At 40.2% G+C, this 288,358-nt stretch overlaps 8 protein-coding genes across 12 annotated transcripts; 3 read left to right on the top strand and 5 right to left on the bottom strand.

Moving 5' to 3' along the window:
- The first annotated feature begins 56,952 nt into the window (after positions 1-56,952).
- On the top strand, positions 56,953-99,975 carry ssbp2a (single stranded DNA binding protein 2a). The gene is made up of 17 exons (XM_072664525.1): positions 56,953-57,044; positions 74,014-74,086; positions 78,750-78,811; positions 78,925-79,009; positions 90,346-90,426; positions 91,904-91,963; positions 92,814-92,871; positions 93,357-93,427; positions 93,548-93,609; positions 95,585-95,633; positions 95,749-95,784; positions 95,872-95,926; positions 96,210-96,280; positions 96,411-96,489; positions 97,767-97,795; positions 97,941-98,039; positions 99,299-99,975. Exons 1-17 carry the CDS (start codon positions 56,989-56,991, stop codon positions 99,326-99,328), a joined length of 1,056 nt encoding a protein of 351 aa, XP_072520626.1. The 5' UTR covers positions 56,953-56,988; the 3' UTR covers positions 99,329-99,975.
- Positions 99,976-100,004: 29 nt separating this feature from the next.
- f2r (coagulation factor II (thrombin) receptor) lies at positions 100,005-106,748 on the bottom strand. The gene is made up of 2 exons (XM_072664523.1): positions 106,525-106,748; positions 100,005-102,339 (listed from the first exon to the last, which is right to left on the bottom strand). Exons 1-2 carry the CDS (start codon positions 106,601-106,603, stop codon positions 101,174-101,176), a joined length of 1,245 nt encoding a protein of 414 aa, XP_072520624.1. The 5' UTR covers positions 106,604-106,748; the 3' UTR covers positions 100,005-101,173.
- Positions 106,749-106,881: 133 nt separating this feature from the next.
- On the bottom strand, positions 106,882-183,023 carry iqgap2 (IQ motif containing GTPase activating protein 2). Its single transcript, XM_072664522.1, has 38 exons — positions 182,771-183,023; positions 172,843-172,942; positions 160,970-161,126; positions 159,213-159,290; positions 156,601-156,677; positions 149,508-149,575; positions 148,081-148,194; positions 147,283-147,461; positions 145,329-145,416; positions 144,720-144,883; positions 144,140-144,227; positions 143,296-143,456; positions 142,708-142,874; positions 141,862-141,986; positions 140,955-141,118; positions 135,722-135,812; positions 134,299-134,466; positions 133,576-133,718; positions 133,194-133,364; positions 132,998-133,081; positions 132,701-132,772; positions 132,516-132,585; positions 131,830-132,038; positions 131,487-131,639; positions 131,028-131,191; positions 130,037-130,261; positions 129,433-129,573; positions 127,921-128,005; positions 127,332-127,564; positions 126,145-126,277; positions 121,978-122,080; positions 121,528-121,669; positions 118,471-118,558; positions 117,434-117,646; positions 116,874-117,034; positions 108,897-109,040; positions 107,913-108,021; positions 106,882-107,729 (listed from the first exon to the last, which is right to left on the bottom strand). Exons 1-38 carry the CDS (start codon positions 182,814-182,816, stop codon positions 107,616-107,618), a joined length of 4,992 nt encoding a protein of 1,663 aa, XP_072520623.1. The 5' UTR covers positions 182,817-183,023; the 3' UTR covers positions 106,882-107,615.
- On the top strand, positions 138,057-141,288 carry f2rl2 (coagulation factor II (thrombin) receptor-like 2). Its single transcript, XM_072664524.1, has 2 exons — positions 138,057-138,305; positions 138,582-141,288. Exons 1-2 carry the CDS (start codon positions 138,218-138,220, stop codon positions 139,655-139,657), a joined length of 1,164 nt encoding a protein of 387 aa, XP_072520625.1. The 5' UTR covers positions 138,057-138,217; the 3' UTR covers positions 139,658-141,288.
- A 3,117-nt stretch (positions 183,024-186,140) lies between the features above and the next one.
- Positions 186,141-238,702, bottom strand: sv2ca (synaptic vesicle glycoprotein 2Ca). The gene is made up of 13 exons (XM_072664917.1): positions 238,577-238,702; positions 228,627-229,306; positions 214,973-215,153; positions 209,973-210,124; positions 199,241-199,374; positions 198,127-198,216; positions 195,225-195,335; positions 195,048-195,136; positions 194,779-194,943; positions 194,543-194,676; positions 193,548-193,751; positions 193,207-193,366; positions 186,141-191,522 (listed from the first exon to the last, which is right to left on the bottom strand). The coding sequence occupies exons 2-13, from the start codon at positions 229,213-229,215 to the stop codon at positions 191,339-191,341; spliced, it is 2,193 nt and encodes a 730-aa protein (XP_072521018.1). The 5' UTR covers positions 229,216-229,306; positions 238,577-238,702; the 3' UTR covers positions 186,141-191,338.
- Positions 238,703-250,560: 11,858 nt separating this feature from the next.
- poc5 (POC5 centriolar protein homolog (Chlamydomonas)) lies at positions 250,561-258,387 on the top strand. Of its 2 annotated transcripts, none has more exons than XM_072664761.1 (13): positions 250,561-250,658; positions 251,043-251,126; positions 251,202-251,349; positions 251,428-251,529; positions 251,620-251,789; positions 252,699-252,875; positions 253,072-253,176; positions 253,973-254,152; positions 254,665-254,830; positions 255,864-256,012; positions 256,705-256,824; positions 256,975-257,151; positions 257,643-258,387. In XM_072664761.1, exons 2-13 carry the CDS (start codon positions 251,043-251,045, stop codon positions 257,787-257,789), a joined length of 1,725 nt encoding a protein of 574 aa, XP_072520862.1. In that variant the 5' UTR covers positions 250,561-250,658; the 3' UTR covers positions 257,790-258,387. The 2 variants fall into 2 exon arrangements, with proteins under 2 accessions (XP_072520862.1, XP_072520861.1); XM_072664760.1 differs by having other exon boundaries at positions 251,617-251,789.
- On the bottom strand, positions 257,572-270,499 carry ankdd1b (ankyrin repeat and death domain containing 1B). Of its 3 annotated transcripts, none has more exons than XM_072664764.1 (15): positions 269,889-270,499; positions 267,373-267,473; positions 266,518-266,616; positions 265,811-265,909; positions 265,615-265,719; positions 265,163-265,267; positions 264,871-264,969; positions 263,989-264,087; positions 263,755-263,910; positions 262,749-262,847; positions 261,883-261,981; positions 261,686-261,781; positions 259,925-260,126; positions 258,534-258,661; positions 257,572-258,441 (listed from the first exon to the last, which is right to left on the bottom strand). In XM_072664764.1, the coding sequence occupies exons 1-15, from the start codon at positions 270,058-270,060 to the stop codon at positions 258,433-258,435; spliced, it is 1,668 nt and encodes a 555-aa protein (XP_072520865.1). In that variant the 5' UTR covers positions 270,061-270,499; the 3' UTR covers positions 257,572-258,432. The 3 variants fall into 3 exon arrangements, with proteins under 3 accessions (XP_072520865.1, XP_072520863.1, XP_072520864.1); XM_072664762.1 differs by having other exon boundaries at positions 258,530-258,661; positions 269,889-270,491; XM_072664763.1 differs by having other exon boundaries at positions 258,530-258,661; positions 263,755-263,853; positions 269,889-270,489.
- Positions 270,500-271,467: 968 nt separating this feature from the next.
- On the bottom strand, positions 271,468-287,929 carry polk (polymerase (DNA directed) kappa). 2 transcript variants are annotated; one of them, XM_072664571.1, is made up of 16 exons: positions 287,866-287,929; positions 283,046-283,245; positions 281,666-281,785; positions 281,377-281,529; positions 279,619-279,750; positions 279,388-279,538; positions 278,665-278,856; positions 278,454-278,578; positions 278,176-278,342; positions 277,310-277,342; positions 277,042-277,138; positions 276,704-276,875; positions 275,051-276,244; positions 273,618-273,657; positions 273,299-273,449; positions 271,468-271,956 (listed from the first exon to the last, which is right to left on the bottom strand). In XM_072664571.1, exons 2-15 carry the CDS (start codon positions 283,190-283,192, stop codon positions 273,347-273,349), a joined length of 2,826 nt encoding a protein of 941 aa, XP_072520672.1. In that variant the 5' UTR covers positions 283,193-283,245; positions 287,866-287,929; the 3' UTR covers positions 271,468-271,956; positions 273,299-273,346. The 2 variants fall into 2 exon arrangements, with proteins under 2 accessions (XP_072520672.1, XP_072520671.1); XM_072664570.1 differs by lacking the exon at positions 271,468-271,956 and having other exon boundaries at positions 272,914-273,449.
- Between the last annotated feature and the right edge of the window lie 429 nt (positions 287,930-288,358).

Genomic DNA, 288,358 nt, shown 5'->3' with positions numbered 1-288,358 from the left:
TCGCTCTCGTACAAAAACCTTGAGCAATTACCTTGTAATAAATGCCAGCTGCCAGGTACACTGCGTAAACAGTTCATGATGAATGCACCAACAAAAATGGTCCAAAATTACTTTTTACCATTTTAGACCATTTCTGTTTAAGTGTGATGGTGTTGAGAAAAAAATAATATTTGTGAAGAAGATGTATTACCTAAAATAAGGTAAAGATGTATAGTGCATGTACTTATATGTAGTGCATGTAGTGAAGGCGATATTTAAATCAATCACAAGAAACAGCCATTCCCCAAATCAGTGTAGTTCGTAGCAATGTCGTAGGCCAAGCATCAATGCCATGAAAGGTTATTCCATATTTCAACTCCCCACCTCATCCCAAAAGTATTGGATGGAGCACCAACAATCCTTCCAGAGAACACAGTTCCACTGCTCCACACCTCAATGCTAGGGGGCTACATACCCCTCTAGCCCACACCTGTCATTAGACATGCACCCAAAAGGTTCCTGGTTATCTGCTGCAGAGAATCCTATTCTATTGGCTGTACTTCTTTTCAGGGACTAGACAAGCTGTGTGTGTGTGTGTGCATTTGCACATCTGTGTCAGCAATAGGTGCAACTTAAAGCAGCTGAATGCATGCATTAGAAGGGGTGTCCACAAACATTTGGACACATAGTGTATGCAGTCTGTCGTAACCAAAATTCTGCCTACAGACTATAGATGATGTACTATCTAGTAAAACAAGTTGGTTTTAGTGGAACCAAAGAAGAACCCTGGTTAATGCTGAGGTTAAGGATGAGGCCAGGTTTAGTGAAATTAAATTAATATTCAGTTAAAAGTAATAATGCATAAACTTTAGCACAGTCTGAGGTGTTCTATCCAATACAGTGTTACACTGCACTCACCGCTTAAAAAAAACACAAGAACCACCTGCTATAACTGCTGTAAATTACTGTAAAGTCAAAGTTCTTGAAGTGAGCACACTGAATTACGCCCTGTCCAAAACCCCTAGCCCTCTTGTTCATTGAAGGGCAAGCCAAGGTGACATTGAGGGAGCTGAACAAGATTAATCTGAAGATTAAACCTGACCCTGCACATTCAACTTTAACCTCATAAAAAAGGGCCTGGCTACTCATTAGTATACGTAACATCTGCAACAGGGATGATGACCCCATCATAATGACAGACATATGGTCGTATGAATGAAATAGTGTTGTTGCGACCTTTGGTCGTAAGTGCCTGTAATTACATATGGGTGTTAGCAGATGTGTGCTGTGGGATATGATGTTCTCTTTTGGAGATGAGGATGAGGTGTTTGTACTGATTTAGATACATTATTACAGAAGATCAGATTTGAATGCTGACGTTTCTCTGTTTTGACATCCCAGGATGCACTCTCACCAAACAGACATTACCATTGTCTGTTCAATGTCTGCTTCCTTAGCCCAAGCCATACTAATTGCCCTTTATATTGTAGTCTAATAATGTTTATCTCATAATACTTAAATAACTTAATTTGTATTCATTTGCGAGTAGTTTATACCCTGTATTATGTTATTATTAATATTATATGAATTGTTTTTTGGAGATGCAAGGTTTTTGAATGACAGTGACAATATGCTGGTATCAACATTCAATTTACAAAACCTGTCCACCAATCAGCCCTAACATTAGTACCACCTGTCTAATATTATGTTTGCTGCCAAAACAGGTTTGACCATTTATTATGGAGGCATGGACTCCACAAGATCTCTGAAGGTGAAGTTGTGGTATCTGGCACCAAGACGTTAGCAGCAGATCTTTCAGTTCTTGTAAGTTGTGAGGTGGACCCTCCATGGATCACTTCAGCGAGCCCTAGGTGTCTATGACCCTGTTGCAGGTTCACTGGTTGTCCTTTTTGGAGCACTTTTGGTTGGTACTGGTTACTGCATACAAGAAAAAAAAGAAAAACACAAGACCCGCATGATGTTTTGGAGATGTTCTGACCCAGTCCTCTAGCCATCAAAATTTGGCTCAGATCTTTATGCTTGCGCATTTGTCCTGCTTTTAAACATCACCTTCAATAGGTGGTTTCTGTTTGTTTCAATCTTGTCCACGATGTACTGGATTGATAAAAAGTGTTTTTTTAAGTCATGCAACTTTAGATTTCCAAAGAACCTGTGGTTGTAAAAGTGAAGAACTTTTTGAGGGTTTCAATTACTTTATTCCTGAAGTGACCACAAGTGTCAAGTCCCAAATTTGGTGGACATTTTCTTAAAGACCAGCAGCTTTACATAAACGCTATACCAGCATTGCTCAGTTGTTTAGGCTCATCTTTTTTGTTCCCTCAATGTAGTTTGGTCCAGTTCGTTCTGTCACAGGATGCCAACAAGCTGGGAGGTTGAGATTAGCACATGCCTCCAATGAGACACATGAAGCACCACTACATCTTTGTGAACTGTCTTTAATACATCATTAGACAGCTCTAGACTTTTGGAAGGGAGTGCTAACTGCCAATTCTGTTATGCATGCATTAAGTGATAGGAGGACAGGGAATGCAATTCTACCCACCCAGAGAGAACAAGACTGATGTGTTCTTGGGATCTGGCCCATCCCGTTACAAATGTATTGAGTGTCTCACAGTAAACACATGTATTTCCCGAAACCTTATTCCATTAATATATCCAAATCTGTTCATATAGAAACACCCTTACATTTGTCTGTTTTTTCCGCCATCATGAATATTTGAGACCTTTATTTTTCTTGCCGGCATAATAGCGGCAGTGAATGCTTTAAGGGTCATGGCATATCCTCTTTGCACTGAGTGGTCTTACCAGTGCAGCTGAGGGCAATGGACCAGAATGATGGATGTCCTTATCAGCAACTCAAAAGGTTATGGAGATGTTGGAGAGCTTTATGGGGCATTGTATCTTATCATACATGAACCTCAGGCTTTCTTTTCTTTATCTACATCTCACCTCTCTTCCCGTTTGCCTTGATCTCATGAACTCCTTCTTGCCTAAGAATTTTTTTGGACAGTGGAACCCCTACCAAGCCCTGACCTGGCAGTTCAAAACAGTTGTTTTACAATCCACGTTTTACTGATCTATATATATATATATATATATATATATATATATATATATATATATATATAATCGTTTATTTTTGGCCATAAAATGTTCATTTCCTGTGATTAAAAAATAGAAATTTTATCAGGAATGCATTCAACCCTTAATCACACTAAGGTGTATTACAGGGACTTCTGTAACTGGTGGGGCTATTCTCTGCTAATAAAAGTAATAACACTTTCTGCCTGCCAGCGAGCCGAAAGTTATTTTTAAGTGTGTCAGGCTTGGTTTAAAAGTTTAAAAAGTACTAAAATAAAATTGACAGTGAATTACACCACATAAATAATGTGTATTAGCTCTAATTTAAAATGTCTATTAACCAGTAATGACCTCTATCAGTCATTTAAAGAGATTACTTTGCAAATGCTAAATGATTCAGAGACATTTCTGAGATAGAATAGAGAATCAATCAATGAAACACACAGTTTTATGTGTGCATGCTCCTCAGCTGAGTCAGTAGTGACCCTGAATGGGATCTAATATAGAAAAGGAGAGCAGCTTGTCCAGATTTACGATGCTGAGGACACCAGTCAGCTAATAATTTAAGGTGTTGGTCTGAAATTAGTGGTTTTCTAATGATACAGAGCACAACGTAATGGCGGTGTAATTTACTCACATTCCCAACATGCTCTGCTGTAGGACAACTGTTCTTTACCCATGCTGGAAACTTCAGAGAAAGTATGCTGAGGAACAAGCTGGATAATATAGGTAATTCTGAGTGAGTCATTTTAACAACAACAACAATAATAATAATAGTAATAATAATAATACAAGACATTGGAAGCAACCAGGCTGAATATTGTGTAGCAAATGAATTGGATAGAAACTGACATTTGGACAGAATTATGAAATACACTTCCAAAGAGTTCTTTGTAGGACCAGAAAAGAATCACTTTTGGATCCCCAAAGAATCTTTCAGTGGATGATTCTTTACAAAACCATTTCTGTAATTGAGATTTGCAAGTGTGATCTTCTGTTTTAAAGTCTAAAGATCATCATAATATAAAGCTTCTAGTTTTTCTAGTAAAATCCAGAAACAAATATCCAGAGTCTTACGTTCAAGCCATTAAGGAACATTAATCTCACATCTATGGTCACCCATGTTTTTTTATGTGTTTTGCCTAGCGTTAGCTTTTAGGCTTTTCAGGCATTTTACATTCTACACGCCGTGACTTGACCCTCCAGAATGTTTAGAACTGCTAGCCTGGTCTTCAGAGGAATTTGTATATATGTGACTAGATTAAATATAGATTGACCCTCGTGTATATATATATATATATATATATATATATATATATATATATATGTATGTATAAATTACTGATGCATCCCAGACATGCAGAAATCAAATGATTTGAACAGAGAATATTACAAAGTAATCAGTGTAAATTTATTACTTGAACCTCCACCTCATCATAAACTTAACCTAACGCTTACCTTAACCATGACTGAAACTTAACCAAGCCCTAATCCTAACCCTACCCCAAAAGTTAGCATGTGCTCTCTAATAACAAAAAAGGCAACCAAAGGAACTGATGCTAAGTGTGAGATGTACATTTTTAAAATCTGTTAGGATACTGTAAAATGTGTAGTATAGGCCTGACCTGAGAGTGTTTGACTAAAGTAAATGCAAGAGAGATAAATAATGAAAGAAATGAGAAACAGACTTAGCAATAGAGAGAAATAAATTACTAATAAGATACTACATACTCAGAAAATGCTGAAAAGGTGAAAATGCCTGAATGGATTATCAAGAGAAATGACTTGCACACATAACATGTTTCAGGGTTGAGACTGTTGACATGTGGTGTATTTTTCTGTAGTAACCTGTACCACATTCATTATGCTCATGAGCCATGCTTGTTTCCATCATAGCTGGCTTAGTATTTTTATTGGATGAACAAATTTGATGAATCATATTCTAATGGGTGTGTGTGGAAGGCGTCTAACACTATTGGGACTGAATGTGCCACTTGTGGAACTCATACAGATGTATGGGTACAGATGATTTTTAAAAAATGATTAATTATTTAAATTAGACATTAATTAAATTATGTAAATATAAATTAAATTATACATAATATAAATAAATGATACATTATTGTTATTATTATCCAGTTTAACATTTGTCCCCTAAATGCCTAAATGTTTATTGTCTAATTACCATGCTAAAAAAACTCGGAGATGTAACTAGTTCCCTTCGGCACGCTAATCAGGCGTTTGAGGAATTCACTGTCTGTCAATTGATAATGTTAATGTGCTCTCATGAGCAAAGACTGTGATCACCTACAGAATGCTGCAAAGATTGTACATTTTTACCTGACCGAAAGACTTTTAAAAATATGCTCTATATACAAAAGTATTGGGACACCTGCTCATTTACTGCCTCTACTGTCCACAGATGGCTTTCTAACAGATTTTGGAGCATTGTTGTGACTAGAGTGTTAGTGAGGTCAGGAGCTTGCCTCACCAACTTAAAGTAGATGAATGCATTCTGTAGAAGGGATGTCCACAAACATTTGGACATATAGTGTAGGTTCATTTTTCTGGGGAATCTGAGTTCTCAGACTCAGAGTGGCATGTTGAGGCCAACGTCTGTAAACAAACATGAAAAGATGACTGCTTTAGCATTCAGAAATTGACTATACTAAAGTGCAGAACCCTAAAAAGAAGGAATGCACTAGTGAGCTCAACAACACTAACACCTGGAGAACCACAGAAGACAATTCAAGTAGACAATTGCTGAAATGCGTTCATTGATGATCAGGAACCCCTTCACAACATGTAGTCAAGTCAAGAACATTCTCAATGAAATGGACCTATCATTGTCAAAGCCTGCAACCAAGAGGCGCCTTAATAAATGCTAAAACAGAGGGTGTACCAGAAGATGCAAGCACTGGTAACACTTAGAGACTGCTAAGAAACTGCTAGAGAACATCAAATAAATCCATCCGTGAATCTTCTAATCCACTTCTGATCAGGGTCCTGGTGGGTCTGGAGCCATTTGCCAGGAATACCACCTGGACAGTCCATCACAGGGTACAACACACATCCATTCACTCACACCTAGGGGCAATTTAGCATAGCCAATTCACCTACCACCCAAGGTGGAAGGAAACTGGAGCACCTGTAGGAAACCCACAGTGAGTGTGTTTACACACACTTAATAATCTGATCCTAATAGGATTTCTGTAGTAATCTGATTATTTAAGTGGTCATGTAAACAGCACACTCCAATTTCTTAGATCAGAGAAACGATTTCACAAGAAATCCGATTAAGACATCTGATAAAGAGAGCTGGATTTTCGCTCAGTAATCGGATTTCTCAGTGCTCGTATCCTCCAAACCAAAGTATTCTTAGATTTCTCAGTCTGTGCATGCGTGAAAACAGGCTGTGGTACCGGAAACAATCAAGCAGCGTTTAACACAACACCCGTGACACTTTTGGAGCGACATTGAAAATGAAGGATTTGCCTGCCTGGTCCTGTAGATGTGGATCCCATTACCTGATTACTCAAGTGCTTGTAAACTTGTCGATTGGATTACTGACAAAATCTGATTATCTGCAGTTATCGGATTATAAAATGCATATAAACACACTTTTTGACACAGGGAAAGAAAACTAACTCTGACAGTGACCAGAGCAAGGATCAAACCCACAAGGCCCCTGGAGCTGTGCAGCACACACACACTACCTGCTGCTGTAATACATATATTTAATTCAATTCAATTCAATTCAAATGTATTTATATCACGCTTTGAAGGTTGTCACAAAGCAGCTTTACAGAGATTTGGGTCCGAGCCTCTTTTGAGCAAGTCAAAACTCCCTCAAATCGGGAGGAAGAAGCTATGGGAGGAACCAAGATTCAAAAGGGGAACCCATCCTCCTCTGGTTGGCAGCAAATAATAACAATAATAAGTAACACAGAAATAAAAACAGCAATAAAACAATACTGGATTAAGAGAAAAATGGCAAATGTGCTGCTGTCATGCCATGAAAGATGAAGATATAAGTGAGATGATAAAGTCGATGCAGATAAACAGTCAGAAACACAGTCCTGCAGTAAGGTGAGGATGAATCAATGTGAGGCCCCAGAGCAGGACAGCAGGCAGCAGTGGTGGAGGACCAGGTCTGGTGGTACCAGGATGGAACAGTTGGAACCGGGCATCTCAATACATGTGAAAGAGAGGGAGAAGACAGAAAGGAGGGAAAAACGGTGGTAAAAGTGGTTAAGAGGAGCGCAGCTAAAACTTTTGGGGGGTGGTTTTACAGTGGGACAGGATCCAATGGGTAGACAAGAGCAGTCAACCTCAAATGAACATGCATCAGCAGCAAGCTACATTAGCATGGATAAGTAGGTGGGTTTTTAACCTAGATTCAAACACTAAGAGTGTGTCTGAGTCCCAAACACCTATAGAAAGTTTATTCTAAAGTTAGGGAGCTTTATAAAAGAAAGCTTTTCCAGGCGAAGAGCATCCTGTGAATGAAGTTTACACATGTATATGACCTTTTACCGTGACATTACATTAAAACCCACTCTACACACTAAGGAATCTCTCCAGATTAACATCATTAGTTATTCTGATGATGGTAAGTAATGGGCAGCTAAGGATCATGGAGAATCTGCCAATGATCAGTCAATGAAAGGGGTGATTCGTATAACAATGGCCACAAAAGGGGGTGAGCATCCCTATAATCATTAACTAAACAGCTTATCACCAATTTACTCAGCACGAAGAAGTGTTTCTCTCCATCCCCCTGTGACTTGTCCCCTGTTCTAGTCAGTACAAACTAAAACAAATGGCGGAGACACTATCTAGACAGAATTTTAAGCACGTATCCCAGCTGATAACCTCCTCGTCCTCATATGCACTAGGTCTGGACACAAGACGGATGAGGAGCTATTAATTAGCCTGCTCTTCCAGAGAGCCATACCACCTGGCAGGACATCCATATTTAAACATGTCTGCACCTTCCAGCCAGATGAACTTATCAGACCCTTGGGGTAGAGCAAGAGACTCATCGGCACTACTATATCATAATGAGACGATAAGGGCCAGGCCGATCTTTTTCCCAGGCTACACTCACTGCCATGTCTGCCATTCGAGTGGACAATGGTAGGGGTTCTTCTAATAAGGCTTCCTCAAATTTAAATGTATTCATTCAAAGCTTGTTACTATAAATTATGGTTGTAAATGTATGTCAAGTTATATTTTGTGCAATTCTAAAATGTTTTGTAGAAATACAGGCATTAAAAAATATAGCTTCCATTTGGACCAATGCATTTGACCCTGCATTCAAGGTGTGCTACAACAGCCTGCGCCTTTCTAGTGAGGCTATGGAGGTTTGAAGTAGACTGGAAGCAACCAGGACGCCTATGAAGAGTCTGACAGGTGGTATGACCCATGGCACTTCTTTAGGCCCCTTTATTTTCCTTGCTGTTATATTGATAGCGCAGCAAGGAATGATCCTGATAGTAAATTCAAATTTCCAATGGGCAAGACCCCATTCCAGGCCATACATGTTGGCTTTGACAAAGCAAGCTGTTTTTTAATCAATCAAAACCAGAAACAGAATAGTCTTCTAATATCTAGTTGATGGACAGGACAACATAAAATGCCTGGGACATTCAGCCAGATTGTATGGCTTAGCTTTTAGTTAATGGCTACGTAGGTGATACATTTAAACTTTAATGTAGATTGGATTATGTAGCTGTCTCTTGAATTCGGATGCAAGTTTTATGTTTCCAGTAGACTGTTAGGATGATGGAGATTGATTTAGCCACTTTAATTCAGCCTCAGTTTGCCTAATCCTTAACAATATGGGATTTCCGCCAGCTGTACTTAGAAATAAATATATCAGTTTCACATAAATGTCACATTGAAAGCCTAAACCAACAAATCACAGAGCAGTGTTTGAGTAAACTTGAGTGGGCAAATAATTCCATGTACTCTCTCTGTAATGTATTTGAGTTGGCATCCATGGCCTAACATTTGTGTCCATGAATGTAATGAGCTGAAGAGTAGAAGAGAACATTGTGGTTTTCCCTCCATCCATTTTACACCATTACTAATTTCCACCACAACATCAAAACACCACAGCCTAAAAAACACCACTTCAGGAGTCCTGGTCCTGAAGTAAACAGCAATGTTAAATCCCCCAACAACATAACGAGGCGAAGTGTAAGATTGGGGAAAAAGCAGGGCATGTTATTGGATACATGGAGGCGATCCAGTTTTAATACTGGTGTGGACAGTGCAATTTTGCCATTATAGACAAATCTGTTTTTCTAAGATAATTATATAACGGACACTTTGCTAGTTCAGATCATGCCTTCATCATGAAGATTTGGAGAGACAGTTTGACAGGGGGGAGAACTTTGGGATGGAGGTTAGGTTGGTTCTGCTTGGTGGTAGAAAGAATGCTTGGTGGTAAAAAATGTGGAGACATGAATAAGAGATATGATAGTTAAAAATAGAGGAGGGTTGCATGATGTTTTATTCCAGTATGCTGCTTGTAAGAACCATTCAGGAACCTATTTGTCAGAGATGAGCTAGACTTGTATCCTTTTCCAATATGTATTCATGCACCTACATCTCCACAATACTCTCTCAGATCAAGATTTATTAAGACCTGCTAGGTGACTAAGGGTTGCTCAGGGTGCATTCACAAAAAGCAGTGATTAGCAGTACAGAACAGTACCATGCAGCCCCGAGGTTGTCTTTGGCCTATACAACTAGTATATGGAAGTTCTCCTTCTTACATTCTCCTTCAATCTCTGCCAAATAACTCATATGCATCAAAATAGTTGTACATTGACAGGTTCTATCTGACACATTTGTGGCATTGTTATGCAATAGGGAGAGACCTACCACACCACTGGAATTTCAAAAGAGGTCATGTAGAGACCAAAAGAGTCTCCTTATGATTAGCAAAAGAGGCTCGTTTGGATGCCCTCAAACTCAGCTACTTTAACAACTCTCACCAGCTGCCACCTAAGTGCACTACAGGGGCTTGAGGAGGCCTTTGAAAAAGTAGGCTGCAGGGCATAGTCGGTTTTGTGTAGTCACATCTCAGCACTGCCTATCCAGACCTTCTTTTCAGCATCACTGGTAAGTTCATCCAAGAAGCTTTTATGTTTACTCTGCATTTTAAACCATAAAGAAGTGTAGCAGTCATGTGTACTCTGCTAAATAAAGGTGCGGAACCTCTGCATGAGTGTGCAGGTTTTAAAGGTTCTTCATTTTCATACACCTCTTTTACTGGTTCTTTATGGAACTCAAAGTGATTCTTCCATGGGGTATAAAGCCTCCCAGCATTGAGCTGTGGAGCAGCTGAACTATCTTCTCTAGAATGATGGTGGTGCTCCATCCAATACTTTTGGGACAACTTGGAAAGTTGGGGAAGAGGTAGGTGAGTGGTCATCCAATATCCTGACCTCACTAATGCTCTTGTCTCTGAATGCAGCCAAATCATCACAGCAATGCTTAGAAAATGGAGACAGTAACTCCAACAAAAGCAGGATAAATTCTTTTTTTTTAATACCCTTATTTTTTGTAGAAACAATGAATAAGCAGGTGTCCCAATACTTTTGTGTTGTGTAGATAGTGTATGTTACATTAAAAGTGATAATAAAAAAGCCAACCCACTTTGTTTACAGCTCCCAATATATTCACATCTTCAGAAGTACTCGGCATGTGGCTTTATTTAGTCCCAAAGAATCATTTTACGAAGTGGAATCAAAGTGAAGTGATCCTTCCCGGTGTGTCTTAGAGGGTTTGTAATATATTGACCCATCTCACTCACAAAACTAGCCGCATACATAAAAGTTAACGAGAGCACCTTCTGGGTCAGCGGCCTGTGGCCCTGGGAGCGGGGCTCTGCGTGTTCTCTTTGAAGCGCGATCATTTAGTCTAAGGCTGCTCTGCTGCAGCCATGGCTCCGGGCCAGAAGAGCAGGTAACAAGCCTTTCCCACACAGCCCGAGAGCACACTCACACTGCTAACATCCTGACTCAGCGATAGCTAGCTTTGAGTGAGGAAGGAGAATAAAATGCAAAGGGCTTCAAAGCGCTTTTCTGGTTACGGGTCATGACAAATGCTCTCAGGTGGAAGCGCAGCTATGGTAGTTCCTCTGCACAGACGCTTAAAAAAAAAGAATGTCACAGTGTCCTTTGCTGTAGTTATATGTGGGACCAAAGGCCCCAATAAGGTATATCAGGTATTTCAAATCATTACAATTGACCTGATTAGAAAGTAAATTGTTAGGTGGAGAGGTATGATTTCGTTGTAGGAGGTACTTACCTCTGGTTGACCCAACTCACCTCAGGACAGAAGCACAAACAATCGTCAGGAACCCTTATCATGATTAGCTATATTATCTAGTCTGACCTTAGGCTGTGGGAGAGGTCATTTGGGTGTCATAATGATGCCATAAGTCACCCGGTAGTGTCAAATGTTAATAATTATTTCTGTTCTGCGCAGTTCTAAAAACTCTTGGGTTCTAAAAACTCTTGGGTTCTAAAAACTCTATTGCTCTTTAGGTGTGTGTGGGCACAGATGATGAAAACAAAAATTCATCCATGAGAAAAGGATAATGACCTGGAATGGCACTCGCCCTCCTGCTGTGTTAGAAAGTCTTACCTGCCTGGGCTGCCACCCATCCTTGTGTTAAAAGACTGTGACTGACTTTACAGTCAACCTTCACTTGCCTTCTGAACTGCTGTGTAATCAGTATATGGGTAGATGACTCCCATGTCACCCTGTCTAACAATCTGCAAGTATATACTGTATTTAACACAACTGTTAATGCAGTAGATCACAGTTTTCACTATTATCAGTTGTGGATCATAAATCTGCTGTCCGCTGTGGCCCGGAGGAGAATGGCTTCTTTTTACAGTCTAGTTTTTTTTTCTTTTTAGTCTTCACTGATTTATTGATTTATTTATTTATTTATTTATTTTGTACTCTTGAAGTGTTTTTCATTTGAGACTTGGTTCCTCTCACTGCTTTTTCCAGGCTCTCTCCTTTTCAGTATTGGTTGTTCTTACTGATCTTTCCTCAGTGAGTTCCTCTTCTGAATCCCTGTTCCTCTAGTGTTTTTTCATCATGCTCTTTCTCCTCGTGAGTATTGATTTCTCGAACTGCTTGGTCTTTGGAAGTGTTTCCTTATGAGTTCCTTTTAGTGGTTCTTCCTCTTGTTCTTAGGCTATGTTCACACATCAGGTAAAAGCTACCCAAATCAGAACTGAAAATGTCAGAATCAGTGTTTTTGCCGTTCACTCTGCCAAACAGATCAGAGAACACATCTGTGTCACATTATGAAAACGATAGGAGGAAGCTGCTGCAGTGTCAAAGGAAAATAAAAAGTGGCCATAGCCAAATAACATGCTCTTTTTACAAGCTCAAACACACTGTCAATCACTGGAATTCCTTGATGGGAGATCCAATGCTGGGGAAGATAAACTGAAACTTTACGTGAAGCATTGCTGGGGAAGATAAACTGAAACTTTACGTGAAGCATTGCTGGGGAAGATAAACTGAAACTTTATGTGAAGCATTGCTCTTTTGTGCATACTCATTAGTTTAGGATCCAAAACTGTTCAGACGAATGTCAGATATAGGTCACACAAAAAATAGAGGCACTTTACCTGCTGTGTGAACGTGGCCATAGAGAGATTCTCTTTAAATCTTGATTCCTCTCACTGTTTATTGCTGTATTTTTTGGATATATTATAGATCCAATCTACTTGGTTCTGGAGTTTAGTTAAGAGGCTTGTAGGTGATGTGTGGATGCCTTGTCTTCACTTTGTCCTGAACCGGTTTTATCTCCCTCACTGTGCCTCCAGATTTTCCATAGAACAAGGTAATCAGGTCCAGGTTTGCAATTTTGGAAACCCAACAATAGTGCCTTGTACTGTGCTAATATTGATAACTACTCTTTATTAGAGCTGTGGTAAAGCTCTATGTAATATGTGATTCCATCAAAGCTGAAATCTGATTTTCCCACAACACAAACGCCTATTTTATGTTACTTTTGCCTTTCCTTTGGGGGATATATGGTAATGCAAAGTGAACTGTTTATGAATAGCTGTTTTCTGTTGAGGTTAGATATATTTCAGTTTCATACTCCTATAACTGTTAAAACAAAACATTAATGAGAAGTCTGGGAGACGTCCATGCATGAGAAAGTCTTTTTTCTATTTGCAGCCATACGGTTGCCAGACTCTTTATGATGCTGTGATGTATTTACTGCCCTCTATTGGTTTATGTCAAGAAAATGAGCCTGCCAAAGGTAAATGAAACCAGTCAACATCACTGAGCCTGCTGAGATTTTTCACATATATACACCAATGTCCATTTTATCAGCTCCACTTACCATATAACAGCACAAACTGTAGCCCATCTGTTTCTCTGCATACTTTGTTAGGCTCCTTTCACCCTGTTCTTCAATGATTAGGACCCCACAGGACAACCACAGAGCAGTCATTATTCGATGGGTTATTCTCAGCACTGCAGTGGCATGGTTGTGCATGTTTTGCACAGCAGTGCTGCTGGATCAGACACAGCAGTGCTGCTGGAGTTTTTAAACACCTCAGCGTCACTGCTGGACTAAGAATAGTCCACCAACCAGAAAAATCCAGCCAACAGTGTCCTGTGGGCAGCAGCATTTTGAAAAATTAAGGTGCCGAAAAGACTATTCTGGTGAGCCAGTTTTGCTTCACCAAAGAACCCTTCAATGGGTGTGTCTTTGGAGAACCACGTTTATAAAGGAGGTATATAAGTGTGAAGAACCTTATACCAAAGTTTAAAGTACCTGACCCAAAACATAAAGGTTGTAATACAATAATGGTAAACATAAAGAACAGCTATTTCTGCTATTAATTTACGCATCACCATTAATAGCATTAATTTTCATAAATTGAGCAAGACACACATGCATGAATATACTACACACATTAGTCACCTTTTATTGCTAACCCTTTTTCATAGGGTTAAAGTATTTTTTCCTGAAACCGTATATCCTACTCAGGAAGCATTTAGAGACCTTTAGTTTTAAAAGAGTGTTGTTATTCGAACTTGTTACAAATCATGTAAATGTCTTGCTTGTTTGGTCACCCACTGGTGAGAAAGTTTATAGTCAAGACACAAGGCAACTTATGCAGGAAGTGAAACTGTGGCAGCTGTGACCTGTCTACATTTGTTTCCATTCAATCCTGGCAAACAAACATGAACCAAGGCAATGAAAAAGGGCAAAAGGGGGATTCTACTCGTATTTTGGAATAGCTTGTTTCTTCTCCCATCCCAATGGAAGGCGACCTCTCTCTCTCTGTGAGACAAATAAACCTCCTTCTCTCATCTTCTACAAGAACGTAAAGCAGAGAAGCAGAGGTCAGGCCAAGAGGTCATTTCACATATGGCTGGTTACATGTGAATCGTGGCCACCAACTCTATCCTAATGGCTGTGGTCTGTAGCAATACTTGTGTCTGTAACCAACTGACGTACAGGGAGCATCCCAAGGATGACCCAGGATCTTCTGAGAATTACTCAGCAATGACTCAGCGATGGGTGGCTCGGTTTTGGATAGGCAATGATGTATTATGGAGGTTTTCTTACACCATCTTTGCCTGAAGAAAAAAAAAAACAACACTAAAAACAACACTGATCTACAGAAGCACAACAGGAATGTTTAATTAAGAGGTTAAAATGGCCCCATAAATTTGAAGATGGTTAGGACACGTCATTGAACACGTCTCATAAAAATAATGGACTTTCCGCTGGAATTCACCACTTGTAGACTCTGATAATGCCGTTATTACTGTTTTCATTATTTGTTCCTCAACCATTACGTCTGTTGAATTAACTGTAATTTTGTTGTTGTCGTTATGTTATTATTACTAAATTAGAGCAGCCTGGTATATCCCTCAGTGGAAACCGCAGTGAAAATTCACCATGCTTCAGAACTACTGGAAACTTCTCAAGCTCTAAAACAAGAGAGTTTAAGTGTAAAACATTGTATCACCAATAAAACTAAATGAATAGTGGTCAGATATCTTCACACTGTTGGTCATGCAGAGTTAAATGTACAGGAACCATCCCAGATATCAAGGCCATGTGGGGCCCATATGGGTAGCCCGACTGAGAACCAGAAGGTTTTGTCCACAGGTTCCATGTTGGCCCCACATACAGTTGCCCACCAGGGTCAGTGATGGGACCAGGAGTAGTTAAACATGGGCCCATCTGGGTTGTACTCTGCCCAATGGGGCCTAGATGGGAAGGCCCAGTAAAAAGACACGGACAAACTGACTTACAGCCAGTGCCCACCTGGAAGCCACCTTCCAGAAATGTGAGCCCCACATGAGCATGTTGGCTGGGATAGTGCTTCTCCATCGTATTCCCAGTTTAATAACATCAAGAACCTCAAAAACATGTTATTTAAGATAAGAAGATCATATGGAATTCAAAAGGTCATAATTTACACACACCCCAGTCACCCCTTCCTGAATTTAGATTTTCAACTGCGTAATCTCCACATAAATGCACTGCCAGTAGAAAAGATTGTTTGCAATACCAAGTGTCAAACACTGAGGAACCAAGATTTAAGTAGAAACCCACTGAGCTTATGAAGAAGGGAGAGGAAGAGGAACCAAAACTGAAAAGGAGAAACTCTCTAAGAGAATCATAAAGACACAGTGAGAGGAAACAAGACTCAAAGGGCAAAATATCTAAAAAAAAAAACGAAGAAGATCCTCAGAGAGAGGTTTAAAGACACCCAGTACTGAGCTGTGGAGCAGTGGAATTACATTCTTTGGAGCATTCTGATGGAGCTCCATTCTGTACCTTTGGGATGAGCAAAGACCTATTCACACCAAGTACCTGAAACTCCATAGCTATCATAGCTACCACTCTGTGGGCATTTATGTCCAATAGGGTGCTGCTAGGTGGTTGGTATGGCATCCCAGGTGGTCACTATAGTGTTGCTTGGCAGTTGCTATGGCATCCTAAAAGTTGCTAGACGATTCCTATGGTATTCCAGGTGGTTGCTGTGGTGTTGCTTAGTGGTTGATAACATTGCTAGGTGGTTGCTAGGCCGGATGATTGCTTTGGCATCTCAGGTGTTGCCAAGTGGTTGCTGTGGTACCCCCATGTTGCTGGTTGGGTTTAACACGTGTAATTGTATCATTGTGATATAAGAAGGGTGCACACACTTTTGCACCCCATTCATTCCTATAGGAAAAATTCCACACAATCTGTTGATATGTGGAAACTATACATCTGATCAAAAAGCTGAATACAAGTCTGAATCACAATCAAACCGAGCAATCTGTTTGATGGAACGGTGTCGATATCCCAGAAACTACAGGATTAGTTACATGGTGAAAATTTGCAGATAAAAAAGAAACAAAGAAACAAACAAACAACAAAATAGTATCGTAAAAATTCTGTATATGGTGGATGCATTTCCTACCCGCCTCCTCTCTATTTTTGTACGTCTTTCAACAAAAGCTTTTGTTGTCTGGGAATCAGAGCCTCCAGGCATCTTCCTTGCAAGCACTGATATCTAGAATTCTTCCAAACCTGAGTCATCAGAGACTGAAGATCAGCTGATAACCTTCTTGGCTCTGTGTGTATACACTGGCTCAGAAGAACAGTGTAGTACATATTAGTAGGTTCTTCAGTAAATTTTGCAATGTTTTATTTCAGCGTTTTCCAATTCTGGGTCTTGGGTCCCCCTGGTCTCCAAATCAAATTAAGAAGCTTTTAAGAAGTTCACAATGGAAGCTGTACCAACAGCATTTTACATTGATAAACATTTAGTAACATCATAGGTATGCTTATTGTTACATGCCCTGACTTTTTCACCCCAAAACAGTCCACTGTTTACCTTCTTAAAAAAATAAACCCAAGCACAAGATTAACGTGAACATGAATCTGAAGCTGCGCACATTGGATTTTGGATGCAACTTCTTGGATGTTTCTTGGATGTTTGTCAACATTTCACTCATGTCATGTCTGTTTAGTCTGCATGCATCAAGGAGGTTCCTTGGAAAGCATGAAGAGTCAAACCACTTTGAGGAGTGATGTTCATAGGGTCGTCCTCTGAATTCTGTTGACTTGCTGATGGCCGAAAGTAAGATGGTCATTTGGTACTTCAGATCACATCTGTGAGTATTTAACCTTTTTTTTTTTTTTAATGGGCTGCAAATTTTGAAAGAGAAACGGCAGTGACCTTTTGGCATGCTTGTTTTCGGCTCTACTTCCGGGTTACGGGTTAATGGTCGCTGGTCACTGTGATGTAATCATGGGCAGGTCAACCATGGAAAGACATTGTCCAATGACCTACAACATGAGTTAAGCTAGCAATAATGTTAGCCAAGCTACCAATGCCATAATAGAAGTAATCATAGCTACAGTCATAAGCTAGAACAACAGAAATGGCCTCTAGCCAATCTAATTAAAGTTTGACAGTGATTTTAAGCCATGCCTCTAGTTTTCTCCTGATTTCATGGCATGTAACATATATTGAATCCTGCCCTAAAACGGGTGATAAGTCATTACCCTCGCCCACAAGGTCAAGAACTAGATTCTGCTTTTCTTACATTTTTCTGTATTTCAAGAAAATGAGATGAGCTGATATGGGAATTGTGGCCTAGAGCTGCTATCTGGTATTTTACATGTACTTATCTGCTGTTGACGCTAAATAAACATTTATAAAATGTATAAAATATAGAGCCTTTATTTCTGTCAGGTTACAGATATAAAACAAGTTAATAAAATACATTTTATATTTTAGCCCAGTTGGCCTAGCATCATCTAAACAACCCATGTTTCCAGAGTACAAATAATCCATCATCAAATATCAGTTTGAAATACTGATCGAATCTAACTGATACCTCCTAACTTGTTACTCTGAAGTGGGGTAAACAGCTTATTTGCTAAACCACTCTGATGTGCTTTCAATGATGCATTTTTAAACCAACGATACCGTTTGTATGTTGTTGCTATGGTATTGCAGGTGGTTGCCATGGTATTGCTAGGTGGTAGCTGTGGTTTTGTCTAGTGGTTGATAGAGTTTCTAGATGGCTGGTACTGATGATAGGTGGCTGCATGGCAGTTGCTATCCCAGATGGTTGCTATAGTATCTCGGGTGGTTTGTCATATTGGTCATATCTTACTGATATGTCTTGAGTTGTTACTCTGAATTGGGGTAAAACACTGTGATGTGCTTTCAAATCAAAGCAAACTAGCAATGCTAATTTCTCCAATCACAGCTGCAGCATAAGGAAGTAACCAAAGGTCTATTGTGTAAAAGGTTAATTGGAAGCAATTCATGCTTCCATGTTTTCCTATTTTCCCAGTTCTAATTACATTAAGGATTTAAGTAATATTTCATAAAAAGTATCTGCACTGTTACTTAAAAACTGGAATCATCTACATTGTATACCACTGACTGTAAATTCCTGAATAGTATGTAATTCAATAATTTACCACCAACTGGAATTTGCCTCTAATGGTCGCATGTAAATGTTAAAGCAAGGAGTGTTACATCAATCAGAGAACTAAACTCTTAGGCCTGTAGATCTCCAAACAGTGGCGCTAATGTACACGAACAGCTGTACGTGACTGACTGTACATCTTATGAAGATGGGGACCATGCTTGGCCCATGCACCCCATGGAGCTGGGCTTTGGCCTCCGGCATACGCGCCTGAACTAGCAGATCTGGGGGTCATCAATGCTTGCGTCAAGAGTGCAGCACACTAACAACTGACAGATGTAGCCACTTCCTCATGCTGCCTAACCTAGGGGGGGAGAGTTTAGAGAGTCGAAGAGGGGGTTACTGTTTAGTTTATGACACAAGCTTAAAGATAAGAAAAGGATATACAGTAAATCAAGAAAAAGGGCCAGGGAATGTTTACTTTGAAAATATTAAAGGGAATAAAGTTAATCTAGGCTTGGGAATGTGTTTGTGTGTGTATGTCTGCTCATACTGACAAACTGGGGTAACACTTTAAATGAACCCTGCTATCTAACATTGACATAATCATGCTGATGGCAGATTTCATGAGTTGTACTGATAAATTATGTACATTAACTTATAATTAATGTACATAATTGATCATTACAACTCATGGCATGTGTCATGTTATCAACACTGTCAACAACGTTTGATGTCATACCAATTTATGGTATCTGTAATTACAATTACAGGTGATGGCAGCATGACATTATTATATTAATGCACATAATCTATCCATGATAGCTCTCAAGCTCCAACCTTCCCAAATACTAGATTACCTTTTATATACAGACTCTACTATTACACTATACAATCATTAAATTCATGCCAACCTAAAGTACTTCAAGTACTTGATTACACAGTTTTTTAGTTAACACAACTTAGTTTAGACAAAAGCAACTCACATTTAAATTGAGCCTCAAACTCATTAGTTTAGGTTAGATTAGGTGAGGTTAGGACTCCCTGTATCACATGTCACATGTCCCCAGACTGGGAGGCTTTTGACATTGGAGCGCTGAGCCCTTGCTAGGATTTGAACTTGAACTGCACTCCTTATACTTGATTAGCAGGCAGTTAGACTGTTGTGCCGGTCTAGAGCTGTTAAACTACACTACATAAAAATACAGTTCTGGGTAAATGTACCTTTCTGTTTCTTTCATGAACACATGTACATGGTTCTACAGCTCTAGAGTGGTGCAACTGTCTAGCTGCTTGCTCGTCAAGAGGTAAGAGTCAAAAAGTTTGAATCCTGTCAACACCACAGCTCTCCCTGGTCAGGTGTCCGGGAATTGGAAGGTCTAACCTCTTCTAAACAGTATGTATTGGTGACCAACCTAAACTAAAACTAAAAAATTGTGGGTTAGAAGAACGTCTGGCTAAATTAGATTAGAATAGACTCAAACTCAAGCTCTGTAATCAGGTACTTCATCAGTTACGACATAAGTTGGCCTAAATTTACATTGACATTTAAATTCATGGCATTCGTGGCCTGTTCAGGGGTTTGACTTATGCCACTTAAAAAGCTATAATACCACAGTAAAACAAGGGAAGTTTCAGTTTAAAAACAAGTCATAACATCTTAGGCAGACAGTTTAGCAACTCGACCGGTAGTCACCATTCATCCTCAATGAGGCTGAGAGGGAGGTGTGCTGCATCTGGGGAGATTTCAAGTGTCTTGCTTTAAGTACTGCAGGAAGGAGCATTTAGCTGGAACTCTACTTGAGTAGTATTTGTTCATCTGTATTTGCCTACTATGCTTGCAGCATTCTTCCCAGTACATGTACTAGTTTCCTGCACAAAATACATCACTCACCAAAACATGTCATCTGAAACATCAATTAAAAATGTACGGAATGAGATCAAATCAAAGAGAGCTAGAGTGAATTAGCAGACTTATATTGCACAAGCAATACCCAGTAACATGCCTTGCTGGGACATTACTGACGCTGTTTTGTGGTTACCTCGTGCTCTGAATGTGTTTTTTTTGGTCTCAGATGGTTGGCTCTACACACTGTAAACAAACTGAGCTTGTGCTTTAAAGACTACAGAAAGCTTGTCTTAACTCAAGACTTAAGACATCTCTCTCTCAACCAAGCAAAACTGCAATCCATCAGAATGACTGACAGCTCTGCATTGAACATGGCTGTCAATAAAAATAAATTTGTTTTGCAGCATAGAAACATTGTTTTTCCTTGTGTCCAAAACTTTTAAAAGTTTAAAAAGTGCTTCAAATGGTTCTTTGAGGAAGGCAGTAAAAGCATAACTTGTGGTTCCATAAGATACAATTGTAATAGAGATGTGTGAGTGTGAAGAACCACCACTTGGCACCACTGAAAGGGTCCCTCATGCTCACAGTATACCTCTCCTACAAACATGGTTCCTAAGAGAATGTTATGGTTCTTCAAATGGTTCATTGAGTGATGCCACTGTTGGTTCCATGAAGAACTATGTTTGTCATAAAAATGTGCGAAGAATGAGGAACCTTCTAAAGGTCTAAAAAAATCACTTGACACAAAGCTTACATTACCGCACTATTATAAACATGGTTCTTAAAAGAACACTAATGGCTCTTTGAGATATGCCATAGAGAAATCACTGTTGGTTCCATGAAGAAGCATGTTTGGCATAAAAATCTGTGAGAATGAGGAACCTTCTAAAGGTCTAAAAAAAAACATTAGACACAAAGGGTATTAACCAGTTTAAAGGTTCTTCACACATTAAAAAATATTGTTATTGCTTTTTAAATTCTTATTTATATTGTGTATATAGTGCAAATTATTTATCTACATTTTTGTAACTGAGTGTCTTGCTATCCCTTTCTGCTGTGACACTGAGAATTTCCCCACTGCGGGACTAATAAAGGATTATCTTATCTTATCTTATCTTATCTTATCATTACATCTCTCTTCCAGACATGGATCTTCATGGATCTTTATGTTTCTTCAAATGGTTCCTTAAGAAATGCAGTGGTAGAACCACTGTTTGTTCCATAAAGAGCAATGTTTGCAATAGAGAGGTGTGAGGAGAAAAAAACATCCCTTGACCTAAAGATTCTTCACCAATTTAAAGCTTCTTCACACTTACATTACATCTCTATTACAAACATGGTTCTTCATGGAACTAAAAGTGGTTCTTCTTTGGCATTGCTCACACAATCGTTTGAAACACCTTTACTTTTAAGAGTGTAAGTTGAGGTAAATGTGGTCTGAGATGTACACAGACTGATACATGCTGGGCCTTATCCAAGACTATGTTGAAATCGGGCCTGCAGAAGTAATCCATGTTTTTGTAGCTTTTTATTTGTCTTGAAGTGAAGCCCAAGCCTTATGTCAGCGGCGTTGGCACCACTGCTTTGCTAATTTAGGCTCAAGACCAGTGTTTGCATGTAATGTGCCTGGTTTGTATTGGCCCTGGCCTTACAGGCAGTGTCATTTTGCACTGTACGCTTTTGCTGCCTATGCTCTTAGACACATCCTAATGATAGGCAATTAGTCCATGCATAGTGTAATCAGATTCTAATCAGATTCATGAATTAAACACTGTGCACAACACCCATGCACCATCAAATGAGCATGAGTGAGCATAATTATGCAGCTACCTACAAGCGAGTGTAATTATGCAGCTACCTACATCAAGTTGCACCATCTGTACAACACACTGTTTCCGTGGCCTAATGCTGGAGTTCGGAAATGCTACATGCCTTTTCTCCCAGCCTTCCGAGACAGAGTGGACCAAAGCCACTTAATTTTAAGGTTAAACGGGTGAAGAGAAGACAACGCAGAAACACACATGCAATTAATCAAAGCAATAAACCTATGCTAAATACATAAGCACATTTATGCTGTATGTGTGTCTCTCTCCAAATATTTTGAATACCCTTGATTTTGGAAGAAACTTCAGAAGACACAATGAATGAGCAGGTGTCCCAGTTGTCCCACCTGGAGCACTACAGCAACCAGCAAGCAACCATCTAACAACATTTCAGCAACCACCTTTACACTACAATAATCTATCTAATCTATCAACCACCTAGAACCCCTGTGGAAATGGGGGCAGCCCCATAGCAACTGCTTAGCAACAGCATAGCAACTACCTAGCAAGGTCACAGCAAAAACCTGGAAAACCATAAGCAACACAACAGGAACCACTACAGGAACAGCACAGAAACTGTACAGCAACCCCATAGCAAATACCTAGGATACCATAGCGACTACGTAGCAACACTATAGCAACCACTCGAAACAGAAAAAGTAACTTTATAGCAACCCTAAAGCAAACACTTAAGAGAGCACAAGGACCACTTAGCAACGGTATAGCAAGCACTGGGAACAGCATAGCAACCATCTAGCACCCGCACAACAAATGGTTAGCAACAGCTTAGTAATTACTTAGCAACCCTACAGCAAAAACCTGAAACACCTTAAGCAACACTACATACAACCCCATAGCAAACACTTAGGATACCATAAAAACCTCTTAACAACACTATGGCAACCACTTGGATCAGAAATATAACATTTATAGCAACCCCAAAGCAAACACCTAGGATACCACAGGGATCACTTAGCAGCAGTATGTCAAGCACTTGGAACAGCATAGCAACCACCTAGCACACCCATAGCAACTGCTTAGCAACTGCATAGCAAAGACCTGGGATACCACAGGAACCTTTTAGCAACACTATAGCAACCACGTAGAACAGCATAGAAACTGAATAGCAACCCCACAACAAACACATGGCACCCCATGGGAACCTCTTAGCAACCTCATTGCATCATCCTACAAACCAGCTGGGGTTTTAATCTCTAATACTACTCTATGAGATCTAAAGCACACTGTGAGGCAACACATTCTTATCTCCAACTCATGAAGATCTGACGAACTAACCAAATCAGACATGTCTGGTGACTCTGGTCTGGAGGAGGCATCTGGGAGTCTCGTATAGAAGCAAAGCAGAACCTGTGGTTCTTCTCATCCATGTTGCAGGACTTTCTTTTTTTTCAAATTCAGACTTTCTTGACCCACATGCTGGATGACTAATTCGCTTATTCATCATTAATAAGGACTTCCCCACCAGTCTTTCACATGAAATGCGACGTGTGTGTCATGACTCTTAAGGCTGATTGGGTTTGTGGCGAACTGTCTACCAGCATCTCTTTATTGTTCTTTCTTACGTAATACAGTTAGTTCTCCAGAAAAGCTTTCTTTGGACTGATGCCACAGAAGAACACATTAAAAGGGCCATTGAAGGGAATGGAAAAGGTCTGTACTGATTAAAGGTGCTTAATAAAACCGTATGTTCAAGCCAAGAATCTCTTGGGGCCTTTATTTTTGCAAAGCATGTTTAATGCAGTTTAATGCATGCTAGTTGCTTCAGGCCCACTAAAGCAGAGGATGAGGATAGACATTTATTATTCATTATAATAATACAGTAATGATGAATAATAAATATTTTATGTCCATTGTGATAACAATATGTAAGCTAGTATATTGTTGCCAAGTACTGAATGTGTCAACAATGCTATAATGGGAAAATTTCTGACCTTATCCCTCAGTATATTGCGCTTGACCTTGACCATGACCTTTCCTTACTGTTGTGCAAAAAGCAAGGGGCAGCAATGTGTACCAATGCTTAAAAATCTGAGTTTCAGAAGGTTTGGGGAATAGACCATACTTGAAACATGTAGCTTTGCACTTTCTGTATACTAGCCAAGTTCATTAGATACAGCTATGTTATATGGACAAAAGTATTGGGACACCTTCTCTGTTCACCTTCTGAAGGGTATTAAAAAGAGTTTATCCTGCTTTTGTTGGAGTAACTGTCTCTACCGCCCAGGGCTATATACCAGATTTTGGAGCATTGCTGTGAGGGTTTGATTGCATTCAGCGACAAAAGCATTAGTGAGGTCAGGATGTTGGATGATCACTACCCCAACATTTGGACATATAGTATATCTTACATCATTTGTTTGCCATTAATTAGGTTCGCCTATCATATGGAATGGTGGGGTAACCAATCAGACATTAGTTCCAACCCCATCTGATCCAGTTGTCATCATCATCATCGTCTTTTTTGCTTGCTAGATGTGGGCTGGAGGTGAAACCTGCAGGATGGCAGAGCTTCAGGAGGAAAAGATGACCAATAGTATAGAGGCACTCACAAATTACTGACAAATACAAACTGCCTCTGTATCTGTGTAAAATGTGTGTCACCACTGACCAGATATTATTTGTGTGGTAGACCATTCTCAGTAAAAGATAACCTTGTCATGATCATGTTATCAAGGACCTTTCCACTGATGGGGTCGTAAAGGGTGTCTGTCAAATTGAGCACCAACAGATGCTGCAGACAAAACGTGCACCTATATTCTAGGTGTACCTGATAAATGGCCACTGAGTATAGGTGCTCGCAACCAGCAAGTGTATACTCCCAACCGAACTTTCTGTTTTCCATGTTTTGTTTCCCAGGCCCAGTTCTTAAGCAGAAAGTCGGGGTCCAGCCTTCTACTGCAAAACAGAAGCTGCTAAGAATTTCAGTCCAACTTCTCTGAGTTCTTTCCCCCTCTAGAGTCCTCTAACCACATGCTCTCGCTTCAAGGCGTGGTCTTGTGCTGCAAATTCGCATGTAATCACCAAACAATTTTCTTTCATGAGCATCTGTTTGGCTAAGGCTGTGTGATATCCAGCAGAAGCCAGGCCAGCCAGTGATGGTTGTTAGGTTGAGAACATGACGTTTGGGCTTCTTAAGTCCTGATTAGTGTTTATTTCTAAAGCACTGTTGGCTTCAATCGAAGTTGTTCCACCCCACAAACCTAATCTGTTAAATACTAGAAAAAACGGTTGGAAATACACTTTATTAAATATAAACAATTAGCAAATACTAATATAAACTTTATGTCCAAATGTTTGTGGACGCTCCTTCTAATGAATGCATTCGGCTACTTTAAGTTGCCCCCTTTGCTGACACTGATGTGCAAATGCTTGTCTAGTCCCAGTAGAGAAGTGCTCTCAATAGAATAGGACTCTCTGGAGCAGATAATACCATGCCTAATGCCAGACGTGGGCTAGAGGGGTATAAAGACCCTCAGCATTGAACTGTAGAGCAGGGGAAATCTGGAATGATGGTTGGTGCTCCATCTAATACTTTTAGGATGTGTTGGGGAGTTGGGGATGGGGAGCACTCTTGTCACTGAATGCAATCAAATCCTCACCGCAATGCTTCAGACTCTTCAGCCTTCCCTGTTTAGTCGAGACAGTAACTCCAGCAAAAGCAGGACAAACTCTTTTTGAATACCCTTGATTTTGGAAGAAACTGTGAATGAGCAGGTGTCCCAATACTTTTGTCCATATAAATAATTGTATATATATATTATTCCTCATATTTAACATACTGAATAAAGTATTGAAATTGACTCACCACATTTTATATACCATTTTTGCTTTTTGACATAATGTGAATATGGCAGTTGTTTTTTTTGTTTTTTTTACATCGTGTCAAAATATAATGGAAATGCTCCCAAATTACTCATATAAAATCCTGTTCTACTGAGGTTTTTGACATTTTTGTGCGACATTTTGCCTTTAATGTCAGGAAAATATATACACAAAATGAACCAACGTGTTTAGTTCTCCGCACTCTGCAAGGCCTTAGTCGGAATCTGGTCAAGAATGACTCACTACATCATTCAGTTATTACAAGCCTGCATTTTTCCCCTTCCTTTTAGTCTTTAGTTTAGTCATTAAAGGCAAACGGCAGATATCAAATGCCCAAATAAGACTATGGTATTCTGCAGTAAAGCTTAGTCATTGTTGAGTCTGGATGAGGACTAATGCAAAGGGAGCAGGAAAGGCCCACATTTATCTGAAACTATTACTACAAATCATTAGCTTTCTTACCATAAAGTCCCCACTAACAGGAAACACATGGAGTGACCACCGAAAAGCAAGAGCTCTCTGCCATCCTTGCCTCTGTGTGGGGGATATAAGCATAAATGCCTGCATTGTGTTTAAATGTAAAGGGAATTTGCACTGTAGATCTAATTGCATTTGGTTTATTAGACACTGAGGCAGAGGAACCCAGCAGAGACTAAAGTCTCATTCCTGGGCTTAATTCCCAAGGTTACATTACGTCCATATAAAACACAAACATGATTCAAAAGCCATTAAAAACATGGAAATGTGAGTTTATGTGGCAAAACTGTCAACTAGCTACATATAGTTTTTTTAGTAGCATCATAATTAATTTAGTAAGATCATAATCTCACATTATTAACCAGTATCTTCACTCATGCAAATTGTTTTTACTTGACAAAACCTCTGGTAGGATGGGTTCCCCTTTTGAATCCTTGGTTCGCCTCAAGGTTTCTTCCTTTCAATCTGAGGGAGCTTTTCCTTTGCCACTGTTGCCCTTGGCTTGCTCAAAAGAGGCTCAGACTCGGGTCTCTGTGAAGCTGCTTTGTGGCAAAATACATTTTTAACTGAATTGAATTGAATTGAGAATTTGAATCTACCAGTTATTCTGCATGTTGCGTCAAAATTGACAATGTCCATGACAAATGGACCAATAGAAATGCTCCAAAATGAAATTGTATTAGGTTTAGCCATTTTGGAGATACGAGTGGTGATGATTTACTGTATACTGTATAAAATAAGACTCCCCTACTAGTCGCTCAGATGAATAGGCATCGTTATGTTGTACACCGGGGCCATCTACTGTAGAATGTATGTCATGATCTATGACTCGTGTAGCTTCAGCCATAAACTGATGTGCAATTTTGGATCAGACTTTACAAAAGAGGTTCAATGGTATGACACAGCATCCATTACTAGCTCAGTACCGTACAGATGTTAACCAGTTTATAACCAGTTTACTGAGTAATAATGCAAAGAAGAGCCATGAAAGCCTCATCAGAATATGCATGCCGGTCTGGGGTCAGTTTAGGCCTTTTATGTAGCACTGAATAGGAATACATACTACAGTACTGAGACCTGTTGTAATATTAGTGCATTTATTCAGAGATGCTTGATATAATGTGTATGCCATTTCCAGTGCTTGGACATTAAGCTTTTCACCTTGAGGAAATCCAACATAATGCTGCCATCTTGTGGTCAATGAAGAACACACTGTAAAAAATGGAAAATGGAAAATAACTCTACATTTCATTTTAAAAATAATAAAATATAGTCATTTTCTTTTTTTTTGTATACAAAATCTTTACAGAAATTCTCTGTAAATTATCAACCCAACTGAGTACCATATCAATAACTGCATTGACTTTTTCTGCGTTCTTAAATTACAATCAAATGTACATAAAATTACAATATTTATCTGCAGGTGTATTTATCATGTAGGTAATAATATATAAAAATATATTATATATAATAATATAAAATATAAAAAGTTTTTTTCTTTCCGTTAGTTTATTTATGCGAAGAAAAAGAAAATGACTGTCAGCAATGGCTGCCACACAAAAAACATAAAATTCAACTCAAATATCTTGATTGAAATTCAGTGGGAAAACTATACATTTACATAATTTAAAAAAATAAATAAAAATACAAAATTGTTAGATACAATCAAAAATGAATCCAACATATGCATCTTTCTCATTACATACAGGGTGTGTCCTCCAGTCACTGACAGTTGCCGTCAACGTGTTGTCGTTTCCCAGGGCCTACCTTCACTTAGGTGGTCTCATCTGATTAATGCAGCGATGGACTGCCTGACTGCCTGGTGTTGAAGATTTGGAGAGCAAGTTGCTATTTGCTGTGTTGCAGACTGTGACACTGAAATAATGATGTAGAAATTTGAGTTATGATATTTAAGAAAGATGTAATACAAACTGCTGTTGAAACTGCTGATGTTGTCCCTCCCTTAAGCTTAAAATGTTATTGTAATTGAGTCAGGGGGTCTGCACCGTCACCTAGGCTGTTTATAAATATGTTCGTACCTATTTGTGTGTCAGGGCAAGTGAGGGAGACCTCACCTTCTTCACAGCCCACAGACCTTAAGGGCTTGTACTAAGCTGATCAGAGCTAGTGAAATAGCGATTGTCTGATATTAGCTGAGATAGCTAATGGGATCATGAGACCCCTTTTATTATTTTAATTGAATAGCCGGATCTGTGTGTGTTTTGCCAGCGTGTCCAATAAAAGAAGCCCTTTTAAGAAATGCTTTGAGAGGAAGAATGTCAGTATACTAAAATGACAGGTGACAATGGCGACTTATTGAGGGAGAATATCCGTTGTAATAGGCCTAACTGCTACACACACAACACATGATCTCTTATATTTATATATATTTAACCTAAGAAATGGGTGTATGAACATTATAAATAATGCTGGTAGCCCAAACGTGTTATTACAAACTTTTATCACCAAAGAATAGCCCCACTAGTTTGTACAGAAATCCCTGTAGTTACTGAATTATGCACCTTATTATGTAATGAGCCTTGATATGAGTGCAATTGTATCTAGTCAAATTAACATATTCTATGTATTGTATGTATATCTATGTCTATTATATTATCACCATATATAGAATTAACATTATTTTATTTAACATGATGTTTTTTTGTTAGTTTTTTTTTTTTTTTTTCAAAAAATAAAACCCCCAGGGCCCACAATAGGGCCCATTGATTTGTTACACATTTCTATAATTTAAGAATAGGTCAACTTGTTTGCATTGTAGTTACTGTATAATGAAATAATAAGCCGTAAGGTGTAATAAAGCTGTGATTTAAATGTTGGAATATTGGAAAAATTGGAACTCAGGGTGAATAAACACAGGATATGGGCCAAGATGTCTAAAATCAGGTTGAATACTGCTCTTATAACAGCCCAAAAGCAACAATCTCATCATGAGATTGAACTGCTGCAATTATTGACTAGGTTTAGGATGATTTCCCTCTCATGATATCCTAAGGTGTCGGGTGGTAAGGGGGGGGGGCTTGTCTCTTTCTGTAGGGACTGCTTTTCTATGGAGATTTTCAGTGTGTGCACAGTTTAATGCTTGTGTCAGCAATCGGAGCAGTCGTGACCTAAAGGTCAGATCAGTGGGCTTGGGACTGGAAGGTCGCTAGTTCAATCCCCAGGACTGGCATCCATGGCAAAGGTGCCCTTGAGCAAGGCACCTAACCCCCAGTTGATCCCTGTGTGCTGAGGTGGCCACCCACTGCTTCAGGTGTGGGTTCCCACTGCCCTATTCACTAATGTGTGTGTGTGTGTGTGTGTGTGTGTGTGTGTTCCCTGCCACAAATGGGTAAAATATTAAGGTTGAAATATATGAAGGCGGTAAAGCATGTGTAATGGGTGCAGCTGAATTTACTGATTAAAAGTGTCTGGATACTTTTGGACACATAGTGTACACTGTAAAAACACAGCAAGGCACATTTTGCTTATGTCACTATTTCTACAGGCTCTTGCTGCAGCAGAAGCTACCCACCATCGCACAAGGTATGAAATGGGGAATGAAGTAAACCTGATGTAATTAGGTGTAAGAGATCCACTGCCTGAGACTGCACGGCTGGCCAGTCCGAGTCTCCTGGGAATAAGAATAGGCTAAAAAATGAGCTTTAGAACACCAAGGGACACAGATTGCTTTCCACCCTACATTAGATCACTTGCTGCAACAGTGAGTTATTGGCATGATTATCTGCAAGGATGTCCGTGCTTCGCCTCGGGCTCACCTGAGGCCAAGGCCCAAGGAGCAGTGAGAATGCCATTTGTACATATTTAAACTGATCACAGTTATTCTGATCATACAAATGAACAAGAACTGTGGGTATTAAGTTAATCCTCTTTTCGCCGTGACTGGGAAGAGTTTCTTCATTGACCAGCTGAACTGAGACAGCAGCAAACTGGCATTTTATAGTACAAGTACAAAAGAAGCATATGGCTGGTGGACAGAAAGCAGCCTCAGCAGGTTCCCGGTCTAGGCAAGGTGTGTGTCTCTTGAGGTGGATGGCAACTGGAGCACATCTGGGACACCTCGCATAGGTCAGTGCCATGATGGCCTTCAAATTGGCACACCAGCTGGTTGAAAAGAAGACTGAGGTCTGGGCGTTGCAGGCATTACAGATGGGAAAAACAACTTTCCTCTCTGATATCTGAACTCATAACACATACTGATCCGACACCAGTGTTCAGTTATATGTGGAGATAAGTGGTGCAGAGAGTACTAGTTACACTCACAATCTATTTGAATGTAAAATGTCTAATTGTTCAAATAGACTCTTGAAATGTTCTTTTAGCAATACCATAAAATAACCACTTTTGGTTCCCACAAGAATCATTTTTGTGAATAAGAAGTGTGAAATTCTAAAGGCCTGTGTGTGGACCCTTCAAGTACATCCAATTACGCCTCATAGTAATTATTGAATCATTTAAGTAGACAACTAATCATTTATCGTAGATACTTTAATAATACATTAATAGTAGATAGTGAGTCATTTACAGTAGATACTGAATCATTTATAGTGGACACTAAATCATTTATAAAAGATATTAAAATCGTTTATAATAGACATCACATCATTTATTGTAGATACCAGGTCATTTATAGTAGATACTAAATCATTTATAGTAGATATTACATAATTTATTGTGGATACTGAATCATTTATCACAGATATTGAATAATTACTAGTAGATACTGAATCATTTATAGAAAACAGTGAATCATTTATCACAGATATTGAATCATTACCAGTAGAAACTGAATCATTTAGAGTATACTACATCATTTTTTGTAGATTCTTACTCACTTATAGTAGATAGTCATTTGAAGTAGAAACTTAATCATTTAAAGTAGATACTGAAGAATTTGTAGCAGATATTGAATCATTTATAGTAGAAATTGAATCATTTTGTAGCAGAAATTGAAAGTGATTATAATAGATATCACAATTTATTGTAGATATCAAGTAATTTATAGTAGATACTGAATCACTGGTAGTTGATACTGAGTCATTTATATTAGTTTTATAGAAGTGAATAATTTATCACATATATTGAATCACTAATAGTAGATAATGAATCATTTAAAGTATACTGCATCATTTATTGCAGATACTTTGTAGTAGATCGAGTCATTTGTAGTAGAAACTGAATCATTTATAGGATTCATTGAATGATTTATAGTAGAAACCACATACTTTATTGTAGATACCAAGTCATTTACAGGAGAAATAATAAATCTTTTATAGTAGATACCGCGGTAGGTCCAGTTTTAGATTGCATCAAGGTTTCAGCTTGTGCCAGTTCGTGTGGGACTTGAAAATATTCTTGGGGAGACCCAGACTGATGATTTTAGTCTATTCATGTGCCAACCATCCAACAAACCACTCTGACAAAGGTCTAATCTCCCCCATGCCATCTCTTTTAGACATAATCCTGTCTCAGCATTCTCATATCTATAACCTTCAGATTTGTTAATCTCAGCTCTTCATATTCTCTGATTTTAATTCAAATATGATATATTTTAAATGCATGGAGTTGTGTACTGATGCTCCAACTATTATATCTTAATCAGCTCTCCAGACCTACTATTTAGCAAAGCTGATTTCATGTGACTGTTTAAGCAATGTAGTTGCTGCTTCATTAACTATGATTAATAAACCAGTCATTCAAGAGACTCTATATTTAGTGACACAAAGCTTGACAGTAATGGAAACTGTATGTGAGCAGGGGCTGAACCGTGGCTAGATCAATTAGGATTTCAATCGTCCAACTCTACGCTGTGAACTCTACACTGTCTCAGGGAATTAACCTCGCCCTCCTCCTACTACCTCTCTCACTCTTTCCCTCTCTTAATTTCACATCCCGCCCCCCACCCCCTTGCACACTCTCCCTTCTCTCTGCCCCTATTGGTCAGATTCACTCCACCCCACCAATAGCATCTCAATGGGGGCTGCAGCAGGATAGAGCTCCAGAGGCCTGGAAATGCTAGGGAGAGGCTTTCCCCCCCCTTCCTTACTTCTATTTTTGGCCAGAATTTCTTCATGCACTATCACATGGTTTGGTTTCTTGCACTTCAATTAAAAAAAAAAAAAGATTGCTCTTCATTAACATAGAATATGAAGCAAGACATTCTGAACTTCATCTACACATAAATGATAGCGGAAATTGAAATTACACTGAATAGTGCATAAGTGATTAGTTTTTTGTATATGTATCCTGAGGTCACTTTTGTCTTGAGAATTAATATTATATTGTGAGGAGAATTTTGAAGGGAACTGCAAACTACAAATGCTAATCCAAATCATTATGCTTGGTTTATTATAAAAGCATGACAAACAGGCACAAGAGCCGCAACACAAATAGCAGCTAATAAAGTAGTAGTAATACTACTAATAACGCTTATAGTATATATTTTTATTTTATTGTTTTGCTTTATTTATACAGCACATTCGACAGATATCCGGCTTCAAACCCCACGTATCTTCTACGGCCAGTGTCCACCCTAATGCTATTGACTCGAATCTTACAGAATGCAGGCGAATCATGTGACTGCCTCTGATTGTGACATCATAATACACGACGGGACGTCATAATAGTCTAATAACGTGAACCCGCGAGCTGTCTCAGCGCCGAAAGTTCAGCGGAGGAGACCGTGTGGAAAGCAGGTGTGTTTCTGGTTCTGTGCCTCTGTTTTCCCACAATACCGCCGAGGAGACATGATATTGGCCAAGGTTCATCCAACGTCAGACCACTCGACATTTTCATTCTCGAGTTTAAAAAACTGGCGCTTTTTATCGGCCGTTTAAATCGTGACTCGCCCACATGCCTCACGGCACCCAGTGTAGGTTTTAGCCTACTTCTGTAGCCCCTCTCTCCCCACGTCTCCACGTCAGCTTCGCGAAAGGCTAAACGTCTCCTAAAACATGTCCCGAGTGTCGAAACGTCCCAAGTTGTGCGGCTCGAAAGGGCGCCGGCCAACTTTGTCCACGCCAGCTTCACGTTTCCTGAGGTAAACTTTGCGTGTGAGGGGGCTTCTCGGGGGGCTGTGTGGACAAAAAAGCGTGATAGGCTAACGGCCAGTGCCAGCGGGCATTAGCACAGCGAGCGGCCATCTGGCAGGCTAGCGAACTAGCAACAACCCCACCAGCTGCAGTCGCGGGAGAGAGAGAGAGAGAGAGAGAGAGAGAGTGAGGGAGAGAGAGAGAGGGAGAGAGAGAGAGAGAGAGAGAGAGAGAGAGGGAGAAAAAAACGCCCTTACAAAGCAGGACATGCAAGCAGCTTCTGACGTCTGCGGCCACACTGCGCTACAAAGCGAGCTAACGCCGAGAGCGGAAACAATGAGCAGCGAGCCGTCCAAAACACCATGTTCCTGAAGACCCATGAGTTTCCCCGGCGACACCGAGCCGACGAGAGCTTGTTTTCGGCCGATTTCGCGTCCGCGCTCAGTTTCGACGACCCTCGGCGCCGCGAAAATAAATAAAGGACTCATGCGGGCGCCGCTCGATACCCCGACATGGCGGCGAGGAAAAGAGGAGAGCTTTTTACTATTTTGGAAACTAGCGCGGACACCGAGGCGAGCGCGGTCTCCGACGGCGAAGACTGTCCCCTGAACCTGTCCGTGGACGTGAAGTGGTTCGAGATCCCTTTCAGACGGCCCGAGTCGGACGAGGACGAAGAGGAGGAGGAGGAGGAGGAGGAGGAGGAAGAAGAAGAAGAAGTAGTGCAGGAGGAGGACGAGGGGGAGCCCGAGCTGAAGAGCGCGGCTGCGGAGGCGGCGGCGGCGGCGGCGGCGGCGGCGGGGGACGAGCCTGCGGACGCGGCGAGCTACATCGCGGGAGGCGGCTGCAACATTATTTTGGTGACGGGCAATGGGATCAAGCACGAGGAGTACGAAGAGGAGTCCTACTATGCCAGCTCCAATAACTGCTCGGACACCACCTCGACCGACTCAGACATTGATTTCTCCGACTTGGAGGAAGAGGAGCACGCAGGCTTATTCGCCCCGTATGACGTGTTGGACGAAGAGTGCACTTCTCCTGACTTCTGGGGAGAGCCTGACCAGGTAATATCAATCGAGCCATTCACCGCTGACAGTGGCCCCCAGCACTCGCTAGGGGATGATGCTGACACTTTAGACTATTTCCGGTTGCTCTTCCCAGATTCATTGTTTGAACACATGGTAGAACAAACAAATAACTACGCCCTCTACCGGCAAAGGAGGAGCGGTAGGTCAGACCCCCACTGGCACCCGACTGACGTCAGGGAGATGAGGGCATATGTTGGCCTCAACATCCTGATGGGGATCAATCAGCTTCCCGATTACGGCATGTACTGGGCGAGTGACATTTTTATAGGCAATGCTGGCTTTAAGAAAACAATGACGGCCAGGCGCTTTGAGAAACTCAACCAAAACCTGCACTTATGCGACCGCCTGTCCGAGCCCTCCAAAGGTGAGCTCGGGTACGACGGCCTGTACAAAATCCGGCCTCTGCTGGACATGGTCGGGAACACCATGTGGGACGCCTACTTGCCCAACCGATGTTTGACTGTTGACGAGTGTGCCATCGCCACTAAAGGCCGCTTCTCGCCCACACAGTACATGCCCTCCAAGCCTTTGCGGAAGGGCCTGAAAGTGTGGATGCTATGCGACTCGCGCTCGGGCTACTGCCATCGCACCCGGCTGCACGTGGGCAAGCCCGGCGACGATGCGGCGACCGCAGCGCTGGGCCATCGCATGGTCACGTCCCTGGTCAGGGGTCTGGAGGGCCGGTACCACCACCTCTTCATGGACAGCTTCTTCACCTCAGTGCCCCTGCTGCAGCGCCTCCTGCAAGATGGAATTTATGCTTGTGGCCCCACCAACCCGTACCGCCGGGGTTACCCTGATGCCCTCAAGCCACGCAACGTTGGCAAGCTGGACCCGGGAGAGTTCTATCAGTGCCAGCGTGGCAACCTGGTGGCCACCGTCACCAGGGATGCCAAGGTAGTCAGCTGCTTGTCGTCCAACTCCGCACCGGGCATTGTGGGCATCGGGCCTGGCAGCAAGCGAGATGGAGATGTGGGTGACGTGGACGGCGGCAGCCTGTCAGCCCTCGGCATCCCGCGTCCACTGCCGCTGCTCCTGTACCAGGAGAACATGCGCGGCGTGGACTTGTGTGACCAGCTGAGGGAATGCTACCAGGTGGGGCGGCCGTGCAAAAAGTGGTGGCGCTACTTCCTGTGGTTCTACGTCAACCTGTGCATCGTCAACGCCTACATCATCCTGCGCGAGAGCCGCGGTGGGGCACCGCCCGCTGGCTTCAACGGCAAGGAGTTCACGCAGCGGCACTTCCGCGTGCGCCTGGCGCAGCAGCTAATTGGGGACTATCAGGGCGCCAGGGGCATGGAGCGGGCCGCCCGCAAACGCCACGCTGACTCGCCCCTGGAGTACGGCCACCGGCTGGAGCGCATGTCGGAGCGCTCACGTCGCTGCCGGAACTGCACCAACAAAGGCCTGAGGCATGAGAGCGTGTTCGGCTGCAAAATCTGCAACGTACACCTGTGCCGGGGAGGGTGCTTCAGTGAATTCCATAAATAAGCCTTCCTTCCTTTTTTTTTTTTTTTAGTTTGTTTGTTTGTTTGTTTGTTTGTTTGTTTTTTGGGGGGGACTTTCTACTGTTTACGTTGATGTTTCTGTTCTCAATTGGTTATGCGACACATTGGATACTGAGGATTTGTTATCCAAAGGTAATTGTTGCAAGTACTGTAATCATCCTTGTAGTCTGATTTGATTAGTAGTTGTAGTCGTAGTGTCATAGTTGTAGTAATGCACGAATTTACAAGTTAAGGAATCAGCAATTATACATTTGCATTAGTATAGAATGTTTTGTCTAAATGCCTTTCATATTGCCAACAAAAGGCCTTGTGTCACTTTTTTATAATCAGGAATTGAGATGCATTTTATTGACAGATAGAAAGCCAATAGAAGACTTTTTCGGCACTTACATTGACAATAACAGTGGCGTATGTTTTTTTGTTTGTTTATTTGTTTGTTTGTTTTTTTTTCCTGTGAGAAGTTCTTACGCTTTTCCAAAATAAATACTCCAAGAAGAAAACCCCTCTTATTCTGAATCGGTTGCTTTTATACGTTGGCATTCGCATTAAGCACTGCTAAAGTGGAATTTATGTTTACAAGCTGGCACGAAAGACATCCCATACATGTTCCAAAGTGTCAAGGGGGACACACAGCTTGTAGCAATTACAAGGCTGAAAAGGGCTCTCTAGTCTCAGTGGACGGACAGATTGTAACCTTTTTAAACACACTCCAGCCACCACGGCAAGACCATCTGTGTGATCTTAATACGAGTACAGTGTCTTTGAATGAGCCACTCTTAAACGGAGGGCTGGAGCTCGGCTACAGAGAGCTCTCCACAGACTCCTTCAATTTAATGTGCTTGTTGAGCGTGTTTCGTTATGTTATATTTATAAAGCATTCAATAGAGCCGTACTTCATTTGTCAGTCAGGGTCTGCTGTGTACAGACGAGGGAAGTGGGTAAGTGGCATATCGTAGCGCGTTTAATTGAGAGTGTTACTGATTTGATTCATTTGGACTGTACCGTGGAAGACTAGAGAGACCCTGGCTGACGCTGGAAGAGACTTAACAGCTCATGACACCAGTGATTTGTATCTGATGTCAGGAACAGCTAGGGGAGCTGTTTGGCAAAGTAATTGAACAGATAATAAATTTGATCTGGATGCAGCTTTAACACTATAATGAGGTCTACATGTACTTTACTTTGCAGCTAATGTGGGCTGATGTTTGCTCTGTTATGCATGTGAGGGGTTTTGTTGCAGAGCACATTAAGAGCTTTTTAGTCAGAGCTTTTTATTTTATTTTTTTTCAGTCTAATTGGGTGTCAGGAGTGGACTTTACGCACAGTATCTCAGTGTAGGAATACAAAATAACATTGGAATCATACTGGAATCGATATGGACCAATATTTCCAAACGATATTTGAGGATATAGCAGAGCAGAATGTGAAATATCGAACTCTTCTATTTATTGTATTTGCAACTGTTGATAACCCTATTGAGGTCTACATTGTGAAGAAGATGCTGTTTGCTCCCCAGCTAATATATTTTATCTTTAATATTCTTTTTTTTTTTTTTTTTGTACGTTTTTATATTTGCATTTGCAATCCTACGTCACATTTCTATGTAAAGCAAATCCAGGTAGTACTACAAATGTCTTCAATTTTAAAACATTTTAGTATCAATATAAGCCCACAATTCCTGCACCTGTGTGTCCCTCTATCCGTGTAATGATTTGCCATTCAGAGAAAGAAATAAGATATGGGTTATTACAGTTCATATATAGTTCGTGTAATAACCATGACCAAAATCAGTTTATAGAGGATTTAGAAGGGAACTCTTAATTTGTATTATCAGCATTTTGTTTTGTTTGTTTGTTTGTTGTTGATTTTTTGCATTTGCAACCCTATATAAAGGTCTTTAATGCAATAATGCTAATTCAAGCAGATGAAGTCCAAATTTCTACATTTTATAAGTTGTTGTATCGATTAGCCCACAATTCTCATATCTGTGCATCCCTATTTAGTGCCATACGATGATTTGCCACGGTTAGAGGAAGACATCAGTGACTAAAGTAATAACCAGCAACCAGTATCAGCCTATACACTGTCTGGAAGGAAACTTTTCATTTGTAAACTGGTCTTGAAACCAAGCTGTTATTAAACATTGAGGACTGTGTTGTGGAGGAAATGATGTTCTGTAATGCTTTGTAAGAATTCAGTCCCTTTACTTCTCTGGTCATATTTTTAGTTAAATACTTTTTTACAACCTAATATAAAAGGTGGAATACCTCTATAACAACAGTCCAAGTATATGGAGTCCAATTATTTTAAGTTCACGATTCCTGTATCCGTGCGTCCCTCCTTCAGTGCTTTGCCACTAATGGAAACAAATCTTTAAAAATGTGTTTTATTAAAGTTCATATGTAATAACCAGTATCCTGTATGGCTATATAGGGTTTTTACAGAAACTCTGTGACTGTTTTGTGGAGGAGATGGGTTTGTTTCCCTTTTAGAAATGTAGTTACGGTGCTATTTTTATTATTATTTTTCTTTTTTTATTTATTATTTTATTGAATTTGCAACTCTATATAAATAATATAATGCTAATCCAGGTAGATGTCGATATAACACCCCATTCCCTCATATCTCTTTGTGCCATCTGATGATTTGCCTCTATTAGATTAATATTTATGTTTTTTTTTTATTATTATTACAGTTTATGTATAATAACCAGCCCAAACTCAGGCTGTTGCATGGTTTGTAGTCTTCAGCTGTGACTTGTTTCATGTTGACCTCAACCCCATACAGGATGAAGAGGGAGGTGTGGAGAAGGGGAGCCGTGGTGGGTAGGAGGGGGGGTGGGGGGACGTTCAGCTAAGCTAACTCGCCTCACATAAACAACCCTGAACATCCTACGGCCAGAATATGTGCTTTATTTTTTGCCGACCAACTTCACGTAACAGCTCCCGAGTACCGGAGGGCCGGCTTGTAGTTTGTAACCTCGGCCTGCTTTGGTTGACTCAGCGCGCCGAGGCCCTCGTTCCAAGCGCTGCGGCTCTCCAGGCTGGGCGGCAGCTCCTCTCGCCTGCAGCCCTGCGGCTCTCCGGCCGAGCTGGACGCTCCTGCTGCCGTTTCAGAGCGGGGGGCGGGGTGGAGTCCCGCGGGGAGTCGCCATGGCAACCCCAACCAACGAAGGCGGGGAGTTGCCAGCGGGCTCGAGCGGTTGTCTGGGTAACTCGCGGGCCGGGAGACGGCCGAAGCCACGCCCCCTCCTCTCACCTCCCCCACTTTCCAAAAACAGTCTGAGGAAGGACAGTGGCTGAAGGATAGCAAGGTGGTGGTGGTGGAGGTGGAGGCTCTTTTCCCGCACGGTTTTCTGCTGTGTTCGTGTGGATATGGAGCTCTGGAGCTGGTAATGTTCAGCAGCAGAACATCCAGGCTTCATTGCTCAAGTTGGTCTGGACGGGGAACGTGTGTTTGGTAGCTCCACAAGCCAGTTCTGGTAGACCTCCACATAAAAGTGGCAAATCCAGGTCCAGAGAGTGAAAATCCAGCCCACATCTTTACTTTCTGGACCTGGATTTGCCACCTCTTACGCATGTGTGAAATAAAAAGTGGAAAGAATAGGAGATATGAAGGCCTTGCAAAGGGAGATATTATTATTCACAGAAAATAATCATTTTGATCTCAGTTTAGAAAGTAAAGCAGACTTCTAACTGTCTAATATTATCTAATATTGGTTTTGTGGAATGTAAAAACTATGCACCCTAGGACACTACACCTAAACTGCTGATTATGAACTGTTAAGGCACCATTAGTAAATAAAACTAACATACAGTAAAAACTGTGTATAGAGGTAACCACAGCCGTACGCAAACATTTGGACACCCCTTTTTATGGATTATGGATTTTCTAGTGTAAATAAGTGGACAAATGTACAGGGTATTTTTTTCTGTGAATTGTAAGATGTAATATCTGTAAAAAAAAAAAAAAATGCAATATTTCACATGCCACTTTATTTGCTTTAGGCAATGTTATTTATTATTTTCTTATATATGCAATATCTTGTATATTAAATAACAGGATAAGGATGTTCCCTGTAGAGCATTTGTACTTATTTACACTAAGACGACTCCCCCAAAAAGCAAATTTTTGCTTATGTCCATTAATAGTTCATAGTGTGGACACTTATAAAAAAAAAAAAAAAAATTCTCATATGAAAATCTGCACACTTTTACACTTACTGAGCTCCACATGCAAAAACAAACGACATGAAGTGGGAAAAAATGTGTGTAGGGGGTGTTCAGCTAAGCCAGCTCATCTCACTCAAATACAATGTGAACGTTTTTGGAGTGTGTTGGTGTGTGGAGACAAATTCCAACAAATAGCCGATGCCATAAGTCCGCCTAGGCATGGAGAGAAAATAAGAGCGCATGCACACACCGGTGCCTTTGGCTACCCAAATCAGTAGTGCCGACTTTATTAAAAGTGAGCTGGTGTAATGCCTGTACACACGGCCAGTCATGCTTAATGAATCTACATTACAGAGGAAAGCTTCAACCAGCAGGCCTAGATAGTACATGAGCTATATACTTCAATTATTCAGACTCTTTACTGAAACAGACAAGGTCAGCCACTAGATGGGGCTGTTTACACAGACCCAAGCCTGCCAATTTGAGATCCTGAGATTACTATTTACAGTAAAAAAAAAGCTTTTCTATATCAGTTGAAAGTACAGCCAACGTTGTCTAACATTAGTCTCATGGAATGTAAAAACAACTGTCCTCAGGACGGTACACCTGAACAGCTGATGATGATATGTGCCACTAAGTTGTGGTTTTATGGAGAACAGTATTATTGTAGTAATACTACAACAACTGGGTTGGTTAATCAGTGCTTTGTTGGAGCAAATGCATCAAGGAGAAACCTAGAACCATATATCATATATAGTTAAGACAACATCTAAAGAAAATCTACTTAAAAAAATTTCAAAATACAAATTTGAAAGATTCAAACTATGTAAAATGTGAGAAATGATTAAACAGAATGAAGAAAATAATATATAAACAGTGAAAAGGAATATATATATATATATATATATATATATATATATATATATATATAGTGCAAAGCAAGCTCTAAAACAGTATAAGTTCAGCAAATGCAAAATCTACTGAAACCCAAGTGAAATCTGTCAGTGCTGCAGTTAATGGCTACATGGGTCATTTTAAAAGGCTCTGTGTTACGCCTTTGAAAAATCCTGTTTTGATAAGGTGTTACCTTAGTTCTTTCAATAAAGGTTTAGGAGAGAGGAGCGAGGAACTGGAGTACGTATATAATATTAAAAGCACTTACACTTCACACATAATCAACTACACTAAACAGCATGAAGTAACTGGCCTTGGGTGAAATGTCTGAATCACCTCTGGACAGTTTAGAGAATCCCCAGAGGCTGTAAAATGTCACTTGTAGGAAAGTGTTGTCATTTAAAATCGTTTTACTAAAGTCAATCAGTGATGGGTATATTTCTCAGATAGCTGTGTGCAGTGGGGAGCAGGAAAAGCAGAGCTACGCACCATCCCCGCCCCTCGCCCCCCGCCCCGCCTGATTGCAGGCCCACATCCACAGGTGCTACAGCACTGGTTTTCTGGGTCAGCGAGATGGGGGACAGAGCACCCCTGGCAATTTAATTTCTGCATCAGAAGCAAATTTCACTTCCAGATAGACCTGAAAGAAAACACACAGGGGGAGGGTTATACAAAAGACCTCTTAGATAAATAGACAGACAGACAGACAGGTACTTTTTTCCTTACAGTTTTTGTTCTTGTTGAAAAAATGGAGTAACATTTCAAGTTGAAAACGTTCGCTTACCAGCTTACCAGAGCCTTCATTTGTCCAAATAGGTAGGAAGTAGGTACGTTCAGGTAATACAGGGCCTGTATTCAGAGTAGGAGTTTGAATCTAAGAGCTGCTTCTAGCCATAAAATCAGAAGAATAGGAATCTGATCCTAGATCAGTCACCCTACACTGAGAAGCTTAGTGATTTTAGGCCCTAAACTCCAAACTAACCACAATGTCAGTCCTACGAGAGCTCTCTATTCTCAGGTTAGTGGTGCTGAATTATTGGCTGTTTTTTAAACAGATAAAGAGTTAACCTCAGGCTACGTCAGTGGACACCCAGCTAAAACCCAGCTAGATTATACATTTCAAGGGTGTAATCTCAGAGCAGAATGAGGGGAACCGTCGCCCACAGAAAAAGGCTAAAGAGGTTGAATCATACCTTCAGCGTTAACTGGTGCAACTCTGTTATCTAGGAGGAAACCGTCAGTGGTTTGTTTTAGCTTCAGCTGGTGGTTATCTGTCAAAACCACTGAGACCCAGCAGGTCTCAGTTGTTATTTACATAGTCGGCCACGTGAGGAAACCAAGCACAGAGCGCTATCATGTGGTTGTGGACTCTGCATTTGCTTCTGTCCCTGTGTTGAGCTTTAGGTGCGTGTGGGAGCACAGAAGAGTGTATAAAAGGGATAAAGTGGACGACTAGAGTGAGTGACTTTACTGTTTCTATTACAACATGAGAAGAATATCCAAAAAAAAAAGGTTGTGTAATTTGTTGGGATCAGACTACTGTCTCTTCTTTACATAAAGTGAAGGAGTTTCATTTTGGAGAGTGACACTGAGAAATACAGGACACTGCACTGTCAAAATATTGCTACATAGGTAATATACTATATACACTATATGGACAAAAGTATTGGGACACACCTCTTAATCAATGAATACACAAGGCCTATTGAAAATGAAGCACCTAGCCATGCAGTTTGCCTTTACAGACGACAGTTCGATACCCGATGCCACTGTTGGGCCCTTGACAAAGGCCTGGAGTTGGCTGCCCACCGCTCTGGGTTGGTGTGTGCTCACTGCCCCTAGTTCACTAGTGTGTGGTAGTGTGTTCACTACCACAGATGGGTCAAATGCGGAGGACACATTTCCCTGTACATAGTACAGCGCCAAACACGTGCACCTTTACCTTTAGTGAAAGAATGGGCTCACTAAAGAGCTCACTGAATTCCAGCATGGTGCTGTAATAGGAGCGGCCAGTTGGTGAAATTTCTTCCCTCCTCCCACCATATGGGGTCATATGGGGTCAACTCTATATTAAGGCAAATGGATGGATGTTAATTGTTTGGTTGTCCATACAGCAAGACATCTGTTAAGCTACTGATGAATTTTAGCTAAGACTGTACTTCTGAACTTCACTTTGAGAACCTTGCCACCAAGAATGAACAAACGGGTATCTGGTGTAATGTTTAACACTCTGGTCACACTTGTCTTGATAGATAGACAGCTCAGTGGAGTCACCTTTATCTTCCAGTAGGCCTTTGTGGTGCATGTTTTTAATTTTCTTCATAGCAGATAAGCTTTGCTACTGGTACAAACAGAACTTAGGCCTGGCCGCTCAAGAGGAGTTCTTCTCAACATCCACATCACCTTCAATCCCTCACTTATAAAGACACAACCCACTCGATGGGTTAGCCTAGTTCAGAATTTCATGAATTCATTCACTTAATTCAGTCCCTTGAGAGAGCTTTGACTTGCAGCCAAGAACGTCTTAACCATAGCTGTCAATAGGCCAGTTTCAGGGGGTCTTTAGTGAAAATCAGATGATGTCTCTCTATAGCAGCCACAGACTGGTTAAAATAAGGTAGTCAGTCAGTGAAAAAGGTTGCAGTGTTGATCACTATGCAATTTTATACCCCTGAATTTCTGTAAAAGAGCTTGCAGCTGATGTGAGGAGGGTTTGTCAGTTTAATGGGAGATTGATCTCTTATTAATCCTTGTGTTCTTGGTTTAATCTCTAAAAATTCATTATACCATGGTGTTATTTCTCCCGGTGGAGAATGACACCCCTGATATGACCAGTCTGCAGCATCAGTTAAGAAACAGCAGTCGCAGCAACACTATATAGCACAGCACAAACAGAGCCTGCACAAGTTTTTCTAATAAACAGGGCTGGCAGGAAAAGCTTCATAACTGCTTCAAAACTGCACCCCCTGCAACTTGTTCCAACCTTTATCACCAACTGCAAAAAGTGAGTGCTCTTGCAGTTTCCCTTCTTATTGTTATCTGTGTACAAACTGCACAGTAGTATAAGATCCTTGAGGAACTTTTGGATTCCATTTCAAACTCTGGGGGAAGCTCTTATGGTGCTTTGAGGAACCTTTAAGAAAAGGGTTTTAAAAGAAAAAGATTCCTTGAAGGTTCCTCAAAGCACCTTAAGAGGTTCCTCCACAATTTCAAACTAAAGAACCTCTGAAAGTTCCTCAAGGATCTTATACTTTTAACAAAAATACAAGAACAAAGTCAGAGGCCGTTTATATCCCTCCAATTTCATTTTTTTACTCCAACATTGTGATACACAGAGTGCATCGTTAATATCATGACTGACTTCTGGTGGAAACAACCCTGTGTTGTTTAATATCACAACAAATATTGCAGGGTCTGTTTTTTTTTCCCAAAATTGTGCAGCCCTACTCTATAAGTCATTATATCCCACATGATTATTTCTACCTCAAATTTAAGCAGTTGGCTGCAAAATATGTTTATTACTTGGAATCACTGGAATACATAAATACAAGTGCTTGGTTAGCATAGCATGGTGTTATATAAGACATGGGAATTAGTCTAGATAACATAACCTGGATGTTCTAAGTTAGAAGCCACATCCAGTATATAAGAATATATGCCGTTTTTCCAACATAGACTGTATTCAAAATACACTAATTGGTCAAAAGTATTGGGACGTCTGCTCATTCCTGGTTCCTGGAAATCAAGAGTATTAAAAAAATCATGATCCTGTTTTTGTTGGAGTAACTTTCTCAGTTCTGTCCAAAGAACTACCATAGAGAGCATCCTAAGCAGCTGCATCACTGCCTGGTTTGGGACCTGCACAGCCTCTGACCGCAAGTCCCTCCAACGCATTGTGAGGACAGCTGAGAAGATCATCGGAGTCTCTCTCCCCTCCGTCATGGACATTTACACCACCCGCTGCATCCGCAAAGCAACCAGCATTGTGGATGACTCCACCCACCCTTCACACAGACTGTTCTCCCTCCTGCCATCAGGAAGAAGGTACCGCAGCATCCGGTCCAACACGACCAGACTCTGCAACAGCTTCTTCCCCCAAGCCATCAGACTCCTCAACACAACTCAACTTCTGAACTGATATCTTTCTGGTACATGTACACTCTCCCTCTCTCTCTCTCTTTCCAACCATTTATCTCAGATAACATGGGAAGCATTTTTTGCACAAGCATTGCACTAATAACTTTACTACCTCACTGGACTCTATTTATTGCACATTGCACAATTTGCACACTACCGTCATTATTTATTATTCTCTGGTTTGTACTGTGTTGTGTTGTCTGTCCGCACTTGTTTGTTTGTGTTGCACTTGTGTCTTGTATGCACTGTCTATGTTGCACCATGGTCCTGGAGGAACGTTGTTTCGTTTCACTGTGTACTCTGTATGTAGTTGAAATGACAATAAACCCACTTGACTTGACTTGACTTGAAGAAGGCTTTCTAGATTTTGGAAAGCTGATTGCCTTTAGTCACAAGAGCATTAATGAATTCAGAATGTTGGATAATCCCCAACTCATCCCAGAAGTATTGAAGAGAATAGAGTTCCACTGCTTCACAGCTCAATGCTGGGTGGGGTTATACCTGCATTAGGTATGGTGCCAAAGGGTTCATGTTTATCTTCTCCAGAGAGTCCTATTCCATTGGCAGCCCCATTTTCTTATCCCTCCAGTCTGCCAGTCACCTTTCCTTGTTGCATTTAGGGGTTCACTATATCAGAAGTGTATAAGACATTTGGTCAAAGCAGCATGTCATCTGGGTCTCTTTAGCATACTGGAAGAATTGAACAGGCGTTGATCTATTGAACGCATATAGCGTCAGCCTGACCTTATGGTGGTAGCTCATCTTCTCTGTGTGAATGTTAATGACCAAACATCTAGATGTGAGGAAATTCATCTTCTTCTCTTCTTCTTTTCATATAGTGGGATCTGAATAGGGATGTTAAACACCCCGCAAGGAACAATTAACACACTAGGCAAGACCGTGAGAGTGTTATGTCCAATAACTTTCACAATATCATGTGTCTACCTGCCATCAAGTCAGGTACAGGTACAGACTAGTCTACTATGTCTTTCAGAGATATGTAGTTGAAATGTACTTTGGCTTTGCTGGATATCCGCATTGACCTCCACAGCCTGGCTTCCAAAAAGTAAACAACTTCTCCACAGCAGCCTTTGAAGGATGTAGGCAGGCCTCTGTAAACATGACACACATCCATGATAACAGTTTACAAAGGAGACTGAATTAACACTGTATAAACCAGGAGTCATTCAGGTTAGAGACTTGGATTCCATGAGTCTGAAAAGAAGCAGTTGTGTAATTTGTAAATGGTTTGTGGTTATTAGCAACGTCATTAGTAGAAGTAGTACATTATAAAAATGTTATGGACTATTTGCTTAATTGGTGAACAGCGAGGATCCTGTAGCTGCTGCCCGTTGGCCTACAGTGCTAAGAATGGACCAGTACCAAGAGCCCTTCAAGCCTCATGTAGTGCTCGGCTTGACCCATCATCCTTTAAGATCCTTTGCGGAAGACAAGCATCCAGACTTTTTCCTATCCTGGCACTGAAGTGATGAAACGAGCATTCCCTGAGTCGCTCGTTGTCTTCAAACGTAGGCTGAAGACCACCTCTTCCAAGAGTACTTGGGCGAAGTACCATACTGACTTTAGTATTTAGTTGTATTGAAGCTTAGAGGCAACTTTTGGATCCTAGTCTATACAAACTAGCTAAGGCTATTTAGTATAGACTGTTTAATATTAAACAGTGAAGCACTGTTGCAAGTCGCTCTGGATAAGAGCCTCTGCTGCTAAATGCCTTCAAATCTAAATGTCATATAATGATCCACCTTATCCTTCAAATAAAGCATTGCAGGGTTGTCTCTTTATGAATGGAGAATGTTTTCGTTTGCACCTTTTTAGGATTTTTTAGGAGGCCTAGTCTAACTGTTACTAACCTTCTGCAGCTGCATGTACCATTTGTACATAAATTAATATATAAATATCAGACAAGTATTAATATATAAGCCAGGACTGCTTCTACTGCTAAACCGTGGAAATAAATGGGGTGCGCACATCGGCTCAGTGTGTGCTGTGCAGAAGGGCAGAAAAAGAACTCACGCCCTATATCTACACAGGCCTGTTGTAGAAGCTGAAAATGATTACCTCCAGCATTTTCCTACATTCATGACAAACAATATGCATTATTGATAGGAGTCATGGAAATGCAGCATTGGTAGTAAATGGCCAAGGGCTGAAGTTAAAATAACAGAAACAATGAGAGGCGAAGATTATTCTCCTCTGATGAATGATGACAGTTCAAGGGATGGTCTCTTTTTTATATACAGAACCACAGGGGATTCATCGCCCCAGGATTTAATGTGCTTTAAAGTTTAAGAGAGGAACATTATAGATATAAACTTGACCTAGACTTTGATGAAGAGCAGGACTGTTCAGGTTAGTTAAAAACAGATCGTTTATGGACCTGTAGGACCTGACCTGATCTATGGTAGATCCTGCAGATCCTGACCAAGTACCAGCTCACAGTCTGATCCCAAATTATGAATAATTCACAGAATTGGATACACAGCATCCCACATCCCCCCTGTGGTAACAGTGGGTAACACCTAGCTAGCATCACATCTCATTGCTTGACTATTTATATTTATAACATTATATAAATATGTATATCAAGAATGAGTACATTTAAGACTTCATATATGTTACAGAATATGTAGAAATTGTACTAGAGGGTAGAAGAGCCTTTCTTGTGTATTTGGTCTCTCTCTCTCTCACCATTTCTCACCGTGCACAACGCCCCCCACACGAGCACTCTCCTGCAACCGGAGTACGCCCACGTGACTGGAGCGCTACTCCTCCCACAATGCAACTCGTGTCTTATTCTGAACTCCGGTTCCACTTTTTCCATAATTTGCTGTTATTAAAAGAATTAAACGGGGCATAAAGTGTGAATCTGTAAACTATGATTTTCTGATGCTCTATTTTTAATCACTTTTAATCACTAGTGTTAACATTATTTACAGTCTTTACTATAGTGAGGCCCTGCTTCACTGTAGGGCTTCCTCTTGTGGCTCCCTTTCACGACTGTAGTCCAGTAGTAAACCTGGCAAAAACGGACGACTCTCAAGAGTGAGACTCCTTCTTGTCAAGAAGCTTAACGGTTTAGTAGTACGTGTCTGTAAGCAGCAGGTTTGCAGAGGTGGTCCACGTTCGTGGTGGTCCACCGCGCTCTGCAGATGTGCTTCCTGTATTCCAGCATGCCTGAATATATATATATATATATATATATATATATATATATATATATATATATATATATATATATGGATTTATATAAAAGGGATTTTAACATTCATTGATTTTCATAGTTGGCACACCAATACTAGGTTAATCGATTTCTGCTGTTGGCTGCTGCCACTGTTGGGCAAATGCAGATATGAGCCACTTGGGTGGTGGATAAGGGCCCGGGCGCATCAGCACAATATCTCTCTCTCTTTGAAATGATGCAGCATCTGGTGCTGAGGTGGTGGTATGGGGCCCCCAAATGAAAATCAGCCTAGGGCCCCATAAAGTTTTGGGCCAGCCCTGACACACCCATGTTTATGAGGAGCTGTAGGGAGTTTAATACACCCACTGCTGCCGAACACCCTGGAGAAGAACTCAGGATTATTTTTTCCCACCTGTTTTACGGCACACACCGCAATTTGATTGGCTGTGGATCGGGTCCTGCGTTTTGGCTGGCTGTGGAGAACAGTACCTCCTCACACGTAGGTGTATACATTTTTACCAAATCCAGACAATAATACTGTCATATTTATTATTACTGATTTATTTTCTGCATATCTTTTGATGTAGCTGTATCTAATAGTAATTTTCAATAATAATTATTTATGTCATTTTCATATTTGTGTATGCTGGACATGAACATTTGGTTTTTAAGGTGGTATATGGGATATATGGGATATCAGTTTCATGAACTGGGAACTTTGATAATTTAACTATGCCAAGATTCATATGTTTTTTTATTATTCCAGGGTACCTTTAAAGCCTGGAACCAACTGACCCAATATTGTAGGACCAATATACAGCAGTACTGTTGGCAGTGACTTTAATACTCTTCCAAAATTAGACACAACAAGCCAGAATAACCAGTGTGAATGTGGGGAGCACTCCATCAGATAAAGCAGAATTAGCGTATGAAGACCTTTGGTCAATTCCAACAGCCGTACAGTCACACACAGGTATGGTGTAACAGTATTGATGGCTGCTGGACATCCAAGCTGCCCCCAGCATCCAAGCTGAGGCTGGATCTGTCTTCTCTGGGCTTTGCGCCTAAAAAGGAAAAGGCCGGACTGAAATGAAATCACTTATAATTATTATGTTTAATTAATTGAGGAATGGATGTTCTGCTCAGTGCCGCGAGTAACTGTGAACTTATCTTGTGCCTGTAAATGATGTGCCAGAAATAACACGCTTCATTAGTGTTCAGAGTCCTACAGTCTTATGAAATGTATAAAACATGAACAGTATAAAAGCAGGCTGTGGCCGACAAATTAACAGTTAGCTTTTCCCATTTTTCTCTCTTCAGAGAGCCGTGCCACAAACTGTTTTCAGTGCTTTTCCATGGCATCCATATTTTCAATAAGGCTGGTCAGATACAGAGATACACAAGAGTATCCCTAATATTCCTTCAGCTACCTTTAGGTGCACCTGTTGCTGATACAGAGTAGGCTGAGCATGCACAGCTTGTGTAGTTTGCTGCACTGGGTTGTAGAGTAGTGAGACTAATTTCTCTGGAGTAATGGAGCTTCATTCAATACATTCGGGATGAGCTGGAGAGGTGTTTGTGAATCCAGAACTAATCGCCTAATCCCAAATCCAAAGCCAGTCGTCACCTGACCCAAATGATACCCTACTTTTATGGAAAATTTTAATTAATATCATTATTTTTTTAATTGTAAAATTAACAATCTGTAATTTCTTTGTAATGTTTATTATTATTATTTTTTAAAAGGTCCATTAACTGGCAGCAAAGCCTAACAAAAAAAAAATACAAAATTAAAGTCATATATAAGTACAATATAATTATTAAGATAAGATTTCATTATAGAGCATTAATTTACAGATATTTGGTGAGTTGCTTTAATCAAATATCTGAGAAAATGAAAGAGTGTAGCCTGAGGAAAACGACAACACGCTCATAGTGAGTCAGGGGGAAAGGACACGCCCAGTATCCAAATGGTTGGTGCCAGGAGCCAATGGGAAAAAAGCTGTAAGATTTACATCTTTCCCATTGGCTCCTGGTACCACCTATTCAGTATTTTTGTGTCCTCCAGTCACTGGCACTCACCGTCAGTGTGGTGTAGTGTGGTAGCAGGGCTACCTTCTCTCAGGTGTGCCTGTGTTCTAGCTTTTTTTGTCTGGCTGCTTGGTCTCATTGTTGTTGGTTGTAAGAACAAGTTTCTGAGTCTCTGCTGGCTGTGTGTTAGTGCTCACTAGTTTACTGCTGCAGGATTACTGATTGATTATTGCTTTTATATGTCTTATATGTCTGATGTTACGGTGAAAGTCAATCTTTTTTGCCTGTATGCATGAGCTTAATGCTGTATATAAGTGATGGCAGTGATGCATGGGGACATGCATGCTGTTTCAGGGACAGATCTGTTCACATTACAGTCAAATGCAGCTCACTTATATTTATGAATGTGAACTGTCAAGGTCCAAATCTGATCTGTGCAAGAAATCGGAATTGATTAATAAGGCTTGTAATGTGAACGTAGCCTAAGTAAACCTGCATTTAACAAAGCTCACTACAGGCATCTGTCAAAACACGTCCCTCTTTTCACCAGCAAAAATACAACCAGCTCAAGGTTCCAAATCCATTAACGCAGTTAGTAGTACATTGTAGAACCACATAGACACCCCCCCCACCCCCACCCCCCCAAGAAATCACTCTCCTAAAGCATAACCTTAAGGCTGTAATAGTCTTCTTTGTAGCCCTCGAGGGTTCCGCAGATCTTCTCTCCACTCTGCTTTGCTTGCTTTTTTATGTGGGAGGGCACAGAAAAGAGAACTCTTTAGCAAACTCCAAGTTAGACTAGCTGTGTTGGAGCAGAAGAGATTGTAATTTGCCAAATTTTTCAGAGTTTTAAAAAATCTGCACAATTAATCAATTCATCCAAAAAAAAAAAAAAAAAGAAAAAGAAAAAGAAACTTCTCAGAATTCTTTGAAAGCGCAAGGCAGGCAGTTAGCCACAGGAGGGCAGTGATGACAAGTTCTGCACTGAGAAATGACCTTGTTGTATCTGTAACAGTCTTACATTCAGTTCCACCATACCCATCTCTCTGCCTTCGTCACACATATATCTGTAGGCTTAACTTCAGGTACTGTAGAAAATCTCTACAGGGTCAGTTTTTGCCTGTTTTCAAAATGTATACAATCACACACACACACACACACACATATATATGTGTGTGTGTGTGTGTGTGTGTGTGTGTGTGATTGTATACATTTATATATATATATCTGTCTATTTAAATATTAAATATAATATAATATTAAGCAGAATTTATAATATAATAATACAATATATTCTTTATTCATGTGTAACATTATGATATACTGTATGTGTTAGTAATACCAAATTGGATATGGTTTGATCAGTCAACATACATTAATCTGAACAAATTACTGATCAGAAATAAATGTTATATATTGTATAATATTTTAACATTATTGTAAAATATTGTAAGTGCTATGTATGTGTGCTTAAGTACAGGTGGAGTTGTATTGAATGATTGAGTTTCTTCAGCTAAAAATAGCTGCAGAGAGGAAAACAAGTTGTGTCCTATTCCACTACAAGCCTGCAGGTGATTTTTGAAATTGGAGAAAATGGAAAGATGACTAACAGAGCTTATAATTACTTTGGCTCTCATCCACCTAATTATTTTCCCAAAAGCTACTTTCCATGTTCAAGATTATCTCCTGCCCACCCTCAGGCATTGCCCATTTTGTGAATAATAATAACTGCTTGCTATGCATAGTAACTTTGGTAGTGAACATCATGTAAATATTGCTTCAGTGCTAAAACAGGCTTTTCTTTGGATGTTATTAACAATAAACTTATACATATGCAGTCTGTTTACTCTATGGGCTATGTGCCCATAGTATCATTGTGTTTATTGGTGACTGGTACTCTTCTTTTTTCATCTACAGATAATAGGATAAAGGACAAGCTAGTTTAAAGTCTTTTTTTACTGTGCAGGGACACGTCTTTACACAGTAAATACACATATTTCTTGAATGCTTGGTTATAGGATTGTTGGCCCATCAATAACCATAACATGTGCTCACCTGTAGGTACAGATAAGTAGTAAAAAGTTGATGTATTTTATAGTTGAGATTATGGTATAGTTATAGAGTTATGAATAACCTTAACACAACCCATAACAACTGAATAAAATATGAAATAAATAAACATGAAATAAATGTTCTAGATATACTGCAAGTTTTATTAAGGCATGCAGCTTAATGTGAAAAGTTGTGTTATTTGGGAAAAATAATCATCAGGGTTTTTTTTTTTGGGGGGGGGGGTTGAAGGGCCCACTTTATTTCTCTTTCACATGTACATTTGACATTTTTCTTGTTTTATTGACTTAAAATAAAATAAAATAAAAATATTTTTATACTAACTTATTTAGTTATGTAAGCAAAAAAATGGGATTCATTTTTACATGTGGTTCATATTTATGTAAAAAAAAAAATTCCCAACCGCCTTTAAAGTGACTGTTTCTGTATTTTCAAAGCTGTTTTTGATTGACTGCCTTCAATTGTGCTTTATTCAGTAATCAATCCAGGCTGAAGCGCTCCTTATAAGGTCTATGTGAGTGGGCGGGGCTAAGCTGCTGTAGGCTGAGTAGACATATAAGTAGGTTTTGGCTTTGGACAGCACAAACAAACTCAGTGAATTCAAAACAGGCTGTTTTAGTGGCTGTATGGACGAGACTGAATGGTACATCTTAAAACTCATGCGAAGAGGGTTTTCCAGAAGGACAGCATTTAGGCCTGCAAGAAAGAATGTCACACTTACCAAGACTAACAATCAAAAAACAGACCATGTCACGGTTTGAGAAGTAAGCAGTGGTCATGGGGTGAGGGTTCTGCTGCAGAGGTAATTTATCACTAGTAGGGTGCATCATCTGAGGTTCTGTACAGAAGCTTAATATAAAGGTTCCATCCTACTACTGCAGCAACAGCTGCACTCTGCTGTCATACATACAAGTCAAACTCAGTGTTATTTGGGGAGAAACCATATAACAAGACACTGGGTGAAAAAGGAAGGAAAAAAATTATATGTGTTTAGATCACATAAGAATGGGCAGGGATCTTGACTAATTGTAGGTGGTTTATTTACTGCACTTCCTTATCATACATGCTACACACTGAATCTTATGGCATACCTTATTAAATAGCTAGATTGAATATATGCATAAAATCGTCCATTGCAAAAATACAATCTCCATGTGTGTATCTCTTTTGACATGTTTCCTCTTTTTGACATGAATCTGACAGTTGTTCTTTATATTGTAACCGATTTTAATTATGAATGGACCAATAGAAATGCTCCAATATAACTTGCAATAAAATCATTTTACATTGAGAAGTTTTTTTCTTATCTTGTAAAATTACTATTTTTGAGATACATATACATGTACATACGCACAAATTAACAAAATATAAAGCACCAACACAACATTAACACAATAATCAATTTCAGGCATCCACATAAATTTTATTAAAAAAATAAAAAGCTAACCAGGAAAAATAGGTAGTAGATCTAATGTACCTAATAAAGAAGACCTAGGGGCCCTATTTTAGTGATCTTTAGGCGAGCTGTCAATGTTGCACTGCGCAGCTTGATTTCTTGATGAAGCTTGATGAATCATGGGTGTGTTTTGGGGGTAATGTACAATGAACCAATCAGTGTGTCCCTTGCCATTACCTTTAAGAGCCAGGTGCGGTCTGACTTTGGCGTATTGCTATTTTAATGGCACATTGCACACAGTCTGGGAAGGCTTGCTGAAGTGGTGCAGCGCCTCGCCTCTAGAATCATGTTATTTTAATTTGTATTCTGTTTATTTTTGATGTAAAAGGTTGCATAGCTGGCAACTGGCATGTGCTACAGGTTCGTGCCCATGCCGGGTGTCCATTTGTGCGTCTGTGTTGACAATTCACTACCAAGATAGCAATACGTCTGACTGTTTCAGTCAGTGGGGCACCTGTATTCTCCGCGGTCAAGATAGCAATATGCCAGAAATGTACCTGAACACACCTCATTTACACGAGAAGGTGTGAAAATAGACTGTTGGTGGGGTGTAAGACAGCAATAAGCATTGCGTCACACTTTGCGCAGGGTGTAAAATAGCGCCAATGGCTAATATCTAATTGAAGTCTGTTTCAATGCCTTTCTGCTCTGTGACTGCAAATGACCGGTCACCTTTAAGTTGCTGCAGAGACCGCAGAACAGTCAAAAGCAGGTGACCTCAGAGACCTGGGCGAAGAGAATCTCTGAGATATAGCAGGGTGCATGTCCAATCAGAGTCTTACAAACCTTGTAGTGAATTCTGTAATATACAGGGAGCAAGTGAAGGGAGGATAAGATTGGAATAATCTGATCCCTGCCCATGAGCAATTTTGTGGCTGCAATTTGTATTAACTATAAACAAGCCGATGAAGACATGCGGTCACCCGTGTAGAGGATGGTACCTTCTCTGAAGCCTGTGGCCTATTGAACTGTTTCATTTTGGCAGTTTGGAAAAAAGCCACTTTGGACAACAGAATTCATTTGTTTGTCAAACCTGAAATCTGAATCTGAAATACAAAGTGTCAGTATGTCTAGGAGGACCAAAGAGAATAACCTCAGATTTGTTTTCATTTAGCTGAAGAAAGCTATTTGCCACCCAGAGCTTTCTTTCATTCAGACACTCATTGAGACGCTAGGCCCAAATCCGTAGGCCCTCAGTGGGGGATAAAGCAGGTTGTCATTACAATGAAATAGGATGTTGTGTTTTCTAATGATGTTGTCCAGCAGAAGCAGATATGAGGAACCTAAGATACATTACATGAGATGAAAGGTACCGGCCCTAGTTCTGAACCTTGAAGAACGCCACAGCTGATGGCAGCCACAGAAGAGAACACATTACCAGCATTAACTATGAAGGTCATATGGCAGAGATAGGAGACTGAGACCTACAGTGCAACAAAGCCCATAGCACAATTACCACGGTCACCATCAGTAAGCCACAAGATAGTTTCCGAAAGTTTCTAAAATGTCAGCTAATGCTAACACAACCAAACGTGGACAGTTAACAGTGGGCAACCTGTCAATTCCTTTGTGATTCAGCATCGAGACAGCTACCTTGAACTTCAGGCACATGTCGATGTTTGCTGTATTAAAAAAAGGCTTTACTAGGTTTTAATGCATTGGTGTGAGGATATGATTGTATTTAGTGACAAGAGAGATACCAGTATGTTGTATGATCACCACCCCAAAAAGTAGTTGAGCTCTTGTGAGCTAGTCTGAAAAACTAAGTTTGGTTCCAGATTCCTCCTGGACGCCCCCAGCCAGCACATTGTGGATGTGTTCAATTCCATCACCAGCTTTAACACCTGATTCAACATGAGCAAGCACGGAGTTACCAAACCAGGTGTTGGATGATAACTATACACAGTATTAGACTTCCATGAGGGGTAAATCACTACTTTTTGTATGCATGCTATTAGTATTCATTCTAATATAAGTGTTTTACTAAGTAAATAAACATTTACTGTCCAGATAAGGAGCTTTTTACTTCTGATTTTCACAGGATGCCTGAGAAAATGCCACAGAACTGTATATCGCTGCTGTCCAATGAAAACCATGTATCTTCATTTTGTCTTTTTGTAGTTTTCGCCATGGTTTAAACCATGTAGCTGCTCTGTACACTGTGTTGATAACTATGGATGAATAGACCAATAGAAATGCTCTAAATTTCATGGAAAAAAACTCTTATTTTACATTAACAAAGTTAGTAAAATTCTCTATTTTGGAGATACATGTTTTTCATTGGACAGTGGAGGTATGTATAATGTTATTTCAGTGTTAAAACCCAAATGTAACTCAAATAATTCAAGAAACATGTCGTTATTATTAATTATTATTATTATTTTTAATACCTGTTGCATCTGACCAAACCGTTAACCCTTTACGTCTCTCTTTGGCTTATTCCACCCCAAAAGTAATGTAATGAGATTTATTTATTTAAGTAATTCTGGTCCATTTCTGTTGGTTCGTTCATTATAAATATGAATATCCCCACAATTTAAACAGAAATTGATGATTTTAATGATGTAAGATCATAAAAGTCAGTAAACGCTGCCTTTGAACAGACAGCAGTGTCGCAGCAGCTCCAGCGGGGTCACTTTGCGAAACGCGAGGTGACACTGTAGAGCCGCACGGGGGCGCCTGGAAGGGCGTGGCCACGCAGTCGCTAATGACTGGATAACCAGAGAAACGGGGCGTGCCTTTACCGCCGCCTGGCCAATGGCTGGAGACCCTGCGTGAGTCGCCATGGTGACGGTGTGCGGCTTGAGTGCGTGATGAGCTGACAGGTGCGTGGCAGTCAGCGGGGCTCCAGCATGTACTCCAGGAGCAGGAGCGTGCGCGTGCCGTCCGACAGCCAAGCCAGAGAGAAGTAAGTTGATTTGGGTTTTAGGCGGCGGAGAGAGGAGCGCGCGGAGGAGGAGGAGGGGGGCACTACCGCGCCATTATGGGAGCTGGACGAGCGGGCAGGCTCACACGGCTGCGTTAGAAACAGGCGAGACAGACAGACAGACAGACAGACAGACCAGCACGAGTCGTGTCTGAGGAGAAGTGTCTCTCTCTCTCTCTCTCTCTCTCTCTGTGTGTTTACGATAGACATGTTGAAATCCTGTGGCGGCGCGAGGAGCCCTGCTGTTGTTGCTGGTGTGTCGTCGTGTGTTTACTGGGCTTTAGTTCACATCCGTTCTGGTGATGCTGGAAACACACTCTTTTAAACCTCTGTTCCTTAAGACGTTAAGAATCCAGTCTCTTAAAACGCCAGTTCATTAAAACCTCTTTACCTTAAACCTCAGTACCTTAAACCTCTTTACCTTAAACCTCAGTACCTTAAACCCTCTGTTCCTTAAACCTCAGTACCTTAAACCATCTGTTCCTTAAACCCTCTGTTCCTTAAAACCTCAGTACCTTAAACTTCAGTACCTTAAACCCTCTGTTCCTTAAACCTCTGTTCCTTAAACCTCTGTTCCTTAAACCTCTGTTCCTTAAACCTCAGTACCTTAAAACCTCAGTACCTTAAAACCTCAGTACCTTAAACCTCAGTACCTTAAACCCTCTGTTCCTTAAACCTCAGTACCTTAAACCATCTGTTCCTTAAACCTCAGTACCTTAAACCATCTGTTCCTTAAACCCTCTGTTCCTTAAAACCTCTTTACCTTAAACCTCTTTGCCTTAAACCTCTGTTCCTTAAAACCTCAGTACCTTAAACTTCAGTACCTTAAACCTCAGTACCTTAAACCATCTGTACCTTAAAACCTCAGTACCTTAAACCTCAGTATCTTAAACCTCAGTACCCTAAACCCTCTGTTCCTTAAACCTCTTTACCTTAAACCTCTTTACCTTAAACCTCAGTACCTTAAACCCTCTGTTCCTTAAACCTCAGTACCTTAAAACCTCAGTACCTTAAACTTCAGTACCTTAAACCATCTGTTCCTTAAACCATCTGTTCCTTAAATCCTCAGTACCTTAAACTTCAGTACCTTAAACCATCTGTTCCTTAAACCATCTGTTCCTTAAAACCTCAGTACCTTAAACCTCAGTACCTTAAACCCTCTGTTCCTTAAACCCTCTGTTCCTTAAACCTCTTTACCTTAAACCTCAGTACCTTAAAACTTCAGTACCTTAAAACCTCAGTACCTTAAACCTCAGTACCTTAAACCCTCTGTTCCTTAAACCCTCTGTTCCTTAAACCTCTGTTCCTTAAACCCTCTGTTCCTTAAACCCTCTGTTCCTTAAACCCTCTGTTCCTTAAACCCTCTGTTCCTTAAAACCTCTGTTCCTGAAGACGTTAAAAATCCAGTTTCTTAAAACCTCAGTACCTTAAACCTCAGTACCTTAAACCTCTGTTCCTGAAGATGTTAAAAATCCAGTTTCTTAAAACCTCAGTACCTTAAACCTCAGTACCTTAAACCTCTGTTCCTTAAGATGTTAAAAATCCAGTTTCTTAAAACCTCAGTACTTTAAACCTCAGTACCTTAAACCTCTGTTCCTTAAGACATTAAAGGTCCAGTTTCTTAAAACCTCAGTACCTGTAAAACCTCAGTACCTGTAAAACCTCAGTACCTGTAAAACCTCAGGCCTTAAAACCTCAGGCCTTAAAACCTCTTTACCTTAAACCTCTGTTCCTTAAGACATTAAAGGTCCAGTTTCTTAAAACCTCAATACATTTAAAACCTTAGACCATAAAACCTTAAAGCTCAGTATCTTAAAACTGCAGTATCTTAAACCCTCAATGCCTTAAACATCAGAACCATAATACCCTAAAACCTCTGTACCTTAAACCTCTGTATCTTAAAATCCCAGAATTTGAAACCCTCAAAACCTTAAAATCTCTGAACCTTAAAATCTTAATAGTCTTAAACTTTAGTGCCTTCATTCCTATGTCCTAAATCCACAGCAGTTCAAAACCTTTCAAGTGCCTTAAACCTCATCTTATTGAAACCTTAGTAATATTTAAGCTTACTACTTTTAGTGCAATACCCTTAGTGCACGACTGCTGGATCTTGAGGTCAAGATTTAACCAGTCTTTCTGTATTTTATGATATTTATATTAGAATTGTCTTAATTCTGCAGAACTAATGGTATTTCATACAGGCTGGTTTGACACCAAAATCTATACGTTTAGAACAACAAGAATGTCTGTATTTGTAATTTTTATTGGGGAATTTCACCAATTTGAAAACCTGCTCAGTGTCTACAACGTAAATACAGTGTTTTGCTTACTGATAAAACCCAAAATGATGGGAAAAAAACCTTTTACAGGGATTCTATTGAAAGCTCGTGTAAAGTTGCCATTTTTGGACAAACAAGGTTTTTGCACAACAGCAACCAAGTGTTCTGTTGCACTGATTCTGCACTTCCTTAGAATGGTGCATTTCTCACCATCAGATTACTCTGAGTGAGTTTGTTTAGGTTGTGCAGATCTTCTGTGGTTCCCCCTCAACTATAACCAGTTTCAGCTTTTCATGCTTTCTCATATTTTCTATGAAAGACAGCATAGACCCATTAGAAGAGAGCAGAGTTTCTCAATTCTTCCAGTACATTTCTTCTGCTTTTTAGAATTGCTCTTTCATTTCAGAATTGAAAAGGTTTAGTGCTGGAATAGTACGCGATCCTAATTCATCCGTGTACTTTTTCTAAATGTTAATTTAAATCACTTACATAAATAAATGATGCTTAGACTTAACCAATATTTGCTGTTTCACAGCTGCTGAAATGACAATCCTGCAGCTATGGTAAACTCCTAATTACTGGAAACTTGCTTTCTGTAAAACTGCAAATGTAGCACATGCAGCGGCTAGAATAAATAAATAAGGCGCATCCTAAAACAGCACAGGCGTGCATGGACATATTTGACGCTCTACATGGCTTATAATTGAGTTCATTCTATCCCCCTTACCTATTTCTATGTTCCTCTCCCTTTCTTTCCACCTCTTTTGTCATTTTTTTATTCCCTTTTTCTCACTCGAGCACAAAAAGAAGAGTGAATTTCCTATGGCGAATGATCCCTTTTTGTTCATAGTTCATAGTTTGATACTGTATTGAAATTGTCACACTCCTAACTCTAATACTCTGTAGCTATGCTAACTCTCAGTTCAGATTTGCCAGTATTTGCCAGTGTTTTCAGTAGATAAAGTTGGCCAGCTCATCATGAAATACTAAAAGCAATAAATAGAAAAAGCGTAAATCGAAAACTACATTAGATGTAAACATAAATGACCAAGATCCTTAAATTCCAGAAGACTTAAACAATCCCTGACAGCATGTTTTCTGAGTGGTCGTGGTCGTGGTGGTGTTGGCCCAGCTGGAACAGTAGACGTGCCAGTGAGAAAATGAGCACTGCTTGTGTGTGTTTACATGTGGGTGTTTAGTCTTGCCTACCTCCTACCTGGAGTGTCAGTCCAACCAGTATCCTTGTTGGACTCTGTGAAGCACCGCTGAAGCAATAGTGTGCATGTTCTGCTTTATGTAGTGATGCTTTGTTTTAGAGTAGTGACGTCAGATGTTAACTTTGATTAGACCCTTTTTAACCTTTTAAAAATAGACTTTTCTAACATCAGGAATGCAGCCCTGTATTCAGCTCTTAGCTTAAGAATGAACATGGAGTAGGGACTGGGCAACATGACGATCTTTTACTGTATCGCAATACATTTAATTAATAAAATGATGCTTTTTTAAGCGTATTGAGGATATCATCAGTGAAGAACACTGATCAAATGCACGTTTCATTGCAGACCGTGTAATTGGTCTGGTTTGAGTGGATGAGAAGCAGCATATTTTGAATAAAATAAAAATTGCTGTAGTCCGTATGGGAGAGTATTTGAATGTGTTTTTAAGAATCTGTGGCTACTGATCATGTATATCACAGTTAATATTGTGTATGGTGAAAATGTCTTGAATTCTTGTGATGTAATATTTTTACCATACCATATATTACTCTGAATATAGTTAAATTAAACACAAAGTAATTTGAGTGAGCATTTTAGACTTGAAGTTGGCTTAAATAATAGGTAACTAAAACACTGCATGCCATCATATTCTCTATGGAATCTACAGTACTGGCACAGAACAGACTGTGACTTGTTTTGTAGCAGTGAAAGACTTCCCACTCTTAGTGGGTTTGATGTCCGTTGGTCAAACATTGTAATGTAAATGCGAAAATATGCTCACGTGTAGGCTGTGTGTTCTGTTTTTTTGCAAGACTTAACAAAACCTCATGGCTGAGTTTCTGATATAAGAGTGTTTATGGCAGTTATATCGTCTCATATATAGGGGCAAAAGTATTGGGACACATCTCGTAATCACTGAAAGTCCCATTACCACAGGTGTATAAAGTCAAGCACCTAGCCTTGCAGTCTGCCTTCACAAACGTCTAAAGAGCTCGCTGAGTTCCAGTGTGGTTCTGTAGTAGGATGTCACCGTTGCATAAAGTCAGTTGGTGAAATTTCTTCCCTCCGAGATATCCCACCATCAACTGTGAGCGGTATTTTTGAAAAAGGGAAGTGTTTAGGAACCACAGCAATTCAGCCTAGAAGCTGTTATAGCTGCAGATGGGAGGACCAACTCATATTAGTATCTATGGATTTAGAAGGAATGCCATGAAAGCTCCTGTGGGTGTCCCAATACTTTTGCCCATGTACTGTTTTTACCTTTTTACAGCTTGTATTAGTTCCTGTTCATGAGACTCATTTTTGTTAGATCTGCAGAGATTTTTGTCACATGCAAAGTTCAGTAGTTGGAGCATTTACTGCTTCTCACCATTTAAATAATCCGAAAGACGTTCTCAACAATGTCAAATGCATGTTGTGAGGTTAATATTGACGTTGAACAGTAGTGTGTGTGTGTGTGTGTGTGTGTGTGTGTGTGTGTGTGTGTATGAGAATAGTTCAGTAAGTAGTCAAGTGTCATTGATGTGTCTTTTTTAGAGACTGGGACATTTCTATGCGTTGCAGATTTGATATATTATTCTATTTTTGTTTATTAATTGAAGCAGCATTTCTGGCGACATAGTCTGTTTGCTGTAACTTCGGCAAACGGCACCCTTAGGGCCGCTTAGCCTCTCGGCATATTCCTTTCGCTTGCTGAGGTAAGCAAATGAATGTGATTGTGCCGCCGTTCTCTCCTGCGCTCCACCAGTTCTGATTGGCTGCGTTAGGACGTCAGGATCCACCCTGCCGAGTAGCGCTAGTAGGTGCTTGGTGATGAGCGAAGGAAAGCTCATGAGATTTGCATAAGATGATGATGCTCAGAGCTGCCGACGCCTGCCGTCATTTAAACCATCTTATCCTCAGCTGAAGGACTGAATGAGCCAGAAACAGAAACTGGAGAGAGACAGTTTGTTCTTCACCTCTGTTTCATGGTCTACCAAAGGTAACAGTGTGTGAGAAGCCTGTTAAATAACCTGTGACATCACCTTAAGTTACACAGCTTGACTTTTCTAGCAATTCTCAAACGACTGTCCTTCAGCGGTGAGCGATATGACACCAATTATGTCACGATAGGCGAGTATATCATAGGTGAAATTACATGCAAGGACAGGCATAGATAATCCATGTAAATTTCATAAATCATCACACGTAATTAATATAGTTCTTTGAGAGACTTATGAGAGAGCAAGAGGTTCATGTCCTGTTCAGAAAGTTACTTTAACCTTATGAACAGGCAAGCAAAAGGAGGATGCTGAGAGACTGAGCAGCTCTATAGGATACCACAGTGTGGTGGGTCTTGGCATGATACTCCCTGTTTATCTCTTATGGTATTTGCCTTTAACCTCAGTAACATCCAATCAGAATCCACTCATGCATATTGATGACCAACACTCTGCCTGTTTGGATGCCAAAATGTAAACAAACTAAATCAACATGGTATCTAATGTAGTGATAGTATCTAATTCTGTCAGAAGCTGAGGCAAAATAAAAAAAGTGAAAGAAAAATGATCCAGATATACAGGCAGTTTTAGTGCTTGACACAAGCTGCATAGCTGCATGGAGTTGATGACTTTAATACTTCTAAATCACCTTAACAGAGCAGCAGAACTATCTATTCTGATGATATATTCAATATTGAATCTGGAATTTTTCTTAAACTGTGTGTAAATTCTAAATATTGCATACATACACCTCTGGGTAAAAAAAGTGATATTTTTGATTTGTCCAAAAAAGTAATAAATCAGCCCCTTGTCCACCTGTTGATGAAGCAATTGATGATGAAATAGACAGGATTTTTCCCCTGGTATTACGTAGCTGTGTGTGGCACCTCCAAAGCTCCGCCTGTTTATTACAACCCCTCTAAACGTGGGAGTATTCACGTATGCTGAAGGTGGATATACTCTTGGATATAGATGTTCATCTCAACTGCAATGTTTGCTCAATCCAAACAGATCAGAATGAGTTGTTTAAATATATTGTTTAATCAGTTATCAGGGTGTATCAGAGTGCATCAAGAGTGCCTGTGATGCATGTTTAAAAAAATGATGGAAAGCACTTTAATGGGAAATCTAGTTGGAATGTCTAGTGAGATGATTGTGGGTTGTGAATCGCTAACGATACATGCAAATGAGGGAGGCAGTGCCAGATATCACACAAACAGTAAAGCATGCCAGTAATCCAAATGCATTTACGCCACACTCTAAACATCACGGTGACTCTTGTTTTGCGTCATGCAAGTTTTGTGGTCCTTATCAAGTCAATAACACTTATATTTAGCGAACTGTTTAATGTTACACTACTTTGTTATAGAAATAAGTAATTATATTACTGTAAGGAGTTACATGATGCAGTGGTATCCCACTTATAGCATTAAAAGCTCAAAATCAGTGTAGTATGTAAAGTATTGTTGTGTATGGTATGGGGCGCATTGGTTGGGTGCAGAGATTGACGCCTTTAGATGGTCAGAGGGCATGCAGGCCACTGTTTTAGCTTATTTTTAAGTTTACTGACCATTAGTTCAACCTGATATCAGTAATAAATAAGCAGCTGAAGCTGTTGACCTACTGCTGTACAGTTCCTGATTGTACAAGGCTATACAGAACATGCTGCACCATACAAGCAGTAGCTTACTTCAAGGTAAAGCAAGCATGGCCCTGTTTCTTAGGAACTACGTGCCGATCTGTCTGCCTGATTCTCTTCTGTTTCTTATTGCTCTCTGTCAGTCATCCACTCTCCCTCGTTCTGTAATTCAACAAAAAAACACAGCACACAGCCCTCCCCTCCTGTGTATCAGACTGCTTGCCTGAGTAACTCCTGCTTTGTCCTCCACTCTTTTCGGGAACATTGTACGACACATTAAAGTCCGTGTCACATCAAAATATACCTGGTTTATCTTGCTAACCTTTACTTTGTGTATAAACACTCTTATACCTTTACTGCGTCCTCACATAACAAGGCATCACATCATTTCAGCTTCTCTGCATCATACGCATTAAATTGATCAATTTAGACCCCATGTTCTGAAGTTTGGGCAGATTGGGCTTCTGTTTAGTGGTAACCGTAATGAGTGTTGGTGTAAAACTCTACGATTGCTGCAGTCTGGGCTGTGGGTGATTTGTGTATCAGCTCCTCAGCTGAGCTTAGCTAGCTTGCTGGCGAATTCACCTACGATAAACTACGATAAAAATGTGATAATTAACAGATGAAAATACAGTCTCCTGACCGACACTGCGCGCAGACTCTCTCTTTTATTGGTCTATTTAGAGCCAGTGGGGATAAAACTGTAAAGCTTAGACATGGCTTACATTAGTGTCTCTGTTTTGGGTTTTCAGAGCTGGGACAAAGGTCCTTCAGAGAGGTCAGCAGGATGCAGATTTGCGTGTTCATTCATTCGTTCAATTTATTTGCTCTGCAAAACCGCTCATTTATGGCAAAATACGTTGAAAATAATGCCATTTTACTTGGAAGAGTTTGCAGAAAGAAGCCTAGTGTGGCTGCATTTTGTTGACTTTAGGCTAAACATTATTGCTTTTATTTCTTTACCTTCCTTTTTCCCCTTTTTTAAGCATGTTCTTCCTTTAAACATTGCAGAGATACAGAAACACGGCAGTTTGCAACAGCTCTAATGCTTAGCTGTAATAAGTCACTGCTCTCCGCAGTGGGTAGCTTTGCATGGTTTTATACAACCCAATATTAAGATAAAAGGATCGAGACTTGTCTTTTAACATTACAATCTGTATTCCAGATTTTTATTCACCATTATGGTAAATCTACCATGTATAATGGATCTACTGTGAAGAATTTAGCAATTGCAGTTTTTTAAATCCTAATCTGGCCTTAGTCTTGACTCCGGCACCTCTGATAGTTTTAATTACAACACCAACAGCACTTATGCGATTAACTCAAGCTTGTTTGCCACAGAAACCAACTCGAAAGCCGCAAAGTGGAGAATTTCTCTCCCTTTTTTTTCTTTACCAGCGGTTTGTGAGTGAAACGCTGCAGGAGTATTTTCTACACCTTTCTAGAAGCAAGTGGAAATAAAGGACTTTTCTAGGCTTTCATTTCTGAACCCTGACAGAGTAGAAAATAATGTTCAGATTGAGACCAAACCCAGACTGTCTGAGCCTGTTCACACCTGGCATTAACTTGCATGACCAGATGTAAACATTCTCAAGACACATTATGATCAGATCACTCAAACCACATTCGGAGGTGGTCCGAGACAGATCTCGCCCACATGTAATACAAGAGTAAGTGGAATTTGCTTTCTGAGATCAGATTCCGTCAGGCAAGCGGAAATGCCCCTGTCAAGAAGTGTGGATCTTGGCTCCTTCTTGCTTTCTTTCTTTCTCTCGCTCTCTCTCTCTTTCCCGTATGTGTGTGTGCATGTGTGTACGCTTGTGCTTGTGCTTATTTACCAGTAGATGAGGGCAGTATTATAGAGTTTGCTGACTGAACCGTTATGAAAACTGCAGAACCATCTATTGCAGCGCATCCACTGTGTTGTAGAACCCCCACCATCCTCTAAACTGTTCACGGTCTCCAGTAGCAGGAAGATTCCGATGAGAAACCGTTGTTTACAGGCAGTAAAACGAAAAGGATGTACGCTTAATGTGCTTTTAATGCGGGAAAGCAAAATCGGATCTCATCTGATCAGACTGGGGCCGCGTTATAACGACAAGTGTAAACAGAATCTGGTCAAAGTGGATCCAGATACTATCCGGATACAGAACGCATGTTAATGCACAGGTCCTTTGTTTTGCTGTTTTAGGACTGGTCTTGGACTTAAAACCGGCCAATTCTAAAACCCCAAAACTGTTTTGTCTTGACTCGTTATATTTCCACTCCCGAAATTTGCATACTCCCTGCCCACTTGTGAAAGCCGGAGGAAGTCAGGGAGATCGTGAACAGCATCGTGATGCTAGGAGGCCACCAAGAGGACACAGAGAGAATCGTGGCACTATGCATTAAGATTCAGGAATAATTACAAAGTAGTTGTTGTTAAAGTGTTTGGCTAGACTATTCTTGGCTATGCTATGCTTTGCTATGGCAATGTATTGAGTAACGTAGCTACAAAACAAAAGATCTGAAACTATACTTTATACATATTAATCTCTTTTTAAACCTCAGCTTGTAAGACAAACAGCTTTTAAACTCCTTGCAACAGTCTTACTTTTATTACATTGCAGCATGGTATTGTTTTCCTGTCACCACCTGATTGAACTCCCAGAAGGACTGTGGGGTTCGGCGTCAGCGTTATCATTGCCACAGAGGAGACAATTCTCCTGCTTTGTAGCCCCAAGATCTCGTAGTGCATGTTTACTGGTATGACACATCTCTGCAGTTGCGCTCGTGTGTTATTTCAGAGGGCGAGCGCTGGTCGAGGTGGGGAGATTTGTTTTGCCATTTGTGAAAGAGAATTTTTCCCTGTTGTCTGTAAATGTTTTCCATCACCATGGTTGCAATCCATTTTTGTTCTCGTCCTGATGTCTCTCTCTTCCCTTCATAGATCTCATTACTCATTCTCCCCATCCCTCTCTCTCTCTCTCTCTCTCACTGTCTCATTCTCTCTTACTCCCTCTCTCGCCCTCGCTGTGTGTCCTCCTCTTTGTTTGTTTTCACTCTGTTTATCTTTCTCGGTCTCTTCCTCTTGTTATATATTGCTGTGTGTCTCTCTCTGGACATGAAAGCTGCTGAAAGCTCTCATTTGTGCCGGTGCCATAGAATTTCGGACTCGTAAACACACCCCACAGAACCCCCTGCTTCCCCCACCTTGAGATCTGCTTCTGCCTATGTGGTATCACACAGCCATTTGAGGACTCCTTGGGAAAAACAGAAGAGGAGCTCCTCTAGTGGGACATTGTTGGCCTCAGCATGGGCTTCATAAAGCCTCGCCAGTGTTTTGTGTGCCAGTCTCATCATCACTGGTTAAAGAACAGTTATTAACACTGAAATGATGTTATAGATACTAAGAGAAAGAAAGATTATGCTGACAGGGTAAAGTTAGAGACTTCCCAATAGCTGCAAAAAAAACTCTCGAATCTTAAGATGACTTATTTTCCACTGTGCCGTCTACGTGCCGTAGAATCACTTAATCAGTATTTAAAGTTCTTTGATGTATAAATTGTAAAAATGTGACACTGTTTGGGTTGAAAAATTCTCAAATGTGGTTTAACAAGCCTATTAACAACCCTGTTACTTCACCTGTTCTTGTACCTGAAATACACAGATTTTCCTTTTATGGTGGGCTCATAAAAAATTTGAGGAGCTCTGCTCTGATTGGCTCATTTATTGCATCTAAAGGCTCACACAGAAGCCGCACGGCATAGCATTACATAGCATACCGTAGCTGACCTTTGTTTTAGTGCTGCTATCCTGTCTTGAAAAGTGCTGTTGGCGCATCTGAAGAGGTGGTAAAAACCGATTGGCTAGGGTTAGCTCTTAGCCTAGCACAGATACCCACTTACTTCCAGAGACTTTGTTTTTTTTTTCCACTCCATTTTTTGAGATCCCCTTTTGCTGACAATGGCACACGAAAAGCCATGGTCATGAGGGCCTGGTTCGCATAGCTCCCCGCTTTCTCATATCTAGCTCCGACAGCTAGAGTCTGCTTCGCCAGCTTTGACGAGGGCTAGCTGGGCTTTCAGAATCAGAATTTCATTATTTTTTTTTTATAAGTATGTTACACATACAAGGAATTTTACTTTGTAAGAGCAACACAAGTATGACCATATATGAGGTTTACACTGAGAGAAATAATGTACTAAAAGTAATAAAGAGCTGTAAAAAAATATCTGTAATCTTCCATATGTAGCCTGAGTCGACATCTATATTCAAACTATTACATAGCAATATAACAATACACAAAGTTTACACATGATTAACCGAAAATTTACATCAGTACAGCTGTGCAAATTATCACCTGTGCAAATGGTAGGCATGTTATATAGCTATATGAAGTTTAGAAGCTCAGTTCAGTTTCACTAGTAGGTGTATATATATGGTAAAATATAACAAGTCAGGACTGTTATGTAACAGCTTTGGGGTTTTGGATCAACCCAATCCAACAGCATTTAAGGTGGAATAGAAAATATTGAATATGCAGCCTACTCAGACTGATGAAATTATATATTATAAAGATTATTTGATTGTTGAAACTAAAAAATACTTAATATTCTGCAAAAAAAAATCTTGAAGACTGAAGAATTCTTTATAGAATCTTTTATTTAGTTTGTAGGACACAAAGAAAAGTCAAAGAACCCCTTTTAAGTACGATCTAGAACCCTTTTTGCTCATTGAAACATTAAAACTAATGCAGGAATTCTGTTAAATATGCATTTGCATAACTTACAGTAGTAGTTATGGCTGGACGATATGGTAAAACTTTTATAGCATTAATTCTGCAGTATGCATTACAAAAATACAGGAATTTCCCCCAGGGGTCCCCAGTAAGGCACTTCGTGACTAAGACTGGAGTGAAATAAATAATATTGGTCAGAAATAATTTGCATCTGGTAAATGTGCGGACGTTCTCTTTTACTCAAAATTTGCAGCACTTCATCCAGTTACACGGGACAAATTACAATGTACTGACGTGAGCAGTTGGTCATTGTTCTTTAAGCACCTATATTCACTGCATGTTCCTAAAAGTATATTGTGTATCACGATAAGAAACTTTATCATGATATGATAAAATATTGTCATATTGCTCACCTCTAGTAGCAGTATTTATAAAACAGCAAATTGGCCGTAATTGCACACATGAGGACTAGCTAAACGTTTCTGTTACTCTTCAGAAAGCTGTTGCCAGTGTTTATGCATTTGGTCCACAGATCTGAACGCTGAACGATGATGCAATCGCAGTAACACAGTGTTAATTCCGACTGCCTAACTCTGAATCAGTGAACCATGGGAAAAGCCATTTCCTTCAGAGCAGCCTTCTTCTCCAATTCGGTGACTCCTTTTTTTACCCAGTGCATTTTACTGGTAAAAGAGGCCATGCTCCCCATTCCCTTTAATGAGAGCAAGTGTCTCACGTGGTCTCACTCTCCAGCAGTGTCCCATTTCATTCCTTTCTTTGCTTATATCAGTCATCTCCAGAGAGTGATTAGCGGACTCCTAGCTTGATGAGTGGAAAACCATGTTCTAGCAAGCTGACGTCTCTCTGATCTTAAAGTCCAGGCGAAAGTCCTTCTTTAATTCAGCACTGGATCAAAGAGGTTGTGTAGCTAATAAGAAATCGAAGCTTGAAACTCCCAGATTAGCGTGGTATGCTCAAATCATGATACAAATCAAGTTGTTAAAGAAATTCCACCAGGTTGTTAAAGATTTCAGTCTTAACAAGCTAATTTAGTCATTCAGTTTGATGTGAAATGCATTGTTTTACATAAACAAGTCAGAACGGTTTACAGTGGCAGCTACACTGTACGTCCAAATGTTTGTGGACACCCTTTCTAACGAAAGCGTTCGGCTATGTAAAGTTGCACCCATTGCTGACACAGACGTGCAAATGCACTCACACAGCTTGTTTAGTCCCTGTAGAGAAGTACTGCCAGTAGACCTGGAATCTCTGGCGCAGATAATAATCATGAACCATGCGGGCTAGAGGGATCTATATAAAGCCCCCCAGCATTGAGCTGTGGAGCAGTGGAACTGTGTTCTCTGGAAAGATGGTCTTCTGTCATCCTGTCCTCACTAATGTTATTAAGACTGAATGCAATCAAATCCTCACCGCAGTACTTCAGAATCTAGTCTTCTGGTGGCAGTATTTGCGTTGTAGATGCCATAACCGTCCAGAGTTGCTATCACCGCAGCACTGTAAAGAAATCTAGCTGGGATTCCCCTGGCACATCATGCTGCCAACATGGGACGGGTGAAGGCTAGCACCTGTGTCCTCTGAGACCCTCAAGCAGCTGCTAACGTTGCATTTAACAGTTCAGTGTGCTTCAGGAGAAGCATATCCAATTGCGTAATGCCTGTTGTCTAGCAGACATAGCAAACGCCCTACCCACCAGGTGAGAGCGAGGCCATTTCTGCTGTCTGCTGAAGATAGGAACAGCTCTTCGGTGGCAGTGCTAGCCAGGAGCCCAAAGTCTGTATATTGCCCATTTGGTTACAAATATGAGTGTGTGATTTGGCCTGCAGTATGCACAGTGTTAATTAGTGAGTCATGATTCCATTAGCAAATTGATTAGCTATATTAACTTACCTTGTAGCACCAGTGCAAAACTCAAACCCCTACAAAGCAAATGTAGGACACTTCTTTGCATTTGAGATATATGCAAGATGCAAATATCACATTTTTAACGTTTGTGTAAAAAAGGTTCCCAATTCCCTCACAGCGATCCGTTCTTTCTAACACTGATGACAAATGCAGTGATTTTGAATGCGCTCTTCCACTGGAGAGCATGTTTCTTCTTCAAGTGCTGTTATGTGGAGAGTTATTAAGCATTATAGGATTCCTGTGCACCTCTCTTCCTTTTTATTTTGTGGTCCAGTGATTCTGAAATGTTTATCTTGTCTTACATTAAAGCCAGTCTAGCTTCCTCGCCAGTTTCGCTCCGTAGCCTTTGGCTTTTGTTCAGCAAGGGAGTCTCAGTGTCTCTCTCAGCCTCCATCGCTTTCTCTCTCTCTCTCTCTCTCTCTCTCTCTCTTTTTCTCTCTCTCTCTCTCACAGCCTCCATCTCTCTCTGCTAGATGCTTCCCATCTCGAGTTTTAAAGGTTTGACAGAATCTCTGGAGTATTAATTGTTGAGTTCTGCCTGAGACACCCCCCCCTCAACTCCCCCATCCCCCTTCTTTCCAGCCGCCCGTTCTCCTCCCTCAACCCCGGCTGTCTTTCATCTTGGTTTCCATAAAACCCTGCTATCATTATTCCAACCTCTGCACCATCCTCTCTCACATGAAATGCCTCCTCCTGTGAATACTCCTTCCCTTTGGTTCCGGTACATTTATTTTTGCCCTGTTTTATTTTTCATGAATTTTTGGGAGGCTTTTTTTTTTTCTTTTTCCTTTTTTTTTTTTTTTTTTTTCCTCTCCGGATCTTGCAGATGCTTACAGAGCCGAAGCCTGGTGTGTTCTGAATACTAGCAAAAGCTTCGTCTTAAGTCTGCAGAGAAATATTTTCAGTAAATTTGGCTCAGTGGGCAGGCCAGGCCGACGCAAAGCATGCTTATAAACCCCAGGCAGAAGTTACCATGCCTGGGGAGAAGATGAGTCACGAACGAGCTTATTATGAGCTACTGCCGAATAATTTATGAACCTAATAATTCTGGCAATAAGGAAGGCTCGAGCAGTACCACATTAAGCTGGAAATTAGCTGGGATGCTGCTGTGTTCTGTCAGCATTGTGTGACTGTGGGTGTTAGCAAAGTCTCCATCTACATGGCTGCTGATACAAGGAGCAGAAAATTCAGGCTTCAAGATGGTGGCTACTCCACGTGCTTTTCGGCCTATTTTTATAGCTAGCAGTGTGTTATAGACAGTCAAGGAAACACCATAAGTAAAGCTATTTGAGATTACTGGTGACAACTGGTGATGGTGATGTGGTGAAGCAGTCGTATGATTATTTAGACATGTAGCTTGAATGACCTTTGTTGCCTTGTAGACCAAGCCCCAGACAGGGCTAAGCTTTATCTTGGGTGGAACAAGCCCTAATATGACAGAGGTTAACTAACTTGGTAGAAAACTTGGTAGAGTCACTGGCAGGCTAGATAAAGGTAAAGGTTTGTTTGTATGAATAATTAATTACTCAGAATTATACATGTTACTGGATCACAAAGTTTTTGTGTGTTAGCTAGCTAATGTATTGAATGCGTTAGGCCTTTAATTTGGAAAGGACAATGAAAGGTGCATTGCGATCACCCTGGTAGTTCCCTGAGAAGTGGACCACACGGGGAATTCTGACATTTTAAATGTGATTCCAAACCATAGGGCGTTCAGTTTGAAGGGATCTTCAAACTGCGTAGGGAGTAGTGAGTAACGGTTTAATCACTGAACAGGAGGATTACTGCAATCAGTCATCGCGTCTTGGGGGTTAAAACAGCTGGAGCTCAACACAAGCAGTGCAACACAATTTAAACAGGACACCAACCTGTTGTATGTCCATAAAATCGCATTTATTCCTGTATTACATAAGCAATCTGAGACATGGCTGCAGTTCACTAGATTGTTACCCAGACATCAAGCATGTATCGGTTCACTGGCTTGATTAGGTCGGCACCCCGCTGACTGCTGGTCCACCGTCGGACCACCCGGATAATAGCTAACTAGTTTTGAATCTAGTTTTTAATGCACATGACTTTTATTTTAGAAAATAAGACAAATGTTACAAACAACAGGTCTTATATGAAACAGTTTAGTTAATGTTGTTGCTCAAACTTGAAATGTATTAACTAATTTATTAAGGATATCATTAGCATTTTCTGGGAGGGGGGGCACCAGCTTTGCCATTAGTGGGTCAGCAGTGGTCCGCTATCCTTTTGCTATCAGAGTAGTAATTTTAGAAAGCAGAGGAGCTGTCAAAGAATGCTGCAATTGTGCCGCGCTGTCTTTTACATGATGACGTTGCAGGGATTTTAACCAACTGAAGTTCCCTTAGCCGATATCACGTGATGTGTATTGTGTGTGGAATACAAGGGCACTGCTTAGGGACCCTGTGAAACGGAGTGCAGCTTTAGACTAGCGAAGTAAGTAACTTTTTACATCAACTAATAAGGAACCAATGATGAACTAGCTACACAACTCTAAATTAAACTGTATTATTCAACACCAGTGTGCGCTACTTTCCCAACACTTTAGCTGGCTGGCACCCAAACCTGCCTTGGGGCCTTGTCTGTGTAGCTGCAACTGGATACTACTGTGTACACAATGCTAATTAATCTACATATAGCCTCCATTGCCTGAGGCCTACATTAGCCTCATGGCTCAAATGCAGAAGAGAAGAGACTTCACACACACACACCCAACACATCTTGGCTGGTTGGCTATCATATGTCTTCAGTGTAGTTGATAAACCTGAATTAGAGCTTTAAATCAGATACTTCAGTCAACCTGACAGAGCATGCATTTACTCTTCAACTTAGGGAGCATTTACTGAAAGCAACAGGAAGGTTCCCAGTTTGTCCTATTTACGATGGTTTCACCTAGTCAAGAGGATGACATTGTTTTTGATCGAATCATCCCTGAGGGTGTGCACCTCTCAAACATTAGCCTCATCACTCCAGCAACCAAACTTGCTTAGTTTTTTGGGGGGAGGGCTGTTTTTAGCAGTGAGAGCCAAATGCACAGTTTGGCTACTGTGTTATTGTTTGAGAAAAGTTCTGATGAAACCCCTGAATCATGGTGAATGTTCTAGGTGCTGTACTGTGAAATCATGCTTGTTTTTATTCTCCCCTCTTTCTTCCTGTCTCTCCTGCAGGCTAGCCCTCTATGTTTATGAATATCTGCTTCATGTTGGAGCTCAGAAATCAGCACAGACCTTCCTCTCGGAGGTAGGTAGCTAAAACCAACACCGCAGCAAATAAAAGCCTGCATGATTTGGATGAAATTCCATATTGCGTTCATATGCATATTAAATACCATTAAGGATTTCCAATTACATTCACCTGCATTTCCCCACATGTTTGTGGTCACTAAATTCTGGATATATATTTTTTTAATTGACCTAATTCACTAACGTCCAAATGTTAGTGCTATGAAGATTTGATTGCTCTCTGCGTTCATAATTGTTAGTGAACAAATGCGACTCTAACTCATCCCAGAGGCTACAAGCTTGGCTGGACCTACATCACTCCAGAGAATGCAGATTCACTGCTCCACAGCCCAGTGCAGGGGGGCTTTGTACCTCGGTGACACTTGGCATTGGGCCCTGGGACCTTGGGCTTGTGTGCGGCTGCTCTAGAGAATGCTGTCCTGTTACCAATTCTATAAAGTCAAATAAGATATAAAATGTTAGAAAGTGAAAAACAAGATTTTGGAGTGACCGCAACGATATTCAACAATGCTTGAATGCCGCATCAGCAATGGATGCACCCTAAAGGCAACTAAATTGTCCTCACCTGTATTGAATTGACTTGTAATGATAATGAGTATAATTGATGATTATAATAATTTATATGTATACATGTTTGTGATGTCAAGAAAGTCAGTGCATTTTTATATATATATATATATATATATATATATATATATATATATATATATATATATATATATATATATATATATATATATATATAATCATAGTATTATTTCAGTATTGCATCAAAACACTTAACTGGATCATCTGGTTGGGATGCTCACAGCACACAGTAATTCACATACATTGGGTTTGAGTCCCTGGTCGGACAAGCCCGCCACACTACACCATTAAGAGTCTTTGGGCAAGTCTGCTAACTCTACGTTTACCTCTGTGTAACATGATGCAATTGTAAATCGCTCTGGATAACGGTGTCCTCCAAATGCCGTTAAATGTGAATGTAATCTCAATCTTGTTTTTTTTTGTGTGGGAGGGAGACCAAATAAGTTTTCAGAGCTAGTTTGTGCTGATTAGCAAGCAATGCGATTCCATAATAGCAAATCATTTAGCCATTGCGTTTATCCCTGTTTTTAGCCAACTCCGCTCATACTAAACTAAAACCAAAGCTGTGTAACCTGATTCAGTCCATTTGTTAGGCCAATATCACAGTGTGGATTAGCCAGTGATATGCTGTATGTATGTATGACCTGTGTTAGACTGTCTTTTCCCTCGCTGCCAACCAATTTAATTACTCCGAGCTGAGCTGGCAGGACATTTAGTGTGTCTTTACTGGAACCGAGAGAGAGCGAGAGAACGAGAGAGAGGGAGTGTGCCTAGCGCTGGCGTTCATGTTCACATTTTGTCAAGGACAAGTTTAGTGCCAGTGATTGATTTATGTGGCATGCTATATAAACGGCAAATCTTACGAACACTCGCTAGCATAATCATACTCTATAGCCAGCTAGGCAGCGACTGCATAGGTATAATTCCGGTGATTCAGACTGTAGATTAAGTCTATTTCAAGTAACAATTGACACACAGGGCCTGTATTGTACACACAGTCACAATACTCAAGACAGCAGGCAGTATTATCACTGCTCCTTTGAAGTATCTGCAAAAAGAGCCACTCGGCTTTAAGAGCCTGCTAAACATTCCAGCTCTGTTTATGAAAGAGATGTGTTAAATACACACAGCCAGCTAAGTTGTGTTTCAGACAGAACTGATGAAATAGCAGCCTTTATAACGTCTAGCAGCTCTTCTCTGTGGGAAAAGGAAGGAGAGTGTCTGGAGGTGGAACAGTTCACATGGTTTTCACAGTGCAATAGGGATTTTGGCACCAAGATATGATCCATTTTCAGTATGAAACAAAAATAATAAAAAATAAATAAATAAATGAACTCTTGTTGCTTGTCAAAGTCCAGCTAGCAAAACAACATGCCTGCTGAAAGCATAAGTCCTGATCAAGCAAAATTTTGGAGCGTTTCTATTGATTAAAATCATAAATTTTTACCACAACGTAAAACAACACATTCCAGTTAGATGTAAACATGACAAATGGAAAGCATGGAAATGGGAATGCAGACACAAATACCACATTTTTTTAGGAATATCCTTTTTTTATTAAAATGAATCTATAGTCTGTAATGTCCCACAATCCTGTATTGAATAAAAAAATGATGTGGTGTTAATTTCTGTATTCACAGGCTAATACTTAGGCTCTTTATTCATTATTTAAGTCATTATTGAAGCAAAACATAATAATTAAATAGACAAATCACAGTCCTAAGGGGCTTTATACTCCTCTAGCCCACGACTGGCATTAGGCCTGGTGCCAAAAGGGTTCATGTTTCTCTGCTCCAGAGAGTACTATTCTATTGGCAATACTTCGCTACAGGGACTAGACATGTTGCATGTGTGCATTTGCACATCTGTGTCAGCAATGGGTGCAACTCTTGAGTATCTGAATGCATTCGTTTGAAGGGGTGTCCACAAACCTTTCAGACATATAGTGCATGTAGAGTAAACAGTACAGAGGAAGGATAAAATAAGGTAGAAACTTTGCTGCAGTGAAACGGAGGAAAACAAGCTCACTCCACAGACAGCCAAAACCAAGCCAGCCATGCCATGTTGTGATTCAGACACAAACAAGACAATCCTGAGACGTCCCCTGCTATTGTGTGCCGTTTCCTTTGCGACTCGTGTCTTTTGCCACCCTGGCCGTTGCAGCCAGGCCATGCAGCACCGAAGCCCAAAATAACCCGTCTGTATCTCTGCAGTGGCGACACAGCCGCGCACAAACAATGACGTTAGATAACAGGGGCACTCGGCACACCCACCTGCTTTATGGCAGCGGTTGGATCATTGTGTGGAGAGAATACGCAGCCAGCCAGCTCATCGAGTGATCTCACTCTGAGGAGTGTGTGGTCTGCAACTTGTGTGGTTAGTATGAAAGCAGTTGTCGGGTAGAGTGAGACACTGGCTTCTAACTGGATATTTGTTGATTCCAGGTTTGTGGTCAGTGCCTTATAAAAGACAAAACTGTACAGTTATTAATTAATTTATTTATTTATTTGCTTGCTTGTATTTCATGCAGTAAGACTCAGAATCTGATGATTTAGATTTTTCTTTTAAAAACTCCTAAGAACAATTTGTGTTAGTATTACTATTTAGTGTGTCTTTACTGGAACCGAGAGAGAGCGAGAGAACGAGAGAGAGGGAGTGTGCCTAGCGCTGGCGTTCATGTTCACATTTTGTCAAGGACAAGTTTAGTGCCAGTGATTGATTTATGTGGCATGCTATTTAAACGGAAAATCTTACGAACACTCGCTAGCATAATCATACTCTATAGCCAGCTAGGCAGCGACTGCATAGGTATAATTCCGGTGATTCAGACTGTAGATTAAGTCTATTTCAAGTAACAATTGACACACAGGGCCTGTATTGTACACACAGTCACAATACTCAAGACAGCAGGCAGTATTATCACTGCTCCTTTGAAGTATCTGCAAAAAGAGCCACTCTGCTTTAAGAGCCTGCTAAACACTCCAGCTCTGTTTATGAAAGAGACGTGTTAAATACACACAGCCAGCTAAGTTGTGTTTGAGACAGAACTGATGATATAGCAGCCTTTATAACGTCTAGCAGCTCTTCTCTGTGGGAAAAGGAAGGAGAGTGTCTGGAGGTGGAAAAGTTCACATGGTTTTCACAGTGCAATAGGGATTTTGGCACCAAGATATGATCCATTTTCAGTATGAAAAAAAAAAAATAATAATAATAATAAAAATATATACTGAAATTGGGACTGAAATTGAATATGGGATCCATCATTATAAGAGCAAAGATGTGAACATTTGTGGTGTTTAAAAAAACACCATGAATCTGACTTTCTGGTTGGACTTGGACTAAAGAGCATATTTAAGAAATTTCTTAGGAAGATATTGGTAAATTAGTCCCAGTATTATGAACTTCTTAATGTTTATGTTAAAATATTATGTTTTTATGCTTATGTTATTCTAAGCAAGGCTTTTGTGAATCTGTCCTTTTCAACGTAAAGCAATGTCTAATAGCTATTCACATAATAAATAACATGCCTATAATAAATAACATGCCTATATTTATTATATAAACGGATAGTAAAAGAAACAGATTTGTACATTTTGTTCTAACCAGTTTAGGAAGGTTAAGTTTGTATTGAAATGCAAGAATAGAAAAAAAACCCATAACTTTTGCTTATGGCAAACCAGTTGATTGCCCTGGTCAGGGGTATTATTGACCTTCAGTTTTCTCACTTTCATTGCACAATATTAATATTGCAGAAGTGTGCAATATGAAAATCCATCACTCTAATCCATCCTCTAATCCATCACTGATCCTTTGTTTTGTGTGCTGTGAGTATCCTGACCAATTACAGATGTTCTTAGGGGCATTGATGAATGAAGACAATTGCATGATCTAAACAATCTCAACTTTGCCAAATGTAACCCATCATAATAATTCACTTCATCAGTTGTTCATAAATAATCTGCTGTAATTATGTGCTGTCAGCTTGCAGCATACGCCAAAGCAGTGTGAGTCTCCTGCTCCAGTGAAATCCTAATCGCTCATTCTGGTGTTCTGTGTGTTTCTGACCTGGCCAGATCCGATGGGAGAAGAACATCACGCTGGGAGAGCCGCCTGGGTTCCTCCACTCCTGGTGGTGGTAAGCTGCTCACATACAGTAGAATGAACCTGTACAGATACCTGCATAGGACCATGGGCTGTTAATTAATGCAGAGTTTACTCCTGGATTGTGAGAACTACTTCTTTTCACAGCGTTTTCTGGGATCTCTACTGTGCAGCTCCAGAGAGGAGAGAAACATGTGAGCATTCGAGCGAGGCCAAAGCTTTCCATGACTATGTGAGTGCCATTGTTCTATATGTATTGTTGCTGTTGCACAAAAACCTTCAATTTCCAATGTTATTTATAATTGGGTAAGTTTTCATGATTAATACACGAATAGAAATGCTCCAAAATGACAAAAACTGGGATTCAAATCTTTTACATTGATTTTCTTAGAAAGCGAAAAAATGTTTGTGAGCTTTGTGTTACAGCTATATTTATGTACTGATACTGGCTCTGACATACAGCACTCGTCAAAAGTCACCTTTCGCTTCTCAATCGTTTAATTATTTACTTTACAGTCAGTATATAATAAATACAAGTTAATAGAAAAATATTTACCAAATAAAATAACAGAGAAACCTTTAAGTAAATATGTAAATATGAAATTGTTCAGTATTATATCGTGTCCGTTCTGTCCAGCTTCCATTCTGTTGAGGAGACTCATTAGTTTTTCAGATTTTTTTTTTTTCTTAGAAGTTGGATCATTTTCTGCTTTTCACCATCCAAATTATCCGAAACACATTCAGTAATGTTGAGCTCTGGACTCTGGGGGTGGTCAAGCATTATTCTGAGAACAGCGTTTGGATTGTTTCAGATTTGAAATGCTCTTTTTTGTTGTTTTCCTTCTCCTTCCTTATGCAAATTGATTATTCTCTGTCTGAACTGTTCAAAAAAATATATTGGAAAAGGAATAACCTGAATTTAATGACTTTTAACTTAACTAGCTCCAAGAAAAGCAGACCATGGAAAGCTTGTTTAGGTAGAGGGTAAAATTAGTGCAGCAAAATATAGGGAAATCCTGGATGACAAACTGATTCAGTCTGATTCTGAGAACTTCAGAGATTTCTTTTCCAGCAAGGCAATGACTCAAAGCATACAGCATAAGCACAGAAATGCTTTAAAAACAAAAGGGTGAATGTCCAGAAGTGTCTGAGTCAAAGCCCAGGTCTCAGTCCAATAGAGAATTTATGGTTGAGCTTGAGCAGTTTTGCAAAAAGAAGTTGAGTAAAATTGCAGTGTCCAGATGTACAAGCCTGATTGAGACCTATCCACATAGACTCAGTGCTGTGATTGTGACCAAAGGTGCATTCACTAAATACTGATTTGAAGGGGGTAAATATTTATGCAGTTCCTTATTTTGCATTATATATTTTTATTGAATTGACATTACTAGAAATCGTTTCCATTTAAAAAAGCCTTTATTTTAGACAAACTGTTTCTTGTGCATGTTGCATCTTTGTGCCAGCTTGTTTTTAACTAGGTGTGAACTAACCTTTTAACTACTGTGAACAAAGGACTGACCGAGAAAGACAGCGAGAGAGCCAGACAGAAGCTGTGGAGGGATGATGAATTGGTTATGAAGGGACCCAAATTATGTCATACTCTTGTGGTCAACTCTGCCAGGGAAAGAGAGAAAGAGAGAGAGAGAGAGAGAGGGAGAAAGAGAGGGGAGAGATTAAACACATTGCAAGTGATTCACCATGTTTGAGTTCAAAGCGGACTAACACTCCTTTTTTGCTATTTCTACAATGCAGCCTACTGATTAAACCCACTCTGACAGTCCTCCAGTAGCACTGTAGCCACTATATGAAAGAATAAGTCATTACTGTAATGGAGTTAAGATTTTAGTCAGTCAAGAAAACCATCTGGCTGCTCATTATTCAGGAGTAAAATGTTGAACAATTCTGTAGTGCAGAATAATTTAAAGACCTACATTGCGTTCAGCGAGCTGAAGTGACCCTGGGTCACCATCAGTGATGTTTCCACAGTTCCTTTCCACACAAATGAATATAGTTATATTATTATTGTATATAGACGTGATTGTGCCAACGAGAGGCAAACCACACTAGTAAGTACCACTTGGCTTCCTTATTTTGAAGGAGAATTTGTCCAAAGCTGTGGTCTCTGTGCTCTTTTTATAGCAGGCACAACATTAGCCTTATCCGACAGGACATGGGTTTTTAAATCATTTGTTTAGATCAGCTTTAATTGCCTGTAATTTGTTACAATTTGTCCAACTTTATATTTAGGCTGTTGTTGAATTTGATATTTTCATGATCAGATACACAGATAAAGTGACCTGTTTTTCCTCCTGTTAGTCAGTCAGAGTTTAAAAGAAAAAGCGTCCTGCCGTACTTTGTTTTAGGCAAAATATGTAACTGAATATTGTTAAAAAACATTTGCAATTTCTCTGCCTTTTTACCTTTATCCTCCCAAACACAGCATGTTGGTCTGAAAACAAAAGTTTTCGAGAATTCCATTATTAGTATTCTGGATATAACTGGTTATTCACCCTAAAACAGCATTTCTGTTAATAGTATATGCAAATCCCAACAATGTATAATTCAGGAAAAAAAGAAAATTCATGTTTTGGAACTACATGGACACCCCTTCTAATGAATGCATCCAGATACTTGAAGTTGCACCATTGCTGACCCAGATGTGCAAATGCACGCACACAGCTTGTCTAGTCCCCGTAGAGACATACTGCTGCAGTAGAACTGTGTTCTCTGGAATGACAATGCTGAAATACTCCAACGGTGCTCCAATACTTTTAGGATGAGTTGGGAAGTTTGGGATGAGGTAGGGTGGTGGTCGGCAACATCCTGACCTCACTACAGCTTTTGTCGCTGAATGCAATCAAATCCTCACAGCAATGTTCCATATTGCAGTAGAAAGTCCTCCCTGGACTGTAGAGACAGTTACTCCCAACAAAATCAGGGATATTTAATTAATGATAAAAATAATGAATGTGATTATTTTTTGGTCCATATAGTGGACGTAGCCTACTTGCAGACCACCGGTCAATCGTCAGTTAACAGATATTAGTTCAACTCTCTGAAATGTGGCCCATGAGTTCCTCCGAACCTGTCAGGCTTCTCTCAAAATGAACTCCGACTGCTCTGTTTGCAGACGTACTTGCAGAGTTCATAACAGCGAGAATCAAGCCTGCTGTAAACATCAATCAGAAGGAGTAATGACAACACATTAGGTTGTTTATTTTAATGATTGTGTGTCAAATTCACAAGCAAGTGCACCATGAAGCCTTTCAGACATTTTCACTGGGAGCACTGGAGTGATAATAAATCAACACTCCATTCACTGATTTCCATCATTTACCCTTTTCAGCAAGGACATATCATTTACAGCTCTGCGAGCGCTCCGAACATCACTCTCTCTCTAAATGAGCACCTTCCATCTGAGCAGAGCACGGGCCTCATAAACACACACACAAAAAACAAAATGATTTTTACCCATGCTGCCTCAGTTCACTTCAGAAAGTCTACTCGACAATAACTGTTACCTAATAGCCTCTGTGTTGTTTAAAAATTGGCCGTTTCGTCAACAGAGGTCAGTTGGCATCATTTCCAAAGCCATTTAGAGGCAGTAAGTCTACTCTACTGTGTTGTAACAGGACACATTATCTACTGTTGTGTTGAGTTGTCTGAGATTTGCAGTATGTTCCTGCACTGTGGTTTGGATACTAATTGCAGTGCTTGTTACTGAAAAGGATTATATCCTGTTTTTTTAAATTACATTTAACTGTGAACTTGCTAAATCATCTGTGAATTATATACTTTAGAAATGCTAATGATATTCTATTACATTCTATTTAGCTTTGTCATTTAGCATAACTGAAAGCTTTATTATGGTCCTTTGGTGTAGTATTCACTGTTAACAACACAGTACAAAGACAGAAACTGGACAGACATTATACTAGACTATATAAGGAAAACATACTGCTAAACCAGTGGTCTCCAACCTTCCTCCTAGAGAGCCACCTTCCAGCAGGTTTCCGCTCCAACCCAAATATAACACACCCTGTTCAGCCAGTCAAGGACTTCTGAAGACAGTAATTAGTAATTAGATCGGATGGGGTGATTTCGAGAGAGTTTGAGACTACAGTGTTAAACTGTATTTTTCTGAGGTGGTAGTTTTATGCGTATAGTGACTGATAACCATATAATGGCAGTTACAGTCAATTTAATACATTGAGTTAATTAAAGGTTGTTAGTTTGCATGATGATAATGCATACTTTAAATTCTCCCACTGGAAACAGAGCATTTTCTTCAAAATTTGTGGAGGTATTGCTGCACAGTAGAATAGTGCACCACCACTGCAGTCTGCAGAAATTGCAGGAAGATCTTTTGCAGTCAGGCTGAGGGTTTTCATTTTTCTTCATAGCAATTCTACGAGCTGTTCTCACAAAGTGTTTTTTTTTTTTTTTGTTATTTTTTTTGTCTCCCAGATCTCAGCTTGACCTCCACCGGTTCTTGTTAACTGCCATTTCCTAAATATGTTATGAACCAAAAAAAGGGCTACCTGAAAATTGCTATGTTTTTATGGCCTTCTCCTGCTTTGTGAACATAATTTCTTCAACATTTCCGAGTGCTAGATGTTAGTTTAATGATTAGTTTAAAGTTTTCTTAGTTTTTCCAGTAAAGCAATATTTTTTGGAAAGGCTATATGTGATTTGTTGTTGTCCAGATACAGTGTCTTGTCTTAAAAAAATAACAAAAAAAAACTATTTATTTGATTACTAATAAAATTAAAAGTATGGCAATATATCAGATATTGTTCATGTACATCCATAATACATATCTTTTTATAAAATGTAACAAATCTAAAACAACACAACAGAGAAATCTCCAAGTGTCCTCTAAACAATCTACTAAATGTCAATGTTTGTGGACACCCCTTCTAATGAATGCATTCGGCTACTTTAAGTTCCACCCATTGCTGAAACAGATGTGCAAATGCACACACAGCTTGTTTATTTCCTGTGGAGAAGTACTGCCTACAGAATAGGAATTGGGAGTAGATCATCATGAATATGTTGGCACCATGCCTAATTCCCGGTGTGGGCTAGAGGGATATAAAGCCCCTTCAGCATTGAGCTGTGGAGCAGTGGAACTGTGTTCTCAGGAATGATGGTGATGCTCCATCCGATACTGTTAAGATGAGGTGGTGATCATTTCATATCCTTACCTCACTGAAGCTCTTGTCAGATCCTCACAGCAATGCTCCATATCAGTCATTTTTAAGCATTTCTTTCATATTAATATGAATTCAGTACTATTGTACTGGTATTCTTAGTACTATCTAGACCGTCCTGGTTGGAATGTTAAGATGGATAGTTTCCCATAAACCTGCTGGGGTTTGATTATAAAACTTGTTGTAAATGGTTGTATGCGAGGAAGATTTGAACTTTGGAGATGCTTGCTTTTCATAGATATGTCACTTGGTTCTATGTAATAAACCAAAGTATGAGCGTTCACGTGGGATCACAAATTGGCACGGGTGTTGAAATTGCATTTGCTTTGGAAAGCATGAAGAGATAAATGCCCTTTTTTCCCCATTTGTCTCTCAACTTTCATTTTTTTTTCTATCCTCACATTTTCCAGCTTGTTTCCAAAGCTCATTAGTAAGGAAAGACCAAGAGTTTTCCGAAAGCTCATCACCTTCTCTCACTCTGTTTTGAAGTGTTCTCTCCTCTCTTTTTTTCTTCTTTTTTTTCACTTCCCCATAGCTCACACAGGAAGTAGCTTAATGGCATGACTGAGGATGGATGGATGGAAGTAAGGAGGAAGGAAGAGTAAAAAACACTGCTGGCATTTGTGTATTTCCTGTCATTATGTTGGTCTAGAGAGCACAACTGTTTAGATGTGTTTGGGTTTAAGTTCCACGCTACAAAGCTAGCCTTGATTTGTATTGTTATCATGGTCACACCCATTTGCAAAGCTCATACAACGAACAAGACCAGAAGACTAGGCAGTCAGTGTCGCTTGTCTGAAGTGTTAGTTAGAATTGTCGGTCGAGAAGGTGGCTCAGTGGGGATGAGTAGAAGGCAGCTTTTTGTGACTGGAATATGATTTACTATGCACTGTGACCTTGCCTTACCTCACCATACCCAGCATGGTTACCATGTTAGACAAAATTCTAACACCGTTTTACCCCAAATTAACATTAGGCCAAACACTTACCACCTTACACTTACACTAGATTTTGGAATATTACTGTAAGAATTTGATAGCATTCGCTCATGAAAGCATTGCTGAGGTCAGGTTCTGATAATGGAGTCAGTTTCACTGCACCACAGCCCAGTTCTGCGGGGCTTCATATTCCTCTATCCACCGAATGGCATTGGGCATGGTGAGTTCAGGCTTATGCAAGGTTTCTCCAGAGCGTCCTGTTGAATTGGTAATCCTTTCCTATGGCGATTAAACAAGCTGTGCAAGTGCAGCTAAATGCCGGTGTCCGCTTTGGTAAAGTAACTGAACTCACTCATTAACAGGAGCGTATGGATACTTTTGTGCATAAAGTGTGTGTATGTGACAAGGTAGTAAATTTTATTCTAAAATGGATGGAGTTTTTCAAGTTTTCAGGTTCCTGACCTAGCACACATGCCAATCAATTTGGAATATAATCTTCTGTGCATGAACGGTGTAAAAATATTAATAATCAAATATTTTCTTCCCTATCTATTTTGCTCCTATCTATCTATATATATATCCTTATCTTTTGCTACCTTTTTTGTTCCTAGCTGTTACAAAGTATTGCATGATGTAATTTAAAGTAAATGGTATGTTATGTATGCACAAATTAAGTTTGTGTGACAGGGTGGCGAGTCAAATCTTATGTAAACAGGGACACACACATAATCCTGAAATTATTTAAAAAATGTTAGTTTAATAAAAGTAAAACAAATGGTGATATTTTATATGTAAATGTCATATTGGTCAATATAGACATTTGGAGATGACCATGTACTTATGAAAAATACTTGAAATAGGATTTTTCTCATATGTTATATTAACTTTGGTGCATTTGTTTGTGTGCTTAATTTATCTCATCAAGAGGTGTGGACACAAATGGAACTCGTTTCGTAGAATGACTCTCCTACTGTTTTTAGCAATAGCCAGGGCTCCCAGGGATTTTGGGCCTTGTGAAAAGATATTACACTGGGCTCCACAACAAAAACAATTCAACAAAATGCTCAATTATTGCATTTTGTAGGGCCCCTGTCACAGTATGTCATGCAATGTGAAAGAAAACATACGAGCGATTATGTGACATTTAAGGAAATAGTCTGCCACTGTTTGTTAACTACATTAGCTTCATAGGTTGCATGTTGTCACTTTTGAACATGGCTTTTCTGTGCAACTTTGAAACTTTGGAGATACATGTGTGAAAACATGCAAAAATTGCTTTTGTTGGACGCTTCTTACTGTGTGTCTTTATGAACTGAAGTCATTAATGTCTCTGTTCAGCAGAAAAAAACATGTTTTCCTCTGTCCTAGCCCAAGTGCCTGTTCCGCAGGGGGGTTTGGGGGGGTGGGGGGGGGCTGAGAATGTCTAGACAAGGCCACTTGCCATTCCTGCCACGTTTCCCTAATGATTAGAGAGATGGAATCCTCCTCTCCTCTAAAGTTAGCGCACACACACAAACGCCCGCGCACACACTGCATACGGAAACGTCGAATCTAGTCAATATGCTAAGAGATGAAGAGAAAGACAAGCTGATTGACAGAGCTCAAGTACAATAATCAAATCTGATTGTAATGCCTAGAAACCTGGAGCATGTTGAATTTATTTTTGTGAAATAGAATTCCGGCATCAGTGCAGGCTAGGCTAGCACTGCTGACAGTTACAGATAGGGACTGTATAGCAGTGACTAATGTCATCATTGTTTTCTGTTTTAACAGTACATACCAAAATCATTTCAGTGTGTGTGTTTCTGCTGTTTAACTTATATACTCGTATATAACCACAGCTGCTCAAGCTGTAGCCTCCTACTCGCAGCACAGCTAAACACACTTATCAATGCTTGTTGCGTGAAGTCCAGTGCATACCAGTGTTAGCATGTATATAACTGCATTCACATTTTGTCGTTGGACGGCTCAACCTTTGAAGGGAAACGCTGATCTCTAACTCTAATTCTGTTAGATCAGCTAACTGTTACATCTGCTTTTGCTGATTAGAATTGCGCTGCGGGAGGAAAGGGAGGCCATCCTGCACACCCAGAGAGAGCAACTAATGTTTTATTTGAACGTTTTGTTTAGATGGTCTGTTAAAAATGCATTGCACTCAATTCCGTGGTGAGAACACTGGGATGATGAGTCTACCATGAACGTCATATTTGTGCAGATGTTGCTGCACACTAGGACAGTGCACCACCACTTCAAAGTCTGAACATTTTTGCCTGGGCAGCAAACCTCCCATTGATAGGAGCTCATAATTCAGAGGGTTTTAGCTAAGATCTTAGGAGAAATGTGCTGCGTGTTTGCACTCTGTGTAGCTCATCATATAGAGAAAAAAGGCTTAGACCTGGGCTTCCTTATTTAGACATACACTAAGGGCTGGTTTCTCAGAAAGTAAGAGTAAGTCTAGTTCTAGAGAATCACCATTCAGAATGCTCCGTAGGCTTAATCCCTGTCTGGGAAATCAGCCCCGGGTGTCCAAACAACCCTTTTAATGAGTGCATTAATACTTTATGTTGCACCCATGGCTGATACAGATGTGCAAATGCACACATAGAGCTTGTCTAGTCCCTGTAAAGAAGTATGGCCAATAGAATAGGACTCCCAGGTGTGGGCTAGAGGGGCCCCTGCATTGAGCTGTAGAGCGTGGGAACTGTGTTCTCTGGAATGATGGTGCTCCATCCTGTACTTTGGATGAGTTAGGGAGGTCGGGATGATGTGGAGTTCTGTGATTTTTTTTTCAAGAGGTGATCATATATGGTCATGACCTTGAAACAAGCTTGAAAATCATTGGTTAACCGTTCCATCCCCTCTCCAGGTTTGTTTGCATGAGGAACCATGCCAACACCTTTTTTGTTAGATTTTTCTAATTTGTCATTTTTAATCTCCTCCCACTAGTTAAGGGCCCCCATATCACAAGATAGAAGGATACGAGTTAGCATGTGCTTCCTCCAAGTCACATGAAGCTAGCCAACCGCACCTTTACAAACTTCTGCTAGCACAACGTTGACCAGTTCTGTTGTGATTGGACGAGGGAGGGTCATCCTATCCACCAGGAGAGAGTAAGGTCAGGTATGCTCTTTGGGACTCCTGTCCACAGTTGCCTGTGACCATCATTTAAGAATCAAACCTACAATCTCCTGGTGATCTGGTCAGCACTTAGACGGCTACACCACTCTGGAGTAAACACACCTTTTTTTTATTTTTTTTTGGACCTTTAGTCCAAAGTCACTCTTTGGAAGGTTTTCTGAACAACAGTGCTGTGATTTCCACCTTCCTTTCAGTAGCTGGTTACACCCCACCGCCCCCAAGCAGCAATAACGTCAGCCCAACGCTTTCTGTAGTTGTTAATTGTTAACAGTTTTTTTTACAATGCTGTGTGTCACAGATGCCCAACATAGTGTTACTGTAGTGTAGATTACCCTCTTGAGAGGGTTTCTAATGGAACCATCAGCAGACGCTTACTGCCATATGTGAGGCTGAAACAGCTGCTATGACCTTGCCCATAGCCTGTGGTCAGATGTTGCAGCTGTGATGTCTGCTGTGATACGCATTCGTCTCTTAGCTTTCCCCCAGTGATTTGATTCTGAAAAACAACTCGCTACTGCAAGTCTGTCTCACACAAACACACACTCCGCACACACTGCGCTATGTCCTTTGCCCATTCCTAATCTAACACAGTTCAACTGCTGCTCATGCGAGACCATGTGCTATGATGCAGTGTTAAACCGTTCTTTAAAGGGTTCTGGAGTGATGCTATAAATGAACCAGTGAATCGGTGGATGAAACCATTTCTGTAAATGAGAAGTTTAAAAACACCTTATTTGATGTAAAGATGCTATTCAAGGCAAAGCCTTTTCCTAAAACCATACATCCAAGCCAAGAACCATTGTTTAGCATGACCAGTGTTTAGCGTTAAAGAGCCCATATCATGAAAAGGTTGACAAGGTTAATGTAGGATTGTTAATGTTTCAAAATGTGCCGTTCACTCCCCAGTACTTATATGCAAAGTGCACTGCAAAATCTGCCTAAAATCTGCCTTCAGCCTACAGCAGTTTAGCTCCGCCTATTCTCATCAGTAATGTCTTAGCCCAGACTGCTATTTAAACAAGGCACAAAAGGGCAGCCAATAGGTTAATAGATCATCTATATGTACCAGTCTAAAGGCAAAGGGATAGGTTTGAAAATGGTGACCATAAAAAAAAAATGATCTCATGATTTTTAGTTCATAAAACCACACAACCGGCATAAGTGGACCTCAGGGGAAAACATAAATTACAAGAAAATTTAAATTAACGCCGCTCAATTTACTTATTTATATATATTCTATTATACAGGTTCGTCTTTCTATCAGCTGCTCAGAAGATTTGGTGAACTGTGACCTGGCTTTTCTTTTTCTTTTTTTTTTTGCTATTGATGAAGGTAACTCTCTCATACTCGTGGAGATGGCTGGAGAAACCAGGCTAGCAGAAAGCTAAAACCTGTGCGTGAAACTCTAGACCCACAACAGAGCTGTTAATTATTCAGTGGACAAAATGAGTTTGCCAGAAGGTGCAAGCCTTTCTGGAGCTGTGTATCCATTGTTTCGGATTTCCTCTTGTTGTGTCCGCTCCTGTAGTCTAGCGTACACATTTGGTGTTTACTGGACATTGGGTTCAGGAATTATGGAGAAACAGGGAGTGGATTTACTGCACATTTACACATGATTGTATTTGGTACGGTTATATTGCCACCTACTCCTGACTATTGAACCACAGGTCATAGTTCTACTCCTAAGGCATAAGTTTACATTACCCTTAGATAGTTTAGCAAAAAAATCTAATTTACTGTCCCGCTGTCCCTAGACCGCTGAGTCACTCAGAGCTCCCTTTTGTTCATTTCTCCAGTTAAAAAGTTACACAGTGTCAAAAACCACATAAACCAGAATATAATAAATTAGAAATCCGCTTCTATCAAATCAATATATAGAATAATTATTACTTTAAATTTGTTATAAAAAAGTGACAAAATAATTTAACTTATTTCCTTGTTTTCTTCACGTTTTAAGTAATGAGGTTAAGTAAAAAGTGTTTTTATCCTTTGTATATCTTTTAAATAATAGCATGATTTCACAGAGACCTGATAACAAATAAATACAAATTTTAGAAAAAGTTAAACAATATTATTTGTATTGTGTATATTTTATATTATATTATCTAATTATGAGAAATGACCGGATTTAAAGGGAGTTGACTTGCCAAGCTATATATTTCTTGCTGTACTATTTCTTTCAGCTACCCTTGTGTGGAAACTTGTCACTGATGACTCATTATTTTCCTGTTTTCTGTGTGTGTATGTTTGTGTGTGTGTTCATGCATACTTCCTTCCAGAGTGCAACAGCAGTGCCCAGTCCTGCAAGTGGGAATCTCCCTCCTGGAGAGGGGATGCCAGTACCTCCTGGATTCTTCCAGGTATACACACACACACACACACACACACACACACACACACACACACACACACACACATATATATATATATATATATATATATATATATATACACAATCATTAAAATCCACTTTTATCACATTATCACTGATCACCTGGTCATAGACTTTTAATTTCTGTAAACTATATAACAGTTCAAACACCACCAGTTCTCCGACACAATGAACTGGTGTAGTTTATTGACTGTAAATCTCATTACATGTTTTAATCCCAGGACTTGCACTGTTATTATGTGATATTGGGAGCTTGTAAAATACAGAGAAAGTCAATATGTTTGTACTTGTTTAGCTGTTTTGTTTTTTTTCCCCTTCACAAAAGCCTGTGCGGGCTACTCCCAGGCACGCGTGCCAATAACAATACTCTGGAGTTCATCAGTGAGGAATTTGTGGGGATCCACCGAGAGAGAGCACAGCATAAACAGATTGATTTAGTGTCAGCAGCTGAACTCCGAGCTGCTCTCCGGCCCTACTAATGAGCTTCAGCCCTCATTCGCATTCTCAACTTTCCGAAAAATGCTCTCCTGCTGTATATTCAGTGCAGTTCAGCCTCTCTCGAACACTCTCCATACACCTCACTCACCCTGTGATCAGGTCTCAGATGTGATGTTATTACCATGGTGCACAAAATCTTTTCTCAGTATTTGCTGCTGTTATACTTTTTGACCTAATGTGATTCTGGCAGTTATTCTTTACTTTGTGTCAGAATGTCATGATGAATGGACCAATGGAATTGCTTCAGAATGACTTAACATATTAAGTATAATATATTTTTACATGGGAAACGCATATCACAGTTATTTTATTTCCTGTGTTATGGTACTTGTGCATGGCTTCACTGACGCTGGTGACTATGAAGCCATACCATAATTACCATCATTTTATGAAGACATTACCTGGTTATGTGTGTCGCATCTGCCCAAGGTGAAGGGGAAGCTGTGGACGTGATTTTAAAGGGTTGATGTAAGCAGTACAACAAATGGTTTGACCAGTGTGTTGCACTGTTAGCTGATGAAAGGAATTCCTGCATTGCCCTCTGGTGGTGTAATTCAGAGCAGGTCATTAATCCACTTGGCCTCTTCTATTCATTTTAATAGATATTGCTCGCTTAATGTATGAGTGAATAATGTAGTTACAAAAGGCTACTTGCAGGTATGCATACAATCATGCTAACTGGTTTCCAGCACAGGTGTAAATATCTGTAAATATTAATTTGCACCTCAGTGTGTCATAAAATCTCATTTTAGCACAGTTTCTCCAGAAATCTGAATAACACAAATACACTGGATACACAAAGGACCTATTTACATGCTAGGCACTTTTGGTAAAAAATGAGATCTTACTTAAGTGAATATTATAATGGAGTATTCATTCTAAAATACATTACTTTGTGTGATTCACGATTAACCTGATCAATGGCTTATGTTCTTGTGTTTCCCCAGCAGTTCATGTCCCCTCGCTGCCCTGGCGGTCCCAGAGCTGCACTCAGAATACCCGGCCAGGTACATTCTGACACTTCTTTCATTTCATGCAGCAAAATTGCTGAGGCTCAGTAAGGTGGCTGTGATGTCCTGATTGCAGTTTGCGAGGGCAGAACATGCCTTCAGTTGATCGATTGTGTTCCGAGGAGTGAATGTGAATCTGTAGGAGGGAGAAGATCTCTGAGAACTCTGGCTGAAGTGGTGTGAACTCCTATTTCTGATTTTGCCAGATTTCTAAAAAACACAGTGAATTTAGCAAAAATTTAGGGACCTTAGGCATGCGATCATCCACTCCAATGTTTACTCATATTAGATGTAAAAAGGCCCATGATCTGCTGAAGTGAACTACTGAATTAATAATAATATTAATAACTAGAATAAAACTATGATTCACATTAGTTGTAAAAAACAAAGCTTTAGCTTGCTATTTAAAATACACATAAAAATATGTATGGATTCAGTGAAAAACAGTCTTTTGAAAATGTATTTTTCAGTGAATTCTGCACTATTCATTCTCCCTCTAATATGCATATGCATTCACCTCCAGAGTATGCAATGAAATACACATGTAATCACAAAAAAACACAATTAGTTTTACAATAGATTGTTGCAAGAAAACTGTCAAATCATTATTCAAGCTGACCTTCATACCAATGAAGACAGATTGATAAACATTAAGCGTTAAGAGTTCTCCAAAAATAATTGTAACATGATCTTAGTATTAGTTTAAAAGGGGAAATTCTAAAAGTTTCAGACCCCAAACTTTTAAGGGCTATGGATATCCGTAATTAGCTAGGAAGGAGTTGGTTTCAGGTTTGATACGTCTTCAAAACTGCAGTTATTTCATGATCTCCATTTTTGTCTTGACCAGGCAATGGGCCCTGGCAATCAACCACTCTTAAGTGGGATGGATCCTATGAGACAGCCTGGTGAGATGATTGTTTCTTCACAGTGTGGGACTGTGCAGTGGTATGACTAGGATATGTTCTGTTACAGTGGGAGGGAAAAGTATTGAAGCATTTAAAACTTGAATTATCGAATGGGGCAGATACAGTGTATTGAACAAAAAAAAACAGAATAAATTAAAAAAGAAATGTCCATTTTATTTTCATGCACGCTGGTGGTCTAATATTGTCTAATAGTTGGAGGATGTTATTATCATAGCTGCCTGTGAGTCATAGCTATAACATTACATAAGCAGTGGTTTAAGGGGTCCATTAAAGACTTTAATGGGTTCAGTCACCACAGACCCCTACACACTTTGAGCCTCAAGATGATTGGCCACCCTGCGCTATTGGCACGCCACTGGATAAGTGTATCCAATGTCATTTTGTTTGGGATTGGCAAATCTTTCTATGTTAAGGTTTTTTTTTCCATGAGAATGTCAAGTAGATGGAACAATTCTGATTCCCAGGTCATCCCAACATGAATGGGCCGATGCAGAGAATGACCCCTCCAAGAGGAATGGTTCCTATTGGACCTCAGGTTTGTAACAGCTGATACTTCATCACAACACACAGTTTTATTAACTTCACCTGTGTGTGTGTGTGCTATAAGACGTACAATTAAATTGATTTAACTGATGGTAAGTTAATGATTTTGCAGAGCTTCGCTGTTGGAATGCGGCCTCCTGTACATTCATTAATGGGACCAGCAATGCCTGGCATGTGAGTGTACATGAACGTTTATTATTACTTTTGTTTGTAACAGTTAAAAAGTGTGTTCTTTTGCCGTATATGTTTAATATTACTAACAACCAGTTGCTTAGAACCAATGGGTACTTTGTTTTAAGCTGCGGCTAATCATTAACTGTAAAATTGTCCTTTAACCAATAGAAATGACACAAAAAGAGATGTTCTACAAACTTTGACTCACAGGCTGTCCTCCACAGGCACGTTTTATGGTATATTGTGGTGGCTCTACTTTTTTGGCCGGAGAAATTCCCACATTGTTTGCTTTATTTTGACATAGTGTTGCTTTGTCTTGGGGCTGTGTGTTACTACGGCTATGGTAGTCTACTGCAAGCAGTGATGTGTCCATTTACACTTGGGAGAATCCACGACCGCATCTTAAGAGCCGTTCCATTGTTACATTAGTTGAAGTTGTGCGTTTCCTCAAAGGGGTGATGGACTAAGCAAACATAAGGGGCGACTTTAGTAGGAGAACATGCCTAGAAATTATTGCAACCTAAAAAAATTCTCTTTCCTACTGTAATAAAATGATGGATGAAGATGTCTCTATACCGATCAGCCATAACATTAAAACCTATAAAAACTATACAAAAATTATTGTATAGGTCCCCTTTGTGCTGCCAAAACAGCTCTGGCCCATCAAGGCGTGGTTTCCACAAGACCTCTGAAGGCAACCTGTGGTGTCAGGCATGTTCCAAGACGTTACAACATATCCTTGAGTTGTGAGGTGGGGCCTCGCATCAGGTAGCCTTGGGTGTCCCATTACCCTGCCTCTGGTTCACTGGTTGTCTTACCTTGGAGCACTTTTTGTAGGTACTGACCACTGCACACTGGAAACTTCCCACTGGGACCTTCTGGCCCAGTTGTCTAGCTGTCACAGTTTGGCTCTTGGGAAAGCCGCTCAGATTCTTACACTTGCCCGTTTTTTTTCTTGCGTTCAACACATTAACTTCAAGAAGTGTCTGTTCCCTTAATGCCCATCCGTTCGAGATAATGGGTGTTGATTACATCACCTGCCCTCACCTTGATGTCATGGCTGATTGGGTGTGTGATTTACATTTAACAAACACAATCAATGGGCTTTCAGTGGTGGACTTGTCCATTAGTCTACTGCTGCTACACCTTCATTACTTCTCTGTGCCAGATTGCTAGTAAGCAAGCTAAAGGCTACACCGCTAACAACAAAAATAAAGGCGAATCACCTCATTATTGCAATATTTACAATATTTGAAGCATATTCTCATGTGTTTTCAGCCCTGTATTGTGTACAGTTTGAGTGTGTCTTCATACCTGTTGAAGCTTGCTATGCTGCAGGGTGTGCAGCGTGGCCGTTGCAGCACCCTAGCTTTTGCAGGGTGTAATGTTCACTTTCAGCATTTCTGTAGAACTGGATGGTTGACGAATTGGTTGCGTGAGTGCGAGTTTCAGCCTTTAGTAGGAGGTCATTAGGGGTAGTGTTTATTATTGTGTTTTTATGTTGATGATGTCCACAGTGCTGCATTTGCTGCAACTGCTGGTGCGAAGTCATGTAATTGAAAATTGCACTGGGAGTCCTGGAAAATGTCCTTAAAAAGAGGGAAATCTAAAATAACCCTGTTGTCTTTATTTTGTCTTACTTAATATTTCAGTCACAGCATTTTTTTTGTTATTGTTTTTTTTCCATTGCTGCATTTGTATTTTGCAGAAATCTGTATTCCCTCTTTCCAGGCTTTTGTTTTGTCAACAATGCTTGGCTACATTGTCAGGGTCACCCTCCGCATAGTCCATGTTTAAATAAAGGTTGAATTGAATTTGAGATTACAAAAACCAAACACATTCCCTGTCATGTTCTGTTGCTTAAATAACCTTATTCTGCATCATCCTTGAGTTGGTCTTTTCTGTTTGCTCGTGGGAGGCTGAATGCTTGTATATGAGCCAGACGCTGTTTGTCTTCTGTTTGCGATGTGTGTAGGGCTCCAGGAGGAGGGAGGCCTTGGCCAAATCCTCCAAACGCCAACTCGGTGAGTGTTCCAGAGTGATCCAAACCACACAATCCCTTCAAATCATTTACAGCCAGTAGACCATCAACATCCACATCTATCATAATGCTCTTTCTGCTTCTCTGCTTCTCTCTAGATACCATACTCCTCTTCTTCTCCAGGCACGTACACGGTAGGTATATTTCATAGGCAAATAATGATTGCTTTGTAAATCTCCACACATGCTTCTCCTTAACAGTTGGACTTGGTGGGTTTGTAGGGTCCGGCAGGAGGTGGAGGAGCACCCGGCACACCAGTCATGCCGAGTCCTGCAGGTAAACGCCAACCCCACATATCAGTACGCTGACTTGGAGAGCACCTCTGACGCTGTATTTACTGTTGGTCTGAGAAAATGCAGGTTGCACATAATTAGGGTTGTAGTATTGCGATATCATGATGGTTCAATGCACGGTTACACCTCTAATGATAATATATCAGGGTTTTACTAAACGTACCACCAGTGTGAAGAAAGTGGATCATATTATCTTTCATGTATTAGTGATGCATTTGTTTGTCTTCTGCTAATAACTGACAAATAACCTGTGATGTGATTCTCAGAGTCGACCAATTCAGGGGACAACATGTACAGCGTGATGAATTCAGTTCCATCAAACGGAAACAGGCCGAATGTAAGATCTACTGCCCTGCAAATAACGCTTAAAGGCTATAGAGGATTTGGATTTTTAGCCATTTTTTTTCTCACTATAGTACTACATCTTTTAATATGTATGTTTGTGTGTGGATGTCATGGATTTTCAGTTTCCTGTTGGTCCTTGTGCCGATGGTGCGATGGGAGGTGTGGCAGGGATGGAACCTCATCCTCTGAACGGATCATTAGGTATGAAAATACTCTAAATGAAAAACTTTAAATGAAAGTCAATGTAAAATAAGAGGTTATTTAGAGTAATTTGGAGCATTTCTGTTGGTCTGTTCCCGCCTATAACAATATGACCGTATGTTACCGTAGGTTATCTGGATGAACTACAACACTGTTGCTTGCACAAATGAAGTTTTTTGTCTTTTTTTGTATTTAAAGATATAATAAACATAATGTAAAGGTTCATGAAAGAACCCTTCATTTGGTATAGAACCTGCATTCCGTCAAGGTTCTTTTCATACCCATCATGTTTCATAGACTTTAATAGTCTATTAGTGCATTTGGAGTATTTCAGTTTTAACTGAAATGTGCCTTAAAGAAATGCTAGACAAAAGACAAGCCTATTTACCACTCTGTTATTTTGGCTCTGCTTAATCAGCTTTTATTGGCTGATTTACATCATCATGACATGTCCATTTAGCCATGTAGCATAGTATAGCTTCGTTCTTCAAGACTTGACTACTGCAACTCCCTTCTGGCTGGTCTCCCTCTGCACACCATCAGACCCCTGCAACTTATCCAGAACGCAGCGGCACGGGTCGTCTTCAATGTTCCTAAATTCAGCCATGTCACTCCACTGCTGCGTTCTCTTCACTGGCTTCCTGTATCTGCTGCCTGCATCAGATTCAAAACCCTGACTCTGGCCTACAAAGCCAAGAACGGACCAGCCCCTCCGTACTTGATGCCAATGGTCAAAAGCCGATCAGCACCAAGAGCCCTTCGAGCCTCAAGTACGGCTTGGCTCGACCCGCCATCCCTTTGTTTAGAATGGTTATTCGCTCACTTCCCTGGTTTTATCTAAGTTTGAGTTGACCCTTCTACAGACCCTGGCACAGGCAAAGCTTAATTTATGCCCCCAATATTCATATACGCCCAGCCCACTAGCAAAAAAAACTTTTTTTTGCTAGTGGGCTGGGCGTATATGAATATTGGGGGCATAAATTAAGTGAGTCTAGACTGTTACATAACTGTTTGGGGGTTTTGGAATTGGCCTCCTTTACAGCCCTGTGTTGGATTTTCTTTTCAGTACAGAGATGACCATGTTTAAGTCTATGTTTAACTATGCCACGATAAATATACAGTTTTCTATTCAAGGACCCCCTTAAATGTACATATACCTCATAGAATCTAAAAATAATCTCACATATGTTCCATTTTTACCCACCCTTACTGTGAATGCACATAATCTGTAAAGAGCATCTGTAAAGAGTACATCTGTTTTCTTTTTCTCTCAACAGCGTCGGGTGACATCGACAGCCTCCCCAAGGTAAGAGAAGCTTCCTTGCTCTGTTGACAGAAGCTGATTCACTTCCACACAAACACAAGCTATCAAGACCACAAATCGCCATCTGAGGATGTTGTGTTTGTGTTGTGATGAAAGGTCTGTCCTGACTCCTTCTTCCATTTACCAGAGCTCTCCCGGGAACCTCAGTATGAACAACCAGCCGAGCACACCAAGAGATGATGGAGAATTGGGTGGCAATTTCCTCAACCCCTTTCAAAATGAGAGTGTATGTCACTAGCCTTTCTGAAATTTGTGTATTGGAGTGGTCTAAGCCACCAAAGAGGAAAAACTAGACTGTGTGATTTAAGGAGCAGATCTTGTGTACTGGAGTTGTATTAGCATGAAACTCAGCATTCCTTCTAGATGGATATATGTATTATAATCTTTCCAACATCAGGATATGTACAAGTACGTAGGTGTGTGTGTATAGTTGATTATATGGATATGGTCTATTTATACAGCCAATAATCAAGTGCAACCATCTGTATTTTCTACACTAGAACTAGAACATTATTTTCCGGCTCAGAACGGGGAAGGGAAAGCATGTGGCTCATGAAAGAGACCACCAGAACAATAATTCGCACAATATGGTTATTAATCAAAATCATCACAACGTCCAGTAATATCAGTTATGAGCCCAAGGCAAGTTCTTCATGTATACAGGCATGAGAAAAACTTAGGACACCCATTAAACCACTTACTCATATGGATATTTGATTTTCATTTGTATATAATAACCTAAATTAGACATTTCCTAAAATCATCGACATCGACTGGGAGAAAGTTTATCTCCCTCCTGCATGCAGAATTCTTTTAGCTGGGTGATGTTTAAGGACTTCCTTGCATGCAAATCACCCCATAGCCTGAACAGGAATAAGATCTAAGCTTTAACCTGGTCATTCCAGAACTCTTCATTTCTTTCTTTTGAGCCATTCCTCTGTGGATTTACTAGACCATTTTGGGTCGTTGTCATGTTGCATGGTCCATCTTTGATTTAGCTTCAATTTGTAAATAATTTTACAAATAATTTTCTTCAAAAGACATTTTCTTCAGTTTTATGTAATTAGTTACAGAATCAGAATATTATGACCACCTACCTAATAGTGTGCATAGTGGCATTGACTGTATCAGGTGAAGATTATAGAAGTAACTGGTCCACAGTAACACGTCTATTGCTCTGTGCTACTCAATGGAGTTGTCGTTCCCCTGGTCTGTGGGGCACTACTGTTATGCCATTGGGAAGCACTCAAAGTGCGAGAAGTCCATTCTCAATGCACCTTGTCTGCAGCGGCTTTAGAACATCCCACGAAGTTAATGGTTTTGTAAATGCTACCACCCTTAAGGTGGCTTTTCTATGGTGTTGCGCCAAATAATCCTTTATGGTGACTTTATTTTAAGGGTGTAGCTTTTGTGTAGCTTTTATTTCTAACAAGTAGCACAAAGCTGATGCCTACTGACCCTGACTATGGTCTCTCTTCTCTGCAGTATTCTCCAAATATGACGATGAGTGTGTGAGAGACTGAGCAGAGTGACACAGCGACAAATGCACTGGAATTCTCATGGGAGGCCGCTGTGTTCCCCACAGGAGTGTATGTGGGGTGCAATATCCACTCATCTCCCATCTCCATCGTCCAGCTGCGGCTTCCCCCCCACACGATTTCATCCGAGACCAAATCTGAACATCCGATGAACATTGAAAATTTGAAAAACGTGGACAGTTCATGAAGAGGAACCTGAATATGCGCATTTGTACATGTCACTCTTGCTCCAAATGTGAGCCTCAACAAGGACAAAGCAACCCCAACGTTTCACCAGTGAAACTCCCGCTAGATCCCTCATGCTGTTTGGTAGTCTTGATCCATACTGTCTTGGTATTGCATACTATGTTAATCTTCATAGGTCATTCTGCTTGGGTCTGTGGAATTTGGGGCAAACGGTTTCTTCTACACTGAAGATGGACTTGTTCTCAGTTTGACTTGTGCGGTTTGTCTCTCGGTAACACCCTCGTGTTGTCACTGAAATGTAGGAGGTAACTGCTGGAAGCAGCACAGTTGGATGGCTCTCTGCATATGAGATTTGTTTTTTTTTTCTGACCTGCATTGTTCTGACTGTGACACCTTGAAAGGAGTATTGGTATAAAGCTCATTTTCAATGTTTTTAAAGGGAGTGGTCTTCTGATTGATGTACGTCCTTTACATATTTCATTCTTTTATTTACAAATTAGCTTACGAAGTACAAATTGACCTGGTTGTATAAAACAGTGGTTCCCAATTATGGCAGTAAGTCCCTTAACCCTCAAATGACGTAGTACTACAATGATTACAATGATTGTTTTTTTCCTGTTTACATGATACAGACACACAGCTAACATTCAGTGTTTTTTAGGAGATATAGACAGTTCCACACAAGTCCTTGGCCCAGCCTGCTGGCCCTGAAGAGGTGCATGAGTCCTGCAACATGTACATTAGGCAGGCATTGGCATGCAAAGTAAGAGAGATTACCTGACTTTATACTTGAACTAATGGTTTTGTAGAGAATACGAAGCTTTATTTTCACAAAAAACAGCAGTGTTCCAGTCTTCTACCAGAACACCTAGTGAAGACGTTCCTGGAGGGGCTGTAAGGAATGGTAACACGGCAGTCTTTACCCACTTTTCCCCCAAACGTAGTTGATCTACCAAGGCCTGTTTGGTGTCTGAAGTTAGCTTTTTTTTTCAGTTTTGGCTTGGAGCTTCAAAGCTAAGGTAGCTAACCAGCAATGGAAGCTTGTACACCAACGTACAGCAATTAGCATTGTGCAGACTGCATGCCTAAATAGTCACTCACATACCAGTCTGGTATGCTCCAGTTTCCTCCCACCTCCCTAAATACTCTGGGTATTTGCTGCTAGGTGTGAGTCAATAGTTGCCTTGACCTTTTGCCTAATGATTCTAGGTAGTTTCTGGATGCACCGCCACCCTGACCAGGATAAAGTGGATGGATGTATAGTCTGGCATCCAAGATGATGATGTTAATGCCCTGGACATTATGTAGAGTGACAGCCTTTTTCTGGGCCCCTCCAAACGGATTTTAAAAAGGCCAGAATTTGACTTATTTGTTGTCCCCTGTCTAAAATAGTGTGACCCTACATCATATGGCCTGGGGTGAAAGTGAAAGTGGGAATGCAGTAGAATTGACCCATATGTCACCCATTGGTCACCCAAATGGAAGATTTGGCCCGGTTCTAATACGAGCGGACTTCAGACACCCAACACGGCTCGGCTGACCCCTACAGTTGGGCGATGTGAGGGGGAAACCGTGGCCGTGGGAGTGTTCCACTAATCTGGACTCCAATCAACGGTGTCCAAGTCCGACTTCTCGCTCACGCAGCAAGCTTGCTGTACTGCCCGCTCGCGTTGCTTTTAAAGGTGTCCAGCTTGCTGGACCTGGTGGACTGTGAGCTGTCCGTCCCCTCGGGCGCCGCCTCGCTCCTCCACCTGCTCCTCCCCGTGAGGAAGTCGAGCGCTACCTTGTGGCAGCGCGACGAGCCGAAGTAGTAGAGCAGGGGGTCAAGGCTGCAGCTCGCGCTGCCCGCGCACATGGCCAGCAGGTAGGCGGCGTAGGAGGAGTCGGCCTGGCCTCGCGCCGCGTGCACAGAGTGCGTCACGAGAATAACGTTAGCCGGCGCGAAGCACACGGCGAATACCACGAACACCGTAGCCGCCATCAGCACTGCCCGGTGGCGCTTGGCCTGCTTGGCTACGCCGCAGAGGACCCGGATGATGCGATAGTAGCACGCGGCGCTGAGGAGGAAGGGGACGAAGAAAAAGAGCGCGCTGAAGACGGGGAAGAAGTAGACGTAGTAGGAGCGGAGCTGGCGCACGTCCAGCACGTCGTGGCACGTGGTGACGTCCAGCCCGGTCACGTGCAACGTCTGCTGGGCCAGGAGCAAGGGGAAGACGCCGGCGCTCGAGAGCAGCCAGGCGGCGGCGCATGCGGCCCAAGCGTTCCGGGGCGTGCGCCAGACTAGCGAGTCGGTGGGGTAGACCACGGCCGCGAGGCGGTCCACGCTGATGGCCGTCACCAGAAGCACCGAACAGTACATGTTACAGTAGAAGGCCGCGGTGACCAGGCGGCACATACCTTCGCCGTACTGCCAGCTATGCCCCCCGTAGTGGTAGGAGATGCGGAAGGGCAGGAAGAGCGCGAACAGCAGGTCGGCGCACGCGAGGTTCATCATGTAAATTGCCGCTGGCTTCTTGGGGCGCACGCGGCGCACGAACGCCACCAGTGCGAGCAGGTTGAGGGGCACGCTGGTGAGGAAAACCAGCGTGTAGACCGTGGGCACGAACACGGTGGCCAGGCGGCCTCGGAGAAACTGTGAGGCCTCTTTAGAGATGTAGAAGCGACCTTTGTCCACCGAGGGGCGCTGCTCGCGCTCCGAGCCCATGCCGGAGCCGCTGCCTTCCTGCACATCCAGATAGTCGAAGGGCTCGTCCGTGACGGTAAGGAAGAAGCCAGAGAAGGTCCTGACGATGCTGCGGGTGTCTGAGAGGAGAGTGAGGAGACAGTTAGGCTGGACGTGAGGAAACGAGATAAGAAAACAACACGAGCAGAAGCAGTTATAGAGGAAAGAGGAGCAGCCTGCAGTGCAGAGATCCGCTCACGGTCATATTGACTGATATTAGTCCTTAAAGTGATATTATTATTATTATTATTATTATACTGTAGAACGTTATGGTACGTTTATGACAATAGGGCAAGACTAGATTACCCCCATGATAATAGTATAGGGCTTGCAGTATTCTTATTAAGGTGCTATCACCCTTACATTACCCTTATTAGAGTAGTACAAGGCTTGCGGTATACTTATTAAAGTAGTATAGCCCTCAAATTATCCTTATTAGAATAGTACAGTCTTTAATAAGAATACTGCAAAGTAGTATAGCCCTCAAATTATCCTTATTAGAATAGTACAGTCTTTAATAAGAATACTGCAAAGTAGTATAGCCCTCAAATTATCCTCATTAGAATAGTACAGTCTTTAATAAGAATACTGCAAAGTAGTATAGCCCTCAAATTATCCTTATTAGAATAGTACAGTCTTTAATAAGAATACTGCAAAGTAGTATAGCCCTCACATTATCCTCATTAGAATAGTACAGTCTTTAATAAGAATACTGCAAAGTAGTATAGCCCTCACATTATCCTCATTAGAATAGTACAGTCTTTAATAAGAATACTGCAAAGTAGTATAGCCCTCACATTATCCTTATTAGAATAGTACAGTCTTTAATAAGAATACTGCAAAGTAGTATAGCCCTCACATTATCATTATTAGAATAGTACAGTCTTTAATAAGAATACTGCAAAGTAGTATAGCCCTCACATTATCCTTATTAGAATAGTACAGTCTTTAATAAGAATACTGCAAAGTAGTATAGCCCTCACATTATCATTATTAGAATAGTACAGCCTTTAATAAGAATACTGCAAAGTAGTATAGCCCTCACATTATCATTATTAGAATAGTACAGTCTTTAATAAGAATACTGCAAAGTAGTATAGCCCTCACATTATCCTTATTAGAATAGTACAGTCTTTAATAAGAATACTGCAAAGTAGTATAGCCCTCACATTATCCTTATTAGAATAGTACAGTCTTTAATAAGAATACTGCAAAGTAGTACAGCCCTCACATTATCCTTATTAGAATAGTACAGTCTTTAATAAGAATACTGCAAAGTAGTATAGCCCTCACATTATCCTTATTAGAATAGTACAGTCTTTAATAAGAATACTGCAAAGTAGTATAGCCCTCAAATTATCATTATTAGAATAGTACAGTCTTTAATAAGAATACTGCAAAGTAGTATAGCCCTCACATTATCCTTATTAGAATAGTACAGTCTTTAATAAGAATACTGCAAAGTAGTATAGCCCTCACATTATCATTATTAGAATAGTACAGTCTTTAATAAGAATACTGCAAAGTAGTATAGCCCTCAAATTATCCTTATTAGAATAGTACAGTCTTTAATAAGAATACTGCAAAGTAGTATAGCCCTCAAATTATCATTATTAGAATAGTACAGTCTTTAATAAGAATACTGCAAAGTAGTATAGCCCTCACATTATCCTTATTAGAATAGTGCAGGGCTTGCGCTATGCTTATTAAAGTAGTATAGCCCTCACGTTATCCTTCTTATAATACTACATGCCTTGCAGTATTCATATTACAGTAATATAGCCCTTACATTATCCTTATCATAGTACAGGCCTTGCAGTATTCTTATTAAAGTACCCTTACATTACCCATATTAGATTAGTACAGGCTTCAATAAAAAATACTGCAAAGTAGTATAGCCCATACATTATCCTTCTTATAATACTACAGGCCTTGCAGTATTCATATTACAGTAGTATAACCCTTACATTATCCTTATAGTACAGGCTTCAATAAAAAATACTGCAAAGTAGTATAGCCCATACATTATCCTTCTTATAATACTACAGGCCTTGCAGTATTCATATTACAGTAGTATAACCCTTACATTATCCTTATAGTACAGGCTTCAATAAAAAATACTGCAAAGTAGTATAGCCCATACATTATCCTTCTTATAATACTACAGGCCTTGCAGTATTCATATTACAGTAGTATAACCCTTACATTATCCTTATAGTACAGGCTTCAATAAAAAATACTGCAAAGTAGTATAGCCCATACATTATCCTTCTTATAATACTACAGGCCTTGCAGTATTCATATTACAGTAGTATAACCCTTACATTATCCTTATCATAGTACAGGCCTTGCGGTATTCTTAGTAAAGTAGTATAGACCTTACAGTACCCTTATTAAAATTGTACAGTCTTTAATAAGAATACTGCAAAGTAGTATAGCCCTTACATGATCCTTCTTATAATACTACAGGCCTTGCGGTATTCATATTACAGTAGTATAACCCTTACATTATCCTTATCATAGTACAGGCCTTGCAGTATTCTTAGTAAAGTAGTATAGACCTTACAGTACCCTTATTAAAATTGTACAGTCTTTAATAAGAATACTGCAAAGTAGGATAGCCCTTACATGATCCTTCTTATAATACTACAGGCCTTGCGGTATTCATATTGCAGTAGTGTAGCCCTTACATTATGTTTCTTATAATACATGCCTTGCAATATTCTTATTAAGGTACCCTTACATTACCCTTATTAGATTAGTACAGGCTTTAAGAAGAATACTGCAAAGTAGTATAGCCCATAGATTATCCTTCTTATAATACTACAGGCCTTGCGGTATTCTTTTGAAAGTAGTATAGCTCTTATATTATCCTTATTAGAATACTACAGTCTTTGCAGTATTCATATTACTGTAGTATAGCCTTTACTTTATTATAATAGTAAAGGCCTTCCGATATGCTTATTAAAGTAGTATTGCCCTTACATTGCCCTTCTTATAATAGTACAATCTTTAATAAGAATACTGCAAAGTAGTATAGCCCTTACATTATTACTACAGGCCTTGCAGTATTCTTATTACCGTGGTATAGCTCTTACATGATCCTGATTATAATAGTACAGTCTTTAGTAAGAACATTGCAACATAGTATAGCCCTTACATTATCATTATTATAATAGTACAGGCCTTGCAGTATTCTTATTACCGTGGTATCAACCTTACATTATCCTTATTATAATAATATAGTCATCCTTATTATAATAATACAGGCCCTAGTGTTGTTACTGTAATTGTACATCTCATACAATCATACTTAAGCCTATACAGTGTTGGTATTATAAGTAGGTAGAGGTAGAGGCCATAAGGTGTATCCTCAGTGACACTATTCTCATTCTTCAGTCCTACAGTGGCCTTATTCTAATACCCTTTACCATTTCTGAGAAAATAAATTTTTGGGTTCTGCTACTGCCAATTAACCCACCCATTTGTAGCTCCCACTAGCATGTCTCCTCTAATACATGCAGAGCCTGAAGCTACCTCTTTTTGAACTTTTGCCGGGCAGCTGACATGCTCTAAGTAAAGCGCTGGTTTCCCAGCTCCACCGCACCAGCTAACATGCCCGTGCTGGCCAGCCAACATCGCTTAAGAGTGATGATGGGGAGAGCACAACCAATTGTGTGCTCCCAGACTCTGGCTGCTGATGGCAAAGCGGCATGGGCTCTGTTTTTTGAACTTGTGACCCCCGGGCCATAGTGGTAGTGCATTAGACCGCTGAGCCACTTGGAGTCCCACAATGTTTATAATAGTACAGCCCTTACAGTGACCTTATTGTAATAGTACAACGTGTCCAATGTCCTGATTATAATAGTACAGTCCTAACGGTCCTTATTATGATTGTAAAACCATTGTAGTGTCCTTATAGTGATAGTACAGCCATTGCGCTGCCCTTACTGTAACAGTTTAGCTCATCGTTTCTGTCATAGCTTATAGAATATCCTCATTGTTATAATACTGCCTATACAGTCCTCCATGTTGTAATAGTACAGCCCTTAGTGTCCTCTTTAGAATAGTACAGTCCTTACGGTATCCTTTTTACACTTGTACAGCCTTTACAGTATCCTCACTACAATAGTGTAGAAGTCCTAAGTACAGACTTCTCAGTGTCCCTATTACCTAATTCATGTCCAAGGCAATTTCATGCTGTAGAATCAGTCAGCAGATTGAGAGCTCTAGTAAAAATGCTCTAGTAGGTTTTGTCGACTTACCGTTGTCCGGCATCATCGCTGCTGCAGTGCCCAAAGCCAGCAGGACCAGTGTAATAAAACAACGCTCAACCACAGCCATAGTAAACTCTCAGCACTCAGACACAGTGCAATGCTACAGTCAACTAAGCACAGCTAAATAACTGCACAAGAAGCAGCTCCTCCTGAAGGCTCAGTCAGACAGCGCACACAGTCCGAGACACTCATGCTTCTCTCACTGCAGGAGTGACTGAGTGGGAAGGACTCCTTTCCTCAGCTTTTGGTTACATGTAGACGCCCACATGTACAAGCCAACACTAACAGCCATGAAGGATATTTGACTTTTCTTTCCCATCCCCACCATAAAAAGTTAAGCATACATTTTTTGGTGTGATTTATTTATTTCAGTTCAGCTGTTACATTGCCAGTTTTGCCAAGCTCTACCAAATGCTCCACATTAGATCATTTAAAACCTGCACATAGCTTAATCATGTACGAATGAAAGGCACTAGTCAAAATATTTGTCTGTGGCTTTAATGTTTGTTTGGCTTTCCCATTTAATCGTTCAGAAGTAGGAGGCAGTAGTGCTTTGTGAAATTCTTCAAGCCTGTTTTCCCTATTTTTTTTATTTTTTATTTTTTACAGTGACATAAGTGTTCCACATACAGTACTACCTAAATATAAAATATATACTTCAATTATAATACCATTTAAAAATATAATTCATGTACAATTAATGTGTGGAAAAAAACAGAAAAGAGTAAGACGTGTCAATTAAAGCCTTTCATTGGAAAAGTTGTGCTGGAAGTTTTGGTACAATTTGATTGCGATTCTAATCAACATCAATCAGTTAGAGTTCTTTAGCATCTATATCTGTACAGCCTTATTATATGAACTCTCGATATGCTTACATATCTCATAATTAAATATTCAAAATCCATTAAAAACAATTGTCCCAGAATTTCCAGTTTCACACACATTTCTTTTACAAAAAACAGCTTAACCTGAAGGCACACTCCATTCTCACTGTGCATTCAATCTAACGAGCACTATCCCAAAATAAGCCTTGTTAGAATTAGTTTATTTTCCCAAGTGTAGAGGAGACATTCCACGATTCACTTTCCGTAAAACTTCTTGTTCAGCAGGAAAATTAGGAGGTTGACATTAACTTTGGCCTTGTCGAACATTTTCAAGACGGCGACTCCTTCATACTGGAGCTGTAGAAGGTCCTGGAAGGGAATAAAGTTGTCCGCAGGTTAATTACATACGTGATCAGTATGGAGCTAACTTTCCGCATTTCTCTAATCTTTCCAGTAAATGTTTGCCTTTGTGAGAAATACTGCTTGCGAATCAGCTACATTTCCCTACAAAAATGCTGATGGCACAGATGGTAAGTGTTTGGTGGGATTTACCTGGAAATGCAGTTGGACCTTTTCCATCTCCACTCCCATAAACTTGGCCTTTATCTCAAAGTCCCCAACTTCTTCACAGGGTGAGATGTCAAACATGACATTTTTTAGCCTGGAAACGAGACAAGGAGAAGTTGTACAAACTGATACAGAGATAGTTACAGGAAAAATAATATCCAGGAATTGTCTTTTAAAAGCAACAACAGACGATATTGAAGAAAATGTTGATGCCTGAGGAGAACTAGACTTCAGCTGCTTAACTACTCCTGATACGTCTCATCAGCTTTTGTCAGCTCTTAACAAAAATAAACAGATAAATGCGTTGGTCATAAAAGTACCATTAAAGTCCCTTCAGCCTGTTAACTGAAACAGTGCAGGCCATCATCGTACATGGACAGATAACGTAGACGCACAGCTTTAGATCCCGTCCCTCCTTTTCCACTTTATTACGTCAAGTCTCCTTATCAGGGATACACATGCAAAGACCGGCTCTGCGCTTGAAAGGCTCCCTTTGGAGCCTGGAGTAGAAAGACCAAAAACAGGATGGATAACTGCTCATAATGAGCTACCTTCCCTCCGGTCTTACACCCAAACAGCTGACCCAGCACTCCACATTAACTGAGGAGCTGCTACTTCTGCTATTCTGAGATCAGTCTATGGAACTCCCTTCGTGGGCTGGTGAAAGTGCGACAGATGATGATAATGTTGAGTGTTAACATACTAGCTGGCCTTTTGTCTGCCTACATCAGACAAGAGTGGGAAATGGAGTTTTTTCCGGAAGGTTTTGTTCCACAAGCTGGACTAAATTATTAATGCAGGTGCATGCATTATTAGGAGCGAAGTTTACTCAGGTTCATAAACTGATGAACAAACTTACGTTTACAACATTGATGATTTCCATTAAATAAATGCTACAATTATTAATTATTTATAACGAGAGAAAAAAATAAACGGCTTTCTTTATAAAAGGGTCCAGTATGAACGCACTGATTGGTCTGAAGGCCTTCAATCTCCAGAATGACTCCTTTCTCATGCAGTCTGGCAGCGGTGTACTTCAAAGGCTGCTGTTTGGACTTCTTGCTTCCCTTTTCTTCTCCTTTTCTGTCCAGTTTGATTGATCTGCGAGCGTTCCTGAGAAGAAAACAAGTTTAATGTCATACTGGTGACACTGGGTGTTTTCACATCTGCACTTTAGTCTGGTTAAATCGGACTCTGGTTCTTTTTCACACATGGTGCGTTCTGTTTGGGCGGGTGTGAAAACAGTAATTACATCCGGATGTGGACCAAAGCAACCATGCTGAGACCCTTGAGAAGAGTGTCCCTTCTTCCTGTATTTACTCTCCCACTTTTGTTGTGGATAGATTTTTCCCTTTGAGAAAACAAACCAAACCAATGAGAAAACTCTCCAAGTTTACAAACTTGTTTCCTGACTCTGATCAGAATTAGCAACTGTCTAGTTCTGTAACTCAGTAATCACAAAGTATTCTCCTAAATTGTGAAGGCAAGGTCATGCTTTCTCTGAGGTGTACAAAGCTGAGTAATAAAGCTGATTAACAAATCTTTTGGTGAAGTCTTGCTGTAGCCCTAACTCTAGCTAGATAATATAATTGTGTTGAGTATAGAGTCATTAAATACTCAAAGTAGTGAGGGTGGACTGAGGCCCTGAGCTGCCACTGGTGCAACATCATGGGGCAACTAATGTGCCTGGAAGGAAACATACCTGGCTCTAATGCACCTGCCTGCAGATTCCAGTGGTAGCTAACAAAGCAGTAAAATGATGTGGAGAGAGCCAATTTTAACCAGTGGTCATCTGATCAAACTGACAGGGCCTTGCTCTGCTGGACCACCAAAGTGTAAGTTATATACTGTATGTTATAAAGAAGCATTAAACACATGGAGAGGGAAAAAGAACTGTCTTGCTCAGTTCTTAATATATATGAAAAATGGGATTTGAACCGGTGATCCTCTGATCAGAGTGACTAAGCCTTAGTCCACTAGACCACCCAGGGGCCCTAACCTGCTTGCACATTGTGCATACTGTGCATTGGCTGTATGTACTATGTAAGCATATGAACACATGTGAAACCCCCCTAGGGTTTTGTGTTGATTGTGGTTGCCTTGGGTGGTCTAGTGGGCTAAGGCTCTGTCATTGTGATCAGAGGGTCGCTGGTTCAAATCCCATCATATGTGATGGGTTGGTTAAAGAAAAGGTTGATGTTTTTGAAACTTTAAAGGTTTTTTTTAAAAGTCTAAAACTACCTTGTTGGCCCGACTACCTTGTTGGCCCGACTACCTTGTTGGCCCGACTACCTTGTTGGCCCGACTACCTTGTTGGCCCGACTACCTTGTTGGCCCGACTACCTTGTTGGCCCGACTACCTTGTTGGCCCGACTACCTTGTTGGCCCGGTAGGACGCCCACTGCCAACTTGTCCTCCTGGATACCTACTACACTGGTAACCACTTGGCCTCCTTGGCAAGGGGGTAGGATCCTACTGGGGATCCAGCAGGTACCTACTGGTGGGAATTTCCACTGTCTTCCCACTACCTACCTACTGGATACCTACTACATTGGTAACCACTTGGCCTCCTTGGCAGGAGGGTAGGATCCTACTGGGGGTCCTACTGGGGGTCCAGCAGGTACCTACTGGTGGGAATTCCCACTGTCTTCCCACTACCTACCTACTGGATACCTACTACATTGGCAAGAGGGAAGGTTCCCACCCTGGAGAGTGCTATTCTCCTTTGCAAGAGAGAGGTTTGAACCTGCAACCTTCTGATCATGGTTACAGGGCTTTAGTCCACTGGACCATCTGGGGCCCCTACCCCATGCAAGCATTTTGCATACTAGGCTGAATGTTATATGGAAACATAAACAAACACAAAACTCTCGTTTGCCTACTTCGTTGTAAGTGATGGGACTTGAACTGGTGATCCTCTGATCATGGCAACAGAGCCTTAGTCCACTGGACCACCCAGAGGCCCTTCTTTATGCAAGCATTCTGCATACTAGGCTGAATGTTATATGGAAACATAAACAAATACAAAACTCTCGTTTGCCTACTTTGTTGTAAGTGACGGGACTTGAACTGGTGATCCTCTGATCATGTCAACAGAGCCTTAGTCCACTGGACCACCCAGAGGCCCTTCTTTGTGCAAGCATTCTGCATACTAGGCTGAATGTTATATGGAAACATAAACAAATACAAAACTCTCGTTTGCCTACTTTGTTGTAAGAGACGGGACTTGAACTGGTGATCCTCTGATCATGGCAACAGAGCCTTAGTCCACTGGACCACCCAGAGGCCCTTCTTTGTGCAAGCATTCTGCATACTAGGCTGAATGTTATATGGAAACATAAACAAATACAAAACTCTCGTTTGCCTACTTTGTTGTAAGAGACGGGACTTGAACTGGTGATCCTCTGATCATGGCAACAGACCCTTAGTCCACTGGACCACCCATGGCCCCTACCTTATTTCAGCATTCTAGGCTGACACTAGGCTGAATGTTATATGGAAACATAAACAAATACAAGACTCTTGTTTGCCTACTTTGTTGCAAATGATGGGACTTGAACTGATGATCTTCTGATCATGACAGCAGAGCCTTAGTCCACTGGACCACCTGCAGCCCTTAACACTTATTAGCTTTATGCATACTAGGCTGAATGTCATATGGAAACATAAACAAATACAAAACTCTCGTTTGCCTACTTTGTTGTAAGTGACTGGACTTGAACTGGTGATCCTCTGATCATGTCAACAGAGCCTTAGTCCACTGGACCACCCAGAGGCCCTTCTTTATGCAAGCATACTAGGCTGACACTAGGCTGAATGTTATATGGAAACATAAACAAATACAAAACTCTTGTTTGCCTACTTTGTTGCAAATGATGGGACTTGAACTGATGATCTTCTGATCATGACAGCAGAGCCTTAGTCCACTGGACCACCTGCAGCCCTTAACACTTATTAGCTTTATGCATACTAGGCTGAATGTTAGATGGAAACATATAAACAAATACAAAACTCTTGTTTGCCTACTTTGTTGTAAATGATAGGACTTTAACTGGTGATCCTCTAATTACGACAACAGAGCCTTATTGCACTGGACCACTCCACCACCCTACCCCATTTTGCATACTAGGCTGAATGTTATATGGAAACATAAACAAATACAAAGTGCTGGTTTGTTGTAAATAATGGGACTTGAACTGGTGATCCTCTGATCATGACAACAGAGCCTTAGTCCACTGGACCACCTGTAGCCCTAAACTCACAGTAGCTTTATGCATACTAGGCTAAATGTTGGATGGAAACATATAAACAAATACAAAACTCTTGTTTGCCTACTTTGTTGTAAATGATAGGACTTTAACCGGTGATCCTCTAATTACGACAACAGAGCCTTAGTCCACTGGACCACCTGCAGCCCTAAACTCACAGTAGCTTTATGCATACTAGGCTAAATGTTGGATGGAAACATATAAACAAATACAAAACTCTTGTTTGCCTACTTTGTTGTAAATGATGGGACTTTAACTGGTGATCCTCTAATTATGACAACAGAGCCTTAGTCCACTGGACCACTCCACCACCCTACCCCATTTTGCATACTAGGCTGAATGTTATATGGAAACATAAACAAATACAAAGTGTTGGTTTGTTGTAAATAATGGGACTTGAACTGGTGAACCTCTGATCATGGCAACAGAGCCTTTGTCCACTGGACCACCCAGAGGCCCTACTTTATGCAAGCATGCTGCATACTAGGCTGAATGTTATATGGAAACATAAACAAATACAAAACTCTTGTTTGCCTACTTTGTTGTAAATGATGAGATTTGAACTGGTGAACCTCTGATCATGGCAACAGAGCCTTAGTCCCCTGGACCACCCAGGGCCCCTACCCAATACTCGCATGTTATGCTGACACTAGGCTGAATGTTATATGGAAACATATAAATAAATACAAAACTCTTGTTTGCCTACTTTGTTGTAAATGATGGAACTTTAACTGGTGATCCTCTGATCATGACAACAGAGCCTTAGTCCACTGGACCACCTGTAGCCCTTAACTCTCATTAGCTTTATGCATACTAGGCTGAATGTTAGATGGAAACATATAAACAAATACAAAACTCTTGTTTGCCTAATTTGTTGTAAATGATGGAACTTTAACTGGTGACCCTCTGATCATGGCAACAGAGACTTAGTCCACTGGACCACCCATGGCCCCTACCTTACTTCAGCATTCTAGGCTGACACTAGGCTGGATGTTATATGGAAACATAAACAAATACAAAGCGCTGGTTTTTTGTAAATAATGGGACTTGAACTGGTGAACCTCTGATCATGGCAATAGAGCCTTAGTCCACTGGACCACCCATGGCCCCTACCTTACTTCAGCATTCTAGGCTGACACTAGGCTGGATGTTATATGGAAACATAAACAAATACAAAGCGCTGGTTTGTTGTAAATAATGGGACTTGAACTGGTGAATCTCTGATCATGGCAACAGAGCCTGAGTCCACTGGACCACCCATGGCCCCTACCTTATTTCAGCATTCTAGGCTGACACTAGGCTGAATGTTATATGGAAACATAAACAAATACAAAACTCTTGTTTGCCTACTTTGTTGTAAATGATGGGACTCAAACTGGTGATTCTCTGATCATGGCAACAGAGCCTTTGTCCACTGGACCACCTGCAGCCCTTAATGCACATTAGCTTTATGCATACTAGGCTGACACTAGGCTGAATGTTATATGGAAACATAAACAAATAAAAAACTCTTGTTTGCCTAATTTGTTGTAAATGATGGGACTTGAACTGGTGATCCTCTGATCATGACAACAGAGCCTTAGTCCACTGGACCACCCATGGCCCCTACCTTACTTCAGCATTCTAGGCTGACACTAGGCTGAATGTTATATGGAAACATAAACAAATACAAAGTGCTGGTTTGTTGTAAATGATGGGACTCAAACTGGTGATTCTCTGAGCATGACAACAGAGCCTTAGTCCACCGGACCACTGGTCCACCTTACCCCGTTCAAGCATTTTGCATACTAGGCTGAATGTTATATGAAAACATATAAACAAACACAAAACTCTTGTTTGCCACTTTGTTGTAAATGATAGGACTTTAACTGGTGATCCTCCGATCATAACAACAGAGCCTTAGTCCACTGGACCACCTGCAGCCCTTAACTCACATTAGCTTTATGCATACTAGGCTGAATGTTAGATGGAAACATATAAACAAATACAAAACTCTTGTTTGCCTACTTTGTTATAAATGATAGGACTTTAACTGGTGATCCTCTAATTACGACAACAGAGCCTTAGTGCACGGGACCACTCCACCACCCTACCCCATTTTGCATACTAGGCTGAATGTTATATGGAAACATAAACAAATACAAAGCGCTGGTTTGTTGTAAATAATGGGACTTGAACTGGTGAACCTCTGATCATGGCAAAAGAGCCTTAGTCCACTGGACCACCCATGGCCCCTACCTTACTTCAGCATTCTAGGCTGAATGTTATATGGAAACATAAACAAATACAAAACTCTTGTTTGCCTAATTTGTTGTAAATGATGGGACTTGAACTGGTGATCCTCTGATCATGACAACAGAGCCTTAGTCCACTGGACCACCCATGGCCCCTACCTTACTTCAGCATTCTAGGCTGACACTAGGCTGAATGTTATATGGAAACATAAACAAATACAAAACTCTTGTTTGCCTACTTTGTTGTAAATGATGGGACTCAAACTGGTGATTCTCTGATCATGGCAACAGAGCCTTAGTCCACTGGACCACCTGCAGCCCTTAATGCACATTAGCTTTATGCATACTAGGCTGACACTAGGCTGAATGTTATATGGAAACATAAACAAACACAAAACTCTTGTTTGCCTACTTTGTTGTAAATGACGGGACTTGAACTGGTGATCCTCTGATCATGACAACAGAGCCTTAGTCCACCGGACCACTGGTCCACCTTACCCCGTTCAAGCATTTTGCATACTAGGCTGAATGTTATATGAAAACATATAAACAAACACAAAACTCTTGTTTGCCTACTTTGTTGTAAATGATAGGACTTGAACTGAGGATCCTCCGATCATAACAACAGAGCCTTAGTCCACTGGACCACCTGCAGCCCTTAACTCTCATTAGCTTTATGCATACTAGGCTGAATGTTAGATGGAAACATATAAACAAATACAAAACTCTTGTTTGCCTACTTTGTTATAAATGATAGGACTTTAACTGGTGATCCTCTAATTACGACAACAGAGCCTTAGTGCACGGGACCACTCCACCACCCTACCCCATTTTGCATACTAGGCTGAATGTTATATGGAAACATAAACAAATACAAAGCTCTTGTTTGTTGTAAATAATGGGACTTGAACTGGTGAGCCTCTGATCATGGCAACAGAGCCTTAGTCCACTGGACCACCCATGGCCCCTACCTTACTTCAGCATTCTAGGCTGACACTAGGCTGAATGTTATATGGAAACATAAATACCCAACTGTTGTTTGCTTGCTTTGTTGTAAATGATCGGACTTGAACTGGTGATCCTCTGATCATGACAACCGAGCCTTAGTCCACTGGACCACAGGTCCACCTTACCCCATACAAGCATTTTGCATACTAGGCTGACACTAGGCTGAATGTTATATGGAAACATAAACAAATACAAAACTCTTGTTTGCCTACTTTGTTGTAAATAATGGGACTTGAACTAGTGATCCTCTGTTCATGGCAACAGCGCCTTAGTCCACTGGACCACTGGACCATCCTACCTTTGTTTTAAATGATGGGACTTGAAGCCTCTGATCATGGCAACAGAGCCTTAGTCCACTGGACCACCCAGGGCTCTTACTCTATTCACACATTTTACATACTGTGCATATGCTGAATGTTATAGGGAAGCACATAAATACATGTACAAAACTTGTGCTTGTCCACTTTGTTGTAAATGATGGGATTTGATCGGGTGATGCTCTGATAATAGCAACAGAGCCTTAGTCCACTGGCTGTTTTAGGGCCCCTACCCCATGCATTTATTTTGCATACTAGGCTCAATTTTATAGGGATACATATAAACACATGTACAAAACTCCTGCTTGCACACTTTGTTGTAATTGATGGGTTTTGAACTGGCAATTCTCTGTGCATGGCAACAGAGCGTTAGTCCACTAGACCACCCAGGGCTCCTACCCTATTTGCACATTGTACATACTGTGAAAATACTAAATGTTATAGGGAAGTATATAAACACATGTACAAAACTCTTGCTTGTGCAATTCATTGTAAATGATGGGATTTAAACTGGTGACTGTCTGAGCATAGCAACCGAGCCTTAGCCTACTGGATCACCCAGGGCAACTCCTAAACTCATGCATTTTGCATACTGTGCATATACTGAATGTTGTAGGGAAACATATAAACTCAAAAAACTCGCTTGCTTGCCCATTTGATTGTAAATGATAGGTTTTGACCCAGTGACCCACTGATCACTGGCAACAGAGTCTTAGTCTATTGGACCACTTGGAGCCCTAGCCCATTCATGGGGTATAAGCACATGTAGAAAACCCTTCCTTGTCCAATTCATTGTATTTGATAGGCTTTCAGCATAGTGACAGGGCTTTAGTCCACTGGACCACTCAGGATCCCAACCCTTCTTGCACATTGTACATACCATATGTTATAGGGAAGCATATAAACACATGGTTGCCCATATAAACCTTGGTTGCCCAATTATTTGTATATGTTCTAGCTGACCAAACCTACAGTAGGGTACATCAACAAGAGCCCATACCTAAGCTATCCTCCTCAGCCAGAGAACAGGGCCTAGAATTGGAACTCGGAACCTAGCAAGGAACAATCAGTGACTGAACCATTTCAAGGGGAAATTAATGCACTAATTTGGCCACTCACTTTCTGTTGAGGTTGTCGAGGCAGGTTTTAATGTAGGTGTCGTAGTAGTTTATCTGGTCCTGGTAGAAAGCTGCCTTGGAGTTGAGGGCCTGCAGAGTCTGCTGGAGCTTCACCAGTTCAGCTTTCCTTCTTTGTCTGTAGCGCCTCTGGTAGCGAATGTCCTGTCATTCAACACAGAGTGGGAAGTTATAATTTTCAAGCTTGAAAATATTCATGGTACTGATAAGTTCAAAAACTGGTGCTGGCACTTAATAATTGAATATCTCCGTCTAAGACGGAAAAGAGCCAAAACAACAAAACCTTCCAAGAAAGTGGATCAAACTTTAAATATTATAATGTACGATAATGTATAAATAACCATGAACTGGTGTATCCCATTTACACTACAGCTGTTACACCATGAAAACATGTCTCTGTTTGCTGTATACCTACAGAACAGAGTGATTTATCATTTAGCCAGAACCTTTAAAATCCATCCACAAAACGTTTGGACATATTGAGAACTCAACAATGTTGTGGAATAAAGTAACTTGATTTCACTGATGGTGTTATTCACTTACCTTGGAGATGTCATTGATGATCTCTTGGTACTTGTTGCTAGAGCTGACTAGTCCAGCCTGTTCCAGAGTGCGAAGGTTCCTGAGAATCTTTCGCTTCTTCTGCTCCAGAGGCAGCTGCCTGTCCTCCAGCATGGCCTGGCTGCTCTTCAGCCCCTCCGGGGTTGTAGCGTCCTGAGCTGCCCGCCACTCCACTAGCTTAGCATGCTCCGACTCCTGCCAGGGACAGGACGAGGGGTTTATGCAGACTTTGTATACAGATGATCCCAGTCTTTACCCACTGTTCTCTATTAAGTTTTACACAAATCTGTGTAACCTCTGGTACTAGAGCACAGAGGATTCGGTATTGTAGCCATTACAAAAGTGAACTGCCAAGATCTACTAAAGACATCTGAAGATAACTAAAGTAATAATTACTTGTAGTAGCGGTATGTCAGAATTGACATTTCATGCACCTGAGCTGCCCCATGAGTCAGGAAGTGAAATGTGCGCTTGGAGCCAGCCAGACATGCTTTTCTAGACCGTCTGTGAGATACAGTACCGTTACACAGTTCTCACAAGCATTCCTGAATAGCAATAGAGCCTAGAATAGCAACGATTGAGACGCTGTTCTCCCTAATACAAGTCAATGGATCATCACAATGCTCTTGAAGCTGTTATTTAAAAATACAAATGCTACAGAATGCTGCTTTAAGCACTTACTAAAGTATCTAGTTCTAGCTTAGTGAAGGACTAGCCACTTTGGACACTTTGACACTTCAAAATCTCAGAATTGCTCGCACTACACTACATTAATCTCTTGCAAAGTGTTATGTGGATATTGCAGAAAGTATTTCTTTTTCATTAGCCTTATAACCCCCCTCCCCTTCATAGGGTCAGAACACGAGTGATGATCACACAGAGGAGAAAGTGTGCACTCAACCGGCTACTATTTGCTACTACTTTTTATTATTCTTATTATTACTTATATCATGTCTTCTTACCTAGAATTCACAGACACATTCCAGGATGGGTCAAAAAGAAATATTTTAGGCATTCACCTGCAGGGCAGTAGCTGGAGTATCTAGGATATCTGTCAGTGTTTCCCCTGGTTGGATTCTCACCACGTCTACTACCAGCTTCTTCGTCCTTTAAAGTGACAGGGAAACACAGAATAGTATAGCTGTCAGGCTTAAAATATCATCATTACAAATGACTGAAAATGACTGACACACCTTTAACAAGGTAGTGTTAAAAGTCTTTAGGACTGTAGCAGCTATGACTGTTAAAAGTGAGTAAGTTTCTTGTGGAACATTTGGAGGTTCTTTACCAGTCATGCTGCTAGACTGCCGATGGCAAGCAAGCACATTGAGTAAGCATCCAAAGTGCAGGCTAGTGCAAGCAAGTCTGTCTCTGTGTGAATGACTTCTTAATTGGCAAAATATGGTTCACTTAAAGAGTTGAGATTGAAATTGTGGGATGCACAGGTGCTCTGTCCCTTAAATGAAAGCAGACAAAGCCGGGTTCCTGACAAATCTGTTCTTTTCAAGAAAGACTGGTTAGTGTGAACCATGCCTGGAAGTAAATGACTCTCATAAGACCTCAAAAGACGTGGTAAAAAGATGCACAAAGCTGGAAAAGACTACAGAGTTTTGCTGTAGACCTGGGTCTATCCATGCAAAGTTAGACAAACTATCAACAAATCAACAAACATTCTTGTCTACAGAAATGCAGGACTGTCGCTATTCTCCCTAGGAATTACCATCCTGCTAAAATGCAGGCATTTCTGAAGGAAGTGATGAATAACCTAAAGGTAACTGCAAAAGACCTAGAGATGATTCTACAAACTTCAAATCATGTTTACTTGTGTGCTCTATTAGTAAAACACTTCAAGACCACCTGAATGTTTCACAATGCGTCTGGGAACAAGTTCTATGAACACATGAGACAAAAGTGGAAAAAATGCACAACAGTATGTTCGGAGAAAAATAACACTGCGCACCAACACTGAAACCTCATCCCAACCGTGAAGCACGGCGGAGGGAGCATCGTTTAGGGCTGTTTTGCTACCTCAGGGCCTGGATGCCTTGAAATCATTGAGGAAACAATAAATTCATTTGGTAAGATAACCCAAAGCACACAAGTTAATCAACTAAAAATAGTCCAAAAATGACCCAAGTCAGAGTTCTGACCATAACTCTATCTAGATGTTGTGGCATGACCTGAAGAGGGCTGTGCATGCAAGGCATCCCAGACAAATTTCCTCCTCGACATTGTGCAAAAAGTAATTGCAGGAAATGGTTGGTGAAGGGGATTCTACACTGGAAGGTATCTACAGGATATTTCCAAGGGTTTACTTACTTTGTCTAGCCTGCACTGTGTATGTTTGCTCACTGTGCTTTAATTTGATAACAATGTGAGCACATTTTATTAATAATCAAGCTAGAAACCAGGCAATTCCAAAAGAGCTCAGTTACTTCCTTACTTTAGCAACTGTACATAGCACATTAACTGGGTGTTAGAATTAACAGAGTTGTCTGTTTAACGGTTCTGAATCACATTTGTGGTTGAGAATAGTGTACAATGATGTCTGCTTCTGGTGTCATGATGAATGTGAAAGTACTTTGTGTTCCCACAAGTGAGGACAGCACCCAAATTCAATCAATTAAGACTTCACTGCCTGTTTCTGAGCTTCACAAATGTACTCTGGCGTGTGAGAATGTTGTGTCTTTCAATTAAAGTACTTATCATGTCTAAAAGTTTGGTAGTGTGTACGTGTGTGTGAAGGGAGGAAACGGAGAAGTGTGTTAGCAGTCAGACAATGAGCTCTGACGCCACAGCTCCTGCTCTGTCTACAGCAGTGGGGAATAGAGCCTGACTCACTCTTCCTGCTTCCTCCCCAGAGAGCCAGAGCTCTCTGAAAAAGATGACCGAAGAGAGGCCATGCAGCTGGGGTTGAGCCCCCAACCGTACAGGATAAATGGGATGGGTTACAATTAGGTCAAGGGGAAGTATACTTTGTTTGTGATTCTCCAGATATTCTAGTTGAATTTTCTTCATTAGGTTGAAACCTTAACACACTTCTTTTCTTGAGTACTATAACAACTGAAGAGCCTAAAGGCCTGTGCCCAAGTTTCCAAGTAATCCATTCATTTATAGGCCTTATTAACCTTATTAAAACCTTATTATTAGGTCTATAGTTTAAAGAGTTAATGTCAGTTTCAGCACCAAATCAAAGTCATTGTGTCTTATACATATGGAGTCAGAACATTTATAAATCATGCTGCATCATCATTTGTGAGGCATCGGCAGAAGACAGACACATCCTTCCTAACGCCAAACAATGACATCTACATTTCTAGTTGCATTAGATAAATGTGTGACTTCTATGAACAGTGCTAATTTAATTCCAGAAAGGCCCATTTCAACAGCGGAAGAGATATCAGCCTGTGTTGACCACTTGCCAGTGTGGCATGGGAGAGATAGTGGAATATGAGAAGACGACAGCCTATTAATGGCAGTAAACATGAAAAATAGTTGAAATGTAGTTGTTTTGTAGCAGAAACTGTTACCTGTAACCCACTGTATAACATTTGAATTAAAACAAATAATTGACATAAATGCAGCAAAAATGAGAAAAAGTTATTTATGTCCTTACAGAAAGGTCAGATTTGACTGGTAGAAATCATCTAAAAATGCAGGCGGCAAAGGATTTGCATCCAAGTATCCAAGTAAAAACACTTCTAATATTTTGATGATGTTAGTTTGTCCAAGTATGTTTGAGCCGGTGAAAATTGAGGGATTATGTAAACATGTCTGTTCATGAAAATGTTTTTGTTAAACCCCTTGAAGTACAGCTGAAAGTCTACACTTCAGTCACATCCTGATTGCTTTATTTCATATCAATAGTGGTGATGTAGAGGCTAAATTAGAATTACAAAAAACTGTCCAAATACTTATGGACCTGACTGTAGATTGTATCAGATTAAATTATTTTTAGGGAAAATAATTTGAAGCCAGTTCTATCACTCCCGCTATCAAAACAAAATAGAAAGTATATTTATGTGTATTTATGTAACTACTAAAGATTTCAACAGTGCCAGTGTGTTATGCCTTACTTCATCATCAGTCCCTTCATGTCCTTGTCATCACCATCCTTTAGCTCAAACTTGTTGGTGAGTGTAAGGGATACCTCCGTTTTGGCCAACTGACTCAGTGTGTTTTCCTTGTTGGCGTCATTTGGATCCACAGCACCTTCACCTGCATAGAAGAACCAGTCTGTTGGTGTAATACTGAACTACTGAACTACTGCACTGCCACAGGGCTTCAACACCAACTCCAACAGAAATATACAGAGACTCAAAACATAAATCATTGGTTTTCACAGTGAGAGCAACATTGGAACAATGCTGGAGGCATTGTGGCTCCCAGGAAGGCAACCACTAGCATTTTTTTGGGTCTGTACAAAAATACAAATATTTTGGAATTAAATGTATAGTTTATAATTTACAGGATAAGTGACTATTACTTGGGATAGAATTGAAAAAGCTGTAGAAGGTGTGTTTTACCAAGCAATGACTCCATGTCAGGAACATCACCCAGGTCCTCCAGAAGCTCGTGCAGAAGATCACCGTGATCCGGAGCTATGGCCTCTTTATGCTCCAGTACAAGCTGTTGAAAACATGGATACGAAACCTACATCAACACAACATATACCAGAGGACATGACCAAATGTATGTGGACACTTCTAATTTGTGGATACCACACCCAGTGCTAACGGGTGCTCCAGTCCACAAAGCTCACAGAATAGGACTGTGGAAGAGGTGAAGCTTGTAAAAAAAACATCCATCCTCCAGTCTGCAATGCTCACTACTAAATACGAAACTGCCTTTGGAGGACATTTCAGCACGTAAATTGTACATGGTTTTATTTGTTTGACCAAGCAGCTTCACACAAACTTAAGATCAGCACGCAGGGTCAGCTTTTCTAGAGCACTCCTAGAGCCGAGAGGGTTAAGTGACTCGCTCAAGGGCCCATAAGCTGCAGTTTGGCAGACCTGGGTATGAAATCCACACAGAATACCATGCGTCATAACCAGTGAGCCGCCACTGGTCCTATACAAATATCATCTTTAAACAATTTACACATTTTAAACCTTGATCCCCATTGGGAACATGCCCTTTTCCACGACTGCAGGGTTAATTCCATTATGGAAAAATGAACTCTCCTGTACTGCCAAAAAAACAACAACCTCTGATTAAACAATGAACCCACTAGCTAAATAACATCGCAAGCATTAACCTTCGCCCCCCTGAGCCAGCACTGCCACAGCTACCACAACCTAGTGGTATCTCAGACAATGCCAAAGATCACGTGTACGGCATGTGCTCTTTCATTGTTTTCCAAAGTTGATTCAAAACAGATTCGGACTGGACTCCATCTGACAGCATGTGATGAAAGCCCGTTATCTCTGTTAGCAGTGGGGAAGAATGTGGAGGAGAGCCAACACAAAGCCAAAGTTTCAGCACTTCATGGAGCCCTGCTTAGATGCCAGGCCACTCCGCCCAATATTCCCCACAACTTAAAAACACCTCCAGCAAAACAGCAGGGGGGAGGAGGCTTATTCTGACCTATTCAATAAATCACTGCTGCAGCTCATCTTCGTCTACGTGAAGTGCACATCTCTAGGCAGAACCTACATGGAAATGCCACTCTGGAGACTAACTTATTAGTGTTATTGCACTTGCCTTGTGGGGCGGTTTTGTACTGGAGCTATGAGGTTAAAATAAACAGTAATTAATTAAACATTTAAAAAAAGTAACAGTTCAACAACTGTTATTTACAAATCTGGACCGAATACCAGACTAAAGGTGCAGCTCTAAAATGCTGCTGGTCATTTTTGAATAATATGGCTAAATAAATTGATCAATACTGATTCATATTTACAAACCACACTAAATATATACCATAAATATTAACTAAATATACCATTCATAAACCTTTTGTAAGGTTATTCTTATTGGTAAGTGGTGCCTGAAGAAACGTGGTATTCTCTTTGAGGCAAGCAGGTTGTGGTCCCAGTTGTTTGATTAAAATAAGCTTCCATTACTTGTTGGCTACCCTGTAGCGCCAGTGCAAAACTCAAGAAGCAGACTTGGGTCACTAAATGTGTCTTGACTGACCAGCTACAATTACGATAGAGAAAACATCTGTACTCTTGATATTTCTCCAAAATATTGACTTAACCTCCTGCTTAAAAGATGAAGACTACTATCACAGTCGCCAAGTTACTTAAGGCCTGGGCTTGTGTTAATAAAGCCTCTCAGAATAAGAAATCTGTAAGATCATTAAACACTGGTTCCTAGATCAGAACTTGTACTTTGAGAAGCTCTATGAAAACAGGCCCTGATTTTGTCTTAAGAGCAAGGTTATAAGACAGGGGCTGCACAGAATGTCTTCCTCCAAGCAGGAGAAGTCAGCTTGCAGAGCAGATGTGTAACATTTAGTTACTGTAGATTCACCATCCTTTCTGCTGCAGAATGGTTTTTGCTTTATTTCTGTTCCATTGCTGAGACGGCTGATGTGCTTAGCATGCAAACCGGGGAGGAGACGTGTTCAGTGTTCACTGTTTCCAAGACACCAGGGTGTTGTTATCAAATCTGCCTTCCAGTCTGGATGATGCAAATGCAGTGCTCTGCAGCTCCTGGGACAAGGCGTAGGAGTCTTTTCAGACTCTGTGTTGTTCAGCAGCTCTCAACTGTTTTCCCATTAGCAGCACTCTAATATCATTTTTGCAGCTAAATTCCCTTTTACTGAAGATCAGGATATGGCCTAATAAACCTGAACAACTGTTTCTAGTGGCATTTACAGGAAAATACCTTTTATTAAATTACATCATATACTGGCACTGCAGGATGTTGTCTGGACAAAAAAAGTTCACAAAGTACAAAGTAGAGCTACAAAACGTACAGTGTAAAGCTACAGTGGTAGCCTAGAGTTGTAGAAAGTGCATTGTAGAGTTTCAGAGAGTAGAGCTAAATAAGTAGTCTAGAGGTGTAAAAAGTAGTGTGAGCTAAAACAAATAGTCTAGAGCTGCAGAAAATACAGTGTAGAGTTGCAGAAAGTAGTGTAGAGCTGTGAAGAGTACAGTGTAGAGCTAAAAAAGTAGTCTAAAGCTGTAAAAAGTACAGTGTAGAGCTGCGGAAAGTAGTGTAGAGCTATACAAAGTACAGTGTAGAGCTGCAGAAAGTAGTGTAGAGCTATACAAAGTACAGTGTAGAGCTGCAGAAAGTAGTGTAGAGCTAAAAAACGCAGTCTAGATCTGCAATAAATACAAAAAATGTAGAGCTGCAGAAAGTACAGTGTAGAGCTAAATAAGTAGTCTAGAGTTGTAAAAAAGTTGTGTAGAGATAGCTGTGAAATGTACACTGTAAGGTAGCAAACCGTACACTGTACAACTGCAAAAAGTACAGTGTAGAGCTGCAAAATGTAGTGTAGAGGTGCAAAGTAGTGTGCAAACAGTGAGGTGCAAACAGTACAGTGTAGAGTTACAAACCGTAGTAGAAGCCATTAAGCTAGATTTCCATCTGTATTTTTACTGTCCAAGCATTGGCTCAGTCTTTGGAAGATCATAAGCCTGGTCCCTTGTGATGCCACAGCCATCTGTGGTTAAGATCATAATTGGCTCTACCTCTCCTTCCATCACTCAGTGGGATTATAACCAAGCCGAACATCTCTTAGCTAAAGTCACAGAATTGAACAGTTAGTGTTCTCCTCCAAGCATGTTGAGGTGCCATGACATTGCATTAGCAGTAGTTCGAAAAAGACTTGAAGGAAGCACATGCCTAGTCTGGCAACAACAGGAGCACAAGGGGAACTGACCAAACAACTGGCCTTGACAAACTATCAGTATAATTTCAGCTAATTGAGTTCAAGCGTGAGTGAGAGGTAACGTGACTGGGTCAATTACTGGCATAAAGTGATAAACACATTGAAATATAACTATTCAGCAGCTATGAAAAAGACTCACATTACTGAGAAAAGGTAAATAGCCTATAACATTAGAATAAAAACAAATGCACTGATCAGCCATAACATTAAAACCCCTGACTAATATTGTGTGGGTCCCCCAAAACACCAAAGATGTTAGCAGTAAATTACGATGTGTGGCCTCCACTGATCACATCAATGAGCCTTGGGCACCCATGACATTTAACACTGCTTTTGTTTATTGTATTTTTTCCCTAAATAAACAGCTTTAAATTATACTGTCTGAGATACTTTTCCAGAGTACTGTACAGAACAGCTGTAAGGGCTGATAAAAGGGCTGATAAAAGGGCAAAATTGAGGGTGTTCTTGCAGTCACTCTCAATAATGAATCACTCTCACTAGCTAGACAAAAAACAAGCGTACGGCATTACGTAAATTCCTAAGGTTCAGACCCAGTTACCAAAATCAGATGGCAGACGTGTGTCCTTCAGCTTTCTGCAGCATACTGACTCATACTGAGTCATGGTCCTTTATAAAGCCTGTAGTTCAGTTCTGCTGACCACTACCCATTAATGACTCACGATCCCCTAAAATTCACTCAGAACCATTTATATAAAGAATATATATATATATATATATATATATATATATATATATATATATACTTTGTCACACAATGACACACAGCTAAAGCTGCTGCAAAGCAAAAACCTGGTGGAGCGTGCATGCATGTGGTTGGCCTTACTGAATGTGTGTTGATGATCTCCTCTATGGAGATGTAGATGACAGGTTTGCTGACCGTCACCATGTCGGAGTACTCGTCCACGTTAAACTTCTCTTCTGGACTGGGAACGTCACACGCACCCTGGAGGAATACCCTGCAAAGGACAGCATTTATATAACAGCTGAATTCTACTTAGTAAGCAAATCAGGGTCCTCCTAATCCACATTCAGGTTCTAGTAAAGGCTCGATTAACTGAATCAGGTGTGTTAAATTAGGTGTTTGTAAATAAATATAAAACATAAGATAAGATAAATTAGATAAGCTCAGTTCTTTAAGATATTTAAGATATAACTACTGTGCTGTTCTAGCAGCTTTAGAAGGGGTAACATTTACATGTTAAGCCTGGTAAGAGAGGCAGAGTAGTCCCCTCCAAGAGTAGGGGATTTCCAGTAAGCATGATTCAACAGCAGGAGTGTAAGCAGTGACATAAAAGTGAGGAGTGTGTCCTGTGAGCTCGCTGTTCCTCTCACTGTTCCCAGAAAGTTCACACACACATACACATGGACACACCCTCTCTTCTCTCTGCTGATGCTTCACTTTAACACAAAGGCAGTTCCTCTCCTTTCACCTCACTTTCCACTTCTAAAGAACCTGTGCTGACCAGTGGGTCACCAGCACAGTGTCTGGAAGTACTACTTTTAAGTCTTGCACAATTAGCCATTCATGGTTTTTAGGGAATTAACAGGAAATTAGCAACATGACACTTTAGAAAAGCTAAAATAGGCTGGCCAGGCCAGGCTTGGAGCCTTGAGACTCAAAGACTTGGTTTAGTGGAGTAGCTGGGGGCTTTATACCCCTCTAGCCCACACCTGGCATGAGAAATGGTGCCATTTTGCCAGAGTTCACATTTATACTTCTCTACAGGGATTAGACAAGCTCATGTGTGCATCTGCACAAGCTGTGTCAACTTACAACAGCTGAATAGCTTCATTAAAAGGGGTGTCCACAAACATTATACCCATAAAATACAAACCCATAAAAAGTGTCTCTTTTGAATACTGAATATTATTAGAAGTGATCATTATCTAACACTTCAAAACTGATGCCCTCAAATCCTCACCCTCAGCTTAGCGCATCAGGACACTTAGCGCATCAGGACACATTTTACAGTTCTAGTAAGAAAGCTTTCTTGGTTCAGATCCTATTACCTGAATTTCTGATAAGTGGAAGAGATGTAGCTGTTCATGGGTGTGAGGTGGTCGCTTCCATTCTCAAACAGTTTGTTGGCAGCGGCGTGCTGCAGCATCTTAGCCACAGAGCCCAGGTTTCTGCGCTGGTCTGAATGCAGCTGCCCTCCGGCTGTCATGTCAATGATGTCGAAGCCATCTGGAGCCACTATAGCTGGGTTCATGTATCGGTAATAGAGCAAGTTCCCCACAATCTGTTTTAAAGTGGAAGGCAGAAAAAGGACAACTCTATTGCAGAGATTTGGACCCATCCCTAACAATAAACAGAAAAAATATTTCGAGCGTTGTTCATAGAACATTTGGTCTTCTATGACAGTAGTTCCCAAGGTCAGTCCTGGGGACCCCATGATGTGATTTTTTCCCTGCTGTTTAACACACCTTGCCAAGCACATGAGAGGTTTGGCAATTAATTACTGGTACTGAGTAAGAAAATATCCCTAGGACTGGGATTGGGAAGCCCTGCTCTGTGATTCACACTGATTTTAAAGCAGCAATCTTTCTGTCTAGTACTGAAAGAACAGACGCTCTGCTAAAATGTTCCATATCTGACCTTCAGTAGATCATCTTCAGAAGCATCAGGGAATTTCTCATGAAGTGTGTCCTTCAGAACCTTCGCTATGTACCTCATGCCATAGCTACATGCAAACATAAAAAGGGGGAAAGCATGAAATGATACAGTGGAAAACCAGAATGAAAAATTTGTGAACAAACTTTGAGTTGGTTTGCCAAAGCCCATGACAAGAATATGGAAACAAAGAAGACTGAAATCTTCATCATAAGCTGCTTTGTCAAGCCAACTTAAAGTTTGTTCACAAATGTTCTTTTTCTAGTTAAAATAAACATTAATAATAATAATGTAAAATAACAGGAAGAAAAAGTAAAATAAAAAAAGTAAACAGAAAAAAGAAAGATAAAGAAAAAGAAACAAAAAAATATGCATATTGGCCTTGGCAAGCTAACTTAATTTGCATGACAAAACAAAGCTCAAAGCCTAAAGTCTGCTAAACAACAACCGGCCATAGCATCTGCGAGCATTGTGAGCATTACCGTGCAAGCTTATGCAAAAGTCTGGGCACCCTATGGCCAAATTATACATTCAATTGTATGTTTAATTACTTTTAATGAGAAAAAGTAAATATAACCACTGTAATCAATCATAAAACATATAACATAACATTTTCTGCAAAACCCTAAAGCACATTTACTCATAAACAAACAAAAAAATGTAATAATGATCAATGTTGCCTGTGCAAAGTTTTTAGAGACTCAGCTTTTTGTGGTCTCACACCAGATCAGGAACTTAGTCCTGAGTCTTGACTCTTCAAACCTTGCACTAACACCATCGACCTCAAACTCAAAACAACTTAACACACAATTAGTTGATGCCCACAATGCAGGTGAAGGCTAGAAGAATATAGCCAAAATTGTATTATTGGTATTAAGCAATGGCCAGTCTAGGAAACTGAGCAGCTTAAGATGAGACAGGCAAATCAAAATCTCTATACGATGGCCAAAACCTGCACGAACAAGAGGGTCAAGAGGGTGGTGCAATGTTCTATTGTGCAGCACTGCTTGAACACACATAGGAGGTCATATAAAGAAAGCATTACTTGTGACCTGCTTATAAACAAGTCAAAAAAGGGTTCTTTGGCCACTAACTTCAAAAGTGCTTTTGGAGAAAAAAGGGAACTATGTTTCATTAACAGAACACCTGCTAACTAAATGTGTTGCTGAGTAAATCTGCAGCTGTCTGGCTGACATGACAAGTAAGTAATGGGAGAACCAAGTTTCCTTTATATGTCAAAAAATCACGTGGGGTCAGTCACCTAGGGACAATGACTATTCATAGCCAGCTTGCTAAGCTCAATTATCCAGCATTGTTTTAGAATGCTTTGAAATTATGTGGTCCTCCAGAAAACAACACTGCCCCCTAGTGATAATGAACACAGACAAGCATCTCAAGATAAGGCCTCATGAAATGAATCATCTGAGAATAAATGCATACATTAAAACGACTGCTGTGACAAAGGCCAAAGGCATTAGCTGGGACAACAGCACTCACGGGATGGTGTCCACTGACGACATGATAGAGCTAAGAACTTTGTCCGTGACGGAGCGCAGTGTCTGATTAGATGCCTCCAGCCTGGTCCTCACTTCCTCATGAGATAGTGCCTGTTCCGCTGTGACCTCATATGGCAGTTTACTGATAAAGACAAGCAAAGAATTACGCATAATTCAACATGGTAAATGAGACTGGACTAACAAATTGACGTCATAAGGACGTTCTCAAAATGAAGTTGCAAGGACGTTATTTAAAGAACATCTTTTCTAGCATCCTCACAACATTCCAGGGGTCCCTATGGTATTACTTGTGGTACTTGTGGTATTTACAGAACATGCAGCTTCATACACTCAATTATTCTCTAAAGCAGCATGAGTGTCATGCTGCAGGGATGGTTTCACAAAATGCCTAAAAGAAGTTGGACATATACTGAGACAGTCCTGGCTGTGTTAAATGTTAAATGTTGTGAAAAGAATAGGATAATCATTCATTATATTTTCATACAATATTATAAAGAATTTTAAAATGTCAAAAACAGAAAATACTTCAATCAGATGTCCACACTTTTGTCTGGTCTTAGATTTTAGAAAACTGTAACACCAACCTGGCCTCTCCTGTAGCAGTCTCTAGCTGGTTGACCCAGGCCTTGTAGATGTCTATGGGATTAGTGTTGATGCCCAGGCGTTTGTCTTCAATGATTTCTTTGACCACTGGTGAGAGCAGTTGCCTCAGAGCATTCTGACCTCGAGCGCCACGGTTGAAGCTCACCACCATCTTGATGACTGTGGGGTTTCCAGTCACAATGTCCTGGATTTGGTCCACCTTTGACCTGTCAGTGTTGTTACAAGAGTTGCAATCATTTAATATTTTTTAGTTATTTTTTAACACTGCTAAGATACAGTACCCTTTTGACCCTTTTGGTCTTCTAGTGCCCTTTCAGATTCTAAATCTTATCTATAATGTTGGGTTTACCTGCTTAAATAATGGCTAAACAATGCTATTATAATTTAATCTAATTAGACTGAGATTTACATATTTCAACTGGTTTCACAACAGATTAATTTATTACATTTATTACACTTTTTAGGTCTAAATGTTCATCCAATGTTTTGGCATTTTTTGCAATATTAATTTTGATGTAGTACTACTTAACGATACGTAATTCTGTTGAATTCATACACAAAATGTTTTGCAAGTTGTACAAATCAAAAGTTGTACAATGTTTTCGATTTAAATGAATCTAAAGCCATCATATGACTTGGTGTGTTGGTATGAAGGAACCCCCCTCAATTCTGGGGGCTTAATACCCCTCTTGCACACACCTAGCATTAGGCATTGTGCCGATAAGTTCATGTTTATCTGCTTCAGAAAGTCCTATTCTATTGGCAGTACTTCTCTACTGGAACTAGACAAGCTGTGTGTGTGTGTGTGCATATGCATATCTGGGTCAGCAATGGGTGCAACCTAGTAGTTGAATGTAATCATTAGAAGGCATGCCCACAAACATGTTGACATATAATGTATATCCCAAGTAGTCACAAATAATCAAAACCTACTTCATTTTAAGAGAAAAACTGGAAGACATATTTTCTCACTTGATCTCCTCCTTGAGTGCAGACTCAAAAAGCTTGAGCAGCAGGTACTCCTCTCGCTGGTTGGAGGCGTAGTTATAGAGAGTGAAAATCACTGTGTCCATAAACTTGGTGGATTTGTTCTGGGGCATCTGGAAGATGAGCTTGGCCAGGTATGATGGATTTGTCTGTTTTGACAAGAAAAGAGAGTAAATAATACTGTGAATGAATGTAAACCAAACTGTTAAAGTTAATCAAACTGAGGTTAAATGACATTTACAGTGGACACGATTTAAGACGTGTGTGACTACTGTACACTGTAACATTAATTTGATGATTAAATAAAGCCGAAATGACATGGCAGAGCCAATGTAAATCTCACTGTACCCCTTAGAAATACCATCTCATTTTAGCGTTTGCCAGATACTGGTTTGACTGAAGGCTTGTACATAGTTGTTATAGGGTCAGTCAGGATCATCTTACTTGTAGTAGGTAGAAGAGATGCTGGTAGGCCTCCAGTCTTTTCCTCTTCTCTTTGCTCAGACCTTTAATACCCTGCTTGTCGCTCATGGCCAGATCCTCTTTGCTCATTTTGTTCTTTTTGGTCTTCATCTTCTTGCTGTGTGACACCACATCCTGTTTGGAATAGTGCGCACAGTAGAAAAGTATATGTCCAACTTTTTGGTTAAAAGAAAAGTCAGTAATAAGAGATTTAAAAATATATCTGTCACTCCACTCAAAAATTCAACTATTTCTAGTTACCCATAACTACTGAAACTATGATGAATGGACTGTTCATTCATCAACCTATGAATTGTGGTCAAACCTGAAGTGTTATCCTGTTTTTCACTAACAGGCCGATCTTAATGTCCATCAGGTTCAGGTCCTTCTCCATTTGTTGATTGGCGCGAATTTTAGTAACCACTTCCTCTCTGTGCCGTGTCAGTTCCTGCTCTTCCTGAAGGTCTAGGTTGCTCTGTTCCAGCAGGTGGGCAAACTTACGGACCACAGAGAGAGGAGGGTCCTGAGCTCCAGCTACAGGACACACAAGAACAGACACACACTCACAAACACCATCAAAAACCAAATTAAGTAAAATTAAAAAGAAAAGTGTCCAGACTATCTAAAAACTAGAGTTGTGTATTGGTGAGGACATGCCAATATGATATTTATCATGATACAGGGGTTATGATTCAATATATTATGATACTGAACATATTGTGATGATATACTGCAATTGTTTTTAATTAAGTTTTGAGAAAATTCTCATAGTACAAAAAACACCCCAATTTATGTATAAAATCTGAGTAAAAAAAAAACAACCACTGTCTGCCACCAATCTTTACATGTAAATAATGAATTAAGAATCGATACTGTGTTTTTCAGAAACGATACAGTATTATAAAACATAATAGCAATATTTTCTTACACCCCAATGAAAAACATGCAAGATCATCTAAATTAGATCAATTATATCTACAATAGTTTCCGAACAATCGTTGTTTCACTCACTCAAGGTTCTGTAATCATCTCTGGCTTTGTTTGCCTTTAGAAAAGCCTGAATCTTCACTATCTCTTTTTCCTGTAGAGTAAAAAGGTAGGAGTTCAAAACAAGGAGCTACAATTTACAGTATAAGATCAATGTAAAATACCCAAACATAAGAAATGTAAAATTGTATAAATACTAGGTGACTTACATGGTCTTTGAAATACTGTAGTCTCTCTGTGTATGCTCGCCTGGCTTTCCACATTTTCACCAAAGATTGTATCTGATTTATGAAGATAACAAGGTGTGATTAAATAATAAAATACTGTAGATATTTAAGGGGAGTAACGTTAATGTTTTGCACTCAAGAAAAGGAGCCAAGAGTTTTATTTAATCCTATATCTAAATGAAAGGCAACTGGACATGCTGGTTCTCCTCTATATGATTGGGTGAATTGTGCAACAGCCTTCCATAGAAATACTTAGTTCTAAATGTAGAGATGATTTACCTTGACCACAGTCTGGACATTGCTTTGTAAAGTGTGCAGTCTGTCTTTGTAGGCTTTCCTCTGTTTATAGCCCTTCCAGGAAGCCTGTACACACAAGTAAACAAGCTCAAAACTTAAACCCTCCTGTGTAAGCACAGTGTATTACTGTAATCAACGTTGTAAGTGCAACAAGTGTTGTACTGTATTTAGGTCATACCTGCAGTTTGATTACTCTTGGCTCTTGTTGCTGTAAATACTCCAGTCTCTTAGTGTAGGCCCGCCTCACCAGGTATCCACGAATATGAGCCTGCAGCTGGATGATGAGTGACTCACTGGCCAACCACAGCTGTTCTCGGTTGTACTCGGCTGTCAAGCTGCTCACGACACCCTATACAAGAATATGGAGAATTTATTTAAATATGTGTTTATAAACTCTGTTAAAGAATTTTGTGCATGTTTTTAACAATTTCTATTCACCAAATTCATCAACATCCATCACAAAATGTTCATACAGTGTAAAAAACAGCTAGAGTGTTCAAATACTTAAAAGGTTGTCCTTTTGAAATATGAGATATGGTATTGCTATATCAGTGACCTACCTGAATGTCCTCTTTTGTGAGCTGTGTGCTGTCATGGACAAAGTCGTCAGGTTCTACCCATGTCCCTTCTTTGGTTTCCAGGTTGTAGAAATAGTCGTATTTGTCCTTGATTCTGTGCTTCACCCACAGACTGCCACTATTCCCTACGGAAAAGGGCAAGAGAACAATACACAGTACTGTACTGTTCAGCACAATAGCTAGAAACCACTGAATTCTTTCTGGTATGTGAACCACTTGTGGAATGTCTTCTAGTTGGTTCATACACTCATTCTGAAAACATATGAACCATTTTAAGATAAAGGACATAATATAAAATAAAAATAATGTACTAATACGTTTGTGTTTATACTTTTTATATCACTGTATTATGCTGCAATACTGTTTATATTACTAAATTCTCTTATTTTCTCTCTTATATTTATTAATCTGTTATTTTAAAAAAAAACTCATATAAAGTATATGACAGAAAACCTCTGTAGCATCTCACATAAAAATAAAGCAGTGCCTTTGTTATAGTAGGAAAGAATATTTTGAATGCAGCTCAAGTAATTGTGTACCATTTCTGTTGGTGTTTTCAAATGGTGTAAAATAATAAAACCAGAGCGCAACAAGGTTTTAATGTGACGGCAACAATAAACTGATATTAACAGCCGATATGTACTTTATAGTTCGTCTATTTGTCGAAATAATCACAAAAAAGTCTGAACTCTGAAGTCAATTTACCTTGTTCCGTGTGTTGATCCTGTAGCTGTGCTAGTTCAGTCTGGTAGATGTGGGCACATTCTGACAGCACTCCTCTCAGTCCTGCACTTGGATTCTGCAGAGTTGTCAGAGTTTCCTCCTCACCTCCTGCAGCGATTGCTCTGTTAATGTCTGCCACTGCCTCAGCCACTGCAGGAGAAATAGTTGACTCAGTTTGTGCTCAGAGGCATTTAACCCTTAAACAGACAGACAGACAGACAGACAGACAGAGAAATAGATAGATAGATAGATAGATAGATAGATAGATAGATAGACAGACAGACATAAATACAGAGAGAGAGAGATAGACAGACAGATAGATAGATAGATAGATAGATAGATAGACAGACAGACATATATACAGAGAGAGAGAGAGATAGACAGATAGATAGATAGATAGATAGATAGATAGATAGATAGACAGACATATATACAGAGAGAGAGATAGACAGATAGACAGATAGATAGATAGATAGATAGATAGATAGATAGATAGACAGATAGATAGATAGACATAGATATTTAGATAGATAGACAGATAGATAGATAGATAGATAGATAGATAGATAGACATAGATAGGTAGATAGATAGACAGGCAGACATATAGAGAACATATTTTATGCACATGAAAACAATTTGAAGTTAAATAATATAAGGAATTAATTTTTTTAACCCTGTTTGATCCAAGTACCTTTGGTACCGATCTGATCTTTGCTTTTCTACAAATAATACAGTCACACAGTTTAGATAAGCTATGGAACTAGTTAATTCTGAAGTAAATCACTTCATATTCAGTACACTATATATATATATATATATATATAGCCTGTTTGACAGCCTGTTTGATATTTTATAATCCAGCCAAGCCCCTCTGATCATACAGTTCTCAGTGACACCTGAACTGATGTCTGTTGTTTTGTGTTGGTGTGAAGTAGCTATAGTTTATGGTATGGTGAATGAGCTATGATTTGGTTTCTATAAACAGTGCACATTAGCCCCCTCCTCTCGGTTCTGTATGCACTGTTCAGCGAGGCTTTAAAAACAAAGAAATGTAGGGCTTAGTATTTTTTTTTAATGTACTACAGTTATAATATATGATAATTGTAGAGCTGCAGGCTGTAAATAATGTCTGCCAAAGGTGCATAGAGGACACCAGGGAGCACTTCGCTGGACCCAGGAAAACTAAAGGATTGGAACTGGATAAATTGTATATAGATATTGTATATTTATCATTTTTTAAAACCACACTTTCCTAAACTAAACTCACTAAAATCACTTTAAATCATAATTAAATATTCCAGACAGGAAAGGTATTCCAACATTACAGCCAGCAGCATATTGAGACATTGATTGCAATACTCATTCAGTGCTTTGGTAAGACACTCAGTCAGCATTTACTCATACATTTGAGAGCGTCTTCCTGGTCTTGGTTGGCAGCGTGTATTGCCTCTTGGATCTGATCCAGCCACAGCACTGCAGACTCATCACCTGATCTCTGTTACAACAAAACACACCACTGAGTCAATAAGAGCATTACTTCCCTCACACACACACACACACACACACACAAACATATAGTAGCAGAACTCATGTAAACACAAAACATAACTGATATAGCACTTACACTGAACACAAGCAAGAGCGTGTAGGAGCAACAAACACTAGTGATAAGAACTGTTCTAGATCAACTGAGTGAAAATGTGAAAGAATATTCACAGCAGGAATGTGAAGAAATATTATTATCATTTATATAAACAGTGTAAACAACCCACCCAAACAAGCTATTTTTAAAAAAATGTAATATCTGTACTTATACTATATATAGTACATATATAGTACTGTACTATATAATATTTATATATTTTTATATATGTATCAGATGTATATGTATATAAAAATATGTGTAGTTTATTCATAACATTTGCCTTTCTAAATGTACTGTATTTATAATATTTTATATTATTGTATACAATTTATAATTTATATACATAATTTATATTTCGATTTTTTGTCTTGTCTTTTGTCTTTGTCTTGTATATATTAGAATATTTGAAATACTTAAGTTATCTATATTACATTAATCATTTGAATTTATATATTACAAAGCAATTAGTATATATTTTTACAATTTTGTTCTACTGAACTCTCACAATAAATAAATCTAAATAAAAATGAATGAAACAAAAAATGAATGAGCCAAATGACACAGAAAGGGGTTCTTTAAGGTAATATCATGGAGGAACCACTTTTGGTTCCCCCAAAGTGCCTTTTTTAACAGGTACTTTTTAGAGAATCATTTTTGTAAATGAAATGGCTAAATACAGACCCCTTCATAAAGTACATACAATTAAAATTAAGGGTCATACAAGAGCCCTTATTTTATAGAGCATGCTGTAAACATCAAAAAATAAACATTGCTAAGTGCAGCAGGCTACAAAACATTTACTAGCAACGACATCTTGTTTATAAAGCTGATTGATACCGTTTCCTCCTCTTCTTGGGAACAGACCTGAGGAAAGGTTTAAATAGAGAATGAAAAAAGCAACTGAATAACTGACCAACCACTGAGCAGAGCTTTTAACACTGATCACAATCACTGGGGGACTTTGCACAAGCTTACAGTTTACGGAGGAACTGAGAACATCTACAGAACAAACAACTACTGCATTCCATTCAGATTGTCCAACAAATTACTGAAAAAGAAACAGAAATTAACTGTGCTGATGTATACCATACTCTGAGGCTACATCAGTGTCTATTTTTATTATAATATTATTTTTATTATAATATTTAGCGATGTGGTCGGAAAGGCAGAACGGCCGAAAGAACTGTGAAGTCATTCCTATTCCCTTGTCGTAATGATCAGCCACAAGCTAATACAGAAGTCTTGGCTTGATCCCATAGAAATAACAAGTGTTATGAAACGTAGGGATTGGCTTTGGGATTTTTCATACAGTAGAATAAATGACATCACAGCGAAAGTTTCACCAGACTCATGACCAGTCATTCAGCTTTTTTAACAGAAGAGCTAAATGACTAATTACATGACCAGACTGGTGATTCAGATTGTAGAAGCGATAGGACATGAAAACATGAAGCTAAAAAAGAAGCTAACCCTGCGTTAACCCTTTTTTAAACTTTTTTTATTCATATTTATTTAGGTCTAAATAAATCAGAAATCATAATGATTGGCTAACAGTATTTGTCCCAGTCTGCTAGAGTAGAATGACATTAATAAAACACCCAAACCCGTTTTGAAAATGGCAAAAAAAAAAAGACATTTTGTCTTTGAAATGATTTATGGTAAATCTTGCTTAATATGATGATAGATTTGAACGAAAGCATGAAAAGGTCCATTTTTTTATCTTATGACTTTAAGAACCTATATTTGGGTCTGTAGTTCAATTCCTGACCCCCATAACTACACAACTTACAAATTATTTGTATGATTGATGTTTTATATTTACCTTATTAGAAAACTCAGCAAACTGGTCCTAAAACAGATTGTGGCATTCAGGTTAGAAAATAATGTTTTGGGGTGCATGTCCCAGGATGATTTAACTTCATGGTAAAATAAAAATATGAAGATTGTCAGATTAAAAAGCAGGGAAAAAAACTATGTGTAAAAGGAAACAGAAGTCAGTTAGTAGTATCAGCTCCACCCACAATGCTAAATTGTTTCCTGACATGTTAAACAGGGAGACAACGGAGGAATTCAGAGCACAGTGTCCTACAAGCCTCAACAGGAAACAGCACTCTCAACACAGAGCCTGTGTTAGCTACTATGAAGATTACTGGAACTAGGCTTTTTCAGACCACCTTCAATTTGTTCTTCTTTAATTTAAAGATGTCCTCAACCAAGACCAACCACGCTTTCATCAAAGAAGAGCCCAACGCTGAATGTTAAGAACTGAGGAGACAAACATGTACAGACTGCTTCTGGTCCTCTTGTACATAATTGTGCTCGCTGACTCACTTCACGCCGCACGTAAGTACTTTACTTTAAGGGGTTATTTCTCTCTAAAACTGAATATTAGATTAAATGTGTCTAAAATAAAGTTCTGGATAGAGTGTTAAAGGTTAAATTTGTAAGCTATTAGAACTTGAATTGCTGATGTTTGCTGAGGGCTAAGAATAAAATATTTGTGTTCAAAGGAACAGTGTAACTGTGAATGAATATTCCCAAATATACCAAATTTGGAATGTCTGTGAGATATCAGCCTCTGATTTCTTGAGTAATCTTCATCTTTTTCCAATTCTACAGATAAAAAGACCAAAGTATTAAAGAATGGTGCCAAAGTACCAAAGAACGGTACATCGAATGAACTATATCCAAAAACCTTCAGCGGGTCAAGAGCTGCAAATACGTCCTTTCACAATTTCTCACAAGAACATTTCCCATTTCCACTTGAGCTTAACATCTCCAGCAGTCATGTGCACAACTACACAGCAGGGCTCCTCAGCACCAGGATCATCCCGGCCGCTTATGTGGTTGCCATTCTCATAGGAATCCCTTCCAACTGCCTGGTAGTGGCGCGGCTCGGCAGTAAGACCAGAAGCTTATCGAGTGCGACCCTCTATATGAGCCTTGCTCTTTCAGACCTTCTCCTCTTGATGTCCCTGACTCTGAAAGTGCACTACCATCTGAACGGCAACAGCTGGGTGTTTGGAGAACTTGCCTGCAAGCTGGTTACAGCCTGCTTTTATGGGAACATCTACTGCTCCATCCATGCTCACATGTGCATCAGCGTGCTGCGCTACCTGGCTGTGGTCCACCCGTTCCTTTACAGAGGACTCTCCAAAAGATCTTGCACCACCTGGGCAAGCCTGACCGTATGGATGGTTTTCACCACGGCCATGGCTCCTGAACTCCTCATCCGTCAAAGTTACCCCACCACCATGGGAATCACCACATGTCACGACGTTCTACCTTATGAAGAGGAATCGTACAGCTTCTTGATTCCGTACAGACTCTGCCTCATTTGTCTGGGTTTCATGATTCCCTTTGCGGTCATCGTATTCGCATACGGCTCCATTGTGTACCATCTAAGCAGATCCAGCTGCGATTGGACCCTCTATATCAAGGCGAGCACACTGGTGTTTGCTATCTTTGTACTGTGCCTAACTCCGGGTAATGCCATCCACTTGATACACTATGTGAGACTGTACACCAGCCAGCAGGACGACTTCTATATTTACTTCAGTGCGGCTGTATGTCTCTGCTGCTTTCACAGCTGTCTGGACCCCTTCCTCTCCTACTTCATAACAAAGACGTCTAATTCCAGAGTGGAATTCATCTCCTTAGCGAGCTTGTCTCCAAGAACTTCGGCTACTGTCTGAGCCAAAGGGGGCCTGGGAAGTGGAGTGTTTTGGTATGTACAAGGAACCGTGGGGCACCCCTGATCTAAAAGGGCTGAACAATGGCTTCCGGATGTTGATGCTATTGTCACGCTGCTTTGTGTCATCTGGAAAATGTGACTGATACTAAAACAGAGCAACTTGTTTGTTTAGTTTTTCTGTTTATCTTGTTTTTGTAAAGCCCTTTTAGCAGATTACACAGGCACTTGATCTTAAAGTTAATAGGGTTGTATTACAGCAACAGAGTTTACAGAGTTCTTGGTTAGAAACTTCACTTTTTTTGGGTAACCACCATTTCTTAGGCCATTTACTTGAAACATGCCAGAACAAACTCCACCACAAGCTCAGCTTGGCTTTGTAAAGAGCATACCAGACAAATTTCATGCACCCTGACTGTAATTTTAAATCATCCTGGGACATGAATGGGCACGGCACAGGACCATTCTACTCTTGCATACATGCATGTCTTTCTGTTTACATCATTTACTATCAGAGACTACAAAAAAGCACCAGACAAGATGCACCATCAGGGAAACACTTTTAAGGTATTTTAAGGATCACAAATCATTGGTTTTAAGGTATTTTAAGGAACACAAATCAGGGGTTTACTAAGTTATTCTTTTTTTTGTTTAAATGAAGCCTGAATTAGTCATTTCAAAATGGTCTATTTGCTAGGATTTAAACTTGAATCATTATAACCTTTGTTATAACAATTGGACGTCACATTGTTACCACCCTGTTATGCCAATTACTGAGCATGAATAAACTGACAGCGCTTTGGTTCATGTGGGATCTAAATAGTGCCAGCTTTACTGCTTCATGTAGGGTTACAGAGTTAGAAGAGTTTAAGTCTAATACACCAGGAAGGATTCCATATTCTAAACTGAGGTCCTACTCCTCACAAATTAAGAGATGAGAAAGCATGAAATAATTATTTGGTCAGTTTGTCACAAATTTAGTCTCTATTCATGGTTGCAAACCCTGCCCAGCTTCCATATTGTGTAATGGACATTTCAGGTGCAGATTATCACCAATTAGAGACTAAGCAAGACTAAATCATCTGCATAACAGGGTGGTAACAAAGTATTTATTGCAACTAATAATGTCATTATTGGTATTATATAGGTGCTTCTCCTTAAAACAAAGTGGCACCAATATCAGCTATAGAATGAGGTCACTGAGTAGTAAAGTGTGTATCAAGCCGCACCAAACTGATAAGTAATGCCAAGAAGCAGACATAGCCAAAAGTTGGACAAAGTAAGCGGCAACAAGCCAGTACCTTGCAGATAAGCTCTTTGGTGTGCAGCAGCAGGTCGTGGTAGTGTTTGGCTGTGTCCGGGTTAACTGCCTGTATTTTTGCTGTGGGCAGGAGAAGAGCAGCGAGGGTTTTCTCTGAATCTCCAGAGTTCAGGGCCTCATTGATCTCAGCAATGGCAATGACCCCTGCAGACACATGCATCATAAACTTGACTAACACATGCAGAAAATTAAAAGTGGAACTGAATGTAAAAATTAACTATATGCACGACAATCCGAGCAAACAAAAGGATTACAGTGTTTGTTGTTAAATGTGCTTTGTGCAAACTGTTCAATAAAATATTATAATGAAAGAACATGAGGATCTTTTGTCTTATTTAAGTATTTATAGAGCTCATATCCAGCATTTGTACAATAGGTGGATATAGGTAATTGTGTTTTTGTGAGTTTTTAAGACATCCCAAAAACAGTGACTTAAAAGCAGGCTGTTTTAACAGGTTAGTTTCTGTCAATAGACTGTATGGACTGAGGATAGAGGTTTAACAATGTGCATTTCAGTTGTACATGCTATGCACCCTTTAAAAAGACAATGTAGTGCAGTTCTAGGAGGATCTAAATGTCAGTCTGGTATCAGAAAGACGCAGGGCATAAAATCATGTTGACGTCAAATCCCCGCATTTTATAGATAGAAAAAACATGCCCTGGCTTGACATCAAGCTCCAGCATTAGATAGTCATTGGATTTTGCTAACTTAACAACATAAATTACAGTCAACATAGATGCTGGATTTAGGTAGTTTACCATCGCAACTTACAATCAACAACACATTAACGTCAGCTGTCGTCACTATTCTGGCATTAGACGTTGTCCAGACATTAAATCTTGGTCACAATCTAGCTGGGATATGTCTACAGTGATTCCTTACTTACTTTCATGCTCCTCGTGAACCTGAAAGTTGACAGTGTCAATGCTCTTCTGAACATCGTTCCAGGTGAGAAACTCCTGTCCCTGAGCAAGAGATTCGGCTCTAAGGCTTATAAGTGTATCAGCGTATCTGGGAAAAGTAGAACATGAAATAATGTCAGTATTTATTCACATTATGACCATGGTCTAAAGAAGATTCTCTAAACTGACCAAAAGACTAGACTTTTTAACCTGAAGTCATCAAATCGTTACTCCCGACATTCATCAAACTTGGAGGCTGTTTACACATTGCGTTAACATGCATTACAGACCGGATCTGTATAAGAACAGATTTTACTTTCATGTGCTACCAGTGCTGCCATACAATACTGCTGCTACCAGTGTTTTTAACACCATCAAACTTCAGAATAGTTTTTTTTAAATCAGGCAGTGAATCGTCTGCATCAGAGGAGATGGCTTTGTCTTGCAGCTGCTGTGATTTCTGCAGCAGTCAGCACCACTACTGTACAAAGACTTGACAGAGAAGTCAAGACTGGTGGGAAGAACTGTGTCTGCTTTCACCGTCATTTGGTTGAATTCCGGTAATTCATTCCTGTTTGATGTCATATATTCATATATAACTTTGTGGAGAATTTGTGGAAGAGTGCAGATAAACAGATAAACACACGTGTGTTTGGCCACAGAGGTGTAAAAGAGAGATGGAAGTAAAGGAGTAAGCAGCATGTAGTTGTAAGTGTCCAAACCTGATTCTAGGTCCTGTGCTCATAATCTGATAAACATTGGCCCAGGTTCTATTCATCTTCAGTGTCTGAGTTGAGGTCTGCTTGCCAGGCTCCAGTGCCATATATTACCTCTGCATGTTGTCATGGTCAATGTTGCTGAATCCCAACGGAGAGTCAGAAAGCTGCTCAGCAACTGCCACAGAGTCCTTAGTGTCCAGCACCTCGTTTAAGATTGCTACTGCTGAGAGCATCTCGACAGCAACACACAGCTCTTCATGGCTCAGACCTGCCTTTTTCTGAGATACAGAAGAGTGATAAGAGAGAGACAAACCTGACTGATATATAAGAAGCTTTAGTTTGTTTTTGGTGACATGACTGTTGTCAACAATATCAGATATGATTGTTATTAAGTTTGATAATATATTGTAAATACTGTACTGTACTTTTAATTACTCTTCTAGTTATCTCATTTTTTTCTTCACATATTTTCGATAGCATGTATACTTCAGAGTATCGCTGTCACACAAAAATCTGGTCTCTCTGTTATTGCTGTTTTTCCTATTAGTTGTGTTAAACTGATGAACAGACCAATAGAAATGCTCCAAAAGGACTATCCATCGACTATGAAAAGAACTGAATAGCCATTGAAAGCCGATACCAGTAAAGCTGTGTAACCTTAACAATAGCCAAACAATAATTATCAGTCTAAAAACTGACCTGTGAGCCATTCTGTAAGCTGAAGAGTTCAGACTGGTACAAGTTGGCAGCAGTGGGGTAGATAATGGGCAGCTGAGCCTCTGGGTTCATTAGTTCATCTACTGTCTCTTCTGGAACACCACGACGGATGGCAGCGTTGATTGCAGCCACGGCCTCCTGCTCTGTGGTAATGAAAAGCATCACATTCTTCAATGCTGGATCATTTGCATTACTCCGCTCTTAGTTGGGGACATACTGACTTCTTTTATAATGGTTTCTTTTCACTGTTTTTTCTTGATTCAGTAACTGCAATACCGAGATGATGTTATTATTTATAACATCATCTCGATTATAACATCATCTCGATATGTTTGACAAATTACCATCATGTTCGTAACTCCCCCCAGCACTAGCAATGCTCCTGACACTAGGAGGAAGCCACCCTGGAGCACCTTGGATCATTGTTGAGCAGCCAACATACTCTGAGAAAAGTGCCGGGTTCCCAGCTCCACCGCACCAGCTAACAGATGTCTGTACCAGCCAACATCGCTTAAGAGTAATGAGGAGAGAGAGCGCCATCTACCCTCTACTCTCCAAAATGTGACTAAATTAAACTAAACTAAACTAAATTTTCTGATCTGTTGTGCTGCTTTTCTTTGCTGAGTCTCATTACATACTGTCTCTAAAGGAAACCCAGATGTTTTATTGGTCAATTCTGGGCAACTGGTCAAAAACATTATCAAGGCACTTTTCCATTAGTAATCCCTTATTGCAAAATAAACAAAGTCCCCGGGTTTCCACATTTGAGAAACAATCAGAATGCCATTCCTACAGTGTCTAAGGTAAAGTCATATGAGACACATACTTCGTTTCTCAGCTTCAGCAAAATCATTGCAGGAGCTCACAGCCCTCTGAATCTCCTCCTTCTCCAACTGAGCTGCAGCACCAACATCCTGAGGAGAGGAAGATATTATTAATATGCTCTTCGGAGTCGCAAGGTTAAAAAATATGCCATCTAGGTCTGTAACAGTTACTACAATGTGGCCTGATCACATTTCCTGGGCTGAGGCAAATGCATGTGAATGAAAGAAGACTTGAGAAGTACTGAGATGCATAAGATGAGGTCCAATGCAAACAAAACTGACTGCTTCAGTTGGGAACAACTAATTAAATCAATTCAATCAAATGTGTCACTGGTTAGTCAGACTAAAATCAGACTGCTCGGTGGAACAGAATAAGCTCTGATGGAATGTGTTGGAGAGATGGAGAGACAGATGTGTTTACACTGCTATATCGTGGCTCAAGTTATGTGGCTTGGTGCTATCTAGATATAATCCTGATACTCAATATGCATTACAAGTTATTAGGTGTAAACGGGGTCAGTGTACCTGTAGAGCTTGTTAAAAGACTTTTACTTTTAACTGCATTTGTCTGTGTGGACTCACCTTAGACTTGTGTTCCCTGTAGGATGTAAAGTGTTCCAGGTACCACTGAGAATTGGCCTCTGAGACTCCGAGAATGCCCAGGGCAGGTAACCTTAGGCCAGCCAGGAGAGTGTCTTTATCCTGGGCATCGATGGCCTGGTTTACCTTAAGCAAGGCTATAAGTGCTGGAGAGGAAAAGGAAGCATTTCAGAGCTGTATTGATATGTAAAAGAAAGGATGGAATCCTTTATTTATAACACATTAAATGTGTGAGTCAGTGCAACTTTGGTACTGCACCAATCAGCCATAACATTAGTACCATCTGTCTGATACTGAGTGGGTCCCCCTTGTGTCACCACAACAGATCTGACCATTCGAGGCAAGGACTCCACAAGACCTCTGAAGCATCTCGTGGTATCTGATATCAAGACGTTAGCTACAGATCCTTTCTGTAAGTTCTACAAGTTGTGACCCACAATAATCAATGTTTTTCATGTTGCCTGTCAGAGGTACTAATGTTATGGCTGATCAGTGTATGCTCCCTAAGTAAATGTACTGAAGATGTGCCCTTGTAGGTAAGGTTTTAGCACTGATCCAGCTTTACACCCCTAAGAGGTATTCTGCACTCACTGTTGACCACGTCCACACTGCCTTGGATCTCCTGCTGGGTCAATAGCTCCTCATACACATCTCTCTCTTCAGTTGCAATGGATGAGCGCTGGACATACACACATTGACACACATGCAAATCAAAGTTAGTAGGACAGCCAGTGTAAACAATAAATTTGAATTCATTTCAAAATGCAAACCATCACCCAATCAACATCTCCATGTCAAGCACATACAGTCAGATGTGCTCATATAAGCCAAGCTGTATCAGTAAGAGCGATCAGAGTTTCATGGGTGAGCTTCCCGAAAATATCAATCAAAATCAATCTTAGCAAATAACTAACAGATTAATGAGGGACAAAAGAAAAGTTGTGGTACAGTTCTGAGATCATCATTAATACTAAACCTTTGGGAAATTGCCCCCAGGTTAGGTAGCAAAGTCAGGCAGTTATAGGACATTACTAGTTGGGGGCGATGTGTTATTTCTAGGTCTAAATCCTGCTGATGTTGCGTATGCTGGAATGCTTGACCTTGTAGGAGGCTCAAGGGAGAAGAGTGTAAACCTAAATGAGCTGTTTTGTGCATGCCATCGGAAAATCTGCTTAGTTTGCGCTTTTCGTTTCTCAGCGTTGTACACAAACACTCTTGTAATTCTCACTGTAGTACAAGCATGAATAATTCCCTCTGTACCTTATTGCTTAACCCCAGTTCACACAGCTGAGGGACTCAATCTCTGGTGTGCCAGAAGCAGCTGTGTATAGTTTTCAGCGTTCTGCCCTTGAGAGGGAGACGTTTAAATCATATTTCACAGTTTAGCTGGTGCAGCAAAAACAGGAGAGAAGCACTACAGAGTCATAAAGCCAGATGTGAGCAATTTACAAAGTAAAAACAATGCCAACACCCATCTAGAGAGGCGCAATGAATCGTTTATTAACTGCTAATGGTCACTGTCTTGCAAATAAGTATGTAATTAATCACAGTTAGCGTTGGATATAGGGTTGTGGGGTATCCACTTTTTTCATACTGTCAGACCGTCTCCAAATATTATAGTGGTATACGATATTAGCTATTCGCCATTTCATCCAACGTTATTACAAAACTGGTAAACTATCACATATAAAGTTCAGTTTGCTCAAGTCCTCAGGTCCACAAGTGGTTGGTCCCAAAATTAGCAAGTGTGGCACATCCATCAACTCCCCTCAAAAGTTCTTATCCCCTGGTCTAACAGTGGTCGGTCCCAAATTAAATAATAAGTGAATACAGTTTTCAATCAAGTCTGACAGACAGAAATCCCAATTATAAAAGTTGGAAGGACAGAAATCTGAAATTTCTGTGGTGTTGCACCTGTAGCCCACTTGCTAAGTTAACACAGCAAGTGGCACACAGCACAGTGCAGCTGCTGTTCTGACAAAGTGCTAAGTTATGTGGGACAGGTTATGTGGGGTTCATTTTTGTGATATTAATAAAAATATCTATACATTCAATACAGATTCTTGAACACTGCTTTTTCTTATGTCTTTGATGACATTACAAGCTGATTACACATGGGCATGGCTTAAAACATAAATGTATGCGAGGTGCTGGAAATGGGTGTGTTCACTGTTCACACAAAGCACAGTCTTGCAGTGTGAAACAACCCTGCTGTTGGCTGACTGGTGTTCATAAGACTGACTGTAATTCAGTCGGTACCATGAAAGTACCAAGCAGTGACCATTTGTAAGTTTGAAGTCCACTCTGTCTCCTCTGGGGACCTACAGGACCAACTGCTGCCACTGTAATTTCATGGCCTAAACAGTGTAAAGCAACACATAACTTCCCCCACATAGTTTTCCTGATTCAGTGTTGATAAGCAGCTGGGATGCACAGAATAAGTGTTCAGGAAATGTGGGACGTGCTTCCGGCCTTAGTCATGAATACAAGAATACAAAGAACTGCGTAAAGCTGACCACAATCAGAAAAGGGTCACATGGCTTACCCGTCCTGAGGCTAGAGCCTCTTTTCTCCTCTTGGCCTGACTCAGTGTGTCCTGGTAGTCATTGGCCAGCTCCGCCTGGGTGTTCCTCAGCATGGCGTTTGGATTCTGCAGTGCAGCCATGGTGCCTTCAGCCTGGCCTCTGTCTATGGCCTCGTTAATGGCAATTACAGCAGCATGTACTGTAGGAAACAGACAAAAAGAGACCAAAATTAGGAGATGAACGCTATATGGACAAAAGTATTGGGACACCTGCTCATTCAGTGCTTCTTCTGAAATCAAGGTTATCCTGCTTTTGTTTGAATAACTGCCTCTTCAGTCCAGGGAAGAAGGTTTTCTATTAGATTCTGAAGCATTGCTGTGAGGATTTGATTGCATTCAGCGACAAGGAACCAGAATTCACAATTTCTCCAGTCCATGTAGAACTGTGTAAAAGGCATTAAATGGTAATAGTGCTAATAACTTTGTGCTGTAGCTTTTAGAGATATTAAACTAAATCATTCTAAATAGTGCAGTTTACATTTTAACCAATAAATTATGCTGAAAACTCTTAAAAATAAATGACTCTGAGCAATGCCCTAGAACAACCATTTATGGTTCCATAAAGTATCATTTTTTTAAATGTAATTTTGAGAGTGCCTTTATTTTTGAGGCTATAACTATGTAATGTAGTAAAGTCTTTGTAACTAAGAAATGTTAAAAAAATCATTGAAAAGGAATTACACAGTTTTGACATGACAAAAATAACTTTACAATTACTTCATTCAAAGCTTATTTAACAGTTACTCAACAGTTACTCACATGCAGCTTCATCCACTGAAAGCTCATTGGCCAGGATGCCACCGATTTTGCTGAAGGCTGGCATCTGGATACCATATTTCTCCAGCTCTTTCCTCATGTTACTGATTTCCTCCTCTGGAAAAATGTAAAACTTTGTCATTTCGGTTCTATTATAACACATATGATAATGGCATTTTGGGCATTTGGCAGATGTTCTCATGCAAAGTGATTTACATGTTGATTATGTTACAGAGTAAGGTGAATGTAGTGTTAGGAATAAAACCTAGTATGCTTTCCCTTACAGGGATCTGAACATCAATTTGCCATGTGAACAGAGTGAGTCCCACCACACTATATTAAACACATGTCAAATCTAATCTAACATCGCCCAGAATGCTCAGGGCCTTTGCTCCACATAGTTTATTATCTCCACTCTTAAAAATAAAGGTGCATTTTAAATGGTTCTGCACCACAGGAACCTGAGCATGTCTGCGGGTTCAGGTTGGCATAACAACCAGTGCTAAAGAGAAGCAAGCAGGGAAACAATAACCACACAAGTGCCACATAGCTCATGTGTGTATCGCAACACTTTTTAGATACACCCACAATTTTAGATACACCCAATATGTCAAAACAATACTAAAAAGGTTCAAATGGTTCTTTTGAGTCATAGAAAAAACACTTTTGGTTCCATAAATAATATAATAATATCTAAATAATATCATGTAACCATGTACTAGAGTGCATTTACACTGGTAAAGAACCTTTGCACCATGCATCTGTATTACAAACATGGTCCTTTCTGGAGCCAAAAGTGGTTCTTCTATAGCATCACTCAAAGGACCACTTGAAGAGTGTAGGTGTCCATGCATAAGCAACAGGTGCATTTTTAAGGATTTCTTCCTGAAAGAGTCTCAGGAGAACAGGATGGAAACTGTAACTGAAACTACATTCATTTTCAGTCAATCAAGTCACTGGATCCTGGTCATTTCTTATCACAGCTGGCACCTTGCCACCATCACACCACTTCTGCAGTTCATTTTATCACGCAGATAAGCGTTGGAATTTCTCTACTGCGCATCCTGAAGACCTGAGATGAGGATAACCTACTGCTAAGGTCTGTAAACACTGAGGCGGTTGAGGTGGACGAAAACACTATCAGTGTCTGTGGTTCATGTTATATTGCAGTTAATCCAAGCACAGTTAGTAATTATCTGCCATTAGCGCCCAGTATGACTCATTAATCAAATACAATCACTCCAACTGTGCCAACTGTGTCTTTAGAGCCTGTGCAGTCAGGCCACTAGTGGGAGCTTCAATGTTGTGGTTATGAATATAGCTGTGCGTCAAGATTACAGGCCTGGGGTTTAAGAGTGTAATTGGGGTTGTTCAAATATGAAACTAATGTAAGGTTTATGCAGGGCTTTACATTCGTACTGCTTACATACCTGTGAAGGCCACTTTTCCCAGCAAGTCTTGGATTTGTGGAGCAATTCCCAATTTGTAGAGATACAAACTACAAAAACAGAAAAAACGGTAGCAGAAGGTTCAGTCAAGAATGCATTTACAACAGCTGCACGTCAATGAAGATAACTTTATATCCACCAACACTTAGTTTGAGTGATTGAATAACTCAGCATATCTTAATCTCATCTGAAAGGGGTGATATTGGCTGTATCAAGCCAGAACAAACAATGGTATTACTTTACTTGGATGGGTTGAATGTAAATGACTGGCTGTTGAAGGTAACCCTATACCTATTCCACTAACACTAACCTTAACCTTAAATTACACCTAAACCTAATTAAAAAAACGTAAGATTGAGTTTATGGTTAGGGTAAGGTGTAGGGTCAAATTCAATAGTTCAGTTGCATTTAATACATATTCAGTTGAATGTTCGTTAAATGTCAGCTGAGTATCTTGCCTGAGAATTGATGCCCAAATAACAACTTTTTTAGGCACACTGACAAAATATAGTCAATTAAAATCAGAAGTTATAGCAAATTTCTTCCTTTACTAACTGGAGCAGGCAGACACAAAATGAACAGTAACGAGTAACTTCATGACATACAAGGGAAAATGATTGGCTGCAGAATGTTTTTCCCACATTTTTTTAAAAACACCATTAATTTCTTCCATAGCGACAAGATAGTTGTCTCAGTCAGACTCTCTCAAGTGGGCTGACTGTGGAGACCACTAAGCTGGTCCGACCTGATGTTATCTGACCTACATTACGTCATTATACAGTGTAGATGCTGTGATAGACCTCATTTTGTCATTTTGTAGTCAGTGACATGCCAACCTGAGAGAGTCAGACTGAGACAACAGGTCTATTTTGGAGAACATCAAGCTCAATCGGAATAAACAAAGTAAAAAAACTTGTGATTTAGGTTAATAAGCAGTTCACAGTAAAAGTGGTTCTGTTGCATCGCTTAAAAAAACATTTGTAATCCATTTGGGTGTAACAGTTTAACAGCAGAAAAACACTTGGTCCAAAAAAAAAAAAAAGATTTTTGAGATTCTTGTGGATGTTCAGCACCCTTAAAAGGTTTGAAGAACCCTGGATAACATGCCCATATGGGGCCTGTATGGGTAGCCCAACAAGGAACCGGAAGGTTTTGTCCAGGGGTTCCACATTGGTACCACATATGGATGACCACCAGGGTCCCACCAAGATCAGTGATGGGACCAAGAGGGGTTAAACATGGGCCACATCTAAGCTGTACACTGCACATGGTGCCTAAATAGATCCATGTGAAATTAGGGAGGGCTGAAACGACAGAGCCCAACTGGGTCCCAGTAATAATACGTGTATAAACCCACTCAGAGCCCATGTCCATCTGGAACCCACCGACCCCACGTTTCACCCATGTGAGCCCCATATGAGCATGCTGACTGTGAATCTTCACTTGATGGCACAAGTTCTTTACCCTCACACAACTGTATTACAAAAATGGTTCTTTACGGAACCAAAAGTGATTCTTGTGGTGGTGCATTGCTCAAAGAACCTTTGGAAGCACCTATGAAAGGAAACCACTCAGTAAGGACAGGTAATATTAAGAGACATAAGACTTCCTTGAGAAATCCCTACATAGTCAAGTAACTGTGTGTAACAGAGTGCAATGCTGCAGTTGCTTGTTTTTTTACACTAGAGGTCAGTATGCAGTAGGTCCACTCCTTGCTGCAGAGGCACTACCACATGCTGCACTACCCGACCTAGAGGAAAGTTGTGCAGTCGGCCTGTTACAGGTGTCTGGAAACTGCATTAAACTTTCATCTACTCACTGATGGGGGATAAGTAGGTCTTGAATTATTGAAGTGTTTAGTGCACAGCGTGCCTGGGTGTGTTTTTGTGTGTGTGTGTGTGTGTGGGTTTACGTGTGTGTGGGAGATAAGCCTGCATGCTTCCTTCACCTTTGACTGCTCAAGACAATAGATAGATGCAGGAGAGATTGAGGCTTTCTTGATTGTACCCTCCATTCAGCAGGGGGGGCAAAGGGCATAGTGTTTAACCTCTGGCACAGGAGAAATCGGCTACAACTGAGCCTGGCAGACGTACAGTAATTAAACTGTTTACACACCTTCCACTAACAGAGAGGCGGGAGAGGAACTGGGACTTCCAGAGAAGTTTTTCAAGGCATCTGGAACAGGAATTCTGTAAGCAAGTAACTTCAGTATCTGAGTTCGGACCACAAGCTACATGAGCCTGTATGACGGTGGGAGGAGAGAGGACTTTGGGCTGGAGTTTTAGGTGGCTCTAAGGCCTTCATGAACAGAGGTAGGGCTAAGAGACAGCGCTGAGGAACGTGAGGTGACATATCACCCCAGATAATAGAGGGTTCAACCATTTAAAAATGGGATTCTTCAACAGCAAAGACAACTGATATATACTCTACAGACGTACGGCAACTCAAAAAATGGGGCAGTGGTGGCTCAGCGGTTAGAGCACTAGGACATTGATAACAGGGTTGTGGGTTCGATTCCCGGGCTCGGCAAGCTGCAACTGTTGGGCCCTTGAGCAAGGCCCTTTACCCTCTCTGCTCCCCGGGCGCTGGAGTTGGCTGCCCACCGCTCTGGGTGTGTGTGTGTACTCACTGCCCCTAACACATGTGTGTGTGGGAGTGTGTGTTCACTACCAGATGGGTTAAATGCGGAGGACACATTTCACTGTACAGTCCACACTGTACAGTGATAAACACGTGCACCTTTACGGGGCAGTGGTGGCTCAGCGGTTAGAGCGCCAGGATATCGATAACAGGGTTGTGGGTTCGATTCCCGGGCTCGGCAAGCTGCCACTGTTGGGCCCTTGAGCAAGGCCCTTTACCCTCTCTACTCCCCGGGCGCTGGAGTTGGCTGCCCACCGCTCTGGGTGTGTGTGTGTACTCACTGCCCCTAACACATGTGTGTGTGTGAGTGTGTGTTCACTACCAGATGGGTTAAATGCGGAGGACACATTTCGCTGTACAGTCCACACTGTACAGTGATGAATACGTGCACCTTTAAAAAAACTTTATTAATTTGAATGCTGCTTGAATGTTTCCTCACTATGTTGGAGAACCCTTTGTAGATCTTTAAAGGTTACACTAATTTTATGAAGCAAAGAACCCTTTTTCAGTACTGTTTTGAAACCATTTGCTTAGAGTGTAGAGTCTGAAATGTAGATTATGTTTGATTGGAAGGAGGAGGAGCTTCTGGAGTGGTTCTCCAACCAAACGCAAGTTGTTCGGATGCTGAAAATATTCGAACCTGCTGGGACAAACATTTAAAACATCTAAAAACTATTTGGAGCTTTAAAACTGGTTTACTCAGATTTCAAGCAAAATTCATAACAGATATTATATTATATTATATTATATATTGTTTTATGTTCTCTGCTGTTGAATAAACTAGTCACCCACTCAATGAGCAGATGAATATAAATGCTATGCAGATATCTGAGATTATTTCATGCTTATAGCTGTTTCCTGTTCTCAGAGGGATTTTCTCTGGGTCTTTGTTGCTCTGCTCTCAAGGCTGCTTAGTCCAGCTGAGGGTTGACTACAGGGTCAGGAAGGAAGCGCATGTGTGACGGAGAGGGAGGAAGCCAGGCAGCCCACACAGACTCAGAGAGAGAGAGAGAGAGAGAGAGAGAGAGAGAAAGAGTGAGAGCAGGAACAGCACCGTAAAACATTTACTACAGCTGGAGAGACCTTCCTGTTGTCAGTTGTTAAACACATTGACAGGTATTTGCTAAGTGCACTCATCTGCGCAAAGAAAAGAAGGATGTTCGAAATTAACTTCCACTGATGTGTCCGGCTACTCTCCATCATCACTGGAGCTTTTCCATTCATTTCTTTTCCACTGTCAAATCACAGATACAGATATAACTGCCTGTCAAACACCGAGCTGAAACACCTCAAACACTGGCCTTAAATATTGATTGTGAATATTAGATTACATTGACTGCTTTAAATGCATTACCCTAAGACAGCAAGAACAAGAGCATGCTGAGCTTTTCCTTACATTTCTCTTGTAAGAACAGATGTGTGTTTATTTTATGCATTTTTTCACAACCTTAAGTCCTGCTGTATCATATGCATATCATGTACGGTGTATACTGTATACTATCAGTGATATTCATCTAGCCAGTGATATTCATCACTATCATCTATCTGTCTGTCTGTGATATTCCAAAACAACATTCGATGTTGCATCACAGTCTGTCTGTCTGTCTACCTATGTATCTATATATCCATCCATCTTGGATATAACAATACAACATTTGATGCCTGCCCACCCGCCCGCCTGCCCACATATATGGACTGTGTCAGGTCAGTGGCTGGACACCAACAAATTTAATTGAACTGACTGATCAAATATCCAAGTCCAAAATTCTGCCAAAAGCATGCTGACGGCTCCCAAAAGTGCTCCAACTTGCTAAGGGATATATGGGTGTGCTGTCTGCATATTTCTGACCCTGTGTTAAGTGTTAAGTAAAAACTCAAAGCAATTTAAACTAGTGCATCCTATTGTTGTTTTTTTCTATTTCAGACGTATCCTGTCACTCATTCTGAAAAATGATTGAAAGGCTAATATTGCCATGATATTCATCTCTATAATGGGTCTATGTACCAACAACACTGTACACACTAAACTAGATACATGAAGAGTTTGTAGTTGTGGATTCGCTGAATCGCTAGGGGCACTGCCGACTTTCACCATGTCACCACGGCTGTCTGTATGTAATGTGCATTAGAAAAGGAAACAGAAACCATCTCTGCAAATACGCTTCCTGCAGGGCTGGGCACCTGATATCTTAACCGCATGCACACGGCATCGCAACAGCACCAAATCTGCATCGCTTAACTGACATTAGGAGAGTGACGACTGCTGCATAAAATCTGCAACCACAACCAAAGACTTTGTATGCTGCTAAAATAAAGAACAACACTCGCAGATGTATGTTGTACATAATACATGCTTGAGAGGAGAGATGTAAGTACTTGAGACTGAACACACAAGATAAAGAAGTAAACATGGAAAGATTTAAAAACGGTGATAATTTCAGAGGCCAGACTGATTACATCGTTTCTTGATCTTGGGCTATTTGAATCTGAATCCAGAGTGAAGGGTAACGCTAATGCTAATACACACACGTTACAGAAACCCAGTCACAGCACATTCGCCCACTATAAACCAGGTATTTCACACCAGTTGTCGACAAACAACGACAGATACCTGTCCAGAGTGTGTATTACTACACACACACACACACACACACACAGAAAATGACTTGACTGCAGTTTTGTAAAGGAGCTGGGAGATGATTGGTCAGGGAAGAGAGTCAGACTGGATTGGAAGTTATTAAACACACTGTAAAACAGTCATATTAATAAGAGTCTCGACTAAACTACATCAATCAGTCCAGAATGTCTCATTAAAGAAACTGAATTACTTCAGTATGAATCAGCAGCTCTGAACTGTGTGACTGTATTATTTATACAAACATAAAGATCGGATCGGTATCGGCTGATACTCAGATCTTGAGGACATCCCTCTGGAAATTACAAAAATGTTCAAACTCCACTCACTGTATGGATTTGTTCAGTTCCACCAGCTGCTCACCTGGTTTACTGTAGTTAAGGACTGATTAGATAACCTAGGTGTTGGATGGTAACTGTAAATACAGGCCTTCCTCAAGGAGAGCCCTGGAAATGGTTAAGATAACACACACACACACACACCCACACACACCAAATCCCACTGTATTGTGTATTTGTACGTATTCAGTGTTCTTCTATATTGTACCAGCTGTGTAAAGTGTTTATTGACATACAAACTGCTGTGAGGGCGCTACAATCACAGTGTACTATACACTGGGTGGCCACCTGATGTGGAGATAAGAACAGCAGCCACGGGGGCAAAAGAAACGCGGGAATCGACAGGAAACAGTGACAGGAAATGAGTAAAAGCAAGCAGGAAATACACTGACGAGGCTCAGTAGGAGATGCACCACAGGACACTTCTGATTGAAAACATCACCCAGAAGGGATTGGAGTGTGTCTGCGGGTTCAGGTTGGCATGACAACCAGTGCCAACGAGACTGCAAACAGACAAAAACCACACAAGCTCGTGTGTGTGTGTATCGCAACACTGTGTGTGAGGGCTGAGCGGTACAGAGAAGATACTAGTATTGTGATTATATGCCTACATTTTACTGAGATTTTAGATATACCCAATACATCAAAACTACACTACACAGAATATTATGGCCACCTACCAACAGTGGGAATAACCACCCTTGGCTCGGATGACACTAGTGAGGCACCGTGGCATGGACTGTATTAGGTGATAGAAGGTGGTCATTACAGAGGATAACTGGTAAATCGTGACATGTCCATTGCTCTGTACCTCTCACCGGAGTTGTCCTTACAGTGCAAGAGCAATTGACATGCCACTGTGGACCAGTAAACCTCTATATGAACAGCCTCCGTTACCTAGTACAGTCAATGCCATGACGTCTTGCTAGATGCTAGTCTGCATCTGAGCCACTGTGTACATCCACCTACTAGTCAGCTGAACTAGCTGAACCGTCATCTAGGTAGTCACAATGCCATCACCAGAGACAACTGTGGGTCCATGTGGGTTGCCTGCAAAAGCTCCCAAAAATGAATATCAAGTACAAGATATGTGTTTGCATTCATTTATTGATGTCCCCCAGTATGTCAAATATAGATACCACTGATACCACTGAAATTGCAGGTCGCTGGGGGCCTAACTTGTTCATTTCACCACCTGAAACTGTGATTGAACAGGATGCCTCATGCTTCATTTGCATATTGAAGCCTTCTGCAATATCAGGATTACAAAAGTAAATAGAATAATAACAATCAACATTCCTACAGCAGCTGCCAGACAACATATATGTATATTGGAAGTCGTTTAATAAAGTGGAGTGCGTAAAAAAATAGAATTCGTATTAATTAAGATGTAATGTTGATAACTTTGAGCCTCTGTAATTCCTGCACAGAGTATGAGGTAAGAAGAGTCTCTGGCCTGTACCTGAGTGCATGTATGCAGTAGATCACCTTGGGCATATTCTTGCGATCATACACGTCAGTCGTCTCTGGATAGAATATCTGAAAGGAGAAACCGTTATTAGTCATCCACTCTTTCTTTTGCAGCCTCTGGCTCCCTTCCTAAGCCAAAAATTGGAGCAGCCTATTGCTAGACTCCTCATTATTATTATTTACAGTTCTCACCCAACACCTGGTTTGGTAAATCAGTGTTTAATGATGGTAAATCAGGTGAGCTGGTGATGGAATTGCTCAAATCCACACACTAGGAGGGGGCGTCCAGGAGAAATCTGGAACCGAGCTTTGTTTTTTGAACTAGCTCACAAGATTTTAACTACTTTCCTCAAAATGAGAAAGTCTTGTCGCATTTTACTGTATTTATGTTTATCTGCATCTATATATCTGCATTTTTACATGGAAAAAACACTCTTACTGCTAAAATAGATGGTTTTAAATAATGTGTTTAGGTGCCTTCTGCCTTCTTAAGCCAGCCACTGCCTCTTTTCAAACTGCCACTAATGCGGCCTGACCGGGCATCTGACAAGGTAAGTGCCAGGGTCCCAGCTCCACTCCACATCGCTTAAGAGTGATAATGGGGAGAGAGAGCGCCATCTACCCACTCAGAAAGAACACGACCAATTGTTCTCTTTCTGACTCCAGCCGCAGATGGCAAAGCAGCATGGATAGGGTCTGGCAACACCTGGGCCATAGTGGTAGCGCATTAGATCACTGAGCCAGAGGAGTTGTTCTTTAAATTAAATTACAATATCATCATGAATGGATCAATAGAAATGCTCCAAATGTGACTTTAGGACACTGGGGAACTCCATGTATTTATTATGTAATATTATTTAGCATGCTGTTTTAAATTCAATTAGATAATCGCCTCTAAGGCATTGCTGATATCTGGTTACATCTCCCAGGCCTGTTTCACAGTGGTGGTTCAGGTGGCTTAAACAGCTAAAAGGTCTAAGTGCTTCTAAGTGCTGACATCCCAACAAATGAATACAATGTGGGGGATGTGGTATTATTCCCAAGGTACTACTTTCTTGTGTGATGTTCCTTTAAATAGCAATTAAAAAGAATAGCAGCAAAATAACATTCATAATACATACTTTTAATACATTAAATAAACAAATTTAAGTGACACTGGTATTAAAATCCAAATGCTAGGCTATTCATCAGCGAGCTGTAACACATTTCAGCTGATGTTCGTAGCTTAACCACATCGTCAGCAGGTGCTAAACCACTGGCAGGCCGTGATTGACAGCTGTCTGTGTCAATCCTGTGTCGTACGTTCATGTTGGCCATAAAGATCCATTGAAGGGCTTTTTAGTTCTTGCAGGTAAAAAAGGACAGACCTCTGTTTCTACCTGATGATAACAGCCTGTATGCTCCCCTGTACACTGCGCTGGGTTTCAGTTTACAGCTGGCTGCAGCTTTAGCTTTCCTGCCCTGAAGGGGAAAGTATTTGCCAGGTACTGCAAACTCAATCAAACTGTGCAAGTAAGCGCACGGTCCAGACCACATCAAGTAATTAGGGTGAACAACAAACATTTGCACAAAGTAATTGTTGTGCAGACTGTTTGACTGTCAACTGCCAGGATACAGTTCGACACAGTAATACAGTTTTTTTTTCACTTCAGGCACACAAGCCAAAAAAAGAAAAAGAAAAAACAATAGACATTTTCCATTACTATTCACCCATGTAGGATAATAGCTTTTTTCTTCTCATTAATCATGCATTTGTATTATGAATGGCTTCGTAAGGTTCCACCCATCCCCCTTTAAGACAAGCTGACAGCACTAACATAATGGGATGGTGTGTGTTTGATGCATGAGTTTACTCCCTGAGTGAAAGTCTAATGAACTCCACTGTTATCTCTGCAAAAAGCAGGAACTCGAGATATAATGACACACCTTGGGAGTGTTAAACATTCTGCAAGCAGTGTGAGTAGGTGTGTGTAGGTGTGTGTGCTACAGTTACTTACGGTCTATTTTAACGTTTAGAAAACTGTTATTATGTAGGGGACATAATATGAGTGTAAAGCTACACTACAGGTCCAAATATTTGTGGACACCTCTTCTTATAAATGCATTCAGCTACTTTAAGCAGCACTTACTGCTGACACAGATGTGCAAAGCCACACAGACACAGAACTTGTCTAGTCCCTGTAGAGAATCTGGCCAATAGAATAGGACTCTCTGGAGCAGGCGTGGGCTAGAGGGGTTTAAAGCCCCCAGGATTGAGCTGTGGAGCATTTGTGGAACTTTTGGGATGAGCTGCGGAGTTAGGAATAAGGTGGGTTGGTGATCATCAAACACCCTGGCCTGACTAATGCTCTTGTCGCTGAATGCAATCAAATTTTCACAGCAAAGCTGCGCAATCTAGCAGAAAGACATCCATGGACAGTAGAGACATTTACTCCAACAAAAGCAGGATAGACTCTTTTCTACACACTTGAATTCTGAAAAAACGATGAACGATCAGGTGTCCCTAAACTTTTGTCAATATAAGAGTATGTTTAATTGCGTGTCCTGACACTGTATAAATACAAGTGTGTGAGTGGGTGTGTCTGAGTTCACGGAAAGACTCACCTTTGGCAAACCCACGGACTCCATAGCTCTGAGCCACTGGACTGTGTTGTCTGTGTGTCTGAAGTGCAGCCCTGTGCGCTGGACAGAGAGAGACAGAAAACAATAAGCAGAGCACACAGTTAGAGCAAAGCAAATCCCTCAACCCTTCGTTAGACGTGTTTGTCTGTGAATTAGCCTCGTCTACCGTTTGATTATCTATGGTCTGAGAGTATGAACAGAAGCGAGGTTAAAGGCAAAACGCTGCGCTGCCGAGTTCAACACAAGTAATTGGTTTCTCTTAGCTCGTGGGAATATGATTTTCTGGAAGTAAGGATGTCTGTGATGCATTAGGGATACAGCGCTTCCTGCAAAAGCAGTGGAACTGCTTTCACGTAAAGAAGTTCACATAAAGAGCTTTAGAATGTGCTTGAGCTTGGAGAACACAAGATTCATTTGGACGCAAGCCAAATGCTCCAGCTTAAATTGTGAACCTAAAAAATTAGCTTGGTTAAAAATTTTAATTGATCATTTCCAGGTTTTCGCTTCATCCCAAATGTAGTTGATTAGCCAAGACATGCTAGGTGACCACATCTTAATTGCGTAGTTTTGCACTCAACGTGATGTTGCTATACAATGCAGCTGCTTTCCAAGGCCAATGCTGCAGTCGAGGTAGAGCGGGTCCGCGGTAGGACTGTTCTTTAAAAAGTCCTTCCTAGTAGTCTATTGGTCACACAAATGGAACGTGACTGGAAAGATCCAGAAAACCTGTGTGCTTTTTCATTTCTTCACAGAATTGATTTATAATTATAAAAACTAACTTTTTAAACTAAAAATTTAAAAACTAAAAACTCTGATCCAGAGGCTATTTCCATTTATTTCCATGTATGTGCCCAGAGAACTATGGGTTATCTAGGGCAAGGAAGGATACATCGACCACCTCGACCAATTTTATAAAATGTCATAAAACGACGGATACAGAGAGCCACATAATCACATGTGATTTAAAATCTACACAGAGAAAGGAAGCCAGTCTTTTGGTAAGCAAACAAATGCTAACATTACTATCCTAGCCCTGTATAGCTTGTATCTTTCAGATCGAGAACAGCCAGTTCACAGTGGGGGGAAAATGTATAAAATGGATCAAATAAATAGTTTGAACAAACAGATTTTTTTAATTGTAATTAACATTAATAATTGTTATTCCATGTTGTCAGCTATAGCCCTAACCAGCTACATAAGATCTCTTGGTAAACTCTTGGTAAACATTTTTCCCTCCCCATTTATTATATAAAGCAACATACATTTTGTTCAGGGGTGTCTTAACTTTTGCATATCGCTGAAAGTACACTACTTGGTAGGAACTGCATTGATATTTTAGATTTTATTCATATTTACAACCACATGGAAATTCAATATAATAATATGTGTATGTGTAAAATATGTGATTAACAATTTGTCTTTTTTAAAGCACAAGTGTCCCAACTGTCTGCTTCCCATTTGTCTTTACATGCGAACACACTCCATTCACACTCATTTTATAAACATATGAAACATAACAACAGTGAAAACGAATCATAATCAGCTTCATGCTCATAACTGCAGTTGCAATTTAAAGGCTGATTATGTATTGACCGCGACAGGCCTACCTGCAGTCTGATTTTTGTTCATTTTACAGAGAGCAGCATTTGGAAAACTATAGGAAAAGTGTGTACAAACATTTTTAATCAAGCTGTTGCTTTAATTAGGATTTCAGTAAACCTTAAATCTGAGTGTGATACCTTGTAACGGTCTTGGTCTCGGTCATAGATCTTCTTCTCAGACACCATCTTAGGTGCAAAGAACTTGGCAAGCTTGCCAAGGTAGACGCCATTCCGCAAGCCCTCCTCGAGCTCCGTGGTGGAAGGGAGTTCCTCCTCTAGGCAGGCCTCCATCCACCTGTAAACAAAAGGATCAGACACTTACTTTCTCTGCTGAGGACCAGGCTCTAATTCACAAGATGAAGCTGAGAAGAAGACCTCAGTGTGTTCTTAAAAACCTCGGATGCCATTCGAGCACCTTTTATCAGTGAAATCAGAGGAATGAAAAATTCGAGAGGTGACAGACCTCTGTGCGGTCTCCGAAACTCTCCAAGAAGCTACATATAGCACAAAGTAAAGCTATTTTTAAACCTGTAAGAGCTAATAATAAAATATTGATGGTGAACTACAGTTAGACTCCTGAAGATCCTTGTTTTTCACCACAAAGCTGTTGGTGCATGAGGAAGGATGCAAAAAAAGAAGAAGCCAAGCTAAGTGGAGCATAATGGAGCGCAACAACAATCACTGGCCACGTTCTGTCGGACTTAACGTGTTACATGAATGTTGAAAACCCACAAATGATTTCCCTCAAAGCACAGGCAGCAGCATTTCAGTTCCTCAGTGATACACAACCTAAAGGTTACAACCTCTTTTGTGTTATACTGTCTCACTTCCTAGCATTAAGGAGGTTAGCTTTCACCACAGCAACATGTAACCTTGGACTGTGCCTCGGTTTGTTCCCCTTTACGGGGTAAAGATGGCGGTCCTCGAACCAGCTGGTCAATATTGGCTTTTCCACAGTTAAAGTTAATGGTCAAGGTTAAGCTTGGAACAGAAGAAGAGAGTGGTGATTTTCCCAACCCCGCTAGATGTCTACAGTGAGCGGGCTGTCCTCAGAAAACTGCACTTTCATTTGATCTCTGCTATGATTAGCATGCATACGTTTCCTTCCTGTCACACTAGCTCAGCAATGATTTGAGGAGAGAAGGAAACTTGTCGTCCTTTATGTTCGGTGCAAGTACGAATGAAATCCTCCAGCACACAGAAATACGGACAGACACAGCACAGTTTCTCAAAACCACAGCAGATATTCAGAGCCTGAACTTTTGGCTTAGACATATATGTACATACATATCTTGTTAGACTGGAGTCTGTGAGCTTTCTTCTGGTGTATCACTTTACCTATAAAAAATACACAATCCGCATTGTGCCAAGAAAAGACATTATATTATGTATTATGTATTATTATTATTATATAGATTGATTATATATATATAGTATATAGTTTGATTGATTTTCTGTCCTATTGGATTCTGTCTTCTTGGATGAATGCTAAAACTTTGATTGACAGCAAGACAGGCCTAACATATTATGAGATTGACACATATATTTACTATCAGCTGTTTATAACACTTAAAATGAAACAACATCATTGCTTAATTCGTTTCTTTACTTATTATTAACTGATCTATTGCATTGGGCTTAACCTCCCCACCCCACCCACCCACTGAGTAAACATGAGAGGACGTGCGCTCATGTGATCAGACTTCTATCTAATTTCTTTGGAGCTTACAGATAATTAGGCTACGTCCCGCTGGGTATTGTGTTCTGTGTGTATCTTGTCTATAAGTAAACTTGCTCCTGTGTTATGAAGCCTGAAAACCTCTTGTTGTTCTTGTTCATCAAGAAAGAATAGTCAATTAAGGTGCCAACACAATGTCCTTTGCAGTGATACTGCTGAAGACTCACATTTGGGACCCTTACAGGGGATTTCCACCAAATCATAGGTTCTGCATACTTACATAATTAAATGTAAATGTAGTCATTTAGAGTGGTTTAGGGTGAAATGGGCGGTTCTAGAGAGCTTACAGAGATAAAATAGCAATAGATTTTACCAGTTTTCAGACCTTTTATAGTAAACACAGGTAGGGTCTTCTGGTGATGCTATATTTGTACACTTTGTGACCTCTGGTTTCCTATCACATAACTAAGTTTGGAGTTTTTCTACAATAAACCATTTCACACCAAACCTTCATGAATCACTGTTTACATCTCAAATTCAAGTTTTTATCAATTTGCTTGGCCAATTTTTTCCTTTTTCTCCCAATTTGGTTCTGCCACCCACCCATTCGTAACTATCCCTAGGACTAGCAGTGCTCCTGACACTAGGAGGGTAAGAGCTTAAGAAATGTCTCCTTCAAAGCAAAGCCAGCCACCACCTCATTTCAAACTGCTGCCCATGCGACATCACCAGGCAGCAGACGCACTGGGGCGAAAGCGCTGGGTCCCCAGCTTCACCACACCAGCTTACAGACGCCTGTGAGTGACGAGAATTTGACATCAAATTGTGTTCTTAATAAAATTTCCTTTTAAGTAGCTTTCAAATGATTCAAATGTTATTGTAGATAAGTGTAAAGTGTGACTGTGAGGGACTTTAAGGTAAGGAACTTCCACAGAACATAAAGACTCTAGACGTACTAATTAGCATGGCCTGCACACAAGAATAGAGGTGTAAGAAAATATCCATATATCGAAGTGTTTTTATACTATGACAGTTTTTAAAAATTGCTTGCTTACAGTATCGCAATTAATTGAATCGTTACCCCTGTATGGTGATACGTATCATATCGCTAGGTTCTTGCCAGTACACAGCCCTGGCCCAGAACCAGACTGGGCAGTAAAACCTTGCTAGATACAAGTCTTACCCTTCAAACTAACTAGACAAGACAAATTCACTAATCGAGCCGTCTACATGCACATAACTAAGACATCCCAAGGCTGTGTATCAACCAAGCTCACTAATTCCCAAAAATGCAGGTGAAATGAGGCGGGCAGTGCAATTTCCTTTCCCTGTGGCGATCACTAGCCCGTGACCCACTGAACGACTGACCTCTGACATACTGAGACAAGGCTCCATTGTCATGGCACCTACACCGGCACAGTTCTTGTCATGCCTGTGTAGGGGCGCTGGCATTGCCCCAGGCACTGGAGAGCTGGCTGATGGATCTAAATGACAACGGCGTGTCCTCATTTCCCCTGGTCAAAAACATGGAGGAGACCTTTCTTGGCATGTGGCTTGAAATGAGAAGCAAAAGTCTTTTTTAAAGCAATTAATGTGTCTGGAGGGGAAAAGGCATCAGTCGTGGGTGATATTCGGTGCTGCTTGCTTGGTGAAATGACGATAGGCTTACATTCAGGATGGGAAGCCATACAAAAGGGCTATTGCATTACACAGAGCTGAGCTGCATACGCAATGAGCTGATTTAGGGGCATCGGCTGAAATGCCAGTACCGAGACACTGTTTGTAGAAGTCTGGTTAATGATTTGCGATGATTTTTTAAAGCTCTACATTAAAGGACTAGGAGGTGAGTGGCTTCACTGCTCAGCCTTGGGTTACTAAAACAAAGAATAGTCCAAAACAACCCATCCTTGTCCATTAAGGGGTGGCATCAGAAGTGGTGCTAACTGAGTGTTACTTCTAATGTCATTGGTAGATCGGGAATTTACAATTTGGTTGTAGGATCTGAACAATGTGGTTGAAAATGCTTGAAATGGCAAATTATTCAGTCTGAATGACTGTAATTTGAACTAGGCTGTCTTTATTACATGCTCTGAGATTTGGAAATGAACAGACTGCTGTCACGTAGATTCAAAATACAAATAAATACTTAAAATACTTAAATTAAGACTTAAAAACAGAAGAAAGAAGATAGACGTGCGTTATTTGTACTGCAAAGGATGCCAGATCGATGGAGATGGTGAAAGGCTTGTTTAGGTACTAAATAATAGTGGTGAACTGCCATAAATGCCAAAAAGCTTAAATACAAAATACTGCCTCAAGAATAATGCTCATTTCTCCCAGCCTTTCTATAAGATTCTCTGTTAAGGCTAAGCTGCAGCAATGCACTGGGACATTTTCTTGCCATTCTAAAATCCAAACAGGGATTTTTGAAGCTGATAAAAGCTATTCCATATTTGTAAAAGGCATTAATTTATCTCTGACCTGTTTTTTTTTTTACTGCATTTTTACAGTAACGTTCAGTAAAGAACATTTCCCCATTAAACGCTGCTGTATTATGGTATATGCATTATTATACGACAACAAAAAATGTACAAATGTAATAATAGCCATCAATAGCATATTTTAAACAAACAAAATTACTTAATGGAGGACTTGTTGATTGCAATTTGTACAGTAGTTAGTCTCTGCCCCAGAATCTGATTGGATGGGCAGCATTCTGTGTTTTTTTAACTGCATCTGAAATTATAACTATATAAAATAATTCTACTTCTGACTAAAACAAACAGATGTCAGAAAACGGATTTCATTAAAATGTAAGTCCACCCTCAGTATCTGCTGGTCTTCCACCTTCTAAGCACATGTACAAAAATGCACAGGGTGGGGGGAGATAACCAAGCGTGCGGAGACGGGGCTTAGTCAGCAGCAGGCAGTGTTGAAAGCATCCAATCAGAGGCTTTTCTGCAATCAGTGGAAGTAATAACAGTTGAAAGGTTGCCACCCACTGCTGTGTATCTTTATTTCATCATCAACTGAGGTCTGGATACAGACGCAACAGAACGGAATTGTCCACCACTAGGGGGCGCACTAGCCAGGGTTGGAACAGCAAAAGTGTGATTGTTTTAGGCATAAAATGACCTTTGTTCCACAAATCACTTGTTTTACTCAAATTCAATAAGGACTACGTATTTATGTGAAAATGTATAAAAACAAATGTTTAGAGTTTACTCACACAAGACTTTGGTTGACCTACAGTGACCTACAGGTTTGGTCAGATTGTGAAGAAGAGTGTAATCACTGATTTAGACACTGGTTTCCAAACCCTGTCATTGCTCCTAATCAAGCTTTTCAGTTTGGAGCTGTGACAGCAGAATAACCTGGAATTAGCCATTTACTCAGTGTGTTTGAGGAGCTGGAGAGCAAGCTGTAGGCTGTACAGTAAGTGCAATTAACACTGTGATGTTGCAACAGGCTACTTGTTGAGGAACTATACTTTGGTGGAAGGAATTGCTGAAAAAATTCCTTAAAAAAACACCATTAAAACAATGTATAGCTAAATTGTAAAATAAATATAGCTAAATTGTTGTGTAAAAACAACAGAACTCTCCAGATAATTTGCCTTCAGCTTGTGCCTACAGGCCCATTTTAGCCTCTCGGGTTCTGTTGCTTTACTTTATTATTAGTTACCTGAATTATTTATTAAAAGTTTGCATATTTAATCATATTCTATTTTCCAAACATTCTGTAAACACAATAAGCTACTAGAGGCTGAGGTATCATGGGTGAGGAGTTGTGCCTAAGGTCACCGTTACCCATGATTACAGTAACCCACAGCCTCTTCTTGCTTATCGTTGTAGAAAAAAATTGTTTTTCATGTAAAGGTTCGACACCAGTTAAGGATCCTAGAACCGTACATACATAATAAAAACATTTAGGAACCATTATTTTTAGGGGCATGACTGTGGTTTTAGGCATTCACACAGAAGCCTTCAGCCCTTGACATTGTAGTTCATGTACGTTCACAATTCCATCAACCTCAACATCTTCCCACTTCCTGTAGACCTTCTCCACCACTTTAAAGGGTAGTTTAATTAAAAACAACACAGTTGGATCAACAGTGGCTGAGACAACATGCTGCCCAAGCACGCATCAGCAATTCCCCGGCCACCTCCCACAAGCCTCGCTCTCTGTCAACACAAACTGATCAGCTGGAGATACTCCAGACACTCAACAGTGCATCCATTCTACTGTATCTTATTTTGGATGATAGCTTGATGAGTCTAATCAAACCTGAGGGGTTCAACTTTTGATGAAATACAAATTCCTACTGTTCTGATTTTAGTTTGCACAAAGAACACTCGCTGGATTTTGGGTCTATTGCAGAATAAGCTGTTCTGAAAATATCTTAAAGAGATTTACTGGATCACTAGTTTCAAGCTATTGATTCTGATGCCAAGCTGGGATTTGAAAGCCTATATCACATCTGGGGCCTATGATGGTGAACTAAAGAGGAGCCAGTGGTGTACCAGAACATGTGTGGGAGTAATTCCCTCGCAAGCTGGCAACATCGAGCAGTTTGTTCTGTCACTTAGAGAAATTTACTGTTGAGATTGTGCCCTTACAACATCACTTCACTTTCAGTTGCAAGTCTTGGCTTTGTCTGCCTTGCTGATTACACAACGTCCAACACCAGAGCTAGTTTGCGGTGATCAAAGGATGTGCGAAACACAATGAAGCAAAAATAGATTTGTCCTCTTAAGACAAAGCAGAACAACAGGAAAATAGAAAAACTTTTCTCTATAATGAACGCAGTTGAGTATTTGGGAAAACTACGATTTTAGGGTTTTATTTGGGTTTAGAAGTATTTAAGCAACAACCTGATGGTTTCAATAAAAAAAAAAATCAACCAAAAGCTTTAATTTAATTCAAGTAAAATTTCAAGGCAGTGCTCCAAGCAGCTTTAGGTAAGCATTTTTTGCTTAGGTAAACATTTAGCACTTTATTTGATAAATTATATTTCTAATATAGTTATATAGTAATATAGTTTAACTACATCAACAATGACTGAGAATTACTGGGAATAAATACAACAATGACAATAATATTTTACCTTATTTAAACTCTTACTGTATATTCAGTATTTACAGCTACCTTCCGGTGGAACCCAGCACATCTACACAGTGGCTGGTGTGAATTGTACGGACTAGACAGTAACTAAATAATAAAGTGTGTTCCTTGGGGAGAGCTCTGGAAATGATTCCTCACCACATTGAGTCATTTTTAGGTTCTTCTAAACCAACATATAAATAACTCACTGACCAACAACATATTCTGATTACTGTATATTTATAAATATAGACATTTGGTGGCAGTTTCACTATGAAACTGGTCCAGTTCTTAACCATACATGACAACCACCCTCTTAATAGCTGGAGAATCCCCATAAATGCTACCGTTACAAAGATTTGGACACCCTTGGTGTCTCAAAGTGTTTCAGTTTCTGTTGACCTGCCTGAGCTCTACCCACATGTGTTCTTTTATATATCCAATATCCATTCAAAAATTTGTGGGAAGGACGAAAGGAGAAGTGTGAAGGTTGAAGGAACAGCTTATTGAACAAACATTACGAGATTGTGAGTTTAATCTCTTATGAGGCCACAGCTGTCCATAGTTGGAAGTCCAGTGGAGGTCTGGACTACGTGGGAGGCTAGTAAATGTGAGCTGTTTAAAGATTTTGTGGAAGTGGTGGATATAGAAACTGCACGTGGATTGAGGAAGGAATGAGCTACCCTTATTTTCAGGTGAGGTAGAAGGAAGAAGAAGAAGTGTAAGGGGAGTAGTGACCTCAAAGCAACCTTCAGTAATTCATTAGTCTGAATGGCATTTTAGTGCAGTGCATACACGCCACTTTCCTCCGATTGTGTTGGTTGCCTCTTGATATTGGCAGTTGACTTTGCAGGTGGTGGTGGTGGCTGGCGTGTGTCGGACTCCACCCTAACAGTGTTGGGAGCATTGCATATGAAAATGTTGCTCAGTAGTCAGTCAGGTTAGTCAGTTTTGCTAATGAGTGGCAGCCATGTCTCTTCCTTGCTCTTATTATGAGTGTCTCAACTGAACTCCCACTTTTGGAGAGTATTTTTGACACTTGAAACTCTAACTGAAAGTGTTTAGAGTGGTAATACGAGCTGTTATTAGTGGACATGTCTTCTACAGAAATATGGTTCCAGTTAGGATCCGTCTTTAGCTGAATGACTGCATTATCTGGAAGGGGCCAAAATGGCCATAAATAATCGGTTCTTGTTAAAGTCGCTCAGGTCTGCCTTTTCCTTCCACATCCAACACATCGACTAGCAAAAGTGTTCAGTTACCATCTATCCCAGACCTTCATCCAAGACCTTCACATATGCTGTTGTTACAAGATAATTAATATTATTCCCCTGACTATAATGGTAATTATTCTATAATCAGTGTAGTTGATTAAGGTCTATCCCAGCTGTAACTTGTAGCAGTGAAGTCACAGTACAGACCACAGGCCTTATTATGCAGGCCTAATACTGCAAGGTTCCCATTCTTTTTAGGAAAACATTTTCCAGGACTTTTGCAGGAGGATCTTTTCCAAAACGTCCCTATATGACAGCAAACACACACCGGGCTGCTAAAAAGCCTCTCAGTATGAACTGGCTATCTATACATGGTTACTGCATCTTTTATGATGCAATTCTCTATAAAGCAGAAGAAAACAAACTGTACATTGGTCACAAAATTGGGAAATGGAATGCAGCTAGTCTCAATACAGCTGCCCATGCTAGCTAGCAAAGTTATGACACCAGTAGCTAATTATCTGAGTGGCTCAATAGCTGATCTTCTCCAGGATCTCACTCATATTTTTAGACCATTTCTAGGAATTCTCTTAATTTCCAGGACATGCGGAAACCCAAATTAACTCAACCAGTCAGCTGGTCAATACTTTCATTCCTCAATGATAAACTAAATGACTTGCATAGTGACAAACCAAAGTGGTGACCAACAAATATTGATTAATACTGATTGATTAATATTGACTGATTACTGCCAAAGTTACTCAGTAGCCATCTTTGCCACACCACTGAGCAGTTAATCCAGTCACACAAGACCAGGCTCCCATCTCATTGAACAGGGAGAGACCAAAATCCAGGAAACTGAAGGTCGGATTACCGTATTTCTCAACTCATATTTTAAACCACTGATGAGATTAGACCTCATAAATAGTTTGAAGCAATTGGAGGGGGGCTTCCTCACTGGTGCCACAATATAGTTGACTTTTCTCTTCTTGTGGCGTAACCAGCAGACTGATTGCCTCATTTTGAAAGGCAGGACTTTATCCATGAACAGGCGCTATGTTGAGAGTTACGAGAAATTAAAGTTCTACCAGGAGTCTCTAATGCCATCTCCAATTCACTTTTTCCTGCGTACAACCAGTTTGGACCCATCCGGCTGCCGATTGGGTCAGCTCCCTACTTACTTTATTGTTTAGATTTTGTCAAGACTGCAGTTTGTTTATCTTGCAAGCTTGCCTCTGGAGTCTTCTGGTAGAACTCCCATTCATATTTCAACCAGTGGCTGGTCTCCTCATTTATAACTTCTCTGAAAATCTGGTCCACACTGGTGCTTTTGACTGGGGAGCCATTTCATGGAAATATTTTGAATAATTTAGTACAGCAAGTGCAAGTCATACTCTAAATACATGTTCATGGGAATTGACAATTTTGAAAATAACAAGTCCAGGCAAGTGCATTTTACTTATCTCAACTGAAGGTGATTCATAGAAAATACTGGCCTGTTCCGGGAGATCTACAAACTTTTCTTCCTACTAAAAGACCTAAATATATACTGTACTGAAATTTATGCCAAATAGCCAATAACCAATAAATCAATGAAATTCTTTATTAGATAACTAAGAAGTTGTGAGCATATCTATTTCCAAAAGAACTGGCCACACAGTGGAAAAGTGTGTCATTTAGAGTAACTATTTTGTTAACCTCTGCACTGTGGCGCTACAAAGTGGGGCATTACAATGGCAATGTACCTCCAATTGTACCTCAAATATTTACATAATGGCTATTAATGTAATTTCACTAAGCAAACACATTAAAATTTTATAATTCATTTTTCAAGATGAGGTTGGTGACATTCCAAATCCAGTATCTGTTAGCAACATTAGCTCAGCACCACCTGTTCTTAACTAAAGAAGTAAAAGTCAGATATCAAACATGTCTTGGCTAATTAACTGTAACGTATGTCAGTGATATATCATGTTAATTTGATGTTTCACTGCACTTTTCCTTAAATGTTTTACAGCCTTACTAGAAAGCATACTCTCTAAGAATCAACAGGAATACAAAACATGTGACTACATACAACTGGCTTTACGATGTACTGCAGTAAAGGCAGTAACGTCTCGCAGAGTTTTTAAAAGCCTATATAAAAATAATCTGATTACGGGGCTAAAGCAGAAGCTGAGTTTGAAATAAGAGACTTAATGTTGTCTGGGAAGTGAGCTAACTGCGCCGCAACCTGCAGGACAGCAGTCGTTCTTAATCAGCGTCATGTCATTACATCCTGCAGTAAACTCATTTAGGCCTTTAACGTCATACGACTGCACACACAGTAATGGAAAAAAAAAGTTCTCCCAAAAGGACCCCTATCTAAAAAGCACACATGGGTAAACGTGTATTATTTACTTTAGTCAGCAGGTACAAAGTCTCTCCGGGTGAAGCGGTGTAGTGGGGGAGGGAGAGAAGGTGTGGGAAAAAGTGTGCTTGTCAGCTGACGAGCTGCGAATTGCTCTCCGCTGCACTGTGCCGCAGCACAGGGAGCTTATTCAAAGAGGTGGGCAGTGTGACAACAGGTTAGCATCACATTGCTCCTGTCTTAGCACACTTGATGTCCAAATGTTTATGGACACCCCTGCTAATGAATGCATTTATAAAATATGCGCACACACACACAGCTAGTGTGTGTAGAAAGGTACTGCCCATTAAATGGGACTAACTTGAGCAGATAATAAACATGAACCTCTTGGCACCATGACTAATACCAGGCGTGGACTAGAGGGGTATAAAGCCCCCCAGCATTGAGCTGTGAAGCAGTGGAGCGGTGTTCTCTGGCATGATGGACGGCGCTCCAGCCGATACTTTTGGAATAATCTGGGAAGTTGGGGATGAGGTGTGGTGGTGGTGATCAGCCCACACCTGGTACTAGGCACGGTGCCAATAGATTCATGTTTATCTGCTCTAGAGTGTCCTTTTCTATTAGCAATGTTTTTTTTTACAGGTACTAGTCAAGCTGTGTGTGTATGTGTGCATTTGCACAACTGTGTCAGCAATGGGTGCAACTTAAAGTAGCAGAAAGCATTCATATATTGCCGTGTGCCATGACAAAACCCTGTATCTCTAACATGGTGACTTTACAGGAAAATAAATACACTAAATATTGTGATGACATGTTCTAGCCATGTATTTCGTACGTATAGAATTAAGCACCTTTATGAAAATCTGCACTCTTTTATACTCCCTTGATAGATAAGCTGTGGCAAAGCAGGAGTCAAACATTTTATAATACCTGTCAGGCCTTTATCTGTGACTCGCAATTATCTAGCAGAACGGCGGGATGTAATGCCTTTGGCTCCTTAAGAGGCAGATTAGTGACCAGTGTTATAATCCTAATGCAGGATGACAGCATTCCCAGAACAGAGGCTTTGCCACAGAGTTACAGGCAAGAGTCATGACTCAGGAAGCAATCCGGTAAATCACGCTCTCCCGTATTCACAATTCTGACTTGGAAGTGGTCGTCTTTTATCCAGAATATCTGGGCTAAGAGGTCAGACGGAGTATCGCGCAGTTCTGACGACAATGCTTGCTGCGGTCTTCTCCAGTGTCCTTTGTAGCTTTTCCTCACATGTGGGTCATGTTCTCCATAATACAATCGACAGCTGATAATGCTCTAATGGCCCCTTTACTGAATTTTGCCATGACTGGCCTGAGCTCAGTTATGGTAAACATGTGTTCATGTAACGTATCATAATGGTGTGCCTTATTTGAAACAGTCTGGGCTGACCCTCCACCACCTCTCATAATGCTGACATTACAGTGAATACATGGCAATAGCAGTTAGATGTGGTTCAGTGAGACAATGCCATTAAGTCACTTTACAATCTCTTCACAACAGCGGATTTTCATAATGCGTCCATAAACCTCATGAATGCAATCAGAGCAGTCAGATAAGTAGACCAGGGTGGACTGTGTTGTTACTGTTTGCAGAAACAGAGGCGTGTGTAACCTACGCACAAGAAACTTACCGCTTGGCCTCCTCTAGGTGACAAAGATATTCATAGGCGATGTTTTGTCGTCTCCTCTCATCCATTTCCTCGGCCGAGAGCCTCTCATCGTCCACAATGGCTGGAGAATAAACAAAGGGAAATAGGAATTGGAAAGTGAAGCACACAAATCAACCAACAAAGAGTGAAACTAAGGACCCGTGAAACTAAGGACCCGCTCTGGGTCTGCTAATACAGCAGCAGCACACTAAAAAATTCAGGGACATCTAGGCAGTCAATTCTTTACATGAAAGCATATTTAATTTAATTTAGGTATGATAATTATATAGAGGAAATGTGGAGGCAATTCCCATTGCATTCCTCTTCTGAGAGTACTTGGGCAAATAGCAGAGTGGTCACCTTACTGACTTGTGTTTAGTAGTGTCTAAACTTAGAGGTATCTTTACATTATTAGTCTATTCAAACTAGCTGAGGTTTTTCTTGGGTAAATAGCAAAGCACTTTTGTAAGTCGCTCTGGATAAAGGCGTCTGCTAAATGCCTTAAATGTAAATGTAAATGTAAATTCACTCTGCATTTCACACAGCGCGAAAGATGGGTTTTATGATGTCATGAAGACAACCTACCATCTTACTAACATCCTATTCAGCAGTTTAACTCCACCCATTCACCCATTCAGAATTTCAGTCCAGGGTTTTTAGCAGGTACAATGCAGCAGGGATGCCCCTCTAAACAGAGCTTATTTACATATACCATTCTTAAAGGAACAGTAACAATAACATCCTGTACAATTCTCAATAGGGGACTGTAATGGCGTAGCGGTGTTTCGTTTCGGTGCATGCAGTCTTAAAAAGAAAATGCAGTAGGCCATGGTAATGTGCAACCAAATTTCACAACTGAAAACCTTAAGCTGGAAGTCGTTAAGCTGTAAGCAAGTTAGCAGCATGCCATGCTAAACTTAGCTCAAGCTGATTGGCATCTGACTACAGCAAATGCAAATGACTTACAGGAGCAAGAAGACCTGCCTGCTTCTTTCAAATCTGCTTCTTTCAAAGGCTGTTATTTCTACGGCAGTCAAAAACAGCCTAAGTGGAACAAACTGAAGCATTTTATTGTACTTTAATGACATCAGTTTTGAAACTGTGATCTACTGTCATTTGTAGATGGCCAGCTGCCCAACCCACTCATTAGTACTCGCCCTTTATCCCATGTAACGCTTCCAACACTGGGAGGGTGAGGACTGACACATGCCTTTTTCGACACATGCATACCCACCCACCGCCTCTTTTCAAAATGTTGCTGATGCAATGTCGCCAGGCAACCAGGCAACCAACGCACTCGAAGGAAAGCACAGTTCTGATGCATCGTATGCTAGCAGAAGCGCATGCCAACCAGCACCACACTGAAGTGATTGAGCCATCTAGCCACTTAGCGAGAGCAAAGCCAAGTGTGCTCTCTTGGGCTCTTGCTGCTGATGGCAGGCAGCATGACCCAGGATTCGAACCAGCGGTCCTCGGGCAGTGCCTTAGTGTGATGGACCACTCTAAACCTGCTTTTTGTTGTTGTTGTTGTTGTTGTTGTTGTTTTTTTAACAGCCCTACATAAAGAATGACCTATGAGTGTGTGTTCACTGTTTACATCTTCCTGCTTAATTCACTACAGGCTGTATCTATTATTGTTATGTTTCATATTTTTTATATTTTGTCCCTTATCTGAAGTAAAAAGGGGATGAATGCGACCACAGGCTGCTGTCTCCTTAAGGTATTAATTTAAGGGTTAAAAAGTCAATATGGAAAATTACATCTCAACTAAGGTGAAAGATAAACATCTGAAGACGTTAAACTCAGCAAGTCCAATATCCATCACTGACCCTTACACCACTGTCCAGTGTCATTAGGCAGGCACCGCTGGTCATCTGACATTGGAGAAACTTGCCCTGAAGTTCTTGCCCTGAAGTGAGTCATGACTAAACAGGGTCAAGTTATGAAACAGGGTAAATCTGCTTCAAACTGACCTTTACCTGCTTTCTAACCAGATCCCCCCCCCTCTCTTAAGCAGAGCTAAATCCCTTTATTTCTGGCTGAGCAGATCCTGCTCGCTGTGTGTGAACGAAGGTTAAGGCAAGGAGAAGTTGCCCTCAACTTTATTAAAACATGAGCCAGGTTACAACCTTAAAAAAGAGGTTCCTCAAAGGTTCTTTATGAAAGGCAGTGGTTCTATATAACCATACCGACTATTTGAAATTTTAGGTGTTTATTTGTCTGATTTAATATATCTTCAATTACTAAGAAAATACTATTTTTTGGCCCTTTGTGCAGTACTATATACAACCCTTTTGACAATGAATGTAGGTTAACTGCAATTTCTGCAGTTTGGACACATTTCGATTTGACTGCATTCAGCAACAAGAGCATTAGTGAGGTCAGGATGTTGGATGATTAACAGCCCACCTCATCCCAAAAGTATTGGATGAAGCACCGTCATTCCAGAGAACACTGTTCCACAGCTCCACAGCTCAATATACCCTTCTAGTCCATGAGTCCTAGTCAAGAGAGTCCTATTCTATTGGCAATAATTCTCTACAGGGACTAGACAAGCTGTGTTTGCACATCTGTGTCAGAAATGGGTGCAACTTAAAGTAGCTGAATGTATTTCTTTAGAGAGGGTGTCCACAGACATTTGGACACATAGTGTATCCGCAGATGCCGATACATAAACGTTTGTTATAAACGAGTCAATTTTAAGCAAATCTACCTGAATTAGCGTGATATAAATAATTGTAAAATGTATTTTGTAGGCTATCAAATGTAATGAAATAAAAAACAGACAATGTTTACAATGTGACTGGGTCTACAGCAAAACAGCCAGATTCTCTTGTTTCTTGCTACTACAGTTTGAATGCACGTGGACTGAGTTTTCCATATCATTCTGTACGGCACTATATACACTACTGAACAGCCCTAATTCTCAGATTACTGTTCGTACTTACAGTAACTCTCGTGCACACGGTATGAGCGACCTCATGTGACCTGGGCGGAGCCAGTGTCTGGCTCTTATGGAGGCTTTACCATGTTCAGCCACATCAATGCCTCACACACGTGTCGACATACTGCCAACCACGATGCCTTTGATTACAGACAGCATGTTACCTTCAAAATAACACCTGCTAGAGCAGCTGTGTTAAAGACTACCTATATGACTGGCTTCATGAGCACAGATTAGTTTAGATGGCACGACATATGGCTTGAGTTCCTTGGGATACGCTGGGAAATATAACAGAAAGAGGTTGTGTTAACCTTCATACTGCTTAAACCCTGAACCTTAAACAATGAGCAAAGGTATGCAAAAAAGGTGCAGAATTACATAAAAAAAAGAACCCCTCTCCAACAGTTAGGCACGTGGGTAGATCTTAGAAGAGCACTGCGTAACTGAGCACTGTAAGACAGCCCAAGAATGAGTGAAAATCCCCTAAACATGAACTGAAATGATCTTAGCTGCTATAATGAGTTTTTACAAGCTGTGACGCCTGCCAAAGAGGGCGTTACTAGGTACTGACCATCCATGTGACCAAACTTTTGCTTTCTTTTCGATGGATTTCTGTTTAAATCCAAGAAATCCAAAAAACGCTGTTTATAAACCAGCACTGAAGAGCCCATCTGGAACCTAGAGGAGGCTAACCCTAATTGTAATACACACACACACACACTATGCAAACAACAGCAGATATCAGTCCAGAGTGTGTATTTCTACATACACACACACACACAGGAAGTGACTTGACTGCAGTGTTTTACAGGAGCTAGGAGCTGATTGGTCAGGGAGGAGGGTTAGACTGGATTATAAGATATTAACACTATAATATATATATATATATATATATATATATATATATATATATATATATATATATATATATACGGTCATTTTAAGAAAAGTCACCACTAAACTAAGTCATTCAGTCCTGAATGTTTAATTGTAGAAACTGATACTGAAAATAATAATAATAAAAAAGGATAATCAGATCGCTATGGGATGATACTCAGCATTAAGAGACTCGGATCTGGGGCAAAGTAACCTGATTGGGCATCGCTAGTTTAAACACAACACAAAATCAACCACTCTTTGCCACCAGTCTTAATTAAAAAAAAATCAATGCAAATATAATATTGTGATATTTTGATACACTGCATTTTTCTCATACTCCTTTTTTTACCACATTAGCCTCAAAGCCTGTTAAGTAGTGTCTAACAGACCTGCTAATGTGCTTTCAGACTGTTCAGACAGTGTATGTTACACTGTTAATCTATGAACATGAACAAGTCTGGTAGATCTTCATGGTGTCCAGGTCCACGACTGATCTCCTAAATATTACAGAATGAAAGTAATCCATCATGAACCCTGGATTAGTGTGCGGGTTGCATCACTTTGTGCTTTAACGCCAAAGAACGAGTGCACAGAAGGGGAGCCAGCGCAGCGCCAACTGTTTTCCCAAGCCCTATTCAACTAACAATAATTAAGCTTGCTGACACACGATCGCGTGCTTGCCTTTGTTTTTGTAAATGAGTGGCTCGTAATGCCCAACAGGCCGGCACAATTTCAGGCCCAGCGTACATGCTGCGGCTTGCAGACTAATCTCCGCCGGGTTTCACTGTGCCGTCCCTTTGTTCAGCTCTAGCGCTGTCCTTTATCCAGTGGACACCTCGCTGCAAAAGACGACAACAAAGGCGGTTTAGCAGTTACATCACACGAGATGCCGTGAGCGGGAGTAAATGATCAGCAGGTAAACACAGCTGAAGCCACCCACAGCTTACCGCCTGCTGTAACGATACAGTATGTCCTACTGAAGCAGCATCATATCAATTAGACACAGCACAGATTTGTTTATTATTCAGTCCACACTCTGCGGCTTCTTCTTCTTCTACACGCTGGATGTTGTGTATATGCGGAGCAGTTAATGGAAATGGTTACACATTATGGTTTTCTGCACTTAGTCTTCATATTTTTAAGGATAAGAAGGGTTTTTAGGTTCATGCAGATGAAAGAACCAATTAAAATTAGCATTTTCTATGAATTGCCAATGATTTGTATAATGATGATGATGCATATTTTAAACCATTGCTGCTGTTTCTGATATATGCCTTAGTATATATGTATGTAAATAATGCAATTACCCACTGCTAACAAGCTGAAACCTCCTGGATTTTAATTGGGTCTGTCCCATAATCTCCATTTTTGTTATTTTTTCACTTTTTGACACAGTTTGAAGTTGTCAATCCCTCCAAAATGACTTGGAACAAAATCTAATCACATTGACTTCCATTAACTATTAAAATATTGTCATTGTGGAGATTTGGAGATGGTTTATATGCATTTATAGGCATATACAATATGGTGTATATGCATCAGTTTAGTTGTCTGTGTCAGTTTATCTATAGTAGCGATACAAATAACTCAATCTGAATGAGCTTACACCCTCAGAATATGTATACCATCACAGTACATCCAACAATAAGGGTAGCACCATGCATCATTTATGCAGTGACACAGAACATGTGTGTTCATTGCTTTTATGATGTATTTTTCTGTTGCCAAACAAAGTCATACATCTTTCTATCTTTATATCAGCAGCCTATATATGACTGGCTTCTAAGAACTTGCTTATCGAGATAAATTTGATTACTGTACGATATACTTTTCTAAGCATATTGAGAATATTGTCAGTCATATTTAATTATAAACAGTGTAATTAGTCCAGGGTAATTGGATGAAGTGCAGCACATTTTGAACAGAAATCACTGTACTCAGTATATAAATAGTTTTAAAAATCTGTCTGTGTATTGTGAAATGTCTTTAAATATCATGATACAATATTTTTATCATATCGCCCCTCCTTATTACAACCAATAACTTAGAGCTCCATTTGTGCTCAAGCATGCACCAACACACTTGTAATCACTACTGTGGGGGCCTTTTTTCTTAGCAACTGACACTGAAACAAGTGGGTTAAGGGACATTTAAGCAGGTATTTGAAGAGAAGAGATTGGTGACAGTCTTAGTCTAGCAGCATTAGCCTAGCATCTCCTGTTCTGACCTAAAATAACAAGCGCTAGATACTAGACATGCCTTGCCTGGAGTAAGTGCTAAATCATGCTTATTCAAATTTTTCGCCAAACATTTAATTTACAGTACAGTAAAGATGTGGTTCAGTGCTTTTCCAGTGATAAACGATGGGATTGCGACTGGTTTATGTTTTGAAATTACTCAAACATTACCGACTGAGACTGCTTATCTTAGCTGAGACCTCACACTGTTTAGTCTGAAACCTGACATAGCAGTCCTAAAGGATGTCCTAAAGTGTCCACTGTACTCTAATGGCAGTTCTATTTGGGTGTATAAAACTACTGAAGCCCCAACTGAGCACTGAGACCATCACCGGCTGGTGCAGAAGCTCTAAGTAGACGATCCCAGATTCCAGCAATATTTGTTTTCCAAATACAGTATTTTACCAACACTGTGGGCTGTTACTGTGGTATCTAAGTAATAACTACCACTGTCAGTCCTGAAATCCATAATCAGTGCCTCTCTAATCAGCTTATCCATCACATATATACATATTTGGTAGCCCAGCTTTATAATAACACATTTACAATGGTATGGTGATCCTGAGAAACGGCACAGCATGCCATGATTCTCATGATATTATCATTCATATCTCATGATCTGATAATCAGTTGCTGGTGTGTATGAACATGCAGCTCAGGCCCACACAGCATAGGTCTTCCAGCTCACCTGCTATCTTCGCTACTTCTTCCCTCTCTTCCATTAACAGGCTGTGACTCACTAAATGGTTTGTGTACTCGTTCAAAAACAGCCAGACGGTGAAGCTAATATTAGACCATTCACACAAAAAAAACCTGCATCAGGGCTGTCCACTGAACCTATAAGGAATTAGACCGTGGGTTGGTTTGTCCACTTCAGCCCACGGAAGACGGAGGCTCTTAAAATCAGCATTTATGGAATGTAGGCTTAAGTCTGAGGGACTGTATTTAATGGACAAGAAGGCTGCTTTCTGGAACAAACCCGGGGCCTTCTAGGAACAGCAAAGACTTTTGAAGGCCACTGGATTGAATTAAAGGTGTCACCTTGGGCAAAGCAACACTGTCCAGTAAGACTCAGGAATAAGCTAATTACAAAAAACTAATATGGTGTTTGTGTTACAGCGCTAAAAACCAAGCTATGCCAGGCTATGTTACTCTATGTGGTAAAATAACAGGGTTGTAAACAGGCATGATAAACTGCATCTGAGCATTTTTCACCCCAACCAAAGTCACACGTACTATTTACACATCAAATAACTTCAGATATTCTGTGAAGATCAGCGTAAGAGGAAAGATTTTGCAAAACTATCGCTGTCATTGTGTGTAAAACACGCTTCATCCAGAGATCCTTCATGAAGCACAGCTCTATGAGCATTTTACCAGGATTGCAGCACACTACTTCTCACCAGCGGCAGCTTCTACATAAGAACAAACACAACACAAAGGGCCTGGAAAAGCCTGGCCAGCAAAACTCCACACTAGTGTTTGATCTACTGGAGCAGGCCTGAGTTAATATTAAACCAGCACAGCGATGACCACTCAAAAATGCATTGAGAAACAGGCTCCTTCCAAACCAGATGTCTGGCGTCTAATACAGGCCCCGACAACTGTCCCAACAACAGCATCTCCAACCCCATATCATCTGAATCTATCTAATGCTATCCAATCTGAGCATTGGAGGCCACTGTGATTTTTACACTACTACTGGATATTTGTCGTATGGCATCATTAACCTGCCTGTGGTCCACTGGAATTCTTCAAATTCTCACATTGTAGATGTCAGGTGCTTTTACAGCTGCCAAGGCTAATGTTTAACAAGAGAAAGGTGTTGCAGAAGGAACCTCCCTTAGTCTCTTAGTCTACACCATATTCAGACTACCTGGACTCATTTCCTAGTCCCAAATCTGTTATAAATCTATAATAAAAAGCTGGTTACATGCTTAAACACTATTCAGAGTTTGAGAAGATGATACACGATGCCAAGTGCTGCCATGTACAGGGCGTTGTTTGTACTAAATACAGTCAGAATCAGAAAGTTTAAAGAGTCATTCCTGCTTGTATGTGTGGTGTGCTGGTGTCTTTAGGGGGTATGGAGATATGTAGATATGTTTGGCCATGCTTTGTTATTCGTTTTCAAAATTTCAGCATAATTTACTCATTGACAAGCAAACTAAGAAATGTAAAGAGTTTTAATTAAAAAGGCCCCATTTAGAGAAATGTAGTGTTAGAATGTTTAACATCTCTCACATATATCATTTATATCAGTTACTGAGCCATACAGTAGATTCTGAATAATACGTACTGCCTACTGAATCATAGATACTGAATCATTTACACTAGTTACTGAACCATTTATAGTAGTTACTAAATCATTTATTGTAGCCACTGAATAATTCATCATAGAAACTGAATCGTTTATAACAGATACTAAATAATTTATACTGATTCCTTTTGCCACTGAACAATTCATACTAGTTGCTGAATCATTTATAGCAGATGCTGAATCATTTAGACTAGTTACTGAAATCATTGGTAGTAGTTACTAAATCATTTTTAGTAGTTACTGAATTATTCATTGTAGTCACAGAGTAATTTGTGGTAAAAAAATGAACAATTATGGTGGTCACTGAATAATTCATTAGAGACACTGAATCATTTACAACAGTTACTGAATAATTCATATTAGTTACTTAATCATATATGGTGGTCACTGAATAATTCATATTAGTTACTAAATAATTCATTTTAGTTACTGAATCATTTATGGTGGTCACTGAATAATGCATATTACTTACTGAATCATTCATATTACTTACTGAATCATCATTAGTAGTTACTGAATCATTAGTAGTGGTTACTGAATCATTAGTAGTGGTTACTGAATCATTAGTAGTGGTTACTGAATCATTGGTAGTAGTTACTGAATCATTCATATTAGTTACTGAATCATTGGCAGTAGTTACTGAATAATTCATATTAGTTACTGAATCATTCATATTAGTTACTGAATAATTGGCAGTAGTTACTGAATCATTCATATTAGTTACTGAATCATTCATATTAGTTGCTGAATCATTGGCAGTAGTTACTGATCATTCATATTAGTTACTGAATCATTCATATTAGTTACTGAATAATTGGCAGTAGTTACTGAATCATTCATATTAGTTACTGAATAATTGGCAGTAGTTACTGAATCATTCATATTAGTTACTGAATCATTGGTAGTAGTTACTGAATCATTCATATTAGTTACTGAATCATTGGCAGTAGTTATTGAATCATTCATATTAGTTACTGAATCATTTATGTTGGTCAATGAATAATTTACAAGAGGCACTGAATCATTCACTGAATCATTTATAACAGTCACTAAAAGATTCATACTGATTACTGAGCCATTTATCGCAGTCACTGAAAAATTCATACTAGTTGATGAACCATTTTTATTAGTTACTGAATAAGTTATACTGGTTGCTGAATCTTTAAATCACTGTATTTACTGAATCGTTTAAAGTCATTACTGAATAGTTCACACACATGACTGAATGTGTGGGACCTGGACCTGGGTTTGAGGGGGTAAACGAGGGTGTCAGGGCTTGGAAAAACTACAAAAAGTAGCTAAAGCTGTAAAGAAGACTCTCAAAGCTCTCAAAAGTTGGTGCTGCACTAAAGTAAATTACTAAAACTTCAGCTCCCACGGTGGCGGACAGCCTGCGAGTGCACACCCCCACCCATCTCCACCCGGTCACCTGCGTAAGTTTGGGGGAGCTGCTAATTAGCCGCTGAAGAACCTCTGCGGCTGAAAGCACGGTAAACTCCTCTAAGCGGAGCTGGAAGTGTGTGTACTCACAGCCATAGCGTGGTCTGAGAGAGTTTGCTCCGTCTTCATGGTACATCCTGCCACAGCCCCCTCGTCGTTAAGTCCTCAGGAGAAAGCGCACACTGCGTCCGGGGGGGGGGGGTCTCACACTGGGGTCCGCTCCGGGTTCTTGAAACGCGGCTCTGAAGGAAAGAGTGTCCCGGAGTTCAGAAAGTAAAGAGTTTAGAGAGAACCTGGTGTCATGTCTGCAGGGTGAGGTGAAACGGTGCTCCCATAGCGCTCACTGACCGTCACTGACAGTTTCCTTTACTGACAGTTTCACACAGAACTGCGCCCCCTGCCGGAGCTCCGCACTGAAACCACCGGCAGCACAGCGCGGCGCCCCCGCGTGGTCAGAGTGGGAACTGACAACAGACACCACTACAGTGAGTAACGAGGAGCAGCGAGAAGACAAATAATTATAAAATCCATTTTTAACAAATCCTAAAAAAAAGAAAAATAAATTAAAAAAAACACTATACTTTTAGGAATGGCTGATTAAAATGAAGAAAATATTTTATAATATTTAATATTTAAACAATGTACTTTATTAACAGCAGATTCGAGAGCCTTCAAAAGAAGAAACGTGTGAAGTAACAAAGAGATTCATACTAACATCAAAATATTACTCTTTTCAAGTATTTAAGAAATATAAATCTACTGATTAAATCTTTCTGATCATTTATAATAGTTACCAAATCATTTACACCAGTTACTGAATCCTTAAGAGTAGTTACTGGATCATTTCTCCTGATTACTGAATCATTTATCATAGTTAATTAATAATTATACTTATATTTATACATTTATACTAGTTACTGAATCATACATACTAGTTACATACTAGTTACATTCATTTGAAGTAGTTACTAAATCATTTACTGTAGTTACTGAATCATTCATATCCCAGGAGAATCCCAAGAGATCAGCAGCTCTAGAAATCCAGCCCATAAACCAGCCCATGTCGCACTAACAACCATGCCACACTCAAAATCACATTTCCCTCCATTCTGATGGTTGATGTGAACATCACCTGAAGCTGATGGCATGACTTTATGCATTACACTGCTGACACATAACTGGCTGATTAGATATTTGCAGGAATGAATAGGTCTACAGGTTATCCTAATAAAATGCTTAGGGAGTGTATATTTCTGAACACTCAGCTCCACATTCAAACTGCCTTCCCCCCAAAATAATCATGTTAAAGATCTCCAAAAAGTCCAAAACTCTTTGGGCCCAAAAATACCAGAAGGGTTTCGCTTCCGACATCGGGGGGGGCTGTTCTCAGGGTAGAACTACAGCTGCAAAGTCCATCCACAGATTTTCAATAATGTTTAGGTTGGGGGATTGTGAGGGCCATGGCAAAATCTTCAGCTTGTGCCTCTTGAGATCTTGAGCCCCATTGTGAATTTTGAGGCCGTTCAGGATCCTTATCCTGATGTAGCTTTTTTAGAATTGCCTGGTTTTCCATTGAATCCATTCTTTCCTCTACCTGTGAAATGTTCCCTGTTCCACAGGCTGCAATACAAGTCCAAAGCATGATTGATCCGTCCCTGTGCTTAACAGTTGGAGAGCAAACATACCTTTGCTCACTGCAGCCAAAAGACACTATTTTAACTTCATCAGTCCACAGGCCTTGCTTCTAAATACCCATAGCTAGATAGTTTGTATAGACTATGATTCAAAAAGATACCTTAAATCTTAAATAGTACTAAATACAAAAGTCAGTATAGAGACCACAATGCTCGGCACTACACTTCACCCAAGTATTCTTGGAAGAGGTGGATCTTCAGTCTGCATTTGAAGACAGCGAGTTAATCTGCCGCTCGGACACCCAGGGGAAGTTCGATCCACCACTTTTAGTGCCAGGACAGAAAAAAAAAATCGGTTATTTCCTGCTTTAGTGAGTCAATTACATTGGAGCAAAAATCAGTGTTTCCCCTCAACTCTGGTTCCTGAGACATTGTGTAGAGATCTTGAGACATTGAGAGGATTGTAAGGCCTTCTTTTCTAGAACTATTAAACTTTGCTGATATCAGCACCAGGTTTATTTCATCATTAAAATACCCTTCAAGTTTTTTGTAGGTCCACCCCCAGTCTTGATGAGCACCTCACCCTTTCTTATCATAGTATCGTAATGTCTTCTTAAAATGCTCTAAATGAGCAGCATCCCACACCTTCTTCACTGCTGTCCACACACCTCCTGCAGTGCTTAGATTTTCCTTCTCCACACATTTGCCAACACTGTCCCGCTCAAGGCTCTCAATGCTGCTTAAATCTGGTAATTGTGATGTTTATGACATCTCCTGAACCTTTTGTGGATCTCCACTAAAAGAAGAAAACATTCAGAGCCATTCAAAGTGGCTTAAACATTAGTGAACAGTACTGGTCAAAAATCATCCATTTACTGCGTGCAGCCACTGAGAACAAGTTATTATTTTCCAGCATCAGAAAAAAAATACATATAAACCATATATTAACAGAAAATGACTGTTATCAATGCTTCCATGCTTTTCATGAGACTTAAGAGTATGATTTCTCACCATCCAAGTCATCCCAAAGACATTCAATGATGTTGAGGTCTAGACTCTGGGTAGGCCAGGCCCCCAGCTTCGTCAATTCTGAAGCAATGATCACATGTTCTTCTCCTCAGCTGGTTTGCTTTTTTCAGTAACATCCTCACATCCTTTCAGACCCCCCAATATATAGTCGTCTTCTCGCAGTGGAAGGATGGACAGGAAAACCTGTAGAAATCTTGATTTTGGCATCTCTTTAAAGATTCAAGATTTCAGCTTTGCAGTCTGTTTACCAGGCCTTGCACGGTTGGCTCTGGTTCAAATCTGGTTGGCCAGTCATGGACATTATTTAGTTAAAAAAAGAGACATTGTTCCTAATTTAGCCCAGAGTGGTCTTTTTAGGACCACATATAGCCCTAATATGAAAACGCAAACTAGTCCTTCTGAACATAATCACTGCTGTTCAAAAATCTTCATATATTGACGTCTTGCAAAAGAAAGACGTCATTTAGACATGGAAGGACGACTTTTCTGGCCTTTCCATTTTCGGCCAAATATCAAAGTTGTTAAGGTGTGAATTGATAAAAAGCTCTTCGACTACTTAGGTTGCTCCTCTCTGTGGTCAGCTCGGATAAAGGTTCTATACTGTAGCACAAAAAAGAATTCCACTAATCCCACTACAAACCAAACAACCCCTTATCAGTACTATAGTAAACCACTGATGCTTAGAGTATAGCCGTCCTTTTAGCCAGAGCCTAATTCTTTTATTGGGTTGCAGATGTAATTAATTGGCTTCATTTGACACAGAATCATTTCAACACATATCTTTATTACTCTCACAAAATGAAGCTTCTATATTTCTTTGCTCACAAACCAAACCATACACACAACCTCCCTAATACATATAACAGTGTTACTTTCTCTCCTTTACTCCAAATCATCTTTCTCTGATTGTCCCTCGGGCCGGGCGGGGGGGACGCAAGAACTCCGGACTGAGCACAAAAGTGTTTCATACACACATGCAGGATTGCTTGCGATGTCTGAAGAATGTTGGCTGACGCTGCTGAAACACTTGCAGGTGAAAGAGTTGCACAGTTCTGCGAATGCGTTACATCTTTTCCCTCTTGCGTCCATCAAAACACGTTCACAACAAATACTCAGCCTGAACACAAACACCTGCATCATATATATCATATCGTCATATATATATATACACAATATTTTACAGATAAACACACATTTCTGTCCATACACTCACACGCACACATATCTATTTACACAGTGTTTCTACAGTATTATGCAAAAGTGAGGGCACTCTTAGACAAATAACACATGTGTCACTGTTTAAATTAAGAAGTACGTGATCAACCATGAAGAACTACTGCCTTTTGTTAAATTGACAACAAGTAAATAATCAAAATCAATAACAATTTGGACACCTTACATGGTCAGTTTCCAAGTTTCCAAACACTTTTGTAGCTGAAAGTCTGTTTTTCAGTTCTTGTAGCTAGACGTTTCTCCCATCCTTCTTTTTAGAAGACCTCATGTCTCGCTATACAGCTTGTCGAAAGGTCTATTCACAAAGATCAGGGGGCTGTGAGGGAACTCTTCAAGTAGTCCATGGTGGATTTGAGGTATATTTTCATGCTGTTGTAGATGCCATCTTCTTCAGATTCAGCCTCCTAACAGATCTGCTAAATCCACCCCATGCTTCACAGTTGGCAAGGTGTTCTTCTCATGAAATGCAGCTCCTTGATTTCCCCAAATGTATCTTGTTGCTTGTGTCAGTGAGTATTGTAGCATGCTTCAAACATGTAGTTTTTGGTCGAGGTCACAGTTAAGGTTTCCTTCTTGTGACTCTTTTATGTTCAGTGGAATGGTGCCCCATAGCTCTTAACTCAGTGACAGTCGTATGTGGGTTTTGATTTGCCTTTCTTTCCAGCATATGAGCAGCTCTCTCTGAGAGTCTTCTTCTAGATCTCATCTTGACCTCCACAGTTACCTTGAACAGCCATTTCGTAACGACATTCCTCATTGTAGAAAAGTCAAGCTGACAAAAGCATGGCTATATTTTATAGCCATCTCTTGTTTTGTGGGCAAATTTAGAAAACTTGCAAATTTGATTTAGGTGACAGTTCCTAATAACAACTGGTGACAGGCTTCAGGCCTTCTAAAAACACTTAGGGTGTCCAAACATTTGTACAAGCTACATTAATTATTTAATAATATTGTTAATTATTAATAATGATACTTTTCTATTAGGTTTTACAGTGAAACCTAATGCACAGACCATCCAAAACCTAATAAAAGTGTTTGAATTAGCTACAGAAGCTATGTTTACTACTTCTCAATTAAAAAAACAACACAATGTGTTCAGATTTGCCCAAATGTTTCCCAAATTCATTTTGCATAAGACTGTAAATGTACTTTACACAAAGAGAAGCGCGCGCACACCGAAACGAACAGTAGCCTACAGTAACATTACAATGTGTCTGCAACTGAAAGAAAAACACGGTTCCTTTTAAATTCAGCTCATTTCTTATGTTGAGGAAAAGAAAGGTTGTTTACTACAATATCATTTCTATTCTATATCTTCTTTATTTTTATGATGAACCTAGTTCAGGCTGCATAGCTCTGCTGAAACTGAAACAGCAGTAAGTCACTTTGGTTTATTGGAGGCCTAATCAAAAAATACCTACAGGACACTTTGTTTCACAATATTCCTTTTTTTAACAATAAAATTATATGGAATAGTCTCAAAGGAGCATTCGTCAAAATAGAATATTATCTTTTCTGAAATCTCAAAACACTGCTGTTGTCAATATCAACAGTAACGACAAAATGGCACACACACACATCGACATCTAGCTGTTGAATAGGGCACAGGAGACTTAAAATCCATAGTTACATTAACAAACAGTCAGAACAGACAAAAAATGTTTAGAATCAACAAAAAATTATGATATTCGGTACAGAAAATTAGGCTCTGTTTAGGAATTAACACAAAACATAAGAATCATTGCTTTGTAGTGCCAAAGAAATCCAAAACAGAAAAACGAGAAGGTCATTGGCCATAATCAGTGATATTACAATGTCTGGTAAACTGAAACAGAAAGTCTGGCTCTAATCTGGGGCGTATTTCACAATAAAGAATTTAAAGAATTTCTCATATATTTAGGCCAGATAACCTCACCCAGAGTCTTGCCTGTCCAATATCAGAAACGCCAAGAGGCACTGTTTTTGGACAGTCCTCTCTTTTGAGAAATCCTACCTTGTGCAATACCCCCATAGGAATTTCAGGGTAGACAATAAATGAATGGTTGTAAACATTAATATTACAATATCTCGCGAACAAAAGGAGAAAATCAGGCCATATGATGAGGTTTCCGCAAATAAGAAAACATCACCCATCAAACAAATCATCGCCTAAAGACTTCTGAACCTCCTTTTTCCCTTAAAGGTCTACAAAGGGCTGATAGCTCCTTATTATCAGTCTTTAACACTTACATGCTTTACCCTACACTGGCACTGAGCAAACTACTGAGGTAACGGTAAGAACGAACTGAGCAAACTGCTGGTAAACTCCATGAACTCATGCTTGTTAGAGCCACCACATGTTTTCTTCTGCAACAACTGGAGGGCCCATCTGTTTGAGGCGGTCTTTTCTAAACCTTACAGTCCTCAAAATCTGCCTCCGTTCTCGGCCTTGTCAACAACGCCAAGGTGGGCCGGCAGCCACAGCATGTTAAAACGAGGGCAACTGCATTCAAGCACAGTACTGTGTCCCTAAACTCCCTAGACTATTGTGAGAACATAGCGGGTGACAACATGTACGACGACATCTACCGCACTTCAGGTTTGCAAGGGCTGTGTCTCCTGCCCATAGGTGAGAGCGGTCTTACAGAGGAGAGGCACGGTTTCAAAAGGCCATCGGTACTTCCAGACAAAGCGTAAAGCGCATATGGGTATGTCTGGAAAAGATGAGGTGAATGGCTCATTTTACAACTCGACAGTACATAGACACACATAGTACCACAATGTTAACCACAAGTCTGTTAATAATGCAAAGTTAATAACCAGCCACGGTTACTTTACTCAGTTAGGCAATGTAGGATAAAAGTCCTGCATCCAAAGTGAACTGGACTGAAATACAAAAAAACTTGCATTTGCCTGCAAACAAAGGATAAATTCCATGTTTTCAGTGGCTGCGTTTGGCTTTTTTTTTATTTTTATATTTACATGTACAAAGGCTGCAATAGTGTCATCACACTGGTATGAAAATATCTAAGATAATTCCCCTTTTAAATGTTTCTACACTCTTGAAAATAAAGGTGCTTTGAATGGTTCTTTGAGGGATGCCATAGTAGAACCACTGTTGCTTCCATAAAAAGAAACCAGAGATTTAATGTGAGTGTGAAGAACCTTTACATCAAGCGATGTTTTTTTTCAGATCTTTAAAAGGTTCCTCACACTTACGTTACACCTCTGTAACACTTTTATTATGTTTTATTGAACTAAAAGTTCAAAATTCTTCTGTGGCATCAGTCGAAGAACCATTTGAAAAAGCCTTTATTTGTAAGAATAGGACAAATTAGTCAATTTGAATGTTAACAAAGAAATGCTAGATGTTGGGTTAAGAAGGAGCTACTGAATCAGGTATTACCTGATCACAGGTATGGTTACTGAAGAGTGTGGGCTGTATGCTAAAAGCAAGTGTCCAGTGTTTTTCCTGAAAGACCTAAACAACTGTTGTTCATCTAGTCCATCAGTTCCAAAGAGCAGAACAGAGCTGTTAATGAACTTTGCATTACTACATCAGCATGTTTTTTTAAACTACTACAAACACCTTTAGACACCTCTGCCTCTGTATTTTCATGCCCTTATGGAAGCTGATGGGAGTCAATTTTTGCAGAAGACCTCTAGCTCTGAGATATTCTTGGGTTGTCTTGCATGCAAAGCTTGTTTAAGGTCTATCCACATTGTTTTAAATGATGTCTAGGTCAGGGAACTGTGAGAGCCATTCTAGCGGCCAGACCAGTTTGTGTCTTTTCAGGTAGACCATGAAGGATTTCAGGTATATTTTGGATCATTATTCTGTTGTAGAAGCCATCTTATTTAGACCAGATGCTTACACAATTGCATCCAGGATTTGCTGGCATTTTGTTGAATCCATTTAGGGCTGTTGGATAATTCCGCATCACTGAGCTACTAAAAGCACCTATTGCACTACAGAAGCTTTTTGAGGAAAAACACTGGATTATTCCTTTAATGATACAAGCTTTAAGATAATTCAAGATCAAGCTATCTTAGTGTGATTTAATAAATGAATGTATGAATACACAAAATAACTTGTTAATAAAGAGAGCTGCTGACTGCGATCGTGTCTATCTGGGCTGCGTGAAGCTGCAGGACAGCTGGGCTACAGCTGTGCCGCTCTCTCAGTCTTTCTGATCATCCAATTCCTCTCTGGGCCTCCAGCAGGTTCAGCCTGCTCATTAAGAGTTTGTTTTCCAAGCTTCTTAATAAGGGGGACATTAATATTTACAGCCATGTCAACGCCAGGGCTCGGCTCCAGCCCCACCACCATCAGCATCATGTATACGCCTTGCAGCCAGGTTCTTTTTAACACTACAGGGCTAAATAGAGGGATGTAAGAGTGCAAGTACGTTACGCAGCTGCAGGGTGTCAGGAAATACTTTCACAAGAAGCAGAACAGCCCTCCTGGGCTTTCCTTCGATCAGGGGCATTAAAGCCCCTCACCTTTAACTGCCTACACATCGACACGCAAATGAAGTTTAAGTGCCTGACTCACTGACTCGGACAAACTCTTCGGCTCTAGCAATATGGCTTTATCTTTTTAGTCATGTCACACAGCTATTTCTACAATGCTCATGATGTTATTCATATTGCTCATCAGGGTTTCCAACACACATAGCTCAGTAAATGAAAAAGGAGAACTTGAACAATGTGTAAAATGACTGGCTAGAGATACATGGGCTGACTGAAGCCATGAGCTGGCTTCAGGGCTGTCCAGCAGGGGCTACATCAGGACGTTGGAGCGCGTGTCCGGTAGCCGCAGTCCCACCAGACCTCCGCCCACCAGCACAGAGGAGGCCAGCAGGATGGGGATGGCTTTCGTGATACTGACCAGAGAGCCAAAAATCAGGTTCCCCAGCACTGCTGCTAACTTACACAAGGCATTGCAGAAGCCGAAGCCAGTCCCTCTGAAAGAGAGAGAGAGAGACAGTATAATACAGGTGTAAATCTACTTGTGGAAACCCCTTCTAATGAATGGATTCAGCTGCTTTTGTCCTTGTAGAGAAAAAGTACTATCAAGAAGACTTTTTGGAGCAGATAAATATGAACCTATTGGCATCAGGCCTAATGCCAGGTGTGGGCTAGGGGAGTATAAAGCCCCCCAGCATTAAGCTGTGGAGCAGTGGAACTACTGTGTTCTGTGGAATGACGGTGCTCCATTTTGGGATGAGTTAGGGGGTTTGGGAGGAGGAGGAATAGAGATCATCCAACATCCTGATCTCACTAACGCTATCGTCGCTGAATACTATCAAATCCTCACAGCAATGCTCCAAAATCTAGCAAAAGGCCCTGCCTGGACAGTCAAGACTGATATAATTATCTTTGGATTTGGAGGTGGAATCTTGGCTTGCCTTCCTGAAACCATCTTAGCACAAATATAATTCATAAATGGTTGAACAAGTGTAAAATTGAACACTTTGAGCCCTGATCTTTTTATTAGATGTGAAGCACCTCCCTGACCTAAGTTGCAAATCACTCACTCATGCACCTTAAGCAAGACTGTCCACAAGGAGGCAGTATTTACTATTATTTATATTTTATATTATTATGTTTTATATTATTTAATTATCTCACATCGTGGTACAATGATCAAATTTGTACCTTAAAACAAACAATGCAGAAACTAGAGCGGAAATGGCAGACAACCAAACTAGAGGTATCTCACTCTGCCTGGAAGGACAGTCTTATTGAGTATAGAAAGGCACTCATTAAAGCTCGCTCAGTGTATTTGGCCTTGCTGACTTTTTAGTGAGATTTCTAAACTTACTAAAACTCAAGCAGATATTGAACCCCAGATTCCAGCTACCTTAACCGGTAATGTTTTTATGGACATTTTAAATAATAAAATATTAGCAATATTATTATCAAATCCAACCCTCCTCACTGAATCGAACATGTCTGTCACCTGGTGTAGCTGATTTAGAGAGAACTTAGAGAGACAAAGGCTGGAAGCCTTCTATCCACTCCCACACCCAGAACTAGAGAAAATTATTTTATTTGCAATTTGTACAACCAGTACACTTGACCCAATTCCCTCGAAAATACCCCCCTGCCACTGCTACCTGTTTAATGACCTTGTCTACATGGATTCTTAGCCTAAGAATCCACTATTAGCCACTACTAATATTACAACCATTAACTATCATTACTCTCATTACGCTTACCATCAAGTTATACTACACCATGATTATCATAGACATATTAGGATTATGTTGCACACCTGAGCACCACACCAGTCTTGATGGTTCGGTGACTTTTTATCAATAATTTATAAATAGTTCTGACCAGAGCAGGATGGGTCTCCCTTGTGGTTCCTCCCAATGTTTCTTTCTCTAGTTCTGAGCGTGTTTTTCCTTGCCACTGTCGCCTTTGGCTTTGGCTTATGGTTTCAATAGTCAGTGCATTTTCATTGTTCCACAACACTGGAGAACCCCCACTGGTCCTCTTAACTGCTCACAGTCAGATGGATCCGGACAATTTTAATGAGAAGTGTAAACAGAATCCGGTCAAAGTATATTCAGATACAAAACACATGTTAAAGCCACATGTAAACAGGCCCCAGTGCTAGTGTTTTTCATGTCTGGTACAAACCTCCTGTCTGTGGGATATAGCTCTGCTGTGACCACATCCAGTGAGTTCCAGGCAGAGATGCTCAGGCCATTGTAAAGGCAAAGCATGCCGATCATCATGGCCTCACTGGTGCCGAACCAGAGGAAGAAACAACTAATTCCAGAGAGAACCATGGAGAATCCTGGGAAAACACATGACACACAGTGATTAGTTGTCTCTTGTTACTGTGACTCCAGACTGATTTCAATTCTAAACCTGAGTTTCATACATTTATTTCTAGTGCGCTAATGGTCATTTTAGGCCATCCCCAACTTTAGACCAACAAATACAGCACAGTAAATACAACACAGTATGTATCTTGCCTAGCATAGATAAGCGCCCTATTTTATCCATGAGGAGCGCAGACACAATGTTCCCTGGTAGCACCGCCAGTGTTCCCAGGAAGTTGACAAAGTACACCCAGTAGGCGCTGTAGTCATCATCAAAAGTCATCTGGCAACCCGTCTTGTTGTGATGAAATGAGCTGTTTGTGACTTTTGTGTTTATCAGTTTGGAGTCATCGATATCTGTATGTGAAGAAGCAACAACAACCGTGTTAATGACTAATTTGACCCATATTACCTGTTTTCCCATACACAGTGTGAAAATCCACTTGGTGAAATCCATTTATTGCTTATGCACTTCCTCAAATTTAGTCACGGTAATCTTTTAAGGCCAGAGCAGTTGGCAGTTGTTGGCACAACATAAAATCTTCATTATTGGAAAAATGGCTTGTATGTTTTAACCTTATTCAGACAGGATAAAATTAACATGGGGTCCTGGGTTAATTTTCTTTTTCACAGGAGCTCCTCTGTGAGATTATTACTGTATAGATGGACCATGTCTATTTTAGACCCATCCGGATTCAAATCTCTGTATTTCTTCAGACAGATGTTGCCACATGTTGGAAAAAAAGGTGTTTGGCTGCTGCTGTGCCGCCCTGTATTTAGCTATTTGAGTGCACATATCAGAACTCCTCCAGTGGATAATAAAAATGTTTAAATCACTAAAGAAAAACTGGAAAATGAAGACAAACCTGGGCTTATCTTTTTCTCATGGTTTGCACTGGAGCAGCACCACCAGCTTTGCAGCGTTAAGGTTAGTGTTACCTCACCAACCCAACATTTGTGTTTGTTCGTGTTTGTCCGATTGGTGTGCTTTGACCTTTAGTGAGCCACCTGGCCTTACAATTCAAAAAGGTAGCATAGTTTGGTGGAATACTGACTGACAGCACTCAATTCTAATATCCCTGTTTGCAAATGACTAGTTTTGAATAGTAGTTTTAAAAAGCCTGCAGGGAAAAGTGCAGCAAATTTACCTGTGTTGTAGAAGAAGGCATCAACAAAAGTGCAGTTTCGAAAGAAGCAGCCCACTGAGGTCACGTCTTCAAAGTAGCAGTTTTGAAAAGTGGTGTTGATGAATGTGACCGACTTGAATTTCATATTTATAAACCTGTGAAAGGGATGAAAAAAAGGCAGTAAAGACAATAAGTCAATCACGTTCTTTGTCACTGAATAAACAACATTTCAGTCCTAGCTGCACATTTTTAAATACCTGTCGTTGATGAACACACCGTTGGTGTGTATCTGGTTCTCTAACGTGAAGTTGAATGTGAAGTCCTCAGTTAACTCATTATTGTGCAGCTGCACTTTAGAAGCGTATTCATCGGCCTGGAGGTGCTTGATGACGTCAGGGAACCACACAGACAAGCCGTAATACCTGCAGCAGTTTTGATGTCAGAAATACAGTTATTATCACACACTGTTTACCACACGTTAGATTTTTTTTAATAATAGCATCTAACAGACAACAAAAAAACAGACCCGAATGACAGCGTGAACCACACAATGGCCAGCTTCACTGTGTTATCCTTCACTGGATAAATGAAACACTTCATAAAGGTCAACCAGATCTGGAAGAGAAAATAATTACATGTCAGATTTTGACACCCATGCTAAAAACCATGCTGTTTTACAGACAAGTCAGACTTTGAAACTCACTCCGTATAGTTCAGTCTTCACTCGGAAAATAACTTTGGACACAACGTTCCCAGACTCTGTTTGCATCTCCACAAACTCGTCAATCTGCTTTGGGATCTTAATTCTATTCACCTGCAAGAAATGGAAAATAGGATGCAAATCATGAGCTTTTTTCTTTTACTTCTACAGAAGGTCTTCCTATTTCACTCTTATCTCACAGATCTATACAATTATACCAACAGTTAATACAGCACACCTTAGAAATGCATAATAATACCAGAGTCATGTCAATATTAGACTGATATTTCTACAGAGACGCCGCAAGGTCATGATAATCATTTAATGGGTAGAAAAACACCTATAAAGCATTTATCATGAGGTTATGTTCTCTAGAGATGGAATGACCAAACAGCTATGTATTGGTATCGGCTGATTTTTAACCCAAATATGTAATTATGATAATTAATCTTAATAGATAATTACGCAAATCTGGTCAGATTCTTCAATCCTTTGAAATACTGAGCAAGGTTGCAGCGTTTTGAGGTCGGTTGAATGAGGACTTCCAGCATGGCACACATCAGTAAACAAGAAAATTAGTCAGGGAGTGGAGAGAACTAGCTAACGTTAGCTAAGTTAGCTAATTAGTTGAAAAGAACAATAATTCACAATGTAATGTAAAGTCTGTCTCACATTAGATGTGCTGCACCACATTACATATTTTGAAACCATGGTTTGTAATGGAGGTGCACACACAGGCACTTTTAAATTCCTCAGTGTGCAAAAACGCGCCACCCAACATTTTGACAGTACTACATTAAGTTAAGCCATATCAAGATCGCAGAGAGCCTTTAACTTAACACAGAGAAAGGCAGACAGTCTTTTAGTAAACAAACAAATGCAAAGGTCAGAAAAGGCTGAAAGGCTGAAAAAAACCCTAGCAGAAACACTACATAGCATTTTATATAAACTCGGTCTAAACAGCAAACTGAACAATGTCTGTTGGTGAGCACTGAAAAATGTCTTTGTATCCGAGTGTAAAGTGCTATATAACATCAACTATATAGTATATAGTATTCAAAGAGTCAGAATCATTGATACACAACTTCTAGAAACCCCTGAACAGCAGACAATGGGCTTTGAGAGGGTATGAGGAATAGTGAATGACTTATTGGTGCCATCTGCAGGACAGGGTGGGTAATGCACTCAAACTTTCCCTATATCTCTAGGGACAACTCATCTAAAGACAATGATCTCAGGATAATGAATTATTCCCAGATCCCCAGATATTATCCTGAGATAATTTATTTGAAATACAAAATCCCATAAAGAAATATGTAAAAAAAAAAAAAAAGCACAGGTATGATGTTTTTTTTTTAACTCATTATAGGGAAATCCATGTCCTTTTGGGGGCTCTACATAGATTTTAGACCAAAATATGCAACAAAAAGACCAAAGAACTGGTGGTGGATTTCCGCAGGTGCAGACACTCTCCTCCATCAGTGAACATCCAGGGTATGAACATCGAGAGTGTGGACTCTTATAAATACCTGGGTGTTCATCTGAACAACAAACTGGACTGGTCAGTCAACACTGCTGCACTCTTCAAGAAAGGCCAGAGCAGACTCTACCTGCTGAGGAGACTGAGGTCCTTTGGGGTGCAGGGAGCACTCCTGAGGACTTTCTTCGACACAGTGGTGGCATCTGCCATCTTTTATGGAGTGGTCTGCTGGGGCAGTAGCATCTCGACGGCAGATAAGAAGAGACTGAACAAACTTATAAAGAGGGCCGGCTCTGTCCTGGGGTGCTTCTTAGACCCAGTGCAGGTGGTGGGAAACAGGAGGATGACAGCCAAGCTGGCATCCATGCTGGAGAACAGCTCCCACCCCATGCAAGAGACTCTGGCAGCACTGGGCAGCTCCTTTAGTGACAGGCTGCTTCACCACAAGTGTGTGAAGGAACAGTATCGCAGGTCCTTCCTTCCTGCTGCCGTCAGACTGCACAACCAGCACTGCTCCCAGCGGACCACATACACACACACTTAACTACACACACATGTTCAGGGAACAGAGATCCCTCAATGTAAAAATGCTATGTGCAATACCCCCCCCCCCCCCCCCCACACACACACACACACACACATGTGCAATCAAGAGTCATTTGCAATAATCTGTAAAAAATATTGTTATTGCTTTTTTAATTCTTATTTGTATTGTGTATAGAGTGTAAATTATTTATCTATATTTTTGTATCTGAGTGTCTTGCTATCCCTTTCTGCTGTGACACTGAGAATTTCCCCACTGTGGGACTAATAAAGGATTATCTTATCTTATCGTAACTTAATATTTGATTATGTGTTTACTGTTTATTGGGCGAGTCGAATATTTGCACTTCATTGACTTAGCTGCATTTGTAACCCTACAAAAATAACTGTTCTATATTTCTCTGTAATACTAATGTAATTTTATGAATCCTTATGTAACAGTATTGGCAACAGACATATAAGGACATGACAAATAGCAACAATTCTCATATCGGTACATGTATAGTAACTGCCTACAACTCCAAAACCCATTACAAAGCAATGATTGACTCAAATGTAATATATTTTGTGGCATGGGCCTACGCAAAGCCTGAGGCACTGTGAGAAATGTGTGAGTAATGTAAAGTGAGTACGGCTTAATAACAGCTGGTGAACGCGACAAGCCTTGATGCAGGCTGTCATCTCTCTCTCTGCTGGATGTTCGCTGTGTCTATTTGTAAAAGACACAAAACTGCCCCTAAAGGTTAAATGGTAAGGGAGGAAAAGACAACCACTGGTGGTCCTCAGAGCATTCAGACCACACTACTGAGATAAAGCGCTTAATTTAGCGTGGCTGGGAGTGATGGACTTCATTTATCACAGCGAGCGCTGCATTGGACTCACAGTGAAGACTTTTTCGGGCTGTCCGCGCGCCCGCATGTTTGTGTCGTGGATCTGCTTGAGGATCATCCAGGCCTCGTCGTGCTTCCCCACCTGAGCAGAGAGAGGGAAAATCCATGTGGGATTAACAGGATCGGATGACAGCCACCCACCTCCTTCGCCTCAAAGCTTGCAGAGGGAGTCACGACGCGACTGAGTTATGAGCTTCAAAGAGAGTCTCTTTCTTTGTAAGGCGATTTCACTAACAGCTGCTCAGAACATCTAAAATGAATCACTACAAAGCAACTAGGTGGTAAATTGAGGCATAATCGAAATGCATTTTGTCACTGTCACGCAAAAACCTTTAGGATTTCATTCCAAGCCATTTTGAAGCATTTCTATCGGTCCATTCCTTATGGCATTTTGACACCATGTAAAGAACAACTGCCAGATTTACATTACGTCAAAAGGTAAAAATGCATCCAAAGATAAAATTTTAACTACACTACATCTCCATATGTTTGTGGACACCCCTTTAAATGAATACATTCAGCTACTTTCAGTTGTACCCATTGCTGACACAAATGGGCGATTGCACACACACAGCTTGTCCAGTCCCTGTAGAAAGGTGTTGCCACTAGAATAAGACTCTCTGCAGCAGATAAACATGAAGCCCCCAGCATTGAGCCATGAAGCAGTGGAACTGTGTTCTCTGGATTGATGGTGCTTTTAGGATGAGCTTTGGTTGCTGAATGCAATAAAATTCTCACAGCAATGCTTCAAAATTGAGACAGTAACTCCAACAAAAGCAGGACAAACTCTTTTTTAATAACCTTGATTATGCTAGAAACAATGAATAAGCAGGTGTCCCAATACTTTGGTCCATACAGTGTACTTCAATTCTGGATTACAATTCTAATCAATTACTATAATATTCAATAATGCAGAATCCCATATTTTGGATGCAATACAAATAATTCAATCAATTCTAAATACTGGCAAGACAATTTACTTAATGAAAAAATCTAACTACTGAGGTCAGAGGTTTACACCTCCAGCTGGTGATGGATGTGAGTTCAGTGGCCCAGCCCATAAATCATACACACTCATGCGCATCCACTCAATTGAACCTTCTTACCTCCAAGTAGAACCTAGGGCTTTCAGGCATAAAGGTGAGAGCCACCACAGAGCAGACACATGGCAGAGCACACACCACCACAAACACCCTCCAGCTGTGGAACTGGTACGCTGAGCCCATGCTGAAGCTCCAGCCTGAGGAACACAGAATGACAAACATTTATAATAATTGTAAAGCTATGAAATCCAAAATCCATAAAATCAAACTGATAATCTGTGGTGCACATGCCTTAAAACATCTCTTCATACTTTCATATAAATTATTTCTCACTTGTATTTCATTAAAACCTTTTAGAAATGATGGTGAAAATGCAGTTTCTAAAGTGAAGAGGAGATATTTTACAATGATATGAATTTTACAAAAAGCTACTGTTGCGAGAGCAGACTTGATTTATGGAAATAATAATTATGTGAAGATTACAAAAAAGATTTCTAATTTTTCCAAGTTTTTCCTACAAAAATCAGTACAGATTATAACCTGTCAATTAATTTTTATTACAAAATATTAATTTAAAATGTAAATATGTATATTAATGTTAATCATTATTAAACTATCTATATTATTAATAATGTAATTATACAGAAATTATATAAATGATACTGTCATTTAAACAGATGAAATACCTAAACAATACTTCTAAACCAGAATGCCCTATGCTGACACTGTGGGCCAGATGGCTTAAAAACTAAAAGACCAAGAAAAAATAGTCACTCCCTTACAGGAAATCTTTTGCCTGGTAAAATATTGAGCGACATGCGTGTGGCAGAATATGCACTTTAAGAACGGGAAAAAATCCTGCAAATTTTAAGGCACGACCCCTTTCTCTTGTCTCATAGATGAGTAGGTCACTGAGTAAGCTAAGGCCCATTTCACACATTCTACCTCTGTGTGACATGAGTGATGCAACAGCTCTCGCTCATTGGTCATCCACACATCCAATGTTAACAGTGAGGAGCAGTACAGTAATTTTATATCCGAATCATCACTCTTTATTGACACACATTCTTTTCCTAAACAAATAAACAGTCCAAACAGACACTTTACTTACTTAAATCAGCATTAAGTAGCATGTTTACCTTAAAATAGCACTTTTAAAATCATTGTGATGCTCCACTGTCTCGTGACAGGGAGAATTGTGTTGCTATCATGGCTCGGCACGCTGATAACTGCACTATGTAACTCTGGTGAATGCATGTCTAAAGCATGTGGCTCAAAGCGTAAATTACACTTACTGAGTGTATGGGGAGCCCAGGAGCAAGGAATACTAATTCACACATACTGTTACTTAAATAAAATAAAAAAAACATTCAAAAATCCATTTAAAAAGATTATCACTATTCACCCCCCACAGTTGACTGGCTTTGAGTGAGAACTTCAAAACTGTGTGTAGAAAAACATGGTTATCTAGTATTACATTTGATAAAGATGATGAATTGTAGAGTTTTCCTTTTTTGACTTTTCATAGCTTATTTAAATCACTATACTATTATCTAGATTCATGACCACTTCAACCCATGCTTAATCATATCAAAGTCCTTATAGGCAAGTCTGTTCACTCTGCAGTCATCTTTGCAACGCCACCAGATGGTTATTTCCAGTCACACAAGGCCAGGCTCCATTTCTATCAACTGAGAGAGCCCCCAAAAACATTCAAATGGATGATAAAATTGCCATTTTTAAAACATATTTTAAATCAACACTAAAATCTTACTAAAACCTAAAACCTCATGAATAGTTTGTAGCATTTGGCTCAATAAAGCACATAAAACACGATTTCTCGGCTTGCTCTGGCTACTGCAATCCTTACATCAGGCAGGGGGTTCTTTCTACATAAGCACGACAATATTGCCGACCCTCCTCCACTCGCCGCACAACCAGCAAGCTCAATGCCATGACGCCATGTTGAGCGTTACAAGAACTCCATTTATATTTCAACCAGTGGCCACATCCTCCATGTATGAGACCCCCCAGTGTCTTTCTACCAGACGTCTCAGTAAAAACACAGCTTAATTAATATTCTCCACTTTGTTTCTGTGTATGGCTGCGCAGCAGGAGGCAGTAGGGGGTGAACAGGGCAGGTTAATGGGATGTGTTTTTGAATTAGAGGGATGCCATTTTTCTTACTCCCACTGATTCCATTAGCTACACAGGGAGTTCCTCATTAATCTTCCAGATCCCATATGCCAACACATGCTCACATACGAGGTTAACTCTTTGAGTCTGAGTGTGAGCCTGGTGCTGACGCATATGTCAAATCTATTTTCATCATAACATGAGTGGGTATTAATATGGAATCTCACATAAATACATCTGCAATGTGACGCCAGGTAGGTAGATGATATTGTGTGGTAAATTACTGTCTAATATTAGTATCATTATGCTAGTAGTTCATATTTCTACCATGTGGTGGGCCCACATAAGGAAATTATTGCTACAAGATGAAATGCAATCACTAAAATTTCTGCAATGAGTAAATGAGTGTTACTGCATGCAGCCAATGCATGGAAATAGCAAAGTGATGGGGATGGGGTAGTAATTAATAGGGGGCACAATGTGCATGAGGCATCCTCAATAACAGAAAGTGTCAGGATCCATCTTTCTGATTGAATTCTCTAAACAACCTCTCTTATACCTCAATATGATCTACTACACCCTATAATACTAGCCACACAACCAGTAAAGATCTCTTAGGCTCATATAATAATGCCTATATGAGGTGGAGAAGAGAGACAGACAGTGACGTTTCTGAAGAAATGCAATGTGCCAGTCTATATACAGGTTCTTGCTGCAGCTAACTGCTCTTACGGTCCTGTAATTGCCTTTTTCTCTGCAAAGCTTTTTGCATCTCAGCTAGTTTGAAAGTAATTTCCGAGATGCAAAGTGATGTCGGGTACTAAAGACCACATTAAAATGTAAATGACCAGTAAATATGGCTTTATAAGAAAACATCCCTGCTTGATCGGAATTAGCCTGGCTATAATGCGGCAAGCCTACACACACACACACACACACACACACACACACACACAACAACAACAATCTCCAACATTTCCAAACAATTAGTCTAAACTGTTTTTGGCAATAGTATCTGTTCTAACTGGTTGTGATATGTAAATGCCTTTTATGTAGAGCAGCTTGATATGCCTCAGCAGCGTCTCTTTTACAGATTTTATATAATTTCATGTTCTACTATTTCAGTGCCCAGCATGCAGTACACAAATATACCATATAACCCTGCAGTGCTCCACCAATCATGACTGCCAGCCTAGCAACTGATCTATAGGCTAATAAATACAACCAAGCTAGCATTTCAAACTGCCCCCAAAAATCCACCTCAAAGCAGTTGTAATTCCTCCCAACGTCAAAATGTGTCAGCAGAAGTGGGTTTTCTTCTCACATTTCAGGAGCTGATGATAACGTTAAGTGGTAGCTTTTAGTTATGGCTGCTTTCCGTCAGGTTATTATTCTGTTGCTCTTCCTCACTTAGAGTGTTGAAAATGACTCCAAAACATCTAAACGTTATCATAAGTTTTATTAATGCCTTGGAGTTGTTGTTTCTTTTCATTTGCTATCATGGATATCCCAAGGATTGATCAACCCATTAAACAGCCTAGGGCTCACCAGCAGGCCAAAAGGGTTATTGCTAACTTCTATTACTACAGAATAGCCCCACCGGTTGTTCAGAATTCCCTGTAGTTACTGAATAATTAGCCTTAGTGTGTAACTGTTTTGAGGTGTGTTGCTCTTCCCCACTTAGGGGACAAGAAATGACTCGAGGACTTGTTCTCCTAATCTTTATCAACTCCTGGAGGTTAAATTCCAGATAACACAAGAATTCCAAGGACTGATTAACAGCTTAGAGGCTGGACTTACTTTGAAGTAAACGTTTGTTCAGTTATGGCTTTTATCCAGTGGGACAGCAGAAGCTATTATTTTATTTATTTGTTTATTTATTTTCATAATGTTTCTGTTTATGTAAAGCAATGTAAAACCATTTAATCATGGCCACCTTGTCCCATTAATACCTGTTACAATAAACTCCACAACATCTTACTGGTCAAACATCTAACTCTAACTGTGGTTAGCGCTCAGAGTTACAGATCACAAGGTTATGAGTTTGATACCCACATTTGCTACACTGTCACTGTTGAGGCCCTTGAGCGAGGTCCTGAACTATGGCTCCAAGGGTGCTCATAGTGTCCCATGGCTGTGTGAGTCCAGTGTACTATACTCTTAAAGATAAGGTGCTACAAAGGCCTGTTCGATTAATCTAGAACCAAGACATGTGTGAAGAACCTGTTAAAGGTTTAAATAAGGGGATGTAAAGGTTCTTTACCAATTTACAGGGTCTTGAAAGAAAAATGACCTCTTGACATGCACTTAAAAGCACCATTCAGACACTAAGTGGTACTTGTTCGTGCTTAGTTTTTATTGGCTATTGACGGGACTTGTTTAGATTAAGTTGTTGACCAGTATACACTACTAAATTATGTTTGGAATTGGGAAAAACAATCAAGCATTTGAAATGCTCAGACTGGTCTGAAATGCGATCAGGAGGCCAAAAATCTGAATCACTTTCCAACTGTCGACTCTGACTAACATAAACCTGCAGACTAGCCCCAACTAGCACAGTCTAAGCCAGACTTAGAATCAGGGCTGATATTTAGGTAAAAATCGTGTTGCATAACCCTGGCTTAAGCTGCCAAAGTTGGGTCCTTGAGCAAGGCCCTTAACTTAACTACGGCTCCAGGCCTTGGTTAATCCTACACTTTGACCACAGTTCACCAAGCTGGTATAAGAGATTTTGTTGTGCTGTAAAACATATAAAGAGAATAAAAAAATCATTAATTAAAGACAAAGATCCTCAACCTCAAGCTTCTTAGCCTTTGTTCCTCAGCTTTTGATAACTTGTGTATCCTTTTTTGTTTCTGCCACCACAACCATGCTTCCTCCTACAACAAATTCCTCCTCCAGGCAGCAGCTGAAAACTGTATTTATATTTTTTGGACAAATTTCCACAAGACTAATCCATTGATGTGTGGGAGGAGAGGGGGAGGCTTCTGGAGGTGGGTGGAAGGGAGGGGGGGGGGCGTTAATGCAAGGAAATGACAGCTTTGAATAAATCCACTGACATATTCAAATAAGACTTTGATAAATGCCGCCGATTATACATGGATGCCTGGATTAAAGTGTGCGCTGAAAAGACATGGAGGGTGATGGCTGATGGGACTGTTTAAGCCTGCTGTTAAAGAATCTGCACCTAAGGAATATGTGGGATGTAAAACAGCAGCGTTAAAGATAACTGAACGTGAGAGCTGTATAAACGCGTGTGTGTGGGATGGAGTGGCTTTCTCTGTGCATTAATGTGTCATCAGACCATGTTGTCTGATGAGTGTAGTCTATAGAAAGAGAATACATATCTAAGCATGTACATTGATCTATCTGTTCATGTGTGTATGTGTGTTTGTTTTCGTATACTACTAGGATGGAAATGCCCTCACTATGCAAGAGAAAAGAGGACTAATCACAATTTCAGGACCAACACAATAGTCCTGTAAAGTTTTTCAACAATGACTAAGTTAGACTAACACTGATTTCAACCTAGTTCCTTTGCATAAGCTGCAGTTTAGTTTGCTTTGGTTAACACATCATCATATATTACTTTTTGTACACTTTTATTACGCAGCATCTTAATAAAAGTGTTCAAATTTGGCTTGGCGACAACGTAAATTTACACTGCCATATTATTTCAGCCACGTGACCTTGCAGTCAGAGGGAAATCAGTAGCTTCGGTACTCGATGAGTAAGAGGAGCTTCTCTACCTTAACTTTAGCTAAACCTACAGCTAAAAAGTGCTTATACAGCCCCTGCTAAAGTTCCGTTAACCTGCAACACTGAGTAGTGGTTTCCACTGCTGACGTTCACAGAATTACTGCACTTACTGTAACTTACTGCCTTTAAAACATGGCGATGACTTCACTGCCCAACTGCACAAACCTACTAGCTATTATGTTGCATTAAACTTCCTGGAGTTATGTCATAACCTGAGTCCACTGCTTTAGAGTCCAGTGGTGGTGGTCTTTACATCACTCTATCCGAAGCTTGGCACTGATCTGACACACTTCGAGGTTGAGTTGCTGTGGTTCTTAAGCGCTTCCACTTTTCAATAAAACCACTCACAGTTGATGGTGGAATATCTAGGTAGAAGAAATTTCACAATCTGACTTTTTGTTGCAACAGTGGCGTCCCATTACACTGCCATGCTGGAATTCAGTGAGCTCATTAGAACCACCCATTCTTTCACTAATGTGCGTAAAGGCAGACTGCATGGCTAGGTGCTTGATTTAATATAGCAGTGGCAATGGGACTGAATTAAACACCTGAATTCAATGGTTAAGAGATGTGTCTAAATACTTTTGTCCATATTGTGTAGCTGTTTCTTATGTATTAATAATGTTAAAAGGTCATGTTTTCAGAGGCTTTCAATAAAGTAAATAAGGGACATATGAATGTATAGATGACCCGATGTTTTCCCTCTATATAAAACCGAACATGTGTGTGTGTGTGTGTGTCTTCTTAAAACCTTACGCTGTGTATTACAGGTACCGTTGTGTTCAGAGGGAACTAGTGCTGCTGTAATTGCCTTCTGTGTGAGGCAGCAGCAGCCAGACCCAGAGGGTTCGTGTTTCGCCCATGTCATTGGAAATCTCATTATGTGGATTATGTACATAATTGACTGAAGGTACGGATGACTGAGTCAGCAGCAGCCGGCATACCTGCACTTTTTTATAAGGCATGTGAATAGCAGACAGCCAGTGCTGCTGCCAGTGCAACTGCTGCTGCTGGAAGAGGGGATTAAATCTGAGTCATACACACGCCAACACATACGTGTATATGTGGATAGAAAACTACAAGAGAATGCATTGAGGTAGACACGCGCACTCAAATCCCTCACCAAAGACGCACGAGCACGCCAGAAAAAAGCCCCACATTTCTCGAAAACTGGGCAACTGTGTCATGGAGGGCTGTGAAAGAGAAGAAAAGCATTAAGAAACAGATTAAAAAAAAGAGAGAGAAGAGGAGCAGATGGGTGTCGTGACTGCTAGAAATGAAGGGGGACTGCATAGAAAAACCCCTCCCTTCTAAACCCCCTTTAATGTGAAATCAATGAGCGGTGGTTTGCGAGTTGACATCTGCCTGCAGTTGAAAGTGTTGAATCTGTCACAAAAACGCAGCATTTTCTGCGTTTATTATTATTTTTTATTTCTTTTCAAATTTTTCTTAGATTTTTTTTTTATGTTGTTGTCATGTGTCGATGTCGATGTGTGTGTGATCGCGTGGGTGTTTGAAAAAGTAGGTGTCTGTAAGAGGATCTGGAGGAGGCAGACACACCCAAAGCATAATGAACGGGGATGCATATTCTGATGTTCTGATATTTTGTGTATAAATTAAACAGCCGACATCAACCAAATTTCACACACTTTTTTTTTCAAGGCTTTGATGTAAATGTACAGGTCCAGCCCATCTATGCCATGTGTAATTTACTGTAGTTTAATGAAAGACTGTAAATTTATTTTATTTAAAATAAATAATGAACTATGTTTTTGAAAAGCACACAAATGTCATAAGTGATCCTCATAGGATAAAGTAAAATACAACAAGTGTTGTTTAATGAGACACCCTTTCTAATGAATACATTCAGCTACTTCAGGTTGCACCCATCGCTGACACAGACGTGTGGATGCACACACACACACACACAGCTTGCCTAGTCCCTAAGTACTGTCAATGGGCAAACCTATTGGCACCATGCCTAATGCCAGGCATGGGCTAGAGTTGTGTAAAGCCCCCAGTACTGAGTTGAGGAGCAGTTGAACTGTGTTTTCTGGAATGATGTATTTAATGAATGTAATACTTTTAGGATGAGTTGGGGGGTTGGGGATGAGGTGGGGTGGTGATCATCCAACATCCTGATCTCACTAATGCTCCTGTGGCTGAATGCAATCAAATCCTCACAGCAATGCTCAAAAATGTAGTAGAAAGCCTTCCCTGGACAATACAGACAGTTTGTCCAACAAAAGCAGGATCAACTCTTTTGTTGTGATACCCGATGAATGAGCAGGTGTCCCAATACTTTTGTCCATATAATGTATTGTAGGGACGCTGCTGTTTGATGTCTCTTTACTTTTGCTAGTTGAGTGTAATGCACTAACAAATAATAAAAGCCTATATACCTCAATCTAAGCATCAGTGATTCCACTCCGGTGGCAAAAAACACATTTACTACATACTTACATACTTACTAGTATGTTCTAGTACTACTACTAGTACTTACTACTAGAAGGAAACGCTGGACACCAAACCTATCAAGCTGTATGGACTCTCTACATTTGGGCTCGGCGGACAGTAAATTTGTAAAACGAATGTGATTTTGGCCACACCATTGTATGAAGCTGGATCACTGCAGTGCCGGTTGTGCTACTTAGACGGCTCCCCATAGCTCATGAGAAGTGAGAAACCAGCGGGGAGGATCTAATGGAGTGTTTAAGACAAATGAAGTGGTGAATGCATCACCATGAATCACCCGCCGTGTTTCTCTCTCTCTCTCTCTCTCTCTCTCTCTCTCTCTCTCTCTCTCTACACTAGCGAGATGCCTCATACTTCGAGCTTGGAGGGCTTCTCTGCTGTTACTCTGCTGCCTTTCGGGAGATCTCAGCAGCAAGAAGGGCAATCGGCAGCATGCTAGGCACGTAGCCCCACTCTAAGAGGGAGAAATGGAGAGGGAGAAAGAATGAACGTTGAGCGAGAGCACATGATAGGGGGTGTGAGTGAAAAAGAGAGGGAATGAACAAAAGAGGGAGCATACAGAGACAAGAATACAAAGCAATACGAATGTCTTGCACTAAGACAGACAGAGACAGGGAGAGCTTGAGGGAGACCAGGCTGGCCAACCGTGACCAAGCCATCACCACACCTTCACCTCCTCTTTACTGAGCCCCTGGTCGTTTCCCATCGATTTCCATCATCCTGACTGAAAATGACGCAGCCTTTTATACATAAAGCAATCTAATTTACATCATTCCCTCCTTACCTAAAACCGATTCATCAGCCAAGGCCTGTCTGATGTCTGAAGCTCGCTTTTTCGTTTTTGCACTAGAGATAAGAGGCTAATGAAAATGTCACGTGGCATCAAACCACGTCAAATAATAAACCAGACAAACTTCAGGTATCAGGACTGAATTCTTTTCACTGTCATTAACCATACTGCTTATATCACGTTGATGCTAACTGTGGGCAGCACAGTAGGCTTAGTGGTTAGCACATTTGCTTCTCGGCACTGGGGCCTTGGGTTCAACTCTCTGTCTGGGTGAAGTTTCCTCCAGGTTCTCTGCCTTCTTTTAACAATCCAGAAAGATGGAGATTCTCACCTGTGTGTGTTGGGTGAGAATGTTGAGTGTAAAGGGTGGCTTAAAGTGTATTCTTATAGTCATATACAATGTACTTGTGTTCATATTTGAGTTCATATATATATATATATATATATATATATATATATATAGAGAGAGAGAGAGAGAGAGAGAGAGAGAGAGATAGCAAAGCATTGCCATTTAAAACTGAATACTCTGGAGCCAGAGAATACTCAAGTATGCAAATGTACAAAAAGTGCCATGCCCAGCCAAGGCTCTGCAAACGCACAGCCCTGCTGTACAAACACACATATTTACGATACTGTGGCAGTTAAGGCTGTTCAAACTGGTCCGCCATGACAGCTGACCTGAAAAAAACATGCTGGTGCTACAAGACTGTCGCTGTAGTGCCCTATGTGTGCACTTACGTTGTGTTAAAATGAGTCATGACACATTTCTGAACGTAACTACGAATGAAACCCAGTCTACGAGTTTGAGGAGTCTGCGTTGGCATGACTTTGGAATAGATCATTGCATCAAAAGGTGTCCACAAATATATGACTATATAGTGGACATTAGCCTCATAGCTGCGGAAGCAAACCTCAGTTTTATTTTTTTGGCCAAAATAACGCTTTAGGGCCATAGTCAAGTTGATGGCTTGTCCCCATGTGTGCCTGCATCTGGCTCGGACTAATTGTGGGTCACTCATAAATCATGCTTTGCCTGCACATTGTCTCACAAGGCAGGGGGGGGAAGCTCATTACACTCCAATCATTGTAAACCACAAAAAAGGGAAAAAACAGAATGCTCTGACACTATTTGAGCTGGAAGGCTCTTTCTTTCATAACCAACCACCACCATCACCACCACCACCCCCATCCCCCTCTCCTGGCCCTTCTTTAGTATCTTTACTGATGAGTGCAGCTTATTTCTGGCACTGAGGTCCTCATAAATCATGATGTTGTGCCTCCCCCCACAGGAACACCTTCATCCTTTAAATATCCCAGCAGTGTGCTCCATGCGCATTAATCACTTAACCTAAAGCTCCCCAGCTTCACACACACTTACACTCATCACTGCCAGCCAGGTCGCGTGGCTGGTAACCCAACCTAGCGTTGCCAAGAACCTTGTTTTTTTTATCAGTCCCGATCAGAAAGAACTGGAACTCGTGAGTGATGAAGATGTTCTTTAAGGTGTTTCATCTACACGTCAGTTTGGATTAGCTGTGTTGTGCTTTCTTCCATCTGATTGGATGCAGACATTGTGGGAATCAGCAATTTACCACAATGTACTGAAGACAATGTGCTTTGAGCCCTCTTGCTTACCGTAGTGAGGTATGATAGCCCAGGCCATGGCTGAAGCGTAAATCTCCCCGATCATCCAAAACATGCAGAGCCAGCTGAGATGTTCACCACGCTTCTCCCTGGCCAACACCTCCGCAAAGTAGGAGAAAACGATGGGCACGGCGCCACCAATCCTAGAAATGATCAAATACCAAAAGGGACAAAGGGAAAATGGATGAAGTCATTAACAAGAATTCAAATATAAAAAGTCAAGAAGGATAAGAGGATAAAAAGTGCAAACCAGTCTGTAGGACGTTCAAGGTAAATTATTAAGGATTCACATTTAGATACTTTGGTCAGTAAGTCTGCTAGAAATTTGAACAGTATTCGTGTTCTAGCATCAGATTTCAAATCAGACAAACGAAAAAAAAATAGGTTTCTGGATATTTTGTTGATAAAAGCTGATAGAATTTATCTACTGGATCATTTCTCAGGACAACCTCTAAAGACCAGTGTCCAGAAAGAAACTGTTTTAGTTAGCACATTTGTATGTTAATTACATTTGTTCATTAAATTTGTGCTGTGTGTGTGTACTTACCTGTGAAGGGAAAACAAAAGATCTACAGCATTATGCCTTCAGTGTTGTTCAATGGAAAATCTTGTAGCTGATTTTTTTTAATGTAACTGAATTACATTTTTAAAACTATATTTGTGTTTTAGCATCTAGTTCTAGTTTTTTTTTTGTTAAATTGTGTCAAAGTTGCACTGAAACTATTCAGTTTTTTTCTCTATCAACAAACTAAAAGGCTTGTGATTCCAAGATACTGTGCATAGAAACGACATCATTTATTCGTAAAAATATAACCATTTAAAATGCTCCCAGAAGGTCCTAGTAACACACATTTCTGCACTAGTGAATTGACCCTAAGCAGGTATACAGCCTGTTTGTGCAAACTATTGGGCACCCCTGGCCAAATTACATGTATTGTTGATTTTCTAAGTGTAAATACATAAACGGTAAGAATACAAATTATGCCACATTTTATGTTATGTTAACTTAAATTCAGCAAACAAATCTGCTCTAAAATGTACAGAAAAATGTATGGTTTGTTTTCTGTAGATGACTTTGAACAGGGGTGTTCAGGCTTTTGCATACGGCTGTTATCTTGCCTTCCTTGTGGGGTAGTCATTTGTTTAGAATTTCTTGGGGACAGGATGTTTTAAGGCAGTAAAAGTAATGAGTTGCACAACATTTTCATGCTGCGCTGCAAGACCCTGGAGCACAGTAGAGTTGTGGAAAATCAACCCCAGTCAGTCATGTTTTAGGGCAGTTCTCGTGTTCTTCATTTCATTTCTCAACCTGGATTGGCTAAAGAGGTGGCGGAAGCCAAATAGTCAACGATTTAATCATTTTTAATAATATCATCACAGTTATTATTCCTCCAGCAGATGATTAACACTTAGTTCAATTCAACAGACATACATGAACTGAGATAGGCTAATCTTTGGTCAATTACATGTACCACACTCTTGGGTGCTACAAAGGGTTCTTTGAGGGATGCCACAGGAGAACCATATCTGTGAAACAGACGTGGGAAGAATCTTTAAATGGGTAAAGACACATTACTACTACATTACATTCTCTACTAGTGTTGCACCAACAGTGATACTATATCGGGATCGGCACTGATACTGGCACTGACACACAGTATCGACATCAGCTATAGAGAGCACTGATACCATGAAACTGATGCCATACTTTTTTTTTTTTACATAGAACAATTTTGTTTGCATACTTTGTTATGAAACTAAATGTTTAAACAAACAGTAAAAGCCAGTCATAAATAGTTATTATTATTTTTATTATTACTGTTATTAAACAGACATTTAATGAACTTTTACATTTAAAGCACTTTTCTTTTCATGTGGTGTTTTTTTTTTTTTGTTTTTTTTTTTTAGTTTAAGCAACTTGTTTAAAGGCCAAACATTGAAGTTTAGAACCTTTTTACACAGAGATGTGTACTTGAATGTGAAATAGCTGCAAAAGCACTTTCTGTTTCTAAACTGGCGTTTGTTTTACTGCTCTGAAATGTAATTTTAAACACTAATTATGTTTCTGCATTGTGGCAATTATTATTTTTTCATAGCTCTGAAATTTTTCTCAACCAGGAACCTCAATCTTTTTATAAGTTTTTTTATATTTTATTTGGGATAAGATATAAAAAGTACAACCTATAAAAAGTGGAAAGGATTTATAGCCATCTATCCAGTATTTAAGTCAAAGTTGGTATCGGTATCAGTATTAAAAAAGTAACAGTGCTTTGGTGCATCCCTAATCTCGACTACATTTAGGGTTGAGTGGTATCCAGTCTTTTTTATACCATCATACTATCTCAAACAAAGTCAAGCAACCAGTTCTGCCGTGACTGGACTCATAGTCGGCTATCTTAGATAAGTTAGCTAGCGGGCTAAACACCACAGCAGAGACCATGTTCCAGATAAATGAGGCTCAAATCTCACCTGTTTAGAGAAAAAGCCTCATACCTGAGAGCACAAAGTCGAGTGAATGGTCTTAGGAGTGTTTTCAACTGTCCCGCAGACTGGTTCATCCAGGTTTGCTTGCTTTTCCTTCCATTCAAACTCATCATCACGCTAAACTCGCAACTATGGTGAGCCTGTTTTTTCCCCATCTGTTTTTAGAGCGTGACATCACCAATCAGTGATTTCCAACAAGGCCCCAACCTGTGGATCTCTTCAATGCACATGAATGAATAAGCTATTTTATCTGTGTACTAAACAGACACAGATTAGAAATTTGACACATTGGACACGCCATAATTTTGAAAGATCGTCCTGATTTAGAGAGACCATCATCATTTGTAGATACAGCAGTATATACAGTATATTATTACCATTATACAGCCCAACCCTACACTCTTGCTTAGTCAATCAGATCTTGAAGCTGGAACTATCCATTTTATAAATAAATAATAACTGGGAAGATGACAGTAATGAACTTAATACCACGGTAGGCACCACATAATTGCTGTATTACGGTAATATGGTTATCGTCACAACCCTAACTACATCTCCTTCACAGACATGGTTCTTCTATGGCATCGCTCAGAGAATCATTTTAAGCACCTTTATTTTTAGGAGTGTAGTTCGAACACCACCAAATAAAAACACCTGGGATTAAAAAAAAGAATGTAGCATAGTTTTTTTCGTTTTTATAAGTCAGCGGTAGATGAAATGTGTTCAGAAATACTACAACAATCCCATCATCCCAAAGACAAGTGTTTTACGTATAGACTCTCTGGCAGTCTGCAGTGACAGAAGCTGCTACAGAGTCAAGAAAGTGGCACTGCAGTGGCTATCGATCCGGGCAGATGTAATGTATTGTCTGTCCGAAAAAGACTATTATCTAAAGCAAAGGGAAGGCATTTTCGTTTAGAGCAGAGTTGATAAAAGATCCCCACTGGATCATTTCTCATGACAACCTCTGGAGACCAGTGTCCAGAAAGAAAAAGACACTGTTTTAGTTAGTCTGTAACATCTGTATGTTAATTACATTTGTGTTGTGTGTTGTGCGTGTGTGTGTGTGTGTGTGTGTGTGTGTGTGTGTGTGTGTGTGTGTGTGTGTGTGGAGAGGGGGGGGTGAAGGGAAATTGAAAGATCTACAGCATTAGGCCTTTGTATTAAGGTACAATATTATATAGTGTTGTTAAACGGAAAACCATTTAGCTCATTAAAAATATATATTATTATATACATAAGCATTTTATGAAGCATGAACCAACAGAAAAGTAAATCATTTAAGCTTTTTTAAGCTACATTTTCATTACGCTTACGAACGCTTACAACACTATTTGCTTTTGTTCAGTGAAGCCTGAACTAGACATTTCTAAATGGTTAATTCACTATGCATTAAATGTATTTATTATGACCCATATTAGTAAATAAATGGATGTCTATTGTATTAATAAGTGCATTAATAGTCATAACATTACCACCCTGCTATGCATGTTATTCAGTACTGTTTAGTCTCTGATGAGTTTAACCTATAGCACCTGACCATTTTACAGCCGGCAGGTGTTAGTTCAGCCCTTTTTAACAACCAAACACTGGCAATCTCTCATAATATGATATACATAGTAGAGATATATTTTTTCAACCTAAGCACAATGCACCATGAATAGATACTGAATTTGTAATGAACCTTACTTCAGAATATAAAATATGTCAAGGTATATTAGACTTTTTAAACTCAAATAGAGCAATAAAGCTGGTACTATCTAGAACCCTCATGAATTAAAGTGCTGCCAATTTAACACTAATAGCATGTACATTCAGGTATTAATTCATGTTCAATCATTTGCATTACATAGTGGTAACTATTTCATATTAATTATTACAACTAACAATGCAGTTTGTAGTCAGGTAACAGACCTCCAGTTATGTAGCAATAAAGATTATATTGAATAAGGCTTAAAACATAATGAATACATCCTATAGAAATGCGTAAGTCAGGCTTTATATCACAGACATATATTCATGCTCCTTGTATTCATATTTATTGGGTATTTTGTCTTGCACTCTCCTCTTTTCTAATTCTATTTGCACAATGCTACTATCTGAACGTCTAGTAGCTTCCAACTGCATTTCTTTGCCTTGTATTCAATCTTATCTATCTATCTGTATGACATGAAGATACATTCAATGGCATTTTATATTTAATATTTAATGCTGCTGCAACTCAGGGTTGATTTACTAATTTGCACTATGGTGAGACCCCATCCGCTTCTGGTTAAAATGAGCAATAAACCGATGCAGAGATCAACCACACTCAAATGACTCATTTAAATGTGCTCATCCTAGCATGTGTGTTCACGTACGGACTATCCTCACAAACTAAGCAGACATTTTCTCTTAAACGGTCTCGAACAACTATGCCGTTCCATTATCAACAAGCTGGAGAAAACATGTGTAATGAAAGCTGAGTGTGAGTGGGGGACTGGAGAGGGGCGGTGCATAAGACTCACCCAAAGCCTGCTATCGTGCGACAGAGCAGGAAGAAGCCATAACTTTGCACGAAAGAGGACAGGAAGGCAAAGAAGCCGTTCATGGACATGCATATGAGCAGACACTGCCGTCGGCCCACCTTGTCCGCCATGCCCCCCCAGAAGAAGGCCCCCACCATCATCCCCAGGTATACAATGCTACCTAGGAGGTAGGAAGTGAGAGAAAAGGAGAGAGGGGGGAAAAAAAGAGAGGGAGTTTATAAGCAGAGACAGAAGGTACATGCGCCTCAGGCAGGAGAAATATACACAGATAGAAGAAATGAGGCAGCAGAGCACTGAAGAGTTTCTCAGGCTCCCTGGCTGGCTTTGGTGCACGACACACTGAGCGCTGAGCGCTGCGTGAAGGATTTACGATTCCATTACATTTTAAGGAGATGATGTTTTACTCTATTACTGGATCAGTGGTTTCACCTGAGGATCCTGTTTGTCATTTATTAAAGCAAATGGTAAATGCACAATGAAGGCTTGAACCAATAGCAGAACATTATGTTGTTGTTTTTTTACATAACTGAACCTTTTAAAGATTTACAAATGTCAGCAGTTTCACAATCCATCAGACAGGCTTTGTTTTTCTGAAGCATCTTCAATAAATCACATCAACATCTTTAATTTAGTACAAAAGTCTGAATCACAGTCTGAATGAGCAGTTTCGTGACTGCATATTCTCCCAATTATAAAAGCTAGAAAAAGTTATTTAAGGTCCAACTGTTTGCATTGAAGGTGGAGGAAAAACAACTGCAATGCAATGTGTTTCAATTCTGTCCCTCAACTAAAGGCACATACACTTCATATCCAAATGTTTGTGGACACCCCTTCTAATTAATGCATTTATCTACTTTAACTTGTGTCACTGTGGACATGGATGTACAAATGCACAGGTACAGCTTGAGCTTGTCTGGTCCCTGTAGAGAAGTACTGCCAGAATGACTGTCTGGAGTAGATGAAACATTAACCTACCAGCACTGAAATGACTAATGCTAGGTGAGGGCTAAAGGGGTTAAAAAGCCCCAGCATTGAGCTGTAGATCAGTACTTTTGGGTTGAGTTGGAGAGCTGGGGATGAGGCGGGCGGTGATCATCCAACATCATGACCTTACTAACGCTCTTGTCGCTGAATGCAAATGAATCCAATCCTCACAGCAATGCTCCAAAATCTAGCAGAAAGCCTTCCCTGGAAAGTATTACCCTTAATTTTGGAGGAAACAATGAGTGAGAAGGTGTCCCATACACTATACACTATATGGACAAAAGTAATGGGACACTTGCTTTGTTGTTTCTTCCATGCTCGCATTTAAATGGGGGTCCACAAATATGTATACCGTGTATATCTATTACATAGAAAGGAGACAAAGGCTCTAATATATTTAGTATTTACTGTTATTTCACCATGATAATCTGAATGCCAATCAGTAAAAAGAAAAAATACAAACCAGTACAAAATCCATTGGCCGTTCATTTACCTTTTCTAGAAACCTTGAAGGAACTTGCGGAGATGCTAATGTAATATACTTGCATGAAATAATGAAGGAGGACTACCTGCTCAGGATTCGTCCGCATAACCTCAAATATCAGCTAGGTGGTTAAAATCTGGACACAATTGGATGTTCTAAAAAGACAATGACCCCCAAATTAGTGCTGGGAGATATGACCAATTAAATCAATATCACAATTCACTGAACATTTGACCTTGTCTCTGATTAATGAACAATTATCTAAGCTGCTTGAGGTGCTGTAGGCTGTGTAGGCTGTGTGTAGGCTTGGTGTCGAGTTCTTCTCCATGTTGGTAGTAGTATGTCTTAAGGGGACAGTGCATGAACACACACAGTAGGGAAACAACTAACAGAATTAACATTGGAAAGATTGACATAATATTGGCAATATTACACAATGTTGGTTTCGATATATTTTCGATGAATTGTCCAGCCCTACCCCAAATACACATCAGCTGGTTGTGGAATGGATAAAGCAGGCTAACATTAAGCTTTTGGAATGGCCTTCCCAATGTCCTGATTTCAACTCTATAGAAAAGTCCGACCGGTGCCAAGAAAGCAACACATTTAATTAATTAACCTTGAACAATTCTGCCAAGAAGAGTGGTCAAAAATCCAAATCCAGAATTCTGAAGCTTAGTGATGGCTACCAACAGTGTCTGGTCAAGGTGCAACTTGCTATGGGACATTTAATTAAATACAAAGGTGGGCTTTAAGTATATTGCTAACCCTGTACATTTTTGCACCCGTTTTTTTTCCATTAAACATGTATGTTGTCACTTGTTCTGCTTTGGAAAAAGACCAATTTCGTCCAACCACAACTGTATGCCTGGGATCATTGGGAACTATATTGCAACAGTAAACTGAATAAGGAAATAATCATGTTGGTAAAACAGCGCTGAGATGCAGAATATTATTGCAGAGTATTCAATACAATTCTGCAGATGGTTCACTAAATCCTTTGGCCACTGTGCTTCGCTATAAAACAGATTTTAAATTAACGTGCAGCTCATGTAGGGTTCTCCTTGCTCAGGGACAGAACGAGGATGCCGCAGTGAGTATGCAGAGAAAGCTGTCCACAGTCAAACTGTCTTACTGTAGCCAAGGAGGTAAACACTGTGATCAACTGACTTGCAGAACAATGCAAGCAGATTTCATGGCAGAATATTTATCTGTATTCATGTGATTCAGTGATTCAGGTACCCTTTAGAACAACACACAACACTTTATAAATAAAAATATCTACTAAGATTTCAATAAAAGATCAGAAAATGTTGCTTTAGCAGCTTCGGCGCACTGTGAAGGCCTTGTGCCTTTGAAAAAAACAGTGTCTGACAGGCTCTTTCAAGAAATCTCAACTGCACAAGCAACAAGAAATCCCTGAAAGCTTTGGAACAGTAAAATCCAGCCCCATGTCTGGTTTGCAGCTTTCTGTACGACCAAGCATTCACAGTCTGCTGCTGTAGAACAAATGCAGCAACTATTAAGAGGCAGCAAAGAGTGTTTTTGCTGTTACAGCAGCAAGCAGCGCTCAGCTTGTGAAAGCGAGAAGGAAATCGGTGACGTGGAAAAGTCTTGTCTCTTCAGGGGATACACATTTCATTTAAAACTTTTCATTTCGTCTTGGAAACAGGCCAGCGAACAGCGATTTTAGGGGGGAAATTCTGCTGCATTGCACTGCGATTTGTAGCATACCGGAGGACACGGAGAGGACGTTGGAAAATAGGTGGACTCAGGCTAAGGAGGTTTTTAGTTCTCATCTACTCCTTCATGTTCTGATTTCAGCTTGAAGGTAATGCAGAGATCAGAATTAGACATGTACATGACACTAATAAGCCAAGTGATAAATTATTCGATCCAATTAAACAGTGACACCATTATAAGTAGATTACTCAGATTACTTAACAATAATATGCAAATGTACACAGGAACTGTAACAGTGTTGTGATGTCAAATAATGACAAAAAAACTGTTAGATGTAAGATGAATTAATATAACATACAGTCATTTATACACACATAATATAGAGTATAAATCATCGCTGTCACACCAACACACTGTATCTTAGATTTTATTCAAAAGTCATTTTGGGAGCATTTCTATTGGTCCATTCACCATGAAATGCTGATACAATCATGCAAAAGCCTTGCATTTCCATTATATATATATATATATATATATATATATATATATATATATATATATATATATATACACACACATTGTATTGTAATTATGCAGTTATGTGCCAGATTTCTTTACTGAGATTCATTAAGTAGGCATGAGGTAGGGGTGGGCAACATAATAATATTTTATTGTATTGTGATCGGATTTTGTTATTGTGATACACAGTATGCTTATCTAAGCATATCGCAGATATTGTTAGTGCTTAAAGGACACTGATCATCTGCTTTTTAAATATAAATCACTGTACTTTCTAGAATAATTGAATAGTAGTTTTTAGGAATCTGTGTCTACTGATACGTGATCGTGAAGTCTTTAAATATTTTAATATAATATTTTTCCCATATCGCTTACCCCTAGCATGAAGTGATATTGTATCATCTAACATCAATATCATAAAATGAAGCAAGTATCCTCCCATAGTAATTCAGAAATATGGATTAAATGCAGCTCTCAGCATGACAGATTTTTTCTCACAGCATTCCCAGTGGCAGAATGACTATTGAAAAACATACAGATAGGACAGCATGCTGCTTTCAAAAGGTCATTTCCAGGGTTCCTCCACTTCTAATAAACGGTTTGGTCATCACTTTTGTCAAAACATAAAGTTTCTAAGTAAGCATCTCAAGACTCCTACTGAAATACAAGCTTCTCACATACACTATACAGACAGAAGTATTAGGACACCTGTTCATTCATTGTTTGCGTTTGTTGGAGTAACTGTCTCTACTGTCTATACTGGAAGGTTTTCTACTAGTTTCTGGTGCATTACAGTGAGGATTTAATTGCACTCAGTCACAAGACTGTTAGTGAGGTTGGGATGTTGGATCATCACCACCCCACCCCACCTCGTCACCTCGACTCCACAACTCATCCCAACAGTACTGGGTGGAGCACCAACCATCATTCCAGAAAACACAGTTCCACTGTTCCACAGCTCAATGCTGGGGGGCTTTACACCCCTCTAGCCCACACCTGGCATTAGGCACTCATTACTCACAAATTCCTCCCAGGAAGACTTTATGAACACTAATCTGAGTTTTCAGTTAAAGGCACAATATACCAAGATTACTAGTAAATAAAGTATTCAATAATAACAGAGTCACTATATGTTAAAGTGTTTATGTAACCCATTGTATGGGTTTTGTCATACTGAAGTGAACAGTGAGGAAATCCATATGTACAAAGAACATGACTTTACATCTGACGCTCGAGCTAAGGGGCTTTTTTAAACTGAACAACTATCTGCTGAGTAAACGTGAGGTGACGGGGACACGTTGTGCTGTAGAATGCTAGAGTGCAATGGAGTCTGCGGGTAAATGCCAGGCAGTGGCACTGGTTATGTGAACTTTGACACTGCAGGGGTAGTGGGAGTACAGATGCCCTTAGGGTACAGGCTTTCACAGAGCAACTGAGTTTCCCAGCAGGGCCTAGAGGGAAATCAGCAGTTCCACACTGCTGAAAACCTCATGAGGAGCGCTGTGTGGATAGATGGCAACTGCCACAAAGGGAGTAACAAACCACAGAGAGGCTGAGCACAACTCGCTGGCGATGGAATACTGCTTTTGAAATGGTAATTTCCAACCTTTTCACTCTGTAATAAAGAAAAGAATAAAGAAGAAAAATAAAAAGTATTGATGTCTGAATTAAAAATGTGTGTTTTTACTAAAGTCTAAAGAAATGATGTTGATGTGTTAAGTTAATGTGAAAAGTCAGAAATTATGATGTCTAAAGTAAAGACATATAATAGAAGTGTAAAGTACAGAAGTCTAAAGAAAAGAAGTGTAAAGTATAGAGGTCGAAATAAAGAAGCGTAAAGTAGAGACATCTAAAGTACAGTAGAGAAGTGTAGAGGAGAGATAACTAAAGTAGAGATGTCTAAGGTAGAGTAGAGAAGTATAGAGTAGAGACGTCTGAAGTATAGAGGAGTATATATGTATAAAGTACAGAAGAAAAATGTAAAGTAGAGAAGGGATGACTAAAGCAGAGACATCTAAAGTAGATTAAAGAAGAGTAGAGAAATGTAGAGGCATCTAAAGCAGAATAAAGAAGAGTAGAGAAGTGTAAAGTAGACATCTAAAGCAGAATAAAGAAGAGTAGAGAAGTGTAAAGTAGACATCTAAAGTAGAGTAAAGAAGAGTAGAGAAGTGTAGAGATGTCTAAAGTAGAATAAAGAAGATTAGAGAAGTGTAGAGATGTCTAAAGTAGAATAAAGAAGAGTAGAGAAGTGTAGAGATGTCTAAAGTAGAATAAAGAAGAGTAGAGAAGTGTAGAGATGTCTAAAGTAGAATAAAGAAGAGTAGAGAAGTGTAGAGATGTCTAAAGTAGAATAAAGAAGAGTAGAGAAGTGTAGAGATGTCTAAAGTAGAGTAAAGAAGAGTAGAGAAGTGTAGAGATGCCTAAAGTAGAGTAAAGAAGAGTAGAGAAGTATAGAGATGTCTAAAGTAGAGTAAAGAAGAGTAGAGAAGTGTAGAGACGTCTAAAGTAGAGTAAAGAAGAGTAGAGAAGTGTAGAGACGTCTAAAGTAGAATAAAGAAGAGTAGAGAAGTGTAGAGATGTCTAAAGTAGAGTAAAGAAGAGTAGAGAAGTGTAGAGACGTCTAAAGTAGAGTAAAGAAGAGTAGAGAAGTGTAGAGACGTCTAAAGTAGAGTAAAGAAGAGTAGAGAAGTGTAGAGATGTCTAAAGAAGAGTAAAGAAGAGTAGAGAAGTGTAGAGACGTCTAAAGTAGAGTAAAGAAGAGTAGAGAAGTGTAGAGACGTCTATAGTAGAATAAAGAAGAGTAGAGAAGTGTAGAGATGTCTAAAGTAGAGTAAAGACGAGTAGAGAAGTATAGAGATGTCTAAAGTAGAGTAAAGAAGAGTAGAGAAGTGTAGAGATGTCTAAAGTAGAGTAAAGAGGAGTAGAAGTGTAAAGTAGAGACGTCTAAAGTAGAGTAAAGAAGAGTAGAGAAGTGAAGAGATGTCTAAAGTAGAGTAAAGAAGAGTAGAGAAGTGTAGAGATGTCTAAAGTAGAGTAAAGAAGAGTAGAGAAGTACAGAGATATCTAAAGTAGAGTAAAGAAGAGTAGAGAAGTGTAGAGACGTCTAAAGTAGAGTAAAGAAGAGTAGAGAAGTGTAAAGTAGAGACATCTAAAGTAGAGTAAAAGAGAGTGGAGAAGTGTAAAGTAGAGACATCTAAAGTACAGAAGTGTAAAGAAGAGTAGAGAAGTGTAGAGACGTCTAAAGTAGAGTAAAGAAGAGTAGAAGTGTAAAGTAGAGACATCTAAAGTAGAATAAAGAAGAGTAGAGAAGTGTAAAGTAGACATCTAAAGTAGAGTAAAGAAGAGTAGAGAAGTGTAGAGATCTCTAAAGTAGAGTAAAGAAGAGTAGAGAAGTGTAGAGACGTCTAAAGTAGAGTAAAGAAGAGTAGAGAAGTGTAAAGTAGAGACATCTAAAGTAGAGTAAAAAAGAGTGGAGAAGTGTAAAGTAGAGACATCTAAAGTACAGAAGTGTAAAGAAGAGTAGAGAAGTGTAGAGACGTCTAAAGTAGAGTAAAAAAGAGTGGAGAAGTGTAAAGTAGAGACATCTAAAGTACAGAAGTGTAAAGAAGAGTAGAGAAGTGTAAAGTAGAGACATCTAAAGTAGAGTAAAAAAGAGTGGAGAAGTGTAAAGTACAGACATCTAAAGTACAGAAGTGTAAAGAAGAGTAGAGAAGTGTAGAGACGTCTAAAGTAGAGTAAAGAAGAGTAGAGAAGTGTAAAGTAGAGACATCTAAAGTAGAATAAAGAAGAGTAGAGAAGTGTAGAGACGTCTAAAGTAGAGTAAAGAAGAGTAGAGAAGTGTAAAGTAGAGACATCTAAAGTAGAATAAAAAAGAGTGGAGAAGTGTAAAGTAGAGACATCTAAAGTACAGAAGTGTAAAGAAGAGTAGAGAAGTGTAGAGACGTCTAAAGTAGAGTAAAGAAGAGTAGAGAAGTGTAAAGTAGAGACATCTAAAGTAGAGTAGAGAAGTGTAAGGTAGAGACCTCTAAAGTGGAGACATCTAAAGTACAGAACTGTAAAGTAGACAAGTGTAAAGTAGCATAAAGAAGAGTCTAAATATGTCTAAAATAGAGAAGCTTGAAGTAAAGAAAAGTAGAGCAGAGGAGTCTAAAGTAGAGAAGTGCAGAGCAGTAAAATATACAGAAGTGTAAAGTAGACTAGAGAAGTTTAAAGTAAAAAGCAGAAGTCTGAAGTACAAAGGAGAAGAAAAGAAGTCCAAGGCACTGTCCAAATATCTTCAGATTTTTGTTTTTAAAAAACGTAGCTTTTAGAGAAGAGAAGAGAGAAGAAGAGAAGAATTTTTTGCACTGTCAGCTCCTCAGAGAGAACGGCGGGGAGCGGCAGAAATGTTCAAGCAGCATCGCAGCCTCTTTTCTGATTTCACGCTTTGATGCTCCTGACTGGGAGAGAAAGTTGGAGGAACTGTTTTACAGGAGCTCTGCATTATTTATGCTTTTACTTCAAAATAATCACTCATTCGGACGAGACAAGCAAACAAAATGCAGCCTTAACATCATCGGTTTGTTTACTTCAAAAGCCCCACGTTAACTTGTGGACTTGGCCTTGTGTTTGTGAAAGTGTTGCTAGCCCGTAGAGGAAAAAAGGAGAAATCTGACTGCTACAGCTGGACTTTGTGCTGATAATGTACACTAACCATACACCGAAAATTCACAGAACTGATTAAGCCAAATATTCTGTAGCAGCTGGTGTCCGTACCACTCCAATACACACACACACACACGCACACACACACTCACACAGAGGAGTCGTGCAGGAGCTGTAATCTCTGCAGTGGTGTGATTTCACTGCAGTTTAGCCATGCTCAGTTGCCTCTGGTCTATACAGCACAACTGCGCTGCCAGAAAGAGAGAGAAAGAGAGGAAGGAGAAGGGATAGAGCGAGAGAGAGGGAGAGAGAGAGATCAGGGATAAGATGTAGATGAAGAAAAAAACAGTAGAAAGAAAAAGCCTTCTGGCTCTGTGTCAGCATTAATGGAAAAGACTACATAGCTTGCTTAAAGCACAGTCCATTATCCTAATTGTATGATGCAGCAATTTCCTTGCCTGTAGAACCTTAATTTCTTCATTTAGCAAAGAAGGAGCTGGATAATGAAAAGGGGTTCTTAAGGTAGCATATGAGAACAGACACTGCAGAGGTTTGGCGTGCCTGCACATTGGGAAGAACAGCAAAGTCACGATTTTCTGCAGTAGTAAAACAACGCAGGAAAAAAAAACTAAATGGGATTCCCTTGTTACTTTCACGCTCTATTATAAAAGCTCGCCCCCCTCTCTCGGCTCTCTCTCACTTTGCCAAATGGGATTCTGTATTAAATTATGGGAAGCATGACACAGTCTTCCTGGATCTGCCGTAATATTTATATGTATGGCCATGTCTCAAAAACCACGCTGTTTTTCACAGGGCTCCATTCCTTGTCATCTTTTATTTTCTCTAGCATTTACACTGATCGGCCTCAAATGTGCCATGAAACCACCTGCCTAATATTGTGTAGGTCCCCCTCGTCCTGCCAAAACAGCTCTGACTTGTCAAATTATGCACTCCACAAGACCTCTGAAGGCGTCCTGTGCAGCAGATCGTTTAAGTCCTGTAAACTGTGAGGTGGGGCCTCCATGGATCGCATCAATGAGCCTTGGGCATCCATGACCCTGTCGCCGGTTCACCAGCTGGCCTTTCTTAGACCACTTTTCGTAGGTACTGACCACTGCATACTGGGAAGACCCCACAAGACCTGCCTGATGTTTTGGGGATGTAGTGACTTAGTTGTCTAGCTATCAAACTTTGGCTCTTGTCAAACTGGCTGAGATTCTTATGCTTTAAACATCATTTCAAAAGGCTGTAATGGCGATTCCACTCACTTTACCGGTCAAGAGAGTCTGAAGTCTTAATAAGACAGGTTCCTTTAAAATCCTCTCTAACCATGTTGTAATCACCTGCAACTGATGTGCGGAACCTGATTCTAAGTCCTAGGTTTCCTCACTATTTTTTTTGTTGTTTAATAATTACATTTTACAAATGATCTCTTAATATTGTTTATAATTTACAGAGTGTGTCATTAGTGCTGTTCAATTGGATGAAGTACAGCAGATTTTAAATATATAAATCACTGGACTCAGCATGGGAAAGTGTCTGAATAGCAGTTTTTAAGAATCTCTCACTAATGATGCATTCTGTCTGCCTGTCAAAATATCTGTATGTCCTAATATTACACAGGGCTGTTCAATCATATCTACAAATGCTTGATCAGTTTATTTGAAGATCACCTAATTGAACAACTCCAGGAGTGCTCCTGCTTGATTTGGATAAAAGCCTGCAGCCACTCTGGCTCTTTGTGGATAAGAACAGACACCCCTGCTGTAACGCACTACTTGATGCTATGTTACACAGAACAATGAGGCCTTAGTCACCAACCATTCTTGAGAAGAATCTCTTCTTAAAACCCACTTTTCTGACATTCACCAATGCTCTCTTATTTTTGGTTTTTTTCAGTTTGCGAGGACAATAGGACCCATTAGTTTAAGAGCAGAGCTGTGAACAATTCTGTGGATTAAAATCACCTCATGAACACATTTCTGAACATTCTCAGGAAGTTACTGATGAATGAGGCCCATTGTCCATATTCCTGTGTTCTCGTCCTCCCTACAGTCCTCTTTTTGGCTACAATCCCACTCTAAGCATTATAGATTCCCATGTGATCTTTGTAATTTAATCAGCATTTAAATGTTTGGTAGCCTTTCAACTTTCTAGCTCTGTTTTCACCTCAGCATTAGGTTATCCCTGACTTTCTTGGACTTATATAAGAAAGTTATTGCATAGTAACACTATTATTACTCAAACTACCAATGGAGACAACAAGAGTAGAATACAGGTACAGCATAGCTAGAATTCTCCAACATAATATGAACAATATTTGTGCTTCATTCATGTAAAAAGAGAATTATTATTAGAATAATATAATAGAACATATAATAGAATATATTAGATACCCCCCATTCTCTCTCATTTCAAGCTTCTCGCCTTGCTATGGATTATACACAGTATTGGAGAAAGTCAGGACTGGGCACTGTTTGAGTGAATGGGTGTATGTGAGAGAGACAGAGATACAGACAGAGAACAAAGCAGAGAAAGATAGGGGAAGGGGAGCTGAGAAAGGAGGAGAAACAGGAGGGAGGGTTAAGGGTGGATGATGAAGAGTATCATCCTGGACCTGGTGGTGTTAGAATGCTGATTAGGGGCTGCAGAATTGTTTGAGAGCCTTAAAGGTTGAATTTTCTTTACTAATCTTTGTCATATCAAAACATTTATTTATTAAAGCCTCATAGGAAGAACGTCCATTTTCCTCTTTTCTCTGAATGGATCAAAACTGTAACTTACTCTGCACTTGCAATTGTTGAGAGCTTAGAACATGTAGGGCTAGTTTCCCAGACATGGATTAAGCCTAGTCATGGACCTTTTCATAGAAAATATCCATTTAGAATATTGTGTAGTCCATGGTTAAGCCTAATGATTTACTATAGAGTCCTATACTTTATTCACAGTTCTACTGCTCCAGAGCCCAGTGCTGGGGGGCCTTAATATCCCTCTACACATAATTTAAAGCTCTCTACGGATGTCATGTGCTCTTCAGTACACAATTGCTGGGTAGATAATATACGGAAGCGTAATTAACTAAGGTCATCCTAATCATCATGCAGTTTTGACTGGATGACCTTTAGGCACTTCTTCACGGTAGGAAGTCAGAGCATCACCATCAGCATCAAGGGCCATCCTATCAAATCATTCATGGGGGTTTTAACACACACACACACACACACACATCTTCAATTGATTGCAAATAGGAAAAAGCTTACAATTATGTCTTAGCACACTTTACTGACAAAGAAAGCACTGATTTTCTGGAAGGCTTGTTAAGAAAAAGAAAAACTGAGTGAAAAAAGAGAGAAAAAGAGCTGTTTCTTTTATTTTTGTCCTCAAAATGCCTTTTTAAGTTTTATAAATTTCACCCATCATCGAGAACAAAGCAAAATTATGGAGGAACGAGGGAGAAATTGGTCACGTTTTAGTCAGTATTTCTGCCTTTTTGGGGCTGGGACCTGAAAAGCCCTCCTCATCTGATGAACATCTCCGATCTCAAAGGCCAGGCTGCAGTGGTGGTCACGGGTGGCCACGTGCGATTATGCCTTAAAAGCCACTGACAGCGGAAGGACAAAGGGAGAGAGGGAGCATGAAAGAGAAGGAAGCAGAGCGTGCCACGCGATGCCCACAGGGCTCTCCCCAGACAGACAAGGACGTGAAGGAAGGAGGGGGGGGGGAGAGAGGGAGGGAGAGAGAGAGGGAGAGAGAGAGGGAGAGAGGGAAGAAGAGAGATTGGCTCAGGGTTGATTGATTAATCTGTGACGCACGTAAGGCAATTCCAACTGATTTGATGACTCTACAGTAGCAAAGAAAAAACTCTCTGAAAAAGAACATGTGCTCTAATCCCAAGGTACAACATTCCAAACACCCTAAAGTTTCATTTGTCTGACAGCATTTACTGAAAACATCTACAAAAAAGCAAAAATATGAGAAAACTCATATTAGAGATTAGGCAATAATAATGCACCTGTCAAATTAAATGCCCTAACTATGAGCCTGGAGTACAGACTAAAGAGAAAACTGAGGAGAGATTGAGAAAAGTGAACCTTCAAAAAAATTAAACTGAGGCAGAGAACAGGGGGCTGAAAATATACCCACTTAGATACAGATACACCACTTGAGAAAGAAGCATGAAAACTTCTTATAGTTACTAAGAAGATCCTTAATCCTAACTAGTTCAACACTGAACCCTGTCAACAAAAGTGTTCACAGTGTATTAATGTTTAAATAAATAAATTTCTTTTAGCATCACTTTACTTAAATGGTCTTAGATGCTCACCTGACATTCAAATACCACTCAACTGAACTTGAGTTGAATGTAAATGACTATTGAATGTAACCCTACACCTAACCCTAACCATAAACGTCCCCTAGAATTAACCTAAGGGTTAGGTTTAGGGTTACATTTAATAAACAATCTTTTACATTCAACTTGGAGTTCAGTTGCATTTAAGAGACATTTAGTTGAATGTTAGTTGAGTGTCAGGTGAGCATCTACGACACATTTACAATGGACCATCCAAGTAAAATAATACCGTACTTGCCACTGACCCGAGGTTTTTGTCAGTGAACTCCAACATCAGTCAGCAACTCAAAAATCGGGGCTAAAATTGTGTAGAGTGAACCAGCCATAAAACTACCAGCAGAGACAAACAACATAATATAGGCAGGGCATAGAAAAAAATCATTTATGAAAAAGGAGAAATTTATTAGGGATTAGCACACCCCCCCACCCATAATGCATCCACATTATTCACCTTATTTTGCCACGCATAGCAATTCATCAAATTGTTAATGCAGATGCATCATATTCAAAGTGAATGCAGTCTAAAGTAGCTAGCTAATAGGCTATTTAAATGTTATTTAAAACCAGAGCAGAGCCAACTATCTTTCCAACACAACGCAAAAGGATTTTAGTGTTGTGATGCACCATATAACTTAGAAAGAATACAACCTGCGTCTATGGTTGAAGGCCCCTAAATGTACCCCCACCCACCCAGACATCAATATGTCTGCTTCATAGCTTCAGAGCTTCAGAGCTGAGCCATTGTTTTAGGTAAGGATGTTCTGATGTTGGTTTCCCTGTTTTAAAAAATAAGCGCTTTCAACCATAGACACAGATCTTTTTCTGTGGAAGGAAAGACAAATCAAATTAAACATATTTTGAGTCATTACCCCTAGCAGAGCATAGCATGATGTAATGCTCAGCAACAGCTTGACTTTTATTGCAACATTGCAGCTTGTCATACACTGACACCTCAACGAATAACTTACCTAGCCAGCCGGAGCTCGAATCAGGCACACACATGTCTGTCTCAGCACTGGGCAGGACAAAGCCCACCACGAAAACTTCCACCCCGTCCGACATGAGCGCCAGTCCGAGTGTGAAGAACAGCTGCCACTGAAACCTCCCGTGCCCGCATTCCTGGATGATTAGCTCGTACTGCTGTGCCAGTTCCTCCTCGTCTGCCTGCCTTTCGCTCTCCAGCTCCTTCCGGTCCTTCAGGCCGTCAGCCACAGGCCGCCCCAGAGCCACCTGCCCGTCCCCAGGCTTGATGTCTGAAGGGATGCCCTGGTACTCGCCTTCGTAGATCTCGTCCTCATCATCATGGCCTTCGGTGGCATCACTGGAGCCTTCTTCGTCATTGGCGCGATCGCCCTCATAGTTCCCCCCGGGCTGGCTGTAGTAGTCGCCATCGTCTTCGTCTTGGAAGCGGTGGTAGGCACGACTGTGAGAATACTCATCTGAGGCCCGGTCCACGACCTTATTGACCTTCTTAGCGGCTTGCCGTTTGGCCTCTTTGGCTATGTCCTTTGCCCCCTTCATCAGGGAAGTCCGGTCCCGGGGGTCTGTGTCGTCCATGGTGAGGGAAGGATCCGGTCAATGGGGAGGACGACTTCTGCAGTTAGCACAAAAGAAGAGCTTCAAACTCCCTGGCTCTCATTGGAAGAGTCTGAGAGAAAAGGAGGATAAGGTTTATGTTTAGTTGATTTACTACATTGGGGAAGTGTTTGAAGAACACAGTAATATCATTTTTGTAGTGAAAAAAGTTGCAAGTCAATTCTGCATCTCAGTGTGGAAGATGTGCATAGACAGGCAGCCAGACAACGCCCAAAAGCATATAGCATTTTCTCAGATGAATAAAAAAAAAAGACTCTGACTAGGAAGAAGTAGAAAAGAAGATAGATAGATGGGTGATATTGCCAAATATTGCCAGTGACTGACCACTAACACTTAAAAAGGGAAAAAGAACTGACCGAGAACTGCTATCAATAGCTGCGTTCCACATCCTAGGTTGCAGCCGGGAAAGGCTGCATTTCTCTGCCACTAGAAGGCTGTACCAAAGTAAAGGACCCTTTGTTTGCAGCCCAGAAATGCAGAGTGAAGCGATTTGGAGGACGCAACTGATGTATTTTTCCCAGTCCACAATTACCACAGTTCTCTGCGCACATTCAAAGTGGGAAAAAAGAAGGCACCATGAAAATAGCAGAAAACAAAGCCCTCAGCGCAGGGTTCCTTTTATCATTTTAATTGATTTCTGTGACAGTCCTACCGAGCCCCCCCAACCCACCCCACTATGGCCTATGCTACTAATGTATGATATTGTGATGATTATTTTCTGACAATATTGTACTAATAAGATTCCAAGATTGCTGCCTATCCTCACCAATGTATACTTTCAGCGAAATTCACCTTCACAAGCTTACAAGCTTGTTTATATACACTGTCGTCTATGAGTGCTCCAGTACTGCAGGTGGCGTTATGACATTTGATGCTCATTTCTATGACTATTGGAAAAGGTTTGCATGCTGTGAAGTACTGACATCTGCCACATGCACGACGCAGCGTTCACCAAAGTCAGGTGAACGCTGTCTCTGCGTGAAGTATATCAAAGAGTACTGCATTCAGAGGTGCCTAAGCAGGGATTGCCAAATAACTCATTGTTGTAACTCCTCTCCTCCCTTCACGCCTTCTCTTGTGAGTGTGGCTTAGTTTTCATGTTTCCTTTTAAGCATCAGCTGTGACATTTACCCCAGGTTCATGCCGGAAGAAATGGAAGCGAACAGTGTAGAGAGTGTGGCAATAACATGCTTACACTCCAAAATCCATTACCCACACTGCATGAGAACAAAGGCCACAAACAAGGCTTCCAAACCTGACTCGTATTAGACATAAGTGTTAGAATTATCCACAAATCTTAAAAAAGAAAAAGATAAAACATTCAACCCTGGTATTTTAATAGTGATTTGCATAACTGTACTTACACTTTATACTTCATGCTAATTATTTTGACCCCATTAAGCATGCTTGTAAGTTCTTCTCCCTTTCTATGATTGTCTTTTGCTCTAGATAGTGTTATGAATAATGCAAGCACAGAAGTGGGAACCTTCCATAAAACTCTCCCTGACAGTATCCGTTGGTAATGTAAGGGGTTTGGTAAAAAAGCATGAGGAAATTGAGAAGAATCATTTTACCAATGGCATTTCTTTAAAATGCTTCAAGCCACAGACACGAACGTCTACGTGATGTGAATCCAAATGCACTAGAAAAAAGCAGTGAGCATGTGCGACCTTACATTCTAGATAGATACCTGCCATCACGTCCTTATCAAGTGTAAGAAACTGTAAAGTAGTACAAAAAGGAGTGTTTAATAGTTAGCAGTTTAAGAACCACAAGGTCCTCTTAACTCGTGGAGGCACTGTGTGTCTCTCTCTCGGCCTGGGAACTGTGCAGCGTGGAGGTCTAATGAAAGCTGAAGCACTGTCAGGAGAGCTCTCACTGCCTCCCATCACTGACTGACTATTGGACCCCATAACATTATCTTACTATGCACTGTCACACTGCCCACTGCAAGGTGACTCTTCTGTATTCAGTTCTCGCACAGATTAATCGCTAAATTAAAGTGGGGTCCAACTTTTTTTTAAATGCCTGTACTGCATTAGGCTGCCAATGTAATTAGGCTTATATGGCGTAATGCAGAGGGCTATTCAAACCTATGCCTTTTTTGGACTCACTATATCCCCTCGTCCTTCATGGGCAGGTTTCCCAGATCCAGATTAAACCTCAGCCTAAACTAAAAGGTTTTCCAAAGGTGATTCACCACTGGCAATTCAATTTAGTCCTAAGGCTAGGCTTAATCCATGTCCGGGAAACCAGCCGTTCTGTACTGTACAAACTGTTCTATGCTGCTGGCTGTCTAGCACTGCACAATTGTAGGGCTGCAACTAACAACTTCGCAGCCCTAGTCGATTCTATAGTCGAGGAATTAGAAAAGAAAAGGCACCGTTATTAGTCTGTTAATTCTTGAATATTTGAAAATAAAAATAGGTTTCTTGTCCTTTTGCATAATGCTCTTTCAAACAAACAGCCCATCTTTTAAACCATATTCGCCATTGCTCCTGACGACACTGCATAATGCAGAATCAGCAAAAATCTAATCTTACAGGTTAGCTGATTCTACTAGAACTTTGCATTTCTATTCAAACTCCACTTCTAATGATACAAAAATGTCTCAGACAAAAACCTAAAAAGGAGAAGGGAAAAACCTTCTTAACTTTTTGCCACTACAGTGGCTCTAGAACATGCCACAGTGGTTTCCGAGATGCTACCACCCTTCACCATGTATCTTATTTTCATACCCTTTTTGGACACCAGTCAAATCATGCATACAACTGACTGGTGTGCTTGCTTATGTATACAGCAGCAAACCCTGTCATGTGGCATCTCTGACGTCCCATGCCGAGTTTATTCCAAATCAAGGGTGGTCATAATATTCTGATATGAATGTGACAGGGGGCGAAGGTAGTAGCACATCAAAAAATGCAACATTCGTAGGATGTTCTGGAGCTGCCGTAGTGAAGGTGTACAGAGAACAGACTTCTCAGACATTGAGTGCCTCTCAACAGAATAACAGTGGTGCGACTTTGGCAGGGTGGAGTTTTTTGTTTAACTCAATTAATGGCTGAACAGCCTATACTCGATCAAAAAGTACTGGGGCATTTTGCCCGCTTGCCCCCGTTGGTGGTCACAGGACAAAAGTCAACACAAATGGGACTTCTATGGTTTGATTTGAACACTTAACTTGCTCTAGCAGTACTGCCAGAACATGCTCTGTGCTCTAAAAACAGACAGTGTCATGCTTCCCTCCATCAGACGGTGATATCTTGCCATTAAAAAACAGCAACAGCAAAACAGCACCTGTAAAGCCTCACAGCTATGTGGCCTACCCCACGACGTAGAGCCATCCTTCAGTTCGTATGAATGCACCATATGCTCAGAGTCATACCCTTCCCTCCAAATAACGCACTGTTGGCCTTAACAGACTCTGATGGGATCAAAAGAGCCCAGCGGCCGGCTTCACTTTCATTGTGTTTGTATGCTGGTGAGGAGCTGAGTGGTCAGGCGGGGGAGCGATCCATTATCTGGCCTGCTGGATGGATGTGAACCGGCTGTCTGTCAGCGAGGCAGTGAGGCAGAGCTCCGCTCTCCTTCTGACAGCACCGATGAGACTCGCCACTGGGCCCTGCTAGGAAAAAGACCGCACAACCCCCATTCACTAGACCGACATTGGGGGCAGAGGCTTCATCGCAAGCTCCAGAGCTTGCTTCTATAGTGGGAACATAATTTGCTGGTCTGTTGAGTCCTACTCAGAGTATTGTGTTGGGTAAAGTATTCTATTGCAATTTAATTGCTATTGCAACTCTTTATGGACAAAAGTATTGGGACACCTGCTCATTCATTATTTCCTCCGAAATAACACCAAATGGTGTTGTAGGAGTAACTGTCTCTACTGTCCAGGACCTCCACACACAGTGTATACTGCATACCGTGCAGTTTGTACATTGTCTGTATATTACATGTAATACTAAAGTATTTGAAAAGACCAACACTGCTATTATTCAAAGCCAAAAAGGCAGCAGTACTGCTAGAGCAAGTTAACTGCAGTATGTCAACACTGGTTAAATGTAACATTAGCAAAGAGCAACAGAGTCGTGTTCATAATTCCAACAAGCAACAGCAGATAGGGAACCTCTGCAGCATCTGTAGGTGCTTTCAAAGTTTTCTAATCCCAAAGAGAGCAAGCAAAGTAACTTAAGAGTACAGTTTAGCCGTGATCACTCACAAGAGGACTGAAAATAGGCCTTGCACTCTCGATAGCCTCTGTCTGGATGATCTATGGTGTTTCTGTTCTCGCTGGTCTCTTTGGTGCGTATAAAAACAGCAGGTCAAGATCCACGTGCGTGAATGTTTCAGCGTGGCAGGCTGAAACACACAGTGCTGCTTCATAAGGGAATTTTTTTCTGATTATGCTACAATCAATTAGGTAAGAAACATAGTGTTTATTTCTTTAGACATTGCCTGTTATAGTTATGTATGAAATATATACACACAGTTGTTATAGATTTTTAAATATATAAAAAAATACATTTTTTTAAAACCTTGATTTAATTTGAGATCATAAGTATTAGACCACGCATTTGATTTTAATAACCACTTAATTTTTTATATAATTCCAATTCCAAGAGTTTGGGTGTCCAAGTACAAATATCTTCAATCTAGCTGTACATGCAGTACATTTAAACAAATGAAGGTAAAGGAGGGATGCTAAGAGTCATGTTTATAGCCACTGACCTTCCTATCATTTAAAATGTCCACAATCATGAATGCAATTAGGGTTGGGCAATATTACAATATCTACATTTTAATAACAGTAAATAATGTAATACTGTCATATTGTAATGGCATATAATGCTTCCTTAAGTATTGTGGACATCGTCAGTAGGGACGCCCTGGGCTTGTGTACCTTAACGCTGAGTATCAGCCAATACCAATCCAATCTTTGTGTTTCTTTGTAACTACACAAAATGGACAAAAGTATTGGGGCACCTGCTCATTCATTGTTTCTTCCAAAATCAAGGGCATCCAAAAAGAGTTGATCCTGTTTTTGCTGGAGTTCTAGTAGATTTTGGAGCATTGTAGTAAGGATTTGATTGCATTCAGCGACAAGAGCGTTTGTGAGGTCAGGATGTTTGATGATCACCACCATACCACTTCACTCCCAACCGCACAACCCATCAGACGAGTGCTGATGGGGCTTATTATATATATATTTTATTGGCAGTACTACTCTATAGGCACTGGGCTACATTATCTACATCGAATGCAAATGGATGTGTTTACACGGCTCAAATATGTCTCAGATCTTCTCCTGAAGTGGTTTGAGCGATCGGATGTTTATGTGTCTTGGCCTCATCCAGATATAATCCTGATCCTCAAGACACATGAAGTGACCAGGTGTAAACGAGGTCTTTGTAGTTTTCATCTGTAATCTTAAATATGCCATAATTTATCATTAAAAAGTGTATTACTGAGTATCATGATCACTTCTGTGATATTATATTTATGCCGTATCTCCCATCCCTAATGAGATGCACACGCTGTGGATAATGTAAATGAAATGTAAGATGAAAGTGAAGGTTATCATGGCATACACAAGTTGCCGGTTTGGACTACTACTCGTTTTTGCTTGCGTGAATTCGTCACTCTTTTTGACTTTGACAGACACGTCCACACATCCAGCTGAGTAACCGAAACTATGGTGGGTGGGAGGAGGTTTCTTTCATTAGTGTCAGACAGTGGGAATCAGCCAAGTCCAATCTCCTAATGGTCGGAGGCGGACATAATCACATCAAAACAGAAAGCAAATAACCTCGTCTATAAGGAGAAGGCTAGGACATCTCACGTTAAAAGATTGCATCAGGCACTGATGCTATTACGGAAAACGGAGAGGAGAAGAAAAGAGAGGGAGACAGACAGACAGACAGACAAGACGGCAGGCAGGATGAATAAGAGGAGGGGAAAAGAGAGATGTGTGTGGGATAACGAATGTGCTGGAGTCACTCCTTGTCACGACGCAATTACGCAATTGAAAGTGGCCCAAATTTTGGTTTTGGACTTTTTGGGACAATTATCCGAACCGTTTAGAATTATGTTATGTTATACTGCAGTATAACTTAGTGCTCATTTTCTGACTGTAGGTAGTATTACATGATACTATGGAGATTTGGGCCCAAGTGACCTTCCCTTTTTAATCCACCCGTTATTTCCATCGCACTTCCACATTTTACTATAGCAGTCCTTCCCAACTTTAGCATTAATCTTCACATCTCTGCCTTAGTCTCAACTACCCTTAACCTTATCTCCTTCCAGCCCTGGAAACCCTTTGCATTTGATTTACCAGTGTATCATAATGCGGCACGCCGCCATACACCGCCGCACACTAAAGCAAAGGAGGCTCAGATTATATCGGGCTTGTCGCTCTCAATTATGCCATGGCCGGCCGCTCCGCTCTGTAGGTGATTCAATAAAGGCGCTCTTCGATGGGCAGAGCGGTGGGCTGGGAACCTGCCCCCACATCACAGCACCCAAAGCCACGGGGGCTCCGGTGCGGATTCCTTTGCAGTTTCCGAGCTAAGCAGTGGACATATGTTCACCCAGGCATGCCAGCTATAGACCACTGAGACGATCTCTCCACCCAATGTTTGGGCTACACACGCCCGGGCAGCGTGAGAAGATGGGGGCACAGAGCCAAGCAGGCTGGGATGGTGAGCCACAGTGAGAGATGGAACGAGATAAGCAGGGATATAAAGATACAAATATGAGAAATGTGCATTTTAAGAGTGATATATCAGTCTTTCTAGGAAACGGGTTCCTTTGATGAAAGATTGATGAGCTGCATAAAGCACAGAAAATGTGCCGAAGTCTAGTTCCAAAGCTTAAAGCTACCAAGTCAAGTGCTCTTATAATAATAAAAAATGCTAGTTGATCAAACTTGTATTATTTTAAATAATCTTTGTATATCCCTGTTTACATTAGATATATTTATTTAAAAAAAACATTTAATGGTGAATATGGCTCCTATATCTGAATAAAAAGAATAACTTTAATAAGGATTTTATGCCTGATGTTGAAAAATATATCTTTTTAAGATGAAAATATCTGCTCTTGATGAAAATCTCATCAGTCCTCATCAGTACATTTACCAACGCAGGAAAAAACAAGACCTTCTGGATCTTCTTCAGTTTTGCTAAAACATCAATTTCAGTGCAGCACGATGCCGAAGACATACCGAAAAAGCAGAGCCATTTCTGTGGCCGTACGCATTAGTCCTCAACTAGATGCCGATCTTAGAGGACGGGACATAATCACATTAGTCCCCTGCTCTGAAAGGAGGACAGCTGTAGTAATAAAATTACAGGACATGGACGAGAGTAGACCTTCTATAGCTCATACTGATTCTCAGATAATGAATTATTTAGCTCTAAATTGCCCGTTTGCTTAAAATATACTCTAATGAGCGTGACTCACCAAGACAGGCTGATGTATGTGAACTTTGCGAAAGAGCCCTGTAATGCGCCGTGGCTGCTAAAGTGCTGGTCTCAAGGATACAACCTTGAGGCCTGGGAGTCTTCTGGCCAGTTTAACGAGTTATATATATATATATATTCTTTCACTTTCCAAGCTAGTTCATAATTTCAGCTGGAGTTACTCAGAACAGGACACTAGCTACAATAAACAATACACCCTTGTACTAATAGTGCTGAAGTGATGAGAATGAATCTACATATCCACAAACGTTTTAAATCAAAAGACTGAGAGAGCGTACAACAGCTCCAGCAAATCCGTACACCTTCAGGCTTCGGGCACACAAAAGCAAATCTGTAGTAAGACTAGGGTTGTGGGCTGCAGAGAAAGTTGCTCATGAGAAAATCATATATCCTATCACCGTGACACTTCAGCTCGAGCTAGTCGAGCTAGCTGACATGTGTCTTTCTGAACAGCTAATTTCACTTTTTTTTTATTACACTGCACATCAACATTAGTCCATTAGTGAAAGAGCTCATCCGTCTGTCTGAACTTACAGGCTGGATATGGGGCTTTTGTGTTGTTAGTTTCCCGCGAAAAACAAAACTACTGGCCGTTACAGCAAGAGCGCGCGCCCCTCTCCCTCTCTCTCTTTCTCCCTCTCTCTCTCTCACTCTCTCAGTACCTCTCTCTTTTATTTTCTCTCTCTCTCTCTCACTCTCTCAGTACCTCTCTCTTTTATTTTCTCTCTCTCTCTCTCTCTCTCTCTCTCTCTCTCTCTCTCTCTCTCTCAATACCTCTCTCTTTTATACCTCTTTATTTTCTCTCTCTCTCTCTCCCAGTACCTCTTTATATCTCTCTCTCTCTCTTCTCTCAGTACCTCTTATCTCTCTTTCTCTCTTTCTCTCAGTACCTCTTTATCTCTCTTTCTCTCTCTCTCTTTCTCTTAGTACCTCTTTATCTCTCTTTCTCTCTCTCTCTCTTTCTCTCAGTACCTCTTTCTCTCTCAGTACCTCTTTCTCTCTCTCTCTCTCTCTCTCAGTACCTCTCTCTTTTATTTTCTCTCTCTCTCTCTCTCTCTCTCTCAATACCTCTCTTTTATACCTCTTTCTTATTTTCTCTCTCTCGCTCAGTACCTCTTTATCTCTCTCTCTCTCTCTCTCTCTTTCTCTCAGTACCTCTTTATCTCTCTCTCTCAGTACCTCTTTCTCTCTCTCTCTTAGTACCTCTTTATCTCTCTCTCTCAATACCTCTCTCTCTCTCTTTCTCTCTCAGTACCTCTCTCTCTATCTTAGTACCTCTTTCTCTCTCTCACTCTCTCTCTCTCAGTACCTCTCTCTCTCTCTCAGTACCTCTCTCTCTCTCTCTCTCTCTCTCTCTCTCTCTCTGCAGAGTGCTGTGACCGCTCGCGGCGGAATGTCCGCGCGCGCAGTGTTCTACTCCAGCGGTCGAGTCGCCTCGGCTCATGTCAGAGAGAGAGAGAGTTTAGAGAAGAGCCGCTGAAGACACTAGGTGTATTCTTCAGAGAACAGCCTCGCCCTTTTATTTTACAGAGAACTCACTACTTTACTACAGTACCCCCCCCCCCCCCCCCCCCCCACACACACACACACACAAACACACACCCTCCAATTTGTAAAGAACTGCAGGGAGACGTAAAGTGCGCCAGTCTCCCGAGCTGAGGTGAACTAGGCACACTGGGGTCTGGTGGTTATGGGGTAGTGGGGTCTTCCAGGACATTAAACTCGCAGTAACTCGGGTGGGTAACCCATTAGCCCCGCTTTCGCCCTCGTAAACCACAGCGAGACGCCGAGCACGAGCGAGGGGGAAAGACGAGCGGCTCAAAGTGGAGACTTACCTTTTAAAGGGGGGGTCGGTTCTGGTACTCCATTGTGGTGAAGCAGGTGCTGGAGTCCTGTGAACACGGCTTCACCTCAGAGGAACATCCAGAACCTCTGAGAGAGAGAGAGAGAGAGAGAGAGAGAGAGAGCTGCAGTCCGGCGTGCTCCTCCGCAGTACTTCAGAAGACTGAGAGAGAGAGAGAGAGAGAGAGAGAGAGAGAGAGAGAGAGAGAGAGAGAGAGAGACATCCAGCTGGGCTGGTTGGTTGGTTGGCTTTGATGCTTTGCGGACGGAATCACCACATCTGGTGTGACGTAGGCGGAGATAAAGTCAGTGACTGCGGCGCTTTAGAGAAGATCTCTAGAAACATCTGTAGAAGACGAGGGATATGGGATAGGAGAAGCTGCTCTTCTGCTTGTCTTACAACACCACAGCCACCACCCTGACTGAGACTTCAGATTTAACTGAATTCTCCCTCTCGTTAAAGTCCTAGATAGATGCACTGTATGTCCAAATGTTTGTGGACACCCCTCCTAATGAATGCATTCGGCTACTTTAAGTTGCACCCGTTGCATTTAGCTAACGCTTACAGAGGTGGGCAAATGTAGGGTTAGGAGTCTTGCCCAATGACTCCACTTATTGGTGTAGCGCAGCAAAGTCACCCAGATCAGGGATCAAACCCACTGCTGACAAAGAATGTGCAAGTGCACACACGCAGCTTGTCTAGTCCCTGTAGAGAACAGACTGCTAATAGAATAGATAAACATGAACCTATTGGCACCATGTCTAATGCCAGGCATGGACCAAAGGGGTATAAAGCCACCCCCCCCAGCATTGAGCTGTGGAGCAGTGGAACTGTGTTACCTGGAATGATGGTGATGCTCTATCCAATGGATGGACTTTTGGGATGAGTTGGGTTGGTGATCATCCAACATCCTATTCTCACGAATGCTCTTGTCGCTGAATGCAATCACATCCTCACAGCAATTGTCTGGTGGTATCTAGTAGAAAGACTTCTCTGGGCAGTAGATGCAGTTACAATGAATGATCAGCTGTCCCAATACTTTTGTCAATATAGTCTATGTACAGTCATGTAAAAAAATAGGACACCCCATTAGATCATTGGGTCTTTATTCATTTTTGATAAATATGGACTTATCATATGAACAACTCCAGTAGTCCTAGTCCTACCTGTAGGTCCTGTGATGACATTTTAGGATTTTAGCAGACTTCAGGTCTGCTTCTGGGCTGAATTTGCAAAAACAGCCTAACCTGGTCACACTGGCAGTTGTTGCACTTGTCAATTATTTAGTGGACAGTGGAACAGCTGATTTCTAATTGTTCTGAGATCTTTTTAAACCGTTCCAGGTCTCACCTGCCTCTGCAACCTTGTTTCTGAAGGTCTCAGAGAGCTCTTTGGATCTGGTCATGGTGATACCACTCAGTTCACCCAAAATCCTCTCTAACCATTCGCAGCTGATGTGGAGCAGCTGATTCTAATTTCAGGTATTTTAACTAGTAAGAAACGTGGAGGTGTCCTAACTTTTTCCTCCCTAGAAAACTATATTTCTATTAATATTGATGCCACAGCATCACAGATGTCACAGTGTGTGTGTGAAAAAGTTCATAGTGCACCACAATTAGAAGCACATTCATTTGTGTAGTATGTAAAGTATAGAAGTGTGTGGTTCATAGGATGCATTGTACAATAATACATCTCTCTTTTTCTCTACATCTCGCTCTCTCTTTGTGTGTGTGTGTGTGTGTGTGTGTATTTGGGCTCACGGTTCTAAAACTACAGAAAGAAACCCTTAGGCGATTTGCTATTGCCATCTATTACAGCATACACTTTCAAACAACAAAGCATGCAGAGCAGTTATAAGAATAAAGTAGCCCAGGAAAGCCATACTGAGGTCTTCTGCATGTCTCTGCGTATCTCTGACTGTCCTAGCAGCTTCATTTCAGTGTTAAATGACCCATGTCATTAAATCACAAATCAGTCCAGTCAATCACTTCCCAGTCCAGACAATCTGCTTTTTGAGGCACAATACAGGACATCCAATTAGATGAGGCTTATTACCAAGACATGTCAAGTTTATATATATATATATATATATATATATATATATATATATATATATATATATATATAAAATCTGATATGTTATATGTTATAAGCCTTTATATATAAACACAATATAATGATATATATATATATATATATATATATATATATATATATATATATATATATATATACACACACACACACACACACACACACATATATATATATATATATATTTATATATATATATATATTGTGAAGTTTGTGTTGGTTATGTGCTGTAAACAGAGATACATATAAATATTCAAGTAAATAAATAGAAATAATACCTGTTTACAACACATCATATACATGTTCATGTAAAAAGGAATAATAACTGTTTACTGCACATAAACAACACAAACATCACGAGTGGACCTCCAATGGGGAAAAACAGACCACTGGAAGTGAGAGGCTACCACTGTGTCAGAGCTATTGATTTCGACAGTGAATACGCTGAACTGTAGCTGACCACCAAAAACCAGCTCTATCAGGCAAACGAGCCTGTACTCCAGTTGCTGACAGCCTGTTACAAATGGCTACAGTATTCGAAATATATGAATAGATGATTTTGGAGGCATACTGCTATGTCTTAATGAAGACTCTGACTCTGATATGATTCTATGTTTACACCTAGCTACTTCATGTGACTACTACCAGGACTGTTTTGTAATAAGTCTATAGTCAAATCCCTTTACACTTGGAAGTCAAACGTGTCTATGGTTAGTTGGACTAAAACTTGGTCAATGATTGGGACAGAATATGCAAATTTACCAGCATTGCAGCACTTATCGCTGGTGTTCCTGTTGTACTGGAAGGGGTATTGGTTGTCGAATGCTTCTTGGCAAGGCGGATGACTTTACCCTGCTTTAACATGTGGCTCAAATGCATCTCAGACCACCTCCTGAAGTGGTTTGAGTGATGGGATTTGTATCTGGTTTAATATAATAGATGCACTAAGTGACCGGGTGTAAACAGGGTCTTTATATAAGCTCTTCAGTGTTCTGCTTTTTTGAAAGAGTCCACAAACCCATTGTACACTATCATGGCAATAATCTATAAAGGTACACCTCTCTGGTGATATATACAGTATACTAATTGGTTTTAAGCTTCTATTACGGCCCAGCAAGAACTATAGAAATAACACGTACACGTATCTGTGAAAAGAATAACAACGCTTCAGCCTTTGTCCTCTAAATGAGGTGATTGTAATGGCGTGTGACCTTAGGCTTTGGTGCTTTTCATGTATGACTGAGACTTGGTGGGGGGTTGGAAGGGGAGGAGGGTGCTCCCACAGCATGCTGACTACACTTAGAGCCAGAATGATGGAAAGCCAAGAAGCACTTAACTTAATGAGCCGCCAGTGTGGAATATACTGCGCCTGCATTAGGTCCATCAGGGTTTATCATGTGAACGGCCAGCAAAATTCCACCCATGTTACTCGACAAAGAAACGATGCATAGCTCAGATAAAAAACCTATGAATACAGATGGATGCAAATGTATAGTGCATGGTAATAGCAACTGCTAATGTATCTTTTCCTTTTAAGGTATTAAACCAATTTTATTATTATTGCATATCTAAAGTTGTGGTTGGATGTTTGCAGAGTCTCTTGGGCTTTTAGTGATGTCTTTGAACTGTTCTTTTTCTGGGTCAGAATGAGTGCTAGCATACATCTTCAACAGAACAATAAAATCAACACAGGGTCAGAAGTATGAATACATGGGCAAACGCATACATACACCCACTTAGATTAGTAATTTAATGGTACCGAAAGCTCTGAAATGTCCAAAAAGCCAAAGCCTCTTAACTTCCTGGTGGTGATCATGATTGACTACAGCTGCTAGCTTCTCTGTGCCTACATAAAAAGGGGTTGGTTGACAGCACTTATTGGATTGACCTACGCACACTACAATGCAAAAAGTCCAAGGAGGAGTCAGTGCAGATCTGAGAAGGATGATTTACACAAGTCGGGAATGCCATTTCTAAGATCATCAGTTAAACCAAAGTTGTTGCAAATGTAAGTACAAGTTATTGGGAGGAGTAGCCACTGCACTGGGCAAAGACCCAAACTGTCACCCTCAGTTAAAAGGAAATTGGTTCGCATTAGGATTATTTGCATATTCGCAAATTGGTTCGCATTAGGTTGGATTAGGAAACATGGCCTGTGTTTCTAATCATATTAAGGATATTGTCAGTGCTTAAAGAACACTGATCAACTGCATGTTTCATTACAGTGTAATTAGTCAATACAGTATTGAACAGTATTTGAATAGTAGGTTTTAAGAATCTGTCGCTACTGATGCATTTTGTCTGCAATCACATTTTGTGATAACTATTGTGTATTGTGAAAATGTCTTTAAATATCGTGCTACAATATTTTTACCATCTGATTTAGCCCTAGTTTGGATGGAAAGAAAAACCCAAGAACCACCAAGGCACAAATAACTAGAAGCTGCTGGAACACCAGTGTTACTGTCTACAGTGAAGCGAGTTTACATCACCATGTAAAACAACCTGTAATTAATGTAGCATTATGTAGCTTTTTACTTTAAAATAACAGCTTCAAAATCATATTGATGCTCCACTTACCTGTTAAAGGGAAAATAACAGTGCTATCGTTGCTTCATCAGACTTAACAAGCCAAAAGCTGCACTATGTAACGCTGGCGAGGCAGGCAGGACAATACCATGCCCGAACTGTGCAGTGTTGTGTAGCCTGAGTCATATTCATATAAAGCTCTGTAATATTACTCAATCGCCTCAGTCCACATGATTCTGTTCTGTACGTCTCAGCTTGTAAAATGCATGTGAAAAGCACGTCCTGTAGGGACGTCCCAAAGCACGTAAATACACTTCCTGACTGAATGGGGAGCCAAGGAGCAAGAAATACAGTTTCTCACATAATGTGGCTTTAACTATGCATGTTATGCTCACTCTGCCCCAGAAAATCCCAATATTGCCATGATATCCATGTTTAAAATGATGTAAACCTCTGACCACAACTATAGACATTTTCTACATTTTTTACGTTTTACACTGCCTTAACATTTCCCCTACATTTCTGACTGATTACTATTTTCACATGGATGCGATTGTTATCGAGAACACAGTCAGATTATTGAGCCTCGTTTGATTTGGAGACAAATGGTAGCTCTTAACATTACACTAGGGCGAAATCACTGATGAAGCTTAAAAGAAAAGTACCCCCATTAAGTCTTAACAAGAGAGGCCAATCCATCAGCAACTTGTCAATATCTGTGAAGGCGAAACGCACAGCGGCTTAATCAATTACAATTTCATTCATTGAGCCTATAGACGACTGCATAGCCTTGAATTCAGCAGCAGATCAGTGAGTTGTTCAAGATTGCAATACAGTACTGTATGTTTTGTACTGTAAGCCATTGCATGTACAGTGTGTGGCAGTTACACAGGCCACAGTATAGTATCCCACTTATCCCAGCAGATTTGAAACCTTTTTGGATGTGGATCACACATAGAGGCTCAAATCTTTAACTGTGCATCCTCTTTTCCTTTCCTTGCATCCTTTCCTCTGGTCCTATCTGGACAAAATTATGTACTAGTATAAAATGCGAGGAAACAGGAATATTTGCCCAGTGAGATGTCCTTAACACAGTCTTCTATATAAGAGACTTACGTGAGACAAAGCAATCAGATCAGTGAGAACTCACACAGTGGACACAGCACACAAGCCGGAGCGGTGGACAGCCCCAGGGAGCAGAGGAAGTTAAGGGCCTTGCCCAAGGGCCGAACAGTGGAAACTTGGCAAACCAGGGAATCAAACCCACAACCCATTCATTAATAACCCAGTTCTCTATCCATTGAGCCACCACTGCCCCTTGTCTCTTTCAGCATGCGTGTCTGTCCTCAGTTCTTCTGAGCACATTTACAAGAACTGATAAGCTCTTATAGACGGCAGACTTTGATTGGTTTCTGGGTAACACACTGAAGGACGGAGGAAAGAGGGGACAGCAAAAAGCCACATAAAAAGTGCTTCTTCACCCTAATCCTGGGTTCTAGTGTGCCTGACTCTGCCAGTATGACAACCACAAACTACAGTGCTTCATTCTAGCAAGTCTAGCTGAGTCATTAAAAAATCCCCCCCTCCACTATTATGAGATAAACAGAGAGGCACGTCTAGGGTGACTGCTGACAGATTACAAATGGTAGTCCAGTTAGGTCTGTAACCCCTGTTCTAGGCGTTTTTTAAATATATATATATATATATTAACAGAGTCAATTAGTAGTTAAGGAAGTAGGGCATTAGTAACAAGCACAGCTCAGTTAATTGAGCCTTCAATGTTGTACAATGACACAATTAGCAGGTATTTGAGTGCTAGAAATGGTCATCAGCAACTGGCTATCAATGCAGAAATAGATACTACTAGTATCTGCTTCAGTAGAATTACTGTTACAATCAAATATGCACAGCTATTGAGGTTTCACCATTGCAAATGGCCAAATGTGGAAATATCAGCTGGATAATTTCTGATTGCACTGACTGCACTGTGCTCTCTCTTTTACATGCCTGTGGAAAACAAGGTGCTGCTGCAGTTGGTGTGGCATGGAAATGACCTTATAAAAGACGTCCAGCTGAGGATGCTGAGAGAAGAGTTTAGAAGTGGCTGCCTTGATTCTGTACACTGCCCTAATAAAAACATTACTCAGCTTATTTGAGATGCCATAGTGCATAGTACATACAGGAGGACCCTGTTCCCCATGCTTCTGATGCATCCAGAAGAATACCTGCACACACCTGCTCCCTGCTAAGATACAACCTGGTTCAACTCAAGTGTTAATTAAGGGGACTCACCAAACTTTGCTGAACACATAGGCTCCGAGTGGCTCAGCAAGCCAATGAGCTGCCAATATGGTCCGGGATCGTGAGCATGAATCCCTAGCCACATCGCTTTGCCATCAGCGACCAGAGTCCGAAAGAGCACAGTTGCCCGTGTTCTCTCCAGGTGGGAAGATGGCGCTCACTCCCCTAATCACTCTTAGAGCAATGTTGGCTGGCACAGGCGTCTAAAAGTTGGTGTGGCAGAGCTGGGGAGCCAGTGCTGTCCTCGGGGCATGTTGGCTGCCCGGCAATGCAGCATCATCAGATGTTCAAGAAGAGGTGGTGGCTGGCTTTTCATGTATTGGAGGAGACATGTGTCGGGAGCGTTACTAGTGCTAGGGGGAGTTACGAACAGGTGGGGCTAAATAGCCTAATCTTAAATAGCCTAAATCTTAAATGAAAAGGCTATAAATAAAAGGGTTGTTTGTTCCTGACGTGTTGATGAACTTGTTTACAGACTGTACTTTATGTCTGTATTTGGAGATACAGAACAGCAGTGGACAGAGACTCAATGTCAATATGTTCAATGATGTTTAGTTTATTCCTGATGGGGATATTTCACTTAGTGTTCCCAGTCTCTTCTAAGACCACAAAAACAGCATAAATGCTCCCTGATATGCTTGGACAATGTATCCATATCAAGTTTACAGTTTAAATTTACAGTTTTATCAGTTTTTTTACATTTACAGTTTCTCCAAATAACTGCTACTGGAATTACAGGGCAGTAAAAGTACATAAAAATGCTAGAAAGGTTCAATGTTTAGCTGTTCCCTTGCTGCAGCAGAGCTGCCCAGGCAGTTGGAACAAAATCTTGGGGCTGATTTTTACGTCCTGGACCTTTGCTACTGCTCTACTTCCACTGATTTTTTTTTGTTTAGCCTCCATTTATATTCAAAGCAAATTCTAATCTGCTGGCAAATATGTCCTTCATATTATCTTAGGCCACCCACAACAATCATCATACAGTAGATTATTTCCAGTGTGTCACCTTCGGTCAAACATGTCAGCATTATTTTGCCACTGTAGGTTTTTTATTATTGAGAAGAAGTAAATACAGCCTCTCTAGACAATAAACATACAGCATATTTTCAGCAAATCCTAATGCACAGTTGTTTTTGATCAGTATGGCCTTTGTGACGGTTTGGACACCCTAAGCATTGCAAAGAGGCATTTCTTGACAGGGTCTTAGACCTTGATAAGCAAAACAGGCCTGAGTCCTGTCACCAACTGTAACTAGGAACAGTCAGCTGAATCAGATTTCCAAGCTTTACTAATTCTCTCATGGACTCAAACGGTCTTATAGCAACATATTGTAGCATTTTCATTCATTTTCAGCTTCAAAATCATTCGGATGCTCCACTGACTTGTAATAGGGATAACAGCATCTATAGCATACTATACTATAGCTACTCCAGACTCGGCACGCTGCTAACTGCACTATGTAACAAGTGGGAAGGAAAACGCTCATAAGAACTGTGTAACAGAGCTGCATAACCCAAGTCATATTTGTGTAAAATCCTGTTAGATTACTTTACCCCCTCAGTCCATGTGATTCTTTCACTTTCAGCGACAGTTCTGTATGTCTCAAAGGACAAGCTTTGCATGCCTTGAAAAGATGAGAGGCACAGATCATGGATCTGAAGTAAAGAAGCATGTGGACTGAAGCAGTAGGGGAAGATTACAGGGTTTTACTCAAATACGCAGCATTACTCATTTCTAGTGTGAGGTCTCCTGCAGCTCCACCAAAATTACATAGTGGGTTAGAAACGGTTCGAGCCTGGAGTGGCAATGATTGGACAGTGGAGAATCAACATGATTTTGAAGCTGTTTTTTAAGGTAAAAAAAAAATGTTGCTTTCAGTAATATACAAATCATTCAAAATAACCCTTAAGTACAGTAACCACGTGTTGGAAAATTGGAAATTTACTTCCAGAGATGTAAATGATATCCAAAATCTAGTGATTTTAAGTCATAATTTAATGATTGAGTGATAAAATTAACAGTGAACACCAGGTAAATAAACCCATGACAGTCTTCAACAGTCCCAAATTCCATTAACCATATAACTCCATTCAAACTGTATTATTTATGTATTTTATCTGCATTTTCAGTATCCTACACCACATGTGTACCACAGCCAGAATACCGCAGGGGCCCGGGCAGTTTAATGGATTGCAACTACTGTCCTGGAACAGACTGAACCTCTTAGAGGGTGTGGGCAGAGAATATGGTCTGACTTCCAAGTAATGGAGGCCTAGATATGATTTTCTAACTCTGCTTCACACTGAAACTATTATCTCACAGCGTGCCTTATATTACAGTATCCAGTCACATGAATCGAACAGCTCCACTTTAAATGTTGCTGTATTGCAACAGCTTACCTCTGTTTACACAGCAGTCACAACAAATGGACCAGTGCTACCTTTATTTTCTCCATGAGAAATTCCCATCACCTCTTCCACTGCCTCGAAATCAGGCCTTTAATGTACCGGAGCCAATGCTAACTGTACCACACTCTCTTGATCTAGTCTATTGCTCAAATCACCCTAAGGGTGTCCTTGAGTTTCCTCAGGCCAACGCAGAGAGCCAGAATGGACCCTTTGCCAAAGCCTTCAGAAAGCCATGACTCACTCTCAGCGTCAATGGCAATTTTCTACATTTGCACTGCGGCGGCTATGTTTGGCCACTGAAATGAAAAGGCAAAGGAGCTTGAATTCACGGCAGACGTCAGAGCCTCCATCCACTCAGGAGGCTTTTTCGAGTACTGAGTGAATTGTAAAGCACTCATACCTGCAGGCGGGACGGAGGGGAACTGTGTCGCGCTTTTGTTTGTGAAGGTGGATGCATCTCATGTGATTTACTAGTCTGTCTGATTCACAACTGCAGCTCTTTTTTTGAGCACAATTGCTTTTTATACAGCCATGACTGAAGGTTTAGCATGCAGCATGTGCCAAACAAGGCTTCCTATGCAACTAAAAATGACTCTCACTTTCATTTCACCCTATTTTTACTTATTAAAGAGGCTTGTAGGTATTAAAGGGCTATAGTATTTTTAGGTTTGCATGTATTAAAGGGCTCATGTCTGTTTTTTTGTCATCCACTAAGGTCCACTTAAGTGTGCATGGGTTTATGTATCACAAATACATAATTAGTCATAATTCAGTCATAATTACTCTTTCCATGATCCTTGTCCAACCTCTCTTAAAGCTGAAGTCTGTGATTTTGTAGGAATCATTAAAGGTAAGCTAGTTTTGATCAAATCCAACCAAGAAATCCCACCCCTACATTAGCCATCCTTCCAAATCCACTCCCCAAAACTCTGGAACATATAAAAAAAAACAGGGACATGTTTTTTACAGACCTGTGACTTTTGATATTGAGATGTGAAGATTATTTTAGAAAATATTAAAAGAATCTAAAATAAATCAGCTACTCCAGCTTTAAATATTCAAACAGCCCGTTTTTGGTACTGTGTCTTTAAAGCAGCATTATGCAAGAAATAGTATTTTTGCTGTTGGGCTCCCCCTTCTGTCACTTTAGCAACACTGTGTAATTCACTTTACACCATAAATACAAAATATGCTCCTGCTCATGGACAGCTGCACACATACATTTCTGGACAAGCTGTGAGATACAGAACCGTCACTGTAAGTAAAAAACATGACACGGTTTATGCACCGCTACTAAGTTCTCGTGAGAGGCCTTGAAAAAAAAATTGCTACATAATGTTGCTGTAAGACACAAGACATCATATGAGTTCTGTGTGAAATACACTTCAGTGTGAGCGGGCAGGACTGAACTACTGTAGGCTGACTAGATGGATATATGTAAATGGTTGTTTTTTGGGATTTTGTTTTCTCACAAAAACTATAACTCGCAAACAGGCATCTTTTGCAGCCTTCATACATGTGGAAGGAAGGAAGGGTACGTTTCATTCTACTTTTATCACATTTTAAAATAATTACTAGTCATATTAAGTTTTAAATAGATTTTATTGATCTTACACTTGATGGAGTTCAATGCATTCTATATTTCTTTTATGTATTTATTTAATTCACCACCACTCCCTTTCTTTAATATAGAAACTTTAATATTTATTTCTAGAAATAACTGAATTTATGTCAGTTTAAGTAGGAAACAGTCCTTGATTGACATGTCTCCAGGTATAAGTAGGGGGGTCTGCATAGATAAATAAACACGTTGAAACGGACAACGGATTAGAAACCACATCAAGGGAGGGGAAAGAAGAGAAATAATTAAATACAATATTGCTCACATTGTGTGTGTGTGTGTGTGTGTGTGTGGTAGTGTGAAGTGGAGTGAATGGTCTCTAGTATACCATGCCTCGAATGGTAAGATCTGTTGTGGCGGCACAAAGAGGGCCTAGTTAGTATTAGGCAGGGGGTTTTAATGTTATGGCTGACTCTGTGTAAATGTCCTTAGATCAAAGCTTAGTTTTCAACTTCTCTGCTTCAACCTGGCAGTCACACGTTTTTATAAAGCTTGAAGTTGCAGTTGTCTGGATATTTTTGAATTTTTTTAATTAAAGCCAGAAGAAAAGTGAATTATTTTGTATTATTTTATTTATATTACTTTGCTCTTCGGATCGGATCTTTAAGATCAGAACGAGGCAGTGTATTGAATTTGCCCATTTTGCCCATTGTTGTACTGTGAGTATCAAGCCTGGGTAGACATTGCATTTGTCTGTTTGTCAACATCCGCCCATACAGTTCTTCAATTACTACGGTCAGTTTTGAAGACCTGAACAAATAAATTACAACGTTAAGCATCTGCTGAATTGCCACGCAAATGAAATAAATGTCCGGGCTGTTAAATCCCAGTACGGTTGTAAGTCTGCTGGCTGTGTGGTTTAGGTGAGGAACAGCCCTACGTTACCAGTCCGTCCATTGTATGAGGGTCCGACGCGTCTCCGTTACCGAGGCAACGGAGCACTCTCCAATCAGAATAGCGCTTCAATGGTGGGTGAAAATCTGAGCCAATCCGATTCGGCCTTACTCCGCTTTCAACAGTTTGAAACGGCCAGGTCTGAAGTCTGCGCTTGTGTTGTCAAGTGAGAAGCAGAGGAAGGGAAGCTAGCAAGCTCGGTTAAATCGCCTCTATAGATAACAAAGGTATGAAAAGTACGTTAATTCTCAAGAATGTAACCACAGCCCCAGCTGAACTACTCACAGCCGTTTACTTAGCTATCTAGCTAGCCAGCTAGCAGGAGCCGCTACGTGCGTCCGCTAGCTAGCGTGCTGTCTGTTATTATGTGAGGTGAGCTAGTGCTAGCTAGATATCGTAGACCGTAGACACGCGAGGTGATTTGGTGGAGATGCTGGTGGGGTTGTCTGTCCCACCACAGAACTGTTGGTTAGTGCTGAAAAGCATCGGTCACTCACTTTAGCCAGCTAGCCAAGATGCTGTCTCTCTCTGCTACATTTAAATACCACTAGCACAATCGATGGCTGGTATAAGAAACTTCATGTGCATGAATATGAATATTGCTATTTCAGATGTCCTCAGATGAAGGAGAGCTCCACAGTCCAGCCCTACCAAGGGACTCAGACCGAGGCAGCTCAGTGTCTTCTGAACTTCAAGTGAGTGAAGTGAATTTTCTTCACGGGAGTAGAATTGCCTTGTGTTGTCTCACTCTCCACGTGTTTATGTCTTAGGATGAGTATGAAGAACTGCTTCGCTTTGCTGTGGTCACTCCAAAGTATGAGCCAAGTCCTCCATCACAGCTAATGACCACCACGTTCACCCCCAAAAGTGCCCAGAGCTCAGGTTTAATGAATAGTATGAGACTTCAGGAGCGTAAAGGTAAGATACTGCCCTCGCTGTTTTGATTCAGATGAAAGTCACATGTGGTTTTAACATCTAACTGATACTGGCGCTCAGACATTGCAGAAAATGGGAGACGGTCTGCAGCTGGAAATGAAGTTACCTCAGCCAGGGCTACTTCACAGTTAGGAGTCAGACCACAGAGTCAGATTTCTGAAGGTAAACTTGCGTCACACAACTGATGTATTCAGTACCAGGCATGAGAACGTTTGCTGAATTTGTCAGTGAGTATAGCATTGTTTTCAGTAGAGGAGATGGCATCCAGGTCTGAAGGAGAGTCAGAGAAACGCTCTGGATCGGACAGATCTGGGCCGAGCAGTCCAGATCCTGTGTTCACGTCACTGACTGAGATTTTTATCTCTGAGGAGAACTTGAATCAGATGGAGAACATTCTGGACATCTGGAGCAACAATTTGAAGGTCTGAACTTCCTCAAATATGTATTTGTTAAGGTCATACATACATTGCAGTCTCCAATTACTTGGCAATGACCGAAAACTGATAGCAACTGTGGAGTTTTTCCAGGACCAAAAAGTGGACTGTTCTTGATCGCGTAAATCACTCTACTAGTATCTCGCTGACTATGTCTTTTGAAACAAAAATGGATCAAAAATTGCTGCATCACAGACCTGGAAAAGTGTTTTGCCAGGGAAAATCAGACATCAGCTATGTCTGTGAGTCACACAGATCCAGCAGGAGGGCTTTGTTTGGGGGGAAACGCAAAGGAACACCAGTTGCACCGGATAAAATACAATACAGTGCAATCAGTATTTATCATCCATTCACTTTATTGATGTACATTGATCAGCCATAACATTAATGACAGGTAACATTAATGACAGGTAAAGAATCTGAGACCTCACAATTTACACAACTTAAAAGATCTGCTGCCAGATACTTCTGAAGGTGTCTAGTCCATGTGTCCAATGATAAGATCTGCTGTGGTGGCACAGAGGGGGGGAGGGGACTTACTCACTATTAGGCAGGTGGTTTTAATGTTATGGCTGATTGGTGTAAATGCATTTAGATTAAAGCTTTAATTTCCCACTTTTCTGCTTTAACCCGGTAGTCATTTGTTAATTTATAAAACTTGCAGAAATTGTATTTGTTTATTACTTGTGGACTCTACCAGATGTAGCAAAGTAGATTAGGTTCACATTTTGTATTAAAGCCAGGAGAAAAGTGAATGATTTTACCATAACTGGAATTCTTTGCTCTTCAGATCAGATAATTGAGATCAAACTAAGCCAGTGTTTTAAATCTGCCCATTTTTCACATTGTTTACCTTGAGGATCAAGCCTGGGTAGATAATGCTTCATCTTTTTGTAGAGTAATGTGATGATGGAGCTCCGGAAATGGAAACTGGCCTTTGTGGAGCAGCACAGACTGGAGATGAAAAAGGATAGAGAAAAACATGCTGCTCATGTAGCAGGCATTAATGCAGAGATGGACAGCCTCAAAGACCTGCTCAATACCTACCAGATCTCCAATCAGAGAAAAGACGAGGTGTGTGAGCCCAACGACACAGATTCAAGGCTCATTATACTTAAATATAATGGTACTAAATGTGCAAAAACAAAAGTGCAAAGATACCAGAAGTACTGTTTACATCAGAGATCTACTGCTATCGTCATGCATCTGTAATAGGAGGGGTATGTAAATGCTCTCAAATCCTGTCCGTCATCTCTCTTTGCCATTTCAGGTGATCGTGAACCTTACACGGGCGGTTGACAGGCAGCGGGAAAGGACGGAGCTGATGAGGAGCTTCACACAGTGGAGGATCAAGCACTGCGCTGCCAAGGAAGAGGTGAGTTAGACGACAAGGCCACAGTAGAGCAGTTTGACAGCCCAGTGGCACACAGACTAGGGGGCCAGGACCCTTTCAAATGCGGTTATTTATTTATATCATGGTTTGTAGAGATATTTCTGCATGATTTGGACAGCGTCTGCTTTTTTTTTTTTTTTTTTGCTTTGAGGTCTGTCTGAGGGATTGTTTAATTCCTTACCTCTGTGTTTGGCCTTCTGTCTCAGTAAATGTCAAAATTCCAGTACGGACTTTAATGCAATTAAAACTTCAGGAAAGAGTAAACAGTCATACTTTGTCACTTTTGTTTTTGTACGCTAAGACCCACCCACCAAGATGTGATTCATTCTGCACTAATATTCAGTATGATCACATCAATTCAGTAATATTTAGACATGTTTTGTTCAAACATGTTCTGATCTACAGTATATAAACAAAAGTATTGTGGCACCTGCTCCTTAATAGTTTCTTCCAAAATCAAGGGTATTAAAAAGAGTTTATCCTGTTTTTATTGGATTAACTGTCTGAGGTCAGTCGGCTACTCTATATTTAATCACCTTTCCTTTCAGCATTCGTGTCACTTATTTGTTACTGGAAAAAAACCAATCAGTTCAGACAATGGGGAGTATTTTTGCAAAGGACACGCATTGCTTCCATGAGCGGTTTGGAACTGCTGTGAACCAAAGTGGTTTAAATTTCTGGTCTAAAATGGGATTAGAGCTCTTCGGTGGGGGTGGGTGGAAGGTGGGGTTCATTCATTTGTTACCCCATTTTTTGGGTATTTCTCTCTGGCCTCTAGGCGCAGGGGCGTAAGCTGGCAGAGCAGCACTACCAGCAGCAGTTGAAAAAGAAGGTATGGGCTGCCTGGCACTCGCTCATCGAAAGAGACTGGAGGGAAAGGGTGGAGCGAGCGTGCCAAGCTCGAGCTGAGGATGTCTGCCTACAGCTGTCTGCAGACTATGAGGCTAAGATGCTGGAGGTAAGAGGACATAATTGGAACCATTATACATGGTATTTTTTCATAAAAGATTCAATGTGGACAGGCCTTGAGAGGGATATATTATTCTAGATATCATCATTCAGATTCTGTTAAATCTGGCAGTACAATGACTCAATTATGATATACAAAATTACATCATTTAAAGCACACTGAGTTGCTACACAAGTTGGTTAAAAACCTTATGCATCAACACTCACAGATCTCTTTAATAAAAAGGTTTTTTTATGGCATTGCTCAAAGAACCATTTATAGCACCTTTTTATATAGGTGTAGTAGTGGAATATTTAAACAATACACAATTTATTTCCCCTCTTTTTCAGCCCTACCGCCCACTTACCGACTTCAGGTTCTTAAAAATGTCAGTGGTAATTACTAGTTAACCTTGCATTAGTGTTATTGGTTGCTCAGATTTTATAAATGATAAGTAAAATGCTCTAGAACTCTAGAAAGATATTGAATACTGAAGGTTCTCCGATCTGTGTGTTTCCCAGCATGTGGAAACCCTGCAGAAAGCCCAGGCTGAGATCCAAAGACTGCACATAGAGAGAGAACGCTATGAAGAATCTATGAAGAAGGCTTTCATGCGTGGTGTCTGTGCTCTCAACATTGAGGCTCTCAGCATGTTTCAGACTGGGGAAGCAGGCAGACAGGAGCGCGGTAAGCTAAGCTTTTACTCTACTGTTCGGTAGTACAGCATTCTATCTATAATCAGCAAATAAATACATATTTGAGTCTTGACTAATGCAGCACTGTATCTGGAGTAGATAACCATGAACCTTTTGGCTAGAGGGTTATAAAGCCCCCCCCCCCCCCCAGCATTTAGTTGTCTGTACTGATTTCTTTTGGGATGGGTTGGGCAGTTGATTTCAGAAGCAACAATAAATGAGCAGGTGTCCCAATACTTTGGCCAAATGGTGTAGTCTTCCCCCATTTACTCAACACGTTGCATACAATAAATGCTAACAGTGCAGGAAGTTTCCTTTCAGAGGTGTCTTGGATACAGTTTATTGATTTAATTATAGTTCTATAGGAACACTGTGAGCTTAGTTTTATAGATCCTACATCTTAATTAAAGCTGATGGTCTGGCCTCAAGTTGGTTTGGTCAATCTCCCATATAGGAAATAAGCAGACCATAGAATAAGGCACAGTTCAATATCAGTACTGTGGCTGTTGAAATAGGCTATTGACTCCACTGTTCAATCAGCCTGTAGAACTTGCTGTCCTTTGTACGCTCTTCAGTCAAATCTTGTTTAGGAATGAGGCTGAGTATTAAAGTGGTGAGTGGTAGCACTTAAATAACACCCTCCTCCACTGCTGCCATTCTTTTCTGTGAATTGAAGTAGGCTGATTATTTTTTTTTTCCTCCTCTTCCTTTTTGTTTTGTCTTTTAAATTTTACCTTCAGCGTTTTGGCATGAATAACTCTAATAATAGGTTGTTATGAGAACTGTTATGTTAACTGAGAATAAATATATGTAGGCTGAGGATTCATCTGAGCAGCTCAGAAAGTTTTCATTCCACTTTACCTGCATTCTGACTTCTAAATGGTCACTCAGAACCCATAATAGGTGCTGGGATACATGTGCTCACTCACTCTTGCTCACATTCATTCATTCATTCATTCATTCATTCATTCATTCATTCACTGCAACGAAATAAACACAGTAAACCTTTTTTGTTCTTGTGCAAGATGCTCCATTCTCAGGGGATGAGCCCAGCTCTAGCTCAATGGTCAGTCGTCCACTTCGGACCACCTCTTCCGCACGCCTTAGCCCAACTATCATGGAGTCTCCCGTGCAGCCTGGCCCCTCACACGGTCATACAGAAGACACCGAATCAGTAAGACACCTGAAAAACCCTGCAGGGGCAGTGCCTTAACAAGGACAGAGAGTTTCCTCTCTGGAGCTCAGAATGGTTACAGACAGTAATAGGTTTCACTGCATTTTATATATACACTGTCCAAATGTTTGTGGACACCCTTTCTAATGAATACATTCAGATACAGTAAGTTGCACCTATTGCTGACACAGATGTGCAAACACACACACACACACACACAGTTTAAAACATTGACAAAAATGCAGAAATTCTGTACAAGCAGACATGCTATGAAATGTTGTTCCTTTTCTATTTATGTAATGATTTCTTTAACAATGTGTTCTTTAAGAATTAGAGGTAGGCAAAATGACATTTGATCCTATTGTAATTAACTTTGTTATTGTGAAACACTATGCTTTTACTTAACATGGTGGATATCATCACTGCTTAAAAACCACTGACCAACTACTATATTTTATCATAAAGAGTGTAATCGACTTTGTAATCAAGTTTAACTGGATAAGGTGCAGCAGATTTTGAATAAAAAAAAATCATAGTACTAAGTATTAATTAGTATTTGAATAGCAAGCTACCCCTTTTTAAGAGACAGAATCTGTATCTCTGCACTGGTCTATATCAAAATAACTACCAGGCACAGATTCTGTAGATTATTTTATAGCTCAGATTTCTTCTTATCTATTGCTGTGTTGCAGGAGCAGTTTATTAGTCAAGCTGGCTCTAGTACTGCAGCCAGGCGGGCAGAGGCACTGCCCTCCACCATGATGGTAAAGACTGCTGTACCACCAGGAGGCAGCACAAGCTCCCTTAGACAGGTAAAAAAATGTGTCTGGGTTTACCCAGCAGATGCAGAGTGAATCGGTTTCTGAGTATTACTGAGCTGTAGGTACTGCATTATGAGCACTAACGTCAACCAGCGCTGTAAGTAATTATACTGGTATTTGGTTTTGTGTCGATCTTCATAGTCCAGTGCACGGATAGTAACAGCCGGTCAGCAGAAAGCCTCCAAGACAGTGACTGCGCGAATAACTGGGCGCTCTGAGCTAACCAAGACAAGCCGTCCTTCCAGCAATCTGCATGTGATGGGTGTAGTCCCACCCATGAGCTCCGTCATTGTGGAAAGACACCATCCTGTAACTCAGGTATGTGACCCGATCCTGTCCTTTTCTTTTTCTTTTTTTTTTTTAAGTATTTAACTCCTTTAGCTCCAGAATTATCCAGTAAAAACAAATTACACTAAAAGATTGTAATATTGTAATAGTGTATAAATAATTAGTATACAAATAACAATAATAGCTCTTGAATAAATATTAACTAATAAGAGTTAGGAAGGACAGGTCTGGTGGGGTTGAAGGGGCCTTTTGGAGCAAAACCAAACATTGGGGTTTACCCCTGCAGCCTTTAGGGCCTGTATGTAGGTCCATATTTCAGTTCCTGTCTTAGATAACTACATACACCCATAACATTAATACCTTTCATATTTCTATAATCCAGGTCATGCGATGATACCTTGTCTCAAGTTAAAAGGGGTCAATAATGAGATAGCAGATGAGATAGCTGACTGTCTTTTGTATTAATAGCTATGGTTTTAATGCTTGTCATTTGTTCTGACTTTTGTCTTGTTCTTTCCCAGCTGACCGTTGGTCAGGCAACAGCAGCCAAGTTTCCTCGTTCTGCTCTCCAGAGTCAGACTGTGTCCAGCACTAAGAGCTCCTCCGGCCAGCCTAGAGGACACTCCTCCTCTGCCTTTCAAATCCACTCGATCAAAGTTGTGGACTAATACCACCCCGCCCCCCTCCTCATTCTGTCTCATGTGAACTTGAATTAAACACGGGTATTCAAATGAGGTATTAGAGTACTTGAGTGTTGCACAGAAGTGACCTACAATACATCCTGGTTTAGAACTGCAGAATAGCAAAGATGTCTGTTCTTTTTTGAGGATCAGGAAGACAAAGATTTTTTATCGTCCAGATTTTCTGTTTTTTACTTTTTTATGTTTTTTTTACCTTGAGGAAGTATTTTTATACTAATGAACTAATGAACAATCAACATTTTTAGATAAATTAGATCTTATTTAAATGTTTGTGGTTCGTCTGATTGTGATTGTCCATTTCTTAATGTGTGATGTAATCATTATCCTCAGTGTTTTCGGTAGTATGAAGGTTGAGGAACAATATGTCCAAACAGTCCAGTGGTGGTCTTTTGTGTTGGTAGGAGTGGATGGCGTTGATCTCCATTGAACAAGCAGGAGTGTGTACGTGTGTGTGTTGATGCAAAGTCATTGGTGAAAAAATGTGAGTAGATGGACCTGTTCTGAAGCAGTTTCTTCTCATGTTTCCTCCAAGTGAAATAAAGCTTTGTCTGTTGGTTTCATGAAATTGCACATCTGCGGTTATTTTCGGTTATATCTTCTCCCTCCATTCTTATTTTTTCTGTTATTATATAAGGGAGACACTGTGGTTACCTTTAGGAGCTCACAGAAATGTAATGCATTTAGCATCTATTAGAAAAGAAATGTACCTGCCATCTTGGTATTCCCAACAGCGATGAGTCCCTGGTAGAGCTCCCTGCCTGGGCTTTGCTGTGCCACAGTTACTCCATGGAGCCAGATTAGTAACATCCGGTTTCCGTGCTCCTGGTAACTGTTCGGACCTAAAGAGATGCAAATTCCCCAGTGTGGTCATCAGTACTTTGACACGTGGTGGTGTTTCTGCTAATCTGTTTCACAATACACGATATTTATCACCATACATGTAATTACAGATTTTTTTTTTTATCTGCTGCATTTCATTTAATGAAACCAGTCTAATTACACTGTCTGTAATGAAACTTGCAGTTAATCGGTGTATATTAAGCACTAACAATATCCTTGATATGCTTAGAAAAGCATATTGTGTATCACGTTGACAAAATTAATCACAATACGATGAAATATCATCATTCAAACCTGCTCCTAATACTCAGCCTAGCACTCTGAAAATTAAAACTCTTGGCAGGAGAAGACCATAAAAAGACAGCAAAGCATTTTCAGGCAGCTGTTTTATGGCATTTAACAGGAACAGTGGAGTCACTTGAGGTCTAGAAGACTTTTATACTTAAAGAGAAAATTTAAGATTGCTAGAAATGAAAAGGACAGTCCTGGGTTTGACAGCAATAGCCCTTCAAAAAGATTTAACAGATCCTACAGAAGAGGTGCACTGTTCGACTATGCAGCGACACTTTGTCAGAAGACCTTTCTTGCGTTTCCACCACAGAATTCAGTTTCCGGTGTTTTCAAAGTAACCTGCAAACTAGCCTGATGCATTCTGGAAACCAGCCCTGTGGACTGATGAGGTTAAAACAACAGAATAAGCAAAAATATGTAGAGAGAAACAAAGCTGAATTTCATGAAAAGAACACCTCTCCAACTATAAAGCACAGGGTGGATCAATCATGATTTGGGCTTGTGTTGCAGTCAGTGGTACGGGGAACATTTCTCTGAAAGGGATTTCATTAAATACCAGCAAATTCTGGAAGAAAACATCACATCATCTGGAAAAACAAGCTGACCACAACCCTCACAGTGCCCTTACCTGAACGTCATAGAAAACCTGCAGATAGACCTCAAAAGAGCAGTGCAAGTAAAACACTCCAAGAATCTAAGAACAGAACTAGAAGACATTAGCAATGAAGAATGGTTGAAAACCTCCAAAAACAACTGAAAGAATTTTGCTAGTTGCAAAATTCCTTTTTTTCTGTGCACTTTGCTTTATTTGTTATTTTGAAACAGTGAAAGATGGAAATAAAAAGGGGTCTTGCTTTAAATATTTAAAAAAATAATACTTCCATGATATGTCCAAGAAAGCAATTGATGCTATACTAATGTTAACCTGACCATTTTGACAGAGCGCATCCCAGGGCAGTTCGCCTCATCACCTGTCCACTGCTCCTCGATGGCAGCCACCTGCTGCTCAGTGAAGCCCCAGTGCTGCGCAAGCTTCTTCCACTCATTCTTCTTGAGCAGGCTGTAGGCCAGCTTCCACATGACGCCTCGAACCTGCTTAGTCTCACTGCGGTGGTCCAGCTTGAACGTCAGCGGAAATTCATCGTGAAGGATCTCGTTAGCTCCTGGATTAGTCTGACAAAGGTAATCAAATAATGTCAGCTTCCGAGAAAGGCCAGGAGATGCTTAAAAAAAAGGAAAAGAAAAAAAAAGCAGGTGCTGAACGAGCGTGCCTCGGCACATTATCCAATATTACTGCTGGCTAGTCCCTCTTAGTTAGGTTATTCACTTGTCAGCCTAGGTTGGAAAGGCAATATTGTTCTGCTACATTCATGCCCTCTAACAAAATACATCTGACGGGGTGACATTTAGGTGTGGCATCATTTACAGTGTAAAATTACATTACCCCTCATGCTAATTTAATATCGGATGACGCCGAAAATAAGGTAATTGAGGCCATGAGAGGTGAGACCAAGAAAGGTTTGTGTTCATTTTGTTGCGTGATCGAGTTTCAGCAATTCTTTCGAGTGGCGCACTGCACACACTTACCTCAAATCACACTGAGGCGTTAAGTCATCTCAAATGGACATGCCTATGTGTTTTCTGGCACTGTGACACACTGTTCTGTATAAAAATGGGCAAAATGATGGCCAGAATGTGAGCGGCAGTAGGCGACTGCTATTGGTTCTAAAGCAACGGTATGTAGCTTTTTTACCTTAAAAATAACAGCTTCAAATAATAATAATAGAATAATTTGCATCTCTATCGTTGCTACTCTGGACAAATATGAGCTGCTAACTGCACTTAGACGTATCTTGAACTATTAGTCTATTCTAACTAGCTAAGGTTTTTCTTGGGTAAATAGCAAAGCACTTTTGTAAGTCGCTCTGGATAAGAGCGTCTGCTAAATGCTGTAAATGTAAATCCACTACATTACTTAACTGAAGAGGCGGGGAAGACAAGGCTTCTGAGAATTGTGTAACCTGGGTCATATTCCTGTTAAATCCTGTAGAATGACTTGACCACATCAGTCCACATGCTTCTTTCACTTTTAATGACAATTCTGTATCTGTCAGCTAGTCCAGAGCATGTTCTGTTTTTTAGTGGCATCTCAAAGGGTGAGTTTCAACTTCTCAACTGTAGGGGGAGCCGGAAAAAAAATTCCACCGGAAAAATAGTGTTTTTGCCAGGTATTGTAATAATTGTAATTCTTTTTTTCTGGTTGAAATTTAGGAAATATTTACAGTGAAAGGTCCTGTACAAAAAAGTGCAGACAAAATTCAAAGATGGCTGCTGCAACTACTTTTAGCTATGCAGCATACATTTATTCTGTTTGAGTTTATTTAACAATCTCAGTTTAGTTTATGATGATTTAGACATATGCATTTTGCCATTTTTCTTTTTTTTTAATATAATGTCAATCTGGCATTCGTTCTTTATTATTGTGTTAAAATGTAAATCTTTTTTACACTGACTTCCATTGAAAGTTTTTTGGCATAAGGGGTTTTGCATGACAGCAATGATCGAATATAAGCTTCTATTACCTGTTATCTAGGTTAGCTTTATAACTCCAGGGAAAAACTAAAGAAATAAGCTTCAGACACCAAACATTTCTAGACAACATTTGGGAGAAGGGGGGGGGAGATACTTTGCTGATTTACGAATTTAGTGGTGGGCAGATTTGCAATACTCACTCTTAGCCAGCTGAAATATCTTTCAGCTTTGATTATCATGTCTACGACAATCACTATGTCAGCTCTGGCCGCCACTCCCAAAGCTGTTTTTCCCTGCTGAGGTTTACAAAAAAAGAGTTTTTTAATGAATTTGAATCCTTAGCTAGAAGTGACTGGTATGTTTGTGAAGTTCTATGTATCAGTTAAAGCCACAATACCCTGTCTTTGATCTCCATGTTGACTCCAGTTTTCAGAATCATCTCCACAACGTCCACCTTCCCAAGCTCGGCTGCAATGTGGAGAGCTGTCTGGCCCAGCTAAGGGGGATGGTGGAGAAGCACACTTACATTTAGAAAACAGACTGCTAGAGAAGAGCAATATGAAAAAGGTCCGTTATTTTGATATCTAGACACACAGACAAAATGCACTAGCAGTGCCAGATTATTTAAGATTTTAGGATACAGCTTCAGTATTTTGGGTTTGCTGCACTATGTCCAGTTGGTCAGTGTCCTTTATGCACTAGCAAGTTCTATTGTTTAGTAGACTAGTCCTGCTGAACTGCTAGCCTTGCTGTCAAATAATAAGTAGGAGGCTAGAAAACTGTTTGGACACTCCTGCTAATGAATGCATTTAGCTGCTTTGAGTTTCACCCATTGCTGATGGGACAGCTTGTCTAGTCCATATGGAGAACTGCCTATAGATTAGGACTCTCTGGAGCAGAAAAACATGTTACTGGCACTGAGCTGTGGAACAGTGGAGCTGTGTTTTCTTGAATGATTGTGATGTTCCATCCAGTAATTTTGGGATGAGCTGGAGAGTTTGAGATGAGGTGGTGTGATGCTCATCCAACATCCTGACCTCACTAACCTCACAAATGAGGTTTAATATTGCTCATAGCAATGATCCTAAATCTAGTAAAAAGCCATTAGAGACTTAAGAGAAAGCTACTCCAACAAAAGCAGGACAAACTCTTTTTAACACCCCTGATTTCGGATGAAACAATGAACGAGCAGGTCGCCCAATACTTTTGTCCATATAGTGTATGTATACAGTTTTAGAGAAAGAGTAATACTACATAACTTACATGATCGGTGATATCTGTGTCACATCCGGACACCAGCAGTGTGTGTATCACCGGAATGTAAAAGTTCTTTACTGCCAGGTGGAACGGTGTCTGCAAGTGCTGGGAATGTAAAAAACGTTGTTATTTATTATAGTACACTCACTGAGCACTTTGTTAGGAATGGTTCATGCAATTATCTAAATCAGCCAATGATGTGGCAGCAAGGCAATGCCTGAAACTCACGGTAGCTCTAGATAATCTTTACATCAACTATCAGAATGGAAAAAATGTGATCATGACCTAAGGGCCAACATGATTGTTGGTTGCAGACTGGCTGGTTTGAGTATTTCTCAATCAGAGTTGCTGATTTCAGCACAACAGCCTCAGAACAACAGTTTACTCAGAATGGTGCATCCAGTGAGCGGCAGTTCTGCAGATGAAAATACCTTGTTGATGTGGGAGGTCATTAGCCATCCTGGTTGGAGTAACTCAGATAACCACCCTGTAGAATTGTGGTGAGCTGAATAGCAGCTCAGAATGCACAACACACAAAACCTTGTGGCCAAAGGGCTACAACAGCAGAAGACCACGTCAGGCTCCACTTCTGCCATTAGGAACAGAAAGCTGAGGCTGCAGTGGGCACAGTTTCAACACTGGACAGATGAACACTGGAAAAACAGTAGCCCGGTCTGATAAATCTCAGTTTATGCTGAGGTACACAGAGGGTAGGGTCAAAATTTGGCCCCAACAGCAGGAATAGATAGACTCGACCTGCAGTGGAGCTGGTGTAATGGAGTGGGGAATGTTTTCTTGACACACTTTGGGCTCCTTAATAACAATCAATAATGGCACAGTTCATCTTCTCACAGCTACCTCTAGCATGATAATGCACCATGTCACAAAGCTTGTGTTTGTCTCAAACTGGCTACATGAACATGACAGTGAGTCATGAGTCTCCAGTCAATATTACATAAAAAAAAGAAGAGAGAGTATAAAGGGTTCTCATACAGAGTTGTTGGTGATTTACCTGGTTTTGATAGTTCATGTCCGCTCCATTGTCAACGAGGTGCTTTACCACAGATACAAAGCCCTTTTCACTCACAGCATGCAGAGGGCTGATCCTGTTCTGAGAGCAAACAGACCCCGCGGTGTCATAGTCAGTGTCATTCCTCCAATCTGTTGACTTAACAAAACAGTGTACATTTACACATGTAAAGTATCTGGGCTTTATCTCTGTCAAAGAAAGGCACCTCTTACGTACCGAAGTGAAGATATTCGGATCACAGCCAGCTTCTAGCAAGGCCAGAACACACTCCTCATGATTTTCGTCTGCAGCTAAATACAATGCTGTCTCTCCAGCCTACGACCAGAGGAAGAAGACATCAATAAGACATCAAATTTACACTAATCCAATGATTTAATTACAGTTTGCATTATAGCATATACATAGACATTTAGGTGCATACTGTAGTTAAATACACACATGGACAAAATAATAATGATAAAGTATAGTAAAGTAATAATAAATAAAAATTCTATAAAAAAATAAACAATGAAAGTCAGACATTGCTTTTCAACCATGCTTCAACAAAATTATTTTAAAAAATAAACTCATGAAAATGATGGTACCCTTAAACTAAATATTTTGTTTCACAACCTTTTGAGGCAATCACTGCAATCAAATGATTCTGTAATTTTAGAACGTGGTCCCCACTAGCAAAATCCTGCATGTGTGTTTATTGATTGCGTTTAGTGACAAGAGCATAAGTAAGGTCAGGATATTGGATGGTCACCACTAACTATCCCAAACTCATAGCAAAAGTATTTGTTGGAGCACAGTCATTCCAGAGAACACTGTTTTACTGCTCCACAGCTCCAATACATTCATGTTTCTCTTCTCCAGACAATCCTGTTCTGTTACCAATACTTCTCTACAAGGACTAAACAAGCTGTGGGTGCATTTGCACATCTGTATCTGCAAAGGATGCAATGTAAAGTAGCTGAATGCATTTATTAGAAGGGGTGAAATCTCTGCAGACCTAGAGAGATGAAGTAAACTATATGTCCACAAACATTTGGGCATGTAGTGTACTTCGTCTATTTAGGTCTGCAAAGATTTAGATTTAGGCTCTGCAGCTCTTACGTGATTGGTTTCATTACGGATCTCAAAGTTGTCCAGCAGCAGCTGCACGGCCTCTAGCTGACCATTCTTAGCGGCAAGGTGCAGAGGTGTGTCGCCATTCTAGCCAGAGAGATGTGGAGAAACACAGGTTCAAAGTCCGCACTTTACGGTTCTGTATATTTACGTACACTTGTTTTATGTGTATCTGAGCTACACTTTAAAAAACACCCATTAACAGCTGAGCTACAGGCCTATTTGTTATGGTGGTTTAGTGTGGTTGAGAGAGTTGGTAGACAGCTCATGTGACGTAGACCTGGTTTTCCTCCATGGTGGCCATGTTGTAATGCTCTTCCATCAGCATCTGCAGCATTTTCACACATCCATGCTCTGCTGCCACAGCGAAAGGACGATTGCCATGCTGACCCAAATGGAGGAAGAGTGCCTAATTATTTGTGCATGTTAAGAACACTCTCTTACACACTGAAGTGTTACTACTGCTAGTGATGAATGACGCATATCAAAACAGGTATCATTAGTACAAGCTTATGGTTCACACTCACTTTCATTCATTTTTTAGCCATGCTAGCATTTTAGGTGATCTGTTCAGTTTTGAAAGCAATTTTGAAATTTGTAAAGATTGTAACCTACAGACATTCATTTTCTGTCATTTTTGTTAATTCCGTGACCCACAACACAAGCAACCATTCAACTTCAGCTATTAGCATTTATCTTAATATCGTAAAAGTGTGAAATGTCATGTCCTACTTGGTCTTCTTTATCAAGTTCTCTCATCTGTAGGTCATCCACAATGTACTCCACAATTTCGGTGTGATCATTAACGGCAGCACAGTGCATCATGTTCATCCCATGCTAGGGAGAGAATAACAGCATGCTATAGGAGATTTCGACTTCCAGAACTACATGCAGTAACATGCAGCAGTGAGATGATCACAACCCTTACCATGTTTTCAATCCTCTGATCTGCCCCACCTTGTACGAGTAACTTCAGGATTTCCAAACTGCCAAACCATGCTGCCAGGTGAATGGCAGTTAATCCATGCTGGGTATAACATAAAAGTGGAAGGACACTATCAAGTGGATTCTGCAATGGCCTGTGTACTCTTTAATATAAAGCTGTCAGAAAGGTTCAAAACAGGAAATATTTTCGATTTCTTAAAAGAACCTTTTAGGGGATAAAAAGTTTATTTGAAAATCAAATGTGATTTTTCGACAGTGGTTCATTTTAAATCTCTTCTCAGGGAATCCCAGATGGCCCACAATTTTTGTTTTTTTCTTATGTGTTGAAAATTGTGTTACAGCAAAAATCTAGACCAGTGGTCTTCAACCCTGCTCCTGGAGAGCTACCCTTCTTACAGACTTTAGATCCAACCGTAGGCCAACCCATCTGATCCCTTTGGAAGTCCTTGATTAGCTGAACAGGGGTGGGTTGAACAAGGGTTAGAGTAAAAATCTTCAAGAGGGTGGATCCCAGAGGGAGACTTGGAGACCATGATCTACACCATTTAGGAGTCCCTGAAGGTCAGTTTGAGAAGCATTGTTTGGAACCTTTTTTTGGAAATAATTCATACTCAAAATAATGGTTATGCGAATATATCCTGAAAGTGTCAGTGTTTTGGTCTCATTTGAGTGAAACCTGCTATTCCATACCTTGTCCTGTAAGTCTAGCTTTGCTCTCCTCCTAAGGAGGACATCCACAGCTTCCACGTTTTTGAAGGCCACTGCGTAATGAAGCGCAGTTCGATTGTGCTGGGTTGAAACAAAGATGAGATTCAGAGAGGGGCCAATGACATAAAAGCAATTCTGGACCCTCAGTGTACATAGTATGGAACTTCAGACACTGTAACTGGTCAGCTCACAATGTTCAGAAAAACATTGCATATCAAAATAAAAACAAGAAAAATTATAAAAAATACTGGCATATTGCCAAACTGTGAATTCTTGACCAAGTGATATTTATCACACTATTTATCAAGATGGGAAAAGCTGGCCATCTCAGGTCATACTCAAGTTAATGGATTGTTATTTATGTAAAATTAGGACCCAAGAGTAGTTTTCCACAAAATAGAAAAAAATACCAGGTCATTATGGGAGTAAATTCTTGATACATCAAGCATTTATCAGCATAAACCCTGAAGTTAGAATCTATTCGTCTGTTTTTGTCTAACATAGAAGGTAAACCAATCCAAAGCAATACCACTGCCGTCACCAGTGTAATATAATGAAATGAATGAATGAATTTAAGGACAAAAAATTCTTACAGACTCATGATATTACCTAAAATGTAACTGAGCAAAAAAAGTAGATTTTCAGTTTAGTACAGTTTAGTAAAAATACTTTGGAAAAGTTTAGTGGAACTGTAACATACAAATCCATCTATTCCTCAAGTTGTACTTGAGTAAAGGTAGCCTAACAGAGTACCTGTAACTAGTTACTATCACTTTACACCTCCACTTATTTCAATTTCAGTAGTTAGAAAGTATGCAAAGTACGTAATTGACCTACCACGTTTTTAGCATTAACATTTACACCCCTTCCTAACTGCTTCATGGTTTCCACATCATTCCTCTTCGCAGCTTCCATGTACTCTTTCTCAATTTCGAGCACTGGATATTGGAGAAGAACAAAAGGTTAAACAAAATCTAGATGCATGTTGGACTATACTTCAACTCCCCACCCTCAAGCGACATAAATTACATATTTGTTTTATAGTAATTACAGAGAAATTCATAGTAGATACTGAATAATGTTTAAGTAATGTTTAATTATTTTTAGTGGAGATATTCATACTAGAGACGGAAAAATTCATAGTGATTACTGATTAATCCATAGAATAAAGCATAGTACACATTGACTAATTCATAGTGGATATTGAATATTTCATATATTTCAGAATTACGTCCAGATTCAAGAGGCTAAGATAAGATGAATATGAACAGATGTATTGCTCCAGCAAATGGATGTTGAATTAAAAGTAAACTGAAACTTGGCAAGTTTTTATTAACGCACATAAACAGATGTTTTAGGTGTTCACATCATGGATTACTTGGAGGCGGTCTTGTGTGACCATTAATGATTTACTCATAGCAAACAAAGCATACCAGCATACTTCTGTTGAGTCCAGTTTTTACCCATGGCAACATCCAAATACACAGAGGACACCTTTTGGTGTTGACATTTCTCACCAGAATCCCATGTTGTACTTGGATAGATAAACAAAATACAGGTTCTTACAGAGTTCTTGGCTTGTTTAATTTAAAAGAAAGTAATTAATGTAACTTTGGTCCAGTAGTTGTTTTTTATATTTGTGGATAAATCTTTTAACATTGAATTTTATATTAAGGTAAATGTCTGCCCTTCTACTGCAGATACAAATAAAAAGGAATAAAATAAATCAAAAATACATATAATTTAATGTTATTAATAGAAATACAGTTTTCCTCTGAGGAAGAAGGAATTTATTACTACATCACTTGTCTAAAATTAGAATCAACATTAGCTGATTAGAACATGGTTAAAGAGGATTTTGGAGAAGCCTGTCTTATTTAAATCTCAGACATTTGTTTTGGTTTGGTCTTGATGGTTAACGTGTGTGGCATCACCATGGCCAGGTCCAAAGACTTCCCTGTGTCTGAGAAGGGATTTAAAAAGATCCCAGAACACTTCGAAATCATCCTTTTCACTGTCTACTAAATAATTTACAAGTGGAAAAACTTAAATATACTGCCAGCGTGGCCAGGTCAGACAGTCCTAACAAATTTAGCCCAATTTAGGAGACTGCCAGATGTGTAAAAGCATCTTCAACAATCCAAAAATGCTATCAGGGGACCTACAGGTAGGTCTGTAGGTACAGCTGATATCAAAGTGCATGTATCTACCGTCAGAAAGAGACTGGAGGTGTGCGAGGAGGAAACCCTTGATGTCAAAGAAAAAAAACAAAAACAACAACAATCGGGACAAGATTAAAGTTTGTCAAAGAACACCTAGACCAAGACCTGGACGTCTGGAACAATGCTCTTTGAACAGTAACAATAATTGTGGTTGAATTATTTGGGCACAGTAAAGGAAGACATGTTTGGCGCAAACCAAGCACGGAACTTGAGCACAAAAAAAAAAACATATATATCAACTCTGAAGCATGAAGGTGGAAATCGCATAGGGGCTGCATTGCTGCAGCAGGGCCTGGTCAGCTCCCCATCATAGAACCCACAATAAATTCTTTATTATAGCGCGAGCTTCAGGAAGATGTGAGACCATAAACTGAAGTCCAAAAACTGAAGCAGAAGTGGACCATGCAACATGACAATGACCCAACCCATTCCAGTAAAACAAACCAAGCAATGACCTAAAAGAAAGAAACAGGAAGTTCGGGAATAGTCAAAGACTAGTCAAAGTCTAGATCTTGGTCCTATTGAGATGCTGTGGAGTGATGTGAATGCGAGAAAAACCCTTAAACATCACACAGCTGGAAGAATTGTGGATTGAGGAGCGGGAAACACGTTCTCCCAGTTGATGTCAGAGGCTTGTAGATATTTATAGGAAACATTTTATTGAGGTTATTTCAGCCAAAGGAAGAAATACCGGCTGTTAAGACATAGGGGGTCCTTTTTCCTCACAGTGACATTTCTATTTATTTCTATAAATTATATTTTAGAAATCATTAAAAACTTAATTGGTATTTGTTGTTATTTCACCTTCAGCTTACAAAATTGATGAAAGGGCCCTATCTTACACCCTGCAAAAGGCACGTCGCAATGCTAATTGCTAGCTTGCAACCCTCCAACAGTCTATTTTTACGCTTTCCGTATAGCAACGGTGCTTGCGAAAATATTCATTGCTATCTTGGTAGTAAAATGTCAACACAGGCGCATTGTCTAATGCGTGTATAGCAGGGATTTTTTTTGTATTAAACTAAATTTAGTTAGTGGACAGCAATGGCCTTCAGATATTAAAATGAACAAAATGAACACATTACCTGTAACAATCAATGAAACTTCTGCTTAATCTCAGTTTGTACTCACACATCTCCACATTATCGAAACTAGCATCTGCCTCAGGCTCCTTCTGGAGGATGAAATCTGTGAAACCTTTGACATGCTCGGATTTCATCCATGTTTTAGGGTTGAGGTTTTCTTTTTTCAGCATAGGATGCTTCATGATCCTGTCTTTCAGAGCTAGAACTCTGTCCGCCATCGTGAGTTGTGTTCAGGTGAAGCTTACTGCTTTGACACAGAAAGAGCTCTGTGAAGCAGTTACGTCTGTTTGCTTTGGAAGCCTACACCCTAAGGAAATTTGCTCTTACTCACACTCTCTTATAGCACACTTCAATTTCTCCAAGTGCTGATTGTACTGATAGGCTTGGGAGACTTACTGACAACACGTTCTGAAGTTCCACATTGAGACTTAGACTTAATTAGGCGGTCAGGGAATTATAGATGTCAGAGTAAATGTAATAAGACAGCAAATAAGGGAACACAAAGTGTTGTGACTACATCATACACACATATGTTAAATAAACACTGTATAACAACACACAAGTACCACAAGTAGGAACGCTACCATTCCACTTGACGTCCAATCACCAAGTTCATCCTATATATGACGTGTTATTTTTGCAAATGATTATCACAATATGTAAATTTGTAATTTATCAAATTATTTTTGTAAAATGTCTATATATTTCAACACATTTCGCCTAACAGTGCTACCTCAGCCCACATTAATCTCAAATTACAGACACAATCTGACCAAAAACATTCTACTCATGTTATATTATACAATAAGGCATTATATACCTGCATTATTCCACTGACCAGCAGTTGCTTAAGAAAACGGGTGGCAATTGCAACAATTGCAATGTCTGGGGCTTCTTTTCTTTACTGCTGCTACATAAAGGGGGTCATTTTTTTAAACTTTAAATACAGTATATGATACAAACACATTCAACACTCCTGCGTCCTATTGCTCAATCGAGCCATGTTTGAGTGCATTTGCTTCACCATAGACAGGTAAAAACTGTGTCCTGTGTACTGACTCTGGGAAAGCAATGAAATAAACATCTAGCTAAGCAAAAATACTTCATAAGAAAAAAAACACTTCATAGTTTATTATATAAAAAGAGACAAAATCCGTTGTGGCAAACGAGTGCCATCAGCAATGTCAAAAATACTAAAGGCCAACTTCCCATTTTCAATACTTATTTATTAGTTCATGGATATTTCCATGTGTCTGTCTTGACCAAGTAGTCTATTTGTCTGACTATCTATCTACCCATATATGTCTATCTGTCTGTCTATATGTCTGTAAATTTTTTTCTTTGACTTCCATTGATAGTTGAGAAGCTGTTCCTCTTCCTGTAAAGTAAGGTTATGATGCGACGGCGTTGACACAGTAAACACACCAAACCTGTAACCCCTTTAAACACACTCAGAACCAAGCAACAGCGCTAGACAAGATAGAGGAGCATACATAACTTACATGAGCAGTCAATATATATACACACATATACATACATTTTATGTGTGTGTGTGTGTATATATATATATATATATATATATATATATATATATATATATATATATATATGTATGTGTGTGTGTGTGTGTATACATCTAATACATCTACATGTTTCCCCCCTAAACTTTGCTTTAGCAGTATGCTTTGGGTCATTGTCCTCTCAAAACTCTATCAGAGCGTTTTGCTCAAGAATATCCCTGTATTTAGCATTTTCCTTGGTTGCCAAAAAGTTTCTTTTTGCTCACATCTGACTGGAGCTCCTTCCACCATACATTTGGGAAGTCTCCCACATGTCTTTTGGCAAACCTGAGTCTTCCTATTTCTGTCTGCCTTTTTTTCCTGGCCATTCTTCCATAAAGCCCAGCTCTATGGAGTGTTTGGCTTATTGTGGTCGTATGTACAGATCCCCCCAGTCTCTGCTTGGGAACTCTGCAGCTCCTTCAGGTTTACCTTTGGTCTCTGTGCTGCCTCTCTGATTAATGACCTCCTTGCTTTTGGTGGGCAGCCCTCTCTTGGCAGGTTTGTTGTGGTACCATGTTCTATCCATTTGATGATAATGAATTTGATGGTGCTCTGGTACAATTCAGATAAAAAAAACATTTAAATACAGGTTGTAATGTAATAAAATTGGTAAAAAGCCATGGGGGGGTGAATACTTAAAGATTTTATGATGTGTGCATAGCTTCACTCACCACCCCATCTTACTAACTTGCTTTGTCTATAAATGCTGTTTCACGTACTGTTGCTTTAAATGACAGCACAAAGAGGAAGTGATTTTTTCCCCCACTTTACACATTTTTACATTGTTAATACAACCAAAATGGTATTTCAAACTGATGTCAGGAACTAGGTCAAAAACTCGACCATGTGAAGAACTGTGGCCATTACAGGACAAAAGTTACCATCCCATTACATACTACCCTGTCACGTTTTATTGTGAATGGGTCTCCCATGAATAAAGAAGATGATAATAAGTATTTCATGCCTGAGGTTGGAGCACATGGAGAATGAACATATGTTTCATGTTGTGAATTTTAAAAAGTGTTTGCTCTCAATGAAAATCTTGAAAACTACAACATGGAAACGGCATCTGTTGTATAGAATGACTCCTCTTCTTCATTACAACCACGGTTACCCATTATTACTTCAGGTCATTATATCAGGTTGTCAAACTGGGTTCATTGGGTACCGCACTACAACACCAGGCAATAAACAATTTAAGCATTCAAATAGTTCTCGGTTGTCATGATTCCACATAGCACCATTACATTTTCTTCCACAGTCTGGGAAGAAATCCTCCTTTTTAAAATCTTCGTCATGCTAAGTCTAGTTCAGATGTAACTGACAAGAGAGCCACTGTTAGGGATTCTTTCTTTGTTTCCCCCTCTATTTGCACACATTTCCATTATTGTAAATGCCTCTTAGCAGAATACACTGACTAATCTGCTTTAAAGGCGTCTGGAGAAACTGCTTGTTACTACTGGGGGAACGCCAGATGGAACCACTGAAGCAAAACAAAGTGAAAGAGTCTTTTCCAAGGCTACTGGTCTGTGAACACCAATAAATTGAATATTTATTTCTCATTAAAGCTTAGATGATCTTTTGTGAGGTTTGGTAAAGTGCTTTGCGTGCCTATAAAAAGTTAGCAACACAAACGTTTAATAAAAAAGCATTATTATAAAATAGTTATGAAAAATATTGCCTCCTTTATGGTAACCAGATTCTCATTTTCAATTAAATATAGTGCTAGCTGCAAACCTTTGCTTCAAATAAATACACAATCATTTTACAATCAGAAACCTTTTTTTCACATGGCTAAACTTCATTATTTTACAGCAAACACTCACTTGCTAAAATTCCTTCACTCATAAGAAGAAATTCAACAATATATCTATAACCTTTCCCCTCACTATACCTTACTGACAGTTGTGCTGCTTGGAGTTGCACTACTAGATGAATCCTGTCAGAATTTCTGGTTGGTATTTCCCTTGAAGAATTTGTCAATGGTGTGTCTTGAGCTAATGGCTTTGCTTTTCTTTGAAGGTGGATTTGGTGATGATCCTCGCCTGCAGGGAAAGAGGAACATGCACACACACAGCTGGTAATATCGCTTGGCAGTAGGTCACAGAACAAATACACTTAAGTGCCCATCAAACAATTCTTACGTTGTTAGTTAATGAGTTAATTAATCTCTCACACAGCATTTGTGTATGACTTTGTTAAAAGAATCTAACCTTTTGCTTTTTCCTCTTGCACTAGAAGTTTTTCCATGATCTGCAAAAAAAATAATAAAATAAAATAAAAACCAAAACCCACAAGAACACTGTTACTTCAAGAAACAGCAGCATCAGGATGTTAACACTTCAGTGTTATTCGACCTAATCTCTGTCTGTTGTACCTGTATCTTACTGTTAATTACAAGTAGGGATGTCGCAATCAGGTTATTTTTCCACCAGGTCTCTTAATGCTGAGTATCATCTGATATTGATCCGATCTTGGTGTTTGTATAAATTATACAGCCACACAGTTTAGATAAGATGTGCTGCTGATTAATACTGAAGTTAAATCACTTGATAGTCTGTTCAATATCTTATAATGCAGTCTGACTCACATCCCTGACCATTCAGCTCCCAGTTCCTTCAAAAGTCTACACTGTATGTGTGTGTGTAGTGGTACACACTCTAGACTAATATCTGCTGTTGCTGGTCAACTACTGATGTAAAATAGCTGGTTTATAGTGGGTTTCTATATTACTACAGTGTGTGCGTGTCTGTGTGTGTAATATTAGCAGTAGCCTCCACTCAGTTCTGAATGAGCTCTTCAGTGCTGGTTTTAAAACAAAGAAAGGTGTGCAGTTCTCCTGTCTGAAAAACAGTGTGTTTCAGTGATAGTTTTATAAAGTTCCAGATATTATGATCTGTTTTCATGTTCCACTGTAAAATAGATCCACACTGCAGTGCCTAACTCTTATTTACCATCTAAAAAAACATCCGCACTGCCGTGGGCTGGGCAATAATGTCCATTAATGGAGCCTTGAGGACTCCAGATGGCGCTCTGAACACCGTGGTTTAAACAAGAAGTTGGAATTGGATTGGCATTAAAATAGCCTATACTAAATTCATTAAAATATGCCTGGATGTGCCCTGATCATTCCTAATCACAAAAGAAATTTCAACATGTTTCCCAGAACACACAAAAGAAGCACAGACTCAAACCTTAGTTACAAGTCAATTGGCATACCATGAACATCTAAAACTATTTCACAAGAAAGAAATCTTTACAGGGCTTTAAAGCCCTTAATGCATCAGCAGACAGGTTAATGAAAACTACTGCATATCGCCACTGACCCACAACATTTGTGAATCCCTAAAATCTGTTTTTTTACCGGACTTCCTCCCGATAAAGTAAACCAATTGAAATGGGGCTTATACTCCAATTTTAACCATTAAACCAAAAAAACACCCAAATTCGACAAAAGTTTGAAAAAGTGCAAAAAACGCACAAAAGCTTAAAATACGCCCGAGATGCATCAAAATGCATCGCAAGCATGAAAATTTTCCAGAATGTATAATTAATAAACAGGAATAATACCACTTTTATTGGTGGTGGCAGTGGACCAAGATCAGGATGGACAAATGTTGTGTTGCAAAGTTGGAAAAACACTGACCTTTAGCCTTCCCCGGCAATACTGGAGGAATGGATTCTCTGAATTCCAACAAAACCTCCTGGTTAAGGCACATGTCCACATGATGGTTAAAGAGAGTGAGGTCATCTGTATCCTGCACCTGGTTACACACTGGACATGTCAAAGTGGAGACGTCCACATCTGCTGTCTTCATCATAACTTCATCCAAAAAGGATGTCTGTTGTAAGGCTACAGACTCATCAGGCAGGAGAGCCCGTCTTTCATTGGAGTCTGAAAAGCCTTTAAAAAACGGTGTCCTAAAATTGGCATTACCACCATCTTCAAATACAAATTTTGTTGGCACTACATGAGAGGAACTGGTATGTTGCCCCTCGTCTGGCTTTTTCAACTGGCCATCAGTCAAGGCTTTCTGTGCGGCACTGCTTCCTGAGCTTGGAGGAGTGGCTTTGGCATGAGAAAACCCTGGCTGGTCTTTTCCCACTTGATCCTGCTGGGCCAAGTGTCTCTCGTCTTCTTGTAGATCCTGACATACATCCATGGGAGTGCTCCCATCATTCACTGCACTGCCCTTAAGGCACTCGTCGATATGTTGGTTGAACGTTCTGAGGTCTATGGCCTTCATTTCCTTAAAGCAAACAGGGCATGTAAAGCACTGCTGCATATGCAGAGACTGTGTGGCTGATGATTGCATGTCCTTACACTCATTTGTATGCGATACTGCTTTTGAGTTGCACAAGCTTGTGTCTGTTTTATCTATTATTTCTCCATTTGATACTGATGTGCACGTCTGTGAAGTTTGTATTTTCACTGATGCTTCGTTTGCTGCTCTCAAAAAGCCAGAAGTATAGGGGGCTGTGGTTGAACAGGGTCCATTTGTAGGCACAGACGATTGTTCTTGCTCAGACTGCTGCAACCTCTTTGAAAGTGCTCTTTGGAAAAAGGTCTGTTGCTGAGGTCCCCTGGTGCCTTCAGATTCGTTCCCCCACTTACTGAAAGGTCTGGGTGTCTCTCCCATAACCGAGGGACTTCTGGTGTCTGCAGATTGCTGCTTCAGAGAAGTGACGCTAGATTCTGACAGGCCGCTCATTTCAGGTCTGTAAACTCTGGGTGGTTGAGTTAAACTGCTGGTATCTGATGCCATCTTCAGAAAACCCACGATGCTCTTCTGCAGGGGCTGTTTATCATCAACGTTGATGAAGCTCGAGACCCGAACACCTGTCAAAAAACAAGACAGATCACTGAAAACCTCACAAGAAAAGATTTCTAGACCTCAGGTCATCACTGCTAGGCCCTCAATAAAGCATTTTATCACAGTGACTAATAGAGTTATCAGGACTGTCTACCGATGCAGAAAAACGCCTTTCATGATTGTGCTAATAACAATCTCACTGAAGTTAATCACTGAAGTTATTACCGAGCCTAATGACAGGAAAAATTCAATTCAAATTCTGCTGGCAAAAGGACTCAAACTACTGGCAAACTACTGTGGTAAATTTGATGGAATTACGTAAGGTGTGAAGAGCTTTGCAACAGGCATACAAAAAAGAATGATGCCTCTTGGCGAGTAAAAATAAGAGGTAAATCATAAAACCATGCCATCTACACAAATATCCTGGGATCCAACATCAGTGGGTTCACCAAACAGATACAGAACAGAAAAAACAAGATGAGTACCCATTAGTCTCAGCCTCAGTGGCTGAGGGCTGACATTATCAATCTCGGCCTTCAGAAGATCCTTGGCAGCAGCGAAAATCTCCTCTTCGGTGCAGACAGCACACTGCAACGTGAATGCTCTGGTTTTTACCTCAAAGTTCACATTCTTCAATTTCAAGGTGACGGTTTTGCCCTAGATGTAAAATGGCACCATGAAAACATGTTAATTCTAAATTCGGACTGGAACACTGGCAGCCAAGCTTACCTATAGTCACTGGAAAGTGAAAGGCAATAAAAAAAAGCTCTCAGCTAATCTCAATATCTCAATATCAGAGTTTCTGCTTTCTGTACTTCAGTACCTTGAGGCCCTCCTTCTGCAGGTCCTTTGCTAAGTCACAGCAGAGCTCCCGGCACAGAGAATACTGTTCCTCAGGGTCACTCATCTCCCCAAACGTCCTGACAGAAAAAGATCACGGTTCATGTTCCATCACCTATTTGAGATCTGCATTTCCATTTTGTCTTCACATGTTCTCTTCAAATATCAAGACTCTTGATGCAGTTGTTCTAGACCTGTTACAGGCCTATTCATGTGCTCTGGTACAAAGTGAAATGGATAACTAAGTTTACCTTTCTGTGCTCATGCTTTTCCTCTCAGAATCTCTGGAAGGAAAAAAAATACAAGTAAATTTTCTAATGCAAAATTTAGGCCATTTCCTTACTGATTGTGCTTAACCCTTTAAACATCAGACTTTAGTAAGTGTTGGTTTTAAATGGTATATTTAGTAAATTTCAAAAATAAAAGTAATAGTAAGCACTACGGAGCACATAATAATAATAATAGCCCGGAAAATGTACTTCAGGCATTTAAAACGTCACAAGGAATATTTGTGAGGGAATGGGACTTAAAGCAGGTTGGTAGATGTTATTCCAAAAACTAATTTATTTGCCTTTTCCTGGCAATAGTGTTTATTAATCTTAATAAATATAGTATATGTACAAATGTTTGTGGACATTCCTTCTAATAAATGCATTCAGCTACTTTAAGTTGCACCCATTGCTGACACAGATGTGCAAATGCGCACACACAGCTTTTCCAGTACCTGTATAAAAGTCCTGCGAATAGATTAGGACTGTCTGGAGCAAACCTATTGGCACCTTGCTTAATGCCAGGCGTGGGCTAGAGCTGTGGAGCTGTCTAATGCCATCATCTAATATGAGTTGGGGATAAGTTTGGTTGGTGATCATCAAACATTCTGACTTCACTAATGCTCTTTTTGCTAAATGCAATCAAATCCTCACAGCAATGTATCAACATCTAGTAGAAAGCCTTTCTTGGATAGTTGAGACAGTTAATGCTTTTTAGAGAATAAATGCTTTTTTTTTTAGTACCACTGATTTCGTAACAAACCATGTATGAGCACGTGTCCCAAAACTTTCGTCCATATACTGTAATTTGACACTAGAGTTCAACAAAGAAAGCCAGAGCTACACACCTCTCTATGCGTGTAGAACCGAGCCCAAGTGAGATTTGGAGGAAATGGTGCCAAGATGTGTCAGAGAAGAGCAAGGAGAGCACTGCCATCTGCTGGCCAAGTTGGGCACAACTCACAATGTCCAGAGCAGCGAGCATCTTTTCAGTCACTTTCCCAACCCCAGAGACCTAAAATACAAAAGCAGTGTTCGGTACATCAGCAGTCACTTTCCTTCACTGACCTCACTTACTGTGTGCAAGTGATTATTACTAGAGAGGCAAACTGAAGTGGATGTGAACCTTCCGAACAGGCAGATCTTGGATGAAGTCCATCACAGCCTGTCTCTCAGGGGGAATTCTGTACTGTCCATTGGGCTTGTTCTTGTCACTGCATACCTTTGCAAGCATCATATTTGGAGCAATACCTGCAAAAATAAATACAATGAAATTTCCCATAAATGTTTGTAAAATAATAATGTTTAATAATATTATTTATGAATAAAAGCATCACCTGCACTTGCAGTCAGTGAGGTTTTTTGCTCAATGCGGAAGCGCATCTCCCTCACAGCCTCTTCGGGACTCGTCCCAAATATCTCCACCTTCCCGTCAGCAACTGGGACTGTAGGGGAAGCACTTGGGCTGTCCTCAAACAGGACAGGAGAGAGAGTATCTGTTTCTGCTTCAACCTCTGTGTTGGTTTTATCTGTGTTCAAAATATAAATATATATGAATAATGATTTATAATACAGAAGGAAAAAGACATGCAACCAAACTAACTAACTTTTGCCATTTTAGTACTATATTATAGTACTACAACAGGGTACAACATATAGTGCAATATACAATAGTACAGTGTATTGTATAAAATATAGTACAATATTGTACTAAAACAATAAAGTGTACATAGGACTAAGGGGGATATATATAGGAGTATAAATGGAAATAGTTTCCATTTATTGTAGCACTGTGTGCATGTGTACTTTTATATTTTTTTCGGTTGTGTGCACATCTGAAGGGTTTTTGGAAGGTTAATAATTAGCTAAATGTAAATAAAGTTACATTTTTAAATATGATTTGTATTTCCTTTTATCATTCACATCCCTACTGGTTAAAATGTTAAATTAAATGAATAATTCATTCAAATAAATAAAACAAAACTGTGTTATTGAACTGATTCTTCTCATCTTCAAAGCTACACCGACTTTTACCCATGAATATATGTTCATAACAGCACCTCCTTCAGAGTTCACTTCACTGATGCGGTATGTTCTCATAGACTCTGGCCAGTGCTGCCTCTCCTCCAGATGGTCAGTGATGTCCAGATAGGCTTCATCTAAACTCATCGGCAGAAAGTGAGGATCATAATCTGCGAATACTTCTCGCACCTTCAAGACAAACACAGAAATATGTAAGAATTCACAGTAAATTAGAGAGAAATGTAGCTGGTCAGAAACCTGGCCATTACCTGTTCACTCACTGCTGTGTATTTGGCAAAGTTAAGTGGAACAATGACCAAATTGGGGCAGAGTTTCTTGGCAATGAAGCCTGGCATGGCTGCACGAACTCCATACCTCCGGGCATGGTAGTTGGATGTGGACTAAAAAGAGTAAGAAATGGTTAGACATAATTATAGGATTATTATTAGTAGTAGTCTTTTTAATAGCAAATGATGGCAATGCAAATATATCAAAATGTTCATATGATGACACGTGATTATTGCAGTAGACTGAAACTAGAGTTAGGGGTACATGTATTCATGCCAACCTGTCATGGTATGGACGTCACAGTTCAGTGTGTTTAGTTACAGAGAATACACAGTATGTAGTAAACTGCTTTAGATGTTCAGGTGTAGAAATCACGTTTAGCAGTAGGCACAGCTGCTTTACTACTTTAAACTGTATGAAGTGGAAAGGATATGAAAGGATTTCTCTATTTCCTTAGTTATTGTTATTATAATTATATTATTGTAATTATTTACGCTAAAGAAGTAGTGCAGTTGATTCACACAGTTTACCATTAACACAACTGTAGCTGATTGGCGAAGACATGTTTTTGGTGTTGGACAGTTGGTTCTTTAGTTTTGCCCTGCAGCTACAAGGCTGATACTAAAATTGCACAAGTGTAAGTTACACTTAAGTGGTAAACCGTTAGCAAGTAAAATTTGCATTTGCATGGTATTGGTGGAATTATCACAGTAAGTATTACTATGAGAGTTTGTTATACTGTACTGAACTACCAAATCTTACACCCTTAATTAAAACAAAATAAGACGTGCAGGTCCAGAGATCTTCCAGGACCAGCATAAGGAAACTCTGCAATACAGGAAGCATTGGGAACAGTATTCCAGGAGAACAAATGACTTTTTACTGCAGCACTTTAATATCACACATAAAACTACAGTACCCGGGTTCCATATTTTGATAGCAAGATTGATCTTTGGCTAAACAGCTGAAGAAATAATCATCAGTTTGCAGTAACCAGTAACCTCCTGCTTCATAGTAAGGTTTATGAAGACGTAATAGGAGTCGAGCAGAACACAGTAAAATAGGCTTCACGACTGAAAGTGATTCTTCACTCAGTCACTACTGTGGTCTCTTTAGTGGTCAGCGCAGTCTTGCTTCTTAACAGACCAAATCGTTTCTGCCTTTCCTGACTGATTCAGACATTCCTGACAGATTTATCCTCAATTTTCAACTTTATGTTGAGAAACTACAGTAATGGACTAGAAGCACACTATACCTAAAATCAGTGCCTATAGACCTTTTTCCAAAAGAAACAGCAGCAGCCAATGCCAATTTCTGCTCTGAAAAAGGTCTATACAGCCTGCATATAGCAATGGGTCAGATTCAGGCATATTTTAATGAATCTTCTTTTTTTCCCCCTGACCCTTTGTTTTCACCAGTCTAGCAGAGAATCCTCTGGTGTTCTCTAGGTGACATTAATGGACATTATTTTTAGAAGTCTTAGAAGGCAACACCATAGTTTATAGTCAGCAGTGGTGCTTTGTCTAGTGCTTTGACTGTGTTTGAGCAGCTTTTTCTCCAGACATTTGTCCACTCATACCACGTCTTTATTCTTAAATTATAAGAATTATAAAACAATGCTCCCTGTAACCAGTGGGCCCCCACCTTTCTTGGCTTTAAAACCAGCACTAAACAATGTCCTACAGAGATGCACATGTTGACAGCAAATGGTCTTAGTTGGATCTAACAAACATCCTCACCAGCATACTCATGGATCCCACAGCCATGGGTTTGTCTTTCAGTTCTGGACAGTCTCTCATCTCCACAGCAGCGTAGAACGCATCCATGTCCACATGCACGATCACTCGACCCAGGTCGCGACCCCTTTCCAGCTCCGCAGTCAGCTTCTCCACCTGTCGGACAGAAATGATCAAATCTACATGACCAGATCCTTACTGAGGAACAAAAAATCCAACAGAACCTCTGACATAAACGAGGCTTTCTAAGATGCAGAATTAAAAACACAAACAATCCTCAATGAAAAATTACCTCATTTTGAGCTTTCTGAATCTGCTGCTCAGTGATCTTGGCTTTATGTCGCAGCATCTTTTCAATGCGCTGGTTCACCTGTTGCTCCTTTTTTAGCTCATTCTCATAGAATCTGGAGCCCTGCAATGAAGACAAGATTACATTTTCTTAATGCAGTCTAATGCAAAAGGGTGAGAGCAATTCCAAAAGCTTTAGTTTGTGTATTTTTAAGTATTTCATGGTGGACTTTAAGGCATGTTTAGATCATTATACTGCAGTAGAAGACAGCTTCTGCTGGGTTTGCTGGTATTTTGTGGAATCCATTCTTCCCTCAACCTGTGCAGCATTGCCAATGCCACTGGCAACAACTGCTGATCGAGCCCAAAAATGTCTACAATGACATCAGTCCACAGCACTTGTTTCCAAAGCTCATATAGTTTCTCTAGATGTTCTGTATTGAGCTCTGTGACAACAACCTCTGTCATCAATGAATGTTTGTGCAGGCAACACTGTACTGTGGCACAATTGTACACTCACTTGACTCCGCTAAACCTTCTACAGGATCTTGGCAGAAATGTGGGGGTTTTGATTTGCCTGTCTAAGCAGTTCTCTCCAAGAGTTTGCTTGCCGTTTCAGATCTCATCTTGACCTCCACAGTTCCCCATAATTGCTATTTATTACATTCTGCAGTGTAGAAATCGAAAGCTGAAAATACTCAGCTATCTGTGTTGGATAAGTGTTAATACAAGGTTTGAGGAGTCAGAGGATTTATAATGGCAAGAAATTTGATTTAGCAGTTTTAATAACAGCTGGTGACATGCTTCAGGACTGATTTGCTAATCAAGTTTTGAAACCTTGTCAAAATAATGAAGCCTTTGCCATGCTTAAAGTGTCAAGACTGCTGCACAGGCTACACTGGTAGCCTTTAGTTTTTTATGCTATGAAAAACACGGTATCTGTGCATCTACTTCAAATTTTAAAAATGTGTCATTTTGCCAAGAGTGTGTAAACTTCTGCATACGACTAGGAGTCTAACGTAAACCATCTTCTCGTTCATTACCTAGTTTACTAGCATATAATCACATATGCCCCTTTTCAAACCCCCTTTTTCATATTTCCAGGACAAATCTAAGGTCATAAACTAGTGTAGTTTTCTTCAAAGCCTTTTTTTGCACATCCTTACTTAGGGGTTATTTTTGTCATTCCCGTGATCTCTGGGAAATGTATCATACCAAAGAAGAATGTGCTGCTCTGAGTGTGGCCAAGTACATCACCTGAGCCATGGAAAACGTCACTGAGGAAGATGCAGCTAAACCAAAGGTGCCCAACCAAGTCCTTATGGACCTCCAGCCTGTACTTCCAGAAAGTTGATGGAAGTCAGTCTAAACAGATTTTACAAACCTTGGATGTCTCAAGGATGATCTTGTTGATTTTGTCTCTGTTAAGGCCCTCCATACCAGCCTTGTTGTCGTTGAGGGCCATTCTGGAGAGCAGGACGCTCTGGCCAGCACTGATGGCCGCTCCTGCATCGCTTGCGTTGGCCTCCATCTTTTCAACAGCAGTTGAATCTACAGCTGGAGCTGGTCATCCATCAGGAACATCTAAAGGCCAGGGAACAACGATCAAACACTGAGAGGGAAAGAACACTCTGCTCACACTGCTGTAGCAAGTCCTCCCCAATGACAATGTTCTAGAGTGTTCTCGTCCGTTTACAACAAGCACTCCTCCTCACTGCTTTAGGTCTCCTCTATTTTACCGTTTTAGAATGACCCCTCATTCAAATGGTCTCCAACATCTCATTCATTCACACTGTTCTAGACGGTTCTCCTCCATTCACATCATTCTAGAATGTCTTCTCCATTTATTGTTCTAGACTGTTCTCCACTTCACACCATCCTAAAATGTCATGTTCAAGAAAATGCTCACTTTCATTGTTTTAGAACATCTTCTCCATTCACACAGCGTTCTTCAATATGTGCTCTATTAACAGAGTTCTAGACGGTTCTTCTCTATTCACACTGTTCTCCAAATATTCTCTATTGATAGCGTTCTAGATGGTTTTCCTCCATTCACAATCTTCTCCAACATATCCTCTACTGACAAAGTTCTAGATGGTTCTCCTCCATTCACAATCTTCTCTAACATTTCCTCTATTGACAACGTTCTAGACTGTTCTCCTCCATTCACACTCTTCTCTAACATTTCCTCTACTGACAACGTTCTAGACGGTTCTCCTCCATTCACACTCTTCTCTAACATATCCTCTATTGACAACGTTCTAGACTGTTCTCCTCCATTCACACTCTTCTCTAACATTTCCTCTACTGACAACGTTCTAGACGGCTCTCCTCCATTCACACTCTTCTCTAACATATCCTCTATTGACAGCGTTCTAGACGGTTCTCCTCCATTCACACTCTTCTCTAACATATCCTCTATTGACAGCGTTCTAGACGGTTCTCCTCCATTCACACTCTTCTTTAACATATCCTCTATTGACAGCGTTCTAGATGGTTCTCCTCCATTCACACTCTTCTCTAACATATCCTCTATTGACAGCGTTCTAGACGGTTCTCCTCCATTCACACTCTTCTCTAACATATCCTCTACTGACAACGTTCTAGACTGTTCTCCTCCATTCACACTCTTCTCTAACATTTCCTCTATTGACAGCGTTCTAGACTGTTCTCCTCCATTCACACTCTTCTCTAACATTTCCTCTACTGACAACGTTCTAGACGGTTCTCCTCCATTCACACTCTTCTCTAACATTTCCTCTATTGACAACGTTCTAGACTGTTCTCCTCCATTCACACTCTTCTCTAACATATCCTCTATTGACAGCGTTCTAGACGGTTCTCCTCCATTCACACTCTTCTCTAACATATCCTCTATTGACAGCGTTCTAGACGGTTCTCCTCCATTCACACTCTTCTCTAACATATCCTCTATTGACAGCGTTCTAGACGGTTCTCCTCCATTCACACTCTTCTTTAACATATCCTCTACTGACAGCGTTCTAGACGGTTCTCCTCCATTCACACTCTTCTCTAACATATCCTCTACTGACAACGTTCTAGACGGTTCTCCTCCATTCACACTCTTCTCTAACATTTCCTCTATTGACAGCGTTCTAGACGGCTCTCCTCCATTCACAATCTTCTCTAACATATCCTCTATTGACAGCGTTCTAGACGGTTCTCCTCCATTCACACTCTTCTCTAACATATCCTCTATTGACAGCGTTCTAGACGGTTCTCCTCCATTCACACTCTTCTCTAACATATCCTCTATTGACAGCGTTCTAGACGGTTCTCCTCCATTCACACTCTTCTCTAACATCCTCTACTGACAACGTTCTAGATGGTTCTCCTCCATTCACACTCTTCTCTAACATATCCTCTATTGACAGCGTTCTAGACTGTTCTCCTCCATTCACACTCTTCTCTAACATTTCCTCTACTGACAGCGTTCTAGACTGTTCTCCTCCATTCACACTCTTCTCTAACATTTCCTCTACTGACAACGTTCTAGACGGTTCTCCTCCATTCACACTCTTCTCTAACATTTCCTCTATTGACAACGTTCTAGACTGTTCTCCTCCATTCACACTCTTCTCTAACATATCCTCTATTGACAACGTTCTAGACGGTTCTCCTCCATTCACTCTTCTCTAACATATCCTCTATTGACAACGTTCTAGACGGTTCTCCACCATTCACACTCTTCTCTAACATATCCTCTACTGACAACGTTCTAGACGGCTCTCCTCCACTCACACTCTTCTCTAACATTTCCTCTATTGACAGCGTTCTAGACGGTTCTCCTCCATTCACACTCTTCTCTAACATATCCTCTATTGACAGCGTTCTAGACGGTTCTCCTCCATTCACACTCTTCTCTAACATATCCTCTATTGACAGCGTTCTAGACGGTTCTCCTCCATTCACACTCTTCTCTAACATATCCTCTACTGACAACGTTCTAGACGGCTCTCCTCCATTCACACTCTTCTCTAACATATCCTCTATTGACAGCGTTCTAGACGGTTCTCCTCCATTCACACTCTTCTCTAACATATCCTCTACTGACAACGTTCTAGACTGTTCTCCTCCATTCACACTCTTCTCTAACATATCCTCTACTGACAGCGTTCTAGACGGTTCTCCTCCATTCACACTCTTCTCTAACATATCCTCTACTGACAGCGTTCTAGACGGTTCTCCTCCATTCACACTCTTCTCTAACATATCCTCTATTGACAGCGTTCTAGACGGTTCTCCTCCATTCACACTCTTCTCTAACATATCCTCTATTGACAGCGTTCTAGACGGTTCTCCTCCATTCACACTCTTCTCTAACATATCCTCTACTGACAGCGATCTAGACGGTTCTCCTCCATTCACACTCTTCTCTAACATATCCTCTATTGACAGCGTTCTAGACGGTTCTCCTCCATTCACAATCTTCTCTAACATATCCTCTATTGACAGCGTTCTAGACGGTTCTCCTCCATTCACAATCTTCTCTAACATTTCCTCTATTGACAGCGTTCTAGACGGTTCTCCTCCATTCACACTCTTCTCTAACATATCCTCTATTGACAGCGTTCTAGACGGTTCTCCTCCATTCACACTCTTCTCTAACATATCCTCTATTGACAGCGTTCTAGACGGTTCTCCTCCATTCACACTCTTCTATAACATTTCCTCTACTGACAACGTTCTAGACGGTTCTCCTCCATTCACACTCTTCTATAACATTTCCTCTACTGACAACGTTCTAGATGGTTCTCCTCCATTCACACTCTTCTCTAACATTTCCTCTACTGACAACGTTCTAGATGGTTCTCCTCCATTCACACTCTTCTCTAACATTTCCTCTATTGACAGCGTTCTAGACGGCTCTCCTCCATTCACAATCTTCTCTAACATATCCTCTATTGACAGCGTTCTAGACGGCTCTCCTCCATTCACAATCTTCTCTAACATATCCTCTATTGACAGCGTTCTAGACGGTTCTCCTCCATTCACACTCTTCTCTAACATTTCCTCTACTGACAACGTTCTAGACTGTTCTCCTCCATTCACACTCTTCTCTAACATTTCCTCTACTGACAACGTTCTAGACTGTTCTCCTCCATTCACACTCTTCTCTAACATATCCTCTACTGACAACGTTCTAGACTGTTCTCCTCCATTCACACTCTTCTCTAACATTTCCTCTATTGACAGCGTTCTAGACGGTTCTCCTCCATTCACACTCTTCTCTAACATATCCTCTACTGACAACGTTCTAGACGGTTCTCCTCCATTCACAGTCTTCTCTAACATATCCTCTATTGACAGCGTTCTAGACGGTTCTCCTCCATTCACACTCTTCTCTAACATTTCCTCTATTGACAGCGTTCTAGACGGTTCTCCTCCAATCACACTCTTCTCTAACATATCCTCTATTGACAGCGTTCTAGACGGTTCTCCTCCAATCACACTCTTCTCTAACATATCCTCTATTGACAACGTTCTAGACTGTTCTCCTCCATTCACACTCTTCTCTAACATATCCTCTATTGACAGCGTTCTAGACGGTTCTCCTCCATTCACACTCTTCTCTAACATATCCTCTACTGACAGCGTTCTAGACTGTTCTCCTCCATTCACACTCTTCTCTAACATTTCCTCTATTGACAGCGTTCTAGACGGTTCTCCTCCATTCACACTCTTCTCTAACATATCCTCTATTGACAGCGTTCTAGACGGTTCTCCTCCATTCACACTCTTCTCTAACATATCCTCTATTGACAGCGTTCTAGACGGTTCTCCTCCATTCACACTCTTCTCTAACATATCCTCTACTGACAGCGTTCTAGAGCCCTTTGTTCTAGAGTTCTAGATGGTTCTATATTCTCTCAATTTCTGTGGTTCTAGAATATTTTCTCCATTTCTCTGGTTCTGAATCACCCCACTTTACAGTGACGGCTGGAGAACACCTACACAGACACACCCGTGTTGGGGAGTCCAGCTCCTCTGTTCTTCGCTCTGGTTCTTCTGACTACTCGGTTCTTAAGGGGAACTGAAAACAGGAGGAGACCTGCTACTGCTAGCTATGCTAGCTAACTCGCTTGGCCCTCCAGCCCACACACAGAGCCAAGGCGCAACTCCTCTCACACTCTGAGCCCTCTGCGGTTAAAACGCCGGCTCGTTCATACAGGCGGGATTTACCTCAGAGAGAAGCACGGAGATGTTTTGACAGCTGAGTTTCATCAGCCGCCATTTTCAAACTTCTTCGCGGGGGTAAACAGAGGAAGAGCTGCATGATGCCTCCTGCTGTAGCGGAGCGGAGCGGAGACCCCCCCCCCCCTTCCCTCATATAAAAATATATAATTATTTATTCAATATCAAAATAAATAAATATAGAAATAAATAAATAAATAAATAAATAAAAACAAATAGATAAAATAAATAAATACATGCACAAATTATTTTATAATGATCTATCCTCCTAAAAATATACAATAACGTATTATAAAGCATATTTTATTATAAAATAAAATAAAATAAATTCAAACATTAATAAAAATAAATTTCTGAGTAGAAATCCAAGCACTTCCGCTCTGGATAAGAGCGCATGCTAAGTGCCATAAATGTAATTGTGAGGGTGATTTACATCTTAACTTCAATCAGATATAATAATATTAATGCAGTAATAACGTTC

The sequence above is a fragment of the Salminus brasiliensis genome, chromosome 20 (genome assembly GCF_030463535.1).
Source record: "Salminus brasiliensis chromosome 20, fSalBra1.hap2, whole genome shotgun sequence".
Classification (NCBI taxonomy): domain Eukaryota; kingdom Metazoa; phylum Chordata; class Actinopteri; order Characiformes; family Bryconidae; genus Salminus; species Salminus brasiliensis.
Note: the sequence above shows the minus strand (reverse complement) of the source record. Positions and strands in the feature narration are given on the sequence as shown.

What these genes read in the sequence shown, in the direction of transcription:
- f2r (XM_072664523.1), bottom strand. Translation starts at nt 106,603, where the DNA reads ATGGCTGTGGTTGAGCGTTGTTTTATTACACTGGTCCTGCTGGCTTTG. An exon ending in AGCGATGATGCCGGACAACG is followed by an intron (nt 102,340 to 106,524) that starts GTAAGTCGACAA and finishes CTCTCCTCTCAG; the next exon opens with ACACCCGCAGCATCGTCAGG.
- polk (XM_072664571.1), bottom strand. Translation starts at nt 283,192, where the DNA reads ATGGAGGCCAACGCAAGCGATGCAGGAGCGGCCATCAGTGCTGGCCAG. An exon ending in CTCACTGACTGCAAGTGCAG is followed by an intron (nt 278,579 to 278,664) that starts GTGATGCTTTTA and finishes TTATTTTTGCAG; the next exon opens with GTATTGCTCCAAATATGATG. An exon ending in ATTGCCGGGGAAGGCTAAAG is followed by an intron (nt 273,658 to 275,050) that starts GTCAGTGTTTTT and finishes TTTTTTTTGCAG; the next exon opens with ATCATGGAAAAACTTCTAGT.
- ankdd1b (XM_072664762.1), bottom strand. Translation starts at nt 270,060, where the DNA reads ATGGCGGACAGAGTTCTAGCTCTGAAAGACAGGATCATGAAGCATCCT. An exon ending in AACTTGATAAAGAAGACCAA is followed by an intron (nt 265,268 to 265,614) that starts GTAGGACATGAC and finishes CATTTGGGTCAG; the next exon opens with CATGGCAATCGTCCTTTCGC. An exon ending in ATCCGAATATCTTCACTTCG is followed by an intron (nt 263,911 to 263,988) that starts GTACGTAAGAGG and finishes TGTTTTGTTAAG; the next exon opens with TCAACAGATTGGAGGAATGA.
- poc5 (XM_072664760.1), top strand. Translation starts at nt 251,043, where the DNA reads ATGTCCTCAGATGAAGGAGAGCTCCACAGTCCAGCCCTACCAAGGGAC. An exon ending in CCAATCAGAGAAAAGACGAG is followed by an intron (nt 252,876 to 253,071) that starts GTGTGTGAGCCC and finishes TTGCCATTTCAG; the next exon opens with GTGATCGTGAACCTTACACG. An exon ending in ATACAGAAGACACCGAATCA is followed by an intron (nt 256,013 to 256,704) that starts GTAAGACACCTG and finishes GCTGTGTTGCAG; the next exon opens with GAGCAGTTTATTAGTCAAGC.
- sv2ca (XM_072664917.1), bottom strand. Translation starts at nt 229,215, where the DNA reads ATGGACGACACAGACCCCCGGGACCGGACTTCCCTGATGAAGGGGGCA. An exon ending in TTCGAGCTCCGGCTGGCTAG is followed by an intron (nt 215,154 to 228,626) that starts GTAAGTTATTCG and finishes CCTACCTCCTAG; the next exon opens with GTAGCATTGTATACCTGGGG. An exon ending in TGGTTCACGCTGTCATTCGG is followed by an intron (nt 194,944 to 195,047) that starts GTCTGTTTTTTT and finishes AAACTGCTGCAG; the next exon opens with GTATTACGGCTTGTCTGTGT.
- ssbp2a (XM_072664525.1), top strand. Translation starts at nt 56,989, where the DNA reads ATGTACTCCAGGAGCAGGAGCGTGCGCGTGCCGTCCGACAGCCAAGCC. An exon ending in GGACCAGCAATGCCTGGCAT is followed by an intron (nt 93,610 to 95,584) that starts GTGAGTGTACAT and finishes CGATGTGTGTAG; the next exon opens with GGCTCCAGGAGGAGGGAGGC. An exon ending in CTTCTCCAGGCACGTACACG is followed by an intron (nt 95,785 to 95,871) that starts GTAGGTATATTT and finishes GTGGGTTTGTAG; the next exon opens with GGTCCGGCAGGAGGTGGAGG.
- f2rl2 (XM_072664524.1), top strand. Translation starts at nt 138,218, where the DNA reads ATGTTAAGAACTGAGGAGACAAACATGTACAGACTGCTTCTGGTCCTC. An exon ending in TGACTCACTTCACGCCGCAC is followed by an intron (nt 138,306 to 138,581) that starts GTAAGTACTTTA and finishes CCAATTCTACAG; the next exon opens with ATAAAAAGACCAAAGTATTA.
- iqgap2 (XM_072664522.1), bottom strand. Translation starts at nt 182,816, where the DNA reads ATGTACCATGAAGACGGAGCAAACTCTCTCAGACCACGCTATGGCT. An exon ending in TCTCAGACCACGCTATGGCT is followed by an intron (nt 172,943 to 182,770) that starts GTGAGTACACAC and finishes TTTATTCTCCAG; the next exon opens with CCATTGTGGACGATGAGAGG. An exon ending in TCGTCAGTGGACACCATCCC is followed by an intron (nt 128,006 to 129,432) that starts GTGAGTGCTGTT and finishes GTTTGCATGTAG; the next exon opens with CTATGGCATGAGGTACATAG.